Source organism: Hemitrygon akajei, chromosome 12 (assembly GCF_048418815.1).
Source record: "Hemitrygon akajei chromosome 12, sHemAka1.3, whole genome shotgun sequence".
Taxonomy (NCBI): Eukaryota; Metazoa; Chordata; class Chondrichthyes; order Myliobatiformes; family Dasyatidae; genus Hemitrygon; species Hemitrygon akajei.
The window spans coordinates 6,707,101-6,933,878 of record NC_133135.1 but is presented as its reverse complement, the minus strand read 5'-3'; the positions used below and the strand labels follow the sequence as shown (position 1 = coordinate 6,933,878).

General features: G+C 44.1%; 4 protein-coding genes across 4 annotated transcripts; 2 read left to right on the top strand and 2 right to left on the bottom strand.

Annotated features, from left to right (window-relative positions):
- Positions 1–12,109: 12,109 nt before the first annotated feature.
- On the top strand, positions 12,110–55,848 carry rpf1 (ribosome production factor 1 homolog). The gene is made up of 9 exons (XM_073062531.1): positions 12,110–12,375; positions 32,799–32,855; positions 37,451–37,531; positions 38,917–39,012; positions 44,971–45,124; positions 47,728–47,810; positions 50,113–50,294; positions 53,158–53,284; positions 55,490–55,848. Exons 1-9 carry the CDS (start codon positions 12,175–12,177, stop codon positions 55,529–55,531), a joined length of 1,023 nt encoding a protein of 340 aa, XP_072918632.1. The 5' UTR covers positions 12,110–12,174; the 3' UTR covers positions 55,532–55,848.
- Positions 55,849–63,170: 7,322 nt separating this feature from the next.
- On the bottom strand, positions 63,171–88,336 carry LOC140736696 (guanine nucleotide-binding protein G(I)/G(S)/G(O) subunit gamma-5-like). The gene is made up of 3 exons (XM_073062530.1): positions 88,133–88,336; positions 68,893–69,045; positions 63,171–65,386 (listed from the first exon to the last, which is right to left on the bottom strand). The coding sequence occupies exons 1-2, from the start codon at positions 88,211–88,213 to the stop codon at positions 68,920–68,922; spliced, it is 207 nt and encodes a 68-aa protein (XP_072918631.1). The 5' UTR covers positions 88,214–88,336; the 3' UTR covers positions 63,171–65,386; positions 68,893–68,919.
- Positions 88,337–99,003: 10,667 nt separating this feature from the next.
- On the top strand, positions 99,004–180,133 carry spata1 (spermatogenesis associated 1). The gene is made up of 12 exons (XM_073062529.1): positions 99,004–99,147; positions 125,166–125,272; positions 142,913–143,030; positions 152,001–152,054; positions 152,153–152,714; positions 157,177–157,315; positions 158,762–158,816; positions 161,943–162,057; positions 166,119–166,244; positions 167,876–168,054; positions 175,180–175,278; positions 179,019–180,133. The coding sequence occupies exons 1-12, from the start codon at positions 99,094–99,096 to the stop codon at positions 179,082–179,084; spliced, it is 1,674 nt and encodes a 557-aa protein (XP_072918630.1). The 5' UTR covers positions 99,004–99,093; the 3' UTR covers positions 179,085–180,133.
- Positions 180,134–189,730: 9,597 nt separating this feature from the next.
- LOC140737428 (di-N-acetylchitobiase-like) lies at positions 189,731–225,384 on the bottom strand. Its single transcript, XM_073063915.1, has 7 exons — positions 225,238–225,384; positions 213,664–213,802; positions 211,025–211,236; positions 204,960–205,131; positions 201,006–201,103; positions 199,440–199,598; positions 189,731–189,916 (listed from the first exon to the last, which is right to left on the bottom strand). The coding sequence occupies exons 1-7, from the start codon at positions 225,382–225,384 to the stop codon at positions 189,731–189,733; spliced, it is 1,113 nt and encodes a 370-aa protein (XP_072920016.1).
- Between the last annotated feature and the right edge of the window lie 1,394 nt (positions 225,385–226,778).

Sequence of the window (226,778 nt, the reverse complement as noted above, 5' to 3'; positions counted from 1 at the left end):
ACTGCAGTCTGTGGCAGAGCATTCTACAAATTATTACCCTCTGGCTAATTCCTCTTTACTTTTATTCTAAAGGGTCACCTCGTTCTGGACACCCACACCATAAGAAACATCCTCTCCATGTCCTCCCTATCTAGTCTTTCTTACATTCAGTAGGTTTCTTCTACATTCTTCTAAATTCCAGTGAGTACAGGCCCAAACGCTCCTCATATGTTAACCCCCTCATTCCTGGAATCATCCTTGTGAACCTCGTCTAGACTCTCTCCAATGACAACACATCCTTTCTGAGATATGGGGCCCAAAACTGTTGACAATACTCCAAGTGTGGCCTGACTAGTGTCTTATAAAGCCTCAGTATTAGCTCCTTGCTTTTATATTCTATTCTCCTTGAAATAAATGCTAACATTGGATTTTACCACAGACTCAACCCGTAAATTAACCTTCTAGGAGTCTTGCACAAGGGCTCCTAAATCCCTTTTGCACCTCTGATGTTTAAATTTTCTCCCCATTTAGATAGTCGTCTGCACTTTTGTTCCTTTTACCAAAATGCATTATCATACATTTCCCAACACTGTATTCCATCTGCCACTTCTTTGCCCAGTCTTCCAATTTGTCTAAATCCTTCTGCAATCACATTGCTTCCTCAGCACTACCTACCCCTCCACCAATGTTGGTATCATCTGCAAACTTCACCACAAAGCCATCAAATCTATTATCTAAATCATTGACAAACAATGAGATTAATTTTCTTGCAGGCATTCACAGTAAAGATTGTTACAGCTGGGGGTGGTAATGGAGACAAGCTCCTAGTACCTATTAAATTCTCACATGGCATGCACCTCAAATAACGTCAACAACCAAACACAGCTCCTAGTCTTCACATGTGGCTCAGCTACTAAACTGTTTCTACTGACAGGAGAAGGGGCAAAGGCAGGTTACTGGCACCCTAAAACCAGTTGCGTTGGGCAGATGGTGCTCATCAGTTGTGGTTGGTACCTAGGGGAAGGAAAACTCTGATTTCAAACCCCGGTGCCTTGCGGCTTACCCACTCTTAGGGAAGGCTTCTGCAGAACTGTGCACTGCTGGTGCCAAACTGCAATGGTCTCTGCCATTCCTTTGGTTTCATCAGATGCACTGAGAGGGGGAGCTTGCTACCTGGGTAACAGCTCACTCATACCGCCCTGGCTCACGTATCTAGACAGCTAGGACGCAACATCCATGGTCATCCCTGACCAAGTCAATCGCAGTCAATACAAGAGACAGAATAGAGTCAATGACGGACAAACAACCAATGTGCAAAAGACGACAAACTGTGCAAATCCAGAAAGGATAGACAATTTAATCTAAGAATACCCCATCTGCAGCAATTGCAGGCCCAGTTAAAGGCAAGGCTGCAGATGTCAATAGGTGAAAAACACCATAAATATGCAGAATTAAAAGAGGAAATTGAAAGACAATGGAACGTGAACAGAGTATCCATTGTTCCAATACTAATACCTACAACTGGTATCATCCCAAAGTCACTACACAACAGCATCAACAATTAGGCCTACACAGTAATATCTATGTAAATCTCCAGAAAGCCACAATACTAAACTCCACTAGAGTGGTCCGAAAGTTCCTAGCACTTGAGAAATGAGTGTGCTTGGCTATGCCTGCACCTCAGGTTTTACCAACTTCAGCTGAGAAAAAATAAAAATGTAATAAATAATATTAACAACTAAGTAAACAATAAATATTAAGAATATGAGATGAAGGGTCCTTGAAAGTGAGTCCATAGGTTGTGGGAATTGTTAAGTGATGGGGTGAGTGAAGTTGAGGGAAGTTATTTCCTCTGCTTCAAGAGCATGATGGTTGAGGGGTAATAACTATTCCTGAACCTGGTGCTGTGAGTCCCGTGGCTCTTGTACCTTCTACCTGAAGGCAGCAGCAAGAAGAGAGCAAAGCCTGGGTGGTGGGGGTCCTTGATGATGGATGCTGCTTTCCTGCAGCAGCACTCTATGCCGATGTGCTCAATGGTGGGGAGGGCTTTACCCGTGATGGACTGGGATGCATCCTCTGCTTTTTGTAGGATTTTCCATTCCAGGGCATTGGTGTTTCCATACCAGGCTGTGATGCAACTAGTTAGTATACTCTCCACTGCACATCGATAGAAGTTTGTCAAAGCAGCAACAGGGTTATCACCTACATAAACATGAGCCATGGTGAGCTGGGGTTAGAGGGACAGGGAACCTGAGCAAGGGACATCTGCAGAAAAGCTGGGGAATAGACCCAGTCACACTTACCAGTTTAACCAGCTGTCAAGGCTATGACAATGCAGCAAATCTCTCAGCGTTGCCTCTAGCTGGGTCCTACCAGCATTGCAAAGATTCAAAGTATACTTATTATCAAAGTATGTATGCAGTATACAACCCTGAGATGTGTTTTCCCGCAGACAGCCATGAAACAAAGAAACACCATGGACCCCATTCAACAAAAACATCAAACACCCAACACACAAAATGAAGATTTTTGTTTCTCTTCTGAGGAGTTTTGGCCAGTAACATCATGAAGGATCCCACCCACCCTGCTCATGGACTGTTTGTCCCACTCCCATCAGCAAGGAGGCTATGTAGCATCCACGCCAGGACCACCAGACTCAAAAATAGTTACTTTCCCCAAGGAGTGAGGCTGATCAACACCTCCACCCACTAACCCACCCCTCCACACCCCCAAACACCATTACTTCATCATTTCCTGTCAGTCGCCTTATGTACAGACACTCCTGTGCCTAGCGTCACTTTATGGACATACAATCAATTTATGTATATAAGCTATCTTATATATTTATATTTATTGTCTTCATTGTGTTATTCTGCGCTACAATGGATCCAGAGTAACAATTATTTCATTCTCCTTTACACTTGTGTACTGGACATGGCATTAAACAATCCTGAATCTTGAATTAAATACAACACATACAAAATGTTGTAGGAGCTTAAAAGTTCAAAGTAAATTTATTATCATATAGTGTATATGTCACCATATACAACCCTGAGATTAATTTTCTTGCAGGCATTCACAGTAAAATACAGAAATACAATAGAATTTACAAAAAGACTATAAATAACAAAGACTGACAAACAGCAAATGTGCAAAAGATGACAAATCATGCAATTGGGTAAAAAGTAATTAAATAACACTGAAACTATAAGTTGCAGCGTCCTTGACGTAGAGTCCATAGGTTGTGGAATGAGTTCAGTGTTGTAGTGCGTGATGTTATTGACCCCGGTTCAGGGGCCTCACGGTTGAGAGGTAACTAACTGTTCCTGAGCCTGGTGGTTTAGGCCCTGAGGCTCTTGAACCTTTATATATTTAGGTTAGTACTGACAATGGTTGTGCAACTCCATTTAGATTCATCCTCCAAGTTTGTAATCTACCAATCTATAAGACTATAAGACATAGGAGCAGAGTTGGGCCATTTGGCCCATCGTGTCTGCTCCGCCATTCCATCATGGCTGATATATTATCGCTCTCAACCCCATTCTCCTACCTGCTTCATGTAATCTTTTCGCCCTGACAAATCACAAACCTATCAACCAATGACTAGGCACCCACCGCTGTTTGTGGTAATGAAGTCCACAGATTCACCTCCATCTGGCTAAAGAAATCCCACCTCACCTCTGTTCTAAAGGGATGTTCTAATATTCTGAGGCTTTGCCCTCTGGTCCTAGACTACCTCATTATAGGAAACATTGTGTCCACATTCACTCTGTATGGGCCTTTCAATATATAGAACCATAGAACATTACAGCACAGAAGCAGGCCCTTCGGCCCTTCTTTGTTGTGCTGAACCATTTTCCTGCCTAGTCCCACTGATCTGCACCTGGCCCACATCCCTCCATACACCTCTCATCCAAGTACTTGTCCAAGTTTTTCTTAAATATTAAAAGTGAGCCGACATTTACCACTTCATCTGGCAGCTAATTCCACACTCCCACCACTCTCTGTGTGAAGAAGCCCCCCCTAATGTTCCCTTTAAACTTTTCCCCCTTCACCCTTAGCTCATGTCCTTTGGTTTTTCTCCCCTAGCCTCAGTGGAAAAAGCCTACTTGCATTCACTCTATCCGTACCCATCATAATTTTATATACCTCTATCAAATCTTCCCTCATTCTTCTACGTTCCAGGGAATAAAGTCCTAACCTATTCAACCTTTCTCTGTAACTCAGTTTCTCAGCAACATCCTTGTAAACCTTCTCCGTGCTCTTTCAACCTTATTAATATCCTTCCTGTAATTCGGTGACCAAAACTGCGCACAATACTCCAAATTCGGCCTCACCAATGTCTTACACATGTTAGGTTTCAATGAGATGCCCCCTATTTCTTCTAAACTCCAGCAAGTATGGGCCCAAAGCCATCAAATGCTCCTCATATGTTACCCTTTTCATTCCTGGAATCATTGTTGTGAACCTCCTCTGAACCCTCTCCAATGTCAGCATATCTTTTCTTAAATAAGGGGCACAAAACTGCTCACAATACTCCAAGCAAAATCCATCAAAATTTAGCTCAAATCAAAATGCAGTTTGAAGCTCTCATCAGGTCCCCTGTGATTTGTTTTTCATTCTGCAGCACGGTTCTGAACTCAGCAAGTCAGGCAGTGTTAATGCTCGAGCATTTTGTGTCAAACCCATTCAATTCAGAGATACAGCATGGTTACAGGCCCTTCTGCACCTCACAAGTGCACGTCGCCCAGTTACACCCATGTGCAATTAACCTAATACCTCATACATCCTTGGAATGTGGGAGGAAACCAGAGCACCCGAAGGAAATCCACATAGTTACGGGGCAAACATACAAACAGTGGCAAGAACTTAGGTCGCCTGCGCCATTCCCTGAAGACCACAGCCTCAAGCCAAGCCTCAAGACCCCAGCCTCCTCCCTGTATCGTTTGACTGCCCCCCAACCTATCAACGTCTACCTTAAATACACCCAATGACCAACCTCCACAGCCATCTGTGGAAATGAATTCCACAGATTCACCACCCGCTGGCTAAAAAAATTCCTCCTCATCTCTGTTCTAAAGGGACTTTCTTGTATCCTGAGGCTGTGCCTCACCCATCTCATTCTGCCTTCTTCCCCCTCCCTCTCCAGACCTGATGATGGATCTCAACCCAAAACTTTATCTGTTTATTCCCCTCCATTGCGTGACCTGCTCAGTTCCTCCAGAATTTTGAGTGTGTTGCTCTGGGTTTCCAGCATCTGCAGAACCCCTTGAGTTAACATTAAATTCAGCGATTATTGCAAAAGCACAAAATGGTGCACAGATACACAACGTGCAGCAGTACAGAAAGAATTGCTAACAATAACAAGAGAAGTAAAATTCAGAGTCTGAGGAGATGGCAGCCCCACAGGGAGGGGGATGTGAGAGGTGACTGGTTCAGAAGTCTGACAGCAGGATTCCAACGATCAAAGTAAATTTCTTATCAAAGTACATGTCACCATGTACAACCCTGAGATTTATTTCTTGTGGCCAATCTGTTAATACAAAGAAACACAACAGAATCAAAGAAAGACCACACGCAAGATAGACAAACAACCAATGTACAAAAGACAACACAGAGTTTAAATACAAAATAATAATAATTAATAAATAAATTAGCAATAAATATCAAGAACATGAAGTAAAGAATCCTGAAGAGTGAGTCCATAGATTGTGGGAACAGTTCACTGATGGGGTGAGTGAAGTTATCCCCTCTGGTTCAAGAGCTTGATAGTTGAGGGGTAATAACTGTTTCTGAACCTGGTGGTGTGGGACGTAAGGCTCCTGCACCAAGGACATTGCTGTTCCCATACTAGGCCATGATGCAACCAGTCAGTTATACTTTCCACCCTGCATCAATAGAAGTTTGTCAGAGTTTTTGATGACATGCTAAATCTTCGCAAAACTTCTACAAAAGTAGGTGCTTCCTTCCAAATTTCACTTACATGCTGGACTCAGGACAGATCCCCTGAATTGATAACACTAAGGAGTTTAAAGTTGCTGATCCTCAGCACCTCTGATCCCCAGCTCATGAACAATGTTCCCTCTAAGCTGTGCACATGTGTGCACACACACATCCTTCACTGCTACTGCACAAAGGAATTTAAACTGCACACGAAAGATTGTGTGCCTCGTTGGCACGCGAAGTATATTTCAGAAATGTACACAATCACATTTCCTTTTCCAGTTTCTGATGCAGACGGTGTTGACAGCATGGAGTTTGCGATGATTTGTCTGCAGATTTTAGAACTGGTTTATTTACTGTTTTTATGAAGAAATTGTTCGATGTGCACATGTTGTTGGCACTGGGCAAATAAATTGTACAGCACAAGATTTTTACAGACACTGGTCATTACACATTAGAGGGAACATGGCTCATAAACCTCTGTTTTTCTCCTCTGCAGGTTTCGTCGGCCCAGAGTAGAGCAGTTACCATTCCAGGCTGAGATATAACTTGTCAGGATACTTTCTGGATTACATCTGTGGAGGTTTATACCTCCTCCTTTCATTAGCCACTTAATTATTTTAAATTTACAAGAATGAGGGTGGAACTCATTGAAACCTATCGAATATTGAAAAGCTTAGATAAAATGGATGTAGCGAGGGTGTTTTATGTAGTGCGGGAGTCTAGGATCAGATGACACAGGCTCAGAATAGAGGAACATCCCTTTAGAACAGAGATGAGGAGGAATTTCTTTAGCCAGAGGGTGGTGAATCTGTGGAATTCATTGCCACAGATGGCTGTGAAGGCCAAGTCACTGGGTATATTTAAAGCAGAGGTTGATAGGTTCTTGATTAGTCAGGGTCTCAAAGGTTATGGGGAGAATGCAGGGGAATGGGGTTGAGAGGGATGATAAATCAGCCATGATGGAATGGTGGAGCAGACTTGATGGTAAAATAACCCAATTCTGTTCCTATCTCTTATGATCTTATGGTCTAAAGAGTTCTTGAAAGTGAGTGCATAGGTTGTGTGAACAGTTCGGTGTTGGGGTGAGTGAAGTTATCCCCTCTGGTTCAAGAACCTGATGGTTGAGGTGGGGTATAGCAGGGGCAGATCTTTTGCAAGCTGCATTGGTTGTTTGCCATGGGTGTGGTTTTGTGTTGTGGCTTCACCAGGATGAGATTCATGAATCACGTTTATTATCAATGACGTATGCAGTGAAATCTGTTGTTTTGTGGCATTGCAATACATAAAAATACTGTAAGTTACAATAAATAAATAAATAATACAAAAGAAGACTAGATGGTCATAAACAGGAGAGATTCTGCAGATGCTGGAAATCCAGAGCAACGCACACAAAGTGCTGTGGGAACCCAGCAGGTCAGTCTCATGAATGCAGAGGAATGAACAATCGACATTAGTGAGGTAGTGTTCATGGATTCATGGACCATTCAGAAATCTGATGGTAGAGGGGAAGCGACTGTTCCTGAATTGTTGAGTGTGGGGCTTCAGGCTCCTGTACCTCCACCTTGATGGTAGCAATGAGAACAGGGCATGTCATTGGTGGTGAGAATCTTTAGTGATAGATGTGGTCTTTGAGATATCTTCGTTGTTGGGGAGGCCAGTGTCCATGATGGAGCTGGCTGAGTTTACAACTTTCTGCAGCTTTTTCTGATTCTGCATAGTGGCCCCTCCGTACCAGACAGTGATGCAACTCATCAGAATGGGCTCCACGGCACACCTGTAGAAATATGCTAGGGCCCAAATGACTTCCTTCACCCTGTAGCCACTCTCTAGGAATGTTGTGTGTAATTGTCTTATTTCCTCGTAGACACTCTCTGGGTCTGAAATAGTTTTTGCACAGTTCTTCAGAAGTAGAAGGAAGCAAAAAAACCAGGAAACCTAACAAAGAGGAGGAACTCATAGCTACGGCCTGTCTTCCCTATATTTCCACAGCTTCTGGAAGGATCGCCAGGATCCTGAGAAAATACCGTAAGATGATCCGGGACTCAGGACAGCTGGCATTTACAGGATTCCCTGTGAATGCGGAGCAGCGTATATCGGCCAGGTGGGACGCGCTGTAAAACCCGAATCAAGAAGCACAGGAGGTATACCCGTTTGGGTCACTCAGAGAAATTGACGGTAGCAAAACATTGCATTTGCAATGGCCATAGGATTGACTTCGACGGCACAAAACTACAGTGCTGCGCCAATGTCTTTTGGGACTGCCTGCTAAAGGAAGCCATTGAAATAAAACTAGAGGAAAAGAATTTTAACAAAGATGAAGGTCTCGTTCTAATTAAGAACTTGAATTCGATTGACTGACGAGGCTGATCCGTGATCCATGAGTCCTGTTGCAGTGTTGGTCGTTGAGGTGGTGGTGGATGTGGCTGGTTGGGCCTTTCCCCATCTCTCCTTATGTTGAGGCTGCTTACTCTCAGTGGGACGGTGGGGTATTCTTCGAGCTGTGCAATGCCCTCATCGACAGTCCTTCCCCAGCTTTCCCTACCCTGTATTAATTTCTCCCATCCGATGTGGCACTTCCTCAGGTGGGCCTTGACAGTCTCCTTGAACCGCTTTCTCTGCCCTCCGGGGGTGTGCTTTGCATCCTTGAGTTGGCCAAAGATGAGATGTTTAGGGAGGCGGGAGTCAGGCATATCGACGACATGGCTGACCCATCGCAATTGGTGTTGAGTCACAATTGTGGCTGTGGTTTTAATGTTAGCTTCCTCCAGGATGCTGGAGTTAGTACGCCGGAGGCAGCTGTGATGTAAATTTTTAGGGATTTTATATGCCTGCTGTATATTGTCCAAGACTCTGCTCCATATAGCAAGGAGGGGAGGACTATAGCTTTATAGGCCAGAAGCTCAGTATTGACATTGACATCCCAATCTTCAAAAACTCTCTTTCTCAGCATGGCAAAAGCTTCACTCACACAACCTATTCTGCAATTTATTTCAAGGTCAATGTTGGCTTTTGAAGAAAGAAGGCTGCCAAGATATGGGAAATGATCAGTGTTCTTCAGAGGGACGGTTGGAGGATTAGGGTTAGGGTTAGGAGCTTGATCTGGAGCAGGTTGGTGCCGTTTTTGGGTTTTCCTGATGTTTAGATCAAGCCCCAGGAGCTTATATGATCTGGCAAAAGCATCTATTATGCACTGCAGATCCTCCTCAGAGTGAGCTAGGATGGCATTGTCATCTGCATATTGGAGCTCTATGATGGAAGTAGTTGACACCTTGCTCTTTGCCTTGAACCTGTTAAAGTTAAAGAGCATCCTATCTGTCCAACAGAGAAGCTGGACTCCTTGTGGGACATCTTCGTCTGTGATGTAATGAATGGTTGCAATGAAAACGACAGAGTTGGGGCAATGATGCACCCCTGTTTGACCCTGGTCTCAAACTTATAAGGTGCTGTTTCAGAGCTGCTGTTACTGATGACTGTTGCACGTATAACATTAGGTAAGAGCTGCAGGATCTTGAAGTATTTCTACAGACACCTGATTTTGGACTGTATCTACCAAAGGACAGGATGATTTACAGAGCCAAAAGTTCTTGTAATGTCTCTGAAGGTCATATAAAGTAGGAGATCTTGTTTCTGAGCTGTCTCCTGCAATTGACCTGCTGTAAAAATCACGTCAGATGTTCCTCTGGCTGGACTGAAGCCACACTGAGACTTAGACAGGAGGTCTATAAAATTCAGGTGCGTACCTTTCCTGTTGTAGAGAGACACGACACTACAGCACAGTACAGGCCCTTCGGCCCTCCATGTTGTGCCAACCCATATATTCCTTTAAAAAAGTACTAAACCCACACTACCCCTTATCCCTCTATGTGCCTGTCCAAGAGGCTCTTAAATCCCCCTAATGTTTTAGCCTCCATCACCATCCCTGGCAAGTTATTCCAGGCACCCACAACCCTCTGTGTAAAAAAACTTACCCCTGATGTCTCCCCTAAACTTCCCTCCCTTAACTTTGTACATATGCCCTCTAGTGTTTGCTATTGGTGCCCTGGGAAACAGGCACTGGCTATCCACCCTATCAGTGCCTCTCATAAGGAGGGAGATGTCTTTATAATTTCCACAGTCAGCTTTGTCACCCTCATTGAAGAGTGTTCCTGAGGTCAGGTGGAATCAATAACTAGAACTCATGGGTTAAGAGTGAAAGGTGAAAAGTTTAAGGGGAACATGAGGGGAAACTTCTTCACTCAAAGGGTCGTGAGAGAGTGGAACAAATGCAAGCGGTGCATGTGAGCCTCCTTTCAACATTTAAACAGAGTTTGGATAGGTACATGGATGATAGGGAGGGATATGGAGGGATATGGAGGGCTATGGTCCAGGTATAGGTCAATTGGAGTAGGCAGTTTCAGCATGGACTAGATGGGCCGAAGGACCTGTTTCTGTGCTGTACTTTTCTGGAGGAACTCAGTGGGTCAGGTAGCACCTATGGAGGGAAATGAACAGTTGACATTTCGGGCCGAGACCCTTCATCAGGGCTACCTCTGCAGAAAATATAGACAGTTCACTTCCCTCCACAGATGTTGGTTGCCACGGTAGCATAGTGGTTAGTGTGACACTATTGCAGCTCGTGGTGTTCCAGAGTTCAGAGTTCAATTCCTGCTCCGCTTGTAAAGAGGATGTATGTTTCCTCTGGGTGCCCCGCTGTCCAAAGACATGTGGGGGAGTCGGTTAATTGGTCATTTTAAATTGTCCTCTGATTAGGCTAGGTGGGCTGCTGGGTGGTGTGGCTTGTTGGACTGGAAGGGCCTGTATTTCTAAATAAATAAATTAAGTCTGGCCATCTTAGTTCCTCCAGGGTTTTGTGTGTATTGCTCCAAATTTCCAGCATCTGCAATGCATAAGATATAGAAATAGAATTAGGCCATTCAGCCCATCAAGTCTGGGTGGGATTAGCAGACATCCCACCTCTCCCAGAAGTTCTGGGAGTCTCCCGCATATTGATAGTGGCTCCCTGACATCTACAAATTATATACAATATCCTGGAAATGTATTTTTTTGAGAGTGAGTGAGAGGGAGAGAGAGGGAGGAGGAGAGGAAGAGGAAGAGGGGGGGAAGAGGGAGAGAGAGAGAGAGAGAGAGAGAGAAAGAATGAATGAGAATGAATCCTGATTGGTCTCCCTTTGTGCTAAGTAGACCTATCAGTTTTCTGATACTCTCCCTCTCTCTCTCTCTCTCTCTCTCTCTCTCTCTCTCCCCCCCCCCCACCCCCACCCCCCGCCATGGCAGAGTGTTCCAAAAAAAGAGAGATATAAAACGTTCTTCACCCCAGACTACACTAAAGTGTACCCCTGCCTAATAGGGGTAAAAAATAATGACAGTGTTGCTCGCTGCACTGTTTGAAACAGTGACTTTTCTCTTGCCTGCGGTGTTGTTACTGTAAAAGACATGTTGAGGTGAGTTTAACAGGTGTCATTCTTTCTTTAGCATACCTAACGTTATTTAAATCAGCTGGCTAGCTGCTAAGGAGCTACTCTATTGATGTCCTACGTGATGAGGCCAAACTCCCTGTAGACTTGCTTAAAGTTGTAATAGAATAAAAAAATGACTTCATGATAACATAATAGAACATATTTTAATGTCACATTTTCTGCATAAGACAATGTGTGTGCAAATAGTTTCAACATGTGATTGAATAAATTGTTGTGTTCTTTCATAATCAAATGTCCTGTATACATACACCCTTGGAGGTCGACGTGAGGGGGATATGGGGTTGGGGGGTGGGTGCCACCTCCCTGCAATGAGTGCTCAGAGTCAGTGACTTGGTACCATGCTGTACCTCTGTGATGACAGAACCTGTTCCACGATTCCATCAGATACAGGAGCACAGTCAGGCCGTTCAGCCCATCAACTCTTTGCCTTTCGTTCGGGACTGACATTTTTTCTTTACACCTTTCGCATGGTAGCACGAATTTCCTTCCAATCAAAAAGCTATTAGTCAGAGGTCGACAGGGATTAGATTCAGTCTTTGAGGTACAAAGTCTTTTTGGTGTGTGTGTGCATACAGAAGTGTGAGTATATACAAACTTATTTATAAGTGCACGTTGTCGTCGCTGAGGAGTTCTGCGCCTGCGCTCTAGGCCCAGCCGGAGCGCCGCCAGGTGGCGCGGCAGAGCGGAGCGTTGACGTCACCCGCTCGCCCGCGGAAGCGGAAGCGGAAGCGGGTGCGCACGGAGAGTGGCCACGAGCCGGCGCGGCGGGACGATGGGGCCGAAAGAGCGAGGGGAGAAACGGCGGCGGGTGGAGGCAGGGGGACCGTCCCCGGCCTCGGCCGCGTCCCCTGACCCGGCTCCGGCCTCGTCCTCGGCCGAGCCGCAGTTCCCCGCCCACTTCAGCGTGTCCGAGATCAAGAACAAGCAGCGGCGCCAGCTGATGTACCAGAGGTGGCGGCGGGCCCAGCGCAAGGTGAGGAGGTGGTCAGGGGTCCAGGGGATCTGGGTCATTCGGATTATGGATCAAACGGTCATTACGGTAGGGATTCAGCATAGGGGGAGTAACGGGGTCAAATGGATCAGGGGTCATTAGGTTTCATTGGTCAAAGGGGTCATTAGGATCAGAGGTCACGGACAAGCATAATGGAGTAAAGTGTTCAAAAGGATCAGGGGTTCAGTGACATCAAGATCCTGGCCCAGGGACGTGGCAGGGGTCAAAGTGCTCTGGGGTCGGGGATCAATGAGGTCATGCCTAGGTGACAAATGGTATAGGTCGGTAGAGCTTTGGTGAATCAGAATCAGGTTTATTATCGCTGGCATGTGACGTGAAATTTGTTAACTGAGCAGCAGCAGCTCTCAAAAAGGCAACATCCATCATTAAGGACTCCCATCAGCCAGAATGTGCCCTCTTCTCATTGCTACTGTCAGGAAGGAATCTGAAAACACACTCAATGATTCAGGAGCAGCTTCTTCCCCTCCACCATCAGGCAATGAATGGACAAAGAACTCATGAACACTACCTCACTATTCTTTTCTCTTTTTGCATTACAGTCTTTTGCTCATTGGTGTTGTTCATTTTATTTGGGAATAGATTATTTTTTGTAAATTCTATTGTATTTCTTTTTTTTCTTGTGAATGCCTGCGCGAAAATGATTCTCAAAATAGTATATGGTAACGTGTGTACTTTACAGACTTTGAACTTTGAGTGGGGCTTGGGGCTGCTGGGTGATGTATGCCCTGGACCCGGAGGAGAATTCCCTGTAGATGCAGCAGAGTCAGATGGTGAGCTGTCGATGGACGGGGGAGGAAGAGAAGATTCTTGAGGGTGAAGAACAGGGGAGGTGATGGGACCGTCTGCAGGAGGAAGTGATGGGGAGATGGACTGCATGTGGGTAGTGGGTAGAGAGGTAGCTGCCTTTGAGTGACATGAAAGGTGAGGGAGCAGGCTGCAGGGCACAGTTCAATATTCAAAATAAATTTATAATCAAAGTACATATATATTACCATCTGCTGCCTTGAGGTTCGTTTTCTTTCAGGAATAGTATTTACAAAAACTATATACATGGACAAAGTCTGACAAACAGCCAGTGTGCAAAAGAAGACAAACTGCAAATTAGGAAACAATACTGAGAACATGAGTTGTAAAGAGTCATTGAAAGTGAGTCTGTAGGCTGTAGAATCATAACCAAGTGGCTGGAGTGGACTTGGAGGCAATTCGATGCGGCAGAGCCAAGGAGAGGAGCAATCCGAGGTTTGATCGATCTGAGAGCCGAGCCAGATTGGTAAGGTCAGGTATTGGCCTTGTTGGGGCGTCAGAGACCGAGGATGAGGAATGACCTGAGGTTTGCATGATTTAAATGCCAGACCAGATTGAAATGGTGGGGGTGTCGCGGTCAGAGGTGAGAGATGGGCCAGTTTGACTCGCTGCTTGCGGAGTTTGCTTGACTCTCTGCTGGACCAAGGCCTTCTTAGTCAGTTTATGTGGGCTTCTGAATTGGTTGCAGAAATGCCTGGCATTGTGAACTTCAGTTCTGAATGTTATTTGCTTTACCTTTATTGCTTTGTTATTTTCAATGGTTCCATTTAATATCTACAATATACAACCCGGAATTCTTACTCTCTTCAGCCATCCTTGAAACAGAAGGAAAAATCTAAAGAATGAATGACAGAAAAATAATGTTCACTCCAATATTTCAACAGCCTCTCCCTGCTCTCACGAGACAGATATTACTCCTTCCACGGACAACCAGGTTTCGATGTTACAGTCAATCTGAAGCTTCATTTTTTTATTTGAAGTTCCCCAGCTTGAGAATCGGCACCAAACTCTCATTCAACAGTGTGAGAGAGAAAGAGAAAGCAATTGCTCATCAAGTACAGAGGCCTGTGACAGCCACTCTCGCTGTCTTCGATGTTCCTGCTCCTGAAGCGCTTCAGTTTGCGACACCAGCAAGAATTTGTGATCACAGGGCCATGCAAGGCTGCACCCCAAAGGCACCCGGCTTCAGGCCGAACCTGAACATAACAAAAATGTGTCTGATAGATGAGCTTAAGAACGGGAGGGCTGCCATGCAGAACCGCTGTGGATCAAAGACCTGACAGGACCCCAGTCACTTTAGAAATAGAAACATTGGAAAAGGAAGAAGTGAACTGTTTTGCTGATGAGCTGGGAGATGTTGCTCTCCGGTGCCATTTTTAACTTTGCCCCTAATGTTTTTTTTCTAAACATTGGGCGTTTGGCAGTCTTCTTTTGTTCTAAGTGGGTTCTGTTGTGTTTCTTTGTTTCATGGTTGCCTGTAAGGAGACAAATCTCAAAGTTGTATAAAGTATGCATTTTGATAATAAATGTACTTCAAACTTTTGAAGTTTAAACACAAGAGATTCTACAGATGCTGGAAATCCAGAGCAACATGTGCAAAATACTGGAGGAACTCAGCAGGTCAGGCAGCATTGATGGAATTGATAAAATAGTTGACATTTGGGGCCCTTCTTCAGAATCAGTATTTTTATCACAACCATTTTTGTGAAATGTGTTGTTTTGCAGCAAGAACACAATAAAATCACTATAAATCACAGTAAGTACATGTAAACAAAACAACTAGTGCAGTAAAGAGAGCAAAATAGTGAGGTGGTGTTCATTGTCTGTTCAGAAATCTGATGGCGGAGGGGAGGAACTTTTCCTAAAAGTATTGAGTGTCTTCAGACCTGTACCTTCTCCCTGATGATTGTGATGACAAGAGGGCCTGTCCTGAGTGAGTGATGCCACCTTCTTGAGGTCACCCTTTGAAGATGTCCTTGATGCTGGGGAGGCCAGTGCCCATGATGTAACTGACTGAGTTTGCAACCCTCTGCATCTTTTCCCGATCCTGGTCAGTGGCCCCTCTGTACCAGACAGTGATGCTACCAGTCAGAATGTTCTCCATGGTACATCTGTAGAAATTTAGTGGTCTTTGGTGACACACCAAATCTTTTTGGACTCGTAATGAAAAAAAGCCACGGTCATGCCTTCCACGTAGGGAGGACAGTTGGGTTTATTGTCAGTGAACAGATGCTCAAGCAACAGGTTTGTAAACCTGTTAGTTGCGTTGGTGTACTGATAACCGAAGATGTGTTTGAATAATGCATTCAGAATTTTTCATTGACATCTCTCCTGTTTATTTTTATTGTACTACTGAACCCTACCATCTGCTTGCCATTTCCTTCCCCGGATTCTCGTGTTGTTTCTAATGAATTAGCAAGGAAGCTGTTTGGATAAAATTGCAATTAAGCAGCAAGACCTTTTTTTTTAATCTTTTGGTGGCAGCTGTTGTTGTTGACATGACTCTTGAAACCCAAGACGAATGGAGGTTGCCCTTTTGGTCACCAGGTTCAGTTCAGTGTGTATCAGGGCTCACCTCAGTCATGGAGGTGGCTTTAGGACAATCTTCCAACTATCAGCGCTTGCACATTACCTCCCTTCCCTTGACTTAGAACTATTGCATCCTGAATGTGCCTGTTGGAAACCACTGCTTTTAAAAATTCTTTCTATAAGATATTAGATGAATTAATGTAAGACTAAGGTTGTAGTTTAGTCATAATCTGTAATTTTTGAACAAACGATAATAAATTTATTTTGAACGTTGAACCCTGCAGCCTGCTCCCTCACCTTTCATGTCACTCAGAGGCAGCTACCTCTCTATCCACTACCCACATGCAGTCCATCTCCCCATCACTTCCTCCTGCAGACAGTCCCCTCCCCTGTTCTTCACCCTCAAAAATCTTCTCTTCCTCCCCCGTCCATCGACAGCTCACCATCTGACTCTGCTGCATCTACAGGGAATTCTCCTCCGGGTCCAGGGCATACATCATCCAGCAGCCCCAAGCCCCACTCAAAGTTCAAAGTCTGTAAAGTACACACATTACCATATACTATCTTGAGAATCATTTTCTCACAGGCATTCACAAGAAAAAAAAGAAATACAATAGAATTTACAAAAAATAATCTATTCCTAAATAAAAGAATGAGCAACACCAATGTGCAAAAGACTGTAATGCAAAAAGAGAAAAAAATAGTGAGGTAGTGTTCATGAGTTCTTTGTCCATTCAGAAGTCTGATAGCGATGGGAAGAAGCTGTTCCTGAATCGTTGAGTGTGTTTTCAGATTCCTCTCCACTCAGTAAGTGGTGGTTTGTCTGCATTTACAAGCAGAAAATGGTATAGTATCTTCATAATGGTTTATCACCATTCACATTTTTCATTGGCTAAGCGTTCACACATTACCCATGAGACGTAATTCTGCACCCATCATTTCTCTTATTGTCCAATGCATTTTCTGTGGTCTTGAGTATAAAGGTGTTGGATTTTTCAGAGGCGCCATCTTTTCGTTCTTTTTGCCTTCTCCATCTTTGCTTTTCATTGAATCTCTACTTTGTTACTTGGCTTTTCACTTTGTTTAGTATTTGGTTAAACTTTGAAATAAACAATCATTAACAATAAAACTCCTCAGCCGTTCCCCGGAAAATCCATAAGGATCAGAAAATTTGCAGAAACCCAACAAGGCTAATGGAGTGGGGTACAGGAGCCTTGGGTCTAATGCTGCCAGGTTCAAGAGCAATTGGTGCCCTGCAGCCATTGGGCTCCTGGAAGGCTTCATTCACGTCAGCGCTGAGCAGTGGATTCACGTTCGAGGATGCTGCTGTTCACTCACCTTAGCGCTGAACAGCTGTGGGCTCACGTTTGGGGACCCTGCCGTTCACTTCACTCACCTCTGTGTTGAACTGGCTCCATAGCTGTGGACTCGGGTTCGGGATTCTGCCATTCATGTTCCGTGTGTTTTGTTTACTTTCTTTTCCTATTACTTGCGCAATTGGAAACTGTTCAGATCACTAGTCCATGAGGTTTACTTGCTTCGTCACTGAACTGGGTGTTTGACTGTCTTTGTTGTGTGGGGGTTTTTGGGTTCTTTTGTGTTTCTCTTGTTTTGTGGCTGCCTGCAAGCTGAATCTCAAGGTTGTATACAGTGTACATATGGTCTTATGCATATCCTCTCGGAGTGGAGAGGATCTTTCTGTGAGGTGGTTGGTGTGGGTGGGGGGGGAGGGAGGAAGAGTGTTTATAAGATTAAGTTAGGTATACATAGGGTAGTTAGTCAGAATCTCTTCCTCGGGGTAGAAATGGCAAGTACCAGAGCACATGCAGTTAAGGTGAGAGAGGGAAAGTTCAAGGGAACTGCGTGAGGCAGGTTGTATTGTACACAAGTTGAAAGGCTGCCGGGTGGTATGGATCACGTACTGGCAGAAGATTGGTTGTCTGTTATATCCGATGAGTGCAGCAAACCTGTGTGGGAGTGTTTTTGTGGAAAAGCCATTCTACTCCTTTGATCTCAGAAGTCTTTATCTAGTGGTACGAGCAGATATGGACGACCATAACTTTCTGTGCCATGTCACTCTCCATGGAGCAGTGCTGAGCCGTCTTCCTGGCCGTTGGATCTCATCTGCCCAGTCCACCGGAGCTGATTTCCCATGCTAGCATGAGTATGCCCCTATCTCACCGAGGTTTGAGGCCCATCGGCTACCCTCGTCAAGACTGTTGAAGCGGTGTATTGGGGTGTGGCCGCTGTCTCATGGAAACAGCAACTTGGAACCACAGGTGAGAGCTGAGTGTCCGGTGGGGACCAAAGGTGAGTGAGCTGCCCCAGAATGGACACGACAAGCCTCTTCACCAGAGGTGCTACCCGTCCCTGGACAGGCACTTGAGAAATGGCAGATAGAATTTAATCCAGATAAATTCGAAGTATTGCACTTCAGTAGGACCGACCAGGATAGGTCTTACACAATAGGGCACTGAGGAGTGCGGTAGAACAAAAAAGTCTGGTAATACAGGTTCATCATTCACTGAAAGTGGTAGATAGGGTTGTAAAGAAATCGTTTGGCACGTTGGCCTTCATAAATCAAAGTATTGTGTACAGGAGATTATGTTGAAGTTGTATAAGACATTGGTGAGGCCTAATTTGGAGTATTGTGTGCAGTTTTGGTCACCTAACTACAGATAAGGTGTAAATAAGGTTGGAAGAGTTCAGAGAAGATTTACAATGACATTGCCGGGTCTGGAGGACCTGAGTTATAGGGAAAGATTGAATAGGTTAGGTCTGTACTGCTCAGAACATAGAAGATCGAAAGGAGATTTGAAAGAGGTGTACAAAATTATGAGGGTATAGGGTAAATACAAGCATGCTTTTTCCACTGAAGTTGGGTGGGACTATAATCAGTGGTTATGGGTTAAGGGTGAAAGGTGAAAAGTTTAAGGTGAACATGAGGGGAAACTTCTTCACTCACTGGGTGGTGAGAGTGTGGAACGAGTTGCCGGCACAAGTAATGCATGCGAGCTTGATTTCAACATTTAAGAGAAATGTAGACAGGTACGTGGATGGTAGGGGTATGTAGTCGGATGCAACTGGACAGAATTGGTGGTTTAGTATGGGCAAGGATAGGCTGAAGGGCTTGTTTCTGTGCTATACCGATCAATGGTTGTGAGGGTGAGCACAATATTTTCTTCATAAACCTACATTTTGGAGTGAGAGAGAAAGTTTGCTGTCACTTCAAGTATTTATTTTAGTTATTTTTGGTCGCAGGTTCTGGTCTTTTTCAAAACATCTTAATAAAACAACTGGGAATCTTTCCTGTCTCTTGTGTATTGGAACAGATTCAAGGTTTCTATGAAAAAGAGGTTTTCTTGAGTATCCGGATCATAGGAAGTTCAGTGTGACATATTTCGATAAACAAAGTAATTCTTTGGCATTTGGACCATTGAGATCCTTTTGGGGGTGGGTTGCATCTGAAAGGAGGGGGGCAAATATCCATAGACATTGAAGCACCATAAAACCATTCAGCCCATCAAGTCTGCTCTACCATTCCATCATGACTTGTATATTTTCCCTCTAAACCCCATTCTTTTGCCTTCTCCTCGTAACTTTTGACACCCTTACTAACCAAGAACCTATCAGCCTCTGCTTTAAATATACCCAGTGCCTTGGCCTCCATATCTGTCTATGGCAACAAATTCTACAGATTCACCATCTTCTGGATAAAGAAATTCATCTTCATTTCTGTTCTAAAGGGGTGTACTTCTACTCTGAGGCTGTGCCAGCTGGTCCTAGATGACCAAATTTAGAGTCATAGAATAGTACTACACTGAAGTAGATCCTTTGGCCTATCTAGTTCATGCCAAAAACATTTAAACTGCCTACTCCCCTTGACTACACCGGGACCTTAGCCCTCCATATCCTTACTATCCAAATGTTGAAATCAAGTTCTCATAGACCACTTGTACTGGCAGCTCATTTCACAATCTCACGATACTCTGAGTGAAGAAGTTTTCCCTCCTGTTCCCCTTAAACTTTTAACCTTTCACCCTTAATCCATGACATCCAGTTGTAGTTCAAACAACCTCAGTGGAAAAAGCCGACGTCCATTTACCCTCTCTATACCCCTCATAATTCTGTATACCTCTATCAAACCTTCTCTCAATCTTCTACATTCTAAATAATACAGTCCTAACCTATTCAATCTTCCCTTATAACTCAGGTCTTCCAGTCCCAGCAATATCCTTGTGAATTTTCTCTGTACTCGTTCAACCTTATTTAATGCTAGGAGCATTGTAAGAAAGGTGGATGAGCTTAAAGTGTGGATTGATACATGGAATTATGATGTTGTAGCTATTAGTGAAACATGGTTGCAGGAAGGGTGTGATTGGCAACTAAATATTCCTGGATTTAGTTGCTTCAGGTGTGATAGAGTAGGAGGGGCCAGAGGAGGAGGTGTTGCATTGCTTGTCCGAGAAAATCTTATGGCGGTGCTTTGGAAGGATAGATTACAGAGCTCCTCTAGGGAGGCTATTTGGGTGGAATTGAGGAATGGGAAAGGTGTAGTAACACTGATAGGAGTGTATTATAGGCCACCTAATGGGGAGCGTGAGTTGGAAGAGCAAATGTGTAAGGAGATAGCAGATATTTGTAGTAAACACAAGGTGGTGATTGTGGGAGATTTTAATTTTCCACACATAGATTGGGAAGCTCATTCTGTAAAAGGGCTGGATGGTTTAGAGTTTGTGAAATGTGTGCAGGATAGCTTTTTGCAACAATACATAGAAGTACCGACTAGAGATGGGGCAGTGTTGGATCTCCTGTTAGGGAATGCGATAGGTCAGCTGACAGATGTATGTGTTGGGGAGCACTTCGGGTCCAGTGATCACAATAGCATTAGCTTCAATATAATTATGGAGAAGGACAGGACTGGACCTAGAGTTGAGATTTTTGATTGGAGAAAGGCTAACTTTGAGGAGATGCGCAGGGATTTAGAGAGAGTGGAATGGGTCAAGTTGTTTTATGGGAAGGATGTAATAGAGAAATGGAGGTCATTTAAGGGTGAAATTATGAGGGTACAGAATCTTTATGTTCCTGTTCGGTTGAAAGGAAAGATTAAAGGTTTGAAAGCGCCATGGTTTTCAAGGGATATTAGAAACTTGGTTCGAAAAAAGAGGGATGTCTACAATAGATATAGGCAGCATGGAGTAAAGGAATTGCTCGAGGAATATAAAGAATGTAAAAGGAAACTTAAGAAAGAGATTAGAAAAGCTAAAAGAAGTTACGAGTTTGGTTTGGCAAATAAGGTGGAAGTAAATCCGAAAGGCTTCTACAGTTATATTAAAAGCAAGAGGATAGTGAGGGATAAAATTGGTCCCTTAGAGAATCAGGGTGGTCAGCTATGTGTGGAGCCGAGGGAGATGGGAGAGATTTTGAACGATTTCTTCTCTTCGGTATTCACTAAGGAGAAGGATATCGAATGGTGTAAGGTGTGGGAAACAAGTAAGGAAGTTATGGAACCTATGACAATTAAAGAGGTGGAAGTACTGGCGCTTTTAAGAAATTTAAAAGTGGATAAATCTCCGGGTCCTGACCGGATATTCCCCAGGACCTTGAGGGAAGTTTGTGTAGAGATAGCAGGAGCTCTGACGGAGATCTTTCAGATGTCATTAGAAACAGGGATTGTGCCGGAGGATTGGCGTATTGCTCATGTGGTTCCATTGTTTAAAAAGGGTTCTAGAAGTAAGCCTGGCAATTATAGACCTGTCAGTTTGACATCAGTGGTGGGTAAATTAATGGAAAGTATTCTTAGAGATAGTATTTATAATTATCTGGATAGACAGGATCTGATTAGGAGTAGCCAGCATGGATTTGTGCGTGGAAGGTCATGTTTGACAAACCTTATTGAATTTTTTGAAGTAGTTACGAGGAATGTTGACGAGGGTAAGGCAGTGGATGTAGTCTATATGGACTTCAGCAAGGCCTTTGACAAGGTTCCACATGGAAGGTTAGTTAAGAAGGTTCAGTCGTTAGGTATTAGTGCTGGAGTAATAAAATGGATTCAACAGTGGCTAGATGGGAGATGCCAGAGAGTAGTGGTGGATAATTGTTTATCGGGATGGAGGCCGGTGACTAGCGGGGTGCCTCAGGGATCTGTTTTGGGCCCAATGTTGTTTGTAATATACATAAATGATCTGGATGATGGGGTGGTAAATTGGATTAGTAAGTATGCTGATGATACTAAGGTAGGAGGTGTTGTGGATAATGAGGTGGGTTTTCAAAGCTTGCAGGGAGATTTATGCCGGTTAGAAGAATGGGCTGAACGTTGGCAGATGGAGTTTAATGCTGAGAAGTGTGAGGTTCTACATTTTGGCAGGAATAATCCAAATAGAACATACAGGGTAAATGGTAGGGCATTGAGGAATGCAGTGGAACAGAGAGATCTAGGAATAACAGTGCATAGTTCCCTGAAGGTGGAGTCTCATGTAGATAGGGTGGTGAAGAAGGCTTTTGGAACGCTGGCCTTTATAAATCAGAGCATTGAGTACAGAAGTTGGGATGTAATGTTAAAATTGTACAAGGCATTGGTAAGGCCAAATTTGGAATATTGTGTACAGTTCTGGTCACCGAATTATAGGAAAGATATCAATAAATTAGAGAGAGTGCAGAGACGATTTACTAGGATGTTACCAGGGTTTCAGCACTTAAGTTACAGAGAAAGGTTGAACAAGTTAGGTCTCTATTCATTGGAGCGTAGAAGGTTGAGGGGGGATTTGATCGAGGTATTTAAAATGTTGAGAGGGATAGATAGAGTTGACGTGAATAGGCTGTTTCCATTGAGAGTAGGGGAGATTCAAACGAGAGGACATGATTTGAGAGTTAGGGGGCAAAAGTTTAAGGGAAACACGAGGGGGTATTTCTTTACTCAGAGAGTGATAGCTGTGTGGAATGAGCTTCCTGTAGAAGTAGTAGAGGCCAGATCAGTTGTGTCATTTAAGGTAAAATTGGATAGGTATATGGATAGGAAAGGAGTGGAGGGTTATGGGCTGAGTGCGGGTAGGTGGGACTAGGTGAGATTAAGAGTTCGGCACGGACTAGGAGGGCCGGAATGGCCTGTTTCCGTGCTGTGATTGTTATATGTTATATGTTATATGGTTACATTTTTCCTGCAGGTAGGTGACCAAAACTGCACACAATACTCCAAATTAGGCCTCATCAATGTCCTATACAGCTTCAACATAACATCCCATCTCCTGTATACAGTACTTTGATTTATGAAGGTCAATGTTCCAAAAGCTTTCATTACAACCCTATTTACCCGTGATACCTTTCAATGAATTATGGTACTGTATTTCCAGGTCTCCTTGTTCTACCACACTTCTCAGTTGCCTGACCATTCACTGTGTAATACCTACCCTGGCTGGTCCTACCGATGTGCAAAACCTCATACTTGTTCGCATTAAATTCCCTCTTCCATTTTTCCAGCTGATGCAGATCCTTCTGCAAGCCATGATAGCCTTTCTCACTGATCACTGTACCCACAATCTTGGTTTCATTTGCAAATTTGCTGATCCAGTTAATCACATTATCATCCACATCATAGATATAGATGCCAAACAACAAAGAACCCAGTACTGATCCCTGAGGCACTGCACTAGTTACAAGCCTCCAGTCAGAGAGGCAACCCTGTACCGCCAGTCACTGGCTTCTCTCACAAAGCCAATGTCTAATCCAATTTACTACCTTATCCTGAATGCCAAGCGACTGAAATTTTTGACCGGCTTTCCATGCAGGACCTTGTCAAATCTCTTACTAACGTCCATGTAGACAACATCCACTGCCTTTATCTACTTTCCTGGTAACTTCCTCGAAAAACTATATAAGATTGGTTAGACATGACCTACCATTGCTGACTATCCTTAATCAGTGTATGTCTAGCCAAATACTTATATTTCTAGTCCCATAGAATACTTTTCAATAACTTTCCTACGACTGATGTCAGACTCACCAGCCTATAATTTACTGGTTTCTGTTTCGATCCTTTTTTAAATAGTGGAAAAACATTGGCTATCCTCCAATCCTCTGGTACCTCCCATCGCTAAGGATGATTTAAATATCTCTGCTAGGGCCCCAACAATTTCTGCACTTGCCTCCTATAGAGTCTGAGAGAATACTTTGTCAGGCCCTGGGGATTTATCCACCCTGATTTGCCTCAGGGTAGCAAACACCTCCTCCTCTGTAATGTGTACAGGCCTGTGAAGTTGATGATTCTTTGCCTTACTTCTGTAGACTCTGTCCATCTCCTGAGTAAATAATTCATTTAAGATCTCCCCCATCTGTTTTGACTGCACACACAGATTACCATTCTGGTCTTCCAGAGGACCAATTTTGTCCCTTGCAATCCTTTTAATCTTAACATATCTATAGAATTCATTAGGATTCTCCTCATTATTTGATAGAGCAACTTCATGACTTCACCCCCTCAGTATCCAAAATGATATACCTGTTGTTGAGGGGGATGGCCACAGGGGTACTCTGCATTGGCTCCCTAAACCCTTTCCCCTTCCTGACTAAACCAGTTTCCTGTGTCCTGCACCTTGGGTGTAACTATATGTCCTATCTATCAGCCTCCTGAATGATCCAGAGTTCATCCAGTTCCAGCTCCAACTCCTTAATGCGGATTGTTAGAAACTGCAGCCTGATGCACCTCGCCATTGAGGTCATCAAGGACACTGGAGGTCTCCCTGCCTTCGAACATCCCGCATTCATCTATCCTGCCTGGCATCTCTACTGTCCTAGCTATGTAGATGTAAAGAAGGGAAGGAAAAGAAAATGTTAACTAGAAACATCTCCACGTCCTCTCTATATAGGAAAAACAACTGGAAAGCCCCTTATTTAGATTAGGTTACCTGCTTAGATTGTTCAGTCATAAACAAGCAATCTGTAGATGCTGGAAATCCTGAACAACACACAGAAAATGGTGGAGGAGCTCAGCAGGTCAGGCTGAGTTAAAGGGAATAAACTGTTGCTGTTTCGGGCCAAGACCCTTTCAAGGTAGTGGGAAGTGTAGATGGAGTCAGTGAAGAAGGAGGCTGTTTTTTTTTAAAGTAAGTGCAGACGTGAACTGGGCCGGATTAAGCTAGTGCAGGGCCTGTAGCATATGTTATAAAGGGGCCCTAAATTTAAAAAATGCACGTAAGTATTAAAACATAAATTATTTACTTGCATAGTAAAGTAATTCAATTTTTTCATTTGCTATACAGACAGATAATACAACAAATGTCAGACACTTCAGTAATAGTATTATTTACATGTAGGTATCAATTTCAAGTGTCAGAAGTAACAAAACTACAAATTAAAAGTTACATTTTCTAGATTTAGCATGAGCAAATTTGTTGATACTGGAAATGTCTATTTCACGCAGAAGTTCATGTTCAATGCTCATTAGCGTGAGTTTGTTCAATCTATTTTGACCCATGGTGCTCCGTAGTTCATTTTTAATCCTTTTCAGTTTTGAAAATGAGCGTCCTCCACTGCAGTTGGTAACCATGAGTGATAAACAGATGCGCAAGGCATTTTCTACATTTGGAAAACATGACTCCAAAGAATTGTCAGTTATCAAATGGTACAACTGTAACTCCACAAAGTCTTGTTTGATGCCAATATGAGAAGCAAGATCAGTTTTCAACAGTCAATAAACTGCAAAAATTCTTCATCAAGACTTTCTTCCAGATCTTTGGATATGATTTAATAAGGTTTGATAACCTCTTTACAATCTCTTCAGGTGTAAATGACTGAAATTGATGAAGGAATCCAAGAACACCATTCACCTTTAGATAAGCTTTCTGCCTTTTTGACAGGGCAGAAAGCAAGCTGTCAATAATGGCAAGAAATGTTTGGCTTTTAAACTTCTGAGAAAGTGTTTGAGATTCAACAAGTAGATCAAGAGTGCTGGAACCACTGAAATTATCATACGCGTGATTTTGCTTGTGTTTTCTTTGAGTTTGCTGTTGATAATCTTCACACTTAGTCAGATTGTTGGCTTTTTGCTCAATGTCTGAAAAAGGAGACCGCATAGCTGGAATATATCCATGCAAGGATTCATAGGGTGCACAAGCTGAGTTCAAGTCTTGGCCAGAAGATTGCAAAGAAGCACTGGTCATTTGAAAATGCTGTAATACTTAATCCCACAATATGACCATTATTCCTTTTTCCAACTTCCTCATGGTTGAAAGTAGTCCACAAGCCTGTTGTCAACATTGTGCCTTCTGATCATTGTTATTTGAAATGTCATCCAAGACTTGTTTTATTGCAGAAAAGCTGTGTAAGAGTGCTTTTGTTGCATCTGCACGAGCTGACCACCTGGTACCTGACATTCTTTTCACAACGGGCAAATGAGCACCAACATCAGATAATGCAGCAGAAAGGAGATCCCACCGATAAGTAGAAGCAGAAAAAAATGTGTGCAGGCTGTCTACAAATTGAAAGAAAATTAATGCTTCTTGACAACATTCAGCAGCACATTTTCCAACCAAATTTAGTGACTGTGCAAAACATGGAATGTAATCCGCAAACTCATTCAGCTCTTTAGTTTGTGTTTGTAAGCCACTGTACTTGCCACTCATGTTGCTGGCATTTTCATAACTTTGACCACGGCAGTCTTTTATATCAATGTCATTTTCCTTTAAAAAGTCAAGTAAACTTTGAGCAAGCTGTTCAGCACTATGACCTTCCACATCCAAAAACTTCACAAATCTTTCAACTGGTCCAGACGGCAAAACACAGCGCAAAGTCAAAGTCAGCTGGTCCACATTAGATACATCTGGAGTAGAATCCAATGAAACAGAATAATACTTATATTTCTTCACTTCACCGATAATGTGATCCAGTATGCTGGATCCAATCAGACTGATGAATTCCTCACATGTTGTTTTAGACAGGTATGATTCCTGTCCCCTTCCTTTGTTTGCATGAGCATTTGTATGCTCTGCCAGAAAAGGGTCAAACCTGGCCAGTAGATCTAACAACCCCAAGTAATTTCCATTATGAGGAGAGCCAACAGTTTTATCACTACCATGAAAAAAGATTAATGAAGTACGCATTTAAAAACATAGTTTATGTTACAAAAGCTAAGTAGTAGTATCAACAAAGACTAGTGAACAATAACATATTTATGTGGCTGTTGTGGCTATGAGTGCGTGTGGACCACATGCACTCAGTAACCAACTAGGAACAGTGTTCTGAAAATTATCTCTTTAGTTGCTTATTGAAACTCATTTCAATTGGGAGATACAGGTTGAAACTCACGGTCTAATCCAATCTTGTATGTTCCTGAGCTGGTTCAGACTACCTAAAATCAGGGGGGGGGAAAAGAGGAATCATGAACTGGGTCACATAAAACTGTTGAGTCGCACATCCCTTGTCGCAGGCTCACTGCAGCAAGGGCTGTAACAGCGTTACAGCGCGCGCTGCGGCGGCTTGGGAGCGTGGGAGATAGCACAAAGGTCACCACGACACAGCAAGGAGCCAATGCACGCCTGCACACACACACACAGCATGCAGCTCCCCCGACATGAAAACAGCATTGCCAGATCGTCGTGAGAATAGTGAGGTGCCATCGATTTCACCAGACTGCAGCTTGCAAGCATTTATTGCGGAGCTCTCAAATGCAGGGCCCGTAGCATATGCAACCTTTGCTGCTAGATTAATCCAGCTCTGATCGTGAACAATAGCCCGATCAGAAATGCTGATCAAGTCAACTCATTCCCAAAGAGAATTCTGATAGGCCAATCAGATGGTTCACTACTGCTCAGGGATAGAACATTAAAAAAATCATATGTACAATTAAGAACCATTAAAAAATAGTAGGAATACTGGAGTCATGATAAAGTCTGCTGGAAACATACACATGCTGTCCTCCATAATTCAGAGAGTTTGAAGGATAAGGTTACAGGGTGACAAAACAGGACAGGAGCACTTGGAACTAAAAACTAATCCCTACTGGGAGAAAACGGCACCCGTTCTTTCTGCACTGTTCTTCAGCAGTTTAAGGACTAAGTCCTGCCGGAACAAACTCACGAGTGCTCTTGAAAGTCAGGTATTAACCCTACCTGCCAACAACCAAGCATTGCCATCCCGGTCCCCTTCATGATAGCTTATCAAGAAGGATGTGACTTCCCTCCCAGAGATGAGAGGTGTTTGTACACTCGACTCTTGAAGGCTTGGACCCCATCGTCACAGATGTTTCCGACCACAGCATCTGGAAGGCTGTTCCAAATTCTGGTAGCACAGTGAAGGAAGTGTGTTGTTTCTCGTATCAGGCATAGAAACAGCAAGAGCAGGCATAGATAAACTTGATCGTGTGGTGTGCTGTCTCTCATAATATGAAGGCAGCATGGTGCGAAGGTCTGAGGGCTGTGGCTGGTGTGCATTTTGTATAGCACAGTAGCTGCAGCAACCTGTCGTTTGTGGTGTAAGCTACTGATGGCTAGCTTCTCACGAGCTAGTTTCCATGACAGACTGGACGGCCTTTGCAACTTTCTGAGATATCTTACTGTCTCAGGCAGAGCAGTTATACCGAACTGTGATGCATCTGGATAGGATGCTTTGTTTTGAGCATCGAGAAAAATTGGTGAGGGTTATCGGGACATGCTGCATTTCCTTGTATGCCATCTGGATAGCCTCCAACTTGTTGGCAGGAATGTTGTTTTCCCCAACTTCCAGTAATTACTTCCCCTCCCCTCTTCTCTATTTCTCCGTCCTCCATTCTGGTTCCCTTCACCCCTTCTCTTCTCTCCTGCCCATCTTCTCTCTGGTTCCCTTCCTCCTTCCCTTTCTGTTATGGTCCATTCTGTTCCAATCAGATTCCTACTTCTTCAGTCCTTTATGTTTTCTACCTATTCCCTCATCCACTCACCTGGTCTCACCTATCACCTTCTCACCTCCCTCCACTTTCTTATTCTATCTTCTTCACTCTTCCTTTCCACACCTGATGAAGGGCCTCCTAAAACGTCAACAGTTTATTCCTCTTCACAGATGCAGCCTCTCCTGTTGAGTTCATCCAGCATTTTATGTATGTTGCTGAGAGAGTGCGACACTACAATGGTACCTTGTTCCTTGATGTGACAAATGCTTGGTGAATGTGAAAATATATTGAATCCTGGGCAGCCTTTGCCATCCACCAACATGGTCTTGTATACAGAGGCATGATTCTGCAGATGCTGAGAAACTGAAATTGCAGAGGAAATTCAGCAGATCAGGCAGTGTCTGTGGAGATGGAAACAGTGAATGAAAGGTTCTGGTTCCTGGGAGTAAGTTATTGAGCTGCAACGTGGAACTCTCTCCACAGCTGCTGCCTGACCAGCTGAGTATTTGCAGGATTTCCTAGGCTTATTACAAACTTTTAATACTTAATGAGTCAGTATAAGTCAAGTTCAAGTTCAAGTTGCTTTTTATTGTCCTTTCGACCATATCTGCTGGTGTAGTACACAGTAAAAATGAGACATTTCAGGACCATGGTGCTTACATGAACAATACAAAAACTACACTGAACTACGTAAACCAACACAAGAACTACACTAGACTACAGACCTACCCAGGACTGCATAAAGTACACAGAACAGAGCAGGCATTACAATCAATAATAAACAAGACAGTAGGCACAACAGAGGTCAGTAGGTTGGTAGTCCGATGGCTTGGGGGGAAATCTGTTACATAAATAATCAGCTGAATGGCAGCGTCCGGGATTCCGTCCATTTCTGTACTCCCGAGTATTTCGTTGCCCCAGATGTAGTCAATTTAATGTCCATTTGAGAGAAGTATGGACAGGAGAGCCAGCCGGCTAGGGCTTGCTTTTTTCCTGGCACGGTCTCCAGCCTACCCGCCTCACTTCCGCTTCCTCGCACGCTGCTTACGCTGTCCCCACCTCCGGCCACTGGCATGAGAGGACTCAGAGGACCGCAGGCCTGATTCCTTCAGCAAGCGGACATTGGAGAGCAGAATGGATGGGAGGGTACTAGGGATTCTGCAGATGCTGGAAATCCAGAGTGATGTTGAATGTACCCAAAATACTGGAGGAAATGAAGAAGCAGTTGAAGTTTTGCGCTGAGACCCTTCATCAGGACTGGGTGGAGTCCTGAAAAAATGTCTCAGCTTGAAGAGTTGACTGATTATTCCTCTCCGTAATGCTGCCTGACCTGCTGAGTTCCTCCAGCATTCTGTGTGTGTGTGTGTGTGTGTATATAATAAAGAAAGATGTTAAAATTAGCCTTATTTGTCATTAGTATCGAGACTACAGTGAAATGTGTCGTTTGGGTCAAATCAAAGCAAGGATAGGATCATACGGGGGGAAGCCCTCAGGTGTCACCATGCTTCCAGCACCAACATAGTGTAACACTACCCAACAGGCTGGTATACGTCTAGGGGAAAAGGAGATCCAGTCACACACCAACCCCACCTCCTGTACACGCAGGTGCTGTGAGAATCAAGTTTATGCGGCGCGTACACACAATATCAAACTCACACCAGATACAGTTACGGAATACACTTTAAAGATTTTACTAAAACTAAAAGAGTACTATGCAATACAGTATATATGAAGGATAAGAAAATAAAGCAAAAGGTGCCAACTTATCAAAGTTCAGTCAGTTTAGTGCACATCGTTGGAGCTCAACCATCGAACCATTCGATCCCTCCTCGCTTGCCTCCGACCTCCACGTCCTCGCACCTGGGACCTACTCTAGCAAACCAAAGAAGCCATTTTGATTACATACACAGTACATTGTACAGTAGCATGCCCACTAACACTAACCTGTACTTCTTTGGAATGTGAAAAGAGACTGGAGCACCCGGTTGAGTCGTGGGGGAGGATGCAATCTCCTTACAAGTAGTGACACGTATCAAAACCCAGTCTTACAGCTGGCGCTGTAAAGCACTGAAGCTACGCAATCAGAGGATCAAAGCCAGAAGGGGATCAATAATGAGATATTCCTCTCCGTTAGGCTTTGAGGACCATTGCTAGCCATAACTCTGCATTTACTTTGGTAATGCCACGGTAGCATAGCAGTTAGTGCAACACTATTACAGCTCAGGTCGTCGGAGTTCAATTCAAACGTCATCTGTAAGCAGGTTTGTGCGTTTCTTCCCATGATTTGCTCCCACAGTACAAAGATGTACCAGTTAGGGGGTGAATTGGTCAGTGTAAATTGTGCTGCATTTAGGCTGGGGTTAAACCGGCGGGTTGCTGGGAGGCACAGCTCGAAGGTCCTGTTCTGTGCTGTATCTCTAAATAAAAATATAAATTAAAAATTTCACCCACATAATTGTGTCTCCACCTTGGAAATAAGGATTCTGAGGAAACAATGAGGAATTTTCGAAAGGGGATTTATCTTTCTTTGTCAATACAACAAACTGACATTGTGAAATCTCTGCAGCCAGACAAGAGTTGAAAACTCTCATGTTTATTAAATGTTCCATTATCTACATTAAAAAATGTGGTCTGGCTGACAGTGTTTGAATCGGTGAGTAATGGTCTTCACATGGGAAGAGGTCAGGGAAAGCATCTGAGCATGCATTCAGGAAGAGTTGTAATGGTAAATTGTAATATTTGTTTTTAGAAATCTCCTCTTCCTGCCATCAATTGAATGGAGCTTGTCTGATTTACAATATACACCATGACCTTCCTGCTCACATGTGATAGAGACACAAATTTCCAGTGGATAATAAAAATGAGGATGTTGTTAAGGCCGCTGGCAATACTACTAAGACTACACAGGCACTTGAAGAACTGTCATGTACACCTTAAGCCATAGGAGCAGAATTAAGACCATCATGTTCCCATTGTGGAATTTACCTTCATGCATACTTTGTAGCTTTTGGAATCCATGAGACCTTAGGACCAAGCAGCAGAATTAGGCCATTTGGCCCATTGAATCTACTCACCATTTAATCATGGCTAATTTTTTTTTCAAATTCATTCTCCTGCTTTCTTCCTGTAAATTTTGACATCCTTATTAAGAGCCTATCAAACTCCATAAGGCCATAAGATGTAGGAGCAGAATTAGACCATTTGGCTCATCGAGTCTCCTGTGCCATTTCATCATTTCTGATCCATTTCCCTCTAAGCGCCAATCTCCTGCCTTCTCCCCGTATCCGTTGTGTCCTGACTAATCAAGAATCTATCAATCTCTGCCTTAAATATACCCAATGACTTGGCCTCCACAGTTGCCTGTGGTGATGAATTTCACAGATTCACCACCCTCTGGCTAAAGAAATTCCTCCTTATCTCCATTCTAAATGGATCTTCCTCTATTCTGAGGCTCTCCCACTTTATTCCTGGGCCATGGAGGCCATAGAGTCTTATGTCATGGAAACATGCCCTTTGGCCCATCTGCTCCATGCTCACTGTTGCCCTGCAAGCTCATCCCATCTGCTTGTAGCCCTCTAAACCCATCCTGTCCACATTCTTATCTAAATGACTGTTAAATCTTGCTAATCTGCCCGTCTCAACCACCACTGACAGTGAAAACTGATTGCAGGTCTTTCAGCTACAGAAATGCTAACAGAAACTCCGAAGTCCTCATCCCTGGGTCAGGAAGGATTTTCACATAGAAGACTTGCGTCTTCACCATGTGGTGAAAACTGCAAGTGCATAGCCGATCATCCAGGACCACCACCAGGCTGGCTCAGATGGAGGACTTCTGGCGAGTTGTTGTCAGCGGCCTATTTCTCTGTAGGGATGATGGGCTTAACTAACTAACTAACTAATAGAACTGAACACGGTTTTTCAAATGTTATCTGACCAGGGCTTTATAGAGCTGCAACATTACCTCGCAGATATTTTTGTACTCCACCAGCTGTGTGGTTGATTTTCTCTGTGGTATAGCTTTCAGGCTGACCCTTACTGCAAGCTTATCAACATGCTGTAGCACTTCTTTTGAGAAGTAACTGATGTCATTCTGGCCTGATATTGGGTGCTGTGAATCGTGGGTGGGTTTCTGTGAAGGAACAGCGCTTGTGCCTCTTTTAACATTGATTGTATTTTATCTTTTCCCATTCTTCAGGAACAACTGGAGGCCAGAAAGAAACGGAAGAAGGAGAGAGAGGCACTTGGAGATAAGGTAACCATTTATTCGTTAACATTGGTCACAGGGAGAATGTACACTTAATGTATATTTAAAATTTACAGGGAGGGTCTTCATCATCACTTTGTGCTGTGTCACGTGAGGTAGGAGTTCAGAAGAATGAAGGTTAACTTTTATTTGTCACATTTACCTCGAAACATACAGTGAAAAGCATCATTTGCATCAATGACCAACACAGCATGCCCACAACTTATTAACCCTAATTTGGAATGTGGGAGGAAACTGGAGCACCTGGAGGAAACCAACATGGACACGGGGAGAATGTACAGACTCCTTGGTGGTCGGAATTGAATCTGGATTACTGGCAATGTAAAGCACTATGCTAACTGTTACACTACCACGTGGCCCTGATCTGGCTATCAGACATACAATGAGGTAACTGAGGCTAGGGTACGACATCACAGAATCAGCTTTGATATCACCAGCATATGTCATGAGATTTGTTGTTTACAGCAGTAGTACCTTACAGTACTAAATAATAAAACATAAATAACAATAAATAATATGTATATAAATAAATTTAGTAAGTAATGCAAAAAGAAAGCAAAAAATATATAGTGAGGATGTGTATATGGGTTCATTGCCCATTCAGAAATCTGATGGTGGAAGGGAAGAAGCTGGTTCTGAATCATTGAGTGTGTGTCTTCAGGCTCCTGTGCCACCTCCTTGATGGTGGCAATGAGAAGAGGGTATGTCATTGGGTGGTGGGGGTGTGGGGGTCCTTAATGATGGATGAGCCTTTTTGGGGTATCACCTTTTGAAAGTCTTCTCCGTGCTGCGGAAGCTAGTGGTCACAACAGAGATGGCTGAGTTTACAACTTTCTGCGGTTCTTTACAGTGTCTCCCCACCCCACACCAGCTAGAATGCTCTCCACAGCATTTCTATAGAAATTTGCAAGAGTCAGGAAGGAAAAGGTGGGGTAGCTCATAATAAAGGATATGATCAGTATAGCTCATCTTGTTGTGAGCTTGCCGTGAAACATTAAGATGTAGGAACATTTGGGTGGGGGTGTGAAATAGTGAAGGAACGTAGTTGTGGTAGGAGTTGCCTTTAGATCTCCTGACAGCACAGGATGCAAGTCAAAAAATAACAGAAGTTTGCATGAAAAGTATGGTAGGACATTGAGAAAAATCGTTATAAGAAGTTAGTTTGTGAACCCTTTCGAATTTTCTCTGTTTCTGCATAAATATGACTAGTTCTAAACTAGTCATAACTAGTTCTAAAACTAGTTAAACAGAACCCAATTAAATAAATAACACAAAAAACTATACTTGTTCATGTATTTATTGAGAAAAATGATCCAATATTATATGTATTGGAGAAAGTATGTGAACCTTTGTTTTCGATAACTGGTGTGATCCACTTGTACAGCAATAACTTAAGCCAAATATTTCTGGTAGTTGATGATCAGTCCTGCACATTGACTTGGAGGAATTTTAGGTCATTTAGGTCAGTCCTGCTTACAAAACTTCTTCAATTCTGGGGATATTGATGGGCTTCCTTCCACAACATTTCTTAGGATTAAGGGCAGGATTTTGACTTGACCATTCCAAAACGTGAAATTTTTCTGCTTCATCCATTCTTTGGTAGACTGACTTGTGTGTTTAGGGTCATTGTCTTACTGCACGACCCACTTTCTCTTGAGCTTCAGTTCATGGACGAATACTCTTGACATTTTCCTGTAGAATTTGCTAGTACAATTCAGAATTTTTTTTGCTGATTCTCCTGCTTTAAATTATAGGAAGTGCTTTTCCACTCTGTAAATACGTGAGGACCTCAGTCTGTCCCTCCCCGGCCCCATGACCAGTGCGAGCGCCCTCGCACACAGCAGTTGGTGGGCGAGAGTGCAGTCACTTCCAGTGATGAGAGGATTAATTCATTAGAACAATTGTTCCTCTGGGTCGCGAGGGAAATGAAAGTCCGGTCACATAAAGGAACAGGATACATAGGCAGATATAAGGATATATAGACCGCGCTTCTGGTGCCTTTTAAACCCCAGGTAAAGTGGTGGCTGAGACAAGGCCTCTCGAAGGGAAAGTGGAACGGGTACATTGAGGAGGGGAGCTTTCTTCTTGCTACACGGAAGGGGTTAAACAAGCAGGTATGAGGTCCTACAAAGTGATTTTCGGGAACTCGGTAAAAAAGCAGGACTTCTAGGATTGCAGTCTTGGAATTATGCCCCCAAACCAAGTGCTGGTGTGGTGAGAATTCGATAATGCGTGCACTTTAATATGTTGATGATGATCTGATGCAGGAGTGAGGGCTTCAGATTCATGGATCAATGGGCTCCCTTCCAGGCAGGTGGGAGACCGGGACAAACAAGGCCATTTGCATCTGAACCGGAGGGGAACCAATATCCTCACCAGGAGGTTTGATGGTGTCACTTGGCAGAGTTTGAATTAGAATAGCAAGTGGGAGAATGTATGTATGACAAGACAGTCTGTAAAGAACGAGAGCCAATGTCAGGCTAATAAACATGCTGGGACTGATGGGCTGAAATGAGTTTATTTCAACATTAGGAGTATTCTGTTGTTGGAGGGACAGGGCTGGCAGCTCAACATTCCTGGGTTTCATAGTTCCATCAATGATGGCAAGCCTTACTGGTCCCAAGGCAGCAAAGCAGGTCCAAACCATGACACTGCCACCACCATGTTTCATAGGTTCCTCCATTTGTACACCATTTGCCTGACTGTGGATTGCTGGAGCCCAAAACTCTTTAGAAATGGTTTTGTATCCTTTCCCAGCCTGGTGAGCATCAATAACATTTCTTCTGAAGTCTTCAGAAATCTCCTTTGATTGAGACATGACATGCTTCCAGAAACCTGTGTGGTGAAGATCAGACTTTGATCGTGAAAACCCAAGTTTATGCTCTTTAAATAGGCAGGGCCTCCAACACTCACAACTGATTGTCATCCCATTGATTGGAACACCTGACTCCAGCTTCCCCTGTAAATGAACTGATAATCCTGGAGGTTCACATACTTTTTTCAACAAATACATGTAATATTGGATCATTTTTCTCAATAAATAAAAAAGTATTTATTTAACTGGGTTCTCTTTATCTAGTTTTAGAACTTGTGCAAAGATCTGATTACATTTTAGGTCATATTTATGCAGAAATAGAGAAAATTTGAAAGGGTTCACAAACTGTATCTAATTTACCGTAGATTCCGGATTATAAGCCGCTACTTTTTTCCCACATTTTGAACAGCTTTGAACTCTGCGGCCTATAATCCAGAGCGGCTAATACATGGTTTTTTTTCATGCCGCCTCGTAAACATTTTGCCTCGTAACAGTAGACCAATAAAATTGATGAGTAGTTCACAGAGGTCCAATGAAATTGTACGATAAATCAAGCGCACTTTCACAATTAAATGATTGTAAATCAGTCATTTGTACTCACCCTCATCAACATGGAAAATACTCGAAGAAAAGCAAGACCCGAGCGCGTCAGACCCGATTAGACCCGATCGCATTGCGCAAGCGCGTCAGACCCGATTAGACCCGATCGCATTGCGCAAGCGCGTCAGACCCGATTAGACCCGATCGCATTGCGCAAGCGCGTCAGACCCGATTAGACCCGATCGCAATGCGCAAGCGCGTCAGACCCGATTAGACCCGATCGCATTGCGCAAGCGCGTCAGACCCGATTAGACCCGATCGCATTGCGCAAGCGCGTCAGACCCGATTAGACCCGAGCGAAAACGCTGCTTTTAAGTTAAAGTCGATCAATAACTTTTCCTGGTAGGCTGCAGTATATATATTTTTACCAGTCGCTAGGAGATATTGGAATGTTGTTCGTGCTGTTCAGTAAAAAAGTATATGCAACGTAATTTGTGTTACCGATACGTATGTATATTTAAAAGTAGCGGTGCGGCCTAAAATCCGGTGCGGCCTTTACAATTAAAAAATTGATTTTATTTCTAAAATTAGAGCCTGCGGCTTTTAATCAGGTGCGCTCTGTAGTCCGGAATCTACGGTAGATGTTGGATGGACATCTTGGTTGAAATGACCAGTTGGACCGAAGGGTCTTTTTCCATATAGTGTGACACTTTGATTCCAGGATTCAGGTTCACGTCCTGAATCCTCAAACAACACACTTCATTCTTTTTTGATGCAAATGTGATAAATAAATCTAATAAAGCTCAATATTGCCCCTTCTCTACTCAGCATTTGGTTTATTATCACTGACAGACGCTGTAAAATTTGTGTTTTTGTGGCAGCAGTGCAGTGTAATACAGTAGAGTGTAAACGTTTCAGGCACATATGTATATAGAGTTCCTAAAATTTTTGTACAGTTCTGTAGCAATTTTATGTATTACACTGTACTACTACCGCGAGAAAAAAACAAATTTCGTGACATATTTGATGATAAACCTGATTCTGATATGGGTTCCTATTGTGGACCGAGAGTGGGAAGGGGAATCATGGTTGGGAAAAGAGGAAGGGAGAATAGCATTGAATGTAGCCATTGAGGATGTGGATTTATTTTTAATGTTAATGAGAAAATTGCCACTCAGATGTTTTGAAGTAACTAACTTTGCTCTCAAATTCTGACTTCTGGTTTAAGGCTCCACCAAAACCAGTTCCAAAGACAATTGAAAACCAGCGGGTGTACGATGAAACAGTTGTGGACCCGAACGACGAGGAGGTAATTTTCTAAGCATTGTCCAAAGTCTTGTAAACTTTAGTGAAAGGCTGCCCATGTCTGCATTTTTACTCAGAGTGTATGTTTCTACTGTGGAGTTCCATGCCCATTGTCTTTTTCTAATGAAAGGATTGAAATTTTCTGTGACAGAGGATGGGGACCACACATTTCCTTTGTGCAGAGTGATTGTGAAAGTCAGGTGCCCTGATTTTCACAACCACTGATTTTCTCACTTCAGCCTCATAGATCACTTGTTGTTAAGTGTTTTGAATTCAAGCCAGATACTTCAGAATCAGTCATGTTTACTATTACTGCACGTTGTGAATTTTTTTTGTTTTGCGGCAGCAGTAAATTACAATACAAAATAATAAAAAAAGCTATAAATTACAATAAGAAATGCATATTAAATCAAATTAGTAGTGCAGAAAGAGAGCAAAACAACTGGTGAGGTGGTGTTCATGGGTGCATTGTCCATTCAGAAATCTGATAGCAGAGGAGAAGAAGCTGTTCCTGAATCATTGAGTTTGTGTTTTCAGGCTCCTGTACCACCTCCTTGGTGGTAGCAATGAAAAGAGGGCATGTCCTGAGGGATGAGGTCCTTAAGACTTGATGCCACTTTTTGGGGTATCGCCTTTTGAAGATCTCCTCAATGCTGAAGGTGAAGAAACTATAGAAAGGGTGCAGAGGAGATTTACAAGGATGTTGCCTGAATTGGTGAGCATGCCTTATGAGAATAGGTTGAGTGAACTTAGCCCATTCTCCTTGGAGTAACGGAGGATGAGAGGTGACCTGATAGAGCTGTATAAGATTATGAGAGGCATTGATCATGTGGATAGTCAGAAGCTTTTTCCCGGGGCCAAAATGGCCAACACGGGAGGACACAGGTGCTAGGAAGTAGGTACAGAGGAGATGTCAGGGGTAAGTTTTTTACGCAGAGAGTGGTGAGTGTGTGGAATGGGCTGCTGGGAACGGTGTTGGAGGCGGATACAATAGGGTCTGTTAAGAGACCTTAAAAGACCCTATAGGTACATGGAGCTTAGAGGTCTATAGGTAACCCAAGGTAATTTCTAAAGTAAGTACATGTTCGGCACAGCATTGTGGGCTGAAGGGCCTGTATTGTGCTGTCGGTTTTCTGTGTTTCTCTGCTGGGTAGGCTAGTGCCCACAACGCTGCTGGCTGAATTTACAACTTCCTGCAGCTTTTTCTGATTCAGAGCACTGGCTCGTCCATATCAGATGATGATACAGCTAGTTAGAGTGCTCCCCACAGTATATCTGTAAAAATCTGTGTGTCTTCGAAGTGTATAAAATATATTCTTCACCTTCAGGTGGTTATTATGGTACAAGTAAATAGAATGTGTGTTTAAAATAAAATTGAATCCTCCACAGGTGGCTTTTGATGAGGCAACAGATGAATTTTCATCCTACTTCAATCGGGAGGTGACCCCTATGGTCCTCATCACGACGTCGGATCGTCCTCGAGGGGTATGTCATAACACCAGCAGACATAGGAGCAGGATAAGGCCAGATTCTGTAGATGCTGGAAATCCAGAGCAACACACACAAAATGCTCTATGAATTCAGCAGGTCAGACAGCATCCATAGAGAGGAATAAACAGTTGGTGCTTCAGGCCAAGACCCTGAAAAGGAAGCGGGGATGATGCTAGAATAAAGTGGGATGAGAGGAAGGAGCACAGTCTTGATAGGTGAAACCAGGTGAAGGGGAAGGAAGTAAGAAGCTGGGAGGTGATAGGTGGAAGAGGAAAAACTCTAAAGATTAAGGAATCTGATGGGAGAGGAGAGTGGACCATGAGAGAAAGGGAAGGAACAGGGCAAGTGAGGAGAAGCGAAGGAGTGAGTGGGGATCCAGAATGGGAGAAAGGAGGTGGTTTGGGGAAGAATGTGGGTTCTTTTATGATCTGTCTGGATGACACACAAAATTAAAGCTTTTCACTGTATCTTGATACATGTGGCAATAATGAGCACATACCCCACGTACTCTTGGCTTCACTCAAGAATGCATCCACAAATCTTTTCATTGGCCAGTAACATCATCCACCCTTCTCTTGGACTGTTTGTCTCACTCGCATCAGGGAGGAGGCTACATAGCATCTACGGCAGGAACACCAGACTCTAAAAGTTACTTTCCCCAAACAGGCTGATCCACACCTCCATCCACTAACCCACCCTCCATATCCACAGCCATCACTACTTCATCATTTCCTGTCAGTCACCTTATGTACAGACACTCCTGAGCCTAGCGTCACTTTATGGATGTACAATCAAACTATGTATAAGTTATCTCAGGTGTTTATTATTTATTATGTGTTTTTATATTATTGTGCTTTTTGGTGTTGCGTCAGATGCAGAGTAACAGTTATTTTGTTCTTTACAGTGGTGTACTAGAAATAAACAGTCTTTAATCTTAAATCTTGCCAAGACCCCAAATATTTATAATAGCTTTCAGTCTCACTTCCATTGCGGTGACTGAGTGTCCTTTCCTGATTGAAACTGAAAGGAAAATAGAGCCACTGCCTCACAATCGCTTGTTTGATAGTGACCTCTCATGCTGTCTGTGTGGAGTCTGCATGTACTTCCTGTGACCATTTTGGGTTTCCCATGGGTGCACAGGTGAAATGTGCGCTTCCAGTGTTGTGACTGACTAAAACTGGGCCACGCAGAAGCTGTAACTGGGAAATATAAAAGTCTTTATTCCCTGAGCAGGGAGAGTCCAGAAGAACCCAAGTGAATCTCATTCTCCTGACATGATTACTTATTTAATTAGAGATACAAGCCTTTGTGGCTCAATGAACTGTGGGAGGACCCGGAGGAAACGCACATGGTCATGGGGAGAACATACAAACTCCTTACAGATGGCATGGGAATTTTACTTAGAACTCCAGAATGCCCTGAACTCTGGAAGTATCTTGCTAGCTGCTACACTACCGTGGCACCCAGTCTCACCCCGCCCAAGTGTTGTGACTAAAACAGAGCCACGCGGTTATAAGAGTCTTTATTCATACAGCACACCTCCGGGCAAGAGAGTGTTCAGGAGGACCCAAGTGAATCTCATTCTCCTTACATGATGTTTTGTATCATAGGAAAGGCGGATAATAGTACTGTGGATGAGGTAGCTGGTTTACAGATGGGCAGTGCATAGTGAGGAGAGGTTGTTGATAGAGCAGTCAACAGGATGAGTTGCAATGTAAAAGGTGGACAAAATTGAGAAGGGTGAATACAGGACTGAAGGTGTTGCACTTGAATGTGCGCAGTTTACGGAATAAGGTAGGTGAACTTGTTACACAGTTGCAGATTGGCAGGTGTAATGTAGGAATCACTGGATCATGGCTGAAAGAAGGCTACAAGTGGGGGCTTAATGTCCAAGCATACACATTGTATTGAAAGGACAGGCAGGAAGGCAGAGAGGGCGGCAATGCTCTGTTGGTAAAAAATGAAATCAGATCATTAGGGAGAGGTGACATAGGGTCAGAAGGTGTTGAATCATTGTTTATAGAGCTAAGGAACTGCAAAGGTTAAAAGACCCCGATGGGAGTTGCGTACAGACCCCCAAATAGTAGTAAGGACGTGGCCTACAAATGATAAAGGGAGATAGAAAATGCATGCCTAAAGGCAATGTTACGATAGTCATGGGGGATTCAATATGCAGGTAGATTGGGAAAATCAGGTTGGTGCTGGATACCAGGAGGGTGAATTTCTAGAGTGCCAACGAGATGGCTTTTTAGAGCAGCTCGTGGTTAAGCACACTAAGAATCAGCTATTCTGGATTGGGTGTTGTGGAGTTGATTTGAGAGCTTAAGGTAGAAGAACCTGTAGGGGCAACTGATCATAATATGATCGAATTCACTCTGAAATTTGAGGAGAAGCTGAAGTCAGGTGTATCAGTATTACAGTGGAGTAAAAGGAATTACAGAGGCATGAGGGAGGAATTGGACAGAATTGATTAGAAAAGAACACTGGCAGGGATGACATCAGAGCAGCAATGCTGCAATTTCTGGAAGCAATTCAGAGGGCACAGAATATATATGTCCCAAAGAGGAAGAAGTATTCTAAAAGAAAGATGACACATTCGTGGCTAAAAGAGAAGTCAAAGCCAAAGAGAGGGCGTATAATTGAGAAAAAATTAGTGGGAAGTTAGAGGATGGGGAAGCTTTTAAAAACCAACAGAAGGCAACTAAAACATCATTAAGATTAGATTAGATTAGATTCAACTTTATTGTTATTGTGCTGAGTACAGATACAAGGCTAATGAAATGCAGTTAGCACCTCTGGAAAATTATGCTGGAGAGGTAGTCATGGGGGCCAAGGTAATGGCAGAGGAACTGAATAAGTATTTTGCATCAGTCTTTACTGTGGAAGGCGTTGGCAGTATGGTGGAAGTTCCAGGAGTCAGGGGTTATGGAGTGTGTGAAGTTACCGTAACGAGAGAGAAGGTTCTTGGGAAACTAAAAGGTCTGAGGGTAGATAAGTCACCTGGACCAGATGGTGTACACCCTAGGGTTCTGAAAGGGGTGGTTGAAGAGATCCTGAAGGCATTAGTGATGATCTTTTAGTTATCACTAGGTTCTGGAATGGTTCTGGATGATTGGAAAATTACAAATGTCATTCCACTCTTCAAGAAGGGAGAGGGGCAGAAGAAAGGAAACTATAGGCCAGTTAGTCTGACCTCTGGCTGTGTAGATATTGGAGTCAGTTATTAAGAATGAGGTACTTGGAACATATGAAAAAATAGACAGTAGTCAGCATGGTTTCCTTAAGGGAAAATCTTGCCTGACAAACTTGTTGGAATTCTCTGAAAAAATGTCAAACAGGATAGACAAAGGAAAATTAGTTGATGTTGTGTACTTGGATTTCCAGCAGGTCTTTGACAAAGTGCTACACATGAGGCTGCATAGCAAGCTATGTGCCCATGGTATTACAGGAAAGATTCTAGCATGGATAAGCAGTGGCTGATTGACAGGACCCTGGTATTAGGAAGAACTTCTTTAGCCAGAGGGTGATGAATCTAGAATTCTTCGCCACAGACAGTTATGGAGGCCAAGTCTTTATGTATATTTAAGGCAGAGTTTGATAGATTCTTGTTGGGTCAGGGCAAGAAGGGATATAATGAGAAGGCAGGAGATTGGGGCTGAGAGGAAAATTGGATCAGCCATGATGAAATGGTGGAGCAGACTCAATGGACCAAATGGCCTAATTCTGCTCCTATATCTTATGGTCTTATAACAATAAACAGTTAACAATAGTATAATCACTTACCTTAACCTTTTGAATATAGTCAGATAAATTAACAGAATTACGTACTTACAATGGTAGCACATCCTATTTAGCAGAACCCCTTTGAATATTCAATATTGGTGTCTGTTCTAAAAGCCGTCGAGACAAACTGCATACATCCAAAATGTACCCGTTACAGTGCTGAAGGATGAATCTATTGATGTACAACTGACCAGAAGGTTAAGTGACAAAACAGATCTGTCATGAACTGTGCATTAAGTGGCAGCAATACACCTTTAACAACATGTTAATAAACAGCACCAATCATCGATTGTTTTCCCCTATGGAATTTCAGCAGGACAGAATCAGAATGTTCTAATTAATTGCTTCAATCAGAATTAGAATCTGGTTTAATATCTGTGGCATATGTTGTGAAATGTGTTGTTTTGTGTTAGCATTACATTGCAACACATTGTAATAAAAAACCTATAAGTAAGACCATAAGATATAGGTGCAAATTTCCATTATCTGCAGTATCTCTTGTGTCTCTATTGTTACTTCTCTCATTTTTCTTGTGAAGATGTGGTTGATTTTAAGCAAATACTGTGAGTTATGAGCGGTAAGTTCCTCCACTCACTGTCTTTTTTTTTGGAAGCTCTTTCCTGTGTTTCTTGGGAGCATTTGCTTTACTCCCTGTACCTCTGCTTCTTTCTATGGATTCTTACCTGAGTAAATAGACTTCATTTGCGTCACGTTAGATTTTTTTGATGTGTAACGTCTACTCTGTCCTATCTCCAACTCTGGCTGGAGCAGTGTACCCAGTAAATAACATCATAAGACATCAGTGCAGGATTCAGCCATTTGGCCCATCGAGTCTGCTCCGCCATTCCATCATGACTGATATGTTATCCCTCTCAACCCCTGACTAATCTGAAAGAGGCATTGGTAATGATCTTTCAAGAATCACTAGATTCTGGCATTGTTCCGGAGGACTGAAAAATTGCAATTATCACTCCACTCTTTAAGAAGGGAGGGAGACAGAAGAAAGGAAATTATAGATCAGTTAGCCTAACCTCTGTGGTTGAGGAGATGTTGGAGTCAATTGTTAAGGATGTGGTTTAGGAGGCACATAATAAAATAGGCCAAAGTCGACATGGTTTCCATAAGGGAAAATGTTGCCTGACGAATCTGTTGAAATTCTTTGAAGAATTAACAGGCAGGATAGACAAAGGAGAATCAGTGTACCTGGATTTTCAGAAGGCTTTTGTCAAGGTGCTACACATGAGACTGCTTGACATGATAGAAGCCTGTGATATTACAGAAAATTGGGACCACTTTACGTTATATGAATATGATTTGCATGACAGAATTGATGGCTTTGTGGTGGTTCATGAAAATGATTCTGGGTTTGAAGGCTTATTTTATGAGGATCGTTTGATGGCTCTGGACCTGTACTCACTGGAATTCAGAAGAATGAGAGGTGATCTCATTGAAACCTTTTGCATGTTGAAAGGCCTCGGAAGAGAGGATGTTTCCTGTTGTGGTGGAGTCCAGAGGGCATAGCCAGAGGGCATAGCCTTAAAATGGGGGGGGGGGGGGGGCGTCCTTTTTAAACAGAAGGCTATCCACTTATAACAGAAATGAGGAGGAATTTCTTTAGCTAGAGAGTGGTGAATCCATGGAATCCATTACCACTGGCGCCTGTGGAGGCCAGGTCATTGGGTATATTTAAGGCAGAGTTTGATTAGTCAGGGAATGAAGGGAATGAATGGATACGGGGAGAAGGCAGGAGATTGGGGCTGAGAGGGTAAATGGATCAGCCAAGATGAAATGGTGGAGCAGACTTGATGGGCCAAATGGCCTAATTCTGCTCTTTTATCTAATCAAGAACTGATCAACCTCCACTTTAAATATTCCCAATGACTTAGCCTCCACTGCCTTTTGTGGCAACAAATTACACAGATTTGTCATCCTCTGGTTAAAGAAATTACGCCTTATCTCTATTCTAAAGGGACATCCTCTTTTGAGGCTGTGCCCTCCGATCCTAGATTTTACTACTATAAGAAACATCCTCTCCACATCCACTCTATCTAGGTGTTTTAACATTTGTTAGGTTTCAATGTGATCATTCCTTATTCTTCTAAACCCAGTGAGTACGGGTCCAGAGCCATATTTCATGCTTTTTAACTCTCTGGTGTGTTTGTTTCACAGAGAACAGTCCGGCTTTGTGATCAGCTGTCAAAGGTGATTCCAAACTCACATGTCTACTACAGAAGAGGTCTGGCTCTGAAGAAAATTATACCCCAGTGCATTGAGAAAGGTTTTACTGACCTGCTTGTCATCAATGAAGATCGGAAAGTACCAAGTATCCTTCATAGTTTCTGTTGGAAGCTGTATCTAGTTTCCTGCAGGTCATCAGAATCAGAAATGGGTTTAATATCAGTGGCATACGGTGCCTTGTAAAAGTATTCAGCCCCCAACACTTTGTTCTCATAATGAGTATTACAACCAGGGGTTTTGATCAATTTAACTCAATAGCACCCCAGAAACAGGGAAAACTGTAAAGTATGAAAAACTGAAAATTCAAAACCTAAAAATTCAGAAGTATTCATCTCCTTTGCTCAGTACTTAGTTGAACCACCTCTCACAGCTATTACAAGCAGTAATCTTTTTGGATTAGTCTCTATTAGCTTTGCACAATGTGATGGAGCAAGATTTGCCCATTCCTTGTAAAATTGCTCAAGCTGTGCCAGGTTAGTTGGGGAGCAGTGGTTGCCAGAGATGTTCAATCAGGTTAAGATCAGGACTGACCGGGCCGCTCAAGGACATCTGTTTCCTTCACTTGAAGCCACTCCATGGTTGCTCTGGCTGTGTGTTTTGGGTCATTGTCCTGCTGAGAGAACATCCTCCCCAGTTTAAGCTTTCTGTCAGAGGCTAGTGGGTTTTCCTCCAGGATCTCTCTGTGTTTGTCAGCATTCATCTTCCCACCAATCCTGACCAGATTTCCTGCTGAAAAACATCCCTTTAAACATGATGCTGCCTCCACCATACTTTACAGTAAGGATGGTGTTACCTGGCTGATGCATAGTATTAGATTTACACCACACGTACCGCTTAGAGTTGAGGCCAATAAATTCCACTGTAGTCTCCTCTGACCACAAGACCTTTTTCCATATCTTTACAGTATTTTTGAAGTGATGCTTTGCAAAGTCTTTACGGGCAAGGATATGCTTTTTTTTTTTAGCCTTCCTTGCCACTCTTCTATAAATAAACTTTTTATGCAAAGTCTTAGAGATTGTGGAACCATGAACTTCATCTCCACTTACAGTCACTGACTTCTGCAGTTCACTCTGTTGGCATCACACAAGTCTCTCTTACAAGTGCCATTCTTCTCCAGTGACTACTAAGTTTAGAGTGGCGGTCTGACCTAGGCAGTGTGGCTGTGGTTTCATTATTCCCCCCACTTTTTCACTGTGGACTGCACTGAGTTCCAATGTATGTTCAGTGCCTTCAAGGTGGTCTTGTACCCTTCCCCGGATTTGTGTTTCTCTTTTACCATTTCCCTGGCTTGTCTTGAATGCTGTTTCATCGTCTTTTTTGGTTTGATCTGTTGAAAAACTACCATACTGTTGGACCTTACAGAGAGAGGGGGTATTTCTTCTTATGAATTCATTGTGAACAGGTGATCTTCCAATTTTTTACATCAATAATTTGGGTGAGTTGGCAAGGTAATATATAGTATTGCACCTGAGGAAAGTTAGTGTTATTGTTATAAAGGAGATGAATACTTTACAGCCTCACAATTTAGCTTTTAAAGTGTTGACGGGTTTTGGAATATTCCTTTTGATTTGACATGATGCACAGTGTTTTGTAGATTAGCTCAAAATATCCTGCTTTGATATATTTTAAATTTAGAAAATGAAACAGTAAGATGTGAAATTAATTGTGGAGCTGAATACTTTTTCAAGATTTAGCATGAAATCTTGAAATGTCATGAAATTTCTTGTTTTTCAGCAGCAGTACATTGCAATGAACAATAATAAAAATAAATTACAATAAGAAATGTTTAATGAATTAAACGAGTAATGCAAAATGGGAGCAAAAATATTTGATATAGTGTATCTGGGTTCATTGTCCATTTAGAAATCTGATGGCAGAAGGGAAAAGGCTGTTCCTTAAGTATTGACTCTGTATCTTTGGGCTCCTGTCACTCCTCCTTGATGGTAGCAATGACAAGAGGGCAAGTCCTGGGTGACAGGGGTCCTTAACAATGAATGCCCCCTTTCTGAGGTATTGTGTCTTCCATGCTGGAGAAGTTCAGACCATAATTGGAGTATTGTGAGCAGCTTTGGGCCACTTATCTAAGGAATGATGTGCTGGCACTGGAGAGAGTCCAGAGCACGTTCATGAGAATGATCCCGGAAATGAAAGGGTTGATGTATCAGGATTGTTTGATGGCTCTGGGCCTGTATTTGCTGGAGTTTAGAAGAATGAGGAGGGATCTCAGTGAAACCTATCGAATATTGTAAGGCCTAGATAGAGTGGATATTGAAAGGATGCTTCCTGTAGTCTAGAACCAGAGGGCACAGCCTCAGAATAGAGCAACATCCCTTTACAACAAAGATGAGGAGAAATTTCTTTAGCCAGAGGGTAGTGAATCTGTGGAATTCATTGCCACAGACGGCTGTGGAGGCCAAGCCATTGGGTATTTTGAAGGTAGAGGTTGATAAGTACTTGAATAGTCAGGGCATCAAAGATTACTGAGAGAAGGTAGGAGAGGGATAATAAATCAGTCATGATAGAATGGTGGAGCAGGCTCGATGGTCTGAATGCCTCATTCTGCTCCTATGTCTCATGGTCCTGTGATCACTGATTGCTGGAGTTGTAAAGTGTTGTGCTAACCACCATGCTACCTTGCTGCCCTCCCAGCTGAACAGAGCCTCTAATTTTCTTAACCAAGTATGTCAGATGGATTAATTATTAGTCACCTTCCAGATGGACCTACAGCTCATTTCAAGATGTCCAATGCCCGCCTAGCCAAGGAACTTAAGGTGAGAGATGGAATGGAGTGTGGTTGAGTGCACTGGAAAACGTCAGTGGATATTGCTTTAATTGCAATGTCTGCCTAGAATATTAATGTTAGAAATTGTTTGTAAATAACATCTTGTGTGCATTTGTTTTATGTGTCGTCTTCTCAACAGTATCGCTCCAACAGGACTGACTTCTGGAGCATTGTTCTGGATCTTGGTCTGGAGTCTATTGATGGTCTGTCACAGTAGAGATCATGTCCCACAATCCCAGTGATGATGTTGGGGCTTTGCTACTTGATTGCCCATGTTAAACCATAAGATAGAGGAGCAGATTTGTCCCATGGAGTCTGCTCCGCCATTGGATTGTTAGTGAAAGGAGATTTTTCACATTGGAGAGAGTCCAGATGAAGTTCATGAGAATGATCCCAGGAGTTAACATATGGTAACTCTGGGCCTGTACTCACTGGGGTTTAGAAGAATGAGTGGGGATCTCATTGAAATCTTATCAAATATTGAAAGGGCTCAAAAGTGTAGATGCAGGGAGTGTGTTTTTGTAGTGGGGAAGTCTAGGACCAGAGGGCACAAGCTCAGAATAGAGGGATGTCCATTTAGAACAGAGTTGAAGGGGAATTTTTTTTAGCCACAGCTTGGTGATTCTGTGGAATTCATTGCCACAGATGGCTGTTGAGGCAAAGTCATTGGGTATACTTAAAGCAAATCTTGATTGGTTCTTGTTAGTAAGGGCATCAAAGGTTACTAAGAGAAGGTAGAAGAATGGGGTTGAAAGGGAAAATAAATCACCCATAATGGAATGGTGGAGCAGACTCGATGGGCCGACTGGCCCAATTCTGCAACTGTGTCTAGTGTCTTTTCCCCCCCAAGCTCCAATCTCCTCGTAACCTTTAACCCTTTACTAAGCAAGTGACAATCAGTCTCTACCTTTTTTTTAGGCTGTCTTCAGATCCTGAAGTCTCCTATTAATGGTAACATCCTCTCCATTTCCACTCTCTCCAGTAAAGAGGTGTAGAGAGTAGTAGGCTCAGCCCTATACATCATGGGCACATCCCTCCTCACCAGTGGTAGTGTCTACAGGAGGCACTGCCTCAGGAAGGCAATATCCATCATCAAAGATCCCCCACCATCCAGGCCGTGCTACCTTCATGCAGTTAAACTATGAAGGCATCGGTGAGGATGCAGAAAAGGAATCTTTCTCAGCTGAGAGACTACATTTCCAAGTGTAGATTAGAGAGGTCAGGTCTGTTTTCCTTTGAAAGGAGAAAGCTGTGTGGAGGTCAACTGGAATTGTACAAAATGGCAACATCCCTCATTAAAAATCCCCACCATCCAGCACCGGCCATCTTACAGCTCCCATCGGGCAAAAGGTACTGAAGTCTGAAGTCCACATTAGCAAGTTCAAGAACAGTTACTTCCTTTCAACTGTTTGGTTCTTGAACCATCTGGCAAAACCCTAATCACTGCAGTTTAGTAACATTATGACTACATTATACTAAAATTCACTTTATAGTTTTTTGTTCTAATTGTGATCTTTCTTGTGAAATTTCTGTTCTGTGTATAATTTATGCTTAGTTTATGTTTTTGTGAATGCTGTTTATCTGATGCAATGTGCCCGTGATGTTGCTGCACTAAGTTTTTCATGACACCTGTGCAGACATGTGGACTTGTACAGATGATAGTAAACCCAACTTTGACTTTAATTATGCCATCAACAGTTCATGATTTTGAACCCACCAATAATTTCATGAATGAAGTCCTGGCCTGGGCTTCCAGAGCTCAGAGTTCAATTCTGGCGCCATCTGTAAGGAGTTTTCTTTGTTCTCCCCATTGAACTGCCTGAGTTTCCTCTGGGTACTCCATTTTCCTCGCACAGTCCAAAGACATTTGGGTTAGTAAGCTAATTGGTCATTGTAAATTGTCCCATAATTGGGCTAGATAAATCGGTGGGTTACCGGGCAGCACAGCATTGGGTCGGGGGGGTCTGTTCCGCACTGTATCTCTAAATAAAAATACAAATGAAGGGTATCAGCCTGCAAATTCCCCTCCATAGATGCTGCATGACCTACTGTGTTCCTCCAGTATTTTGTGTATTGCTCTGGATTTCCAGCATCAGGAGAATCTCGTGTTCATGAATTGTTGTTGGGTCAAAATGAATTAATGGCAAGAAGCTCACCTGAGCCACTGGAGTAGTTTGAGTGATACTGTATATTTTTCCCTCATTAATAAGGAGTTGTGGTGAATGAGCTTTGGTTGCAAGTGTTACACAGTTTAAAATAAAATAAAATATCTTTTATGGTCTTTGTGGTAGAGGCGAGGAAAGGAACCAACAGGACATTGCCCTGAGGTGATCCTCAATAATTTTTCCACCCGACTGGGACACAGCATTGGGAGAATGTTTGCCTCTCTGTTCCCTTACAATCCACAGTTCCTGGGGCGGCAGGTGGTGACTTTTCATAACCAACGTGACTACATCTTCTTCAGATTCCACAGGTACATGTTAATACCATCCATTAATTAAACTGCTGCAATTTCTACAGCTTCCCTTGGAGTGCATGTTTTTTTTCTTGTGCTATCTTGGCAAACAGGACAAACATCTGAATCTATCTGTATATACCTTTATATTTGTATCAGGAAGGACCTGATTTGTTTTTTATTCTAGTATAGGTTGAGCACCACTTATCCAAAATGCGTGGGGGCTGGAAGTGTTCTGGACTTTAGAATATTTGCATTGATATAATGGAGTACTGTGGGGTTGGGACCCAAGTCTAAACATGAAATCCATTTATATTGCCTATACAGCTTATACATCCTGAAGGTAGTTTATATAATATTTTTAATAATCTTGTGCATGAAACAAACAATAATGTGTACACTGAACCATCTGAAAGGTTAGCTATCACGACCTCGGCTGCCCAGGTGGACGGTCAGTAGCTGTGTGAGATTGTCCTAATTCCCGAGTGAATTTATGTGCTACTGGTAATCAGTCGTTGTCTTACACTTGTTCATCACACCTATGTACTGATGCAGCCATTCAGTGTTATAGATTTTAATCAATGATGATCTTGTCAAAATCATCAATGAATTCTTCTGCTGCTTCATGATCAGCAGCCACTTTTTCAAAACAAACCTTTAAAAATTTAATGCCATAACTTTACTTAAATTTCTGCAACCAGCCTGCTGAATATTCACAATTACCTTCAGTTTTCACTTTGCTGTGATCTCTGTGTGTTTCATGATCTGCATACTGTTAAGCGGTGTATGTTCATTCCAATGCTGACAAATCCACTTTTTCTTTTTTTTTGTAATTTATTTTTTTATTGAAGTTCATCAAACAAACATTTTCATAAGATGTATTTCAGACATTGTACATATATATCATATAATCTTATAAATCACAAATCTCCACAAAGTATTTATCTGAGGTATACACTTATAGAAAAGAGTGGAAATCCACTCTTTCAATGCACAATCGAGATCTTCATTATTCGCCTCATGCAGTGTTTTCCTGTTTTTCATTGACCTCTTCATTACATGTGTGAAGTTACTTCTCAGAACTCTCTGTGATATGCTGAGACCTGCACATCTCCTGGGATCCTTCCGAGGACCTTGTAGGATTTTCTGTTTGTGACATCATGTCAGTGCTCAAAAAAATTCAGATTTCGGAAGCTTTTAGATTTTGGAATTTTGGATAAGGGGTGCTCAGCCTATAATGTGTAGATGCCATTTGGTTTCTGAATGGTCCATGAATACATGAGTACTACCTTGTTACTCCTGTCTTACTCTTATTTGTTTTTTGTAACTTACAGTAATTTTATGTCTTGCACTGTATTGCTGTCAGAAAACAAATTTCACATCTTCCTTTGTTGCTCCTCCTGGTTCCCTTTCTTCCATGGTCCACTCTCCTCCCTTGTCAGATTCCTTCTTCTTCAGCCCTTTACCTCTTCCACCTATCCCCTCCCAGATTCATATTTCATCTCCTCCTCCCTTACCCACCTACTTTCCCCTTCACCTGGTCTTACCTATGACCTGCCAACTTGAAATCTTACCCCCCCCTCCCCCATCTTCTTATTCTGGCTTCTTCCCCTTACTTTCCAGTCCTGATGAAGGGTCTCAGACCGAAATGTCAGCTGTGTACCCACTTCAACTCTGCTTCATATTCCCATTCGGATATGTCCATACATGGCCGCCTCTACTGCCATGATGAGGCCAAACTCAGGCTGGAGGAGCAACACCTCATATACCATCCGGGTAGTCTCCAGCCCCTTGACATCAACATCAAATTCTCCAACTTCTGGTAATTCCTTCCCTCTCCCTTCTGCTATCACACTTTCACTCTGCCTCCTCTTACAGCTGCCTATCACCTCTCTCATGGTTCTGCCTTCTACTACTACACATAGTGCTTTCCCCTTATATTCCTTCTTCGCCTTTCCTGCCTATCCCCTCCCTGCTTCCCCTCCCCCACCCCTTGATCTTTCCTCTGATTGGTTTTTAACCTGGCACCTTCCCACACTCCCCCCATCTTCTTTACAGGGCCCGGCCCCCTCCCTCTTAAGTTCTGACAAAGGGTCCCAGCCCGAAACATTGACTGCTCGTTTCCACGGATGCTGCCTGACCTGCTGAGTTCCTCCAGCATGTTGTATGTTTTGATTTGACCCCAGCATCTGCAGTGTAGTTTGTGTCAACTGTTTATTCCCTTCCATAGGTGCTGCTTGACTTGCTACATTCCTCCAGCATCTTGTATGTGTTGCTTAAGATTTTCAGCATCTGCAGAATGTCTTGTGTTTATGATAATAAACCTAATTCTGATTCTGGTTCTGATTCAGGGCTGGGTATAGTTTAACTCTCACTGGATATCTGACAGCCTTTTATGGGTTCTTCTGGGTTTCTTTGTTTTGTGGCTGCCTGTTAGGAGTCTAATCTCGAGGTTGTATAATGTATACTTGCTTTAATAAATGTACTTTGACAGACAGACAGACATACTTTATTGATCCTGAGGGAAATTGGGTTTCGTTACAGCCGCACCAACCAAGAATAGTGAAGAAATATAGCAATATAAAACCACAAATAATTAAATAATAATAAGTTAATCATGCCAAGTGGAAATAAGTCCAGGACCAGCCTATTGGCTCAGGGTGTCTGACACTCTGAGGGAGGAGTTGTAAAGTTTGTTGGCCACAGGTAGGAATGACTTCCTATGTCGCTCAGTGTTACGTCTTGGTGGAATGAGTCTCTAGCTGAATGTACTCCTGTGCTGAACTTTGAACTATTCCTACGTGAACCTTTGATTAATAAAGTAATATCTTGATATTTGTCAAGTTAATTGGGAGATGTTGACAGTGCTTTTTCCTTCAAGGTATATATTTCGGAATGAGAAAAAGGTTGGTCTTCAGGAACTTGGGCCACGATTCACCCTGAAACTTCGCTCTTTGCAAAAAGGGACATTTGATTCAAAGTATGGAGAGTACGAATGGGTTCACAAGGTCAGTCATGAAGACGTTTCGGTTGTCTTACCCTGCAATTAATAGACTTTTACTCATTTGAAAGAATTTAATAAAAGTTTGTTCGGTTTTATAGCTATTTCTATAATCTATTGGACCTTCTAATTTTCCATGTAGCATTTCAAATCAAAATATCAGATGCTGTCAGAATGATATTTAATGGTTATTGTTGTCAGGCAAATATAGTCTGATTGCATATTTATAATAATGCCATAAGAGATGGAGCAGAATTGGGCCATTTGGCGCATTGAATCTGCTCCATCATTCTGTCTTACACATAGGCTGCCAACAGCAGCTCACCAGAGACCTCTGTTCTGCGTCAGTCTTTCAGATTGTCCCCAGGTGTAGCCCATCGAAGATCATTTCTCTCCCAGGGATGAGGTCTTTGGAACTTCTGATGGCATTTCTTCTGTTTTGGATTTTACGGGGTGGGGTTGCCACTCCATGCCCAACTCCTTTTAATCCAGGCTTGGGACAGTCCATGGCGATGTTCCACCTCAGCACTATTCTCCTGTAACTTTTGATTCCCTGACTAATCAAGTACTTATCAACTTCGGCTTTAAGTATACCTATTGATCTGGTCTCCACAGTCATCTGTGGCAGTAAATTTCACAGTTTCACCATCCTCTGGCTAAAGAAATTCCTCCTCACCTCTGTTCTAAAGGGATGTCATTGTATTCTGAGGCTGTGCCCTCTGGTCCTAGAATTGAAGCATACTTAGCGATTGAGAAGACCTGTATTATTTATACCATTTTCTGATCAGAAATGACCAAGTAATTTAGTTTCTGGTCTCCACAGATGCTGTTTGACCTGCTCAGTATTTCCAGCATTTTCAGTTTCTCTTTTGGATTACTGATGTTTTCTATTTTATTGGCAGGAATTTATTATTTAGTTTTGAATTCAGAATTAGATTTAATATTACCAGCATATGTCATGAAATGTGTTGTTTTGCTTCAGCAGCAGTACAATGCAATACATAATAATATAAATACTTAAATATTATAGTAAGTAGTGTCAAAAGGGCACAAAAAATAAAAATAAATAAGTAATATTCATGGGTTCACTGCCCATTTAGAAATCTGATGATGGAGGGGAAGAAGCTGTTCTTAAAATGTTGAATGTGTGTCTTCAGGCTCCCACAAAACCTCCCTGATGTTAGCAGTGAGAAAGGGCATGACATGGCATGGGTGATGGGGGTCCTTAATGATGGATGCCCCCCTTTATGAGGCATCACCTTTTGAAGGTGTTCTCGGTATTGGATAGGCAAGTACCCATGATGCAGTTGGCTGTGTTGACAATTTCTGCAGCTTTTCTGATACTGTGCTGTGACCCCTCCATAGCAGACTGTGATGCAGCCACTCAGAGTGCTCTCCAAGGTCTCTCTATGGATGGGACTGTCCATTACAGTAAAGATCACACTGTCTAAAACTGATTAAGAAAATACTGTCCATTGCTTATGTGTTCCAGTGTGTGTCAGTGATCCTTTGAGGCTAGAATAGCGTAAATTTCGAACATTCTATTAGCAAAGATGTGGAAGGATGAGTGTGTTCTGTGAAATTAGGTTTGCGGGTTCTGCGAGTGGGACAGCAGACACTCGTTAATGGTAGATGGGTTAACTATTTATTTACAGGATAAAACAGACACAAAGCATTCAAGCTACACTCAGTTACAAACACTTACCTAAAGTGTGCACTTGGGCACTCTTTACTGCAGCACACCTCCACTGTTTATTGTTTCCACGGCGTCAACCCCCAGCTCACGGCAACCAAGAGAGCAAAAAGGAGCCATGTGGTCTCCGCACACCAGGTTTAAGCTCCAGCACGCTGTGACATCAGCAGCTATCTATTATGTGATTTTTTTTTTTACTGCTATCTTATATGTACCTAGTGTTCTGTGATGGTTGGTTCTGTGTTTTGCATCTTGGCCTGAGAGTAATGCTGTTTTGTTTGGCTGTGTTCATGGCTATTTATGTCTGACAATTAAACTTGAACTTGAAAGGAGGCAATGCTCCTTACACGGGCCAATCCCCACCTCCCATGGGGGACCAGCTTTCAATGAGCGGGTACGTTTGACACCCGCTGAAACAGAGTCTCTACCACTGATTGGGGTTAATGGATAGATCACTGAATGTATGTGTGCTCTTTTACTGAATACAGTTCTTGACTTTTATTCTCTATTTCTCTTAAGCGTCACGAAATGGACACGAGCCGCAGGAAATTCCACCTGTAATGCAGGACTCAAACAGGACGGGATACACCAACTGTTGCTACACCTTAAGTATTTTGGATAATCTGAAAACCAGCAATACAGTCTCATCATTTTCACACAAGACTGACATTAACTGAGGCTGTAACAGTCTTTGAGGAAGAACGACAAATCGGAATGCTGACTTCCTTGTAAAGTTTCTGCTAAAGAGAAGTAAACTCCCAAATTTGGAAGTTTCTGACTGGGGTATACTTGTTCTCCAAATATAAAGTATACCTTATAATTACTGTTTTGTAGAAGGACCTTAGGTTTACATCAATTAAAACATTTATTTGAATATACACTACCAGAATTGTTGGTGTGTGTTGGGCAAATACAAATTTACTTTAAAACAGCTTTGTTCTTGAACATGGGTTATGGGTGAAAGGCGAAATAAGGGGGAACAACTTCATTCAGAGGGTGGTGTGAGCGTGGAATGACCTGCCAGTGGAAGTGGTGGACGTGGAATTGATTACAAGATTGATTTCTCTGACTTACCCCTCTCCCCCTTCTTTCTGGGTGCGGGTTGATGGGATGAGGCAGATTAATGGTCTGGCATGAACTGGATGGGTTGAAGGGCCTGTTTCTGTGATGTAGTGTTCTGTGACTGAGCTGGGGGCAGCCTGCAAGTGTTGCCTTGCTTCTGGTGCCAATGTAACAGGCCCACAACTCACTAGAGCTTACTAATCTATACGTCTTTACTAGACAGGGTGAAACCGGGGCACCTGGAGAAAACCCACATGGTTATGGGGAGAATGTACAAACTCTTTGCAGACAGTGGTGGGAATTAAAACACAATTGCTGGTGCTGTAAAGCGCTACGCTACCATTGCAGTTGTATAAAACGTTGGTTAGTCTGCACTTAAAGAATTTTGTGTACAGTTCTTGTCGCCACACTACAGGAGGTTGTGTAGCAATAGAGAGTGTACAGATGAGATTCACCAGGATGGGAGCTGGAGTGGAGAGCTATGGTTATAACATGCGTCTTCATGGTACACACCCTGTGGGCAATTGATTACTCATTAGTGTCACCAACTGAAATGTCACAGGAGACTGGAACATCAAGAAAATGGGTGCCTGTCAGAGGCCTCTCCCCTCTCTCCTTCCCCCCCCCCACAGAATGTAACATTGAAGCAGTGAGCTGTTGGTTTCCCCTCTCTGGTAGGAGTGATGCATCTCTCTCCCTCATTAGTGAAAGAGAGCCTGTGGGATGTCAAACTGCTGTGTTAGAGAGTTTATCTAGATCATGGTTTCTTCAGGGGCTTAGCTATTGCTTGTGTGGTGGGGGGAATGATGATTCCTGTTGGAACAAATGGGGGAGGAGTAGGAGGGAGGGTAGATGCTTTACTGCTTGTGTGTAGAGTGGGGTTCTAATATTTTCCTGTCACCTATTCTTGGGGGTTTTATTCGATTTTGTGGATGTCTGCCAAGTGTAAAAATTTCAGGTTGTATTCTGTATATCAGCCGGCTGGTGGCACAGTGACATCAGCGCCGGACTCTGGAGCGAAGGTTTCCAGGTTCAAATCCAGTCGGGTTGCTCCCGGTCACACTTTCCATCTGTGTCAGATTGAGTGTTGAGCTGGCAACTCGGCCTCGTAAACAAGAACACTGCGCTGTGAGAAGAACGTGGGGGACCACTCACAGAATCTTTCCTCCAAGACAACCACTTGGAAAAAAAGTGGTCGCTGAGGCTCTGGCAGAGTATGGCACACAAAAAAAAATTCTGTATATATCCTCTGATATCGTGGAACCTTGAACTATTGGAGAGGCTGGGATGGTTCTCATTGGAACCTAGGAGACTGAGAGGTGACCTAGAACCAGATGACACAGCTTTAAGGTGAGTGGGGAGAATATCTGAGGGAAAGGTTTTTCCACACAGAGTGGTACAATATTTGTTCTGCTAGATGTATCTGCTCCTGTGCTGCCCCCGCCCCAGCACTCCTCCGCCTCCTATCCCGTGCACACCCACCGTGGTGCTCCACCCTCTCCGTTCCCAACATCTTTTGCCTCCCGCCAGATCTACAAACTTTCTCTCCTCTTCATGTTGACAAATCTGGAGCAAGCTCCCAGAGGAGGTGAATCAGAGTCAGGTTTATTATCACTGAAATACAGTACTGTGCAAAAGTCTTAGGACATATATAAAGGTAGGGTGCCTAAGACGTTTGCATAGTACTCTAGTAATTTTATGTATTGCACCATGTTGCTGCCACAAAAATAAAGCAAATTTCATGATGTGTGAATGATGATAAACCTGATTCTGATATGGGTCTCTTGTGGACTGAGAGTGGGCAGGGGGCAAGGAGGGGAGAATCATGGTTGGGAAAAGGGGAAGAGAGAGGGGAGGGGTGAGGAACAACAGAGGGACATTCTATAATGATCAATAAACCAATTGTTTATAATCAAATAACCTTGCCCTGTGTTCCGCTAGATGTATCTGCTCCTGTGCTACCCCCGCCCCAGCACTCCTCTGCCACCTATCCCGTGCGCACCCACCGTGGTGTTCCACCCTCTCCATTCCCAACATCTTTTGCTCCCGCCAGATCTACAAACTTTCTCTCCTCTTCATGTTGACAAATACAGTACTGTGCAAAAGTGTTAGGCACTCTAGATAGATATATAAAACTTATATATCTATAATATACTATATTATATATTATAATATAGTAATATATATAGTAATATATATTACTATATATATAGTAAACCTAGTAACGATTTACTAGGATGTTACCAGGGTTTCAGCACTTAAGTTACAGAGAAAGGTTGAACAAGTTAGGTCTCTATTCATTGGAGCGTAGAAGGTTGAGGGGGGATTTGATCGAGGTATTTAAAATGTTGAGAGGGATAGATAGAGTTGACGTGAATAGGCTGTTTCCATTGAGAGTAGGGGAGATTCAAACGAGAGGACATGATTTGAGAGTTAGGGGGCAAAAGTTTAAGGGAAACACGAGGGGGTATTTCTTTACTCAGAGAGTGATAGCTGTGTGGAATGAGCTTCCTGTAGAAGTAGTAGAGGCCAGTTCAGTTGTGTCATTTAAGGTAAAATTGGATAGGTATATGGATAGGAAAGGAGTGGAGGGTTATGGGCTGAGTGCGGGTAGGTGGGACTAGGTGAGATTAAGAGTTCGGCACGGACTAGGAGGGCCGGAATGGCCTGTTTCCGTGCTGTGATTGTTATATGGTTATATTATATGGTTATGCACAGTACTGTATGTTGTGAAATTTGCTATTTAGTAGGCGACAATACTGTGCAAGGCATGGACAATTACTATAAGATTCAGAATTGTTTACAATTGAGTATACAAGTGTAAAGGAGAAGAAAATAATTGTTACTCTACATCCGATGCAGCGTAAAAAGTTACAATAAGAAATATATAAAAATAAATAAGTAGTGCAAAAACAAAAAGCAAAAAGTGAGGTGGTGTTGATGGAGTCTGGGGTGGAGGCAGATTCTGTTACAATGTTTAAAAGATACTTAAGGAAGTTCTTGAACAAGAAAAGGGTTGAGGGATATAGACCATAAGACATAGCTGCAGAATTAGACCATTCCACCCATCAAATCTTCTCTAAAATTCCATCACGGCTGATTTATTATCCCTTTCAACCCCATTCTCTTGCTTTCTCCCCATAATCTTTGATGCTCTGACTAATCAAGAACCTGCCAACGGCCCTCTATTCTGAGGCTGTGCCCTCTGGTCCTAGACTCATCTAATGTAGGAGACGTACTCTCCACATTCACTCTATCATGCCTTTTAATATTCAGTCTTGAAGAAAGGTCTTGGCCTGAATCGTTGACTGTTTATTCATTTCCATAAATTCTGAGTTCCTCCAGCAGTTTGTGTGTTGCTCTGGGGAGATTTAGTAAGAGGTATACGAAATTATGAGGGTTATAGATATGGTAAGTGCAAGCAGGCTTTTTCTACTGAGGTTGGGCAAGACTAGAACTAGAGGTCGTGAATTAATGGTAAAAGGTATAATGTTTAAGGGGAACATGAACTATTTCACTCAGGGTGGTGAGAGTGTGGAACGAGCTGCCAGTGGAAGTGGTGGATGCGGGTTCAATTTCACCATTTAAGAGACGTTTGGGTAAGTACATGGAGGAGAGGGCTATGGGCCATTGTCCAGATGCAGGTCGATGGGACTAGGCAGAGTAATGTTCAGCATGGACTAGATGGGTGGAAGAGCCTGTTTCATGGTTGTAGAGCTCCATAACCATGATCTGTATATGAACTTGACTCAGGAAAGTTGTGCAACAGATTTTCTGGTACTTTGTTTCCAGACTCGGTTCTCTGTGGTTAGCAGTGATTTCACAATCTTCCAGTGTATGATTTGATTTGGGGGCTGGTGGAAAGGAGGCTTTTCACTGGTGATGACTGTTTAAGGAAGTTTAGTCCCATTGCCCAATGCCTATTGTTTCAAACAAATGGAGCGGTTATTGTAACACGATTACAGTATCAGTGACCTGGCTTCAATTCCTGCCGCTGTTAGCGTATAACTATTACAGCCTCAGCGACCCGGGTTGAATTCCTATCACTGTTACTGTAGCGGTTAGCATAAAGATATCACAGTGCTAGTGGCCTGGGTTCAATTCCTGCTGCTGTCTATAAGGACTTTGCACATTCTCCAAGTAACCTCCAGGACTCCCCCCACGTTCCCAAGAAATTACCATTACTGTTGGTTGTGTAGTGAAGTACCTGTAGCTTTGGAGGCAAAAGCTGTTGAAGTTCTGACATTATCTGTTTTGGTCCCATGTTTCTGGACAGATTACAGAATTAGGCATTACTCAATGTTAAAATGAACCAAGCATTTGGACTTGTGTCACTGAATCGCACAATTTGGTGCAAGGTACACTCAGTGGCCACTTTATTAGGTTCCTCTTGGTGTACCACTAGTAATAATATGGCCACGGAATGTATGTTCATGATCTTCTGCTGCTGTAGCCCATCCACTTCAAGATTCAACGCGTTGTGCATTCAGAGATGCTCTTCTGCACACCATTGTTATAACGTGTGGTTATTTGAATCGCCTTCCTGTCAACTTGAACCAGTCTGGCTGTTCTCCTCTGACCTCTCTCATTAACAAGGTGTTTTTGCCCACAGAACTGCCACTCACTTGATGCTTTTTTTGTTTCTTGCACCATTCTCGAAACTCTAGAGACTGGAGCATGAACATCCCAGATCAGCAGTTTGAGATACTCAAACCACCCATCTGGCATCAATAATCATTCCACAATCAAAGTCATTTAGATCACATTTCTTCCCTACTCTGATCAACAAATGAACCTCGTGATGCTGGTGAAATGATGGGGCAGACTTGATGGGCTAAATGGCCCAATTCTGCTCCTATGTCTAGACTTATGGTGTTATGTCTGCATGCTTTTATGCATCTAGTTGTTGCCCCATGATTGCTGATTAGATCAATTGTAACTAATAAAGCAGCCACTGAGTGTATAGCCCAGCTTTCCTTTCCACAGTGGATCCTCTGTCATCGATGGCCCCCACCATCTAGGCTCTTCTCCTATTGGAGTATAAAAGTTGCATTGTTTGCTGTGTAACCAAAACTATATAGTCAGCTTTGAGTTTGCTATTTGCTATGCATGTATCCAATTTAGTAGGAGAATGAAATCTTAAGAATGTAGAAGATAATGGGGTGTTAATGAGAGGTAGCTAAGAGATGTAGATTAGAACATTAAGTCAATGGGTAGAAACAATAGTGGCGGATGTACTTGTGATACGCAACTGTAGACAGATTGGATATGCTAATACAACTAAACCAGGAGATTGCTATTAAAAATGCCATGTACAAGGATCGGTGGGCAATCAGCGACTAGCTCACTGACTGTCTCAGCTCTGATTTGCAAATTAAAGTTTAACACTTCTTGAAGAATCTTCTGCGTCTCCTGGTCGTTTGTGGGGCACAAGAAACCACGACACTCCCTGCTGCCATCAGGAAAGAGGTCCATGAGCACCACCAGGCTCATCAATCGGGCCTTTGATAGATAGATAGATACTGAACAAACGTGGATAACTTCACTCGCCTCAACACTGAACTGATTCCACACCCTATGGGCACAATTTCAAGAACTCTACAACTTCTGTTCTCGGTATTATTCATTTACTTTTTTGTGTATTTACAGTTTGTTTTCTTTTCCACAGTGGTTTTTTGTCAGTCTTTGTAGTTTTTCTTTGATTCAATTGTTTTTCTTTGTTCCACACAATGTCTACAAGAAAATGAATCTCAAGGTAATATATGGTGGCATATACATACTTTGATAATAAATATACTCTGAACCCATAGAACTAGTGTGGAACCCTTAAATCCCAGGGCCTGCATATTTATTAGTTAAAACTACCATAGAAATTAACACTTTGATGCCCATTATAGTACTCTTTCATGATGGTTAGATGAAGAAGTTCAACCCAATCTGTAAAGAAGTACAGATAATGTGACCTATTTCTTTAGTGGTACGTGAACTTAACTAACTGTTCATGGTCTCCTCACTGGCATGACAAGGCCGCACTCTGGTTGGAGGAGCAACAACTCATGTTCCATCTGGATAGCCTCCAACCTCAGAAATGCCAACAGAAGCTCTGAAGAGCTTCTGGGAGAGGATGTATCAATGTGTTGGGCTACGCCTGGAGATGATGTGAAAGACTGGCCCAAGACAGAGGACTAGGGCGAGCTCCTGTTGATGGCCTATTGCCCCAGTAGGAGTGATGGGCTTAAGTAAGCCACCAGCCTCATGCCATGAACATTGACTTTTCTAACTTATGGTAATTTATCTCCCAAGCCCCTTTTCCCCCATTTCCCATTCCGGTTAAACTACAGATTACAGATTACAGGTTAAGCTCAGCCAGTTCCATATGGGCATTAGTCTTCCCACCACCAAAAAAACCTTCAAAAGGGCAATGCCTCAAAAAGGTGGCATCCATCAGCAAGGACCCTCAGCAGCCAGAGGCGTGCCACCCTCTCGTTACTACCAGCAGGGAGGAGGAATACACGCTATTTTAGAAAACAGCTTCTCTAACATCAGATTTTTGAGCTGCCATGAACACTACCTCAATATTCTTTTGCACTATTTACTTTTTGCAACTTACAGTAATTTTTTGTCTTGCCCCATACTGCTGTCATAAAGCAAACTTCCACAACGTATGTCGGTGATAATAAATCTGATTCTGATTGGCTTTAACAATGAGCCTATGGCTGACAGAGTGAAATGCTTAAGGTCAATAAAAACAACTGCTAGTCTTTATTCCCTCCCCCATCTTACTAGATTTCCCACCCTGGCCTCTTGTTGCTTCTCACAGCCTTACACCTTCCTCTGGTGTCCCTTCTCCATTGGTCCATTCTCCTCTCCTATTAAATTACTTCTTTAGTCATTACCTTATATCACCTCCCAGCTCGTTACTTCAACCCCCCCCCCCCCCCCCTCACCTAGTCTCTCCTATCACCTGCCAGATTGGCTTCTAACTTCTATTATTATCTTCTCTCTTCCTTTCCCGGTACTGATGAAGGGTCTCAGCCTGAAACGTTGAATGTTTATTCCTCACCGTAGATGCTGCCTGATCTGTTTTTTTAGCATTTTATGCCTGTACTGTGCAGGTTATGAATTGTTTGCCAGACACTGAATAGGAAGAACCTTTATTTCTGATCTGGAATGCTTGGTGCTTACAAAAAGAGAAAGACTGGTGTTTCTTTACATGAGAACCACACAAAAGGATAAGGCTGAGATACAGCTCACAAAATGATTTAGAATCAAATGTTTCAAACACAATGTCATGCACAAAATCATTTTAATACAGTGCTTAACTCCATTTGCTACCTCACTAATTCAGGATGAGAACTGCCATAAAATTAGTTTGCCAGTCACTCCTAATCTGCACATTTAAAAAAGTTCATTGAAAGATTTAGATTCTTCGACTAGCCTACACTGTAATAATACTAAACAGACCATAAGTCAACAGTGGAACCACGTTATGTCCATTTTGAATTGATTACTGCATATACTAGGGATTAAGATTGTAAATAGTTGCGGCTTTATGCCAAACCTCACAAATTTGAATACTTGACTGACAGACTAAGACCTTACAGATCTTGTGTACTTTCCTCGGAACCAGTGAGCTGCACACTGGACTCTTTAATATTGAAAGATACAGCATGGTAACAGACCCAACAAGCTAATGTGCCCACTTTAACCATTATTGCTGGCAGCTCATTCCAAACACACACTGCCCTTTGTGTGAAAAAGCCTTGCCTGATTGTCCTTTTAAACTTGTCGCCTCTGATCTTAAACTATTTCTTTTTTTTTGGGAGATGCAGCATGGTGTTTGGCCCTTCTGGCCCAATGAGCCTGCTCCCACGTGACAAATTAACCTCCCAAACCTGTCTGTAAGGAGTCTATAAGTTCTCCCCATAACCACGTGGCTTTCCTCCAGGTGCTCCAGTTTCCTCCCACAGTCCAAAGACAGACTGGTTGGTACAATAATTGGTCATTGTAAATTGTCCGGCGATTAGGCTAGGGTTTAATTGAGGGTTGCTGGGTGTCACAGCTCGAAGGTCCAGAAGGGCATCCTCTGAGCTGTAGCTCAATAAATAAATAAATAAACCATGTCTTCAGAATGAGGGAGGAAGCAAGCAGTCATTGGGAGAAGATACAAGCTCCTTATGGACTGCGGCAGAATTGAACCTGGTTTGCTGCCACTAATAATGTTACATGAACCATTATATCACCGTGACAATGCAACATAACTAATTGCCATGAAGTAGATGGCAATGCCGTAACCATTTGTGTGTCGCAAGGCCACGGGTCACCTCACTATAGGAAGGATGTGGAAGCTTTAGAGAGGGCGCGGAGGAAATTTACCAGGACTCTTCTCTTATGAGGACAGGTTGAGTGAGCTAGGGATTTTCCCTCTGGAGAGAAGAAAAATGAGAGGAGAGGTGACTTGACAGAAGTGTACAAAATGATGAGAGGCATAGGTCTCCCCCCGGTGGAAATGGCTAACACAAGGGGGCATAATTTTAAGGTGATTGAAGGAAAGTATAGGGGAGATTTCAGAGGCAAGCTTTTTTTTAAATACACAAAATGGTGGGTGTGTGGAACGCTCTGACTGGAGCGGTGGTAGAGGCAGATACATTTGGGACATTTAAGAGACACATCGATGGTAGAAAAAATGGAGGGCCATGGGGGAGGGAAGGGTTAGATTGATCTTGGAGTAGGTTAACGGTTTGGCACAACATGGTGGGCTGACTGGCCTGTACTCTGCTAATATTGAATAACAAAGGTGAGCTGCCTTCAAACAATACTGTAAAAGTTACACATCTCAAGACAGTTTCTAAATTACAGCTCTTTCAATAAATCTCAACTATTACACTTTTGCCATATGAAAGTCTTAAACAAATTAACATGGACAATACCGAACCTTGCTTAGGGTGGTTTTGAAACCTTGGGAGTGGTATCTGGAAAAGCATTCAATCTTGCACACTAGTATATAAAGTATCAAAATGGTTTTAACCACAATGCTCAAGTCAGATATTAATTACAATGTCATTACAAGTATACAAAGTTTTTAGCAATAGCATTACACCCAAGCTACTAATGTTGTAACTACAGCACCAGAATGAAGCAACAAGTGAGGTTTAAATCAGTATCAAAGGACAATTTTTAAAAAAAAATGACAGTATGGAGAGTTGGCACAGATTACAAGAGATTTTCAGAAAGATCCAACATGGCTTGTCTGTTGGTTTGAAGGCCACCGAGAATCAAGATTAGTGTAAACATCTTCATTATTTTCAGAACCATGCGTCAAGGACGAATTTCCCATTGAAGACCCAAAAATACCTGCAGTGAAGAGAAAATAAATTATAAGGCATTGGTCAGAGTACTTTTGTACTACTGACAGCAATTTTGGAATATGCTGGCATTGGACAGGGTCCTGAGGAGGTTCACAAGAATATCCCAGAATAAAAGGGTTAACATTTGATGGCTCTGGGCCTGTACTCAAGAGTTTAAAATGGCGGTGGGGGGGGACCCCATTAAAACCTATTGAATATTGAAAGACAAATCATAAAGAAAGGCTGCAGATGCTGAAAATTCAAAGCAACACACACAAAATGCTGGAGGAACAGCAGGTAAGCCAGAGTCTATGGAGAGGAATAAACAGTTGACGTGACCCTTCTTCAGGACTGAACTTTAGAAAGGCCTATACAGAGTAGATGTGGAGAGGGTACTTCCTATGGTGGGGGAGTCTAGGACCAGAGGGCAGAGCCTCAGAATAGAGGGACGTCCATTTAGAAGAGAGATGAGGAGGAATTTCTTTAGCCAGAAGGTGGTGAATATGTGCAACAGACAGCTATGGAGGGAAGTTCCTAGATTCTTGATTAGTCAGGACATCAAAGGATATAGGGAGGGGGTAGGAGAATGGGGTTGAAAGAGATAATCAGCCATGATAGGAATGATGGAGCAGAATTGATGGGCTGAATGGCCTAATTCTGCTCCAATGCCTTATCGTCTCATGGACGTAGACTGAACAGCTGGGACTAAAAGCACTGAATCCTGTGATAATAGTTTTTCAACCTAAGACACACTTTCTACGTGTTAACTCAATCTACGCCAGTACGTTATAGGAAGAGGTTGCCCAGGCTACTCTTTATCTCTTGGAATGTAGAAGAATGAGAAGTGTTTAAAATAATGAGGTGCATAGATAAAGGCGGTTTTTCCCCAGGGTAGGGGAGTGAAAACCATAGATCTAGTGTAGAGGTTAGCGCGACGCTATTACGGCTCAGGTTGTTGCAGTTCAGAGTTCAATTCCGGCAGCTTCTATAAGCAAGTTTGTACGTTCCTTCCTGTGTGCACATGGGTTTCCTCTGGGTGCTACTGTTTCCTTCTGCAGTCCAAAGATGTGCTCATTAGCAGGTCAATCGTCCTGTGATTGGGCTGGGGTTAAATAGGTGGGTTGCTGGGCCGTGCAGCTTATTGGGCCGAAAGGGACCCGAGGGGGCACATGCAACGAGCTGCCATAGGAAGTGGTTGAGACAGGTACAATAGTGCCATTAAGAAACACTTGGACAGGTACATGGAGAGTCAGTGCATTGAGGGATACGGGCCGGGCGCAGGAAATTGAGACTAGCTTGGTGTGTGCAGTGGTCGACATGGACGAAGTTTTCCCGTTCACAAGGTTTGGAACGCTTTTCCTCAAACGACGTTGGAAACAAGAGTACTTGTTTCTTCTTAAAGTGGAGGTAGATGATTGCTTGTCAAGAATTTAAAATTACATTGAAACCTACCGATACCCGAAAGGCCTGGATAGAGGGGACGTGGAAAGGATCACAGGTCGAAATAAATCTATTAACAAAATCTATCCATGTCATATACAGACAGAGACAGTGAGATTGAGAAAGGGGAGGGAGGTGTCGGAAATGGACCAGGTGAAATTTGAGGACTGGGTGGAAGTTGGAGGCAAAGTGAATGAAGTCAGAGTACTTCCCCCACCTTTTAAATCTACTCCTCAGCTCTTGTTCTCCAGTCCTGCTGAAGGGCTTCGGCCCAAAGCATCAACTGTATTTTTTTTTCCATAGCTGCTGCCTGGCCTGCTGAGTTCCTCCAGCATTTTGCACACGTTTCTCCCACATGGCCCTCCATGTTTCTATCATCCATGTGCCTATCTACGAGTCTCTTAAATGCCCCTAATGTATCTGCCTCTACCACCACCCCTGGCAGTGCGTTCCACTGTGTGTTAAAAACCTACCTCTGACATCCCCCCTATACTTTCATAAAATCACCTTAAAATCATGCTCCCTCGTATTAGAAAAGTCCATGCTGGGAAATGTCTCTGTCCATTTGACAGTGCATTGAGGCAGAACACGGAACATAATGCAGAATAAAATATTACAGCTACTGAGAAAACGCAGGACTCCTAGTCGCTTTGAACCTGCGCTCTCTAGTATCTGACAATTCCATCCTGGAGAATACATTCTGACTGCCTCATGTGTCCATGCCTTTCGCTTCTAAATTCCACCAGGTCTCCCCTCAGTCTCTGACATGCCAGAGACTGGCGTCATGACGACAAACTTTGCCTCACTGTCAGTAAAACAAAACAGCTGGTAGTGTGGGGTCGGGGTCGGGTGGGGGGGGGGGGGCAGTGCACTTGCTCCTGCTCACACCAACGGTGTTGAGTTTGAGAGGATTCAAAGTTCCTCGGAGTGAACGTCACCAATAGCCAAGAAAGCTCGCCAATGCCTTCACTTGCTCAGGAAGCTGAAGAAATCTGGCACGTGCCCTTTGACCCTCACCAGTTTTTATCATTGCATCGTAGAAAGCTCCCTTTCTATATGCTTTGTCGCTCTGTACAGCATCTCCTCTGCATGACACCGCGAGAAACCGCAGAGAGTTGTGGACACAGCTCAGCACGTCACAGAAACCAGCCTCCCCTCCATGGACTCTGTCTACACTTCTCACTGCCTCATGTGAGGAGTGTTTGATGGCTCTGGGCCGGTACTCACTGGAATTCGGAAGAATGAGGGGGGATCTCATTGAAACTTTTTGAAGTTGAAAGGCCTCGATAGATTGGATGTGGAGAGGATGTTTCCTGTGGAAGGGGAGTGTAAGACCAGAGGACTCCGCCTCAGAGTAGAGGGATGTCCATTTAGAATGGAGATGAGGAGGAATTTCTTCAGCCAGAGGGTGGTGAATCTGTGGAACTCATCGCCATAGGCAACTGTGGAGCCCAAGTCACTGGGTATATTTAAAGTGGAGGCTGACAGATCCTTGATTGGTCAGGGCATGAAGGGATACGGGGAGAAGGCAGGAGATTGGGCCTGAGAGGGAAATAGATCAGCCTTGATGGAATGGCAGAGCAGACTTGATGGGCCAAATGGCCTAATTCTGCTCCTATATTTTATGGTCTTATAGCTCAGTAATTCAGCCAGAAATTCACCCAGGACATTCTCTTTTTTTCCTCCCTTGCCCAAAAGGCTGGGAACACGCACTACCAGGTACACAGACATCTCAATCTCACAACCTATGCTATTATAGTTTTGCTCTTATTGCTTATCTTCACTGACTTACCAGCAGACTTTTACCCAGGGTAAGAGAGGTCAAAATTTGAAAGTGTTTGGAGGGAAGTATAGAGGGAATATCAGACACAGTTTATACACAAGAGTAGTTGTATCAATAACGTTCTAATTTCTATTTCACTTAAATAGATAATTTATTACTCAGTTAAATGGTAGTTTGTCTTTTTAATTATTGCCATGAAACTTTGGCCAATTGTGACAGCCGCTTAATTGGGACAAAATGTACTGGTCTGGATGAGTCCCAATTAACTGGAATCCACAATATTTACTTACCAAAGTAAAGAAGAATCCTATTTGCATTTACAATATCAAACAAGGTTTGAAAGGTCTGAAGGGATTGGTGTTTGGATGGATTCCTGTCAGTAACGGATCCAGTTGTGCGTTCTGCAGGCAAAACTGCTTCAGGTCTGTGGCTGCTTGCGATACCTGTGGTTGATAATTGGTAGGAGAGGGATGGTGGGGGCGAGGGAGGCGAGGAGAAACAACAGTTAAATTGATTCAAGATTGTTTAATATCGTTTCCAGTACACAGGTATAAAGGAGAACAAAATTGTTACTCCGCGTCTGTTGCAGCCCAAAAAAATCCAATAAAATAAAGAACACAATAATAAAACTACAATAATTATGAGACAGCTTATATAGCTTGATTGTATGTTTATAAAGTGATGCTAGGCACAGGATTATCTGTACATAAAGTGACTGATAGCAAATGATAAAGTAGTGGTGGTTGGGGTGTGGAGGGGTGGGTTATTGGGTGGAGGTATTGATCAGCCTCATTGCTTGGGGAAAGTACAGTCGGCCCTCCTTATCCGTGAGGGATTGGTTCCGGGACCCCTTGCGGATACCAAAATTCGCGGATGTTCAAGTCCCCTATTCAACCTGTTTCAATGCGGTGGACCTTAGGACCCAGCGGAACCCCAGACCTTATTTAACCTGTCTCAGTGCAGTGGACATTAGGACCCGGCAGAGCTCTGAATGCACAGTGTTTCTGTTCAGGAAAATAATCACGATTGAAAATAAAGTGGAAATAATAAAGTGATCTGAAAGAGGTAAAACGCCATTGGTCATTGGAAAAGCGTTAGGCTACAGTCGGTCAACGATCCAAACAATTTTAAAGGATAAAGTGAGAAAGGCTCTGCCCCAACGAAAGCTACAATTATTACTAAACAACGCAGTGGTTTAGTTATTGGGTTTTGGGTTTTTGATCCTCCACATCAACCAGGCACGGTGGACAGCGCACTCGGGAGCAATCTGTCACTGGATCAAACTCGAGAACTTCTGTTCCCGAGCCCAGCGCTGAAACATACGTTCTTACATGTTTTATATGCATAGAAAGGTAAAATATATACTAAGACAAACGTTTGACTAACTGACACTAAATAATACCGGATGTACCTGTTCTGACTTACTTAGTAAGAGAACTTGTGATTTTTTAAAATCCCGATCCACGATAACCCACGCACATCCTCCCATATACTTCAAATTATCTCTAGATTACTTATAATACCTACCGTAATACAATGTCAATGCTATGCAAAATAGTTGTTATACTGCATTGCTTAGGGAATAATGACAAGAAAAAAAGTCTGTACATGCTCGAACAACAAACGCTGGAAGAGCACTTCTGGGTTTTCACAATTCGCAGTTGGTTGAATTTGCGCATGCAGGATTTGCGGATAAGAAGGGCCGACTGTGACTGTTTTTGAGTCTGGTGGTCCTGGTGTGGACGCCACGTAGCCTCCTCCCTGATGGGAGTGGGACAAACAGTCCACGAGCAGGGTGGGTGGGATCCTTCATGATGTTACTGCCCTTTTCTAGCACCTTTCTGTATCTATGTCCTTGCTGGTGGTAGACTGGTGCCAGTGATGCACTGCGCAGTTTTGACTACCCATTCGTTGTACAGCCTTCCTGCCCCTAGAGTGCAGTTTCCCTACCAAGTAGTGATGCAGCTTGTTAGATTGCTCTCTACTGTGTATCTGTAGAATGAGGTGAGCTCAGCTCTCTTCAGATTCCTGTAGGATGTGTTTCGAGCCATGAGAGATTGCACAAGTTGTGCACTCCCAGGAGTCTGAAGCTACTCGCAGTCTGATACATACCAGACACCAACTATTTAAAGGATAAACATCTCATATTCCGTTTGGGTAGCCTCCAACCTGATGACATGATCATTAGTTTCTTAAACTTTCAGTAATTTTCCCCTCCCCTTTCTCTCTTCTTCAATTTCCCATTCTGGCCTCTTAACTCTTCTCCCCACCTGCCTATCACCTCCCCCTGGTGCCTCTCCTTCTTCCCTTTCTCCCATGCTCCACTATATTATCATCAGATTCCTTCTTCTCCAGTCCTTTACCTTTCCCACCTATCACCTCCCAGCTTCCTACTTCATCCCCTGCCCCAACCCAACTGGTCTCACCTCTCACATCCTCCTTCCCCTCCCACCCCCCCTCTTACTCTGGCTTCTTCCCCCCCTTCCTTTCCAGTCCTGGTGAAGGGTCTCGGTCTGAAACGTCGACTGTTTATTGACTTCCACAGATGCTGCCTGACCTCCCGAGTTCCTCTAACATTTTGTGTTTAACCAGTTGCATCCACTGTACTTTCTCCTAACTCTGCATTGTTTCCTTTTTACTCTAACGCACAGGAGTGGAACAGTAGTGGGCACGACCCGGTCCATTGCAGACACAGACACAGCCCTCTCCACTACTGACAGCATCTAGAGGAGATAGCACCAATGATCAAGGATCCCTGTCATACAGGCCAACTTCTTACAGCTCCCATCCAACAGGAGGTACAGAAGCCTGATGCCTCCCTTTGACCATTTGGTCCTTGAACCAACTGGCACAATCTAACCCTACCTCAACACCAGACCACCTCCTGCACCCATCTCCTTTCGTGCTTTCTTGCACTAAGGCGATGTCGTTCAGTCATTTTTCCCCTCTGTATAGTATAGTTATGTTGGGCCATCAGTTAATCAGGGCAGCTGCTCATTGGGACAACTCTTAAAGAACAAAAACTAACTGAGGAAATATTCCCTTTGCTTATTTGGCACACTGTGCAACTTCATTGGGACAGGAGCCCGATTGCCCAACAGTTTCTAACTAGCACCAGTCATGTGCACTTTTGTGGCTGTTAGAAATCACATTGTGCTTAGAATGAACTGTTTTTAAAGACCATCAGCTGCATGAGTTTGTGTTCAAAATGCAGTGATTTTTGTCACTGATAGTTGGCAGGAAACTAGCAGTAAGACAATTCCAAACCGTTTTGCTCACTGTGGTTTCAAGCATTCAGGCTCAGAAATGCCATAAAATGGCTGGAAGTGAAAATAAAATGATTTCACTATTTTGACAAGTTACAAAATCCGAAGAATTTGAAGGTATTGACAATTGAATGTTACAATGAAGATTTGGAGGATGCCATCATTGGCACTGCTTTATCTGCGCTTGGTGTCTGCGCTGATTTTGTTCATTTACAGTCAATCAAAAGAACACAGCAGCGTGTGTACACTGGATGAATTCCTCTGTTGTTACCTATTAGGAACTAATACAGTTCATGATTCAATGTGTTGTGTGTTCTCGGATATTCTGCACACCACTGTTGTAATGTGTGGTTATTTGAGTTACTGTCCTCCTGTCAGTCTGGCCATTCTCCTCTGACCTCATCGGTCCTGTTGAAGGATCTTGGCCCAAAACGTCAATTGTTTCTCTTTTCCATAGATGCTGCCTGGCCTGAGTTCCTCTAGCACTTTGTGTGTAGCTCTCTCATTAGCACAGCATTTTCACCCACAGAACTCACTGGATTTTTTTTTGAGTTGTTTTTTTAAAAAAACACACCATTCTCTGTAAACTCTTGTTTATCTGTTGTGTGTTAAAGCCCCAGGAGATCAGCAGTTTCTGAGATACTCAAACCACCCCATCTGGCACCATCAATCATCCCACAGTCAAAGTCACTTAGATCATATTCCTTCCCTGTTCTGATGTTTGGTCTGAACAACAACTGAACCTGTTGATCATGTCTGCATGCTTTTACGTATTGAATTGCTGCCACAATTGGCTGATTAGATATTCATATTAGTGAGGTGTACAGGTGTACCTAATAAAATGGCCACTGATGCATCTTTTGCTTCTTGCAATTTGAAATCACAAATCCCTTCCCCTTTCCATTCCATGGCAACTGCTGAGTAACTGAAGTTTAGAAACACAAACTGTAAAGTTGGCTGCTGTTCATGGCTCAGGCGAGGGAAGATATTACCTGCTTATTGTTACGTGCCAGTGAAGTCCCAGTCAGGAGATACAAAGCGAGGCTCTGAACACAGACGTTACCATTTTAAGGAAAAACACTTTCATCCCAACAGAGGAACTGGCATGCAGCCAATCACTGCAAGCTGGGGACTTTCCCCTGCATTTGTGTAGGATAGTGGGCTTAATTTTCAAAGCATACACACACACACAATGCTGGAGGGCTCAGCGAGTCAGGCAGCATCGATGGAAATGAATAAACAGTTGACATTTCAGGCCGACACTTTTCTTCAGGTCTAAGAAGGGGGAAGATGCCAGAATAAAAAAAAGTGGGGGCGGGGAAAGAGGCTAGCTGGGAGGTGGTAGGTGAAGCCAGGTGGGTGGGAAAGGTCAAGGGTGGGAGAGGAAGGAATCTGATAGGAGAGGAGAGTGGACATAGTGAAAGGGGAGGAGGAGGGGCAAAGGGAAAAGTAAGTGAGAAGAGGTAGAAGGTCAGAGAGGGGAATAGAGGAAGGTGGAGGGAGGGTGGATTTGTTTACTGGAAGGAGAAACAGATATTCTTGCCATCGAGTTGGTGGCCACCCAGACAGGATTTTGCTCCTCTTGGCACAAGAGGCCATGGGCCGACATATCGGAATCGGAATGGGAATTAAAATGTCTGCCACTGGGGAGTTCCACTTCTGGCAGATGGAGTGGAGGAGCTCAGCGAAGAATTCCCCTAATTTCCGACGGCTCTCACCAACGTGGAGGAGGCTGCATCGGGAGCACGGGGCACAATGGAGACTTACTGATCTCGTATACATCAGAACACAAGCATCACATTTCACTGTATATTAACGACAGGATGTGCTGGGGCAGCCTGTAAATGCCACCACACATTCCGGTGCCACGCTGCTCAGCAGAACCACACAAGCTCCAGAATAACAAAGTTGGGGGGGGGGGGGGGGTGGGGGGAAGCAGAGGACGACCAGCTGGAAGACATTTATTGCCCTCCAGTGATGCTGCCCCTGGTTCCTTAAAGTTGTCATAGCTGGGGGTAAACTGAGGATAAGTACACACTATCTATTAAATGCTCCCAGTGGTGTGCATATCAAATAGCCTCTGACAATCAAGTCCCCCTCCTGGCCTTCATGTGTGGCTTAGCTACTAAGCCCGGCAGAATTGTTTCTGACAGGAAAAGGGACAAAGGCAGGTTACAGGCGCCTTAGAACCAGTCACTTCAGGCAGAATGTCTTGCGTTTATGATTTACACTCTCTCTCTCTTCAAGTAAATTTATCCATGTTCTACCAGCTTCAACTGGGCCTCTGTGTCCGACACACAACACACAGACACAGGCCTCCAACCCCAGGCCAGGCTGCTTCCTTGGGCCTCCTATCCTTGGCTCTGGTTTCTCAGGCTTGCAAGCATCGTGCCTCAAATTTCAGACTTCTGTCAACATGGTGTCACGTTGTGTTGCCGGTCAATGTCATGGCTCAGACTTTGTTTCTTTAGGTGTATAGGGCTGGTTTTGGGACAGTGCAGGGAGTTAGGATTCAGAGACAAGGACGAGAGGACGTTAGAAGTGAGATTGCAAACCCTGCTCATCTTTCTGCCCACTCTTAAGGTAAGCAGCACCGGGAAAACATGGAAACCAGCAGAGAAAATGGACTTGGGCCCAAGATATCAGATTAGAAAAATGAGGGAAGATCTTATTAAAGGGGGAGATGACAGGTCAATGTTTCCACAAGTGGGAAAAGTTTGAATCAGGGGACACAGTTATGAACAACACACTAAGTGCTGCAGCCACTCAGCAGGTCAGGCAGTATTTATGGAAATGATTCGGGCTGAGACCCTTCATCAGGCATGGAAAGGAAGGGAGAAGATGCCAGAATAAGGTAGGGAGAGAGGAAAGAGGTCTCGTTAGAAGGTGAGTGGGTGGGGGAGGGAGGATGAAGTAAGAAGCTGGGAGGTGATAGGTGGAAAAGGCAAAGGAGTTAAGAAGAAGGAATCCGATAGGAGGAGAATGAACCATAGCAGAAAGGGAAGGAGGAGGGACCCCGGCGAAGGTGATAGGCAGGCGAGAAGAAGAGGTAAGACGGGGAAGATGAAGAAGGAAGGGCGAGATTATGAGATTTGGGTGTGGTGGCGAGTCATTTGAAACTGAAGTGGAAAGGGTAGAAAAATTCTGGATTTCCCTGCTCCAGAGTTACAGAGACTGGATCACACCGGGAGTACTTAAAGAGAAAAAGGGGGGGGGGGGGGGAATTTTGTAAAATCAGGGATTTTTGGGCAATGTGGAACTGGCAGAAAAGAACAGGACTGGGGCTGATCACCACTGTATCCTTGTATTGTGCACAAACTTGGCCACAAAGCCATTAATTCCTTTATCCAAATCATTGCCATATAACTTAAAAAGAATCGGCCCCAAGAGACCCCTGTGGAGCACCAGCAGTCACTGGTCAGTAGCCAATCAGAAAAGGCTCCCTTTCTTCCCACTCTTTGCCTCTTGCCAATCAACAACTGATATCCATGATAGATTCTTCCCTGTTAAACCATGAGCTCGTAACTTGTTAAGCAGCCTCATGTGTGACACCTTGTCAGAGGCCTTCTGAAAATCCAAATACATAACATCCACCGATTCTCCTTTGTCTAGCCTGCTTGTTATTTCTTCAAAGAATGCCAACAGATTATCAGGAAAGATTTTCCCTTGACGAAACCACACTGACTATGGCCTACTTTATCATGTGTCTACAAGTACCCCAAAACCTCATCCTAACAACTGACTCCAACATCTTTCCAACCACCGAGATCAGACTAACCTTTCTTCTGCCTCTCTCCCTTTTTGAATAGTGGAGTGATATTTGCTTTTTTCCAGTCCTCGGAACCATTCCAGAATCTAATGATTCTTGAAAGATCATTGCTTATGCCTCCACAATTCCTTCAGCACCTCTTTAAGAATGCTGTGGTGTATACCATCTGGACTTACCTACCTTCAGACATTCCAGTTTCTCTAGAACCTTCTCCCTAGTAATGGCAACTTCACACACTTCTACTACTGACACTCTTGAATTTCTGGCATATTGTTCATCTTTTCCACAGTGAAGACTGATGCAAAGTGTTCTTCTCCAATCAATTTTGGCCAGCTCCTTTTTCATGCCTCTGTAACACTGATACATTTGACTTTAGCTTCTCCCTTTCAAATTACAGTGTGAATGCTGTCATATTATGATCACTGGCCCCTAAAGGTCCCTTTACCTTAAGGCCTCTAATCATTTCTGGTTCATAACACAATGCCCGATCCTGAATGGCTAATCCCCTAGTGGGCTCAATCAGGAGCTGCTCCAAAAAGTAATCTCGTAGGCACTCTACAAATTCACCCTCTTGGCATACAGCACCAACGAGATTTTTCCAATCTACCTGCATGTTGAAATTCCCTATGTAACATTGCCCATTTGACTTCCATTTTCTATTTCCTGTTGTAACTTGTAGATTATATCTTTGCTACTGTTTGTGGGTCTGTATAGAACTCCCATCAGGGTCTTTTTACCCTGCCAGTTCTCGAGCTCTACTCACAAAGATTCAGCACCTTCTGATCCTATGGCACCTCCTTTAGTGGCGTGATTTTATTTTTCTTTTACCAACGGAGCCATGCTACCCCCTCTGCCTTCTTGCCTGTCCTTTCAATACAATGTGTATCCTTGGATATCAAGTTCCCAGCTATAACCTTCTTTCAGCCATGATTCAATGATGTCTACAACATCATACTCGCCCACCTGCAACTGTGCTACAAGTTTATCAACCTTATTCCAAATACTGCATGCATTCAAATACAACACCTTCAGTCTGGTATTCACCCTTTTTGATTTAGTCCACCTCTTGCGTTGCAACTCATCCAGTCGACTGCAATTTTGCCCTGTTTGCAAACCAGCTACTTCTTCTTCAGCACTATCACTCCAGTTACAGGTCAGATTAGGGTTTAGGGACAGGGATGTGGGAGTTACAGGTCAGATTAGGGTTTAGGGACAGAGAGGTGGAGAGTTACAGGTCAGATTAGGGTTTAGGGTTTAGGGACAGGGATGTGGGAGTTACAGGTCAGACTAGGGTTTAGGGACAGAGAGGTGGAGAGTTACAGGTCAGATTAGGGTTTAGGGTTTAGGGACAGGGATGTGGGGAGTTAGTGGTCAGATTAGGGTTTAGGGACAGGGATGTGGGGGAGTTAGAGGTCAGATTAGAATTTAGGGACAGAGGTGCGAAGGAGTTGTTGATTAGGGGCAGTAAGTGAAAACTCTGGACAGGAGTTCATCTTCAGGTCAAAGTGCTCCGTGTCGAACATCAATGATCCTGGAAGGTTGTGTTAGCAGGTGCCAAGGAGACCAGTGGTCCCCAGATCAGAGACTGGTCCTGGATTGGAGCTCTGTATAGGTCCAGGTCCTGGGTACAGGTGGGAATCAGGAGGGCTGGTGACCTCCCAGGTTACTGAGGTCGGAGGTCCGTGTAAATTGAGAAGTCAGGGTGTGAAGTTGAAGCTGGTGATGCCGAAAGTCAAAGTTCAGAACATGGTGAGTATAGAGGTAAGAGGTTAAAGGTCAAAGTTATATGTTTGTGCTAGTTATATTTTTAATAAATTTCTTATTGTAACTTACAGTGCCTTGAAAAAGTATTCAGCCCCCACAACTATTTTCACATTTTACCATCTTGTTTTCCAAATTTAAAATATATTGAGGTAGGATTGTTTGAGCTAATCTACAAAGCATCATGTCCAATCAAAAGAAATATTCCAAAATCTGTCAAAAATTTACTAAAATTGAAAGCAAAATTGTGAGGCTGTAAGGTATTCATCTCCTTTCTAATGATAACACTAACTTTCCTCGGGTGCAATACTGTATATTACCTTGGCAACTCACCCAATTTATTGATGTAGAAAATTGGAGGATCACCTGTTTTCAATTAATTCATAAGAATAAATATTCCCTCTCTCTATAAGCTCCAACAGTATGGTAGATTTTCAACAGACCAAAGCAAAATGAACATTCAGGACAAGTCAGGGAAATGATGATAGAGAAGCACAAACTGGGGAAAGATACAAGACCACCTCAAAAGCACTGAACATACCTTGGAGCCCTGTGAAAAAGTGGAAAAAATACCAAACCACAGCCACAGGTCAGACCGCCACTCTAAACTTAGTCACCGGAGAAGAATGGCACTTGTAAGAGAGGCTACTGTGATGCCAACAGTCACTCTGAGGGAGCTGCGGAACTCAGCAGCTGTAACTGCAGATGAACTTCATGGCTCCGTAATCTCTAAGGCCTTACATGGCAAGGAAGAAACGTTAGCTAAATAAAAAGCATATCCTTGCTTGTAAAGACTTTGCGAAGTGTTACTTAGTAGATACTAAAGAGATGTGGAAGGGCTTGTGGTTGGATAAGACTGAAATGGAACATTTTGGCCTCAACTCTAAGTGGTACATGTGGCAATAATCTAATACTGCACGTCAGCCAGGTAACACCATTCTCACCGTGAAGTATCATGCTAAAGGGATGCTTTTCAGTAACAGGGACGAGAGATCTGGTCAGGATTGATGGGAAGACGAATGCTGATAAATACGGAGAGATCCTGGATAAAAACCTGTTGGTCTCCGCCAGAAAGCTTAAACCGGAGAGGAGGTTCATCTTTCAGCAGGAAAACAACACAAGACACACTGCCGGAGCAACGAAGGAGTGGATTCAAATGAAGAAATCAGATGTCCTTGAGTGGCCCAGTCAGTCCTGGTCTTAACCTGATTGAACATCTCTGGCAAGACCTCCAGATTGCTGTCCGCCACTGCTCCCCGACTAACCTGGCACAGCTTGAGCAGTTTTGCAAAGAGAAATGGGCAAATCCTGCTCCATCACGTTGTGCAAACTACGGTAATAGAGACTAATCCTAATGGCTGTAAGAGCTGTGAGAGGTGGTTCAGCTAAGGGGGATGAATACTTCTGAACTGCTGACATTTCAGTGTTTGAATTTTTAGTTTTACATGCTTTATAATTTTCTATTTTCTGGCTCTACCGTGATTAAAAAAAAAAGGAGCGTGTGATTCACAAATAAAAACTCTCAGTTAAATTGATCAAAACCCCTGGTTCTAACACTCATTTGTGTGAACAAAGGGGTTGGGGAGGGCTGAATATTTTTTACAAGGCAATATTTTTAATAGTTTCTTTTAACATATTGCACTGTACTGCGGCCACAAAACAACAAATTTCACAACATACATTATGCAGCATTGATCTTTAAGACCCTGACCACCAAGGACACGCCCCCTTCCTTGTTACTACCCCATAGGGATCCCTGCTTTAACAGGGTTCAAACTTCAAACATTCATCAAAGTATGTATACATTATACAACCCTGAGACTCCTCTCCTAACAGGCATGAAACAAAGACAGTCCAAAAAGAATATGAATGAATATATATCATCAATGTGCACAGAAAAAAACACATCACACAAACAGTAACCGCAAGCAAATAGTGTTTCTGATTTGAAGTCCCTGAACTGAGTCCCATAGTTAAGCACAGAGTGAAGTAAAATCCGTGGAGCAGTGACCTTAATCAGGCCGTAACTCGCCTCAGGCCCCTACACCCTAACCTCATCCACCTGGCCCAGCCCTTAAATCTCTGTCCAAACAACAAATCCTGCTGCTTGGATATGCTGGACTTTGCCGCCTCGATTCGGCCTGTCCGAACATCGTGCTCAGTAGCATCAGCACGCTCTAGGGCTTGGATCCCACCGCTTCGATCGAAGCCTGAACGTTCATGCTCTCCACTTCTGGCTCGCTGCTTTACTCTGCCTCGGTTCTGCTTCCAAGTCCAAAGGGGAGTTGCAGACTATTACTTGTGATGACTGTTTGCCAGGAAAGTGTGGTTAACAAAGTAGCTTTCCTTGTTTCGTTAGCCACCAGCGCCATCTTAAACCACCTGTCAAAATGTTGCACAGACACCTCTCACTCCCTGCACAGGTGAGTAAGAGCGAAAGATTACACATACTGAGAGTGGTATCATTCAATCTGAAACCAGATGCTAATTCCAAGCCAATTGAAGTTATGACGACTGGAGTTGATAAGTTTGCTGCGGTACACTGGGAAACAAGACAAACAGTTAACCTGGAAAATCTTGAAGAGTTTTTGGATTGCTTATATCTAAAATTTATTTAGACCAAAAGACACGGTGCAGAATTAGGGCTGCCCTGCCATTCCATCGTGACTGATTTATTAACTACCTCAACCCCATTCTCCTGCCTTCTCCCCAAAACCTCTGATGCCCTGACTAATCAAGAACCCATCAACCTCCCCTTTAAATATACTCAACGGCCTGCCTCCGCAGGTGCCCGTGGCAACAAATTCCACAGATTCACCACCCCATGGCTAAACTCTAAAGTAAAATGTGATCTAACCATAAACTGAAAAATTAAAAATATTAGATAAAAATAGGGATTATAATATTGCCAAAAAGAACAGAATTTAAAGCAAAATCAGAATTCAGCAAAAGAGGGTGAAGAAATTGACAAAAAGGTAAAGCACGAATAACCTAGTGGGAAACAGAAAAGCCAACAGTGACTGCTTCAACCGATACTTCAAAACAAAATAATTCTGACAAAGTTGTCGTGGATCTCTTATAGACTGAGAGCGAAGAACGTTACAGCACAGGAACAAGCCCTTTTGGCCCAACATGTCTATGCAGACCACGTTGGCTCTCCACTCACTGTCTGGTAAAACCCAAATCACTACAGGTAGGTAACACTCTGATCCGGATCAGAATCCGGCTTCCTATCACCAGCATGTGTCATGAAATTTGTTAGCTCAGCGCAGCAGCACATTACAATACACAGTAATATAGAAAAATAAATATGTATATTAAATAGTTAAATTAAAAACAGTGCAAAAACAGAAATAATATTTTTTTTTGAAAAGGTGAGGTAGTGCCCATGAGTTCAATGCCCATTCAGGAATCGGATGGCAGAGGGGAAGAAGCTGTTCCTGAATTGTTGAATATGTGCCTTCAGGCTTCAGTACCTCCTTCCTGATGGTAACAATGAGAAGAGGGCATGCCCTGGGTGATGGGGGGTCCTTAATAACATACGCCGCCTTTAGTCCTGGATACTACGGAGGCTAGTACCGAAAATGGAGCTGACTAATTTCACAACTTTCTGTAGCTTCTTTCGATCCTGTGCGGTAGACCTCCCCTCCACCCCCCCCCCCCCCGCCCCCCAACCATACCAGACAGTGATGCAGCTGGTCCACAGTATGTCTGTTTAGTTCTCACTTCTCATTAAATGGTCTTTTAATTTTGTTCTGTCTTGGAAAAATTGTGTATATTTTATGTTTGTTTTTTTCCCCTTGAAAATGTTGTTATCTGACGCTCTGTGCCCGTGATGCTGCTGCAGGAAAGTTTTTCATGGCAGCTGTACATGCATACTTGTGCCGATGTCTATAAACCCCACTTTGACTTTGTTAGTGAGGCGATCGAGTATCATATGTCCAAGCTTGCAGATGGCACTGCAGATGGCTGTGAGGTCGGTGGAGACATTTTTCAAGGGAAATCGTTAAGGGAATGAGTGGGAGGGGGAAGGAAAGAAAAAGTGAATTATCTTGTAAATGCTGAGAGACTGAGAGACCTTGTACACATGAGGGCATAGATTTATGATCTGAAGTGAGGGATTTAAAAGAGACACCGGGGCAGCTTTGTCACGCAAAGTGTGGTGTATATTTGCCCTGCTTCACCATTCCATCATGGTCCCATCAACCTGCCTTCTCCCAGTAAACTTTGATGCCCTGCCCAATCCAGAACCTATCAACCTCAGCTTTCATATACTATACCTACTGACTGCACTGTACTGCAATGAATATATTTAAAATGCTAGTTATTCAACAGGTCAGGCAGCATCCATGGAGGAGAATCAACAGACAACATTTCGGGCTCAGACCCTTCATCAGGAGGCCTACAAACAAGCTGGATGAACTCAGCAGGTCGGGCAGCATCCATTGAGGGGCGCAGTCAACGCTTCGGGCTGAGTCGGACTGAGTCCTGACGAAGGGTCTCGGCCCGAAACGTTGACTGCTTCTTTCAACGGATGCTGCCCAACCTGCTGAGTTTATCCAGCTTTTTTGTACGTCTTGATTCGACCACAGCATCTGCAGTGCACTTTGTGTCATCAGGAGCCCTGTTGCTGGACTGGCTTCGGTGTGTAGCCCTCGCCTGCTCCCCGTAAAAGGAGTTTGTTGCTCCTTACTTCCACCTACAATTTGGTCTTAAACCAGAGGATGGATGAACTGGGGTTGTTTTCTCTGGAATGGCAGAGGCTGAGCGGAGATCAGAGAGAGGTTTATAAGATTTTATTGATTTATTTAGAGATACAGCATAGTATTGGCCCTTCAAGCCTTGCTGCCCAGCAACCCATAGTTAACCTTAACCTAATCACGGGACAACTTACAATGACCAATTAACCGATACCAGTACTTCTTTGGAATGTGGGAGGAAACCAGAGGACCCAGAGAAAATCCACACATTACACAGGGAGGACGAACAGAGACTCCTTAGAGTGGACACCGGGACTGAACTCCAAACTCCAACGCCAAGGCTTTAATAGCATTGCCCAAACTGCTATACTACCATGGGGCTAGAGGTTTATAAGATTATGAGTAACAGAGTAACAGACAGCATCTTTCTCCCAGGGTGAAATGTCTAATCCCAGAAGGCTTGCATTTAAGGTGAAAGGGGGTAATTTCAAAGGAGATGTGAGGGACAAGTTATTTACAGAGAGTGGAGGGTGGTGGTAAAAGTAGATACTGTACATTAGGGACTTTTAAAAGTCATTTAGATAGGCACATCCACATGAGAAAAATGGAAGGATATGGACATTGTGAATTGAATTGACTTTATTTCTTACTTCCTTCAAATACATTAGACACTAGATACTAGAATACTACAACACAGTACAGGCCCTTCGGCCCTCGATGTTTTGTTGACCCATATATTCTGTAAAAAAAAGTACTAAACCCACACTACCCTATAACCCTCTATTTTTCTTTCATCCATGTGCCTGTCCAAGAGGCTCTTAAATACCCCTAATGTTTTAGCCTCCACAACCATCCCTGGCAAGTCATTCCAGGCACTCACAACCCTCTGTGTAAAAAACTTACCCCTGATGTCTCCACTAAATTTCCCTCTCTTAACTTTGTACATATGCCCTCTGGTGTTTGCAATTCGTGCCCTGGGAAACAGGTACTGGCTATGCCTCTCATAATCTTGTAGACCTCTATCAAGTCCGCCCTCATTCTTCTACGCTCCAAAGAGAAAAGTCCCGGCTCTGCTAACCTTGCTTCATATGACTTGTTTTCCAATCCAGGACATCCTGGTAAATCTCCTCTGCACCCTCTCCATAGCTTCCACATCCTTCCTATAATGAGGTGACCAGAACTGAACACAATACTTGAAGTGTGGTCTCACCAGAGATTTGTAGAGTTGCAATGTGACCTCTCTACTCTTGAACTCAATCCCCCTATTAATGAAGCCTAGCATCCCATAGGCCTTCTTAACTACCCTATCAACCTGCGCAGCAACCTTGAGGGATGTATGGATTTGAACCCAAGCTCCCTTTGTTCATCCACACTCTTAAGTAACTGACCATTAATCCTGTACTCTGTCTTCTGGTTTGTCCTTCCAAAATGCATCATCTCACACTTATCCAGATTGAACTCCATCTGCCACTTTTCTGCCCAACTCTGCATCCTGTCTATATCCTCTTGTAACCTTCAACAACCTACAGCTCCATCCACAACTCCTCCAATCTTCATGTCATCCGCAAACTTACTCACCTATCCTTCTGCCTCTTCATCCAGGTCATTTATAAAAATCACAAAGAGCAGGGGTCCCAGGTCAGATCACTGCAACACTCCACTAGTCACTAACCTCCAGGCAGAATACCTTCCTTCCACTACTGCCCTCTGCTTTCTTCCTGTAAGCCAATTTTTTATCCAAACCACCAAGGTTCCACTGATCCCATACCTCATGACTTTCTGGATGAGTCTCTCGTGGGGGACTTTGTCAAATGCCTTGCTAAAATCCACGTAGACCACATCTACCACCCTACCATCATCAATTTCTTTTGTTACCTCTCCAAAAAACTCAATTAGGCTCGTGAGGCACGACCTTCCCTTCACAAAGCCATGTTGACTATCCTTGAGTAGACTGTACTTCTCCAAATGCTCGTAGATCCTATCCTTAAGAATCCTTTCCAATAGTTTGCAGACCACTGACGCAAGACTCACCGGTCTACAGTTCCTAGGATTCTCCCTATTACCTTTTTTAAACAAGGGAACTACATTTGCCATTCTCCAATCCTCCGGCACCTCCCCTGCAGCCAAAGAGGATTCAAAGATCACAGCTACTGCTTCAGTAATCTCTTCTGTCACTTCTCACAGCAACCTAGGGTATATCAAGTACGGCCCTGGGGACTTATCAAGGTCCTTTTCACTTGTGAATACTGAAGCCAAGTATTCATTTACGACCTCCCCAACCTCCTCCGCCTCCAGGCACATGTTGCCTTCTTTATCCTTTAGCGGCCCCACCTTCATTCTTGTCATCCTTCTGTTCTTCACATACGCAAAGAACGCCTTGGGGTTCTCCTTAATCCTACATGCCAAGGCCATCTCATGCCCCCTTCGAGCTCTCCTAAGTCCTTTCTGAAGCTCCTCCCTGGCTACCCTATATTTCTCATGAGCCCTTCCTGCTTCTTATATCGAACATGCTTCCTTCTTCCTCTTGACGAGTTGCCTCATGTGTTTCGTCAGCCACAGTTCCCTTTTCCTATCGTTTTTTCCTTGTCTCAGTGGGACAAACCTATCCTGAACCCAGCACAAGTGGTCCCTAAACTTCCTCCACATTATTTCTGTGCTTTTACCCTTGAACATCTGTTTCCAATTTACTCTCGCTAGTTCCTGCCTCATCCCTTCAAAGTCAGCCCTTCCCCAGTTAAGCACTTTCCCATTTTGTCTGTTTTTATTCTTTTCCATAGCTATGCTGAAGCTAAGAGAGTTGTGGTCACTCTCACCAAAATGCTCCCCCACCAACAGGTCTGTGACCTGACCACGTTCATTACCCAGAACTAGATCCAGTATAGCTTCTCCTCTCGACGGCCGGTCCACATACTGTGTCAGGAATCCTTCTTGAACACACCTGACAAATTCAGCCCCATCTATCCCCCTTGCAGTCAGGAGGTGCCAGTCAATATGAGGGAAGTTGATATCACCCATAACTACAACCCTGTATTTCCTGCACCACTCTAAAATCTGCCTGCCTATCTGCTCCTCGGTGTCCTGAGGGCTATTTGGGGGCCGATAGACTACTCCCAGCACAGTGATTGATCCCTTCCTATGTCTGACTTCCACCCACACCAACTCAGAGGACGCTCCCTCTACAGCATCCTCCCTTTCTGTAGCCGTGATACTATCCCTGACCAGTAATGCTACTCCCCCCCCCCACTTTTCTACCTCCCATCCTATTCCTTTTAAAACACCTAAACCCCGGTACCTACATCAGCCAATCCTGCTCTTCCTCCAGCCAAGTTTCAGTAACGGCCACAACATTGTAGTTCCACATACTGATTTACGCTCTAAGTTCATCCCCTTTATTCCTAATACTCCTAACGTTGAAATAGACACATCTCAACCCCACTAACCGGCTAAATTTATGTTTTGTCCCCTGCCTGTCCTTCCTCGCCAACTCTGAACACATAGCAACATGCCCTTGTCCTTCTACCCTAATCCCTGCACTCACATTCTGACTCCCAACGCCCCGCCAAACTAGTTTAAACCCTCCCCAACAGCTCTAGTAAACCTGCCCGCCAGGATATCGGTCCCTTTCCAGTTCAGGTGCAGCCCATCCTTTTTGTACAGGTCAGACCTTCCCCAGAAGAGACCCCAATGATCCAGAAATCTGAATCCCTGCCCCCTGCCCCAACTCGTCAGCCACGCATTCATCTGCCATACCTTCCTGTTCCTACCCTCTCTGTCTCGTGGCACAGGCAGCAATCCCGAGATTACCACTCTTGAGATCCTGCTTTTTAACTTCTTTCCTAACTCCCTATATTCCTTCTTCAGGACCTCATCCCTACTCCTATCTATGCCATTGGTCCCCACGTGGACCACGACATCTGGCTGCTCACCCTCTCTCCTGACCTGAGAATACTGAGAACTCGATCCGAGATATCGCGGACCCTGGCACCAGACCATCCGGGATTCTCGATCTCTCCCACAGAACCTCTAATCTGTCCCCCTAACTATCGAATCCCCTATCACTACTGCCCTCCTCTTTTCCCTCCTTCCTTTCTGAGCTGAGGGTCCAGTCTCAGTGCCAGAGATGTGACCACTGCAATTGTCCCTGGTAGAGTCGTTCCCACCAACAGTATACCTATTGTTGATGGAGTATGATGAGTAAAAATCTTCACATTACATCTCCATCTAAATGTGCAATCGTAGTAATTTATAATAAACGGAACAGTCAATGTAACATAGAAATACTCTCAAATCAGCCCGAGTTAATCTGACAGGCAGGCGGGATTATTGGCCATCTGATTACTAATTTAATTGGTTCGGTAAAATATGGTAGGCCGAAGGGCCTGTTCCTGTGCTGTACTGTTCTATGTTCTACCCCCCCACCCTTCTCCAATCACCGTAAATTTATGCACCTTGCTATTAACTACTGCCCAAGGCGGCAGGAGCCTCTGGCTGTCCGCTCTTAACGAGTCACCTCGCATCCTCCTTCGCTCCAAAGAGAAAACCCTAGTTTGCAATTAAAAAAACCAAGAGGTTCTGCAGATGTTGCAAGTCCAGAGTCCTAGTTTGCTTAACTCCCCCACCCCCCCCAGAATATTTCCCCGTCAGAAGAGCTTGTTGTTCGTGATTTCTGCCCTGCAGTCTAAATTTAAAGCTGGCAGAACATATTAACAACCAGCAGGTCACCGGAGCCCGGACAGGAAACCACCGCTGACCGATTCCAACACGGGCCGGGGGTAACACTCTGCCTCGGGACTCACGTGTTGATCTCAAAGTGAAGCAAGTCTCCCCGGCCGGTCACCAAACACAGACAGAAGGAAAGAAATAACCCTGCAAGCCCATTATTCTTTCCCCCTCCGCCAGCAAATGGTCGCTCCTTCCTTAATAATTAATACCCGATGACTCTTAATGCGATATGGTGTCTCCTCAACGTTAACCTGACCCCTTTTAGACAGTGACCCGGAAGTTTAGGCACCCTTCCGTTTGTTTTCAAAGTTTATTTTAAATAATAGGGCAGGAGTTATAAATAAACAAGAGAGGATAGTTTCTTTTCACCTTTGGAAGATTTTGGACTTTAACCTTCAGAAGGATAATACACCTCCCATAGATTTAGTGCCTCCCTCCACTCGCTTCCCTATACAGTTAGATTAATTCGAATGCAAAGCGAGGGCCGTGTAGGGAGAGACTGTTCATAAGATGGCAGGCGCAAACACACAATGGGCGTTTATGTTATGAAGGTGATGGGAAAAGGCGCTAACAAGGAAATGAGACGCAGAGAGAGACAGAAAAATAAATTATATAGACGAGATTCTGGATTTCCAGCAGAATAACACACAGAATGCTGAAGGAACTCAGCAGGTCAGGCAGCATCTATGAAGGAGAGGGAACACCCAGCCTGTACTCCTTCCCTTCCTCCACCTTTTTATTCTGGTGTCTCTCCCCCCCCCCCCCACTTTTTCAGTCCTGATGAAGGGTCTCGGCCTGAAAATTGACTAGGTATTCCTCTTCATAGATGCTGCCTGACCTGCTGAGAGATGGGGAGGGAATGCGCTTGCGAGAGAGAGAAAGAGAGGTTTACTTCTGCGATGGGAAATAAGAAACTTAGGTCTGGGACCTGATAGTTCAAAGAAAGGTTAACAATCCTGGAGTTTAGACGGAAGTGAAACTGGGCACACACACAAGCTCTCTCTAAACAGCATAATTAATGCTTTAAACAGCATTATAATAATTGGCTTAAATGGTCATATTCGCATTACAGTGAATGAGTTAACACCCGGAAGCATCTGCCCCGCAGTTACCGACTGCACATTCAACAACAGTTGTAACCTGTCGCGTTGACTGTAAATCGTTGTAAAATCAGCACGTCCTGTTAGATGTGTGGTCAGCCCCCACCCATCACCGGGAAGGGGCTATCACGGGCGGCGCGGGCCGAATGCGCACAGTGGGAGGAATGGCGCTGATAGCGGCGGCTCCGCCCTGCCGCGGGTAACCGGCTCACCTTAAGCCGCTTGATGCCGACCTCAAAGCGGAGCTGTTCCACTAGCTTCCTGGTAGCGACCAGGTTGCCGGTGCCGGACATTGTCGGAGGAGGACGGGCTCTTCTTTCCCCTCTCTCTGTGCTCTCCGGTCGGGCGCTGAGCGAGAGTCCGTCTCTGTCACCTCCCTTCTCGGCTCTCACCAGCGCTTTTTCCGGTTTCCCTTCACAACGCTAGTGGGGCGCCCCGTAATGTTCAGAGGCGGAGCAGCAGCGAGGGAACACAGTCCAAAACGCAGGACATGGTGAGGGAACACAGTCCAAAACGCAGGACATGGTGAGGGAACACAGTCTAAAACGCAGGACATGGTGAGGGAACACAGTCTAAAACACAGGACATAGTGAGGGAACACAGTCTAAAACGCAGGACATGCTGAGGGAACACAGTCCAAAACACAGGACATGGTGAGGGAACACAGTCTAAAACACAGAACATAGTGAGGGAACAGTCTAAAACACAGGACATGGTGAGGGAACACAGTCTAAAACGCAGGACATGGTGAGGGAACAGTCTAAAACACAGGACATGGTGAGGGAACACAGTCTAAAACGCAGGACATGGTGAGGGAACACAGTCTAAAACACAGGACATAGTGAGGGAACACAGTCCAAAACACAGGACATGCTGAGGGAACACAGTCTAAAACGCAGGACATAGTGAGGGAACACAGTCCAAAACACAGGACATGCTGAGGGAACACAGTCTAAAACGCAGGACATGGTGAGGGAACACAGTCTAAAACACAGGACATAGTGAGGGAACACAGTCCAAAACACAGGACATGCTGAGGGAACACAGTCCAAAACACAGGACATGGTGAGGGAACACAGTCCAAAACACAGAACACAGAGAAAGGGAACATAGTCCAAACACAGGACATGGGGTGGGGGGGGGAATGCAGTTGAAAAACAGTGAGGGAATATAGTCCTAAACACTGAACACAATGAGGGAGCACAGTCCAAAGCACAGGACAGAGAGACAGAACACAGTCCAAAACACAGAACACAGGGAGGGAACACAGTCCCCACATAGGATATTATAAGACCATTTTAAATAGGGGCAGAATTAGACCATTCAACCTGTTGAGTCTGTCCCACTAAATATATTTCTGCAACTACCCCACCTCCTCCTGTATCATGTGCACATGCACACACACACTCACTCAACACACACATTCTCACACACACACACACACACACACACACACATTCTCACACACACACACATACACATTGTCACATATATACACACACTCTCTCTCTCTCTCACACACAGACTCACATGCACCCACTCATAAACACACTCACACACACACAAATTCTCACATATACACACATTGTCACATACACACACACATTCACACACATGCACACTCACTCACTCTCTCCCTCACACACACATGCATATGCACACATATCACTCTCGCAATACACACCTACACACACTCACTGGGATCACATACACGCAGACACACACATGTGCAGGCACACACACACACTCACATTCACATGCGCACATCACTCTCACATATACATGCACACAGACAGAAAACAAGCACACACACACACACACACATACACATATGCACACACGCATACACACATGTGCATACACTCATACACACACAGGCATACGCACACGTGCATACACTCATACACTCACACACACGCATACACACACAGGCATACGCACACGTGCATACACTCATACACTCACACACACGCATACATGTGGGGCTAAGCGGGTGATCAGCTTTAAGTTTCTTGGTGTAAACATCATCGAGGATCTCACATGATCTGTACACACAGACTGTGTGGTGGAAAAGGCACAACAGCACCTCTTTCACCTCAGACAGTTGAAGAAGTTTGGTATGGGCCCCCTATATTCTATGAACTTTCTATAGGGTCACAAATGAGAGCATCCTGACTGGCTGCATCACTGCCTGGTCTGGGAACTGTACTTCCCTCAATCACAGGACTCTGCAGAGAGTGGTGCGGACAGCCCAGCGCATCTGTAGATGTGAACTTCCCACTATTCAGGACATTTACAAAGATAGGTGTACAAAAAGGGCCCGAAGGATCATTGGGGACCCGAGTCACCCCAACCACAAACTGTTCCAGCTGCTACCATCTGGGAAATGGTACCGCAGCAAAAAAGCCAGGGCCAACAGGCTCCGGGACAGCTTCTTCCACCAGGCCATCAGACTGATTAATTCACACTGATACAATTGTATTTCTATGCTATATTGACTGTCCTGTTGTACATACTATATATTACAAATTACTATAAATTGCACATTGCACATTTAGAGGAAGGATGTAAGAAATATAAAGTCAATTCAATTTTTATGAGGCTGAGTTGCAAGCTTGGTGCTCAACCCAGCACAAGTGGAAAGCATGCAAGGAGCCGGTGGGATTTGAACCTGGGACTACTTGCTTTGCAGTCCAGTGAGGATGCCACAGTGCCACCAGCCGGCTCATGATGAGCAAAGACTTCTACATCACCAGCTTCAGTGTCTCTCTGTGACTGATCACAATCACAGCAAGTGAAAACTGTTGCGTTTTGTTAAATTAATCCAGGGCAGGACGTACACAGTAAATGACAGTGCCCTGGGCCTTGTTGTAGAACAGAGGCACATAGGGGTACTGCTACATAGTTCTGAAAAAGTGACAACACAGCTACTCAGTGTGGTGATAAATCAGAATTAGAGTTACAATCTTATTTATCAGAATCAGATCCATATTACTGTATTACCATTGATGTGAATTTTGTTGCAGTACAGTTCAAAGTCATAATAATTACCATAAATTACAAAATCCTTCACTATAAATTAGCTCCATGCAAAACGTCGACTGTTTACTCCCCTGCATGGACTCAAGGTTCAATATACAAGGTTGGACTAGATGGGCTGAATGGCCTGTGCTGGTGTTCTAGGATTTTATGGGTATTGAGAGCCATGGTCCAGACGTGGGTCAGCACAGAACTGATGGGCTGAAGGGATTGTTCCTATGACTCAATTCAAGATTGTTTAATGTCATTTCGAGTACACAAGTGTAAAGGAGAATGAAATCATTGTTACTCCAGGTCCGACGCACGAAAAAACACAGTAAGATTAAGAACATAATAACAAAATCACAATAAATATAAACACACAAGATAGCTCATAGACATAGATTGATTGTATGTTCATAAAGATGCTGCTTGACCTACTGAGTTTCTCCAGCCTTGTGTGTACATTGGCCAAGGTGTCCAGCATCTGCAGTATTTATTGAGTTTACTATAAGTAATAAAGTTAACAAAGAGGATATTTGGCCTGCTTGATTTCATGGACCAGGGCAGCTGGGATGTGGTTTTACAACTGTCCAAGACATTGGTGAGACAACATGACGCATATCGTGTGCAGTTCTGGTCACCCGGTTATAGGATGCATATCATTAAACTTGAATGAGTGCAGAAAGATTCATGAGGATGTTATCAGCTGTGACTATGGGGGCGCCGCAGTAGCACAGCGGTTAGCGCGGCATTATTACAGCTTGGGGCAACTGTGTTCAGAGTTCAGTCCTCTGGAAGGAGTTCGTATGTTCTTCCTGTGAATGTCTGAGTTTCCTCCAGGTCCTACGGTCTCCTCTCACTTACCAGATAGTAGATTAATTGGTCATTGTAAATTGTCCTGTGTAGAGGCTAGCGTTAAAAAGCCGGGGTGTTGGTGTCACGGCTCGTTGGGCTGGAAGGGCCTTTTCCACGCCGTATCTATGCAACTGTTCTCATTCCTGGCTCTTGGGCTGAAAGCTTGACACAACATGACCTGTGCATTCCTGATAGATTTATTTCAGGTATCAGCTGCCCTGGCAGCTTGCGTTGGTATTGTGTAAGTACTTGACAGAACATTTCTCACACAAAGTCTTGGAGGAACTCAGCAGCTCGGAAGCATGCATGAAGGGTGGCATAGGAGTCTACTCCAATCAGAGTGCAGCACCAACTCTGATTGGCAGAGTCTCACCCAATCACCCTCATATATTATAGGAATCGTATATAGGCCTCCGAATAGCAGCCAAGATGTGGGGTTGAGATTGCGAAGGGAGCTGGGAAAGGCATGTAATAAGGGTAATGACAAAACTGTAATGGGGACTTCAAAATGCAAGGGGAGTGGGAAAATCAGGTTGGTGTCAGATCACAAAAGAGGGAATTTGTTGAACGCCTATGAAATGGCTTGTTTGAACAGCCTGTGCTTGAGCCTACTCGAGGAAAGGCCTCTTAGATTGGGTGTTGTGTTGTAACCAAGATCTTATTAGGGAGCTTAATGTAAAGGAACCCTTAGGAGGCAGTGATCATGATATGATTGAATTCATACTGTAGTTTGAGAGGGAGAAGCATAACTCACATGTATCAGTATCACAACGGAGTAAAGGGAATTACAGAGGCATGAGAGAGGAGCTTGCCCTGGTGGATTGGAGGAGGATCCTGGGGGGATGATGGCAGAACAAAGGTGGCTGAAGTTTCTGGGAATAGTTCACAAGCTGCAGGTGTGGAGAACTACATATACCTGTCTGGACACCCCCCCCCTCCCCCGCTGACTGCTCCCACAGACCCCTGTATAAAGGCAATTGGAGGCACTGCTCCTCCCTCAGTCTCCAGGATGTTGTGTGATGGTCTCTTGCTGCTGATAGTGCTCTCTTCCAGCTAATAAAAGCCTATCTCTCGCCTCACGTCTCCGAGAGTTATTGATGGTGCATCAGTAGGATGGATATGTCCCACAGAGGAAGTAGTTCTCAAATGGCAGGGATAGGCAACCATGGCTGACAAAGGAAGTTAAGGACTGCATAAAAGCCAAGGTATTAAAGTGAGTGGGAAGTTAGATAATTGGGAAGCTTTTAAATCCAACAAAAGGCAACTAAAAAAAGCTACAAGAAGGGAAAAGATGAAACATGAGGGCAAACTAGCCGATAATATAAAGCAGGATACCAGAAGTTTTTTCAGTTATATAAAAAGTAAGAGGGAGGTGAGTGTTGATATTGGACCAGTGGAAAATGATTCTGGTGAGGTAGTAATGGGGGACAAAGAAATGGCAGATGAACTTAATGGGTACTTTGTCTTCACTGTGGAAGACACTAGCAATGTGCCAGTGATCCGTGAGTGTAATGGAGCAGGAGTGAGTACCATTGCTATTTCAAAGGAAAAAGTACTAGGCAAACTGAAAGGTCCTAAGGTGGATAAGTCACCTGGACCAGATGGACTACATCCCAGAGTCCTGAGAGAGATCGCTGAAGGGATAACCGATGCGTTGGTCATGATCTTTCGAGAATCACTTGATTCCAACATGGTCCCAGAGAACTGGAAGATTGCAATGTCTACTCCACTCTTTAAGAAGGGAAGATGGCAAAAGAAAGGGAATTATAGGCCAGTCAGCCTGACCTCAGTGGTTGGGAAAGTGTTGGAGTCTATTATTAAGGATGAGGTTTCGAGGTACTTGGAGACTAATGATAATAAATCAAAGTCAGCATGGTTTCTGTAAAGGGGAATCTTGCCTGACAGATCTGTTAGAGTTCTTCGAGAAAGTAACAATCAGGATGGACTAAGGAGAGGCAGTGATTGTCATTTACTTGGATTTTCAGAAGGCGTTTGATAAGGTGCCAAACATGAGGCTGTTTAACAAGATAAAATCCTATAGCATTACAGAAAAGATACTGGCATGGATAGAGGAATGGCTGACAGGCAGGAGGCAGTGAGTGGGAATAAAAGGGGCCTTTTCTGTTTGACTGCTGATGACTAGTGGTGTTTCTCAGAGGTCAGTATTGGGACCGCTACTTTTCACATTGCTTGCTAATGCTTTGGATAATGGAATTGGTGGCTTTGTGGCAAAGTTGCAGATGATATAAAGACAGTGGAGAGGTAGGTAGTGCTGAGGAAGCAATGCGATTGTAGTAAGACTTAGACAAATTGGAAAAATGGGCAAAAAAGTGGCAGATGGAATACAGTGTTGGGAAATGTATGATAATGCGCTTTGGTAAAAGGAACAATAGTGTGGACTTTTATCTAAATGCGGAGAAGGTTCAAACATCAGAGGTGTAGAGGGACCTAGGAGTCCTCGTGCAAGACTCCCAGAAGGTTAATTTATAGGTTGAGTCTGTGGTGAAGAAGGCATATGTAATGTTGGCATTTATTTCAAGAGGAATAAAATATAAAATCAAGGAGATAATGCTGAGCCTTTATAAGACACTGGTCAGGCTACACTTGGAGTTTTGTCAACAGTTTTGGGCCCCATATCTCAGAAAAGACGTGTTGTCATTGGAGAGAGTCCACAGGAGGCTCATGAGGATGATTCTGGGAATGAAGGGGTTAACATATGAGGACTGTTTGGCAGCTTAGGGCTTGTACTCACTGGAATTTAGAATAATGCTGGCGGGTCTCATCGAAACCTACTAAGTGGTGAAAGGACTAGATAGGGTGAATGTGGAGAGGATGTTTTCTATTGTGAGGGTATCCAGAACTTGAAGAGACAGCCTCAAAATTGAGGGGCGACCCTTTAGAACAGAGGTAAGGAGGAATTTCTTTAGACAGAGTTGTGAATCTGTGGAATCTTCTGCCACGAACTGTGGTAGAGGCCAAACGTCTGTGCGTATATCTAAGGTGGAAGTTGATAGTTTCCCGATCAGTCAGGGTATCAAAGGATATGGCGAGAAGGCAGTTGTTTGGCATTGAGTGGGATCCGGGAGGTAATGTCTTGCAAACCCCACCAGAGTTGCCATGCATCTGATGTCGCCTCCAACCTTGTTCGAAATTGTCTCTTTATGTGAAACAATGGCCTGAAGGGATGGATCAGTAATGCGAGTTCCTACTGAATCAGTCCATTCAGCCTCATTATTGCTCCCTGATTCTTTTTACTCTTTCTTCCATGGTACGAACTCTGAGGTCGTTCATACATGAATGGGGCACTTTGACTACTTGAAATTGTGAAAAATGAAATTTCTTGAAACTCTGTTTTGTTTATGTTATAACCTTTATTTTAGGCTCTGGAATGAAGACCAGATCTTGGCATTGATAAACTTTTAAGGGAACTTTTATATTTTCAGGCGATTTTGCAGTTTTCATGGATGGGTACCATTACCATCACACCATCAAAATAACAAACAAGAATTTCAAAGTGAAATAAACACCATGCCCTTCAGTAAATTTGTTTTAAACTCATTTTTAAGTACATTTAAAATATATTTTTGACTCAGATTTTCTTGAGCATGTCGATACTTTCCATGGCTAAACAACAAAACATTTGTTTACTAATTAGACTACTGGAATTTTAATACTTTTTGACAGAATGCTGATTTTGGTGTCAAAGCACTTGACTCCCTCAGATGAGTTCAGACCAACATTACTAAACAAAACTTTATTTCCCATCAAAATATGCACTGTGATGGTAATGACAAAATACTTCTGGCCTTGACAAACAATGGTTTTAGTTTCCTATTAACTCTGATAAAACATCTATCTAACTAGAAGCAACACTCACAATTAAAAACACATCTGTAGAGTCTGTACTGTTGATCAAAGTTCCATAAGAGATCACAGTTTTTAAGGCAGGGGCTAGAGAACTCTTAAAACATCCACGTGAAACCTGAACACAGGCTGCCCAGCTAAACTAGGCGTTGTCTAATCTTGTTGAAAAAAAAACAATAATGCCTACAAAACATCTACCTAACCCTCTCCAAGGCTGGAATAAGCAGCAATTCAAATCTCAAGCAGATTATAGAGATCATTATTTTTCAACCATCCATAAGAGAGAACTTTATTTAACACTGACAAAAACATTTACTCAACCTCCTACACACTTGCTTTTACATTAGTAAGATATGAAACATTGACAGAAATCTCAACAACTCTGAAAACAAATAACACTTGAAATTTGAAGCTACTTCTTGTAGTCTCTTGTGAAGAGGTGAAGTCACGGGAAAGTGGAGGTTGTTCTGTTCTTGTTGCTGGCCTACTGGAGATTCCGGCGGGATATTCTCTGCTATAAAACGTTGTACTGCCTGTCTTTTCTTATCAACGGTCCTTTTGTTCCTTTGATTAACTCTCCACTGTCGTCTTTTCAGTCCTTGTTTGCACTTTGATAATTGTGAGATGATTTTAAGCTTTCCTGTCTCCCTTCATTTTTTTGTATCTCTTTCGCTTTCAAGGTACTACTGATTTGGTCTTCTTTAATTGTGTTTTTAATTTGTATTTTTTTGATCGGACTGCTGATGATCTTGGGACCATCTTGACAATTTCACCGCCATTTGTGTGATGGTAAAAACGTGATGGTAATGACATTTCGCACTTTTTAAAGAAAAAATTGGCTAAGTCTTGCACTTGCTAACTCACCAGGATAGCAGCTTGTAAATGTAAGTTAAATATACAGAATTCAAGTGAAGTTATTTATTTCTCAGTTAAAACACTCAATAGTAACGAATTTGGTAATGACACGTAATAAGCATACTCTCAGATCAGGAGGTATATATCTTTAAATTACTCACATTTCTGGACATCAAGATATCAGATTTCTGACATGACAGCTGCATGCTCCCCCTGTCATTTCTCATTTCCATGGAAACTACATAAGCAGTTGTTTGAAAAAGCTTAGCAACACACACGAAGTGTGGAGGAACTCAGCAGGCCAGGCAGCATCTATGGAAAGGAGTACAGTCAACACTTCGGGCTGAAACCCTTCGGCAGGACTGGAGAAAAAAAGATGAGAAATAGATTTAAAAGGTGGGGAAGGGGAGGGAGAAACACAAGGTGATAGGTGAAGCTGGGAGGAGGAGGGATGAAGTAAAGAGCTGGGAAGTTGATTGGTGAAAGAGATACAGGACTAGAGAAGGGGGAGTCTGATAGGAGAGGCCGAAGGCTAGGGAAGAAAGAAAAGGAGGGAGGAACCCAGAGGGAGGCGATGGGCTGGCAAGGAGATAATGGTGAAGGGGTGGGAGGCCATTACCGGAAGTTTGAGAAATCGATGTTCACGCCATCAGGTTGGAGGCTGCCCAGACGGAATACAAGGTGTTGTTCCTCCAACCTGAGAGTGGCTTCAACGTGACAGTAGAGAGGTCATGGATTGACATATCGGAATGGGAATGGCAAGTGGAATTAAAGAGGGTGGCTACTGGGAGATCCTGCTTCTGGAGGATGAAGTGTAAGTGCTCAGTGAAATGGTCTCCCAATTTACATCGGGTCTCATCAATATATAGGAGGCCACACCAAGAGCACCAGACAAAACTCGATTGGTTTCTTAAATGTGTTGTGTGTTGGTAAAATGACAGATGTGTTAGGACAGACAGTGGTTCTTTGTTATAAAAAATGTAGAAATTGTGTAAAAAATAACCCACATTAATTTGGCATGTGTTTATTATGACTTTGAGGTCAGAGATGATGGAATAGATGGCTCTGTTGTCAAGTTTGCAGATGATACGAAGATTGGTGGAGGGGCAGGTAGTGTTGGCGAAACAGGTAGGATGCAGAAGGACTTAGACAGATGAGCAGAATTGTTAAGAAAATGACAAATGAAATACAATGTTGGAAAATGCATGGTCATGCACTTTGGTAGTAGAAATAAATGAAATAGTTGTTGAAGAAAGTGCAAAAAATGTGTCTATCAATTGCAAAAAGACAGAATGGATGGTGATATCCAAAAAAAGGAGAATCCTATCTGCAGGCTGAGAATAAACGGGGAAGACATAAAACAAGTACAGAATTTTTGCTACTTAGGCAGCTGGGTGACATCAGATGGCAGGTGTGACATGGACATCAGAAGAAGAACAGGGATGGCAAAAGGCACCTTTACGAGAATGATGAACAAAACTAAACTAGGCGTGACAACCCGCCTCAGAGTACGGAAATGTTATGTTTATCCAGTTATGTTATATGGCTGAGAATGTTGGACAATTATCTAGTAACATGAGGAAACGAATTGCAGCAACAGAGATGTGGTTTTTGAGGAGGATGCAAAGAATATCACGGACGAAATGAATATCTAACGAGGATGTCATGAACAGAGCAAGCACAAAAAGAGAAATAATGTATGAGATCATGAAAAGGCAACATAACTTCACTGGACATGTGATTAGGAAAGAGGAGTTAGAATGCTCGGTAATTATGGGAAAGATTGAAGGGAAGAAAGCAAGAGGAAGGCAAAGACAAATGATGATGGAGACAGCAGCCAGAGAACTGGAAATGAATACCAATGAATCGATCCACTTGAGCCCAAACAGGAGTGTGTGGGCCATGGCAGTCAAAGCTCAAAGTGGACATGGCACCTGATGATGTTAACCAGTTTTGTAAAATCTATTTTTTCCCCTGAAAATCTACCCTAATTAAAGAATTATCCACACTCGGCTCCTATGAGGACTGCTCTCGGACTTTCTGAAGTCCTGAAGTGCATGGAGGCCGGCGGTATTAACTACCGGTACTCGGGGAGCCATAGAGCACCCAGTGCTGGACACAATGCATTCTCCTGAGTCGAGAAAGGAGAGATTATTGGACCTGATGAAGTATCTCGGCAAACCATCCATAAATGCTGCTTGATTTGCAGAGTTCCTTCAGCATTTAGCGTGTGTTGCTCTGGATTTCTAGCATCCGCAGAAACGCTTGTATTAACAGCTCAGTTTCTGATTGGTTGGCAATCATTTCAATCGCGGTCAACACTATTTCTTATTGGGTTATGTGGATGTCAATCAATGATGGGCGCGCCAAAACGGTGTAGAATTTGAGGGTGACTGGGTGCTGGTCCTGTCAATCAGAGCTACCTCTGCTCTCTGATTGGATTAGGCTCCGATGACGCTCCTCAGCCCGTTGCTCTTCGGAGCGGCTCCCGGGAGAAGCGGTGAGCGTGGATCGGTCCCGGTCCCGGTCCCGGTCTTCCCAGGGCTGCTCTCGGCGTTATTCCTGTAATCCAAAGTGCATGGAGGCCGGCGGTATGAACTACTCAGGGAGCCGCAGAGCACCCAGCGCTGCGGTAAGCCAATGCATTCGGTGTCTGAGTTATAAGATGGTTTAAAACTTAGCAAGAATAGTTGAACTGGTCAACGGCAGTAACTGAAGCAAATGTCAGAATCAAAATCAGGTTTAATATCACTGGCATATGTTGTGCTGTAGCAGTACATTGCAATACACAATTATAAAACAACTATAAATTACAATAAGGAGTGCATTGGTTGGCGGATGGAGATACGACTCTACCAAAGGAGGTGTAAGACGCTCCGTCCCTCCGCTAGCCTGCCGGTCACCCCCAGGCAAGGTGTAGCACCTGCTTAGCCGTCCCCTTCCCCTGATCAGGGTCACATAAAGCCATGGGAGCAGGTGGCGCACATCACAAGTCCTGGGGATGTGACCACGGACACCAGGCAGACAATCTCTGAAGAGTATTGATTACGGCTGGGATCACCCACCCGTCTTGTAAGGACACTGCCCAGAAGAACGCAATGGCAGAATACTTACGGAGAAAAAAATTGCCGAGAACTTTCATCGACATGTTAGTCAATGTTATACAACACGGCACATAAATTAGTACAAAAATAGTGAGCTAAGGTTCATTGTCCATTCAGAAATCAGATGGCAGAGGGGAAGAAGTTGTTTCTGAATCCTTGAATGGTGCCTTCAGGCTTCTGTACCTCCTCCCTGATGGTAGCATTGAGAAGAGGGCATGTCCTGGGTCATGGGGGTCCTTAATGATGGATGCCACCTGTTAGAGACATATTCTTTTGAAGGTGTTCTGGATGCTGGGGAGGCTGGTGCCCATGATGGAGCTGGCTGAGTTTACAATTTTATGCAGCTTTTTCTGATCCTGTGCAGCCCTCCCCCCCCCACCACCCCACATACCAGGTGATGAGGTATCAATTTAGAATGCACTCCACATTTGTAGAAATTTGTGAATGTTAGATGCTTCTGGGCTATGTAGAACACAGCACAGGAACTGACCTTCAGCCCACCACAGAGCCCTAACAGGACAGACATTCCCCACACCATCTATACTGCAGAATTATTGCACTTTTTGTGACTTTATTAGTAGCCCCTGATCACAAGGTTTTGGGTTCAACAAGTTGTCAGAGTCGAGTTTATTATCATCTGCACAAGTACACGTATACACAGGTGCAATAAAAATAATCTTAGTGGTAGCAGCATCAGGGTAACACGAACAAAATGCTGGAGGAGCTCAGCAGGTCACACAGCATCTGTCGGGAGGAAAGAGCAGTGGACATTTCGGGCCGAGACCCTTCGTCAGGACTGGAAAGGAAGAGGGAAAAGCCAGAATCAGAAGCTGCAGGTGAGGGGAGCTTCAGAAAAGCAGTACTTATAAGAAAAAACAATATTAAAAATTAAAGATTCTAGATTGTTTAATGTCATTTCTAGTACACAAGTGTAAAGAAGAACAAAATAATTGTTACTGCAGATCCAATGCAGCACGAAAATACAGAATATGATAAGGAACACAAAAATAAAAACACACAATAAATATAAAGATAGCTTATACACATTGATTGTCTATAAAGTGATGCTAGGTACAGGAGTGTCTGTACATAAGGTGACTGACAGGAAATGATAAAGTAGTGGTGGTTGGGGTGTTGAGGGGTGGGTTAGTGGGTGGAGGTGTTGTTCAGCCTCACTGCTTGGGGAAAGTAACTTTTTTTGAGTGTGGTGATCCTGGTGTGGATGATGCCTCATATATTTATGTATAAATAATAATTACTTTATGAATAAGTAATTTATACATACATTTTACTAGCCAGAATACAGTTCAGTGGGAGTGAGTGGGGTCTGTGATTCTGCAGTGTGAAGTGCAGACAGAGTCCGTGAGGGAAGAGTGGTTCCTGTGTGGTTCTGAGCTGTGTCAATGCTTTAGGTGTAGTCTCACAAATGACTTGTACAGTTGGAATATGTTGTCCTAACGTCTGTGCTCAATGCCTGTCACGACTGTTGAAGACGTGTGAGTGTAGGTGTTGCCAATGATAAACTACAATAAAGTTACCAAACTCACAACTCGAACATACTTTATTTATGCACCGGGAGAACAAAATAGCCCCTGTCACCCGCCCTGTTCTGAATTATGAAGAGAGAAATGCTATTTTAATCACAGAGTTGGCTAGCAGTTACAGATATTGGCCATTTGGTAAACTGCATATGTTTCAATTCTTTATTTGCAAGAACAACCACCATTCACAACAGAGGAGCCATGATTCGAGGCCACCCTCAGGGTGGAGGAGCGATACCTTCTACTCTGTCTGGGTACCCTCCAATGTGATGGCATGAATACATATTGCTCATTCTGGTCAAAATATTTACCCTCTTCCCCCCCCCATTCTCCGCCCTGACCTTTACTTAACCATAGAACCATAGAACACTACAGCACAGTACAGGCCCTTCAGCCCTCCATGTTGTGCTGACCCATGTAATCCTTAAAAAAAGTACTAAACCCACACTACCCCCAAACCCTCCATTCTTCTTTCATCCATGTGCCTGTCCAAGAGGCTCTTAAATCCCCCTAATGTTTTAGCCTCCATCACCATCCCTGGCAAGTCATTCCAGGCACTCACAACCCTCTGTGTAAAAAAAAAAAAAAAACTTACCCCTGATGTCTCCCCTAAACTTCCCTCCCTTAATTTTGTACATTTGCCCTCTGGTGTTTGCTATTGGTGCCCTGGGAAACAGGTACTGACTATCCACCCTATCTATGCCTTTCATAATCTCGTAGACCTCTATCAAGACCCCTCTCATTCTTCTACAATCCAAAGAGAAAAGTCCCAGCTCTGCTAACCTTGCTTCATACGACTTGTTCTCCAATCCAGGCAACATCCTGGTAAATCTCCTCTGCACCCTCTCCATAGCTTCCACATCCTTCCTATAATGAGGTGATTATAACTATAACTTATGTTCATTATTTCCCTCTGTGTCCCCTCCTCCTCCCCTTTCTCCGATGGTCCACTCTCTCCTATCTGATTCTTCCTTCTCCAGCCCATGACCTTTCCCACCCACCCAGCTTCCCCTATCGACTTCCAGCTGGCCTCTTTCCCCTTCCCCCACTTCTTTATTTTGGCATCTTCACCCTTCCTTCTCAGTCTCGAGGAAGGGTCTCAGCCCGAAACATTGATTGTTTATTCATTTCCATAGTTGCTGCCTGACCTGTTGAATTATGGATGATACTTCAAAATCTTATCAGTTGTCAGATGATAGTTTGTTAGTAGAGAAATTCTCCCTTAGTTACATGCAGGTTGGATCAATTCTCTCAACTCCAGAGCCCTGACGTGCGAATGGAAGTTATGCTCTTCAAAGATCTTTGTTGCCTTGGCTGTCTGTACTCTATCCTTGTCGGGATATTATGTTAACCTTTGCCTTACCACACTTCAACATAGGGAGTGGTCATGAATTAATGAAACTGCAGGGACAATAAACTGGTATTAGTGTAAATGGGCTCAAAGTACAAAGAAAATTTATTATGGAAGTACACGTACTGTAGGTCACCATATACAAACCTTAGATTAACTTTCTTGTGTTGACGTGCTTTATAACTCTATTACAATATTGTATATGCATCAGGGCCCCCTGCTGGTTGGGCTTGATGTTACATACTGCTGTCCATGTGTATGCAAGCTAGTACCCAGGCCAGTACAACATGGAGAAGAAGCTGTAGCAGGCTCCTCCTCTGCACACAAATGATGAGTCCAAAGGAATGGCAGAGACCGATACAGTTTGGCACCTGCAGAGTCACAGGCACCATTGAACTCAGCTTAGGGAATTCAGCCTAGGGACTCCAGCTCCATATTTTCCCTCTGGATTTACTCCCGAAACCATCCCATGCGTGGCAGCGGAGGATTGAGATCAGAGTTTTCCTTCTCTCTAATGAGCTGCCAACCGTGGCTGACAATCCCCAGCTGCCTGGGGAACTGGATTTAAGGATTTGCCCCTTCTCCTGCCGGTAGACATGATTCTGCCAGGTTTAGTAGCCACAAGTAAAGATCAGGAGCTGGACTTGGTTGTCAGAGGCTATTTGATATGCACGCGATTGGGAGTATTTAAGTAGGTAGTGGGAGCTTGTCCTCACTACTCCTCCAGCTTCAGCAACCGTGAGGAACCACAACATATACAAGTAATGCATGAACTCTTCATCTCCCAACCTGCTGTGTTATGCCCACGCACCGTATTGTATACCTGAACTGCAACTGTAACACTTGATTAGATATTTGGATTAATGTTCAGATATATAGGTATACCTAATAAAGCGGTCACTGGGTTGAAATCAATGATCTGGATGATGGAATTGATGGCTTTGTGGATGATAAGAAGATAGGTGGAGGGGCAGGTAGTGTTGAGGAGGCAGAGTGTCTGCAGAAAGAATTAGACAGATGAGGACAATGGGCAAAGAAGTGGTAGATGGAATACAGGGTTGGAAAGTACATGGTCATGCACCCTGGCAGAAGGAATGAAGGTGTGGGCTATTTTCTAAATGGGGCAAAAATGCAGAAATCGGAGGTGTGAGGGGACTTGGGAGACCTGTTGCAAGATTCCTTAAAGGTTAAGTTGCAAGTTGAGTTGGTGATAAGAAGGGCAGATGCAATGTTAGCAATCATTTCGAGAGGACTGAAATAAAAGAGCAAGGATGTAATGGTGAGGATTTATATAGTATTGGTTGGTCTGCACGGAGTATTGTGAGCAGTTGGGCTTCTTAACTAAGAAAGGATGTGCTGGCATTGGAGAGGGTCCAGAGGAGGTTCACTAGAAAGATCTCAGGAGTGAAAGGATTAACATTTGAGGAGCACTTGATGGCTCTTGGCCTGTATTCACTGGAACGAGGGTGAGTGAGGGGGATCTCATTGAAACCTATCGAATGTTGAAAGGCCTCGATAGAGTGGATGTGGAGAGGATGTTTCCCAATGTGGGGTGTCTAGGACCAGGGCACAGCCTCAGAATAGAAGGACGTCCATTTAGAACAGAGATGAGGAGGAATTTCTTTAGCCAGAGGGTGGTGAATCTGTGGAATTCATTGTCACAGATGGCTGTGGAGGCCAAGTCATTGGGTATGTTCAAAGCAGAAGCTGATAGATTCTTGATTGGTGAGGATGTCAAAGATTACAGGAAGAAGGAAGGAAAACGGGATTGAGAGGGGTAGCAAATGAGCATGATAGAATGGTGGAGCAGACTCAATGGGCCGAATGGTTTAATTCTGCTCCTATGTCTTAAGGTCTCCTGCTGCTTATAAGTCAGAAGAAACAGAAACTATAGCAACTTCTCCCATTTAAAGCAGAGGATATTCTCAAGAAGATTGTGTGAGTGGAGGATTTACATTTAAATGATGGCCGGTGAAATTACCCAGTCACCTTGGCTTTGGCTGTCTGTTGTGCAGCAATAAAATGCTATCAAATAAAAATGATGGTTTAAAAGAAAGAACTTGCGTTTATAGCATACTTTGTCAGCCAGAATTGTCTGAAAGCTTTTTACAGCCGACTAAACATGCCAGTCTGCAAGGGCGATTTTCACAGGACGAGGTTTCACAAAACAAGAATGTAAAAGAAAGTGTTTCAGGATAAGGGGGAGTTTCTTGTTGTGGAGCTGGTGAATCTTAGGAATTTGCAGAGACAGTGTCACTGACGGTATTTTAAAGAGGAGGTTGTTACAATGTGGAAAGATAGGAGCAGGAGTAGGCTGCTCCCCCACCAAAAGCCTGTCTTGCTGTTCAGTAGTTCAAAGTTTAAGGTAAATTTATTACCCAAGCACATATATGTCGCCATATACAACTCTGAAATTCCTTTTCTTGTAGGAATTCATAGTAGAACAGGGAAGTACAATAGGATCAGTGAAAAACAACACACAAAGACTGACAGTCAATGTGCAAAAGAAGACAAACTGTGCCAAATACAAAAAGAAGCAAATAATAATAATCAGCATTCCCTCTAATTTGTAATGGCCAGTGTGCACAAAATCCTGTGCTGTGCAGTTTATTGCCCAGTGACCTCGACATGTGCGCACTGAATAATTTCTTCAATAAAAACAGTAAATAAGCCAGTTCTAAAATCTGTAGACAAATCATCGCAAACTCCACGTTGTCAACACCGTCCACATCAGAAACCAGAAAAGGAAATGTGATTGTGTATGATCATGAAATGCCAATGAGGTAGAGGGTGACAACGTTCTGTGTGCAGTTTAAATTCCTTTGTGCGCTAGTAACAGAAGATGTGCGCGCACACTTTCGAGGGATCATTGATACTAATAAATAAATTATATAAATAACGCTGAGAACATGAGTTATAGAGACGATGAAAGTGAGACTGATCCCACAACCTGTGGACTCACTTTCAAGGACTCCACAACTCATGTTCTCCGTTTCTATTTATTTATTTATGTATGCATGTCACCATTTACAACCTTGAGATTCATTTTTTGCAGGCATTCACTTAGATAGAAAGAAACACAATAGAGTTAATGAAAACTACACATAAAGAATGACAAACAACCAATGTGTGAAAGAAAACAGACTGCAAATACACAAAAAGTAATGATCGTAAATAATACTGAGAACATGAGTTGAAAGTGAGTCCATAGGTTGTGGAATCAGTTCGGTGTTGAGGTGAGTGAAGTTATCCATGTTGGTTCAGGAGCTGATGGTTGAAGGGTAATAACTGCTGCTGAACCTGGTGGTGTGGTTCCTAAGGCCCCTATACCACCTTCCAACCCTAACCCTAATGCATGATCTGAATATTCCTTGTCTATCCGAGTTGCTGCTCCACTAGGAAATCTCCAGGGATGCCTACCTGAAGAAGTTTAAATCTTCCCTTTGATGGGAGTTCAGTGAAGCCCTCTCTCACTGCTCCCCCCTGTGATCTCTGCTGCTCTCCAACTCTTCAACCTTCCAGCTATCCTCCAAACCGATGGCATGAATATTGCTCCCCCTTCTCCCGTTCTCCCCCTTCCCCACGCAAGCAGCAGCAAGCATCGGCCTCAAACCCCCCCACCCATTTCAGCAGAAAGTGTCAGCACCCACCATCCACTAAACAGCAGAGTCCCCAAAGAGACCATGATCTGCAGCCAACAACAACTGTTGTTGACCCGACAGGTCGACCTCCCCCTCCCCCTGAATGGCCTGTTTCTCTGCTGTCTCTCAGTGTCATTGTTTCTCTTGTCAATGTGAGTTTCAGTGAGCAGCAGACGGTGGCGGGGTTGGACTGGGAAGTGGAGGGCACAAATGTGGTTAGGATAATGTTAGGGAATGACACTGTGTGAGAAAGGACTTTTTTTTATTAAACAAACTAGACTTTATTCAAAAATAAAATTATATACAATAAACCATTCAACGACTTTCAATTCTTTACAACTGTTTCCATTACTGTCTTTACATTTTCACACTTTTCGCCACCCATGTGGCACTCTGTTATTTCATATTTACATTCCCTTGTTGAGGGGTCTACACCCCACCCCCCTACCCCAACTCCTGTGGGAGAAGAACCCTAGACTGTGGTCCTTCCCCACTGGGCCCTTGCAGTGGCTGCACCAAGTTTCAGTGCGTCCCTCAGCATGTACTCCTGCAGCCGAGAATGTGCCAGTCGGCAGCATTCCCCCACGGACATCTCCGTGTGCTGGTAGACCATCAAGTTTCGGGCCGACCAAAGAGCGTCTTTGACCGAGTGGATGATCTGCCAGCAGCACCGGATGTTGGTCTCCGTGTGCGTCCCCGGGAACAGCCCGTAGATCAGAGAGTCCTCTGTTACGCAGCTGCTGGGGATGAACCTCGACACCACCCTTTCCATCCTCCTCCACACCTTCTCCACGAACCCACAGTGTGCAAAGAGGTGGATCACCGACTCCTCCTCACTGCAGTCCTCCCGTGGGCAGAGGGGTGTGGAGACGACGTTCCGGGCGTACAGGAGGGATCGGACTGGGAGGGCCCCTCTCACTGCCAGCCAGGCGAGGTCTTGGTGCCCGTTGGTGAGGTCTGGCGATGAGGCATTTTGCCAGATGAACTGGACGGTCTGCTCAGGGAACCACCCCACTGTGTCCATCACGTCCTTCTCCTGCAGTGCCTGCAGGACCTTACGTGCTGACCACTGCCTGGTGGCCCTGTGGTCAAAGGCGTTGACCTGAAAGAACTTCTCTACGAAGGACAGGTATGGCGGCAACGACCAGCTGACAGGGTTGCCAGACCTATCCTTTGTAACCAGGGTGACAGGTAGAACCTGGGCACATAGTGGTACTTGGTGCCCACGTACCTGGGATCCACATGCAACCTGATGCAGCCACACACAAAGCTGGCCATCAGGGTGAGGGCGACATTGGGGACGTTTTGGCCCCCGTTGTCCAGGGACTTGTGCATGCTGGTCCATCTGACCCGCTCCATCTTGGATCTCCAGACAAATAGATAGATAGATAGATAGATAGATACTTTATTCATCCCCATGGGGAAATTCAACTTTTTTTTCTAATGTCCCATACACTTGTTGTAGCAAAAACTAATAACATACAATACTTGACTCAGTAAAAAAAAATATGATATGCATCTAAATCACTATCTCAAAAAGCATTAATAATAGCTTTTAAAAAGTTCTTAAGTCCTGGCGGTTGAATTGTAAAGCCTAATGGCATTGGGGAGTATTGACCTCTTCATCCTGTCAGAGGAGCATTGCATCGATAGTAACCTGTCGCTGAAACTGCTTCTCTGTCTCTGGATGGTGCTATGTAGAGGATGTTCAGAGTTTTCCATAATTGACCGTAGCCTACTCAGCGCCCTTCGCTCAGCTACCGATGTTAAACTCTCCAGTACTTTGCCCACGACAGAGCCCGCCTTCCTTACCAGCTTATTAAGACGTGAGGCGTCCCTCTTCTTAATGCTTCCTCCCCAACACGCCACCACAAAGAAGAGGGCGCTCTCCACAACTGACCTATAGAACATCTTCAGCATCTCACTACAGACATTGAATGACGCCAACCTTCTTAGGAAGTACAGTCGACTCTGTGCCTTCCTGCACAAATCTGAAGACAGCTCGGGTGATTTCTGAGCTGAAGGAGCGGGGGACTGGCCACACCTGCGCCAAGTACAGCAGCCCTGAGAGCACCTCACACCTGATGACCAGGTTCTTGCCCGCTATCGATAGGGAGCATCCTCCCCATGGTCCCAGTTTCTTTTAGGACTTTGATTAATTGCAGAGCCTGTCTTCTGAGGATATTAGCTGGCTCCCGGGGTGGGGACAGGGGACTTGTCTTCTGTAAACACACATTAACCCACAGAATGGGACGGTGAACGAGATATATGCATACGTTCAGGCGAAGTACTGTCGAACTTGCATCCATTACACTTCAACGTCTAATAACAACTGGGAGCTGGAACTGGAGTTGGTTTATTATTTTACAGGGTTACACTGAAAAACAAATTTGCGTACTGTTCAGAAAGATAATTCACTACACAGTGTATTGAGGTAGAACAGGGTAAAACAATAACAGAACTCAGAATAAAGTGTGACAGCTGAGTGTAGGTAGACAATAAGATACAAGACTATGGAGCGTCACGGTAGTGTAGTGGTTATCGTGATGCTATTGCAGCTCAGGTGTCGCAGTTCTGGCATCCTCAGTAAGCTGGTTTGGACATTCCTTCCAGGGCATGTGAGGGTTTCCTCTGGGTGCTCTGGTTTCCTCCCACAGTCTGCAGATGTAGTGGTTAGTAGTTAACACTGTCCTGTGATTAGGTTAGGGTTAAATCGGTGGGTTGCTGGGCAGTACAGCTCGAAGTGCCAGAAGGGATGGTGAGTATCTTTAATGATGGATTCTGCCTTCTTGACACAACTCATCTTGAAGATGTCCTTGATGGTGGGGAGGCTAATGCCTTTGATGGGTCTGGCTGAGTCTACAACCCTCTGCACCTTCTTGCATTGGAGCTATTAAGACAAAAATCTTCACACCATCTTAAAAGTTTCTTTCTGAAGCCATTGAATCTGATCAACCATTCTAGTCCTCCCCCTCCCACCTACTACTTCAGTTAATCCACTACACTGCAGACACTGTTAATAATGTTGTTTACATTGTAAATATTCTGGTATCTATTTATTTATGCACATTTTATTCAATTTCCAACCTTTAACCTCTAACTTTCTTTAAGTATAATTCTTAATTCTTTACGGTTGTTGAATGTTAATATTTTTGTTGCACGTTACACTCTGTATATGGTGCTTAAAGTTGATCCTCGACCCTCACTGGAGCCTCCATAACCAAGTGGTGATGTAACCAGTCAGACTGCTCTCCATCGTATCTCTTTAGATGTACCAAGTCCGCACAAACTCCTGACGAAGTCTCCTGTAGCACAACTTGGTGGAGGAACTCTGCAGGTCAGGCAGCAACTATGGAGAAGGAATAAAGAGTCGACATTTTGGGCTGAGACTCTTCTTCAGGACTGCAGATCCAGTATCTGTGGAACCTCATGTTATCAGTCCATTGTAGACTTTCTGTCCATCTACACTGATCCTGTTTACATACAGTAGGTCTGTATCCTCTATGCCTCGCCTATTTAAGTGTCTAACTAAATGGAGTGCGTTCCAAACATACATGTCTCGCTGTTAGTGTACCTCTAAGATGCTCATTGAAGCTCCTACCCCTCATCTCAAGTTCAAGCCCTCTTGGCTTTGATCCCCAAACAATGGAAAAATATGTTATTGATGCCTCTCAGAATGCTGTAAACACCTATCAAAGTCCAAAGTACATTTATTATCAAAGTACGTATGCAGATTTGTCTTCCCACAGGCAGCCACAAAACAGAGAAACCATGGAACCCATTCAAAGAAAACATCAAACACCCGACGCACAAAAAAAGAACAAATTGTGCAAATAGCAAAAAAAAGCGAGGGAAAAACACAGAATATAAAACATCAAACCACAGTCACTTTCCAAGCCATCCCTCAATTCCTTTGTTTTAGGGAACACAAGCCCAGCCTCTCCAATCTCTCCCTGTAACTAAAGCCACCCCCCAATTCCTTTGCTTTAGGGAACACAAGCCCAGCCTCTCCAATCTCTCCCTGTAACTAAAATCCTCCAATCCAGGCACCATCCTGGTGAATCTCCTCTGCACTCTCTCCTGCACAATCACACCTTTCTTTATAAACACAAGAGATTCTGCAGGTGCTGGAAATTTTGAGCAACACACACAAAATTTATTTACTTACGGTAACAGCGTGGAATAAGCTTTTCCAGCTCTTAGTGCCGTACTGCCCAGCAACCCCTGTTTTAACCTTAGCCTAATCACGGGACAGTTTACAAAGATCACGTTTTTGAATTGTGTGAGGAAACCAGAACATTCAGAAAACCCCTCGCAGTCCATGGGAGGACGTACAACCTCTTTACAGAGGACACCGGATTGAACTCTGAACTCTGACACCCTGAGCATCATGCTACTCTACTGTGGCGCCCTAAAATGCTGCAGGAACTCAACAGGTCGGGCAACATCCATGGAGCGAAATAAACAGCTGATGTTTCAGGTTGAGATCCTTTATCAGGACTGGAAAGGGAGGGAGCAGAAACCAGAATAAGGAAGTGGGGGGGGGGGGGGGAGGTGAAGGAGCATAAGCTGGCACGTGATAGGTAAAGGTAGGTGGGTGTGGGGGGAGTGAAGTGATAGGTGGAAAAGTTCAAGGGCTGGGGAAGAAGAAATCTGAAAGGAGGAGTGTGGAGCACAGGAGAAAGGGAAGGAAGAGGAGCAGCAGGGGAGTTGAGAAGAGGTAAGTGGCCTGAGTGGGGAATAGAAGAAGAGGGGAGGGGGAGGGGGAGGGGGAGGGGGAGGGAAAATTTGTGTTACTGGAAGGAGAAATCAATATTCATGCCATCGGTTTGGAGGCTACCCAGACAGAATGTGAGGTAACACACACAAAATGCCAGAGGAACTCAGCAGGCCTGACGGCATCAATGGAAAAGAGTACACAGTTGATGATTCGGGCCGCGACTCTTCATCAAGACTGGAAACTGAGATGAGAAGTTAGATCAAGAAGGTTGGGGGAGGGGAGGAAGAAGTACAAAGTGGGAGGTGATAGGTGAAACCGGGAGAGGGGGAATGGATGAAGTTAAGAGCTGGGAAGTTGATTGGTGAAAGAAAGACTGGGCTGGAGAAGGAGGAATCTGAAAAGAGAGGACGGAAGACCATGGAAGAAAGGCGAGGGGTAGGGGCACCAGAGGAAGGAGATGAGGCGAGAGAGGGAAACAGGAATGGGGAATGGTGAAGGGGAGGTGGGAACTTACTGGAAGTTTGAGAAATCAAGGTTCATGCTATCAGGTTGGAGGCTACCCAGACGGAATATAAGGTGTCAAAGAACACTGAGGCTGTCTACAAGAAGGGTCAGAGCCATCTCTATTTCCTGAGGAGACTGAGGTCCTTTAACATCTGTGGGACGATGCTGAGGATGTTCTACGAGGCTGTGGTGGCCAGTGCTATCATGTTTGCTATTGTGTGCTGGGGCAGCAGGCTGAGGGTAGCAGACACCAACAGAATCAACAAACTTATTCGTAAGGCCAGTGATGTTGTGGAGGTGGAAATGGACTCTCTGACGGTGGTGTCTGAAAAGAGGATGCTGTCCAAGTTGCATGCTATCTTGGACAATGACTCCCATCCACTCCATAATGTACTGGTTAGGCACAGGAGTACATTCAGCCAGAGACTCATTCCACCGAGATGTAACACTGAGCATCATAGGAAGTCATTCCTGCCTGTGGCCATCAAACTTTACAACTCCTCCCTCGGAGTGTCAGACACCCTGAGCCAATAGGCTGGTCCTGGACTTATTTCCACTTGGCATGATTAACATTATTATTATTTAATTATTTATGGTTTTATATTGCTATATTTCTTCACTGTTCTTGGTTGGTGCGACTGTAACGAAACCCAATTTCCCTCAGGATCAATAAAGTATGTCTGTCTGTCTGTCTGTTGCTCCTCCTACCTGAGGTGGCCTCATCGTGACAGTAGAGGAGGCCATGGACTGACATGTCAGAATGGGAATGGGAAGTAGAATTGAAGTGGGTGGCCACCAGGAGATCCCGCTTTTTGTGGCGTGCAGAGAGAAGGTGCTTGGTGCAGTACTCCCCCCAATCTACATCGGGTCTCACTGATCTACAGGAGGCCCCATCCGGAGCAGTGGATACAGTAAATGACCCCAGCAGACTCACAGGTAATGTGTCATCTCACCTGGAAGAATGGTTTGAGGTCCTGAATGGTAGTGAGGGAGGAGGTGTAGAAGCAGGTGTGGCACTTGTTCTGCTTCAAAGGATTATGGCACTTGTGGCACCTGTGAGGTGTCTCTCCCCCAATTATAATCTCAGTTTAGGCCATAAACCATAAGATATAGGAGCAGAAGTAGGCCATTTGACCCATCGAGTCTTCTTCAGTCATGGGCTGATCCAATTCTTCCAGTCATCTCCACTTTGCTGCCTTCTCCCCATACCCTTTGATGCCCTGGCTAATCAAGAAACTATCTACCTCTGTCCTAAATACTTCCCCTAAGTTGTGAGACTACGGAACATCCCCACCACCACCCAGGCCTCATCATATATGAATTTCTAGAAGCATTATACTGTTTGCCTTTTAACGTATCGAATATTCACCATATTATTTGTTAATTAATTTGTGATAATATTATTTGTGTTGTGTGCGAGTTATTTGTACTGTGCTAGACTATAAGACCATAAGACATAGGAGCAGAATTAGGCCATTTGGCCCATCGAGTCTGGTCCACCATTCAATCATGGGCTGATCCAATTCTTCCAGTCATTCCCACTCCCCTGCCTTCTCCCCATATACTTTGATGCCCTGGCTAATTAAGAACCTATCTATCTCTGCCTTAAATACACCCAGTGAATTGGCCTCCACAACCGCTCGTGGAAACAAATTCCACAGATTCACCACCCTCTGACTAAAGTAATTTCCTCACATCTCAGTTCTAAATGGATGTCCTTCAATCCTGAAGTCGTGCCCTCTTATCCTAGAATCCCCTACCATGGGAAATAACTTTGTCATATCTAATCTGTTCAGGCCTTTTAACAGTTGGAATGTTTCTATGAGATCCCCCCTCATTCTCCTGAACTCCAGGGAATACAGCCCAAGAGCTGCCAGATGTTCCTTGTATGGTAAACCTTTCATTCCTGGAATCATTCTCGTGAATCTTCTCTGAACCCTCTCCAATGTCAGTATATCCTTTCTAAAATAAGGAACCCAAAACTGCACACAATATTCCAAGTGTGGTCTCACAATTGCCTTATAGAACCTCAACATAACATCTCTGCTCTTATATTCTATACCTCTAGAAATGAATGCCAACATTGCATTTGCCTTCCTCACCACTGTCTTAACCTGGAGGTTAACCTTTAGGGTATCGTGTACAAGGACTCCCAAGTCCATTTGCATCTCTGCATTTTGAATTCTCTCCCCATCTAAATAACAGTCTGCCCGTTTATTTCATCCGCCAATGTGCACGACCATACACTTTCCAACATTGTACTTCATCTGTCACTTCTTTGCCCATTCCCCTAAACTATCCAAGTCTCTCTGCAGGCTCTCTATTTCCTCAATACTACCCACTCCTCCACCTATCTTTGTATCATTGGCAAATTTAGCCACAGATCCATCAATCCCATAGTCTGAATTATTGACATACATTGTAAAAAGCAGCAGTCCCAACACCAACCCCTGTGGAACTCCACTGGTAACTGGCAGCCAGCCAGAATAGGATCCCCTTATTCCCACTCTCTGTTTTCTGCTGATCAGCCAATGCTCCTCACATGCTGGTAACTTCCCTGTAATTCCATGAGCTCTTATCCTGCTGAGCAGCCTCATCTTTCCGATACACCGTATATCCTTGGACATGCAACTCCCAATGGCAGCCATCCTTTAGCCAAGTTTCAGAGATGGCCAAAACATCATACTTACCAATCTGTAGCTGGATTTCAAGATTGTCCATTTTATTTGCATTCAAGTATAACACTTTCAGTCCAGTATTTGTTGCTTTCTATTTTAACTGCACCATGCATCTATCGCCCTGTAAATCATCCCACTGGTTGTGATTATGCCTCATCTCCTGCCTGTCCTTTCTATCATCTCCGTTGCACGCTATCTTTGAGTTATTTCTGTTTTCCCCTTCCTCAGCCCTAACACTCCAGTTCCCATCCCCCTGCCAAATTGTAAACCCTCCCTAACAGCTCTATTAAACTTGCCTGCTAGGATTTGGCCCCCTTTGGGTTCAGGTTTGTTCAATGTCTCCTGATGTTACCAAAATTCTTTATAGTAAGAATAAGAAAGGAGCTTTTTGTGCCTGGATCTATCCACCTTGGTGATGCATTTTGTATGTACTAGACTCGTTTTTAAATAAAAGACAGTAGATGCGGCTAGCACAATGCTCTTCCTGCTTGGAGTGATCTGGAGTTTGGAGGTTAATTCCGCCAGTCTTTAAGCAGATTGTACACTCTCACTGTGAACCGTGTGGGTTTCCTCCCACAGCCCAAAGAGGTACCGGTCAGTAGATTAATTGGTCATTGTAAATTGTCCAGTAATTGGGCTGGAGTTACATAAATGGGTTGCTGGGCGGTGTGGCTTTTTGGGGTGGAAGGACCTGCTCCAAGCTGTATATCTAAATAAAACACTTTCTAGCTACCATTAAGTTAGCGATCAAAGCCGCCACCCTGCTTTGAATGGTTTGCTGTTGTCGTAGAAACCAAATGCTCTTTAACATCTGCCTGAGGCAAGCACCTGGGGCACCCAAGCACTGATGATAGATCTGCCCATCCAGGAGGAACGTGGAGAACCACTTTGTTTCAACAGGGTCAAATGCACAGGACCATTTTCCCATTTGTTTACCAATTAGCATTCCACTTTACCATGGTAACCGTTTAAATTGGCTATTGCTGTTGGCTTAGTGAGATAAAATGTTGAATTCAGCCTGAACTAAAGTGATGCTAGAGGCACTGGAGGAACTCAGCATCTGTGCACGCCTCGGCAGATTGCAAATCGCAGCATCTGGCATGTCTGTGGTCTTTCCGTTCGGATGAAGAGCCTCGGCAAAAACATTGGCTGTTTGTTCATTTCCACAGGTACTGCCTGACCTGAATCAGAATCGGGTTTAATATCACTGGCATATGTTGTGAAGCTTGTGTTATGGCATGGGACTGTGTGGGGGTGGGTTTTCTCCGGGTGCCCTGGTTTCCTCCCGCAGTCCAAAGACGTAACAGTTGGCGGGTTAATTGGTCTCTGTAAATTGTCCCATGATTAGGCTGGGGTTAAATCGGGGGATTGTTAGGCAGTGTGGCTGGAAGAGCTGCAAAGGCCTACTCCACACTGTATCTCAATAAAACTACAGTTCAGCATTCAACACCATAATTCCACCAGGCTCGACAGGAAGCTCAGAGACCTCGGCCTTCACCCTGCCTTGTGCAGCTGGATCCTGGACTTCCTGTCAGATCGCCGGCAGGTGGTAAGAGTGGGCTCCCTCACCTCTGTCCCTCTGACCCTCAACACAGGAGCCCCTCAGGGCTGTGTACTAAGCCCCCTCCTTTACTCCCTGTATACCCATGACTGTGTCACCACCATCAGTTCCAATCTGCTAATTAAATTTGCCGACGACTCTACACTGATTGGCCTAATCTTAAATAATAATGAGTCAGCCTACAGAGAGGAAGTCATCACCCTGACACAGTGGTGTCAAGAAAACAACCTCTCCCTCAATGTTGCAAAAACAAAGGAGCTGGTTGTGGATTACAGGAGGAATGGAGACTGGCTCACCCCTATAGACATCAATGGATCTGGGGCTGAGAGGGTGAATAGCTTTAAGTTCCTTGGCATAAACATCACCAAGGATCTCACATGGTCTGTACATACCAGCTGTGTGGTGGAAAAGGCACAACAGTGCCTCTTAAACCTCAGACAGTCGAAGAAGTTTGGTACGGCGCCCTAAGTTCTAAGAACTTTCTACAGGGGTGTGATTGAAAGCATCCTGACTGGCTGCATCACTGCCTGGTATGGGAACTTCCCTCAACTGTAGGGCTCTGCAGAGAGTAGTACGGACAGCCCAGCACATCTGTAGATGTGAACTTCCCATGATTCAGGCCATTTACTAGGAAAGGTGTGTAAAAAGGGCCCGAAGGATCACTGGGGACCCGAGTCACCCCAACCACAAACTGTTCCAGCTGCTACCATCCAGGAAACAGTACCACAACATAAAAGCCAGGACCAACAGGCTCCGGGACAGCTTTTTCCACCAGGCCATCAGACTGATTAATTCATGCTGACACAATTGTATTTCTATGTTATTTATTATAAATTACTATAAATTGCATATTTAGATAGAGACGTAATGTAAAGGTTTTTATTCCTCATGTATATGAAGGATGTAAGTAATAAAGTCAAATCCATTCAATTAAAATTATATATAATATAGAGCAGGGTGAGCTGACTCAGTGACTATCGCCCAGCTGTACTCACGTCTACTGTGATGAATTGTTTTGAGAGATTGGTCACAGCCAGAATCCACTCCTGCCTCTGCCTAAGCAGAGACCCGGACCCACTGTACTTTGCCTATCACCACAATAGGTCTACAGCAGATGAAATCTCACTGGCTCTCTACTCGGCCTCGGAGCACCCGAACAACAGCAATGCTAACATCAGGCTGCTGTTTATCGATTCCAGCTCAGTGTGCAACACCATCTACAAGATCCAAAACCTGGTCCTTTGTACCCTCCTGAGCAACTGGATCCTCAGCTTCCCTATTGAGGGGCCACGGTCACTGCAGTTCAGAAATAACATCTTCCCCTCGCTGACAATCAACACCGGTGCACCACAAAGATGTGTGCTTTGCCCACCACTCTAGTCTCTCTACACCCATGACTGTGTGGCTAGGCCCAGGGCAAATGCCATCTGCAAAGTCTCCAGTGACTCCACTGTTGGCAGAATGCCAACTGGCAACTTGGAAGCGTACAGGAGCGAGGTAGAATGGCTGTTCTGGTGTTGTCACAACAAGAACCTTGCACTCATCGTCAACAAGACCAAGGAATTGTTGTAGACTTCAGGAAAGGAAAGTCAGGAGAACGCATGCCAGTCCTCATTGAGGGGTCAGTGGTGAAAAGGCTGAGCAGTTTAAACTTTCTAAAGTTACCTACATCAATACTATCATCCCCTCAAAATTAATCAATAAGCTCTGAGACCTTGGCCTCAATACCTCCTTTTTCAGTTGGATCCTCGATTTCCTCACTTGTAGAGTCCAATCAATTTGTTGGCAATAACATCTCCTCCACAATCTCCGTCAGCTCAGGTATACCACAAGGCTGTGTGCTTAGCCCCCTGCTCTACTCACTTTACACTTACAGCAGTGTGGCTAAACACAGCTTCAGTGCCATACTGTCGTTGGCCGAATCAAAGGTGGTGATGAGTCAGCGTACAGGAGGGAGACTGAAAATCTGGCTGAGAGGTGCCACAACAACAACCTCTCTCTCAATGTCAGCAAGACCAAGGAGCTGATTACTGACTTCAGGAGGAGGGAAATGGAGGTTTCTGAGCCAGTCTTTATTGGGGGATCGGAGGTGGAAAGAGCCTCTATTGTCTAGAAGTTTGCGAAGATTTGACGTGTCATCTAAAACTTTGACAAACTTCTATAGGTGCAGAGAGGGAGTATATAGACTGGTTACATCTCAGCCTGGTATGGAAACACCAATGGCCAGGAACAGAAAAGCCGACAAAAACTTGTGGACGGCCCAGTCCATTACAGGCAAACTCCTCCTCACCACTTAGTACACTTACAGGGAGCACTGCCACAAGAAAGAAGCTTCTATCATCAAGGACTCTACCATCCAGGCCATGATCTCTTCTTACTAGAACCATCAGACGGGAGGTACAGGAGCTTGGCTTCCTCACCTTGTGTTCAGGAACAGTTATTACCCTTCAGCCATCAGGCTTCTGAACGATTCACTCGCCTCAACACTGAACTGACCCCACAACCTAAAGCCTCACTTTCAAGGACTCTACAACTCACCATCTCGGTGTTATTTATTGACTTGCCTTGCAGATTGGTTGTTTGTCAGTCCGAGTGTGTTTTGTTTTCTGTGGATGCTATTATATTTCTTTACTTTCCAGAGAATGCCTGCAAGAAAATGGATCTCAGGGTGGTATTTGGTGACGTATATGTAGCCTGACAATAAATTTACTTTGAACTTTGAAAATCTGCCTCCTTCCTACTGAAGAAAACAACAGCAGACATTTTCTATCCACCCGTTGAATCACCTTTCCTGTGCACAGCGGACTGCAAGTTTGGTCAGTACAAAGAGTTCTGCATTGAACATTGCTATTTTATTAGGCAGATAATCTATTAATACAATATCCATCTGTGGGAACATCATGTGTTTGGGACAAGGAAGTGGGAGGAAAATTAGCTGTGGGCACCACCTATTCTGTAAATCACAAACATATGAGATTCTGCAGATGCTGGAAATCCAGGGTAACACACACAAAATGCTGGAGGAACTCAGAAGATCAGGCAGCATCTATGAAAGTAATGAAGAGTCGATGTTTCGGGTGGGAATCCTTCATCCAACTGGAAAGGAAGGGGTAAGAAGGTGGGGTTTGGGAACCTGTTTCAGGATGGTACAAGTGTGGAATAATGGCCGGAAGTTTGGGAGGGGTGGGTACAGAAACGTTGGCCTGAAGAAGTGGATGAATGGTCTGAATGCAACTGGAATAATGTCTCGTTCAACTGAAATCGTATTAGTATCAAAATCAGAATCAGTTTTAATATCACTGGCATATGTCGTAAAAAAATTATCCCACTGTCGCTCCCCATTTCTTTCCCTCTTTCTTCAATGTTAGGAACTCTTGACTGTTCTGGCATCCATCATTAAGGACTCCCACCACCCAGGGCATGATCTCTTCTCATTGCTACCGTAAGGGAGCCTGAAGACACACACTCAACATTTCAGGGACAGCTTTTTCCCCTCCGCCATCAGACACCCGACACATCAACTGTGTGTTACCCATCCTGTAAACTGCCTTTTCCAAGAGCTCCCTACAGGTCTATTAAAACAAAAGCTTCACACGATCTTAGAAGTTTCTTTCTCTGGCCAGTTGATCTAATCAACCATTCCAGTTAGCCCTGCCCACCCCTCATCAAACCCTTGAGCTATTCTGAGGCCTCCGTTGTCAGGGTTGTTGCGTCCTAGCTGTCTAGATACACAAGCCAGGGCAGTACGATATGGAGAGCAAGCTGCTGCCCATGTAGGAGGATCCCCCTCTCCACACACCTGATGAATCCAAAGGAACGGCAGAGACCGAGACTGTTTGGCATCAGCAGCGCTGATTTCATCGCCTTTGCGATTCAAGCTCTGGATTTTTCCCTTGGGGTTTACTCCTGAAGCCTTCCCCAAGAGTGGGTACAGCCGCAAAGCAGTGGAGCTTTGAGACTAGACTTTTCCCTCTCATAGGTCACCGAATTATAGGAAGGACATCAACAAAATAGAGAGAGTACAGAGAAGATTTACTAGAATGTTACCTGGGTTTCAGCACCTAAGTTACAGGGAAAGGTTGAACAAGTTAGGTCTTTATTCTTTGGAGCGTAGAAGGTTGAGGGGGGACTTGATAGAGGTATTTAAAATTATAAGGGGGATAGATAGAGTTGACATGGATAGGCTTTCTCCATTGAGAGTAGAGGAGATTCAAACAAGAGGACATGAGTTGAGAGGGGGCAAAAGTTTAAGGTAACACGAGGGGAAATTTCTTTACTCAGAGAGTGGTAGCTGTGTGGAACGAGCTTCCAGTAGAAGTGGTAGAGGCAGGTTCGGTATTGTCATTTAAAGTAAAATTGGATAGGTATATGGACAGGAAAGGAATGGAGAGTTATGGGCTGAGTGTGGGCCAGTGGAACTAGGTGAGAGTAAGCATTCAGCACGGACTAGAAGGGCCGAGATGGCCTGTTTCCGTGCTGTAATTGTTATATGGTTATAGATGAGCTGCCAAATGCAGCTGACGGGCCCCATCTGCCCGGAGTGACTGGTTTTAAGGCGCAGGTAAACTGCCTTTGATCCTTCTGTCAGTAGAAACGGTTCTGCTGGGCTTAGTAGCTGAGCCATACGTGGAGACCAGGAGCTGGACTTGGTTGTCGGAGGCGATTTAAGGTGCATGCCATTGGGAGCATTGAATAGGTAGTGGAAGCTGTTCCCCAGTGCCACTCACCTGTCTATGACAACCTTAAGGAACCTTTGTCTATGAAGCCTACTTGTAGACAGTATAAACTTTAAACCATTTTTTATGATGCTGTAAATACATGTTGATAATTATGTCTTTATGTACATTTAATTTCCTATCTGTAGTTCAATCTCTAACTATAAGATTTTATCTAATTCCTTATTTTAATATTTTTATTTAATGATACAGTGATGGCCCAACTAATCCAAAGAGCCCATGCTGCCCAGTTACACCCATGTGACCAAATGACCTACCAACTGGTACATCTTTGGACAGTGGGAGGAAACCGGAGCACCCGGAGGAAACCCGCGCAGTCACAGGGAGAATGTACAAGCTGCTTACAGAGTGGCGGGAATTGAACCCAGGTCACTGGCATTGTAAATCGTTGCAGTAACGGCTACGCTACCATATCACCCCATTCTTTTTAATTGTTGAATGTTCTTTTTTGTTGCATTTGATGCCCTGACCCCACACCACAGCGAATTCCTAATCCATGTAAATGTGTCTGGTGAATGAAGTTGATCCTTGATAGTCTAAAAAGAGTTTTTTTCCAAGAGGTGGTTTAATACCCGAAACCGATGGGCATGCAGGGAATTTGTAAACAGATACAGTCGTTAGGAGGTGCCATTTTTGTTTGCTTTTATGTGAATTTATAACTGAATTGTTCACAATGTGATTGTAATCTTCAGCCTGGGTTTGCAAAAGGAGACCATATGTCCTTTTGTAAACATTGGACCAAGTCTTAAGGAAATAAAATAGGCTTTTTTAAATGTCGGGCTCCTATTTTCACTTCTCGTTTGTTAAGGACGTACAGATTTCCCAGACAACAGTGACCCAAAGAATTTATTTGTGAGTTAATGTTGCTCTGTGTACTGTTAGTGGCTGAACTAAACATGAGCCAGTACTTAGCCAGGGATGTGATAAATGTTTAGTTGTGACGCACTGATTGCTGCTTCAGTTGTTTCAGAACTACGGGCCAAAAGCAAATGGGTGCTGTCAACGCCATTCAAGTGGAGTTTGATCAATGATTTTTGTACTTGCTCCAACACCCAAGCTGACTGACGACCACGTCCATCGAAACCTGGGCTGTTTCAGTATCACAATCACAATCAGGGTCAGCTTTAATATCACCAACATATGGTGTAATAATGTGCATAATAATAAAAAAACTTACAAATTACATTAAGTATTTATATTAATTAAATAACTACCGTGAAAAGAGGGGATAAACAGTGAGGTAGTGTTCAAGGGTTCATTGTCCAATCAGTAATCTTATGGCGGAGGAGAAGCTGTTCCTTAAATGCTGAAGAAGCAATGCAGTCCAATACATAGTTAATTAACAAATAAATATAAGACCATAAGACATAGGAGCAGAATTAGGCCATTTGGCCCATCAAGTCTGCTCCGCCATTCAATCATGGCTGATCCTTTCTTCCCCCTCCTCAACCCCATTCCCTGGCCTTCTCCCTGTAAACTTTGATGCCATGTCCAATCACGAACCTATCAATCTCTGCCTCCACAGCTGCCTATGGTAATAAATTCCACAAATTCACCACCCTCTGGCTAAAGAAATTTCTTTGCATCTCTGTTTCAAACGGACCCCCCCCTTAATCCTGAGGCTGTGCACTCTTGTCCTAGACTCTCCCACCAAGGGAAACATCCTTTCCAAATCTACTCCGTCCAGGCATTTCAACATTCGAAAGGTTTCAATGAGATCTTCCCCATTCTTCTAAATTCCAGCACGTACAGACCCAGAGACATCAAATGTTCTTTGTATGATAACCCTTTCAATCCCGGAATCATCCTTGTGAACCTCCTCTGGACCCTCTCCAAACCAGCCCATCTTTTAGATGAGGACCTCAAAATTGTTCACAACACTCAAGGTGAGGCCTCACCAGTGTCTTAAAAAGCCTCAGCATCACATCCTTGCTCTTGTATTCTAGACCTCTTGAAATGAATGCTAACATTGCATTTGCCTGCCTCACCAGCAGCTCCACCTGTAAGTTAACCTTTAGGGTGTTCTGTGCATCTCAGATTTTTGGATTTTCTCCCAGTTTAGAAAGTAATCTGCACATTTATTTCTACTACCAAAGTGTGTGACCATGCATTTTCCAACATTATATTTCATTTGCCACTTTCTTGCCCATTTTCCTTATCTGTGTAACTCCTTCTGCATCCTACCTGTTTCCTCAACACTACCAGCCAATCTTTGTAAAATCTGCAGACTTGGCAACAAAGCCACCTATTCCATCACCCAAATCATTGACATACAGCACAAAAAAAGTCCCAACTCCGACCCCCAGCGGAACACCACTAGTCACTGGCAGCCAACCAGACAAGGATCCTTTTATTCCCACTCGCTGCCTCCTACCAATCAGTGCTCTAACCATGTTAGTAACTTTCCTGTAATGCCATGGGCTTTTACGTTGGTAAGCAGCCTCGTGTGGAACCTTGTCAAAGGCCTTCTGAAAGTCCAAGTATACAACATCCACTGCCTCCCCTTTATATATCCTACTTGTAACCATATAACATATAACAATCACAGCACGGAAACAGGCCATTCCGGCCCTCCTAGTCCGTGCCGAACTCTTAATCTCACCTAGTCCCACCTACCCGCACTCAGCCCATAACCCTCCACTCCTTTCCTGTCCATATACCTATCCAATTTTACCTTAAATGACACAACTGAACTGGCCTCTACTACTTCTACAGGAAGCTCATTCCTCATTCCACTTGTAATCTCCTCAAAAATTCCAACAGGTTTGTAAGGGAAGATTTTCCCTTAAGGAAACCATTCTGACTTTGTCCTGTCTTATCCTGTGTCACCAAGTACTTCGTAACCTTATCCTTAAAAATTGACTTCAACATCTTCCCAACCACCGGGGTCAGGCTAACTAGTCTATAATTTCCTTTCTGCTGCCTTCCTCCTTTCTTAAAGAGCTGAGTAAATTTGCAGTTTTCCAGTCTTCTGGCATCATGCCAGAGTCCAATGATTTTTGAAGGATCATTGCTAATGCCTCCATAATCTCTAACCTTAGGGTGCAGTTCATCTGCTCTGGGTGACTTATGTACCTTTAGGTCTTTCAGCTTTTTGAGCACCTTCTCCCTTGCACTCACTTCTCTTCCTTCACACACCACAACATCCGGCACACTGTTAGTGTCTTCCACAGTGAAGACTGATGCAAAATACTCATTTAGTTCATTTGCCATCTTTTTGTCCCCATTATTATTTCTCCTGCCTCATTTTCTAGCAGTCCTATATCCACTCTCATCGCTCTTTTATTTTTTGCGTACTTGAAAAAGATTTTCTATCCACTTTGATATTGTTTGCTCGCTTGTTTTCATATTTCATCTAATGCATCTTTTAGTTGCTCTCTGTAGGTTTTTAAAAGCTTCCCTATCCTCTATCTTCTGGCTATTTTTGCTTTTTTGTATGTCTGCTCTTTTGCTTTTACATTAGCTTTGACTTCCCTTGTCAGCCAGGTTGTACTATTTTTCCATTGATTAGTTCTTTGTTTTTGGAATACATCTGTCCTGCACCTTCCTCATTTTTCCCAGAAACTCACACCATTGCTGCTCTGCTGTCATCCCTGCCTATAATTCCTTCCAATTTACTTTGGCCAACTCCTCTCTCGTACCACTGTAATTTCCTTTATTCCACTGAAATACTGCTATGTCAGACTTTGCTTTCTCCCTATCAAATTTCAAGTTGAATTCAATCATATTGTGATCACAGGCTCCTAAGCATTATTTTACTTTAAGGAGAGACAGAGAGAGCTAGAGAGATTTATTAAATGGTGTGTTGTATGACCATGGGGTAGTTCCTGGCAATTTTTTCTAGAGAAATGCTTTGCCATTGCCTTCTTCTGGGCAGTGTCTTTACAGGACAGGTGACCCCAGTCATTATCAATACTCTTCAGAGATTGTCTGCCTGGTGTCAGTGGTCACATAACCAGGACTTGTGATTTGCACCAGCTGTTTGTACAACCATCTGCTCTGCTCCCATGGTTTCACAGGATCCTAATGTATACAGTATATCTGTGTGTGTAATTGTATGTGTGTGTATATATATATATAAAATATGTGTACGCCTATGACTTTTGCACAGTACTGTAGTAATTTTATGTTGCACTGTAATGCTGCCACAAAAAAAAACAAGTTTCATGACATATGTGAGTGATGATAAACCTGGTTGTGATATGGGTCTCTACTGTGGACTGAGAGTGGGAAGGGGGGAGGAAGAGGGGAATCATGGTTGGGATAAGGGGAAGGCAGAGGGGAGGGAGCAGGAAGCATCAGAGAGATGTTCTGTAAGGATCAATAAACCAATTGTTTGGAATCAAATGACCTTATTTGGTGTCTCAGGGCTGGGTGTGTCTGCACCCGTGCTATCCCCCACCCCCCGCTGCTCTCACTTCTCTGCCGACTGTCCCATACCCCTCCTGTGGTGCTCCACCCTGGCCATTCCCAACATCCTTTGCTCCTGCTAGATTTTCAAACCTGCTCTCTGCTCCTCATTGACAAATAAAGTACTGTGCAAAAGTCTTAGGCACTCTAGCTATATATAAATGTACAGTACTGTATGTTGTGAAGATTGTTTTTCGGTAGTAGTACTTTGCAATACATGATAAAAAAAATCTCATTTACTTAGAGAAATATATATAAAAAATAAATAAGTTGATGAAAAAGAGAGCAAAAAATAGGTGAGGTAGTGTACAGGGGTTATTTGTCCATTCAGAACTCTGATGAAGGAGTGATTCTGACGTTGCACTGGTATAGATTTACATGCCTAAGGTAATGAACTCTTTCAGGTTTTAGAACTTCATGTCTTCTATGTTCCGGCTGAGCTGTGGAACAGCACGTTGAACACCGTTTCCACCCACACCATTAGCAAGTTTGTCTCAGTTGGGTTTGTCAGGTAAGGATTAACTCTGAATTATTGTTCCACCGTCATTGTTTTCTCGTCTCTTTGTTTTCATCCCCCTTCCTGGAAGACATCCTAACAATCACTTCTGAATAACCTTGTCAAGAGCTGTTCCAACATTTTCAAGTCCTGTCAAGTTTATTGCCTGGTGAGGTAAAGGTACAATGAAAACATTCAGGGAAGCAGTCAGCATTACCAAGGCACCAAAAAAAAAACACTGGAGGAGCTCAGTGGGTCAGGCAGCATCTATGGAGGGCAATAGAGAGTCTACATTTTTGTTTGAGACCCCTGCAGATCCAAAATGTCAGCTAGGTCCAGACAAAGGAGCTCTTCCCAAAATGTCGACCGTCCATTTCCCTCCACAGATCTGCTGAGTTCCTCTAGCAGTTTGTGTGATTGCTTCAGATCCCAGTATCTTCTCGATGGGAGAGAGGAGCAGGAGTGTGTCTGGGGTAGGTTGGGTCCTAAGGGCAGCATAGTAGTGAAAGAGGAACACATGGGGGAAACTCTTCTTGCGGAGGGTGATGGAAGTGTACAACGAGCAAGAGGTGGATGCAGGATTGATTTCATCATTTAATAGAAGTTTGGATAGCTAAGTGGATCGGAGGGGTACGGAGGGCTGTGGTCCCAGTGCAGGCTGTTGGGACTAAGCAGAGTAATAGTTCTGTACAGACTAGATGTGCTGTAGTGTTCTATGACTCTGTGTCTGTCCACAATCTCCTGTGTCTCTATTCCTCTCGTCCCAGATATTCTCTCTTTCCTACCCTCCCATTGGGCAGAAGATACAAAAGCCTGAAATCAGATGCCACCAGGTTCAAGCACAGATTTTCCACTGCTGTAATCACATTTCCCCAGTACGTTATGATGGAACCTTGCCCTCGTCGTAGCTCATTATGATTTGCAGCTTTTTGTCTTCCCACACCGCACTTTCCTTGTAACTGTAACAGAGGAAACCAGACTATGCAGAGGAGACTCACACAGTCACGGGGAGAATAAACAAACTGCTTACTCTCAGATTCAGAATCAGGCTTAATATCACTGGCACATGTTGTGAAAGTTGTCTCTGTGGTGGCAGTACATTGTAATACATAATAATAAACATAAGTTACAAAAAGAAAAAATATAATAATTAAATCAGTAATGCAAAAAGAGACGGAAAATAGTGAGGTAGTGTTCATGGTTCACTGTGCATTGAGAAATCTGATGGCAGAGGGGAAGAAGCTGTCATTAAATTGTTGAGTGTGTGTCTTCAGCCTCCCGTACCTCCACCTTGATTATAGCAGTGAGAAGAGGGCATGTGCTGGGTGATGGGGTCCTTAATGACGGGCTGCCTTTTTGAGGCATTGGCTTTTGAAGGTGTCCTGGATGCTGGGAAGTACCGTGTCCATGATGGAGCTGGCTGAGATTACAACTTCCTGCAGCTTTTTCCAATCCTGTGCAGCGGCCCCTCCCCTCCGTACCAGATGGTGAGAGAGCATCCGCTGCTGACCCAAGGTGGCGATAGGTAAATTGCAGCGGGTCCAGGCTGAGTTGAGCCATGACCAACCTCTCAAAGCACTTCATCGCAGTAGATGTGAGTGCCACTGGGTGAGAGGCATTGAGGCAGCTCGCCCTCGTTTTCTTGGAATTGCCCATTGCTGATCATTGGTGCTGTAACGTTGACTGATATGTTATCATGTCACCTCTCCTCTCTCTCCCGTCGGGCAGAAGCTACAAAACCCTGTTTCCCCACCCGAGGACAGCTTCTACCTCAGTGATATCAGAACCCTTCATCTCTCAGTCTGCCCCATCATGACCCTCGTAGTTTGTGTACCTGCACTACACTTCCTCTGTATCGGTAACTGCAAGTAGTTCTCAGCGGAAGACTCTGCAACTTACGAACTTATGCGTCTGCAGGAGCGGGGTTGAGGGGTCAGCTGCCAACTCCTGAGGAACCAGCGCTCACGACGACCGATAAACGGGATACGGGCCCGTAGAGATCACATGGCTGTCCAGTTGGCCGTGACGCAGCCAAGACTAGTGGCCGGTGTGACAACCAGCCAATCAGAACAGTGAGTCAGACAAGTATAAAAGAGAGCACTCCGCAGGAACTACGCTCAGTCGCACTCTGATGTTGTCGCCTCAACTGATGACGAAACATTTGTGACCCACCCCACAGGCTCGGCGGACAACCCTACAAGCAACTGTAGTACTTCATTAAGTCACAGAATGCTACAACACAGAAACAGGCCATTCGGTCTGACTAATGCCGAACTATTAGTCTGCCTATTCTCCCCAACCTGCATGTGGACCATAGCCCTCCATACCCCTCCCATCCATGCCCCTGGCACTCCGTCTCTGCCACCTGTCCCCCGCCATTCCCAACATCTTTTGCTCTCGACAGATTTACAAACTTGCTGTCCACTCCACATTGACAAAACACTTGGGCATGCAAGGGACGCTTGCTCCCGAAGTCCAGCGCTGATGCCACTATGCCACCAGCCAGCTACATATATATCTATAGAGTTTTTTACATATATATAAATAAAAATCAATCAGATCCGGAGTAACAATTATTTAATTCTCTTTTATACTTGTGTACGGAAAATGACATTAGGCAATCTTGAATGAATATATTATAATTTTACATCAGTAAGATTATCTTGATGTACAGAGAGACCTTGGGTCCATGGACACTGTAGCACAGTACGGGCCATTCAGCCCACAATCTTGTGCTGACCTTTTAACCTACTCTAAGATCAATCTAACCCCTCCCTTCCCCATAGCCCTCTGTTGTTTTATCTCCAAGTACCTTTCCTAGAGTTGAATTTGCCTTCAAATTCAACCTTCCAAAATGATTCATTTCACATGCTACACTAATTTCTGTAACTGAAATACCAAGAGCAGTATACATTGTGGATTCGGATGGCGAGGGGTGGCTTGTAATATCAGGAGACGGCTGTTGTTGCATTACCACCAGAAGGACGTTCTGTCGTGCTGAGACATATGTAATACCAACAGAGTGGAAAGAAGGGGGGGGGGGGCGGGGGTAGACGCCAGAATAAGAAGGTGGGGAGGGGGAGGAGTACAAGCTGGCAGATGATAGGTGAGACCAGGTGAGGGGAAAGATGGGTGGGTTGGGGAGGGAGGATGAAGTTAGAAGCAGGGGGTGGTAGGTGGAAGAGGAAAGGGACTGAAGAAGAAGGAATCTGATAGGAGAAGAGAGGGAAGGAGGAGGGGAACCAGAGGGAGGTGATGGTCAGGTGCAGAAAAGAGATGAGTTGAGCGGGTAACCAGAATGGGGAATTGAAGAAGTGGAAAGGGTAATGTTGGAGAAATCGATGTTATGCCAGCAGGTTGGAGGCTACCCGGATGGAGTATGTGGTGTTGCTCCTCCAACTTGAGTCTTGCCTCGTTGTGACAGTGGACTGTCATGTTGGAATGGGAACGGGGAGTGGCTGCCGGGAAAACCGGCCTGTTGTGGACAGAGTTGAATAATGGCCGTTGGCTGGGTGATGCCATACTGTGTACGGAGTCAAGAACTGTACAAAGGTTGCTTCCTTGAATAATGAGGGATAACAAATAATTCTGCTTGTGGTAGTCTATGTTATGTTAATGTCAGAGATGTTAATGCCTTCACAAAAGATTCTCCATTGCTTCTGCAGTCTAAATGTTTGGCTAATCTCGCCTTCTTTTTGATTATATTGGCACACAATCCTTTTATTGGGAGCAGTCAGATTTCTCAGGTTACAAGTGTTTCTGTGTACAAAGCTGCCCCGTGCACTTTGGACAGTGAGTTGTATTGTTTCAGAGACCTACCAGGCAACAGACACTCTGTTTGCCTCAGAACTGATAGAATGAAAAAGACGTTTCTACTTGCAATGTACCTTTTAAAGTTGGAACAGGTTTGCTGATTATAAACACAAAGAGATTCTGCATACGGTGGAAATCCAGAGTAACATGCAAATTGCTGGAGGAACTCAGCAGGTCAGGCAGCATCAGCGGAGAGGACTAAACAGCTGATGTTTCAGGCTGAGGCCTGTTGCAGGGTCTCAGCCCAAAGCATCGACTGTTTACTGCTCTCCACGGTTTACTGACGATATCAGGTTAAATCATCCAGTCATACAGCTCCAAAACAGGCCCTTCAGTTCGTGTTGACCAAGACTGGCACTGAAGATCGACCCATTTGCCCACATTCTAAATGGGGTGGCATGGTAGTGTAATGGTTAGCACAATGCTTTACAGTACAGGCGACCCAGGTTCCATTCCCACAGGAGTTTGCATGTTCTTCCCGTGACCACGTGGGTTTCCTCCCACAGTCCGAAGACCTACTGGTTGATAGGTTAATTGCTCATTGTAAATTGTCCCATGTTCAGGCTAGGATTAAATCAGGGGATTGTTGGGCAGTGCGGCTCAAGGGCTCAATGGGCCTGGTCCGTGCTGTATCTCAATGAATAAATAATCCTGGGGTTTCAACCATCTTTTTTTCTATGGACCCCTTCGCCTGTCGGGTGAAGCCCGTGGACTCCCTCTCGAAATAATATATTGAAACGTACAAAATAAAATCCATAGGATTACAAAAGAAACCAGTTATATTGAAGTACAGTTATCGAAGTATTAAAAAGCATTTCTTTACTAATGCATTAAATAATAGGACTATATATTTAAATTATAGGCAAGCTAAAATTATTATTTTTTTTAAAAAAGGCATCTTAGTGTGAAGGCTGTTGTTGCTCGGCTTGAATGAGAGCATTAGGGTTTAGATTTAGATTTTGTTTATTTTAATGGTTACAAGTGTTGAAAATCCTGATTCACAAAGATATGTTGTTGCAAATGGAATTAAAGCCAAAGTCTCAGGTGCTGCTAATACTTCAGGATGGCGGTGAATGTTGGTAGCTCGGGCTGAGGCGTTCGATTTTATGATATTCGCCAAGCTTGGTAATTGGCTTGTAGACATTTAATCACTAGCCGAGGAGACAGCCTCAGTGCGCAGTTGTTGGTGCTTCCCTCTGCGAGTGCTTGCGTTTATATAGGCCCATGTTCGCTTGCCTCCATAGTGATTGGCTACCCCTCGGTGATGAAATGTCTGCAAACCAATTGCCAAGCTCGGTGACACTGCATCATCAGACAGCTCGTCGTGCTGTGGTTTGTTGCCTACATTCTTAATGGAATGATATGCTGAATTTCAGCTGAGGTCAGTGAAAATGAAGACCGCGGACCCTGGTTTAGAACCTCTGCTTGCAACCTTTCCTTTGCATGTTCCTGTCCAAGTGTCTTTTAAATGTTACTGAACCCGCCTCAAATACTTCCTCTGGCAGCTCGTTCCATGCATTGAAAAAGTCATCCCTCAAGTTGCTGTGAAATTCCCAAGCCATTGGTCAGACTGCACTTGGAGTACTGGAGCAGTTATGAGTTCCTTTTTATAATAAAGGATATGTTGGCATTGGAGTGAGTCCAAAGGAGGTTCAGTAGAATAATCCTGGAATGAAAGGGTTAACATATGAGGAGTGTTTGATGGCTTTGGGCCTGTACTTGCTAGAGTCCAGATGAATGGGGGGGGGGAGGAGGAGGAGAAAGGATCTCATTTTCAATATCAAATATTGAAAAGTATAGAGAGGGTGGATGTGGAGAGGATATTTCCCAAAGTGGGGAAGTCTAGAACCAGAGGGAGTCACAGAATACTAGGACATCCCTTTAGAATAAAAATGAGGGGTAATTTCTTGAGCCAGAGGATGGTAAATCTGTGGAATTCATGGGCACAGAAAGCTGTGGAGGACGAGTCATTGGGTATATTTAAAGTGGAATGAAGGGTTATGGAATTAAGGGTTAAAGGAAAGGAATGGAGGGTTATGGGCTGAGTGCGGGTCAGTGGGACTAGGTGAGAGTAAGCATTCGGCACGGACTAGAAGGGCTGAGATGGCCTGTTTCCGTGCTGTAATTGTGATATGGAGTTTGATAGGTTCTTGATTAGTAAGAACATTAAAGATTGTGGGGTTGAGAGGGATAATGAATGAGCCTTGATGGAATGACAGAGCAGACTCAATGGGCCCAATGGCCTAACTCTGCTCCCATGTCTTACAGTTTTATTATCCTAGGTTAACTTATCGAGTTGTACAGTACTGCAACAGGCTGTTCGGTCCAACCAGTCCATGCTGACTAAGATTTACATCTAAGCGAGGTCCATTTGCCCACATTTGACCAACATCCCTCTAAACCGGGGGTTCCAATTCTAATTTATGCCATGGACTAATACCATTAAGTAAGGGGTCTATGGACTCCAGGTTGGGAAGCTCTGCTCGAAACTTTCCAGTCCATGTACACATCCAATGTACCTGCCTCAACCACTTCCTCTGGCAGCTCGTTCCATACACTGACCCGCCTCTGCGAGAAGACATTGACCCTCAGGTTCCTATTACATCTCTCCCCTCTCACCTTAAACCTATGTCCTCTAGATCATGATTTCCCAACCTCAGAGTGCACTCACACAGTCTCTGCCCCTCTCATATATTGTACCTCTATAAGATCACCCCTCAGCCTGCTACACTCCTATTCTACATCACTAGTTAATAGTAATATACAGTTTAATATAAACTGGTGATCAGCGCCCACTCTACTTCCTGTACACTCACAACTGCTCCAACTGCATCTACAAGTTTGCAGATGATACCACCATAGTGGGCTGTATCTCAAATCACGATGAGTTGGTGTACAGGAAGCAGATAAAGAGCTTATTGACATGGTGTCATGCCAACAACCTTCCCCCTCACTATCAACAAAAGAGCTAGTCATTGGCTTCAGGTAGGAGGGGGCAGTGCACACATTCCTGTCTACACCAACAGTGCTGAGTTTGAGAGGGTTAAGAGCCTCCAGTTGCCAGGACTGAACATCACCAATAGCCTGTCCTGGCCCAACCCAACCACGTTGATGTTAAGGCCAAGAAGGTTCACCAATATCTCTATTTCCTCAGACAGCTGAAGAAATTCAGCATCTCCCAAATTTAACTATGTACGACAGAAAGCTTTCTGCCTGGATAGATAATGGCTTGGTAAGGCAGCTGCTCTGCTTTGACCAGTGACCAATCCGGATGTCGGAAGTTTGGAGAGAAGGGGTCTTCAATCAGGTCCACTGCCCGAGAATAAAAGGCAGGAGCGGGTTGGGGCAGTGTAATAGAGCTTTGACCAGCAACCGGTCAGTGTTGGGATTGATTAGTAAGAGCAAATTAATGGAAGGCAGGGGCAAGTGCTGTGGCCGTCATCTGGGTGGACATAGTTAGAACAGTGATCTCAAAGCTTCAGCTCCGAGCCTTCAGTGAAGAGGTGCTTCACTCAGAAATCAAAGGAAAGAAAAACTTCAGTATTTTTCCTTCTTTATATCTGCTCAGCTGGGACAGTAGAAGATGTCAGGCAGGATAGTGAATGCTCCTTTTTTGGGAGGTGGGAAGGGAGGGAGACTGCCAGTGTCCCCGATCACTACAACTGCGAGAAGTGCATCCAGCTGCAGCTCCTAACAAACTGTGGGAAGGAGTTGGAGCCGAATCTGGATGAACTCCGGATCAATTTGAAGGAGTGATAGATCAGACATATAGAGGGGTAATTACACCCAAGGTGCAGGACACAGGAAACTGGTGACAGTCAGGAAGGGGAAAGAGTTAAGCAGCCAGTGCAGAGTACTGTGGCTATGTGGCCGTCCCCGTCAACAACAGGTTTCTCACTTTGGGACGGGGGTGTAGGGGATGATCAAACAAAGGGAAGTGACAGTGGTTGGGTATCTGGCATTGAGTCTGCCCCTTTGACTCAGAAGGGAAGTAGGGAGAAGAGGCATGGTCTGGTGATAGGGATTTGTTAGTTAGGGGAAAGGACAGGAGGTACTGTGGGCGAAAACAGGATTCCCTAATGGTATGTTGCCTCCAAGGTGCCAGGATCTGGGTTATCTTGGATTTAGTCCGTAGCATTCTTAAGTGGGAGGGAGAACAGCCAGAAGTTGTGGTCTATGTAGATACCAATTGCATGGGTAGGACAAGTGACGAGGTTCTGCATAGGGAGTTCAGGGAGTTAGGTGCTCAGTTAAAGAGCAGGATCTTGAGGTTGTGATCTCAGGATTCCTGCCCATGTCACGTTCTAGTGAGGCCAGAACTAGGAAGATTATACAGTTTAATACATGACTAAGGAGCTGGTGTAGGAGGGAGAGCTTAATATTTTTGGATCATTGGGCTCTCTTCCAGGAAAGGTGGGACCTGTACCAAAGGGACGGTTTGCACCTGAACCGGAGGGGAACTAATAGTCTAGTGGGAAGTTTTGTTAATGTTGGATGGTGGGGTTTAAACTAGAGTTGCAGGGGGATGGGAACCAGAGTGCCAGAACAGTTAGTGGAGATGCTAGAAAGACTTCAGAGTTAGGAATCAGAATGTTGAGCATGGTGCAGCCAGTGCCCGGAGTTGCACATATTTCAATGCAAGTTGTAACATAGGAAAGCCAGATAACAGTACTGAAGATGAGGTATCTGGTTTCCAAACAGAAGGAATTTGAAGTGATGAGAAGCTGTTGATAGGGCAAAAGGAGTCAACAGGAGTTGCAACATAAAAGGTGGACAAAGGTGAATAGAAGAGTGAAGGTGTTGTATGTGAATGCATGCACTATATGGAATACGGTAGATGAATTTGCAGCTCAGTTACAGATTGGCAGGTATGATGTAGGCATCATGGCTGAAAGATTATAGCTAGGAGCTGAATGCCCAAGGATACACATTGTATTGAAAGGACAGGCAGAAGGGCAGACGGGCAGTGTGGCCTTGTTGGTTAAAAAATGAAATTAAATCCATTAGAAGGAGGTGACAGAGTCGGAAGGTGTTGAATCATTGTTGACAGAGCTAAGGGTAAAAAGACCTTGATGAGAGTCGTATTCAGATCTCCAAACAGTAGTAAGGATGTGGCCTACAAATTCCAATGGGAGATAGAAAAAATGTGGAAAAAAAGGGCATTGTTACAATAGTCATGGGGGACTTCAATATGCAGGTAGATTGGGAATGTGCTGGATTCCAGGAGGGGGAGTTTCTAGAGAGTCTATGAGATGACTTTTTAGAGCAGCTCGTGGTTGAGCCCACTGGGGGATCAGCTGTTCTATATTGGGTGTTGTGCAAAGACTCAGAATTGAGCTCAAGGTAAAAGAACTCAGGGAAGGTGATCATAATATGATAAAATTCACTCTGAAATTTGAAAAGGAGAAGCTAAAGTCAGATGTATCAGTATTTCAGTGGAGTGAAGGGAATTACAGAAGCACGAGAGAGGAGTTGGACAGGATTGATTGGATGGATGCCGTCAGCAGCCGGGGTGACGGCAGAGCAGCAATAGTTGGAATTTCTGGATGCAGTTCAGAAGGCTCAGGATATATACATACCAAAGAGGAAAAAGTATTCAAGAGGCAAGATGACATAACCATCAAAGCCACAAGAGAAATGAAAGCCAAAGAGAGGGCATATAATAGAGCAAAATTTAGTGGGAAGTTAGAGGGATTGGGAAGCTTTTAAAAACCAACAGAAGGCAACTGAAAAAGTAATTAAGAAGTTTTCATGTTTTATAACATTGAATCACAGCAAATGTAGCTTGGCTTTTTTGACACAAACAATAGGAAGAGACTCTTTCATGTCAAAATGAAAACAGATCTCTACAAAGTGATCTAAATTAATTAATATAAAACACAAAATAATCAATTACATTAGTATTCATCCCCTTCAAGTCAGCATTTAGTGGATGTACTTTTGGCAGCAATTACAGCCAAAGTTGTAGATAGGTCTCTATCAGCTTTGCATATCAGGGCACTGCAATTTTTCCCCATTCTTCTTTACAAACCTGCTCAGGCTCTGTTAGATTGCATGGGGATCCTGAGTGAACAGACCTTTTCAAGTCCAGCCACAACTTCTCAATTGGATTGTTCTGGCTACTCCAGGACATTAACTTTGTTGTTTTTAAAGCTATTCCTGTGTAGCTTTGGTCATTGTCTTGCTGGAAAACAAATCGTCTCCCAAATCACAGTTCTCTTGCAGACTGCATCAGGTTTTCCCTCCAGGATTTCCCTGTATTTTGCTACTTTCGTTTTACCCTCTACCTTCACAACCCTTCCAGACCTGTTGCAGTGAAGCAGCCCACAGCACGATGCAGCCGCTCCCATGCTTCACAGCAGGGTTGGTGCATTTTTGATGTTGTGCAGCGTTTGGCTTAAGCTTTTGATCTATGGCCACAAAGCTCAGTTTTGGTTTCATCAAACCATAGAACATTCTTCCATCTGACTTCAGAGTCGCCCACATGCCTTCTGACAAACTCTGGAAGAGTGTTTTTCACCAGTGGCTTTCTCTTTGCCACTCTCCGTAAAGCTGAGACCGGTCGGAAGCACCTGGGCAACAGTTGTTGTCAGTGCAGTCTCTCCCAGCTCAGCCGCTGAAGCCTTCCTCACTTGTCCCCTTCTTGTATGGTCACTAAGTTTTTGAGGATGGCCTGCTCTGGGCAGATTTACAGCTGTGCCATATTCTTTCCATTTCCTGTTAATTGACTTAACTGTACTCCAAGGGATATTCAGTGACTTGGAAATTTTCTTGTATCCATCTCTTGTGCTTTTCAATAACTTTTTCGTGGAATTGCTTGGAGTGTTCTTTTGTCTTCATGGTGTGGTTTAGCCAGGATACTGACTCACCAGCAATTGGATGTTCCAGATCCAGGTGTATTTTTACTCCAATCAATCGAAACACTGTGACTGTACACAGGTGATCTCCATTTAAATAAATATTGAACTTGTAAAACCAATTGGCCTCAACAGTGATGATTAAAGGGGGATGAATACATACACAATCAATTATATTGTGTTTTATATTTGTAATTAATTTAGATAACTTTGTAGAGATCTATTTTCACTTTGAAATGCAAGAGTCTTTTTCTGTTGCTCAGTGCCAAAAAGCCAAATTAAATCCTCTGTGATTCAATGTTGTAAAATAATAGAACATGAAAACTTCAAAGGGGCATGAATACTTTTTATAGGCACTGTAAAGTGTAAAAGAGAGGTGAGAGTGAATATCGGACCACTGGAAAAAGATGCTGGAGAGGTAGTAATGAAATAGCGGATGAATTGAGTAAGTATTTTACTTCAGTCTTCGCTGCGGAAGTTCCAGGGGTCAGGGGTCATGAAGTGTGAGTCGTTACCAGAACTAGAGAGAAGGTTCTTAGGAATCTGAAGGTAGATAAGTCAACTGGACCAGCTGGTGTACACCCCAGAGTTCTGAATGAGGTGGCTGAAGGCCTTAGTAATGATCTTGCAAGAACCACAAGATTCTGGAAGACTGGAAAATTGCAAATGTTACTCCAAGAAGGGAGAGAGGCAGAAGAAAAGAAACCATTGGCCAGTTAGTATGACCTCAGTAGTTGGGAAGATATTGGAGTTGATTACTAAGGATGGAGGCACATGATAAAGGAGGCCATAGTCAGCATGGTTTCCTCAAGGGAAAATCTTGCCTGACAAATCTGTTGGAATTCTTTGAAGAAACAGCAAGCAGGATAGACAAAGGAGAATCAGTTGATGTTGTGTACTTGGGATTTTCAGAAGGCCTTTGACAAGGTGCCACACATGAGGCTAATTAACAAGCTGTGAGCTCATGGTATTACAGGAAAGATTCTAGTGTGGATAAAGCAGTGGCAGATTGGCAGGAGGCAAAGAGTGGGAGCAAAGGGAACCTTTCCTGGTTGTCTGCCAGTGACAAGAGGTATTCCATAGGGGTCCGTGTTGGGGCTGATTCTTTCCACTTCATATGCCAGTGATTTTGGATGATGGAATTGACGGCTTTGTTGCAAAGTTTGCAGACAATATGTAGGTAGGTGGAGGGGCAGGTAGTTTTGAGGAAGTAGAGAGGCTACAGAATGAGTTAGACAGATTATGGGAATGGGCAAAGAGGTGGCAGATGGAATACAATGTCAGGAAGTGTATCAAATAAAGTTTAATTATTATTCAGGTCATACGTGGATAAAATTAAACAAGACAGTGTTCCTCTGGGGGTCAGGTGCATAACAAACATTCAAAATGGTGAGAGAGTCACACACACACACACACACACACACACACACACACACACACACACACACACACACACACACACACACACACACACACATCCCCATTACGCAGGAAAAAACACGTGTAGTGCAAGTCCCTGAGTGACGTGCAAATTGATGATGCGGCGCCTGGGGATCCGGCCTGTCCTTCTGCCGGTCGAACACTGGAGGGCAGCACCCAACTGAGCACAGTCTCCAAACTCCACACTACGCCGTGTTGGGAAGTGTACGACAATGCACTTTGGTAGAAGAAACTAAAGGGTTGATTATATTCTAAATGGAGAAAAAAACTGAGGTGCAAAGGGGCTTGGGAGTCCTTGTGCAGGATATCCTGACGGTTAATTTGCAGGTTAAGTCTGTGGTGAGGAAGGCAAATGCAATGTTAGCAATCATTTCACGAAGACTAGAATATAAAAGCAACAATGTAATTTTGTAACTTTATGAAGCAGTGATGGGGCCTCACTTGGAGTGTTGTAAGTAGTTTTGGGCCCTTTATCTTAGAAAGGATGTACTGAAACTGGAAAGGGTTTAAAGGAGGTTTTGAAAATGATTCCAGGATTGAATGGCTTGACATATAAAGAGTGTTTGATGGCCTTGAACCTGTATTCACTATAATTCAGTAGAATGAGGGGTGACCTCATTGAAACCTATCGAATGATGAAAGGGTTTGATAGAATGGATGTTGAGAGGGTGTTTCATAGAACATAGAAATTTACAATACTGTGGCCCACAGTATTGTGCCTACAATGTAACCTACTCTCGAGACTGCCTAGAATTTCTCTAGTGCATCGCCCTCTATTTTTCTAAGCTCCATGTACCTATCTAAGGAGCTCTTAAAAGACCCTATTGTATCCACCTCCACCACCGTCATCAGCTGTGCATTCCATGCAACCACCACTCTCTGTGTGAAAAACTTCCCACTGACATCTCCTTGGTACCTGTTTACAAGCACCTTAAAACTATGCCCCCTCATGTTAGCCATTTCAGCCCTGGGAAAAAGCCTGTGACTATCTAAACGATCAATGCCCCTCATCATCTTATACACCTCTATCAGGTCACCTCTCATCCTCCGTCGCTCCAAGGAGGAAAGGCCAAGTTCACTCAACCTATTCTCATAAGGCATGCTCCCCAATCCAGGTAACATCCTTGTAAATCTCCTCTGCACCCTTTCTATGGTTTCCACATCCCTCCTGTAGTGAGGCAACCAGAACTGAGCACAGTACTCCAAGTGGGGTCTGATCAAGGTCCTATATACAGTACATTATGTGAAATTTGTTGCTTTGCTGTAGCAGTACAGTTCAAAGCCACAGAATTACAAAAGTGAATAAATTGGCCAAGAAAGAAATAATGAAGTATTTGTTCATGGGTTAATTGACCATCCAGAGATGTGATGGCAGAGGGGGAAAAGCTGATCTTGAATCGTTGAGTGTGGGTGTTTGGGCTGCTGTACCTCCTCCCTGAAGGCCATGTACCAAATGGGGAGTGTCCTTCACGATTTTTGCTGCCTTCTTAAGGCATCACTTCTTGATGATCATAGGCACCAGCTCCATCATGGGAACTAGCCTCACCAGCATCGAGGACAACTTCAAAAGGCGGCATCCATCATCAAAGCCCATCATCACCCAGGACCTGCCCTCTTCTCATTGCTACCATCAAGGTGGAGGTACTAGAGCCTGAAGGCACCCAGTCAACGTTTCAGGCTTCTGAGTGGACAGTGAATCCATAAACACTACATCACTAATTTTTTGCACTGTTTTTGCACTATCATCATCAGCATGTGCCATATCATATGACGTGGGCGTTCAAGGTGACCATGATTGTTCTTGGCAAATTTTTCTACAGAAATGCTTTGCCTTCTTCTGGGCAGTGTCTTTACAAGACGGGTGACCCCAGCCATTATCGATACTCTTCAGAGATTGTCTGCCTGGCATCACTGGTTGAATAACCAGGACTTGTGATATGCACCAGCTGCTCATATGACCATCCACCACCTGATCCCATGGCTTCACGTGACCCTGATTTGGGGGGAGGGGCCTTCAGACTAGCAGAGAGAAGGAGTGCCTTACACTTCCTTTGGTAGAGATGTACCTGCATCCTACCTCCCACTTTTTGCAGTATTTAATATAAATATCGTATTGTAATTCATAGTTTTTATTACTGGGTACCGTTGATGCAAAAATATATTGCATGTCATGTCAATGATATTAAGACTGATTCTGATTCTAATGTGCTCGATGTTGGTGCTAGCTCAGTCTACAACTCTCTGCAGCCTCTCTTATGATCCTGTACGTTATCATTTCCATACCAGGACTTGACCCAACCAGTCAGAATGCTCCAGGGTTGGCATGGAACTGTGGGACCCTAAAGCATTCAAATATAATGCAATACCTGCAGTCAGAATTTCTTTGATTTGAGCAAATGACCCAATTTGCTGGGTGTCAACATTTCCGAGGATCTGTTCAAAGGTTATGAAAGTATGTATGCAGTATACAACTCTGAGATTATTCTTCTTAGGATAGCCATGGAACAAAGGAAAACCATGGGAATCAGCTCAGAGAAATAGCAAACCCACCGAGACGATCATTAACAGCCACCCCCCTACCGCACAAAATGCAACAAGAATGTCAGCCCCCAAATCCCCTTCCCCCCACAAAAAACATTGAGAAAGAATGACAAAATCACAGAAATTAAAAACCATAAGACTGAATAAAAGTGCTTAGTTCATAGTCCGGAACCCATACACAGAAGCCTCGGTAACGTTCACCAATACTATTGAAAGAGAGAGACACTGGGCACAGTGATAGGCCAGACAGGCTCCTACTTTGAGCGCAGAGTGATCCCACCAGCCCCGTCTCGTAGTTTCTTTTCCTCGAGGTTTGAGCTGGCTTCTTCCTGGTAACTTTTTGGAGACAGCAAAGCACTGGATCTCCAAACTGGAAATTGCAGGCTTGAGCATTTCCAGAAACACATTCAAGACGAAAGGCAAAGTTAAAAGAAGTGATAGAAGTGAAATAAATGGTTTCATTGTTTTATCCAGAAGGTGTCGACCAAAGGAGAGTTGTACGCAGGTGCCATTTTGATCAGAAGTCTGCCATACAATTGTGAAGAAGGCATGCGAATAGCGTTTGAAGAGATTTTGTATGTTTGAAGACTCTTGCAGGTTTCTACAGACCTTTCTGACTGCATCACCGTCTGGTCTGGAGGCTCTGAAATACAGGATCAGAAAAGGCTGCAGAAGCTTGTAGACTCAGCTAGCTCCATCACGGCCACCAGCAGAAGATGACCAAGGGCAATGTCCTTCAGACAGTTGATGAAACTACTTTTACTTCTTATTTCAAATATGATTTTACTACTCTTAGAACTTCTGATTTACATTTTGATGGTATTTTTTTGGGGGGCAATTGAGTGATCTGCACTTTGCTGAATCCGAGGGAGTTGGGTGAGGCTTCAAGCGAAATGTGCAGCCTGGAGGCCAAGAAGCCTGGAGATGCAGTGCGAGCCCATCATTGGTTCCATTTTTTGCCAAGGGAGGAGGGCGAGTGGATGTTCAGGCCATCTGTCTGTGTTAGGGAGACCAGTGTCTCTCTCCCTGCTGGAGGAAGGAGGCTGCACCTGATTGGTCTCCCACTCTCGTTCGCTGCTCCTGGAAGAAGGTTTAATTGTGGCAGTTGCTGGGTCGTGGTGTTCATGTTACGATGTGTATCTGGATTCTGGTTGTTTTTTATCGCTATTTTGTGTGATTTTCATTATGGCAGACTGGCTGTTCGGCCTGTAGTCAGCGAATGACACAGCGCTAACTTGAACTGAACCGAACTAAACTTTATTAACATTCTGAGACTGTTTCAATGGATTTTTCTTTTATATTGTGTTTTTCACTCGTTTTTGCCATTTGTGCGATTTGTTTCCTTTTGCGCGTTGGGTGTTTGCTGTTTACTTTGACTTTTTTCCATGGTATTTCTTTGCTTTTTTGGTTGTCTGCAGGAAGACTAATCTCAGCATTGTATACCGCAAACACGCTTTGACAATAAATGTACTTTGAGTCTTTGAAACCTCCCCACCATTGAGGACATCTTCAAGAGGCAGAATCCATCGTGAAGGACCCTCACCATCCAGGACATGCTCTCTTCCCATTACTTTCATCAGGGAGGAGGGACAGGAGCCTGATGCCCCACACTCACTGTTTTAGGAACAGATTTTTCCCCTCTACCGTCAGATTTCTGAATGATCCTTGAACAGCACCTTGGTATTTGCTTTTTCGTGGTACTATTTAGTAATTTATTATAATTTTAGTCCTCTGCACCATACTGCTGCTACATAAACAACACATTTCATGATGTAGAGTACAGCGATAATGAACTTGATTCTACATGGAGCGCTATTACAGGAAAGCACTATCCACCATCAAGGACCTCCGTGCTCTCGTCTCGCTATGACCATTGGGAAGGAGGTACAGGAGCCTTGGGTCCTACACCACCAGATTCAACAACAGTTACTAAGTTCAAGTTCAAGATAATTGTCATTCAACCGTGCATGTGTATACCACCAGCAGAAACAACGTTCCTCTGGACCAAGGTGCAAAACACCGTACATTTATCTCACACACACACACACCACATAAAGTAATATTACTACAAATAAATGAATAAATAATAGAAAATATTCCAGAAAATTGACATTTAGCTTAAGGTGCATTTATGATACAAGTTAAAAAGTAAACAGTATAAAGCTACTGGAACTTCATACGTGATGAGACCTGGGTGGTGGCAGGCAGTTCAGAGGACATGGATTAACAGTGAAAGGTGGAAATTTAAGGAGAACATGAGAGGAAACTTCTTCACTCAGAGGGTAGTGAGAGTGTGGAATGAGCTGCCAGCACAAGTGGTGCATGCAAGCTCGATTTCAATGTTTAAGAGAAGTTTGGATAGGTACATGGATGGTAGGGATATGGTCCAGGTGCATGTCAACAGGAGTAGGCAGTTTAAGTTGTTTCAGCATGGATTAGATGGGCAGAAGGACCTGTTTCTATGCTGTACTTTTTCTATGACTATGACTCTAACAAAGAAATACACTAGAATCAATGAAAAACTACAAAGACTGACTCACAAACATTGTTCAAAAGAAGACAAACTGTGCAAATACAAAAAGAAATGAATAATATTAATAATAAATCAGTAAGTAAATAAATAATACTGAGAACATGAGCTGTAGAGTCCTTGAAGGTGAGTCCATAGCTTGTGTTCGGTGATCAGTTCAGAGCTGAGGTGAGTGCAGTTGGTTCAGGAGCCTGATGGTTGAGAGGTAATAACCGTTCCTGAACCTGGTGGCGTGGGATCTAAGGCCCCTGTTTCTCCTTCCTGATGACAGCATTGAGAAGGAAGCATGGTCTGGTTGGTGGGGTCCTTGATGATGGATACTGCTTTCCTGCAACTGCACTCCTTGTAAATATGCTCAGTTATGGGGAGGGCTTTTCGTGTGATGGACTGGGCTGTAGCCACCACTTTACGTCAGGGCTAGATGATGGTTTAGAAGTGATGATGGCAACACACTTGTTCTGTTTCATTTGACAGGGTGTTGCCTGAGCTGAGTTTGAAAGCACTGAGACCACAGCTTGGAAGTCTCCTTGGAACTGAAACCGTCAGTGACAAATTTGCCTTTCTGAAATGCGTAGGGAGAAGTTTGGCCGTGGTGAGTCATTTGCTCTGCTAATAGTGATATGCACAATGTGCAGTGGTTATATTGTACAATTAATAACCCCAGGAGAATGCTGTGGTGGTTAGTACAATGTTATTACAGCTCAGGGCATCAGAGTTTGGAGTTCAGTTCTGGCATCCTCCATATGGAATGCATAAGTTTCCTGTGGGTGCTCCGGTTTCCTCACACAGTCCAAAGACGTACCGGTTAGTAAATTTTCCATGGACTGGGTGAGGGTTGAATCGTGGTGGTCAGGGATTGGGTGAGGGTTGAATTGTGGTGGTCAGGGATTGGGTGAGGGTTGAATCATGGTGGTCAGGGATTGGGTGAGGGTTAAATCGTGGTGGTCAGGGATTGGGTGAGGGTTAAATTGTGGTGGTCAGGGATTGGGTGAGGGTTAAATCGTGGTGGTCAGGGATTGGGTGAGGGTTGAATCGTGGTGGTCAGGGACTGGGTGAGGGTTGAATCATGGTGGTCAGGGATTGGGTGAAGGTTGAATCGTGGTGGTCAGGGATTGGGTGAGGGTTAAATCGTGGTGGTCAGGGATTGGGTGAGGGTTGAATCGTGGTGGTCAGGGATTGGGTGAGGGTTAAATCGTGGTGGTCAGGGATTGGGTGAGGGTTGAATCGTGGTGGTCAGGGATTGGGTGAGGGTTGAATCGTGGTGGTCAGGGATTGGGTGAGGGTTGAATCGTGGTGGTCAGGGATTGTTGGGTGGCACAGCTTGAAGGGCAGGAAAGGGCTACTTTGCACTGTATCGCTAAATAAATAAGTAAGTACCAGGCCTTCAAGCAAAGCAGATTTGGAAATAAGAAATTTTTGTCAACAAAAGCTCTTTGAATGTGCAAGAATGCAATATCCAGGGATTCCCAACCTGATGTCCTTGGACCCCTTGGTTACTGATGGGGGTCCATGGCATAAAAAAGGTTGGGAGCCCCTGCTTTAAGATAATAATGAAATGAAGATTGCCAGAATCTCCTAGTGTGTAGAAGAATGATGGGAGATTTAATAGAGCTATACAAAATTATCAGGGATATAGACAGAGTAAATGTAAGCAGGCTTTTTCCACTGAGGTTGGTGGGACTAGAAATAGAACATATGGAATGGTAAATCCCAGAAACAGGTCCTTCAGCCCATAATGTTGTGCTGGACCAGATAAATTAGTAAGGGTAAAGGTTAAAGGTGAAAGGTTTGAGGGAAACCTGGGGGCTATCTCTTTCACTCAGAGAGTGGTGAAAGTGCGGAATGAGCTGCCAATGAAGTGGTAGATGTGGGTTTGATTTCAACAGATGATGAAGGGGTAAAAGCTGTTCCTGAATCATTGAGTAAGGCTCCCTGTGTTGTGATGTTTTCATGTACCCTCTGAGTTGCTGGAGAATTTAAGAATCAAGATAGTTTTTTTTGTAATATCCAGTACACGTGTAAAGGAGAACAAAATAATTGTTACTCCGGATCCAAAGCAACACAAGAAAAAACACAATAAGATGAAAAACAAAATATCAAAAAAGAAGCTCAATAAATATAAATATATAAGATAGCTTATATATATATAGATTGATTGTATGACCCTAAAGTGATGCTAGCTGGCGTACAGACATAGGTCATTGATGTATATTATATATAACCTATAATAAATTATTCAAACAAGAATGTTAAATCATATATTTGCATATTACTCAGATATATAATAGACTACACTCCTTCCTGCTTAGCTATAAACTCCAACTCAATAGAGAATGCCTTTCAAGTATATACACAGGATACTGTATAATACAGCTACTACACAGACATCCATCCACAGCAGAGTAAATTTTAAATTGTCCCATTCAGACCTAAAGGTTTAATCACTATGGAGGATTTCTTACTCTTGTAGGATAATGTCTTTCCTGACACTCTGCTTGGCAGCTGAGACTTGTGGCTGTGAAAACAGTCTCAGGCCCGGGGGTCTCCTCCGTGGTGGTTGTAGGAGTTGACTCTGATAACACTGGATATCTGGACTCTTCTGTCTGGATCTACTTCGATCTTTGCTTCTCTCCCAGTCCCGCTTCTTTCTTTCTCTTTCTCATGTTCCTTCTCTCTTTTCCTTTTCTCACTTACATTGTTTCTCTGTACCTCTTCCATCCTTTCAAATTCTTGTCTTTCTTATTCTCTTTTTACTTTCTTGTCAGTTTCTCTGAATTTCCTAATTTCTCAAGAGATTAGGTCTCCTTTATCCTCTTCCATTTCCACAGCACTGATGCCACCCTCCTCTTTCTTTTCCTTTCTCTTCTTTCTAGGATGTGCATCTTGATCTTGTGAAGGTACATTTAGTTCACTGGAGTATTCTCTTAATCCTTCTGTTGCTCCCTTTACCATTTGATATCTCCTCTTGGTTTCCACATCCACAACTTCATCTGACCAATCCTGTTTTCATATCCCCATTGTCTCCTTTCCTTTTGGTCTTCCATTCATCCAGCTGGGCTTTGGTCTTTGCATCTACTTTTACGAGCAGCTTTTTGTCTCAAACTTGAAGTTCATGCAATAACCTTAATGCTCACAGAGTAGATTCTGGTTCTTTAAACTCACAAAAGCCGAATGCTTGAAACTTTCCTGAAGCTCCTTGACCTCTCTTCCAGCTTAAAACCAAGCCACATTTTGCAAGTAACCGCCTGATTAACACCTCAGAAGCTTCCTCAGATACCTTGCCGACAAAAATTGTTGTAGTTGGACCAGAGCTTTCATCGCTGTCATGATAAACACCAAGTGCACTGCAGATGCTGTGGTTGAATCAACACGTACAAAAGCTGGATGAACTCAGCAGGTCGGGCAGCGTCCGTTGACTGCTCATTTCAACGGATGCTGCCCGACCTGCTGAGTTCATCCAGCTTTTGTACGTATTGATTTCATCACTTACATGATTCCTTTGAGCAGCATGGCCCTTCTTTGCTTCAATATGCTTTCCAACCAAGGGCACAGGGATTGGCACCAACACCTGTTTTTCCTCTGTTGGCAATGGTTCGTGGTGTTACTGAATGGAAACAATCACGGCATCTTCCAGTATCTTTCTTAATTTGCTTTCAGTTGACTCTCTGTAGAGGATGTGGTATACAAATGTTGGATGGATCGCCAATCGAGTGGTAGTTGTCTCAGCCACTCAATCCCCACGTTGTTGGACCTTCTGTTTTTACCACCTACAAGCTGAAATGTGGCTTGTTGGTTGTTGTATTTCACTGTTACAAATGTCATTCCGTAGGAGTTCTTTCTCCCCAGTGTAAACATCGAGTCTGGCTCTGTGACGTAGAAGGGAAAGGGAGGGAAGAGGTATGCTGTGGTAATAGGGTATTCATTAGTTAGGGGACAGACAGGAGGTTCTGTGGTTGAGAACGAGATTCCCCGATGGTATGTTGCCTCCTAAATTCCGGCTTCCGGGATATCTTGGATTAAGTTCTCAGCATCCTTAAGTGGGAGGGTGAACAGCCAGAAGTCGTGGTCCATGTCAGTACCAATGACATGGGTAGGGCGAGTGACAAGGTTCTGCATAGGGAGTTCAGGAAGTTAGGTACTAAGTTAAAGAGCAGGACCTCCAGGGTTGTGATCTCACAATTGCTACCAGTGCCATTTGCTACTTAGGCCAAGACTAGGAAGATTAGACAGTTTACTATGTGGCTAAGGAGTTGATGTGGGAGGGAGGGCAGAAGATTTTTGTCTCTTTGGGCTCTCTTCCAGGGAAGATGGGACCTGTTCAGGAGAAACAGTTTGCACCTGAACTGTAGGGAAGGTTTGTTAACGCTGCACGGTGGGGTTTAAACTAGAGTTGCAGGGGGAAGGGAACCAGAGTTCCAGAACAGTTAGTGGACAGGTTGTGAAGGCAAATGTTGGTAAGACCTCAAAGTTAGGAAAAAAAGGTTGAGAATGATGTGACCGTTGTCCTAAGCTGCATGTATTTCAATGCAAGAAGTATGGTAGGAAAGGTAGATGATAGTGGTGAAGATGAGGTAGCTGGTTTACAAACAGAGGCAATGTGTAGTGAGGAGAGGCTGTTGATAGGGCAGTCAACAGGATGAGTTGAAACGTAAGAGGCGGATAAAATCGAAAAGGGTGAATACAGGACTGAGGGTGTTGTATCTGAATGGGTGCAGCATTCGGAATAAGGTAGATGAACGTGCAGCACAGTTGCAGATGGGCAGGTGTGATGTTGTAGGCGTCACTGAATCACGGCTGAAGGACGATTATAGCTGGGAGCTTAAATGTCCAAGGATGGACATTGCAGCGAAAAGACAGGCAGAGGGGGCGGCATTCTCTGTTGGTAAGAAATCAATTCAATTCATTAGAAAGAGGTGACATGGGGTCAGGAGGTGTTGAATCGTTGTTGATAGAGATAAGGAACTGCAAGGGTAAAAAGTCCCTGATGGGAGTTGTATACAAACCCCCAAACAGTAATAAGGATGCGGCCTACAAATTACAAGAGGACATAGAAAATGCAGCCAAAAGGGCATTGTTCCAATAGTCATGGGGGATTCAATATGCAGGTAGATTGGGAATACGCTGGATTCCAGGAGGGGGAATTTCTAGAGTGCCTACGACAGGGGTGTCAAACTCATTTTAGGTCACGGGCCGGATTGAGCAAAATGCAGCTTCATGCGGGCCGGATCAGTTGGACGCGTGCGAACGCAGCTTTCGTTGCCTCCGTTTTTTCAGCCTGCTCTCATGTGTCTCAGTCTCTGCTATAACTACAAAGTGTTTCACTTTACAAATTCCGTTTCTTATGACGAAGACTGCCGAATAAACACTAAAAACCCTGAAAACCTGGTACCTGAATAAACTCAGCATTAGCCATATCATACGCCATAGGCACTTCGATTACTGGGGCCAGCTTTAATAGTAATTAGATATTATCTCGCGGGCCAAAGATAATTCCACCGCGGGCCGGATTTGGCCCGCGGGCCTTGAGTTTGACATATATGGCCTACGAGATGACTTTTTAGAGCAGCTGGTGGTTGAGCCCACTAGAGGATCAGATATTCTGGATTGAGTGTTGAGCAATGAATTGAAATTGATTAGAGAGTTTAAGTTAAAAAAAAACCCCAGGGGAAAGTGATCATTATATGATAGAATTCACCCTGAAATTTGAGAAGGAGAAGCTGAAGTCAGATGCATCAGTATTACAGTGGAGTGAAGGGAAGTACGGAGGCATGAGAGAAGAGTTGGCCAGAATTGCTTGGAAAAGAACAGTGAAAGGGACGAATTGAATAAGGATTTTGCGTCAGAATTCACTGTGGAAGACACTAGCAGTGTGGTGGAAGTTCCAGATGTCAGGGGTCATGAAGTGTGTGAAGTTGCCATTAGTAGAGATGTGGTTCTTGGGAAACTATATGGGCTAAAGATAGATAAGTCTCCTGGACCACATTGTGTACACTCCAGGTTTCGGAAAGAGATTGTGGATGCAGTAGTAATGATCTTTCAAAAAGCACTTGATTCTGGAATAGTTCTGGAAGAATGGGAAATTGCAAATGTCACTCCGCTCTTCAAGAAAGGAGGCTGGGAGGCAGAAGAAAGGAAGCTATAGGCCCATTAGTCTGACCTCAGTGGTTGGTAAGATGTTGGAGTTGATTATCAACATAGAAACACAGAAAACTTACAGCACAATACAGGCCCTTCGGCCCACAATGCTGTGCCGAACATGTACTTACTTTAGAAATCACCTAGGGTTACCCGTAGCCCTCTATTTTTCTAAGCTCCATGTACCTATCCAAGAGTCTCTTAAAAGACCCTATCGTATCCGCCTCCACCACTGTTGCTGGCAGTCCATTCCATGGACTCACCACTCTGCGTGAAAAACTCACCCCTGACATCTCCTTTGTACCTACCTCCAAGCAACTTAAAACTGTGCCCTCTCGTGTTAGCCATTTCAGCCCTGGGGAAAAGCCTCTGACTATCCAATGATCAATGCCCCTCATCATCTTACACACCTCTATCAGGTCACCTCTCGTCCTCCGTCGCTCCAAGGAGAAAAGGCCAAAGATGAAGTCTCGGGGTACTAGGAGGCACATGTTAAAACAGGCCATAGTCAGCATGGTTTTCTCAAGGGAAAATCTTGCCTCAAAAAATCTGTTGGAATTCTTTGAAGAAATAACAGGCATGATAGACAAAGGAGAATCAGTTGATGTTGTGTACTTGGGATTTTCAGAAGGCCTTTGACAAGGTGCCACGCATGAGGCTAATTAACAAGCTGTGAGCTCATGGTATCACAGGAAAGATTCTAGTGTGGATAAAGCAGTGGCAGATTGGCAGGAGGCAAAGAGTGGGAGCAAAGGGAACCTTTCCTGGTTGTCTGCCAGTGACAAGAGGTATTCCATAGGGGTCCGTGTTGGGGCTGATTCTTTCCACTTCATATGCCAGTGATTTTGGATGATGGAATTGATGGCTTTGTTGCAAAGTTTGTAGACGATATGAAGGTAGGTGGAGGGGCAGGTAGTTTTGAGGAAGTAGAGAGGCTACAGAAGGACATAGACAGATGAGGAGAATGGGCAAAGAAGTGGCAGATGGAATACAGTGTCAGGAAGCGTATCAAATAAAGTTTAGTTATCATTCAGGTCATACGTGGATAAAATTAAACAAGACAGTGTTCCTCTGGGGGTCAGGTGCATAACAAACATTCAAAATGGTGAGAGAAAGAAGCTCACACACGTGCGCGCGCGTACACACACACACACACACACACACACACACACTCACTCACACTCACACTCACACTCACACTCACACTCACACTCACACTCTCACACTCACACTCACACTCACACTCACACTCACACTCACACTCACACTCACACTCACACTCACACTCACACTCACACTCACACTCTCACACACACACTCACACTCACACTCTCACACGCACACACACACTCACACTCACACTCTCACACGCACACACACACACACACTCACACTCACACTCTCACACACACACACACACTCACACTCACACACAGACACACACACACACACTCACACACACACACACACACACACACACACACACACACACACACACACACACACACACACACACACACACACACACACACACACACACACACACAGTAGTCCAAGTCCCTGAGTGACGTTCAAATTGATGGCTTCTCCTGCCGGCTTCTCCTTGTCTAGTTGGCCCCACAAACTGATCACTGAGACGGTAGACCTGCTGTATTGGTTGATCTGGCAATACAGTATAGTCTTACAAACATAAAAATTACATTATGTAAAGAAAAGTGCACCTTTGGTTGGCTCCCGAGGGGCTTCTGTATTTGAACACGCCACCATCTTATCGGCAGAGCTCATTTTGGCTGGTTTGGTTGGAGCAGTCAAACTTATAAGCAAATAGTATGCCTTTAAACCCAATGGACTCAGCAAAACTTCTACTTGTTTCTCATGAGCTATTTCATTTGCTTTAAAATACTACTCAATTTGTTCTGTATACAATATCTAGTTATCTGCTGTGTAATCTAACACGTCAATCTTTATGATGCAGCCAGCGATTTCCCTCTTTTTTAGAATTATTATTATCACTCACTGTTCATGAACCCGTGAATTCCGTTTTTTTGCCTTTCCTGGTGACGGGCCACTTACTTAGAAGAAAACTAACAAATTCTGCAACGATGAAATTAAGAGGTCAGCCACAATTTGTATAAAATGCCTTCTCAACGTTACAGTGTCAGTAGTGCTGAATGCAAGGTTGTGCGTCATACCAGGTTGATAATGAAATTGCTATTCAGCACGTATACAGATCTGGACACCTTTCTTCTCCTTTTCTCAACTTTTCTCTCTGGATCTACTTTGATCTTTGCATCTCTCCTGGTCCCAGCTTTCTTTCTCCATATCCTTCTCCTTTCCTTTCTCACATTCAGAAGAAAATGTGCTGCTCCGCAGAAAATATAACTTGATGCTTGAACTTCTCGCTGCGTTTCAACAGGAAGGTAGTCCTCTTGGGTTAATTTAAAGCTTCCTCATTGCCACTGTTATGTTTTGTAACTCCAAAACATAAAAGTAATTGCAAGAAAAAGATGTGAGCTCAGGAAAACAGGTCTTAATTTTGTTTTTACTTTAAATGAGGTGCATATGTTTAACATGGTAGCAGCATGACATCTGTAATTCACATTTTTACATATAATGTAAGGAATTATTTAAATGAAAAGAAAGCTTAATTGATCAATATATTTACAATATTTCTCAAATACTTCTGAAATACGCAATGCACAATGTGCTTGACAAAGCAGTCTTGCAATTTACGTTGGGTCTCACCAATGTAGAGGAAGCTAGCCTGAGAGCACCAGGTACAGTAGACAGTTCCAACAGATATGCAGGTGAAGTGTTGCCTCACCTAGCAGGAATGTTTGGGCCCTGAATGGAGGCAAGGGAGAAGGTGAATGGGCACGTGTAGCAGTTTCGCGGTTTCCAGGGTTAACTGCCAGGTGGGAGATTATTAGGAAGGGAGGAATGGACAAGGGAACCGTGGAGGTAGACTTCCCTGCAGAAAGCGGAGAGTGGGGAGGAGGTATAGGTGTATTTCGTTGTAGGGACCCATTGAAGATGGAAGAAGTTACAGAGAATGCTGTGTTGGATGCAGAGGCGCATAGGGTTGTAAGTGAGGACGAGAGGAACTCTGTTATTGCCAGGGCAACGGGAAGATGGTGTGAGCGTGGATGACAAGGAAATGGAAATGCGGGTGTTGCCACCATTAATGGTGAAGGAAGGGAAGCCCTGTTCTTTGAAGAGGAGGACGTCTTTGATGACCTGGAATGGAATGCCTCATCCTGGGAACAGATGCAGCAGAGAAGAAGGATCTGAGAAAAAGGAACAGGAGACAGGGTTGGAGGAGTTATCGTCAAGGTAGCCTTGGGAATTGGTGAGTTCATAAAAGATACCATAGGCAGTTTGCAACTCGTGGGAAACTGACCCATTTTTCATGGTGATTCTCTTTCAGGTCAGAACAAAGCAAGAACTGGAACTGAAAGTGAAATCTTTCGCCCCTCCACATGTAGGTACAGATACAGATCTTTCACACTCAGAATTACTGAGTTGTTCAAATCTTCTGCCATTCCTCTGTTTATAACCGGTTCGGCTTTAAACTTACAGGCTCCCCAACCAGAACTCTACCTTCTGCCCATTACAAGATTGGTTGCCGAGAGACATATGAGTAGCCCAGTGACACCAGGAGCTCAGCAAGACCCTGTGGAAGTCACAGAGTCCTATCTCTTCCATCCGAGTCTGCCCCCGGAAGGCAGCGACTGCGCAGGAGACTGTAAGTCTTCCGATTGCTTCTGCCAACTGTACGATGACAAGGAACGGGGCAGGATCCATGCCTGCCTGACAGAGCGGATGCCTCAGAGCTCAAACCGAGAAGAAAACGCAACAGGAGCTGTTCGGAAAGCGGAGACACTGCAGTGTCCAAGGACACCGGAAGTAACTCGCATCAGCCTGCCTCTGCTTCAGAGACCTCCAAGTACAAACTCAGAGAACGGGGACTTTAGGGAATTTAAAGGTAATGATTATTCCTGGCAGATGGACAAGACAAAGAGTCTGGATGTGTACAGCACCTGGGAGCAGGAATCGTCACCCGGTAACAGTACAGAGCAATCCCATCGGAAAACAGCAAGGATTCAACAGGATGACCTTCAGAGAGAGCAGTGGAGAAAAGGTTCTGAGACAGATATGTGAAATATGTTGGCGTGGAAGAAGATCATTCAATTTTCCCACTGGATGCATTCATAAGGCCGTAAAACACGAGCAGAATCAGGCCATTCAGCCCATTGAGTCTGCTTCGCCATTCAGTCATGGCTGATTTACTATCCCTCTCAACCCCATTCTCCTGCCTTCTCCCCATACCTTTGATGCCCTGACTAATCCCAAACCTATCAACTTCTGCTTTAAATACAAATTCTACAGATTCACCACCCCTTGGCTGAAGAAATTCGTCCTCAGCCCTGTTCTAAATGAGGCTGTGCTCTCTACTCCTAGACTTCTCCACTATAGGAGAATCCTCTCTACACCCACTTTATCTAGGCCTTCCAGTATTTGATAGGTTTCAATGAGAAACCCCCCCTCATTCTTCTAAACTCTAGCAAGTATAGGCCCAGAGCCTTCAAACACTCCTCATCTGCTAACCCCTTTGTTCCCAGAATCATAGCCATTGTGTCACACAGCACAAAAATAGGCCCTTTGCCCCAACTTGTTCCTGCCAACTATGTTGTCACCAAACTATTCCCAGTTGACAATATTTGGCCCTTGTCCCTGTAGCACTTATCAGAATCTCTGTTGTATGTTGGTAGGCACGTGGATGATAGAAAAATGGAGAAGGATATGGGAGGGATTGGTTAGATTGATCTTAGAGTAGGTGAAAGGACTACTCTGCTTGGATTTTCAGAAGACCTTTGTCAAGGTTCCACACATGAGGCTGCTTAACAAGGTAAGAGCCCAGGGTATTACAATGAAAATTTTAGCATGGATCCCCAAAAAGTCCTTCCAGGTGAGGCGACCATATAACAATTACAGCACGGAAACTGGCCATCTTGGCCCTTCTAGTCTGTGCCAACGCTTACACTCACCTAGTCCCACCGACCTGCTCTCAGCCCATAACCCTCCATTCCTTTCCTGTCCATATACCTATCCAATTTTACTTTAAATGACACTACCGAACCTGCCTCTACCACTTCTACTGGAAGCTCATTCCACACAGCTACCACTCTCTGAGTAAAGAAATTCCCCCTTGTGTTACCCTTAAACTTTTGCCCCCTAATTCTCAACTCATGTCCTCTTGTTTGAATCTCCCCTACTCTCAATGGAAAAAGCCTATCCACATCAACTCGATCTATCCCCCTCATAATTTTAAATACCTCTATCAAGTCCCCCCTCAACCTTCTACGCTCCAAAGAATAAAGACCTAACTTGTTCAACCTTCTCCTGTAACTTAGGTGCTGAAACCCAGGTAACATTCTAGTAAATCTTCTCTGTGCTCTCTCTATTTTGTTGACATCTTTCCTATAATTTGGTGACCAGAACTGTACACAATACTCCAAATTTGGCGTTACTAATGCCTTGTACAATTTTAACATTACATCCCAACTCCTATACTCAATGCTCTGATTTATAAAGGCCAGCATACCAAAAGCTTTCTTCACCACCCTATCCACATCAGATTCCACCTTCAGGGAACTGTGCACCATTATTCCTAGATCACTCTGTTCTACTGCATTCTTCAATGCCCTACCATTTACCATGTATGTCCTGTTTTGATTATTCCTACCAAAATGTAGCACCTCACATTTATCAGCATTAAACTCCATCTGCCATCGTTCAGCCCACTCTACTAACTGGCCTAAATCTCTCAGCAAGCTTTGAAAACCTACTTCATTATCCACAACGCCTCCTACCTTAGTATCATCTGCATACTTACTAATCCAATTTACCACCCCATACTTCACCTGTGAGCCTGTTGGGGTCATATACTGTGTTTGGTGCTCCCAGTGTGGCCTGCTTTATATCGGTGAGACCTGACATAGATTGGGAGATCGCTTCACCAAGCATCTACACTCCGTCCGACAGACCAAGTGGGATCTCCCAGTGGCCACCCATTTTAATTCCATTTCCCATTCCTATTCCGATATGTCAATCCATGGACATCCACAGATATCCACTGTGGATAAGGCCACACTTAGGTTGGAGGAACAACAACTTATATTCCTTTTGGGTAGCCTCCAACCTAATGGCATGAACATCGATTTCTCAAACTTCTGGTAATGCCTCCACCCCCTTTCACCTTTTCCCTCTCTCATGTTAACTCCTTGCCTGCCCATCACCTTCCTCTGGTGCTTCTCCCCCCCCCACTCCCCTTTTCTTTCTTCCATGGCCGTCTGGCTCTTTCACCAATCAACTTCATAGCTCTTTGCTGCATCCCTCCCCCTCCAGGTTTCACCTATCGCCTGGCGTTTCTCTCTCCCCTCCCCCCACCTTTAAAATCTGCTCCTCAGCTTTTTACTCCAGCCCTACTGAAGGGTTTTGGCCCAAAGCATCGACTGTGCTTTTTTCCATAGATGCTGTCTGGCCTGCTGAGTTCCTCCAGCATTTTGTGTGTGTTGCTTGGATTTCCAGCATCTGCAGATTTTCTCTTGGTTATCAATAGAGTATTGGCTGATTGGGAGGAGGCAAAGAGTGGGAATAAAAGGAGCCTTTTCTGTTTGGCTGCTGGTGACTAGTGATGTTCTGCAGGGGTTGGTATTGGGCCCACTGCTTTCCACGTTGATTTTGATGATGGAATTGATGACTTTGTGGCCAAATTTGCGGACTATGCGAAGATAGGTGTAGGGGCAGGTAGTGTTGAGGAAGCAGAGAGACTGCGGAAGGATTTAACAGATTGGGGAAATGGGCAAAGAAGTAGCAGATGGAATATGGTGTAGGGAAGTGTATGGTTTTGCACTTAGGTGGTGTGTCCACTTAGAATAGGTAAGGAGGAGTTTCTTAGCTAGAGGGTGGTGAATCTGTGGAATTCATTGCCACAGATGGCCGTGGAGGTCAAGTCGTTGAGTATACAGTATTTAAAGAGGAAGTTTATAGGTTCTTGATTGGTCAGGGCATCAAAGGTTACGGGGAGAGAGCAGGAAAATGAGGTTGAGAGGGTAATAAATAAGCCATGATGGAATGGTGGAGCAGACTCGATGGGCTGCATGGCTAATTCTGGTCCTAATTCTTATGGTCTTATGGTTTAAAGGGTTAGCACAACATCATGGGCTGAAGGGCCTCTACTGTGCTGTAATGTTCTATGTTCTACGAAAATGCCCAGCAGGGAATTAGAAATCATGTGACTAGATAGACCGGGTGGTGATGGCAGCATTTGACACACTGACCTTCACCAGTCAGGGCACTGAGTATAGAATAGGAATGTTATGTCATTGTTGTACTGAACTTCGTGAGACCCCACTTGGAGTAATTTATAACCTGGATAACTGCCTTCTTAAAGCAGCTTCATTATTCAACATGATCATTTGTATCATGTTCCAGGCCTCTGAAATTCCTCAGATTCACCACCCTCCTCATCCCTGTTCTAAAGGGACGTCTTTCTATTCTGAGTCTGTACCCTCTGGTCTTTGATTTCCTCACTATAGGAAACATCCTCTCCATGTCCACTCTAGGCCTTTCAATATTGAATAGGGTTTCAATGAGATCTCTCCCTCATTCTTCTAAATTCCAATGCGTACAGGCTCATAGCCTGGCCAAGTGCACAGGGCAGTCTGCTAAAGTTGAGGGAAAAGTGACGTTTGAACTTCCAGAGAGTATTCTTGCTCCTAGCACTGAAAAGTGGTGGGGATGGTTTGATACAAATAGGGTCGCAGTCTTTGGATGGAGTGTCTTCATGGAACCTTCTCTCCAAGGAATGCACTTCCACACACTGCTCTTGATTCAGCTGCCAATTATGGCACCCTGCCCAATTACCTTTGGAGAGCTTTACCAGGATGCTGCCTCAGTCAGAGGGTGTGTGCTACAATGAGAGATTGGACAAACTGGGGTTGTTTTCTCTGGAGTGGCAGAGGCTGTGTGGGGGAGATCTGATAGAGGTTTATAAGAGGCATAGGTACAGTAGATAAGGAATATTTGTTTCCCAAGGCTGAAATGTCTAATACTAGAGGGCTTTCATTAAGGTGAGAGGGGGTAATTTCAAAGGAGATGTGAGGACAAGTTTTTTTTTGACACGAAGAATGGTGGGTGCCTGGAATGCGCTGCCTGAGCTGGAGGTAGAGACAGATACATTAGAGACTTTTATGAGATGTTTAGATAGGCACATAAGTGTGAGGAAATGGAAGGATATGGACATTGTGTAGGTAGAAGGAATTAGTGTATTGGCCATTTAAATTGGCTTGGCACAACATTTTGTATGCGTGGCTTGGATTTCCAGCATCTTCAGATTTTCTCTTGTTTGTGGCTAAACTGCATCCTCTTTGTTGGTCCTGTGACCTCAATGTGACAAAAGAGGGCATACTCCTCACTGGAGCTCAGAAACTCTTGAGTAGTGTGGGAGTGAGACTGATCTGACGGTTTGTAAAATGGGTTAACTAATTGTACAGAGACAATTTGATATTCCTTTTATTGCACTTCAACCTTGTTAATAGACATTTCCTCCATGGGAGAGCGACAGATGCCTATTTTGAAGTCCAGCAGGATTCACAGTAACAACACTATGGATTCAGGAATTCCGGAATCACTGGACGACAGGGATTTGGAATACTTAGAAAATCAAAGAAAAAAGAGGTACCTTTAATTAGAAATTCCACCATTGATGAATGTTGTATGTAAAATTACTGTACATGAGGCAGAGCTAGGGCAGATAGAATCTGTTACTCATAGTATGTAGATAGTTGTAGATTAAAGGGGGTTCTTGATCAGTTAAGGAAGTGGACTGAGGAGTGGCAGATGGATTTCAAAGTTCAGAGTTAATTCATTATCAAACTATATATGTGTCACCATATACAACCCCTTTTTGTGCAGGTGTTCACAGTAGATACAAAGAATACAATAGAATCAATGAAAGACTGTGCCCAACTGGACGGGCAAACAACCAATGTGCGAAAAAGCAACTGTGCAAATATCAAAAGAAAGGAAAAAAATAAATAATAATAATAAATAAAAAAGCAATAACTATTGAGAACATGAGATGAAGAGTCCTTAAAAGTGAGTCCGTAGATTGTGGGAACATTTCAGTGATAGTGTGAGTGAAGTTATCCCCTCTGGTTCAAAAGCCTGATGGTTGAGGGGTAGTAACTGTTCCTGAACCTGGTGGTTTCGGTCCTGAGGCTCCTTCCCAATGGCAGAAGAGAGAAGAGAGCATGGCCTAGATAGTGGGAGTCCTTGATGATGGATGCTGATTTCAATGAAGGTATGTGTGTGGTGATGCATTTTGGAAAGTCAAACCACTATAGGACTTATGAATGGTAGTGCACTAGGGAGTGTAATGGCACAGGGGGCTTAGGAGGACATGTGGATAGTTCAGTACAAGTGATGTCACATGTAGACAATATAGGTCTTTAGCACACTGGCCCTCATCAGTCAGGGCACTGAGTACAGGAGCTGGGACATTATGTTGCAGTTGTACAAGTTGTTATTGAGACGAGACTTGGAGTGTAGTGTCACCTTGTTATAGGAAAGATATTGTTCAACGGGAAAGAGTGCAGGGAAAATGTTCAAGGATGTTACTGGGACTACAGGAACTCGGTTATAGGGAGACGTTAACCACATTAGGTCTTTATTCCCTGGAACACTGGAGAATGAGATGACCTAATAGAAGTGGGATAGATAACATGGACGGTAACAATCTTTACCCCAGGGTAGGGGTTCCTATGCTGAGCAAAATATCCATCTAAACTAGTCATCCTATTTGCTCATGGTGGCATATGTTCCTCTAAACCTCCCCTGGCCATGTATATTGTGTTATAATCTACCTGCCTCAACCACTTCCTCTGACAGCTTGCTCCATATACTTACCACCCCCTGAATGATGAAGTTCCTATTAAATTTCTCCCCTCCCACCTTAAACCTATGCCTTCTAGATCTTGATTCCCCAACCCTGGGACTTCTTGTAGTTTTTACACACAGCAGGTATATTGCGTTGGTGATGGGTAAGAGAGATTTTTAGGTGTTGGATGGGGTGCCAATGAGTTGGTAAATAAAATCAGAAAATATGGTAATCTTTCTTTTCAGTCAACAAGTGAATCAGGGTCCAGTATCTCGAAATATTGAAGAGGAAACCAGCCAGGTACTGTAATTTCATGTACATTGATTTCCCTGCAATTTCCGTGTTTTACAGAATTGGATTGTCCTCTCTTTTTTAATCCTGGTATCATTTCACAGTGTGTGACTGCACAACATGTAAATAAATGGGTCCATTAATCCATAAGACCGTTAGATATACAAACAGAATCAAGCCATTTCTTCCCATCCAATCTGCTCTGCTACTCCACCATGGCCGATCTGTTATCCCTCTCAAACCCATTCTCCTGCCTTCTCCTCATAACCTTTTGAAATCCTGACTAATCAAGAACCAATCGATCTCTACTTTAAATATACCCAGTGACTTGGCCTCCAAAACCATCTGTGGCAGTGAATTCCATAAATTCAGTACTTACGGCTAAGCAATTCCTCCTAATGTCTGTTTTAAAAGGATGTGCTTTTATTCTGAGGCTGTACCCTCTCCAACCTAGATTCCCTCACCATAGGAAACATCCTCTCCACAACCGCTTTTCAATATTCGATAGGTTTCAATGAGATTCCCCCCTCATTCTTCTAAGCTTCAGTGAGTACAGGCCCAGAGCCATCAAACGTTCCTCATACTGTACATTAACCCTTTTATGCACAGGGTCATTTACGTGAATCTCCTCTTGACCCTCTGCAATACCAGCACATCCTTGGGGATGGAGTAGTTAAGATATCCAAGGAACTGAGTTAAATCCTCTCGCAGTTTGGAAACTCCTATTGGATTGGGTGCAACACCAATTTTATGCACCTGATCCCATCCATTTCCTTGACTTCCATATTTAGCTGGTCTGAGTGGTGTCACAACACCAATCTTACACTTAACATCAGTAAGACCAAGGAACTGATTGTGGACTTTGGGATGGGGAAGTTGGGAAAACACACAGCAGTCCTCATTGAGGGGTCAGTGGTGGAAAGGGTCAGTAGTTCCAAATTCCTGGGCATCACAACTTGAAGGATCTATCCCAGGGTCATCAAGTCCATGCTGAAACCATTTAAACTTCCTACTCCCATCATCCTGTCTGTACCTGGACCCCAGCCCTCCATGTACCTATCCAAACTTCTCTTAAACGTTGAAATCAAGCTCGCATGTGCCACTTGTGCTGGTAGCTCATTCCACATTCTCATGGCCTCTGAGTGAAGAAGTTTCCCTGCATGTTCCTCTTAAACTTTTCATCTTTCATCCTTAACCCATTATCTCTAGTTGTAGTCCCACCCAACCTCAGTGGAAAAAGCCTGTCTATAGCCCTCATAATTATACCTTTTTTTATAATCTCCTCTCAGTCGTCCATATTCCCAGGAATAAAGTCCTAATTTATTTGATTTTGCCATATAACCCCAGCAACATCCTTGTAAATTTTCTCTGTACTCCTTCTATCTTATTTACATCTTTCCTGGGCTCAATGCATTAATGCAGTTATGAAGAAGGCACAACAATGGCTCCATTCTGTTTGGAGTTTGAGTGAATCTCCTCTGCATGCTCTCTGCTGTAATCACGTCCCTCTATATGACATATAAGGAGGCAATTCAGCCCATTGAGGTTATGTTGGTTTGAAGAGAAATCACATGCCTTTCTAGTTTTCCCTGAAACCTGATCTCCCCAGATTCGTCAACTCCTCAACCACCCCCCCCTCCACTGGTGTTCTATCTTTATAGATTAGATTAATTTAATTTGTCACTTGGACATTGGTGCAAAAGTCTCAGGCACATGTATATATAGCTAGGATACCTAAGGCTTTTGCACAGTCCTGTACTTGTTAACGTGGAATGGAGAGAAAGTTTGTAAATCTGATGGGTTGGGAATGACAAGGGTGAAGTGCCATGCGAGGGGTGTGGGAAAGATGGCAGAGAAGGAGTGCCAGGAGCGCAGTGGAGGGGATGGGGTTAAGGGTAGCGTTGGTGCAGACACACGCAACCCTGAGACACCGGGCAAGGTCATTTGATTCCAAATAATTGGTTTATTGATCACTACAGAATGTCTGTCTGGTGCTTCCTGCTGCCTCCCCTCTCCCTCCCCCTATTCCCTAACATTCCCCTCTGCCTGCCCCCTTCCTACTCTCAATCCACAATAGAGATCCATATCAGAATCAGGTTTATCATTATTTATGAGACATGCCAAAGGATTTCGGCCCGAAATGTCGACTGTACTCTCTTCCATTGATGCTGCCCGGCCTGCTGAGTTCCTCCAGCATTTTGTGTGTGTTGCTCGGATTTCCAGCATCTGCAGATTTTCTCTGGTTTATCATATTAAGACGTGGTCATGAAATTTGTATTTTTTGCTTCAGTTCTCTCCCTCTCTTTTATATAAGACTTTTGCACAGTGCTGTACAGTGAAATGCTTCATTTGTGTCAATGACAAATCAATCCAAGGATGAACTGGGGTAGCCCACAAGCATCACTCTGCTTCTGATCAACGTAGCCTGCCCGCAGCTTACTGACCTTGGGAATGTGGGAGGGAATCTGAACACCCAGAGGAAATCCACATGGTCACGGGGAGAATGTACGGACAGTGAGGGGAATTGAACCCTGATCGCAGGTGTTGTAAGGCGTTACACTAACTGCTACGCTACAAGGCCACTGTCTGTGTGAAGCAAACAGCCAGTCAGTATAAAAAGAGCGGTGAATGATGAGGATTTGCAGTTTAATTAAACTGAATGTCGAATTTATTGTCAGATGCACGTGTACAGGTATACAGGGCACACAGGTGCAGTGAGAACTTCTATATGACCTAGGCAGCAGCAACTCAGGTACAGACCATTGAGGACACAACATTCATAAACAAACTAAAACACAAAATTCTACAAAAACAATTAGATCAAAAAATTCCACTGCAGTGTAAAGTGATCAAAGTAGCCATATTGTTAAACTCTGGTGAGTAGGGTTTTGTAGGTTGGTTCAGGAACCAAATGGTTGAAGGGACGTGGCTGTTCTTGAACCTGGTGGTGTGGGAATTTAGGCTTCTGTAACTCCTACTCAGAGTCAGCTGTGAGAAGAATCACAGCCCACCTCTTCTTCCTTCGCGCCTTTGACCTATTCTCTGATTCAAGTTGTGTGTGAGTGTGTGTGTGTGAGAGACAAGCCATTTCTCAACAACGTTATATTGGTTTATGTTCTTCTCTTCACCAATTAGATGCCAGGAGGCTGCAGAGAATTAAATTATCCGGTAGGTGGGAAGGAGTATTCTCTTCCTCCTCCCCCGCCTCTCCTGACCGCCGCTGTACAACGAGCTCGGCTCCCAACAGAAAGTGAGTACCTGGCCCAGTTTCACGTTTGCAATTCTGACTGAAGCTGTAAGGTAATGATATGGATGTGGAAGGTATGCAGGCAGATGGAATGATGGAACAGGTCAGTTATGGAGTCACGAGAGTCTGCAGATGCAGAAATTTGGTGATTTGGTAAACTGGTTTACTATTGTCACAACTACTAAAGTTGTGAAGTTTGTTTGGTGTGGCATCCATGTGATCACTTATCACAACAGTGCACTAGGGTAGTACAAGGGAAAGGCATAAGACCCAGGGGCAGGATTATGCCATTCAGCCTTAATCAAATTGGGCAAATAGAAAATGAAAGAGAGTAATCAGAAGCACATGGAACATGAACCTAAGGGTCCTCCTAAAGCAAGTCCACCAATAGCCTGTCCTGGTCCAACCATATGAACGTCACGTCCGGGAAACTCACCAATTCCTTTATTACCTCAGGAGGCCAAAGCAATTTGACCTTCAATTTCTGCCAATGTATCATAGAAAGCATCTTATGGCAGCAAGCAACTGCTTCTCCTGTGACCGCAAGAAACTGCGGAGAGTTGTGGACGCAGCTCAACACCTCACAGAAACCAGCCTCCCCTCTGTGGACTCTGTCTACACTTCTCACTGCCTCGGTAATGCAGGATCAAAGACCCTACCCACGCCGGACATTCTCTCTTCTGCTCCTCCCATCAGGCAGAAGATACGGAAACCCGAAAGCACGTACCGCCAAGCTGAAGGGCAGCTTCTATCCCACCCTTATCAGGCTATTGAATGTTTCTCTAGGATGACACGATGGACTCCTGGCCTCAGAATTCCTTTGTTATGATCTTGTACTGCACCTTCTCTGTAACTGTAACACTTTGTTCTGAATCCTGTTATTGTTGTACCTGTTTAATGAATTGGCCTGCATGATCAGTCTGCAAAATGCTGGAGGAACTCTGCAGGTCCGGCAGCATCTATGGAGAGGAATAGATAGTTGACATTTCGGGCTGAGACCTTTCATTAGGACTTCAATCACTGCGTTCCTCCAGTACTTTGTGCATGTTATTCTGATTTTCCAGCATCTGTAGAATCTCTAGTGTTTATGCAAAACAAGTTTTTCACTGTACCTTGGTACATGTGACATTAGTAAACTCATTCCAGTTCCAATGCCTTGACACTGAATGTTAAAGAGACAGGGTGGTGGACTTGCTAGAGTCATAGAACAGTAAGGAAACAGGCCATTCGGCCCATCTAGTACATGCCAAGTCATTAGTCTGCCGGTCCTATCGACCTGCACTTGGACCATGGCCCTCCATACCCCTCCCCTCCATGCACCTATCCAAACTTCTCTTAAATGTTGAAATTGAACCCGCATCCACCACTTGCACTGGCAGCTCGTTCCCCACCCTCACCACCCTGAGTGAAGATGTTAATATTACGCACCCTTAATGGTTTAAATGAAACAGCAGCAACAGACCAGGCCTGGAGTCTGGTTTTGTATTAAAACCACGATCTTTATTAGTACCTACTTAATATAGCAACTTAAACAAGAATAATCACAAGTCAACAGTGTTATGAGTATACATATGTGTAAATATATCTCCCAAACTATTGAGCTCGGTGGGGGGGCGGGCATGAAAGTTCAGTTCATCCACAGATTAAGTGATGTGAGGGAGATATTTGTAATCCAAGGTGAATGTCGAGACAAGGCATTTATGTCACATTCCACAGGTTCCACGGTGGTAAAACAGGATAACAATCGCTGTAGGTTTTATCCATCGTTGGTTCAAATCCACTTACAAATTTATCACCGATAGAGCTTATCACAGGGGTACAGTCTTCAAAGGGAACTACCACCCAGGCAAGGGCTAATACAAGCGCCCTCTTCTTTGTGGTGGCGTGTTGGGGAGGAAGCATTAAGAAGAGGGACGCCTCACGTCTTAATAAGCTGGTAAGGAAGGCGGGCTCTGTCGTGGGCAAAGTACTGGAGAGTTTAACATCGGTAGCTGAGCGAAGGGCGCTGAGTAGGCTACGGTCAATTATGGAAAACTCTGAACATCCTCTACATAGCACCATCCAGAGACAGAGAAGCAGTTTCAGCGACAGGTTACTATCGATGCAATGCTCCTCAGACAGGATGAAGAGGTCAATACTCCCCAATGCCATTAGGCTTTACAATTCTACCGCCAGGACTTAAGAACTTTTTAAAAGCTATTATTAATGCTTTTTGAGATAGTGATTTAGATGCATATCATATTTTTTACTGAGTTAAGTATTGTATGTAATTAGTTTTGCTACAACAAGTGTATGGGACATTGGAAAAAAAGTTGAATTTCCCCATGGGGATGAATAAAGTATCTATCTATCTATCTATCTATCTATCTATCTATAAGTAGATTCCACAAGGTTGCTCCCAGTCATACAACGTGATAGCTACTTATCTGTGTGCTGGGTCGTAGCTCAACCCAGACTTGTGGGCACTCGAAAGTTCCAACCAGTGACCCCTTACTCACTGGCTTCCTTCCATTGTCCGACTGACCTCTGACTGTGACTGTCTGTGTCCTTGTTTTAAAGGTAAACAAGCTGTGGGTCAGTCAGTGAATAACGTCATAGTCCTGGCTCACTGAAGTGCTCTTTTAAAATGACAGTCCACAGTAAACAAAACCTGGGGGTTCGTAACATTACCCCTCATGTACCCTTTAAACACTTCATTTTTCACCCTTAACCCATGACCCACCAGTTGTAGTTTCACCCAACCTCAGTGGAAAAAGCCCGTTTACATTTACCCTATCTGTACCCTTCATAATTCTTTATACCTCTATCAAATCTCCCACCAATCTTCTAAGTTCTAGGTTAGAAATCTGATATTTTCTTCACCTTTGCGTTCAACGTGTTACTTTACCGTATTATATCACACCACCCAGGCCGTGCTGTTGTCGCTGCCACCATCAGGTGGGAGGTACAGGGGCCTCAGGACTTACCCCTCCATCAGACTCTTGAACAAAAGAGGATAATTACACTCATCTATTGAGATGCTCCCACAAACAATCATCTCACTTTAAGCTCTCTTTATCTTCTTGTTTCAGGCTCTCATTTATTGCTATTAATTTATATTTGCATTTGCACAGTTTGTTGTTTTCCATGCTCTACTTGATCTTTCATCATAGAAACCTAGAAAACCTACAGCACAATACAGGCCCCTTGGCCCCCATAGCTGTGCCGAATATGTCCTTACCTTAGAAATTACCTAGGGTTACCCATAGCCCTCTATTTTTCCGAGCTCCATGTACGCATCCAGGAGTCTCTTAAAAGACCCTATTGTATCCGCCTCCATCACCGTCGCTGGCAGCCCATTCCACACACTCACCACTCTCTGAGTAAAAATACTTACCCCTGACATCTCCTCTGTACCAACTTCCAAGCCCCTTAAAACTGTGCCCTCTCGTGGCAGCCATTTTAGCCCTGGGGAAAAAGCCTCTGACTATCCGCACGATCAATGCCTCTCATCATCTTATAGACTTCTATCAGGTCACCTCTCATCCTCCTTTGCTCCAAGGGGAAAAGGCCGAGTTCACTCAACCTATTCTCATAAGGCATGCTCCTCAATCCAGGCAACATCCTTGTAAATCTCCTCTGCACCCTTTCTATGGTTTCCACATCCTTCCTGTAGTGAGGTGACCAGAACTGAGCTAAGTACTCCAGGTGGGGTCTGACCAGGGTCCTATATAGCTGCAACATTACCTCTCGGCTCTTAAACTCAATCCCATGATTGATGAACGCCAATGCACCGTACGCCTTCTTATCTACAGAGTCAACCTGTGCAAACGTCTTGAGTGTCTTGTGGACTCGGACCCCAAGATCCATCTGGTCCTCCACACTGCCAAGTCATCAATTGCTACGTCAATGCTGTTGTAGTTACTATTCTATAGATTTGCTGAGTATGCCCGTAGGAAAAAGGATCTCAGGGATATACGTGGTGACATATATGTACTCCGATAATAAAATTTGCTTTTGAATTTTTTAAAAACTCTACCTTATGTTGCCCATTTTCTCCCCCCTCATCCCCCCCCGTCCCATAGAGGAACAGCTCATTGCCCAGATCGAAGCCGTAAAGCAAGAGAGGAAGAGCCTTGAGAAAACAAGGCAAGAGTTGGTGAAGAAGGCAAAAGCATTGTTGTCACAGGTCCGATTACGAGGAAACCAAGGTGAGAGGTTAGACCTGAGCTCCAGGTTAGACCATGAAACACAACAATAAGAGGAAGCTAGGGCTATTTGGTCCCACAAACCCTTTCCAACAGTTTATCTTAGAGCAACACACAGAAATGTTGGAGGAACTCAGTGGGTCAGGCAGCATCTATGGAAAGGAATGTACAGACAATGTTTTGGGCTGAGACCCTGCCTCAGGACTGAAGAGGAAGGGAGCAGAAGCCACAATAAGAAGGTGGGAGGAGGGGAAGAAGGACAAATTAAAAGGTGATGGGTGAAGCCGGGTGGGTGGGGGATGAAGTAAGAAGCTGGGAGATGATAGATGGAAAAGGCAAAGGGCTGGAGAAGAAGGAATCTGGTAGAAGAGGTGAGTGGACCACTGGAGGAGGGGCACCAGAGTAATAGGCAGGTGAGGGAAAGAGAAGAGGTAGGGAGGAGCCAGAGTGGGGCATTGAAGAGAGAAGGGTTGGGCAAGGGTGGGGGGAATCACACAAGGTTAGAAAAATTGATGTTCATGCCATCAGGTCAAAGCTCCTGCTGTTAACCTTATACTCTGCCTTCAGCCTTACAAAGGCTGACACCACATTGTACCAATGTCCTTTTGTAACCTACAACAATCTTCTTCACCATTCATTTGCAAGTTTGCCATCTGCAAACTTACTAACCCACCCTACCACTTCCTTATCCAAGTCATTTATAAAAATCACAAAGATCAGGGGTCCCAGAACAGATCCTTGTGGAAAACCGGTGTACCAGAACAGATCCCTGTGGAAAACTGGGGTACCAGAACAGATCCTCGTGGAAAACCGGGGTTCCAGAACAGATCCATGCAGAAAACCAGGGGTTCCAGAACAGATCCTTGTGGAAAACCGGGGTTCTAGAACAGATCCTAGCAGAAAACCAGGGGTTCCAGAACAGATCCTAATGGAGAACCGGGGTTCCAGAACAGATCCTTGTGGGAAAACCGGGGTCCCAGAACAGATCCTTGCAGGGGTTCCAGAACAGATCCATGCAGAAAACCAGGGGTTCCAGAACAGATCCTCGTGGAACCCTGGCTTTCCAGAACAGATCCTTGTGGAAAACCGGGGTTCCATAGCAGATCCTTGCAGAAAACCAGGGGTTCCAGAACAGATCATTGCAGAAAACCAGGGGTTCCAGAACAGATCCTTATGGAGAACCGGGGTTCCAGAACAGATCCTTGTGGGGAGAACCGGGGTTCCAGAACAGATCCTTGTGGAAAACCAGGGGTTCCAGAACAGATCCTTGCGGAACACCAGAGGGCCCAGAACAAAGCTTTGTGGAACAAAGATGAAGCTTCACTTACACACAAAAAAAAGACAATTCCATGAGGAAAGAAACAAAGGACAAGGTGGACGAGGAACATATTTAGGGCTACAAACAAGGCTCATGTAATAACAATGAACTAATAATTAGCTTAATAGGCAGGTGAGCAGGTAGGGGTTGGCCTTGTCGTCTCTGCCTCCCTCAAGTGACCACCTCCCTATTCATCTGCCTGTCTAAATACCCCCTGTGTGTTGCTGTTGTGTTTCTTTCACCACTCTCCCTGGCAGCAAGTTCTGTGTCTGCCTTGTAAGTCTTCTTTAACTCTTCCCCCTTCTTTGTCTGGCAGTACGTGACAGCTGGAAGAAACAGTACTTCGGATCAAAGAAAGCAACTGCTCCACTAGAAGACACATCCAGCAAGCTGCGGCAGGAGCTGGACATGTTTTACCAAAAACTGTTGCATCATCTGGCTGCCAGAGAGACCAGGAAACGGTTCCCAAACTCCGCGAGTGCCAGCAGTTCCAAAGTAAAGCCTGTTCACTCTGTGTTAATGCATACAAACGCTGGAGTAACTCAGCAGTTCAGGCAGCATCTCTGGAGGGAAATGGATAGTCAACATTTCAGTCAAAGGTGCTGACCTGCTGAGTTCTTCCAACATTTTGTGTGTGTTGCTTAACCCGTGACCTCTAGTTGTCGTCCCACCCAACCTCGGTGGAAAAAGCCTGCTTGCATTTACCCTGTCTAAATCTCTCATGATTTTGTATACCTCTATCAAATCTACACTTAATCTTCTACGTTCTAAGTCCAAACCTATTCAATATTTCCTTATAACTCAGGCCCTCCAGTTCCAGCAACATCTGTACACAAAAATACAACTGCAGATGCTGTGGATCAAAGAATACGTACACAACGCTGAAAGAACTCAGCAGGTCAGGCAGCATCCGTGAGAAAAGAGTAGCAAAGAGTATCAGGAAGGGTCCTGATGAAGGGTCTCGGCCCGAAACGTTGGCTACTCTTTTCTCACGGATGCTGCCTGACCTGCTGAGTTCTTCCAGCATTGTGTACGTATCCAGCAACATCTGTGTAAGTTTTCACTGTACTCTTTCAACCAGAATCTATTGTATCTCCTTTCACTTTGTGCGCCAGCTCCATTCTAATGAATTCTAGAACATCATAAAGTTAAAGATTAGCTTTATTTGTCATGCATACATCGAAATGGGTCACCTGTGCCAAATTAAATCAGTGAGGATTTTGCTGGGCAGCCCACAAGTATCCCCAAACTCCTGGTGCCAACGTAGCATGCCCACGACTCACTAACCCTAACCCGTACGTCTTTGGAATGTGGGAAGAACTGCACACAGTCATGGGGAGAATGCTGAAATTCTATACAGATCCCATCTTATGGCTGCTGCTATAAAGCGATTTGTTAACTGCCACCCCCCATTCCATACCCCCCACACCCCTGCCCCATCTTCAAAGTGCAATGGGAGATAGAAAATGCATGCAGAAAGACAATATTACAGTGGTCATGGGAGACTTCAATATGCAGGTAGATTGGGAAAATCAGGTTGGTGCTAGATTCCAGGAGGGGGAATTTCTAGAGTGCCTATGACATGCTTTTTAGAGCAGATCGTGGTTGAGCCTCCTAGAGGATTATTTGTTCTGGATTGGATGTTGTGCCCTGAACCCGATTTAATTAGAGAGCTTAAGGTAAAAGAACCCTTAGGGGAGAGTGATCATAATGTTTTTTTTAGAAATCTACAACACATTGTAGGCTTTTCAGTCCACGGTGTGCTGACCATGATAATCTACTCTAGAAACTGCCTAGAATTTCCTTACTGCATAGCCCTCTATTTTTCTAAGCTTCGAGTACCTAAGTAAGAGTCTCTTAAAAGACCCTATTGTATCAGTCTCTACTACCATCACTGGCAGTGCATTCCATGCCTTCACCACTCTCTGTGTGAAAAACTTATCTCTGACATCTTCTCTGTACCTACTTCCAAGCACCTCAAAACTGTGCCCTCTTGAGTTAGCCATTTCAGCCCTGGAAAAAGGCCTCTGACTATCCACACAATCAATGCCTCTCATCATCTTATAGACTTCTATTGGGTCACCTCTCATCCTCTATCACTCCAAGGAGAAAAGGCCGAGTTCACTCAACCTATTCTCATAAGACATGCTCCCCAATCCAGGCAACATCCTTTTAGATCTCCCCCCCCCCCCCACTCTCCCAATAGTAGCCACAACCTTCCTGTAGTGAGGTGACCAATCAGTCCCATGGTTGATGAATGCCAACACACCATACGCCTTACCAAAGTCTTACCATTTATATTTTTCTCTGTCTTCAAATTTGCCCATCCAAAATAAACCACTGAAATCAATATGATCAAATTCGCCCTGAAATTTGAGGAAGAGAAGCTAAGGTCAATGTGTTAGTGGAGTAAATGGAGTTAGAGGCATGAGAAAGGAGTTGACCAGAATTGATTGGAAGGGAACACTGGCAGGGATGATGGCAGAGCAGCAATGGCTGGAATTTCTGGAAGCAATTCGGAAGGCACAGGATATATAATTGAATTTAATTGACTTGATGCTCTCAGTTGTGCCCCTATAGAAAGTTCTTAGGGTTTGGGGGCCCATACCAAACTTTTCAACCATCTGAGGTGAAAGAGGTGCTGTTGTACCTTTTTCACCACACAGCTGGTGTGTACAGACCACGTGAGGTCCTCAGTGATATGTATGCCGAGGAACTTAAAGCCGTTCACCCTCTCAACCCCAGATCCATTGATGTCAATAGGGGTTAGCCCGTCTCCATTCCTCCTGTAATCCACAACCAGCTCCTTTGTTTTTGCGACATTGAGGGAGAGATTGTTTTCTTGACACCACTGTGTCAGGGTGATGGCTTCTTCTCTGTAGGCTGCCTCATTATTAGAGATTAGGTCAATCAGTGTAGCATTGTCATTAAATTTAATTACCAGATTGGAGCTGTGGGTGGTGATACAGTCAAATGGGTATACAGATAGCAAAGGATGGGCTTAGTACACAACCCTGAGGGGCTCCTGTGTTGAGGGTCAGAGGGGCAGAGGTGAGGAGCCCACTCTTACCACCTGCTGGCAATCTGACAGGAAGTCCAGAATCCAGCTGCACAAGGCAGGGTGAAGGCCGAGGTCTCTGAGCTTCTTGTCAAGCCTGGAGGAATTATGGTGTTGAATGCTGAACTGTAGTCCAAGAACAGCATTCTCACATAAGCCTTTCAACTGTCCACTCGTTGGAAACATCTGAGTACTTCAGCCTCAGGGATGACCAAGCTTCAGGTTGCATCAGCTGTAGGTCTCCTCAGAGGCTCAGTGTAGGCAACATTGAATTGAGCGTAAAAGAGATTTTGCTCGACTGGGAGAGAGGCATTGCTGTTGGAAACTCCACTGCAATGGTGTGCCGACCTTGCCATATGCTGCGTGTGTCATTGGTGGAAAGTTGAGTCTGAATCTTGTCTCAGTATTGTCGTTTTGCTGCCTTGATGACTTTGAGCAGATCATAGCTACATTTCTTGAGCTCCTGCTGATTACCGGCGACGTAAGCTTTGTGTCGTGCGGCAAATGCTGCTCACATGGGACTGTTGATCCAGGGTTTGGATAGACCCTGACTAATTTCTGGGGGACAACATGATGCACTTCCAGATAAAACTTGTAACCCCATCTGTGAACTTGGAGACTCCCTCATCATGAAAGACTTACAGTCGACATCATCAGAGCAAGGACTGCATTGATGCAGTCCTGCTGCATGGAGGCCGATTGGTCTAATCAACAGCGGATGGTTTTAACTTTAGCCGCCTCTTGTTTCACCTGCTGGCTGTACCTTGGCTGCAGAAAATTGGAGAAGTGATCTGATTTTACAAAGGAGCGCTTTGTAAGTGTTGCGGAAGGGAGAGTAGCAGTGGTCGAGTACGCTACCTCCCTGTTTGCTCACCTGGATGTGTTTGTAAAATGTCAGAGAGACAGTGGGGCTCTATTAAAGTCACTGGCGACGATGAAGGCAGCCTCTGGGTGTGCGGTCTCCAGGGTGCCGATGGTCTCATCCGGTTGCTTGAGAGCCAGGTCAGTATCAGCCCAAAGAGTAAGAAGTATTCTAAAAGAAAGATGACACAACCATGGACAACAAGAGAAGTCAAAGCCAACATAGAGTAAAAATTAGTGAGAAGTTAAAGGACTGGGAAAATTTTAAAAACTAACAGAAGGCAACTAAAAAAGTAATGAAGAATATAAAGCTGGAATATGAAAGTAAGCTAGCCAATAATATTAAAGAGGAAATGAAAAGTTTCTTTAGATACATAAAGTGTAAAAGAGAGGCAAGAGTGGCTATCAGACCATTGATAAACAACGCTGGAGAGGTAGTAATGGGGGATAAGGAAATGGTGGATCAACTGAATAAGTATTTTGCATCAGTCTTCACTGTGGAAGACATTAGCAGTATGGTGGAAGTTCTATGTGGCACATGGCATGAAGTATATGAAGTTACCAGAACTAGAGAGAAGGTTCTTGAAAAACTGAAAGGTCTGAAGGTAGATAAGACACCTGGACCAGATGGTGGACACCCCAGAGTTCTGAAAGGGGAGGCTGAAGAGATTGTGGAGGCATTAATAATGATCTTTCAAGAATCACTACATACTGGAATGGTTCTGGTAGACTGGAAAATTGAAAAATGTCACTCCTCTCTTCAAGAAGAGAGAGGAAATTATAGGCCAGTTAGTCTGACAGTGGTTGGGAAGATGCTGGAGTGATTATTAAGAATCTGGTCTCAGGGTACTTGGAGGCACATGATAAAACAGGCCATAGTCAGCATGGTTTCCTCAAGGGAAAATCTTGTCTCACAAATCTGTTGGAATTCTTTGAAGTAATAACAAATAGGATAGACAAAAGAGAGTTGTTTGATGTTGTGTACTTGGATTTTCAGAAGGCATTTGACAAGGTGCCACACATGAGGCTGCTTAGCAAGCTACAAGCCCATGGTATTTCAGGAAAGATTCTAGCATAATTCTGCTCCTATATCTTATGGTCTTAAAATGGGCCAAGGAATGGCTTTTGGCAAAATATTTTATTATTGTCACATGTACTGAGGTAGCCTGAAAAGATTTTCTTGCATACCAACCATAAGGATCAAATCTTACAACAGTTTATTGAGGTTGAACAGAGGAACAATAACAGAATGCAGAATAAGGAGATGGTTACAGAGAGAGTGCACTGCAGGCAGACAATAAGATGCAAGACCACGACGGATTGAGGTTAAGAGTCCATCTTATCCTACAAAGGATAATAGTCTTATGACAGTGGGATAGAAGCTGTCCTTGAGCTTGATGGTACGTGCTTTCAGGCTTTTGTAAACTCAGGAGGTTCCACAGATGCTGGCCACCCAGAGCAACGCACACACAAAATCTTGGAGGAACTCAGCAGGTCAGGCAGGAGAGTGGAGCATGGGAGAAAGGGAAGGAAGACAGGAACCAGCAGGGGGTAAGAAGAAGAGAAGGGGTAAGGGGGGGGAGCCAGAATGGAGCATGGGAAAAGATAGGAGGAGGAGGAGGAGCGAGAGAGAATACCAGACGTTAGAGAAAGGGATATTCACACTATGAGGTTGGAGGCTACTGAAAGAGTATATGAGATGTTGCTCTTCCACCCTGAGGATGGCCTCATCTTGGCAGTAGAGGAGGCTATGGACCAATGTGTCGGAATGGAAATGGGCAGTGGGATTAAAATGGTTGGTCACAGGATTATCCTGCTGTCTGTGGATGGAGCAAAGGTGCTCGACAAAGCACTCCCTCAGTCCACATCGGGTCTCACCAATGTAAAGGAGGCTGCACTGAGAGCACTGGATACAGTAGATGACCCCAACAGACTCACAGGTGAAGCGTCGCTCCACCTGGAAAGACTGTTTGGGGTCCTGCATGGAGGTGAACGGGCAGATTTAGTACTTCTTTCATTTGCAGTGTTAAGTGCCGGGAGGGAGATTAGTAGGAAGGGATGAATGGACAAGGGAATCACGGAGAGGTCGATCCCTGCGGAAAGTGGACAGTGGTGGGGAGGGGGAGGTAGAGATGTGTTTGGTGGTAGGATCCCACTGAAGATGGCGGAAGATGTGGAGAGTGAAGAGCTGGATGCGGAGGCTCATGGGGTGGTCAGTAAGGACGAGAGGAACACTCTCTCTGTTAAGGCAGTGGGAAGATGGGGTGAGGGTGGATGTCTGGGAAATGGAGGAGATGAGAAGGCATTGATAGAGTGGGCAGCCAGCACCTTTGTCCCAGGGCAGTAGGAACGAATATGAGGGGCCATGCTTGTAAGGTGCTTGGAAGAAATTACCGGGGGGGGGTGGGGTGGCAGAGAGTGGTGGGTGCATGGAATGCATTGTCAGGGGTGGTGGTAGAGGCAGAAACATTAGGGACATTTAAGAGACTCTTAGATAGGCCCAGGATGAAAAGAAAATGGAGAGCTACGTAGGAGGGAAAGGTTAGATTGATCTGAACCTAGGTTAAAGGGTCAGTACAACATTGTGGGCCAAAGGGCCTGCACTGTGCTGTAATTTTACTAGGTTTACAAATGATAGTAAAATAGTTGGTATCATTGACAATACATTGGCAGCAGCATCTGAAGTTGCGTCACGCTGAGCACCGGTGCTCGCTCCGGACCCCCTCCCCCAGGACTGTGCGCTCAGCCCGCTGCTGCTGGGTCCAGCTCCTACCACATCATTGTTCACCAATCATACAGGGGCGGTGGTGAGTCGGCGTACAGAGAGGAGGTAGGGAGGCTGTCAAATGGAGTGAGAACAACAACCTGAGTCTGGATGTGGACCAGACAACAGAGGCGATTGTGGACTTCAGGAGGGCACCGGTTAACTTCACTGCACTTCAATATCTCCACCTGGGAGAGAGTGATGAATCGGTGCAATTCATTGCCACGGAGGGCTGTGGTGGCAAAGTCATTGGGTATATTTAAAGTGGAAGTTGCTAGGTTTTTGATGAGTAAAGTTACTGGGAGAATGAGATTGAGAGGGATAATAAATCAGCCATGATGAAATGGTGGAGCAGATCTGATGGGCTGAATGGCCTAATTCTGCTCCTATGTTTTATGGCCTATTTAATTTCATGCCATTTTAATATATATACGATGGGTCCCCTTTCTGTACCGTTTGTGGGAGTTGGCTGTATGCAAATATCACTGAGAATTCAACCGCCAGGACTTAAGAACTTTTTAAAAGCTATTATTAATGCTTTTTGAGATAGTGATTTAGATGCATATCATATTTTTTACTGAGTTAAGTATTGTATGTAATTAGTTTTGCTACAACAAGTGTATGGGACATTGGAAAAAAAGTTGGATTTCCCCATGGGGATGAATAAAGTATCTATCTATCTATCTATCTAATTCCTCCAGTTGGGCAGCAGTTATTTAAAATCAGCCAGTCTTGTACCAGCGTCTGTCTCTCCTCTCTCCCTGTCACTATACACACTGACTATCCTCCCTCTACACTCTCAGTCCTGCCGCGAGGCCTTGACGATCATCACGGATGCTGCTCGACCCGCCGGGTTCCACCAGCAGTTTATATTGGATTTCGGATTCCATATGTGCCGTGTGTTGTGTTTCTAAATTAAACCAATTTTCTGTTGCAGAACGAATTAATTATCCAGATTACAACACTCAAACACGAGGTGGACCAGCTTTATCACAGAGTGGAAAATGCCAAAATGAAGCTGGTCACCGAGATAAAGGTGCGGTATCAGTTCTGTAATTTAATTTAATTTTAGCAATACAGGCGGAGTAGGTATTTCTGGCCCTTTGAGCCTGTCTGCCCCTACAGCCTCCGAGTAATCTCATTAATCATGGGACAATTTACAATAACCAATTCATCTACTGGTATGACTTTGGATTGTGGGTGGAAGCTCGGGCACCTGATATAGCACCCAATATACTGTATTCTACAGAAGCCTTAGGTTGCCAGAGTGCCTAAGACTTTGCTCAGTACTGTAGTAATTTTATGCTTTGCACTGTACTGCCACCGTAAAAAAAAAGTCATGACATATGTGAGTGATGATAAACCTGATTCTGATATGGGTCTCTGTTGTGAATTGAGATTAGGGAGGGGGGGTAGTGAGAGGGGAATCATGGTTTGGAAAAGGGGAACGGGGAGAGGAGGGAGAGGGAAGCACCAGAGAGACGTTCTATAGTGATCAGTAAACCAATTGCCTGGAATTAAGTGACCTTGCCTGGTGTCTCAGGGCTGGATGTGTTTGCACCTGTGCCACCCCCTTCCCCTGGCACTCCTTCTCTGCCACTTCTCCTGCGGCACTCCATCCTCACCATTCCCACCATTCTTTGCTCCCGCCAGATTTACTAACTCACTCTCCATTCCACGTTGACAAATACAGTACTGTGCAGAAGTCTTAGGGGCTCTAGCTATATGTACGTGTTTAGCTAGACTTCTGCACGGTGCTGTAATGATATGGAAAACGTCCATGTTATCAGGGCATTACAGAGAACACTGACAGGGAGTGTACAGGTTGTGGAATCAGTTCAGTCTTTGGGTGAGCGAGTTTAGCGCTGGTTCAGGAGCCTGATGGTTGAAGGGTAACAACTGTTCCTGAACAATTCACAGATGGAACAACTCCACAAATGGGGGCATTCGACAATCCACACCAGGGGTGCAGGAAAAGAGCTACTTTTTAATCAGGGCGGCGATGGAAATTTCAAAGGCAGATCTCTGCGGCAGTTTCTGTGAGTTGAGGAGTGACCAGTCAGTGAGGGATTCATTAGAAAGGGGGAAGCGGAGTGGCCGTTCATTTGCGTTGTGCCAGTCTTTAGAGGGGCTTTGGCTCATCAGGCCTGGGTGAGGTAGATTGTCTTGTAAGTTTCTCTCTCTCTCTCTCTCTCTCTCTCTCTGTCTGTCTGTCTCTCTCTCTCTGTCTCTCTCTCTCTCTCCCTCTCTCTCTCTCTCTCTCTCTCTCTCTCTCTCTCTCTCTGTCTCTCTCTGTCTCTCTCTCTCTCTCTCCCTCTCTCTCTCTCTCTCTCTCTCTCCCTCCCTCTCTCTCCCTCTCCCTCCCTCTCCCTCTCTCTCCTCTCCCTCTCTCTCTCTCCCTCTCCCTCTCTCTCTCTCCCTCTCTCTCTCCCTCTCTCTCTCTCTCTCCCTCTCTCTCTCCCTCTCCCTCTCTCCCTCTCCCTCCCTCTCTCTCTCTCTCTCCTCCCTCTCTCTCTCTCCCCCTCTCCCTCTCCCTCTCTCTCTCTCTCCTCTCCCTCTCTCTCTCCTCTCCTCTCTCTCTTCTTATTTGCTCATTCCTCATCTATAGTATAGTGAGAATGGCTCTGGGGCAGTACTTTGAACTGTGTGTGGGATGTGGGAAGTCTGGGAGATGTCCAGTCTTCCAGATAACCGGATCTGTACCACGTGCGCCGAGCTACAGCTCCTGAGGGAACGTATTAAGGACCTGGAGCTGCAGCTCAATGACCTTTGACATACAGGAGCTACGGGGGGGGGGGGGGGTAGTTGCCCCATAGGTTGTCGGAGACAGGTAACTGGGTGACTGTCAGGAGAACGAGGGGAAATGCACGGCCAGTGCAGAGTACACCTGTGGCCGTTCCCCTCAATAATACGTATATAACTTTCGATAGAGGGGGCGACCAGCCTGGGAGGAGCCACAGTGACCGGGTCTCTGGCTCTGAGTCTGGCGCTGTGGCTCAGAAGAGGACTGCAGTGCTGATAGAAGACTCTTTAGTCAGAGGAATAGCCAGGATGCAACGTCCATGGTCGACCCTGGCCAGCGTGGGCCTCGTATTGCCCTAATACCACAGTGCATGCACTTAAGGTGAGGGGGGTAAGTTCGAAGGAGATATGAGGGGAAGTTTTTTTTCACACAGTTGAGTGGTGGGTATCTGGAATGTGCTGCCGGAGGTGTGGTAGAGGCACTTCGAAGGGACAAACACATGAATGTGAGGAAATGGAAGAATAAGGACGTTGTGAAGGCAGGTGTTAAGTTTAGTTGGCCTTTTTTCAGAATCAGTTTTAAAATCACTGTCAAATGTTGTGAAACTTGTTCTGTGGCAGCGATACACAATAAAAACAACAATTACAGTAAGAAGTATATATGTACATAATAAAAGTTAGATTAAGTAAATAGTGCAAAAAAAGTAGTGAGGTGGTGCTCATGTGTTCGATGTCCATTCAGAAATCTGATGGCAATGGGAGAGAAGCATCTTCAGGCTGCTGTACCTCCTTCCTGAGAGGAGGTGATGGGGGGGTTGTTAATGATGGATGCAGCCTTTTTGAGGCATCGCTCCTTGAAGATGTCCTGGTTGCTGGGCAGGCTGGTGCCCATGATGGAGCTGGCTGAGTTTACAAGTTTCTGCACCTTACTTTGATCCTGAATAGTGCACTCCACCCCCCTCCCACGTCCCCCCCCCCATACCAGACAGTGATAGAAAAGTACAGCACAGAAACAGGCCCTTCGGCTTAACTAGTCTATGTCCGAAACATTTTAAGTGCCTACTCCCATCGACCTGCACCTGGGCTTTAGCCCTCCCTACCCCTACCATCCATGTACCTATCCAAACTTCTATTAAACATTGAAATCGAGCTCACCTGCACCACTTGTGCTGGCAGATCACTCCACACTCTCACCACCCTCTGAGTGAAGAAGTTTCCCCTCACATTCCCCTTAAACTTTTCACCTTTCACCCTTAACCCATGACCTCTAGTTGTAGTCCCACCCAACCTCAGTAGAAAAAGCCTGCTTGCATTTACCCTATCTATAGACCTCATGATTTTGTATACATCAGTCAAATCACCCCTCATTCTTCTGTGCTCCAGGGAATAAAGTCCTTAACCTATTCAATCTTTCGACATAACTCAGGTCTTCAGTCCCGGCAATGTCCTTGTAAATGTTCTCTGTACTCTTTCAACCTTATTTACATAGTTCCTACATAGTAGATAGGTGATCAAAAATGCACACGATACTCCAAATTCGGCCTCACCAATGTCTTATAGAACTTCAACATAACATCCCATCTCCTGTACTCAGTATGAAGGCCAATATGCCAAAAGCTTTCTTTACAATCCTATCTACCTGTGATGAATTAAGAACTTGTCTTCCTAAATCCCTTTTTCTACAGCAGTCTTCAGTACCCTACCATTAACTGTGTTAGGACCTCCCCTGGCTGGTCCTAACAAAGTGCAACACCTCACACTTGTCTGCATTAAATTCCATCTGCCATTTTTCCAGCTGGACAAGGTCCCGCTGTAACCCATGATAGCCTTCCTCGCTGTCCAGTACACCCCCAATGCTGTAAAATGATGCAGCCAGTTCGAATGCTCTCCATGGTACATCTGAAGACATTTGTGAGTGTCTTTGGTGACATAGCAAATTGGTTCGACACAGCATTGTGGGCTGAAGTATCTGTTCCTGTGCTGTGCTTATCCCAGTGAAATGAACTGTTCCAGTAACTTCTGTTGCCTTTACAGTTGAGGAAACAGACAGTGTTAGATCTGCAAGCTCTCCGGGCTGAACTGCTACAGAAAAAGATGTAGTCATCTCTGACACGCCAGCCCACTGGTTCCACACCTCGCAGCTAGACACCTTCACTACTTCAGCAGTGCCTCAGGACTGGATCAGCATCCATCAGAAACTACCACACCGCTTCCAAACTCATCAGGATCTCCTCGGCACAACACACAAGAGACTCTGCAGAGACTGGAAACCCAGAGCAACACGCACAGAATGCAGGTCAGGCAGCATCTATGGAGGAAAATAAACAGTCGACATTTAAGGACAGTTCATCCTCATCTGCAAGTCTGCATTGTATCTGGTGGTCCTGGTGTGGCTTCCTCTACAGCAATGAGATTGGGGGAGAGCTTTGTCGAGCAGCTTCACTCTGTACACCGCAAAGCACAGGATCTCTCGGTAACCACCCATTTCAATTCCACTTCCATTCCCATCCTGACATGTCTGCTCATGGTCTCCTCTACTGTCACAATGAGGCTGCATTTGGGATGGAGGAGCAACACCTTATATTCCGTCTGGGTAGCCTCCAACCTGTCAGCTGAACATCAATTTCAATAACTTCCGGTCATTACATCCCCCTCCCCCCTCCTCTCTTTATCCATTCCCCATTCTGGTTACCCTCTCCCCTTCTCTCCTCCTCACCTGCCTATCACCTCCCTCAGTGCCCCTTCTCCTGCACTTTCTCCCATGGTCCACGCTGCTCTTCTACCGGATTCCTTCCTCACCTGGTCTCACCTGTCACCTGCCAGCTTGTACTCCTTCCCCTTCCCCACCTTATTCTGGCTTCTGCCCCTTCCTTTCCATTGCTGATGAAATGTCTCCGCACAGAACTCTGATTGTTTATTCCTCTCCGTGGATGCTGACTGACCTGCTGAGTTCTTCTGGCATTTCAGTGTGTGTGGCACGGAAGGAAATCCTTTTCAACCAGCGCATCCTCTGTGTTGGTCGTTGATGGAAGCGATTCATTTCACTGTATGTTGTGATGTATGTGTTGGTTGTCAATGCAAATGACACATTTCACTGTATGTTTCGATGTACATGTCTGAAATAAAACTAATCTTTCTTGACATAGAAATTCAAGGTAGAATTCGGAATTTTCAGGTTGGTTCGGAAATCCGATGGCAGTGGTGAAGAAGCTGTTGTTGACCCAAGCACTGGTAATCTTGAAGTCAGAGGAGAAACACCTGTCTCTTAATTGATAGAAACATCAATTAAGAAGCCAATTAATTGGCAAATTAGTTTAATATGATCAATATACTGAGTTACAGTGAAAACTTGCTTTTGCATGTCATGCATCATTACATCAATGCATTGATGTTGAACAAGGAAAAACTAATAGAAAAGGCCTGAGTTATCGGGAAAGACTGAACAGGTTAGGAGCGTAGGAAAATGAGGGGAGGTTTGATAGAGGTATATGTTATGTTTTGTAACTTCAAAATATGAAACTAATTCAAAGGAAGATGCTGGGAGTCCAAAAATGCAAGTTTAACTTCATCTTTACATTAAGTGAGGCATGCAAGTTTCACTTGATGATGTATGCAATGAACTTATTTCTACATATAACCAGTACTGGATTATGTAAATGAACAAGAATGCTTAATCAAACAATATGCAAGATGACTCAAAAATTATTACTATATGAAATACACAATAGTATACAAAATGAGTGGAATAGACAGGATTAATGCAAGCAGACTATTTCCACTGAGGTCTGTTGAGACTGGAACTCGAGGTCATAGGTTAAAGGTGGAAAGTGAAATATTTTAAGGGTATGTGAGGGGAACTTTGCTCAGAGAGTGGTATGAGTGTGGAACAAGCTGCCAGCTGAGGTGGTGGATGTGGGTTGGATTTCAACATTGAGGAGAAATTTGGATAGATACATGAATGAGAGGGGTATGGAGGGTATGATCCAGGTGCAGGTCGATAGGATTAACCAGAGTAACAGTTTGCATGGACTAGATGGGCTGAAAGGCCTGTTTCTGTGCTGTAGTGTTCTATGACTCGAAGGCCAAATAAAGTGTCACAGTTACATAGAGAGTGCAGTGCAGGCAGACAATAAGATGCAAGGCCAGAGGGAAAACTTACTCACTCAGAGGGTCATTATAACATCCCAGAAGCTGTATGAGGAACAACTCAATCACACTCAGTGATCAGGGCTCTGTCGAAATCCTTTGCATTTTGTCTTTCAGGTGAAAAGAGTTTCTCATCATAGTGACACAGCTAGTGTAACGCTTTACAGTGCTAGCAATCGGGGTTCAGCTGTCACTGCTGTCTGTAAGGAGTTAGTATGTTCTCCCTGAGACCACGTGGGTCAATTCCGGGTGCTCTGGTTTCCTCCCACAGTCCAAAGACGTACCAGTCCATAAGGGTTGGTAAGTTGAGGGCTCTGGAAGCTGACAAGTTCTTGAATTTTCAGCCCAGTGGGATACAGGAGACAAGAGAATGTCCAGATGAGTGGGGTCTTTATGCATTATGAACTCAGGAGGTGTGTTATCTGAAAGTTTCACATAATAGTCTGCTTTAAAAATTTGAAATCTGTCGTCTCCTCTTTTTCCCTGGTCCAACCTTGTAGACTCCAAGGTCAATAAAGCTCATCAACTCCTCTACTTCCTCAGGAGGCTGTAGAGATCTGGCAGGTCCCTGTCAAACTTTAGCAACTTTTATCGATGCACCACAGAAAGCTTTGTAAGGCAACTGCTCTGCCCGTGTCCACAGGAAACTGCAGAGCTGTGGACACAACTCAGCACGTCACAGGAACCAGCCTCCCCTCCATGGACTCGTTCTACACTTCTCACTGCCTCAGTGTAGCAGCCAGCACAATCAAAGACCCCACCCACCCTGGGCATTCTCTTCCCCCTCTCCCATCAGGCAGAAGATACAAAAGCCTGAAAGCACGTATCACCAGGCTCAAGGACAACTTCTACCCCACTGCTATAAGGCTACTAAACAGCCCCTAGTGCAATAAGATGGACTCTTGACCTCAGGGTCCACTTTGTAATGATTTTGCATCTTACTGTTCACCTGCACTGCACTTTCTCTGTAACTGTAACACTATTCTGCATTCGGTTATTGTTTTCCTTGTCCTACCTCAGTGACTGATATGATGAAATGATCTGTAAAGATGGCATGCCAAAATAAGGAGATACAGAAGCCTGAAGGCACACACTAAATGATTCAGGAACGGCTTCTTCCCCTCCGCCATCAGATTTCAGAATAGAGATTGAAACCATGAACACTACCTCACTACTTTATCTTTTTGCACTACTTATTTAATATAACTTTTTAAAAACATATATATTTACTGTAATGTACAGTTTTTAGTATTGCAATGTGCTGCTGCTGCACATCAACAACTTTCATGGCATATGCCAGTGATAGTAAACCTGATCCTGCAGTTTTTGGCTGCGCCTCAGTACATGTAACAATAAAAGCAATTTAATTCTGTTCCACGATATAGAATTCAGGACCTGGAATATCAGGACCTTCATGGACTGTCCTGAACGTCACTCTACTACCAGAGCTCAGAAAGTCAGAGACTCTGACAGTGGCATCCCGAGTGAGATGACAGGTAGCAGATGACCATTTCAAAGAACTAACAGTCCCTTCTTAGAACAAACAATAAGAGAGATGTTATCTTCACAAAGCGAGCTTCGCTATCATAGCTATGCATCTCAGTGATTCTCCATGCCGAACTAGTGAAGGCTTTATGACATGAGATAGTCTCCATAAATCAGTGTATTAGTACAGGAGTAGGGAAGTTTTGTTGAATTTATATAAGACGTTGGTGAGTATTGTGTACAGTTCTAGTCACCTACCTGCAGGAAAGATTGAAAGAGTGCATGGCAAATTTACAAAAACGCTACCAAGTCTTGAGGACCTGAGTTGTTGGGCAAGGTTGGATAGGTTACAGCTTTATTTGTTAGAGATACAGAAGGGGACAGGCTCTTCTGGCCCAACGAGCTGCTCCAACCAGCAACTCACCGATTTAACCCTAGCCTGGTCATGGGACAATTTACAATGATCAATTAACCCACTAACTGATATGTCTTTGGACTGTGGGAGGAAAGCAGAGCACTTGGAGAAAGCCCAGGGAGGATGGGCAAACTCCTTACATATAACCTCCCAGTTTACAGTGGACACACCATCCTACATGTCCATAAGACCAAAAGGCACAGGAGCAGAATTAGGCATTTGGCTCCTGGAGTCTGCTCCACCATCTGATCATGGCTGATCCTTCTTTTGCCCTCCTCTGCCCTGCTCGCCGGCCTTCTCTTCATAACCTTTGATGCTGTGTCCAATCAAGAACCCATTAATCTCTGCTTTAAATACACCCAACAACCTGGTTTCCACAGCTGCTTCTCATTGCTACTTTCAGGAGGATGTACAGGAACCTGAACACACACACTCATCATTTTAGGAACAGTTTCTTCTCTTTTGCCATCAGATTTCTGAATGGACAACGAACCCATGTACACTGCCTTAATATTTTTTTCCTCTCTTTTGCACTACTTATTTTTTTAATCTTTATTTCTTACTGATATATATATTATGTATTGCAACAAATATCATGAGCTGGTGATGTTAAATCTAATTCTGGTTCTGACTCTGAAAAGGCCATTTAGCATGCTGGCCTTCAGCACTCAGGGCATTGAATACAGAGGATGAGACACACTCTAAGAACTTTGAGGCAAGCAAGGTTCACCCACCCCCTCCATTTTAACTATGTTTTACAGGAGCACCATTGAGAGGTTGGCCAGGTTTAGACTTTATTCCTTGGAATGTAGGCAAATGATTGACACATGTAAAGACAGAGAATAGAGAGACATCAATCACATAGAAGCGAAAGAGTAAGGAGGTATTGATGAGGCTCTATGGGGCACTGGTGAGACCCCAGTTGGAATACTGTGTGCAGTTTTGGGCCCCCTATCTTAGAAAGTATGTACTGATGTTGGAGAGAGTTCAGAGAAGATTCACGAGGATGATTCCTGGAATGCAGGGACTAACATATGAGGAGCGTTTGTCGGCTCTTGGACTGTATTCATTAGAGTATAGAAGAATGAGAGGGAATCTCATAGAAATATTTCGAATGTTGAAAGGGTTGGACAGAGTAGATGTGGAAAGGCTGTTTCCCTTGGTGGGTGAGTCCAGGACAAGAGGTCACAGTCTTAGGGTACCCATTTAAAACAGAGATGAGGAGAAATTTTTTTAGCTAGAGAGTCGCGGATTTATGGAATTCGTTGCCACATACAGCTGTGGAGGCCCAATCATTGAGGGTTTTTAGGGAGGAGATTGACAGGTATCTAATTAGTCAGGGTATCAAGGGATATGGAAAAAAAGCCGGAAATTGGAACTAGATGGGAGAATAGTTTAGCTCATGGTGGAGTGGTGGAGCGGACTCGATGGGCCGAATGGCCTGCTCCTGCTCCTTTGTCTTGTGATCTTGTGAAAGGATTTAGTTTACATTTGCATGGTGTTCAGTACAGACGTTGTGGACTGTAAGGCCTGTTCCTGTGCTGTCATGTTTTTTCTCTGTTGGACACGGGTAATGTGGTAATCTGTGAGTCTGATTCATTGGTTCATTGGCAAGATCCATCGGGGGGCTGAGTGGCTTTGGCTGTCACATGGCCAGGCCTTTAAGCTGCTGCCAAACTGGGATGGAGACACTGGAGGTGGGGTGGCCCAGCGAGCATCTGGGCTGGGCCCACCTGTCAGTGCTCCTCTCTAGCGTTATCTCGATGGATTGAGTTGGCCTCCAGCTGCACTACCATGTGATGAGGAACTGTCGTGTGCTTGTTCTTGCTGAAACGTGGCTTTGGGACAACAGCCCATGGAGCATCAGTCTACAGGCCTTGATACCCAAAGGATTGGCTATATTGTCATTTCTTTGTGACTGTATATTTTTTGGCGTCATTTGTGCAAAATATGCCTTGTGCTGTGTGTGACTGTCGGTACCATGTTTTACCCCTTGGCCCTTGCATTTGCTCCACTCTTCGCTGCACTAAGGCTGATGCTAGGGGCTTGTACCAGGCGCTCCGGGGTTTGTGTCTGTGAGCCCCGGGGTTTGTGTCTGTGATCTCTGGGGTTTGTGTCTGTGAGCCCCGGGGTTTGTGTCTGTGAGCCCCGGGGTTTGTGTCTGTGAGCCCCGGGGTTTGTGTCTGTGATCTCCGGGGTTTGTGTCTGTGAGCCCCGGGGTTTGTGTCTGTGATCTCCGGGGTTTGTGTCTGTGAGCCCCGGGGTTTGTGTCTGTGATCTCCGGGGTTTGTGTCTGTGAGCCCCGGGGTTTGTGTCTGTGATCTCCGGGGTTTGTGTCTGTGATCTCCGGGGTTTGTGTCTGTGAGCCCCGGGGTTTGTGTCTGTGAGCCCCGGGGTTTGTGTCTGTGATCTCCGGGGTTTGTGTCTGTGAGCCCCGGGGTTTGTGCCTGTGATCTCCGGGGTTTGTGTCTGTGAGCCCCGGGGTTTGTGTCTGTGATCTCCGGGGTTTGTGTCTGTGAGCCCTGGGGTTTGTGTCTGTGATCTCCGGGGTTTGTGTCTGTGAGCCCAGGGGTTTGTGTCTGTGATCTCCAGGGTTTGTGTCTGTGAGCCCCGGGGTTTGTGTCTGTGATCTCCAGGGTTTGTGTCTGTGAGCCCTGGGGTTTGTGTCTGTGATCTCCAGGGTTTGTGTCTGTGAACCCCGGGGTTTGTGTCTGTGATCTCCGGGGTTTGTGTCTGTGATCTCCAGGGTTTGTGTCTGTGAACCCCGGGGTTTGTGTCTGTGATATCCGGGGTTTGTGTCTGTGAGCCCCGGGGTTTGTGTCTGTGAGCCCCGGGGTTTGTGTCTGTGATCTCCAGGATTTGCGTCTGTGAGCCCGGGGTTTGTGTCTGTGAACCCCGGGGTTTGTGTCTGTGAGCCCCGGGGTTTGTGTCTGTGAGCCCCGGGGTTTGTGTCTGTGAACCCCGGGGTTTGTGTCTGTGAGCCCCGGGGTTTGTGTCTGTGATCTCCGGGGTTTGTGTCTGTGAGCCCCGGGGTTTGTGTCTGTGAGCCCGGGGTTTGTGTCTGTGAACCCTGGGGTTTGTGTCTGTGAGCCCCGGGGTTTGTGTCTGTGATCTCCGGGGTTTGTGTCTGTGAGCCCGGGGTTTGTGTCTGTGAGCCCCGGGGTTTGTGTCTGTGATCTCCGGGGTTTGTGTCTGTGAGCCCCGGGGTTTGTGTCTGTGATCTCCGGGGTTTGTGTCTGTGAGCCCGGGGTTTGTGTCTGTGAGCCCCGGGGTTTGTGTCTGTGAGCCCCGGGGTTTGTGTCTGTGATCTCCGGGGTTTGTGTCTGTGAGCCCGGGGTTTGTGTCTGTGAGCCCCGGGGTTTGTGTCTGTGATCTCCGGGGTTTGTGTCTGTGAGCCCCGGGGTTTGTGTCTGTGATCTCCGGGGTTTGTGCCTGTGAGCCCCGGGGTTTGTGTCTGTGAGCCCCGGGGTTTGTGCCTGTGATCTCCGGGGTTTGTGTCTGTGATATCCGGGGTTTGTGTCTGTGATCTCCGGGGTTTGTGTCTGTGAGCCCCGGGGTTTGTGTCTGTGATCTCCGGGGTTTGTGTCTGTGAGCCCCGAGGTTTGTGTCTGTGATCTCCGGGGTTTGTGTCTGTGATCTCCGGGGTTTGTGTCTGTGATCTCCGGGGTTTGTGTCTGTGAACCCCGGGGTTTGTGTCTGTGATCTCCGGGGTTTGTGTCTGTGATCTCCAGGGTTTGTGTCTGTGAACCCCGGGGTTTGTGTCTGTGATATCCGGGGTTTGTGTCTGTGAGCCCCGGGGTTTGTGTCTGTGAGCCCCGGGGTTTGTGTCTGTGATCTCCAGGATTTGCGTCTGTGAGCCCGGGGTTTGTGTCTGTGAACCCCGGGGTTTGTGTCTGTGAACCCCGGGGTTTGTGTCTGTGAGCCCCGGGGTTTGTGTCTGTGAACCCCGGGGTTTGTGTCTGTGAGCCCCGGGGTTTGTGTCTGTGATCTCCGGGGTTTGTGTCTGTGAGCCCCGGGGTTTGTGTCTGTGAGCCCGGGGTTTGTGTCTGTGAACCCTGGGGTTTGTGTCTGTGAGCCCCGGGGTTTGTGTCTGTGATCTCCGGGGTTTGTGTCTGTGAGCCCGGGGTTTGTGTCTGTGAGCCCCGGGGTTTGTGTCTGTGATCTCCGGGGTTTGTGTCTGTGAGCCCCGGGGTTTGTGTCTGTGATCTCCGGGGTTTGTGTCTGTGAGCCCGGGGTTTGTGTCTGTGAGCCCGGGGTTTGTGTCTGTGAGCCCCGGGGTTTGTGTCTGTGAGCCCCGGGGTTTGTGTCTGTGATCTCCGGGGTTTGTGTCTGTGAGCCCGGGGTTTGTGTCTGTGAGCCCCGGGGTTTGTGTCTGTGATCTCCGGGGTTTGTGTCTGTGAGCCCCGGGGTTTGTGTCTGTGATCTCCGGGGTTTGTGCCTGTGAGCCCCGGGGTTTGTGTCTGTGAGCCCCGGGGTTTGTGCCTGTGATCTCCGGGGTTTGTGTCTGTGATATCCGGGGTTTGTGTCTGTGATCTCCGGGGTTTGTGTCTGTGAGCCCCGGGGTTTGTGTCTGTGATCTCCGGGGTTTGTGTCTGTGAGCCCCGAGGTTTGTGTCTGTGATCTCCGGGGTTTGTGTCTGTGATCTCCGGGGTTTGTGTCTGTGAGCCCCGGGGTTTGTGTCTGTGAGCCCGGGGTTTGTGTCTGTGAACCCTGGGGTTTGTGTCTGTGAGCCCCGGGGTTTGTGTCTGTGATCTCCGGGGTTTGTGTCTGTGAGCCCGGGGTTTGTGTCTGTGAGCCCCGGGGTTTGTGTCTGTGATCTCCGGGGTTTGTGTCTGTGAGCCCCGGGGTTTGTGCCTGTGATCTCCGGGGTTTGTGTCTGTGAGCCCCGGGGTTTGTGTCTGTGATCTCCGGGGTTTGTGTCTGTGAGCCCTGGGGTTTGTGTCTGTGATCTCCGGGGTTTGTGTCTGTGAGCCCCGGGGTTTGTGTCTGTGATCTCCAGGGTTTGTGTCTGTGAGCCCCGGGGTTTGTGTCTGTGATCTCCAGGGTTTGTGTCTGTGAGCCCTGGGGTTTGTGTCTGTGATCTCCAGGGTTTGTGTCTGTGAACCCCGGGGTTTGTGTCTGTGATCTCCGGGGTTTGTGTCTGTGATCTCCAGGGTTTGTGTCTGTGAACCCCGGGGTTTGTGTCTGTGATATCCGGGGTTTGTGTCTGTGAGCCCCGGGGTTTGTGTCTGTGAGCCCCGGGGTTTGTGTCTGTGATCTCCAGGATTTGCGTCTGTGAGCCCGGGATTTGTGTCTGTGAACCCCGGGGTTTGTGTCTGTGATCTCCGGGGTTTGTGTCTGTGATCTCCGGGGTTTGTGTCTGTGAGCCCCGGGGTTTGTGTCTGTGAGCCCGGGGTTTGTGTCTGTGAACCCTGGGGTTTGTGTCTGTGAGCCCCGGGGTTTGTGTCTGTGATCTCCGGGGTTTGTGTCTGTGAGCCCGGGGTTTGTGTCTGTGATATCCGGGGTTTGTGTCTGTGATCTCCGGGGTTTGTGTCTGTGAGCCCCGGGGTTTTCAGGCTAGTATGGCCGTAGGCGAGCCCCGGGGTTTGTGTCTGTGATCTCCGGGGTTTGTGTCTGTGAGCCCCGGGGTTTGTGTCTGTGATCTCCGGGGTTTGTGCCTGTGAGCCCCGGGGTTTGTGTCTGTGATATCCGGGGTTTGTGTCTGTGAGCCCCGGGGTTTGTGTCTGTGAGCCCCGGGGTTTGTGCCTGTGAGCCCCAGGGTTTGTGTCAGCCACTCCGTGGTTTGTGTCTGTGAGGTCCACGGCATTTTGCTCTGTTGTGTGATGAACTGCAGGTGAAGCTGTGGGTCCGCTTCGGCTGCTCTGGCTTCGTGTCTGCGGACTCACTCATTCGGAATGTTGTTGCTTGTTTCATTGTTTGCATGATTTGTGTTTTTTTTAATCTCTCCCTGCACATTAGGTGTTCATTGGTCTTTTTTAATTGGTTATTTTGAGTTTCTGGTTCTGTAGCTTCCTGTAAAGAGACAAATCTCAAGGTTATGTAAAGTATACATACTTAGACAATAAATGTACTTTCAACTTTGGAAAGCTCTTTCATTTGGCTGTATTCTTGGGTATGGTTGAATGACAATTAAACTTGAACTTATGCTTAAAGTTAACTTTAACAGCTCTCATTCAACAGTCACATCACTGAATACGATAAATAGAGGCATTTGTAAATTTAGTTTTAAGGGAAAATTATTGACCGGGCAGAATTTGACACGATAAAATCAACGTAGACTTCAAGCAACAAAGTCTTAAATGTTTCAGAATATTTTATAGCAGAACTAGATTGCAGTATGTCCATTGAAAATTATGAAGTCACCTTGGTTCAAGATAAAATCATCAGAGGTCAGTTCACAATCAGCATGTATACACCCGTGTTTGTCATAATTAATTTTATACACTATGGAAAAACAGAATTTTACCATGAATTTCATGAAGTCCGTATCACAGAGCTTGACAATGAGTTGTAAGGAAGCATTAGAAAAGAGTTAGTTGATTCAGTTAACAATGATCTGTAAATCATTAAATTTTATTTCAGTAAATTTCATTCATCAGAGAACATATTAAATCTGATTCTTGGATTTTTGTGCATTCATTATTCTTCCTTGCTAACAAAAACTCATTCACGATTAAAGGGATCTAACTCTGTACATTCATTAAGAATTATATAAAGCACTCCACATATTTTGGGTCTGCATTGCTACTGTTGCATTGGAACTATAATTTAGGAAATTCCCAGCCCACACTCCAATGCCGGCAAGTTTGAACATCTTCACCAGAGATGCCTTTGCTGCGATACTTTGTGGGTTATCGTACCACACTTCATGGGACTTTCCTTGGGACTAACAAAGATAAAAATCAAACTGAGTTTAATGGTTCAATTTAATGTCTGAGAATGTATGCAGTATACAACCTGGAATCCTTACTCGTCACAGACATCCACGAAACAGAGAGAGGAAGAAAAAACAATGAATTCAGAAAAACATTAGTTAATTTTTCCTTTTTGAATTAAAGTTTCTATTTCATTAGGTTTTGGCATTAACATTGTTTGACCCAGTTTATCTCTTAAATAGGCCTTTAATTGAAAATAACAGAAAAGAGTGTTATTTGATATTTTATATTTATTCTTTAATTGATCAAACGACATCAATATACCTCCTTCAAAACAGTCACCTATATATCTGATCCCTTCTTGAAACCAGTTATATAAAAGTTGATTATCCATTGTAAAAGGGATAAGTCTATTTTGAATTAGGGTTCTCTTTGCTAATAAAGATTTCTTTATCTCATCATCCACATTTACCTTATTCCATAAATCGATCAAATGTTTTAATATAAGAGATTCTTTCTTTTCCCGTATCCATTTGGATTCCCATTTATATATAAAATCTTCTGGTATATTTTCTCCTATCTTATCTAACTCTATTCTAATCCATGCCGGCTTTTCTTCATCAAAAAAAATGCAATAAATCTAAGTTGATTTGCTTTATAATAATTCTTTAAATTTGGGAGTTGTAACCCTCCTAAATCAAATTTACATGTCAATTTTTCCAACGATATTCTTGACATCTTAACTTTCCAAAGAAACTTCCTCACACATTTATTCAACTCTTGAAAAAACTTCTGGGGAGTTGTATTGGTAATGTTTGGAATAAATATTGTAATCTGGGAAATATATTCATTTTTACAGCATTAACTCTACCTACTAATGTTATTGGTAACATCATCCATTTATCAAGATCTTCTTGTATTTTTTTCAATAATGGCAATTAATATAATTTATATAAATTCTTTATATCATTATCAACTCTTATACCTAAATATTTTATACCATTAAAAAATTTATGTCTTGTATGTATAATTTGATTGAAAAACAGACAATTAAACCAGGAATTCATAAGTCAAGACAAAAATGGGAAACTGATTTGAATATTAAAATTGATGAAAAAAATTGGTCAAGGCTGTCTTGATAGTATGACAAATACAATAAATGTCCGACTTAGATTAGTACAATACAATTTTTTACATCAATTATATATTACACCACAAAAAATAAATAGATTAAACCCAAATTTATCTGACCAATGTTTCCGATGTAATCAAGAAATCGGTACTTTTTTACACTCTACTTGGTCTTGTTTTAAAATTCAACCTTTTTAGATAAATCTAAGACTTTTACTGGAACAAATTATTTGAATACAACTTCCACATAGCCCGACATTATTTTTATTAGGCGATATTGAAGGGATAATACCAAAATCGAAATTGAATAAATATCAGAAAAAATTTATAAAAATTGCATTGGCAGTAGCCAAAAAAGCTATTGCAGTTACTTGGAAATCAGATTCATATTTAACTATGGACCATTGGAATAATGAAATATATAGCTGCATTCCACTTGAAAAAATTACTTATAATTTAAGAAATGAATATGATATATTTTTGAAAATTTGGCACCCCTATCTACAAAAGATAGGATTAAATATATAGGTCCTTTGAAGATAATTATTAGTTATTTGGGGGGAAAAATAAAGATATATACTAAAGTTATTTTGAACTCCATGGTGCATGTGGGGATCCTTCAATATCCAGGCAATTCTTCTTTCTTTCTTTCTTTCTAGACAGGGATGTTAAGGGGGGAAGGGTTAAAGGGGAGGGGAGGGCTAATACTAAATATTACTTTTCATTACTTTATTATTCTATTCATTGTATGTAATTCTCTTAAAAATTTAATAAAAAATACATATAAAAAAAGAAAAACATTAGTTGTCATATCCAACAATGACAGGAAACCTGTGTGGGAGAGTTTTAAAGTGGAAAAGCCATTCCACTGGGCAGTTCCACTCCCTTGGCCTTAGAAGTCCAGGTCCAGTGATACGAGTAGTCAAGTATGAGTAACAAAAACCATTACACACATTATAAACACAAGAAATTCTGCATATTCTGGAAGTCCAGAGCAACACACAGAAAATTCACCCTGCAATTTGAGAATGAGAAGCTAAAGTCAGATGTATCATTGTATAAAGTCATATGTATCACAGCTGTATCAGTGGAGTAAAGGGAATTATAGTGTCATGAGAGAGGAGCTGGCCAAAAATGATTGGAAAAGAACACTGGCAGGGATGACGGCAGAGCTGCAATGGCTGGAATTTCTGAGTAAGGCACAGAATGTATATATCACAAAGAGGAAGAAGTATTCTAAAGGTAGGATGACACAACTGAAAGGCTCTGAAAGAGGTGGCTGAAGAAATTGAGGGGACTTTGGAAATTATCTTTCAAGAATCAATTGATTCTGGCATGGTTCTGATGGAATAGAAATTTGCAAATGTCACTCCACTCTTCAAGAAAGGGAGAGGCAGAAGAAAGGATGTTACAGTATAGGCCAACTTGTCTGATCTCAGTGATTGGGAAGACGTTGGAATCGATTGTTAAGGATGTGGTTTCAGTGTACTTGGAGGTACATGATAAAATAGGCTATAGTCAGCATGGTTTCCTCAAGGGAAAATCTTTTAACCATATAACGATTACAGCACAGAAGCAGGCCATCTTGGCCCTTCTAGTCCGTGCCGAACTATATAAATTTTCTATAAATCTCTTGGATTTTGAAGAAACAACAAGCAGGTTGGACAAAAGAGAATTTGTGGATACTTGGATTTTCAGAAGGCCTTTGACAAGGCACCACACGTGAGGCTGCTTAACAACACCATGGGGGAAGCCCATGGTATTACAGGAAAGATATTAGCATGGATAATGAAGTGGTTGATTGGCAGGAAGCAAAGAGTGGGAATAAAGGGAGCTTTTCTGGTTGGCTGGTGGTGAATAGAGCAGTTGACTAAGGTCTGTGTTGGGATTGATTCTTTTTATGTGATATGTCAATGATTTGGATGATGGAATTAATGGCTTTGTGGCAACATTTGTGGATGATACGAAGGTAGGTGGAGGTGCAGGTAGTTTTGAGGAAGGTGAGAGGCTACAGAAGGGCTTGGACATATTAGGAGAATGGGCAAAGAAGTGGCAGATGGAATACAGTGTTGAGAAGTGAATGGCCATGCACTTTGGTATAAGAAATAGAAACACATACTATTTCCTAAATGGAGAGAAAATTCATAAAACCTGAGGTGCAAAGGGACCTGGGAGCCCTCGTGCATGATTCCCTTAAGGTTAATTTGCAGGTTAAGTCTGTGATGAGGAAGTCAAATGTGATGTTAGCATTCATTTGGAGAAGACTAGAATATGAAAGCAAGGATGTAATGTTGAGGCTTTATAAAGCACTATTGACGACTCACTTGGAGTATTGTGAGCATTCCTTGTCTAAGAAATGATGTGCAGACATTGGAGAGGGTTCCAGGATTGAAAGGCTTTTCATTTGAGGAGCATTTGATGGCTCTGGGCCTGTATTCACTGGAATTCAGGAGAATGAGGCATGACCTCATTGAAACCTATCAAATAGTGAAAGGGCTGGATAGAGCGCATGTGGAGAGGATGTTTCTTATGGTGGGGGACTCGAAGACCAGAGGACACAGCCTCAGAATATGGGAGTGTCCTTTTAGAATGGAGATGAGGAATTTCTTTAGCCAGAGAGCAGTGAATCTGTGGAATTCATTGTCACAGGTGGCTGTGGAGGCCAAGTCATTTTGTATATTTAAGGCAGAGGTTGATAGATTCTTGATTAGTCAGGGCATGAAGGGATATGGGGAGAAGGCAGGTTGACTGGCTGTGAGAGAAAATGGATTAGCCATTTGAAATAGCCATGATGAAATAGCAGAGTAGAGTTGATGGGCCAAATGGCCAAATTCTGCTCCTATACTTTACAAAATTATGTGGGGTGCAGAAACAGAGAGCTGCTCAGAGAGAGGGCAGGATAGCTGGGGGTAGATCTTGCAAACTGGGCCTGGACCCAGGGGGTGGGGAGTGGGGGTGCAAGCTAACACAGATGTGAAAGGACGTGATAGTGAGACACAGATACAGAGAAAGCGGGACGGTAGTGGGCCACGAGGAGATCATGTGAACCACGAGAGCAACAGCTGCTCCCTGGGCCCCAGGGAAGATGTCACTAGGAGAGTGGGGCAATAGAAACAAGAACGGGAGGAGGAAGTGGGGAGCGGACGGTGTGAAGTGGTGCAGGGAGAAGCAGAGAGACTGAAGGGTGGTCTGGGGTGGATCTGTCAAACTGGGTGGGGACCGGGACGGGGAAGGAGGGGACTCATCAGCATCCACACGCCTCGAGATGATGGTGTGACACTCTTTTGGATGGTTCTTGGGGTTGTAGACCTGGGGCAATTTGCACTTTCTAGAGTGGCTGTATAGCCCCTCTCTAGAGTGACAGTCTCTTTTCACAGCGGCTGCTGGTGTCGGAGGAAGGTGCGCTGGGCGATGCAGCCTTGGCTTTTCCACTGGCTCTCTTGTTGATGAGCACGTTGATCCCTGCTATCTCAGCACGTTGTACTCCGCTCTTGACCGCGGCCCTCCATGCTGTCTGATCTTCAGCTATTTCCTCCCAGGTGTTGAGGTCGATGCCTGCCAGCTTCGTGGCGTGCTTGCAGATATCTCTGTAGCGGAGGAACGGTCTTCCTCGTGGGTGATAACCCTCATTCAGCTCACCATGCAGCACATCCGTGGGGAAGTGTCCCCGGTCCGTCCGTTTGACGTTGACAACCATCTGTGGCTGAGTCTGTCGATGCTGGAGGTGTCAGCCTGCTGCAGAACCTCTGTGTTGGTGATTCTGTCCTGCCAGCAGATGGGCAAGATGAGCCTGAGGCAGTGTAGTTGGAACGAGTTTAGCCTCTTCTCTCGACTGATGTATGGTGTCCAAGCCTTGCTGGCGTAGAGGAGTGTGCTGAGTACACGTGCAGCTTGGTCTTTGTCAGCTGTCTGTTGTTCCACACTCCCTCATTCACCCTGACCATGACAGCGGCAGTTTCGGCAATCCCACTGTTCACCTCTGCTTCGTGGCACAGCGAGCTGGTGATGGTCGAGCCAAGATAGGCGAAGGAGTCAACTACATCAAGAGAACAACCATCAATGGTGATGTCTGGGGGAGATTCTGCACCCTGGGCCGTGACGTTTGTCTTCTTCAGACCGATGGTTAACCCAGACCCCTTGCAGGCGTGGGCAAAGCGGTTAATCGGTTGTTGGAGTCTGCCTTCAGTGTGACTGCATCATCTGCAAGCAGCCTCTCGCGGATGAGGGCTGTCCTAACTTTGGTCTCGGAGTGCAAGCGAACGATGCTGAACAGCTCCCGTGCAAAGGGAGATGCCTTCAGTGCGGTCTGTGAAAGCACAGTGAAGGAGCACGGAGAAGAGGGTCGGTGCCAAGACACAGCCTGGTTTCACTCCGCTGCTCACTGGAAAGGCTTCAGAAGTTGGTCTGTTGAAGTGCTGTGTGTGTCCTTGTGGAAGGGTGATGTGATGCTGTGCAGTCTGGGGATTGGGGGCAGCCAATCTTTAGCAGGAGTTTCAGGAGCCTGCTTCTGCTGATGAGGTTGACTACCTTGGTCAGACCACTGAAGCCTGTGCACACTGGCTTCTTCTTCTTGACACTTCACCTGCAGCTGGTTCAATGAGAAGATCATGTCCACTGTAGACACGCCAGCTCTGGATCCACACTGGGATTCCGGGCAGACTCCGGATGCAAGGCTCTGGAGTCAATCCAAGACGATGCAGGTGAACACCTTCCCCACAATACAAAAGAGAGAGAAGCCACGGTAGTTGTTACAATCACTATGGTCAACCTTGTTTTTGTACAGTGTGACAATGTTGGCATCTTGCATGTCTTGGGGGATGTGGCCTTTCTCCCAGCAACGAGACAGAGGCTCGTGCAGATGATGCTGCAGTGTAGGCTTCCCACTCTTCAAGACTTCCGGGGGATTTCCATCTTTCCCTGGGGCTTTCCCATGGGCGAGACAGTCGATGGCTTTGCTGAGCTCCTCCATCGATGGCAACGCATCAAGTGCCCTCGGGGCAGAATTGGTCCCCACGTACCGGGTTGCATACAGCTGCAGGTAGTGCTCTACCCGATGTTCAAGCTGCTTGATCTGGTCCATGATGACTACCCCATTTTTCCACTTCAGTGGGGCTGTCCTGGTGGCTGGAGGGCCTGTTGCTGATTTGATGCTGTCAAACATCTTTCATTCCCACAGTTGGCAGCTGATAGGAATTTGCTGCACAGGTTCAGCCAGTAACTGTTTGCACAATGTCCGACAGTTTGCTGTGCCTTGTTTCTCGTAGCTCTGATGGCACTGCAAGTGCTGGCAGCCAGCAGGCTTCTCTCTTGGCCTCTGTCGCTTGCTCCATTGTATCCCGGTGTGCATCGTGCCCGTCTGCGTTCTTGTGCTCCTCTTTTACCAAATGCTGTTATGGCTGAGCTGAAGATGGCACCACGGAGTTGTGACCACTTGGAGTCAGTAGAGGTACTGTCACCTGGACTGTTTTTCATTGCAGTCTGCGAACTGCTGTTCTTTGTCAGAGTTCACTGTACAGCAGGTGTTGATGCGAGATCGGCCCTTAGTCTTGCAATGATGGAGTCTCTTTGGCGTTAGCCCCACTCTGCTGAACTGTGAGTGCAAAGGGCACCGTTCAGGTCCCTGCGCCTGGTGATGATAGGGTTGAGCAGATAGATAGATAGATAGATAACTTTATTCATCCCCATGGGGAAATTCACCTTTTTTTCCAATGTCCCATACACTTGTTGTAGCAAAACTAATTACATACAATACTTAACTCAGTAAAAAATTATGCCAGTGGTGGGACCGTGGATGTCTCCAGGAGACCTTGTGCCATTCCTTTCCCGGAAAATACGTTGTTGGTGATGCACATTCATGATGGCAGCACAGTTCTAGGAGTCTCTGCCTGTCCTTGTTCATCTTGCCAACGCCATGATGGCCAAGGCAAGAAGCCCATCTTCATGGTCAGCTCCAACTCTAGCATTGAAGTCTCCCAGCAGGTACAATCCTTCAGTGCTTGGGATTCTAGATATTGCCTCATCCAGAGCCTTGGAGAACTGGTCTTTGGCCTCTGGTGAAGTGTTGGGTGTGGCTGATCAGGAGATTTTCGGGTCCAGAAAGTGACGATAAGCAGAAAGCAAGGATTCTTTCTGTTCCATGATGGCGATGATGGAGTTCTTCACTACAAAACCAACCCCATTCTGCCTTGGGTCCTCATGCGGGAGACCCTGCCAAACGAAGGTGTAATTGGACTCTCTGATGGAACCGTTATCTGTCAGACAGGTTTCCTGGGGGTAGGCAAAGTCGACGAGCCGTTGAGTGAGCTCCCTGTCAATGACTGCTGTTTTGTGGGCACTGTTGATCTGTTGGAGATTGTCAGTCAGTCCAGGACACATGGCCTGGATGTTCCAGCTTGTGTGGGGAATAGCTGGCTTCTTCCTAGTTTTAATCCTTCCACCTTGTGCGGAGTCCCAGCTTGCTTGTCGAGGTGAACTCTGACCCCCATGCCCCCAGTGAAGCAGGCAAGCAGCGGCAGGAAAGCACCTTACTGGCTGTGGGCTGCCCAACTTGAGGCAGGCGAGATGCGATGATCTCTCCACCACCAGAAGTGGCCCCTGGTGCTCGTTTCCTGCACCAATCAGTTGAGCTTCTAACCGGTAGCTGCCACTTCCCGTGTTGTGCCAATATCTTGCGACATCAAGGGAGTGCCCTCTCCATAGTGCCACGGGCCTGGGCGAGGGGATATGGAAGTCTTGGGCCACCCTGATCTCAAGACCCACCCTCGGTGTTGCTGGCAGAGTCCAGTGGAAAGGGAAGAGCCAATACATTTGGTGCCAGCCCAGATGCAGGAATTGCTGGATGGCGACATAGTAAACCTTAGGACTCCTTTACCCTTTGCCTTTCCCAAGGCACACACAAAGCAGTGCGACTATTTACCCATAACTCTGATGGTGCCACTGGCGATAATTCCATTGCCTGTTCCTCCATAACCTCTGGAGATGATGAGCAGTCTCATTGAGATTTGGGTCAGAAATCATCAATTGCTGGAGCGATGATGCAGTCGGAGGTGAAGCCGCTGTGCACCGGCACCAATCGCCAGCCGAGAGCCTAGTCTCTGCGAGGTCTCCACACCCTCCCGCCAGCCAGTCAGCGCCGTCTTTAGGGGGGGATTAAAACCGATGATAAAAGGAGAGGACAACGGGGCAGAAGAGGACCTGGAAGGAGGAGCGCTGTGCAGACTGTGTAGGGTGAACCAGGAGTGAAAGCGAGGACTTCCCGGGGAAGGCTAGAATGGCTCAGAGAGAGCGGGATGATTGGATGTGGATGCTGGAATGTGAAGAGCCACAGGGTAGGGAGTCGGTGCATGATGTCGGGAGAAGAGGGAGGCAGCAGAAAGTGAAGGATGTCCTAATACGGAGACACAAGAGACTTGCAGATGTTGGGATCTGGAACATCTGGATCGGATGGAAAAGGGGCCCATTACTTGTGTTGTCTCACTGAACATGTGGGCATGCTATGTTGGCGAGCAACCCCCAGCACATCCCTGTTACTAATGATGATGCAATTCACTGTATTAGGTACACCTGTACACCTGCTCATCAATGCAAATGTCTAATCAGCCAATCTTGCAGCAGCAACTCAAAGCAAAAAAGCATGCAGGCATGGTCAAGAGGTTCAGCTGTTCCAACCAAACATCAGGATGTGGAAGAAATGTGATCTAAGTGACTTTGAACATGGAATGATTGTTGGTGCCAGATGGGGTGGTTTTAGTATCTCAGAAATAGCTGGTCTCCTGGGATTTTCATGCACAACAGTCTCTGGAATTTACACAGCCGAGTACCAAAAGTAAAAACAAAACAACCCAGTGAAAATACCTCATTAATGAGAGAGGTCAGAGGAGAATGGCCACACTGGTTCAGGCTGACAGGAAGGCGACAGTAACTCAAATAACCACATGTTACAAGAGTGGTGTGCAGAAGAGCATCTCTGAATGTGGAACATATCAGACCTTGAAGTGGGTGGGCTACAGCAGCAGAAGATCATGAATATACACTCAGAGGCTATTTTTTTTTTAGGTATAGGAGGTAGATAATAAAGTGGCTACAGCATGATTTGTTTCATGTGCATGTGACAAATAAACCTGCATCTGAATGAACACACAAAGCACTGGAAGAACCCAGGAGGCCTGACTGCATCTGTGGAAGGAAACGGACAGCAGGATTTTTTGTCAAGACCCTTTATCTGTACGGAAAGAGGGGAGATAGTCTTTATAAAGAGGTTAGGGAGTGGAGCAAGAGCTGGCAGGTGATGGGCAGATCACAGTGAGGAAGGGAATGATGGGCAGACAACATTGGGGGAGAAAGAGAGAGGGGCATATGCTGACAGGTGGAAGGCCTCCAATATGCTTTGACAAATGGACTTACCATGTATGTAAAGGATGGGACTTGCAAATCATTTTTCCAAAACTTCTGAGATAGTGCTCTGGGCATGAGTGTCATGACAGTCTTGTATGGGATTGTGTCTCCACTCTTGACGTTGCAAGTTTCTTTGTCGGACTTATTGATCAACTCACATCCACCATCCTGAGAATTATACAGTTTGAAAATTAGTTGATGGATGGAGTTTCCCCGTCGTTGAGTACATCTATAAGGAACGCTGCCAAAGGAAGAGCAGCATCCATCATCAAAGACCCCCACCATTCAGCCCATATTGTAACGGCGTGTGCTGAGAGGTGACTAAGGAACACAGACTCCCACGTTGAGACAAACAAAAGTTTCTTCATCGGAACTCCAGCTGAACTTCAGTGGTTTGACCGAGTGACACCATGAGGTGAATCATACAGGGACCCCACGTTAAGTTCTAATCAAGAGTCCACTTTAAATAATCTCAGAAGTCTGAAAAACCCATGGCAGTCAAAATAAACTTCACATGATCAAACAGAAAGCACAAGGGCTGAACAACTCTCAATAAGATGACAACTTACAAATACAAGTGCAAGGCTGGTGGGGTTCATGACGCATATTCTCTGCTCGCTATGACCATCGGGCTGCAGATACAGGAACCTTAGGTCCCACACCACCAGGTTCAGGGACAGTTATTGCTTAACAGCCGTCCGGCTCCTGAACCAGCACGGATAATCTCACTCACCTCAACACTGAACTGATTCCACAACCTACAACTCATTTTCAAGAACTCGACAACTCATGTTCTTGACAGTATTTATATATTTTTTTTTTCCTTTTTCAATTTGCACAATTTATGGTCCTTTGTACCTTGATTGTTAGTTCATCTTTGTGTGTGTAATTTTTCATTAATTCAATCGTGTTTCTTTGAATTTACTGTGAATGTCTGCAAGAAAATGGATCTCAGGGTTTTAAACGGTGACATAAATGTACGTTGATAATAAATTTTATTTGAAATTTGAATAACCTATGGACTAATTTTCAAGGACTCTATAATTCATATTCACAGTATTATTTATTTAGTTATTTTCACAATTCCATTCTGTATTTATTGTTACAATTTGCAACGGTGTTGTAACTTGAAACACTAACAATGTAACTCTGCAGAAGCACTAAAATCTTCCAGCAAATAGGGTGTGGTATGTTTATTATTTAGAAAATTTATGGATTATAGTAATTAACACATAATTAATTACAAGTTATTTTACTATTATATTAACATATTATATTAACTGTTGTCTCATTTTTACTATGCACTGTACCAGCAGTTATGGTCGAAATGACAAGAAAAGTGACTTGACTTGACTTGAGATGTCAAAACTTTATTAGCATAATTTCAAAATTATATTAACATTATATAAAAGAAATTTCCAGCTGCAAGTTAACAAAGTGTACATGCGTGGAAGCATTTCGTTTACTGTGTGGCTGCACACATACACAGGTTAGAGGGACCAGTCCCTGAAGCATCAACTGTTTATTACCCCCCACCCATAGATACCTCCTGACCTGCTAATATTTTCTCCTTACCTCATGTAGCTTCTTGCAGGTATAATCAACACCAAACCATGGAACACCAAGTATGAGCTTGCTGGGAGAGATACCCAGGTTGATATATTCAGTGATACCTAAGTAAGCAGAGTGAATCTGTGATTAACATGGAAACCGGGCTGGTAGATATTGAACTGGAAGGTGTTATTAGATATAAGACCATGAGATATAGGTGCAGAATTAGTTCATTTGGCCCATCAAGTCTGCTCTGCCGTTTCATTGTGGCTCATTCATTTCCCTCTTGGCCCTAATCTCTTGCTTTCTCCCTGTATCCCCTCATACCTGACTAATCAAGAATCTATCAATCTCTGCCTTAAATATACCCAATGACATGGTTTCCACAGCTGCCTGTGGCAACAGATCTGCAGATTCACCACTCTCTGGCTAAAGAAATTCCTCCTCATCTCTGTTCTAAATGGACATCTCTCTATTCAGAGGTGGAGTGCTCTGGTTCTTGACTCCCCCTCCACAGGAAACATCTTCTCCACATCCACTCTATTTGGGTCTTTCAACATCGGATAAGTTTCAATGAGATTTCCCTCCCCCCCCACCATTCGTCTGAATTTCAGTGAGTAGAGCCCCAGAATCATCAAATGACTACAGGGAGTTAGGAAGGAAGCTGAGAAGCAGGACCACAAAGGTAGTAATCTCAGGATTACTGCCTGTGCCATGTGACAGTGAGTATAGGAATAGAGTGAGGTGGAGGATAAATGCACGACTGAAGGATTGGAGCAAGGGGCAGGGATTCAGATTTCTAGATCATTGGGACCTCTTTTGGGGCTGGTGTGACCTGTGCAAAAAGGATTAGTTGCACTTTAATCTGAGGGGGACCAATATCCTGGCATGGAAGCTTGCTAGGGCTATTGGGGAGAGTTTAAACTAGAATTGCTGGGGTTTGGGAACCGAACTGAAGAGATGGAGGAAGGGGCGGTTGGCTCACATATTGAGAAAGCTTGGAGATAGTGCGAGAGGGAAGATAGACAGGTGATAGAGAAGGGATGCACTCAGACCGATGGTTTGAGATGTGTTTATTTTAATGCAAGAAGCATCATGAACAAAGCAGATGAGCTTAGAGTCTGAATCAGTACTTGGAGCTATGATGTTGTGGCCATTAGAGAGACTTGGATGGCTCAGGGGCAAGAATGGTTACTTAGAGTGCCAGGATTTAGATGTTTCAGAAAGGACCAGGGACGGAGGCAAATGAGTTGGAGTCATGGCACTGCTGATCAGAGATAGTGTCACGGCTGCAGAAAAGGAGGGAGTCATGGAGGGATTGTCTACTGAGTCTCTGTGGGTGGAAGTTAGAAACAGGAAGGGGTCAATAACTCTACTGGGTGTTTTTTATAGACCACCCAATAGTAGCAGGGACATTGAGGAGCAGATAGGGAGACAGATTCTAGAAAGATGTAATGATAACAGGGTTGTCGTGGTGGGAGATTTTAATTTCCCAAATATTGATTGCATCTCCCTAGAGCGAGGGGTTTAGATAGGGTGGAGTTTGTTAGGTGTGTTCAGGAAGGTTTCCTCACACAATATGTAGATAGGCCTGCAAGAGGAGAGGCTGTACTTGATCTGGTATTGGGAAATGAACCTGGTCAGGTGTCAAGTCTCTCAGTGGGAGAGCATTTTGGAGATGGTGATCACAATTCTATATTCTTTACCATAGCATTGGAGAGGGATAGGAACAGACAAGTTTAAGAAAGCATTTAATTGGAGTAAGGGGAAATATGAAGCTATCAGGCAGGAACTTGGAAGCATAAATTGGGAACAGATGTTCTCAGGGAAATGTACGGCAGAAATGTGGCAAACGTTCAGGGGATATTTGTGTGGCATTCTGCATAGATATGTTTCAATGAGACAGGGAAAGGATGGTGGGGTACAGGAACTGTGGTGTACAAAGGCTGTTGAAAATCTCGTCAAGAAGAAAAGAAAAGCTTACAAAAGGTTTGAAAGGTAATGTTAGAGATCTAGAAGATTATAAGGCTAATAGGAAGGAGTTTAAGAATGAAATTAGGAGAGCCAGAAGAAGCCACAAGAAGGCCTTGGTGAGCTGGATTAAAGAAAACTCCAAGGCATTCTACAAGTCTGTGAAGAGCAAGAGGAAATGACATGAGAGAATAGGACCAATCAAGTGTGACTGTGGAAAAGTGTGTATGAAACCGGAGGAGATAGCAGAGGTACTTAATGAATACTTTGCTTCAGTATTCACTACGGAAAAGGATCTTGGCGATTGTCGGGATGACTTAGAGTGGATTGAAAAGCTTGAGTGTATAGTCACTAAGAAAGGATGTGCTGGAGCTTTTGGAAAACATCAAGTTGGATAAGTCTCTGGTACTGGATGAGATGTCCTCCAAGCTAATGTGGGAGGCGAGGGAGGAGATTGCTGAGCCTCTGGCAATGATCGTTGCTTCATCAATGGGGATGGGGGAGGTTCTGGAGGGTTGGAGGGTTGCAGATTTTGTTCCCTGATTCAAGAAAGAGAGTAGAGATAACCCTGGAAATTATAGACCAGTGAATCTTACTTCAGTGGTTGGTAAGCTGATGGAAAAGATCCTGAGAGGCAGGATTTATGAACATTTGGAGAGGCATAATATGATTAGGAATAGTCATCATGGCTTTGTGAAAGGCAGGTTGTGCCTTATGAGACTGATTGAATTTTTTGAGGATGTGACTAAACATGTTGCTGAAGGTAGAGCAGTAAATGTAGTGTATATGGATTTCAGCAAGGCCTTTGACAAGGTGCTTCATGCAAGACTTATTGAGAAAGTAAGGAGGCATGGGATCCAAGGGGACATTGCTTTGTGGATCCAGAACTGGCTTGCCCACAGAAGGCAAAGAGTGGTTGTAAACAGGTCATATTCTGAATGGAGGTCAGACACCACTGGTGTGCCTCAGGGATCTGTTCTGGGACCCCTTCTCTTCATCATTTTTATAAATGACCTGGATGAGGAAGTGGAGGGATGGGTTAGTAAATTTGCTGATGACACAAAGTTGGGAGTGTTGTAGATAGTGTGGAGAGCTGCCAGAGGTTACAGCGGGACATTGATAGGATGCAAATCTGGGCTGAGAAGTGGCAAATGGAGTTCAACCCAGATAAGTGTGAGATGGTTCATTTTGGTAGGTCAAATATGATGGCAGAATATAGCATTAATGGTAAGACTCTTGGCAGTGTGGAGGATCAGAGGGATCTTGGGGTCCGAGTCCATAGGACACTCAAAGCATCTGTGCAGGCTGACTCTGTGGTTAAGAAGGCATATGGTGCATTGGCCTTCATCAACCGTGAGATTGAGTTTAAGAGCCGAGAGGTAAATTTACAGCTACATAGGACTCTGGTCAGACCCCACTTGGAGTATTGTGCTCACTGTTGGTCACCTCACTACAGGAAGGATGTGGAAACTATAGAAAGGGTGCAGAGGAGATTTACAGGAATGTTGCCTGGATTGGGGAGCATGCCTTATGAGAATAGGTTGAGTGAATTTGGCCTTTTCTCCTTGGAGCGACATAGGATGAGAGGTGACCTGATAGAGGTGTATAAGATGATGAGAGGCATTGATCATGTGGATAGTCAGAGGCTTTTTCCCAGGACTGAAATGGCTATCATGAGAGGGCACTGTTTTAAAGTGCTTGGGAGCAGGTACAGAGCGGATGAGATGTCAAGGGTAAGTATTTTACGTAGAGAGTGCTGACTATGGAACGGGCTGCCGGTGACGGTGGTGGAGGCGGATATGATAGGGTCTTTTCAGAGACACTTGGATAGGTATATGGAGCTTAGAAAAATAGAGGGCAATGGGTAACCCTAGGTAATTTCTGAAGTATGTACATGTTGGGCACAGCATTGTGGGCCGAAGGGCCTGTATTGTGCTGTAGTTTTTCTATCTTTCTATGTTCTAAATGCTCTTCATTTGACAAGCCTTTCAATCCCAGAAGACATACCTGAAGAAACTTTACTGTAGGGAGAATTCGGCTTTGCAAAGCAGTCCTCGGTACTTGTAGAGTGCATCAAATAACTCATAACAAACAGACTGTCAGAGTTAGCATTAAGTTTTGCATATTCGTAGCACCGACCATAGATACATTGTGGAGACCAAGGCACATTTACTATGACCTAAGTAACAAAGAGAAATTACAATAAGTTAACTCTGTTGGAGGTTGGCTCTGTAGCATAATGGTGAGTGTAACACTATTACTGCACCAGTGACCCAGGTTCAATTCCAGCCGCTGTCTGTAAGGAACTTTTATGTTCTTGTGACCATGTGGGCTTCCTTTGGGTGCTTCAGCCTCCTCCCACATTCCAAAGAGTTACGGGTTAGTAGGTTATTGGTCTCTTGAGTGTAACTGGGCAGTGCAGGCTTGTTGGGCCGGAAGGGCCTGCTACCATGCTGTAAATCTAAATAAAAACAGAAAAAAATCTTATAAGTACTGTGACTATATCTACCCCCTGTACCTAATCAAGTTGCCACTGAGTGTATGTTCATGGTTTTCTGCTGCTATAGCCCGTCCACTTCAAGGTTCGATGTGCCGTGCATTCAAAGATGCTCTTCTGCACACCACTGTTGTAACGTGTGGTTATTTGAGTTACTGTTACCTTCCTGTCAGCTTGAACCAGTCTGGCCATTCTCCTCTGACCTCTCTCATTAACAAGACATTTTTCACCCACAGAACTGTCACTCACTGGATGTTTTTTGTTCTTCACACCATTCTCTGTAAACACTTAGAGACGGTTGTGTGTGAAAATGCCAGGAGATCAGCAGTTTCTGATATACTCAAACCACCCCATCTGGCACCAACAATCATTCCACAGTCAAAGACATTTCTTCCCCATTCTGATATTTGGTCTCAACAACAACTATACATCTTGACCATGTCTGCATGCTTTTATGCATTGAGTTGCTGCCACATGATTGGCTAATTAGCTATTTGTGTTAAAGAGCAGGTGTACCCAACAAAGTGGCCACTGCATGTTTGTACAATCACATCTGCATGAAATTCATGGGAATTGCTAGTTAATTTTGATCAGTTTTCAGTCTTAATTTTTTTTCTTTCATTGAATCTCAGGGTTATATATGGAGATATATATGCATGTACTTTGATAATAATTTTACATTAACCTTTGAGTTTACTTTGAAATTTGAATAATTAAATTAAGTTTCTGATATCCCAGATAAGGTCAGGAAAACCATTAAAGTCCCAGAGATTCAGTCAATACGATGCATTGCATCTTCAACTTAATAGTCAATGCATTAAGTTCCCTGGACTTGAGGGATTGGGTTAAAGACAGACTTTTTTTTGGAGTATAGGAGACTGAGGGTGAACTTACACAAATCTATGTTTATAAACCATCTTATATATGTAAGGGCTTCTCTGTAATGTTCACTGTTGAGGTAATGGTTTCTCTGTAGCAGCAATGTTTGGGTTATAACTAGAGATAATGGGTGGCTATCTAATGGGAGAAATGTTATTCTTTCTTCTGTGTCTGGAAGCTGTTGGTTTCATGGGCTTTTGCCAGAAGGTGCAAGGGGAATGATGAGAGGAGACGTGACTTGAGAGAGTCAGCGGGCCGCCCAACTGGGTGGACTCTGGGGGTCAGTGACGCTCGGAGGAGATCAAATAGTGGCTAGAAGATCTTGCTGAGTGAGCTCCAATGATTTGTGCACGGACTGTTTAATAAGATTGGGGCCCTTTTATATTTTGTTTCTCTGCTAACCACATAGTCAAAGTAAGAGTTATAAATCTCAATCGTTTAACCGCATATTGTGTACTGTTCATTATTTCTGGGTACTGATTTGAAATGGGGCACATCGCAAAGCATCCACCCAAACGAGATTTATTAAGTTTGGCCGGGCAGGGGAGGTTATCACCCCTGAGATTAAGCCGCTAGGGGAAGCGAGTGTTACATATATTTATATTTATTGTGTTTTTTATTATTGTGTTCTTTATCTGATTTGTTTTGAGCTGCATAATAATTATTTCATTCTCCTTTACACTTGTGTGCTGGAAATTACAGGGTGGTGAGTTGTAAGGTGCTCCTTCCCTCTGCTGGCCTGCAGGTCTACCTTGGGCAAGGTGTAGCACCTGCCTAGCCCCCCTCCACTCTCACCCCCATGGATCAGGGTCATGTGAAGCCATGGGAGCAGGTGGTGGATGGTCGTACAAGCAGCTGGTGAATATCACAAGTCCTGGTTGTGCGACCACTGACACCAGGCAGACAATCTCTGAAGAGAATTAGTAATGGTTGGGTCACCCATCTTGTAAAGACACCGCCCAGAAGAAGACAATGACAAACCACTTCTGTAGAAAAATTTGCCAAGTACAATCAAGTTCAGGGAAAGATCAGGATTACCCATGTCACATAATGAAGAAACTGGAAATGACATGAAACAATTTTGAATTTTGAATATAGTAGTGTATAAAATAATGGGACATTGACTGGGTGAATTCAGACTTTCTCCCAGGAAAAGTGAATAAACTAGAAAATGGGTTGTCAAAGATGTCTAACCATGGCTTCTGGAGGTGGGCAGTGGAGGGCTCTGCTTGGTTCTAGCTAGTGATGTTCCAGGGGGTGCCCGTGCCTGGGTAATTCCTGAGAAAGAAAGTGTGGTGTCAATGGATTCCAGCACCATTGGGCACAGCAGGGGATAGATGTCATCTTAGATTGTCAAACATCTAAGAGGAGTATAACCTTGTCATGGTTTGGAGGCTTCTGTGATCCAGTGAGCTATGGTGGCTGGAGTCAGGGCTTTATGCTTAGGCTCTTGGTAGGGTCACCCATACCAAAGAGGTCAAAGAGTAGAGGCCAGACGAAGTGTGGTCCACCAGTCCTCCAGGTTTGGAGGTTCAGTTGAGGGATAACCATCCTGATTGGTAAAACAGCATCGTTATGGGAACAGCAATGAAGAATCCTTCTACATCTGAGTGCGACGGTATTCCACCTGGGACCGGCGTGACCGACAGTGGTGAAAACTGAGTGGAAACTACTGGCACGATGAAGGAAGCCCTGAACACTGTCAGGAATGGAGGACCTTCATTGCTGTCCTATACACCTGTGGCAAAATTGCCAGTAAGTAAGATTGAGATAAGGACATCTTAATTTATGTTAGTCACTATGATTGTCTCTGTATTGTTATAGAATCATAGAATTATAATTTTATAATAAATGTATTTTTGTAATTGAAAAAAGGAAAGGGAATAAAAAGCTAGAGGTCAGAGATTCAAGGTGAGATGGGAAAGATTTAATGGGAATCTCAGATTGGTGGAACATCTGGGTAGTCTCTAACCTGATAGCATGAGCATTGAATTCTCCAACTTCCAGTAATTGCTTCCCAGTCCTTCTTCCCTCTCTTTCCATTCCCCATTCTGGTTCCCCTCTCACCCTTCTCTTATCCTCGCCTGGCTATCACTTCCCCAGGTACCCCCCTCCTTCCCTTTCTCCCATGGTCCACTGTCCTCTCCTGTCAGATTCCTTCTTCTCCAGCCCTTTACCTCTTCCACCTATCATGTTTAACTTCTTACTTCATCTGCCCTCTGGCACCCACCTGGACGAACCTATCACCTAGCTTGTCCTCCTTCTCATCATCCCACCTTCTGATTTTGGCTTCCTCCGCCTTCCTTTCCAGTCCACGGAAGGGAATTGGGAGAAACGTCGACTGATTATTCCTCTCTGTAGATGCTGCCTGACCTGCTGAGCTCCCCCAGCATTTTGTGTGTTGTGAAACGCTGGGGGCCGGGGGGGGAGGGCATGGTTGACAGCCCGCCCTGCATTTCTAATGACCAGCACTGTTTATTATTGTGTTAAAATGCTTTTGTGGGATTATAGAACAGAGAAATTTACAGCCCTTTGTGCCGACCATGTAACCTACTGTAGAGACTGCCTCGAACTTCCCTAATGCATATTCCCTCTATTTTTCTAAACTTCATATATCAATCTAAATGTCTCTTAAAAGACCCTATTGTATCCACTTCCACCACCACCGTCGGCAGTGCATTGCATGCACCCACCACACTCTGTGTGAAAAATTTACCCCTGACATCTGCTCAGTACGTATTTCCAAGCATGGCGGGAAGTTCAGTTCATTTATTGTTACATTTTAGCTAGGGTTATACAGCAATTCCCTTGTGTAACTGTAACTGGAGTGTGTGACGGTCACCTCCCCAGTCTGTACCGAGACTGGTTGGGTTTACTCTCTGGTCATGGTGCCCGATCTCTTCTGTGTTTATCACAATCAAACTGCTGTTGAGTTAACGAGCTTCCTCATCTGTCATTATGGACCAAATGTTCGCCACACTATGCTACATGGGGGTTTGAGGAACAACCTTTTCACCCAGAGGATGGTCTGTGTATGGAATAAGCTGCCAGAGGAAGTGGTTGAAGCAGGTACAGCAATGATTTTTCAAAGATATTTGGATAGGAAAGGTTTAGCGGCATGTGGGTCAAATACAGGCAAGCAGATTTAGATTAAATTGGAATCTTGGTTGGCATGGACCAGGTGGGCTGAAGGACCTGTTGCTGTGATCTATAACTCAACATTTTGTTTTCATGATGATTACCTGATTTATGTAGAGTCAAATGAGGGCACAGCCTTGGAATAGAGGGATGTCCATTTAGAACAGAGATGAGGAGGAATTTCTTTAGGCAGAGGGTGGCGTATCTGTGGAACTCATTGTTGTGGAGGCCAGCTCATTCGGTGTACTTAAGACTGAGGGTGATAGGTGCTTGATTGGTCGGGGTGTCAAAGGTTATGGAGAGAAAGCAGGAGATTGGGGTTGAGAGGGATAATAAATCAGCCATGATGGAATGGTAGTGTGGACTCGATGGGCTGAATGGCCTAATTCTGTTCCTATGTCTTTGGGTCTTATGGTCTTAAGGACTCTTGACCTCACAATCTACCTTGTTATGACCATGCACCATATTGGCTGTCTGCACTGCACTTTGTGACTGTAACACTTCATTTTGCATTCTGTTTTTGTTTTACCTTGTACTGCCTCGATGCACTGTTGCAATTTAATGATGCGTTTGGACAGTATGCAAGACAACGTTTTTGTTTTCAATCCATACAGGTCATTTCAGCACATCAGTATGACAAGGTAGAACAACGGAAAGGCAATAACCAGATAGCACATTACGGGAGAGAGTGCCTGGGGTGGGAGGGCTCCATTGAGGGGAAGTCGAGGGAACACGCCCCAGTCCTCATCAAGGGATCAGCAGTGGAAAAGTGAGCAGTTTCGTGTTCCTGGGTATGAACATCGCTGAAGATCTATCCTAGGTCCAATATATTGATGCAATTACGAGTGCACGGTAGTGGCTATACTTCATTCAGAGATTGAGGAGAATTGGAATGTTACCAAAGACACTGATAGATTTCTACAGATGTACCATGGAGAGTGTTCTAACTGGTTGCATCTCTGTTTGATATGGCGGAGGGGTTCTCAATGCACAGGATTGGAAAAAGCTTCAGAAAGTTGTAAACTCAGCTCCATCATAGGCACTAGCCTCCCCTCCATTGAGGACATCTTCAAAAGACGATGGCTCAGAAAGGCGGCAGGATCCCATCACCTAAGACATGCCCTCTTCTCATTGCTGCCCTCAGGAAGGAGGTACAGGAGCCTGAAGACACACACTCAGCATTTCAGGAACAGCTTCTTCCTCCCCACCGTCAGGTTCCTGAATGAACCCATGAACACTACCACAGTATTTTTGTTTGCTTTCTCTCTCTCCACTACTAACCACAATTTACTAATCCTAACCCGTACATCTTCGTAACGTGGGAGGAACTCGGTGCAATTGGACACATGCAGTCACGGGGAGAACATGCAAACTCCTTACAGTCAATGGTGGGAATTGAACCCCCGATCAGTGATGGCTGGCTCTGTAACAGCATTAAGTTTACAACACGTTCAAATGGAATCAGATCCCAATTTCCATATTTAAAAAAAAAAATCATTTTGCCATCATGCTTAATTGGAGTCAAAACGCATCACATTTAACAGTAACAGCTCATTACCTTAGACTGGGATATTTCTTTGTGAAACGCTGTGAAGATTTGTTGAACAGCTTCAGTTATTTTCTGGGATTCAGGAGAATATTTGGTGACGACCTGATCCAAATGTAGGTTGATTCCATCCATCTGATTTGTCTTCACCAACTTCACTTGTTTATTGACCCATTCACTCATCTTCTGTTTAGTCCATATTGTATTGACTGGTGGTATGGTTACTGATGGTAAGACCATAAGACATAGTAGCAAAATGAGGCCATTTGGCCCATTGCATCTGCTCTGCCATTCCATCATGGCTGATTTATTATTGCTCTCAACCCCCTTCTCCTGCCTCCTCCCTGTAGCCTTTGATACCTTTACCAATCAAGAACTTATCAACCACCGCTTTAAATATACCCAAATGACCTGGCCTCCACAACCATCCATGGCAATGAATTCCACAGATTCACTACTTCCTGGCTAAAGAAATTCCTCCTCATCTCCGCTCTAAAGGGTTGTTCTTTGTGCCCTCTGGTCCCTGGTTCACCACTATAGGAAACATCCTCTCCACATCCGCTCTATCTAAGCCTTTCAGTATTTGACGTTTCAATGTGAACCTCCCATTCCCATTCTTCTAAGCTCCAGTGAGTAAAGGCCTAGAGCTATCAAACGTTTCTCATATGTTAACCCTTTCATTCCCGGGATCATTCTTGCCTTCTTGATCATCTCCAATGGCAACTGGTTGGAATGGACTTGCAGGAAGTCAAAGAGTAGATCTGGAACAATATGATGCACAGTACAGGCCCTTTAACCTACTTTAAGATCAATCTAACCCTTCCCTTCCACATAGCCCTCCAATTTTCTATCATCCATATGCCTATCTAAGAGTTTCTGAAATGCTTCTAACATATCTGCTTCTACAACCATGCACCCATGGGTCCATGCACCCATACTCTCTGTGTGAAAAAAATCTATCTCCGACACACCCCTTCTATATATTCTCCTCCATTCTCCTTAAAATTATGCTCCCTCATATTAGCCACTTCTACCCTGGGATAAAGTCTCTGGCTGTCTACTTGACCTATGCCTCCTATCATCTTGTACACGTTTACCAAGTCATCATTCATTCCCCCTCCCTCCCTGCCCTAGCTCGCTCAACCCATCCTCATAAGCCATGTTCTCTAATCCAGGCAGCATCCAGGTAAACGAGAGGAAATCTGCAGATGCTGGAAATTCAAGCAACACACACAAAATGCTGGTGGAACATATCAGGTCAGGCAGCATCTATAGGAAGAAGCTCTGTCGACGTTTCGGGCCGAGACCCTTCATCAGGACTAACTGAAAGAGAAGATAGTAAGAGATTTGAAAGTAGGAGGGGGAGGGGGAAATGCGAAATGATAGGAGAATACCGGAGAGGGTGGGGTGAAGCTAAGAGCTGGAAAGTTGATTGGCAAAAGGGATACAGAGCTGAAGAAGGGAAAGGATCATGGGACGGGAGGCCTAGGGAGAAAGAAAGGGGGAGGGGAGTACCAGAGGGAGATGGAAAAGAGGCAGAGTGATGGGCAGAGAGAGAACAAAAAGGGGAGAGGGGAAAATAAATATATCAGGGATGGGGTAAGAAGGGGAGGAGGGACATTAACGGAAGTTAGAGAAGTCAATGTTCATGCCATCAGGTTGGAGGCTACCCAGCCGGTATATAAGGTGTTGTTCCTCCAACCTGAGTATGGCTTCATCTTGACAGTAGAGGAGGTCATGGATAGACATATCAGAATAGGAATGGGATGTGGAATTAAAATGTGTGACCACTGGGAGATCCTGCTTTCTCTGGTGGACAGAGCGTAGGTGTTCAGCGAAACGGTCTCCCAGTCTGCGTTGGGTCTCACCAATATATAAAAGGCCACACCGGGAGCACCGGATGCAGTATACCACACCAGCCGACTCATAGGTGAAGTGTCACCTCACCTGGAAGGACTGTCTGGGGCCCTGAATGGTGGTGAGGGAGGAAGTGTAAGGGCAGGTGTAGCACTTGTTCTGCTTACAAGGATAAGTGCCAGGAGGGAGATTGGTGAGAAGGAATGGGGGGGGAGGGGGTTGAATGGACAAGGGAGTCGTGTAGGGAGTGATCCCTGTGGAGAGCAGAAAGAGGGGGGAGTCTGGACAAAGATTTGACATTCTCTGACCAATGTCACCTCTTGGCTGATTTATTGACTGATTCCTTCCATGGCTGATTTATTATCCCTCTCAACCCCATTCTCCTACCTTCTCCCTGTAATCTTTGATATTGTGACTAATCAGGAATCTACCAACCTCCACTGTTAATGACTGCCAATGAATTTCACACATTCTCCATCCTCTGGCTAGATACATTCTTCCACATTTCTGTTTTAAATGGGTGTCTGTCTATTCTGAGGCATCTGATCCTAGACTGCCCCACTATAGGAAACATCCTCTCCACATCCAGTCTATCTAGGCCTTTCAATATTCGATAGGCTTCAATAAGATCCTCCCTTATTTTCTAAACTCGGTTAAGTACAGGTCCAGAGCCATTAAATGCTCTTAGCATAGTGACCCTTTCATTCCTGGCATCATTCTTTTGAACCTCCTCTGGACCCTCTCCAATGACTTCAGGAAGCAGAAAGATACAATACTTTAATAAAATCGGTTACCTCTCATAAGCAGTTGTACACCTTTTGCATGGGCGTGACAGAGGAGTTCAGGGTCATATTGTTGTGAGGCTACAATAATTGTGATGTTTGACCACATGTAATGCTTCCAGTCCTTTCCTTCATTGTCAAAGATGAGGACCTGCTTCAACATAAGGGCTGTAGTTACACCTTTACACAAAGATGAAAGACCGTTTCCCTGATCTACAGCACATTGCACAGTCAGAATCAGGACCAGGTTTGTTATCACTGGCATATGTCGTGAAATTGTTGCTTTGCAGCAGCAGTACAGTGAAATACAAAATACTAAACCATAAATTACAGTAGGAAAAAATATTTAAGTACTGCAAAAAGAGTAAACATTCTGAGGTGGTTCATGGACTGTTCATAAATCTGATGGCCAAGGGGAAGAAGCTGTTCCTGATACATTGATGGGGGAATTAGAGGTCAGATTAAGGTTTAGGGACGGGAATGTGGTAGAGTTAGTGGTCAGATTAGGGTTTAGGGACAGAAATGTTGGGTGTTAGAGGTCTGATTAGCGTTTTGGGCTAGGGATGTGGGGAGTTAGTGGTCAGATTAGGGTTTAGGGATGGGGATGTGGGGAGTTAGAGGTCAGATTAGGGTTTAGGGATGGGGATGTGGGGAGTTAGTGGTCAGATTAGGGTTTAGGGATGGGGATGTGGGGAGTTAGAGGTCAGATTGGGGTTTAGGGATGGGGATGTGGGGAGTTAGAGGTCAGATTAGGGTTTAGGGATGGGGATGTGGGGAGTTAGAGGTCAGATTAGGGTTTAGGGACGGGGATGTGGGGAGTTAGTGGTCAGATTAGGGTTTAGGGATGGGGATGTGGGGAGTTAGAGGTCAGATTGGGGTTTAGGGACGGGGATGTGGAGAGTTAGAGGTCAGATTAGGGTTTAGGGATGGGGATGTGGGGAGTTAGTGGTCAGATTATGGTTTAGGGATGGGGATGTGGTGGAGTTAGAGGTCAGATTAAGGTTTAAGGACAGAAATGTAGGGTGTTAGAGGTTTGATTAGCGTTTCGGGCTAGGGATGTGGGGAGTTAGTGGTCAGATTAGGGTTTAGGGATGGGGATGTGGGGAGTTGGAGGTCAGATTAGGGTTTAGGGATGGGGATGTGGGGAGTTAGAGGTCAGATTAGGGTTTAGGGACAGGGATGTGGGGAGTTAGAGGTCAGATTAGGGTTTAGGGATGGGGATGTGGGGAGTTAGAGGTCAGATTAGGGTTTAAGGACAGAAATGTAGGGTGTTAGAGGTCCAATTAGTGTTTCGGGCTAGGGATGTGGGGAGTTAGTGGTCAGATTAGGGTTTAGGGACAGGGATGTGGGGAGTTGGAGGTCAGATTAGGGTTTAGGGATGGGGATGTGGGGAGTTAGAGGTCAGATTAGGGTTTAGGGATGGATGTGGTGGAGTTAGAGATCAGATTAGGGTTTAGGGACAGGGATGTGGTGGAGTTAGGGTTTAGGGATGGGGATGTGGTAAGTTAGAGGTCAGATTAGGGTTTAGGGATGGGGATGTGGGGAGTTAGAGGTCAGATTAGGGTTTAGGGATGGATGTGGTGGAGTTAGAGATCAGATTAGGGTTTAGGGACAGGGATGTGGTGGAGTTAGGGTTTAGGGATGGGGATGTGGGAAGTTAGAGGTCAGAATAGGGTTTAGGGACAGGGATGTGGTGGAGTTAGAGATCAGATTAGTGTTTGGGGACAGGGATGTGGGGAGTTAAAGGTCAGATTAGAGGTTAAGGACAGGGATGTGGAGGAGTTAGAGGTCAAATTAGTGTTTAGAGACAGGGACATGGGGAGTTAGAAGTGAGATCTCTGCTTTCCGCTCTGCATTCGAAGAGCAGCAAAGTGGACATTGGTATGAAGGAGATCTGTTGTTGTTGGTCTGTCCTAGGTTGTTGCAGATCAATGAGAGCAGGAGGTATGAAGAGGTGCAAGTCTGGGTCGGTCAACGCACTCGTAGCTGGAGCTGTGGGGCTCCATCATCGTCTCATCTGGGTAGTTCTGGTCACCTACCTACAGTCAGGACACACCTCTCCCTCAATATCTAAAAACCAAAAGAGCTGATTGGGGATTACAGGAGGAACTGGGAAAGGCTCAGCCCAATCAACAACAATGGGTCTGTAGTTGGGAGGGTGAGTAGTTTCAAGTTCCTTGGTATACACATGACCAAAAACCTCAACTGGACTGTACACACTGGCTATGTAGCAAAAAAAACACAACAGCATCTCTTCCACCTCAGGTGACTGAAAAAGTTCGGCACGAGCCCCCAAATCCTCAAGACCCTCTACAGGGACACCATTGAGAGCATCCTGACTGGCTGGGAAACTTTTAACTCGCAAATCCCGTCAAAAGGGCATGATTCATTATAAAGTGGAATAGTAAGATTTTCAAAGACTATTAGCTTGAGGTTATGCAGGAATGTGCTAATTTTAAACAAGCTTTGTTAGAATTATTTTTATTAAGGGTTAACTGTCCCTTGGCTACCTAGTTTGTCTGAGAATCTCATTAAAGATGGACCCTTTGAACTGTTTCATTGGAATGCTGAAGCCTAACGATTTTTTTTAAAATTTCAAAGCTAACTGCTTATCCTTTTTTTTAATGAAGATATAAGATTAAATGTTTAATGTCTTTCAGAATGAATAATGGTAACTTTTACTTTTGGCAAACCTTTGTAACCAATTTACTTTTATATTTTTTTAATACTATATTTTTGAAATACAAGAATTGAATATCTTGTCTGGAAATTCTTTAGACTAGGTTGGAATATAAACAACCTGAAACTATTTGGAGCAATCACCAGGTTTTTTGGGGGGGTTGTTCCTAGTTGTAGATGTCGGCTTCCTATCGGTCGACTTTCTTTCTTTGGGAGGAAGGTGGGGTGATGGTTTTTTTTTCTCAGAAGCTGTTTTCAATTTTTTTAGCCAACTTGTTCCTTTGTTACCATTTCTCAAGGTCTATGGATTGGTTTTAACTTACATTTTAACCCTTTCTTTAAATTATGCTAAAAATGGACCAAACTATTAATCTACTCAGTTTTAATGAGAAAGGGTTAAATCACCCTGTCAAACGTAATAAGATTTTTGCTTATATCAGGAAATTTAAGGTCCCTTTTATTTTTTTACAAGAAACTCACATATGCAAATGTGATAATCTACGTTGAAATGGACTTTGCTTTCATTCGTCTTTTCAGGCCAAATCTAGAGGAGTTTCAATTCTTATAGATAATACACTTTCCTTTGTCCAACATAAAGTAGTCTCTGATACTAATGGACATTTTGTTATAGTTTCAGGAAAACTAGATAATAAATTAATGGTATTTGCCAATGTGCATGCCCCCAATGTAGATGATCCAGGATTCTTTGAGCATTTTTTTTGTTTCTACCAAATCTGAGTCTTTATTCATTGGTGATGGGATGAGATTTTAACTGCTGGCTGGACCCAATCTTAGACCGATCATCTTCTAAACCATTGTCTCTTAACAAATTAGCTTTTTTCTTTTTTATTGAAATGTGGCATTGTTGATGTTTGGTGTTTCTTACATCCTTTAGATAGGGAGTACTCATTTTTTCCCCAAGTTCATCATACATATTCCAGGATTTATTATTTTTTTATTGATAGTCAAATAATTTCATCAGTTCATTCCTGTGAATATAAAGAAATTGCTGTTTCAGATCATGGTCCTGTACTTCTATCTTTAAATCTCCCTGGTTTTCCTCAAACAAACAGAATTTGGCATTTTAATACAACTTTATTATCTGATAGGGAAGTTTTTATATTTCTAGAGATGTATATTATATTATTTTTGAAGAGAATAGAAAGGAAGAGACTTCTAATCTTATTGTATGGGACACTTTCAAGGCCTATATTAGAGGACAAATTATTTCTTATACTGCGAGTGTTAAGAATAAAGCTAATAAAGAAAGAATTGAACTAGCCAACCAACTGAAACAATTGGATCAAAAATATGCTATAGCTCCAGATCCTGTTTTATATAAAAGATGTGTTGAAGTTAAAACTAAATATGATTTTCTGTTAACATAACCAATTGAAACTCAACTTCTTAAAGATAAAACTCAATTTTACATTCATGGAGATGAATCAGGCAAAGCATTGGCCAAGCAATTAAAAACTTCTGTAGTTAAATGACAAATTAAAGAAATTTACAAAACTAATGGTGATAGGACAACTGATCACTCTGAAATAAATGATACCTTGAGAGAATTCTATTCTAAACTTTATAGTTCTGATTCCCCTAAAGATAATACTGTAATGAACAATTATCTAGACCAAATAAATATCCCTGCTCTTTCTGCAGATAACTGCAAACAGATGGATCAACCCATTTCTTATGAGGAAATTGCTGAGGCTATACATTCATTACACTCGCGGAAAGCTCCGGGCCCAGATGGATTTTCTGGAGAATTTTATAAGGCTTTTTCTTTGTTAATTATATCGCAATTACACTAAGTCTTTTTGGATTCTTTCAAACTGGGTAGCTTGCCTCAATCTTTCTATCAAGCTTCTATTTTGCTTATCCTAAGGAAGAGCAAGGACCCAACTGAATGCTCTTCATGTAGGCTAATTTCATTACTCAATGTTGCTACTAAAATTCTGGCTTGTAGGATTGAAAATATTCTACCTTCTATTATTTCTGATGACCAGACTGGTTTTATTAAAAACCAACATTCCCATTTTAATGTACTATTTGTTATTTACCCTCCATCCCAGGAGATATCAGAATGTGTGATATCCTTAGATGCTGAGAATGCCTTTGATCGGGTTAAATGGAATTATTTATTTAAAACCTTAGAAAAATTTAATTTTGGACCAGATTTTATTTATTGGATTAAATTAATTTATTTATCTCCTTCTGCCCAGGTTGTTACTAATTTTCAAAATTCCAAACCATTTAAACTTCATCATGGAACTAGACAATGCTGTCCATTGCACTTTGCTCTAGCTTTAGAACCTTTTGCCATTACTTTTTGAGAATCTAATGATATCTGTGGTATTTTAAGAAGAGGTATTACTCACAAAATCTTGCTTTACGCAGATGACATATTGCTGTTTATCTCTAATGTTCAGGCCTCGTTACCTTGCATACTTTCTTTACTCTTCCATTTTAGCCAGTTTTCAGGATATAAATTGAACCTACATAAGAGTTATTTCCTTTAAATAATTTGGTATTAATTAATACTAATCTCCCTTTTAAAGTTGTAAGAAATCAATTTACTTATTTGGGTGTAACAGTTACTAAGAATTACAAACACCTGTTTAAAGAAAACTTTCTTACTTTATTGAATCATGTAAAAAGGATATCATTAAATTGGTCACTTCTTTCAATACCGCTGATTGGACGAATTAATTCTATTAAAATGAATATTCTACCAAAATTTATATATCTTTTTCAGGCTTTACCCGTTTTTATTCCTAAATCCTTTTCTGACTCTTGATTTTATTTTATCCTTGTATATATGGAAAAATAAACATCCTCATTTAAATAAAGTTCATCTTCAAAAATCTAAAAAGTCTGGAGGTTTAGCCTTACCTAATTTTAGGTTTTATTACTGGGCAGTTAATATACGATATCTTATGTTTTGGCTATATTATATTAATCGTGTAGATTGTCTGGTATGGGTCTCTTTAGAAAGCTAACCCTGTTAATAAATTTTCTATTATTTCTCTTCTTGGATCCTCACTTCCTTTATCTGTAAGTAAACTAACTGATAATTTAATAGTTAAACATACTCTGAGAATCTGGATACAATTTAGAAAACACTTTGGTTTATTGAGGTTTTCCCTTTCAAGCCCCATTTATTCTAATTTTTTTAAAACCCTCTATGATTGATTTAGTTTTTAAGGAATGGGACAGATTGGGTATTAAATGTTTTTGGGATCTGTTTGTTGGAGGAAACCTTTGTTCATTTGAGCAATTGTTGCCTAAATATAGTTTACCTGAAACTCACTTTTTTATATATTTACAAATTAGAGACTTTTTAAGATCTCAATTATGTACATTCCCTATAAGCTCAGATAAGAACTTACTGGACATAATTTTTAGTTTGACACCTTTTCATAATAGTTCAATATCTAAGATTTATAACCATATAACAATCACAGCACGGAAACAGGCCATTCCGGCCCTCCTAGTCCGTGCCGAACTCTTAATCTCACCTAGTCCCACCTACCCGCACTCAGCCCATAACCCTCCACTCCTTTCCTATCCATATACCTATCCAATTTTACCTTAAATGACACAACTGAACTGGCCTCTACTACTTCTACAGGAAGCTCATTCCACACAGCTATCACTCTCTGAGTAAAGAAATACCCCCTCGTGTTTCCCTTAAACTTTTGCCCCCTAACTCTCAAATCATGTCCTCTCGTTTGAATCTCCCCTACTCTCAATGGAAACAGCCTATTCACGTCAACTCTATCTATCCCTCTCAACATTTTAAATACCTCGATCAAATCCCCCCTCAACCTTCTACGCTCCAATGAATAGAGACCTAACTTGTTCAACCTTTCTCTGTAACTTAAGTGCTGAAACCCAGGTAACATCCTAGTAAATCGTCTCTGCACTCTCTCTAATTTATTGATATCTTTCCTATAATTCGGTGACCAGAACTGTACACAATATTCCAAATTTGGCCTTACCAATGCCTTGTACAATTTTAACATTACATCCCAACTTCTGTACTCAATGCTCTGATTTATAAAGGCCAGCGTTCCAAAAGCCTTCTTCACCACCCTATCTACATGAGACTCCACCTTCAGGGAACTATGCACTGTTATTCCTAGATCTCTCTGTTCCACTGCATTCCTCAATGCCCTACCATTTACCCTGTATGTTCTATTTGGATTATTCCTGCCAAAATGTAGAACCTCACACTTCTCAGCATTAAACTCCATCTGCCAACATTCAGCCCATTCTTCTAACCGGCATAAATCTCCCTGCAAGCTTTGAAAACCCACCTCATTATCCACAACACCTCCTACCTTAGTATCATCAGCATACTTACTAATCCAATTTACCACCCCATCATCCAGATCATTTATGTATATTACAAACAACATTGGGCCCAAAACAGATCCCTGAGGCACCCCGCTAGTCACCGGCCTCCATCCCGATAAACAATTATCCACCACTACTCTCTGGCATCTCCCATCTAGCCACTGTTGAATCCATTTTATTACTCCAGCATTAATACCTAACGACTGAACCTTCTTAACTAACCTTCCATGTGGAACTTTGTCAAAGGCCTTGCTGAAGTCCATATAGACTACATCCACTGCCTTACCCTCGTCAACATTCCTCGTAACTACTTCAAAAAATTCAATAAGGTTTGTCAAACATGACCTTCCATGCACAAATCCATGCTGGCTACTCCTAATCAGATCCTGTCTATCCAGATAATTATAAATACTATCTCTAAGATAGTAGAGATGTATGGTATGTTACTGGAGATGAGGAGTGTTCCTTTAGACAAAATTAAGAATCTCTGGGAACACGATTTACAGACATCGATATCTGAGGAAACTTGGAATGAAATTTTAAAACTGGTTAATACTTCATCGCTATGTGCTCGTCATTCCCTCATACAATTTAAGGTGGTACATAGAGCTAATATGACTAAGGATAAGCTATCTCGTTTTTATTCAGATATATCTCCCTACTGTGACAGATGTAATAATGGAGAAGCTTCATTAATTCATATGTTTTGGACTTGTCTGAATCTTGAAAAATATTGGAAGGAAGCTTTTCAAACTTTTCCCTTACTTTTTAAAGCCAATTTTAAGCCTAAACCACTGACGGCCCTTTTTGGTATTGTTGCAGGACAAGATATTAAGCTGAAGGCATCTGATTTACATAGTTTGGCCTTTAGCTCTCTTATAGCCTGGAGGATGCTTTTGTTTAAATGGAAAGATGTTTTTCCTCCTACTCATGCTCAATGGTTATGTGACGTTGTCATGTTTAGATTTAGAGAAGATTTGTTGTTCAATTTCTGAATCTTGTCAAGACTTTCAAACTTTGTGGGGACCTTTTCTGAATTATTTTCAAAACCTTCAATTCGTTGTTTAAACTCAAATGTTGGCTATTATTAAGTTTTATTATATAAGAAGGTATTTACCTTCTTTTCTCCTTATTGAACAGCTTTGGTCTTGGTAGGTGTGAGATTTTTTTTCTTTTATAATAAATTATTATAGTTTAATATAACTATTGATTAACTTATATGAATACGGGGTAATGTAATTGTTATTATGATCAGATTTAAAGTAACTGGTGTTTTTTAAATCTTCTCTGACCTTTTATATACACTTTCTTGTACTCTGTATTTTTCTATGTAGAAACTGATAAAAATATTGGAAAAGAAAAGATTAGGGTTTAAGGACAGAAATGTAGGATGTTAGAGGTCTGATTAGGGTTTAGGGACAGGGATGTGGGGAGTTAGAGGTCAGATTAGGGTTTAGGGACAGGGATGTGGGGAGTTAGAGGTCAGATTAGGGTTTAGGAACAGGGGTGTGGGGAGTTAGAGGTCAGGTTGGGTTTAGGGACAGGGAGGTGGGGAGTTAGAGGTCAGATTAGGGTTTAGGGACAGGGATGTGGGGAGTTAGAGGTCAGATTAGGGTTTAGGGACAGGGATGTGGGAAATTTGTCAGATTAGGGTTTAGGGACAGGGATGTGGGGAGTTAGAGATCAGATTAGTGTTTGGGGACAGGGATGTGGTGGAGTTAGAGATCAGATTAGTGTTTGGGGACAGGGATGTGGGGAGTTAAAGGTCAGATTAGAGGTTAAGGACAGGGATGTGGAGGAGTTAGAGGTCAAATTAGTGTTTAGAGACAGGGACATGGGGAGTTAGAAGTGAGATCTCTGCTTTCCGCTCTGCATTCGAAGAGCAGCAAAGTGGACATTGGTATGAAGGAGATCTGTTGTTGTTGGTCTGTCCTAGGTTGTTGCAGATCAATGAGAGCAGGAGGTATGAAGAGGTGCAAGTCTGGGTCGGTCAACGCACTCGTAGCTGGAGCTGTGGGGCTCCATCATCGTCTCATCTGGGTAGTTCTGGTCACCTACCTACAGTCAGGACACACCTCTCCCTCAATATCTAAAAACCAAAAGAGCTGATTGGGGATTACAGGAGGAACTGGGAAAGGCTCAGCCCAATCAACAACAATGGGTCTGTAGTTGGGAGGGTGAGTAGTTTCAAGTTCCTTGGTATACACATGACCAAAAACCTCAACTGGACTGTACACACTGGCTGTGTAGCAAAAAAAACACAACAGCATCTCTTCCACCTCAGGTGACTGAAGAAGTTCAGCATGAACCCCCAAATCCTCAAGACCTTCTACAGGGGAACCTTTGAGAGCATCCTGACTGGCTGTATCACCGCCTTGTATGGGATCTGCACCAACCTTGATCGCAGGGCACTACAGAGAGTGGTACGGACAGCCCAGTGCATCTTTGGATGTGAACATCCCTCCACTGAGGACATTTATATCAGCTGGTGCAGAAAGAAGGCCTGGAAGATCATCAGGGACACCAGTCACCCCAACCATAAATGTCTGGGAAATGGTACCACAGCATTAAAGCCAGGACCAACAGGCTACGGGACAGCTTCTTTCTACAAGCCATAAGACTTTTAAATTCACACGTCTGTACATTGCAATGGAGTCATAACACAAAGAGTTTTACTCCCTCATGTTGTGGGATGGATATAAGATTTAAATAAATTCTAATTCTGGAAATGAAGAGTGTAGAGAAAATCTACAAAGATGTTGCTGGAACTTGAGGACCTGAGTTATAGGGAAATGTGGAATACATTAGGACTTAATTCCCTGGAAAATAAAACCTAGAAGAATGAGGGGAGATTTGATAGAGTATACAAAATAATGAGGGGTATAGATAGGGTAAATGCAAGCAGGCCTTTTCCACCGAGGTTCGGTGGCACTATAATTGGAAGTCATGGGTTAAGGGTGAAAGGTGAAATGTTTAAAGGGGATATGAGGGGGAATTACTTCACTCAGAGGGTGATGCAAGTGTAGAAAGCTGCCATCAAAATGCAGTTTTGATCTGGGTGCAGGTCAATGGGACTAGGCAGAATAATAGTCTGGCATGGATGAGATGATCTGTGCTGTAGTCCTCTATGATTCTGTGAAACTATGCCTCAAAGCTGCCATGTACATTGCTTGGGTTGTTTAGAAAGTGTGTGATGTGTTGGGCTTCATCAGTCGGGGAGACTTGGAATATTGTGTTCTGTTCTGGTCACCCCTTTATCGGATGGATGTGGAAGGGTTAGGGTGATTGTTAGGATTAGGACTATAGGAAGTATGTGGAAGCTTGAGAGAGGGTGTTGAGCAGATTTGCCAGGATGCTGCCTGGATTGGAGAGCTTGTCCTACGTGGACAGGTTGAGTGTGCCAGGGCTTTTCTCTTTGGAGAGAAGTAGGATGAGAGGCGACTTGATAGAGGCGTACAAGAGGGTAAGAAGCATAGAATGAGTGGGCAGCTAGAGGCATTCTTCCCAGGGTGGAAATGGCTAATATGAGATGGCATAATGTTAAGGTGTTTGGGGTAAGTATAGGGGAGATATCAGAAGTTAGTATTTTACACAGAGTAATGGATGTGTGGAACTTGCTGTCAGAGTTGTGGTTGAGACAGATACATTAGGGACATTTAGCTAGGTACATGGATGATAGAAAAGTGGAGGCTATGTGGGAGGGAAGGTTAGATTGATCTTGGAGTAGGTTAAAAGGTCAGCAGAACATAGTTGGCCAAGATACTAGTACTGTGCTGTAATGTTCTTATAGAGGTGTATAAAATCATGGGGGACAAAAAAGAGGTGAATGGTCACAGATTTTTCAGGTGTAGGGGATTCTAAAATTAGAGAGCGTAGCTTTAACATGAAGAGGAAGGTTTAAAGGGGACCAGCAGGACACATTTTTCACACAGGGGGTTTTGAGTATATGGATTGAATTGCCAGAAGAGGTAGTAGAGGCTGGTACAATTCCAAAGCTTATCAGGGGTACACAGATAGGAACTGTGCAGGGACTCCCAGCCTGGGGTCCACAGACACCTTGGTTAACGGTAGGGGTCCATGGCATTAAAAAAAAAGGTTTGGAACCCCTGACTTAGAGGGATGTGGGTCAAAAACTTTAACAGCACAGTGCACGATGTTGTACTGACCTTTGAACCTATTCTAATCCTTTTCTCTTACGTGGCCCTCTATTTTTTGTTCATCCACGTACCTATCCAAGAGTCTCTTAAGTGTCCCTAATGTATCTGCCTCCACCACACCTGGAGCACGTTCCAATCACTCACCATTCTCTGTGTAAAAAAACTTACTTTGACAGCCCTCCTTTACTTTACTCCAAGTAAAGTTAGCTCATGAGGTCAGCATGGCAGAGGTGGGCTGAATGGCCTGTTTCTAAGCGGTATCACTCTATGACTCTGAAGTATGCACAATGAGTTGAACGTAGATAGCAGGGGTCCACACCCAAAGCTCTGATTTGATAAGCTTCCCAACCTCACATAGACCCTTACTATCAGCGTACACATCACTCACCTCCTTGTCCTTCTTCACCTGTTCATTTCGGATTACGGGTTGGCACAGAGCCAGGTTCATGCAGTGACATTTGGTTTGTTGTTTCCCAGAAACGCTGAGGACCCATATTGCGAGCAGAGCTAGTCCCACAGCTGAACCGCAGAGCATCCCGTCTGCCTGTGCTCTGCCCTGGCTGATCGATTTCATTTCCTAACCACTTCCCCAGCTGTAACAGTCAATCATTGACACAAGTTTCAAACTAACCCCGGTAATGAACAACATGTTTCTGGTAAAGGTACCGTACAGTCGCTTTGACCCATGATGTGGTTGCCAAACTTTTCACCTGCTCTAAGAGCAATCTCAAACACAAGGGATTCTGCAGATGCTGGAGATCCAGAGCAACACACACAAAATACTGGAGGATTCAGCAGGTCAGGCAGTATCTATGGGAAAGCGTAAACAGTCTACATTTTGGGCCAAGACATTTCTTCAGGACTGGAAAGGAAGGGGAGAAGTCAGAGTGAATCAAAGAGCTATCTACAGTATGCTTTCCTCCCACATAGCCCTCTATTTTTTCTATCATCCATGGCTATCTAAGAATTTCTAAAATATCCCTAATGTATCAGCCTCTACCATCCCCCACCAGCAGAATGTTCCACTCAGCCACCACTCTCTTCATTAACAAAAAATTACCTCTGACATCCTCTCCAGTACTTTCCTCTAATCAGCTTAAAATTATCCTTCCTTGTATTAGCCATTTTTGTTCTGGGAAAAAGTCTCTGGCTGCCTACTTGATCTATACCTCTTATCATCTTGTCTTCTCTCTTCTCTTCGGCTGTCATCAATTTTGATGTTGACTGTGCTGAGAGTTTAGCCTCTGCAGGCACGTTTATGGGCCACAAGATCAGCATTAGATCGGCACTGTCTCCCACATCGGTCGCATTTGTGATTTGACTGGTCTAGCATAGTGGTCAGAAGCTGCGCTACAAAGATGTCCTCAAGCTCCATATGAAGAACACTGACATGAATGTCAACACCTGGGAGAAAGATGCTTTGGACAGAAGAAGTTGGCACTGCATTATCAGGAAGTCAATCCCAGCTATCGAGGAGAAAAGGCAGAAGAAATATGAAGCAGGTCATGAACGCAGAGATTCGGTGCTATCATCTTGTACAACTCTATCAAATTGCTTCATATCCTCCTTTGGAGCGAAGAGCAAAAACATTAGCTTGCTCAACCTATCCTCACGAGACATTCTCTCCGATCCAGGCAGCCTCCTGGTAAATCTTTTCTGTACTCTCTCTGAAACTTCCACATCCTTTCTATAATGAGGTGACCAGAGTGTTTTGCTCTAGAAACCTTTCCCGACAGCAGCAGATAAGCAACAGATTTGTGGTCTCACCATCTCTTGGTGTACATGCATTAAATTCTAAACACACAAGATTCTGCAGATGCTGGAAGTCCACGAGTCTCAGCCTGAAATGCCAGGTGTTTATTCATGCATGATGTTCTCCCTTTCCAACACTTTCCAGTGCCAAAGTGGGTGAACAACCAGTAAAGAACC

What these genes read in the sequence shown, in the direction of transcription:
- LOC140736696 (XM_073062530.1), bottom strand. Translation starts at nt 88,213, where the DNA reads ATGTCCGGCACCGGCAACCTGGTCGCTACCAGGAAGCTAGTGGAACAG. An exon ending in TCGGCATCAAGCGGCTTAAG is followed by an intron (nt 69,046 to 88,132) that starts GTGAGCCGGTTA and finishes TATCAACCACAG; the next exon opens with GTATCGCAAGCAGCCACAGA.
- LOC140737428 (XM_073063915.1), bottom strand. Translation starts at nt 225,384, where the DNA reads ATGCTCTGCGGTTCAGCTGTGGGACTAGCTCTGCTCGCAATATGGGTC. An exon ending in TGTACAACTGCTTATGAGAG is followed by an intron (nt 211,237 to 213,663) that starts GTAACCGATTTT and finishes TCTTACCATCAG; the next exon opens with TAACCATACCACCAGTCAAT. An exon ending in CCTGCAAGAAGCTACATGAG is followed by an intron (nt 199,599 to 201,005) that starts GTAAGGAGAAAA and finishes TATAATTCTCAG; the next exon opens with GATGGTGGATGTGAGTTGAT.
- spata1 (XM_073062529.1), top strand. Translation starts at nt 99,094, where the DNA reads ATGGAGGCCGGCGGTATGAACTACTCAGGGAGCCGCAGAGCACCCAGC. An exon ending in TAGGGAGAAGTTTGGCCGTG is followed by an intron (nt 143,031 to 152,000) that starts GTGAGTCATTTG and finishes ATTCTCTTTCAG; the next exon opens with GTCAGAACAAAGCAAGAACT. An exon ending in TTGAAGAGGAAACCAGCCAG is followed by an intron (nt 158,817 to 161,942) that starts GTACTGTAATTT and finishes TTCACCAATTAG; the next exon opens with ATGCCAGGAGGCTGCAGAGA.
- rpf1 (XM_073062531.1), top strand. Translation starts at nt 12,175, where the DNA reads ATGGGGCCGAAAGAGCGAGGGGAGAAACGGCGGCGGGTGGAGGCAGGG. An exon ending in TGGACCCGAACGACGAGGAG is followed by an intron (nt 37,532 to 38,916) that starts GTAATTTTCTAA and finishes AATCCTCCACAG; the next exon opens with GTGGCTTTTGATGAGGCAAC. An exon ending in AGTACGAATGGGTTCACAAG is followed by an intron (nt 53,285 to 55,489) that starts GTCAGTCATGAA and finishes ATTTCTCTTAAG; the next exon opens with CGTCACGAAATGGACACGAG.